Genomic DNA, 234,432 nt, shown 5'->3' on the forward strand with positions numbered 1-234,432 from the left:
ACAAGATGAGTTCAGTTTGAAGCAAGCTACTAAACTGCTTTATCTTACTCTCAAGCAACAATTAGGGCAAGCAATGAATGTCATGCTGTAAATGAAGATACAAAATTTCTGATTAAAAAGAAGCCTTTATCATAATATAAATCTGTTGCTTTCTTATATTTAACCTTTAACACACATACAAAAGTCATGCACTCCAACCATAATGAGGCATATTTTGAGAGCCGAGGTGGCGCAGTGGTTAAATGCAGCACTGCAGGCTACTGCTAGATCAGCAGTTCAGCGGTTCAAATCTCACCGGCTCAGGGTTGACTCAGCCTTCCATCCTTCCGAGGTGGGTAAAATGAGGACCCAGATTGTTGGGGGCAATATGCTGACTCTCTGTAAACCATAATGTGACTATTCAAGTATCAATTATGGCCAGCTGCTTGAAATTGGGTTTTTTAAAGCTGTAATTTAGTATGTCTCTCTCCTTATGTGCACATTGTACAATCATTGCATATAACAATAATTTAGATTTTTAGAACATAACTGAGGAAATCAGTAATTATTGCAATTAATGTTAATCTGGCCCAAAGTACTGCTTTGAAGGACAGCCTCAGTCCTATGCCAGTACAGTCAATAACACTTATAAATTAATTGTTAGCTTGCAGTGTACCATAAACTAAATTCCATAAATTAGGGATGCAAGGCTTAAATAATATATTGTATAAGTACTAAAACTAAAAATATTCCTTTAAAAAACTGTCAAATTTACTATAAAAATAAGAAACTAATACAAAATATATACTCCATTTCAGTTTTTTTTCCCTTGAATATCAGTTTGGTCTCATTCAGACATGATTTAAATTAAAAAAATGATTAAATTTTAGACAAAGCAATTTAATTTTAATTTAACATTATCTAATTCAGAGCAAAGGTTAGAGTCTGGATCCTCCCCTATTTCACTGGAGAAAATAGTTTAGGTTGCAATCTTATATACACTTATTAAAAGTCAGAGCCCTTCAGACTTATTACTAGGCAAACATATGCAGTATATAAGATTTTGCAGCAAGTCCCTAAGCATTTAATAGATAAAGAACAGTGTTTCTCAATCTTGGCAATTTTATACCCTGTGAATTTGCTGTCTGGGGAATTCTGGGATTTGAAGCCCACACGTCTTAAAATTGCCAAGGGTGAGAAACACCAGTATAGAAGATGCCAATGAAAATAAAAATGGCACTAATGTGAAAAGTTTTCCATTCTGAGCAATTTACCCTTAACTCAATTTGACTTGCAAATTCTTACACAGAGTTTAGACCCATAAATCAATTTTCACAGGGTCCAGGAAAATACAATCAATGGTACTCTCAGCAGTGCAATAAGCGTCAGTCATCCAGTTATTAAATCAGACCACAACATAGAAAATGGACAGCACTAGCAGTACTAACAATTCCAAAGAGAGAGAAAGGGGTAAAGAGCCATCGGCTTTACAAAAATCACATTCATCATCTTCACAGAGAGTACAAGATGACAAACTCTGCATCACCCTGGAGTTGTAGCTTTTCACGGTTCTCCTCCCTATTGTGAACAATTGAAAAGCAAAGAAAAGGTGTTAAGGCCCAACATTTCAAACAAAATTATTATTTGATAGAATTGATATGCTGCTGTGAAACAACAACGGAAGCAAAACTATCCCATAACTTCACCACTGTCTCTGTCAGATTATTGGGGGTAGCATGCTGACATTGTAAACCGCCTGGAGTGGGCTTCAAAGCACTCTAAGGGCAACATATAAGTCTATAAGTGCTATTGCTGTTTCTGTTTTGTATGATGCCCTGATTTCAATGAATGAATGAAAGTCCTTTTATATATCCTTGAATCGGAACGATTGCTAAATTTGTTGAAACGAGGAATGCTTTAAGTAACAAAATCATTCTTGATTGAAGAATTATATCCTAAAATTATCAGCCTTTCAGAGAACGTAAATTTAACGGACTTTATGTTCCACCAAACACTGCCCTCTCCTCACCACCTCCCACTTCTTCAAGGTTTAAGAGAATTAACATTATTTAAGTTCCTGTGGTTTCCAGTCATGCTTATTTCTCATGTGCGTCTTCACTGCAACTAATTGAATCTGGCCCCTCCTTAACATACAACATACAGTTCATCTTTCCCTTTTCCCACCTAAACTCCATACTTGAGCACTGATTGCATAAAAAGTGATTGACACATACTGGGCTCATAATAATCCATCACAGTCACTGAAGCATCCTTGGTATTTGCCACTTTGAAGTCTCTCACAGCTGGAATGTCCACACAAATCTGTGTTTCGTTTAACTACAAAAAAAAAAGATAATTTCAGAATGGTTTATATGCTTCCATATAACAAATGCTTATGAAAAACTAGATTTTTTAATATTGTAAAAAAAGAAGCTTCTTTAACTGCATTACCCAGAACAGTAGATATAGCTATATATTTACTATCTACAAATAACCCTCCTTTCTGATAATCTTATATAGTTTGCAAATAAGAGACTTATTGCACAAGTGTAAAATCACAAACAGTTGATTCACACACATAAATGCAACAGTCCATATCTGTTACACAGAAACATCCTTACCAAAATGTATTCGTATTTCCCGACTTGTTTTGAAAGTAAATACAGATAGATCAACTGCCTTGGACAGCAACTATTTGAAGTTATAATGGTAATGAAAAAGTAACTTTGTGACCAATCGCCATACTTATGACCTTCACAGTGTGTGTCTGTGTCTGTGTCTGTCTGTCTGTCTCTCTTTCTCTTTCTCTCTCTCTCTCTCTCTCTCTCTCTCTCTGTCTCTCTCTCTCTGTCTCTCTCTCTGTTACATGTTCACCAATACTGTGAATATTGTACTGTATATATTGTCCTGTGCCTGACCCCTTTTAATCTCCACAGCCCCGGGACTGGAATAATTGCTTAAACAAGCTATCATTTCCTGAATTGCTCTTCCTGCAGCACAGCAATCCTCCCCAAATGTGCTAACTACAGTTTAATAAACTCAGCTCTGTGACCTTCATTAACCAACTTGCAGCTGCTGCCTGTAACTGATAAGACTTTGAGCAGTTTCACACTTTTGGCTTTTGTTTGCCTTCTAAAATCTGGAGCGCCCAACCCAGAACCGCTAAGCAAACAACCAACACTAGCACATTCCTTTCAATGGATTTTCTCTATTGTGTACCCACTTATTGTCTTGTAATCCCTTCCGCTCAAGACAAACATCAACTTTCCTCTTGATAATTGTCACAGCACTAAGATGAGCACTCCAAAGGGTGAGGATTAGGAAAAAAGGGCTATAAGATTTGCCCTTTTACCAGACTTGTTTGCGAGTCAAGTTCTGGAAACCTTCCCCACCTATTGGGCTCATCTTTTTGTTTAGGTTTCATATTCTTATGATACTGTAAAGAAAAGAAAACATGAAGTAAAATCATAAGCACTGTCCTAGTCACATGATTTTCCACTTAGTGACTGAGTTCCGAGTCCCAATGTGGTTGCTGAATGAGGACTAAATCAGTTTTATTATACTTATTGGCTGCAGCTGTGACCAACTACTCTGTTGCTAAGCAGCAATGCCTTTAAGAAGAACATCGTGTGAGCATGACTTGCAAATTTCTGCAGGATTCCCCATTGGCTTTGCTTGTTGGAAATAGGCTATGAAGGTTGCAAATGGAAATCACGTGACCATGAGTCTGCGTAAATGAGCACTGGTTGCCAAGCACCCAAATCATGGTTAAGTGACTGACAGTTTTTATCTATATGATTTTTTTAGTATTTGTTTCCAGAAATGCAAAACATGCAACTTTGTAGATGGGTTGTCTTGCTTTTTAGCACCGTCGCAGCTTCAAATGGTCACTGAACAAGTGGTCAGTATGCGAAGACTACCAGTACCATGTGAATACACTTTATACATCTATTTTATATTTTATTCTTTATCCTGAGTAAACACACAGATGCTTGTACTACCGTGTTTCCCCCGAAAATACAACCTGTCCTGAAACTAAAGCCTTGCCATATTTTTCGCTTGGGCAAAAACATAAGCCCACCCCTGAAAATAAGCCCCCTGGACAATCCCCCCCTCCGGCAAGGCAGAGCACTGCTCGCCGACCTAGCGGTATCCCGAAGGCACCAAGCCACAGGAACGAGGTGGGGGGCAAAGGCACATTGCTTGGTGCTTTCGGGGTACCACTAGGTCGGTCAGCGGCACTGTGCCCAGATGAAGAGGGGGGGTTGCTGGGCAGCTGTTCTCTTGCGAGCGGGCTCCCCAAGAGCTGGGCACAGCCTCAGGGTAGAATGGCTGTATTGCGCTGTTGCAGCAGCAACACAGCAGCCATGAGGGGGCCACGCTCGCAAGCAGCCGCCTGGCAACCCCTCTTTCCAGCCGGGCACAGTGCCACTGATCGATCTAGCGGTACCCGGAAGGCACCAAGCAACGCAAGCGCCTCTTCGCTGCCCTCCGCCTCCTGTGACTCGGCACCATCGGAATGCCCCTAGGTGAGTGAATAGAGCTCTGCGTGGCTGGAGACGGGGGGTTGCACTCGCGTCACTCGCAGGCTCACAATGCCCTTGGCTAACTCTGCAGAGCCAGGGCATCTCCACAGCTGGTGCCGCCTGCTACTTGGGGGTTTTTTTGGCTTTCAAAGCACAGAGGAAGCACGCCGCTCTAGGATTACGCTCTATGGTTGTGGGCTGCAGACCGTACAACCATAGAGCATACTCCCAAAGCAGCATCCGTCCTCCGTTGCAGCTTACAAAGCACGGAGGTAGGATACCGCTCTGGGAGTACACTCTTTGGTTGTACGCTACCATAAAGCCTACTTCCAGAGCGGCATCCATCCTCCGTGCTTTGAAAGTCGCAAGGCTTAGTCAATCTTATGCAAACATACATCATAAAATATGGCCTCCCCTGAATGAACTGGGGGATTCAAATTAAATTACTTCTAAATTTTGTCTATAGGGTTGCCCAAACATAGTGTTTATTTTAAATGATAAATTTTTAAAAAAATCAAAGTTTTAGTTTTTGAATCAAGGCTTCAACATCATTCTGACTAGTATGTCTTTATTTTGACTTACAGAGTCCAGATATAAATGGATTTTGCCATCCTCTTTTTCCATCTTTTTAACTGGGTCAACTAATGACACAAAACTGGGCGACAGAGAGAAGCCACTCAGCAATCCAATCTCCATGAGAGCCATGCCAGTCCTTGAAGATGAGCCAGTACCCAGATATCTATATATATACATAAAAAGAACAATTTACGTAGAAAAACTGTGCATGCATATATGCACATACAAGGATGCAATATTATTAATTCTTAGTTTAAAGTACAGACCTCGAAAAGCCCCTCCATTTGTACTGGAGGAAAATAAAAGTAAAGAAGAGCACAAATGATTACATGTAACCACAATTTTGTTTATAGTGTTGCTGTATTGTAGTCTGTCCAGAGTTATCTTGTTAGTAATATGGGCAATACAATACATTTTAAAAATAAATATCTCTCCCCCATCCATTTCAAAGGAGCCAGATATCTAAATCAGAGATGGGTTGCTCCCTTTTCGACCCGGATGAGCAAACCAGTAGTAGCAGCGACGGGAAGCTCCGCCCACCCACTGGACGCTTCTGCGCATGCGCAGAAGTATCGCGCGTGGGCGGGAGCACACACGAACCGGTATTTAAAAAAAAATGGCAACCCACCACTGATCTAAAATCAAGAGCAAACTTTGATTTCCAAGTATAACATTATGACAGGAACTACTGATAGGACAAGCAAAGTGAAAGCATCAAACAGCAATGACAAAAGTTCTTTAATGACACACCCATTTAGCAACAAAAAAATTTTGTTATGATTTTTCAATAGAGCACCTCTCAAGTTTGTGCTCTAAGTGCTGGGGAACTGAGTAAAACATTATTTCTTGACTTAGAAACACATTGAGACCAGTTTTTCAGTGACTAAGCAATTTGGTTTTTTAAAAAAAAAAAAACTGATTTTACCAACTTTTTGCCAGTTTTAAAGTGAATCACGGCCATTGGTGTGAGAATCATGTGGTCTTTGAATGATTCCGGCTTCCCCCATTGCTTATCAGAAGCCAACCTGGGAATATCGCAAATGGCAATCACGTGATCTTGGGATGCTGCAACCGCCATAAATACAGTGCTGTTGTAACTTCGAACAGTTGCTAAATGAATGGTTAAAACGAGGACTTACCCATACGGGGGAAATTTACAAAACAACTCACTTGTCTAAGCAAGGCTCTTGAGCCTGGAAGAATGATTCACTAATCACAGATCATATTTGGGAATTCAGTATACTCTAAGACAGAACAATCACGTAACATCAAAGCAAAGGTGCCAACCTCAACATGCCTTTGAGAAGGTCCAATGATAAGTTAACAGCAGCATCTTTCTTCTCCCCCCACCTCGCCTCCCACGACAATGAGCAATATACTTCTTTTGATAATATATAGCTAAGGGGATTAATGGTTCCTGATACCTTTATCTTCCCCTAATTTTAGTCATCTTTAAGACAACCCAGATGAGCAGCCAACATTATGTCATGTGACAGTGACTTCCAAAGTTTAACAATACATGACAGGAAGTACTGTTGTTTGAAGTTGGTTCCTGAGACTAAAAAGATAAAGCCACCTGTGGGTGAATCACCAGCCCCATTGAAAGCAAATAACCAAACATAATTTTAATTAAGCCCTTTTATAATTGTAGAAGAAAAACAGTTATCCTTGGGGAATTCTTAAGTAGTTATAATCATTTTATATCAAACCAATATGAAAAAGAAAAGCCAACAATTTAACTGGCCTACACTGTGTTCAGCGGAGTGCCAAGGCTTTACTGGGGAAGAAATATATTTATTCTTTCTTTATACTGCCAGTTTATACGTCTGCCTATCTTAATCACATAAATTCATGCATACATACATTCTTTCACTCATGTAGAAAACCTGGCAAAATATGATAAGAGTGGTATGCCCAAACTTTGATTTCTCTGAAACCTTATAAAGATACATTTGTTAAAGAGATTCATCAAAAAAGTCATTTTTTAAATTTGTAAATAAAAGAGAACAAATAGCTTAATAAATTTACCGACCTGGTACACACGTTTAAAGTTAAGCTATTTATGTCTTCTTTGTCATCCTTTACATAAACATCTAAGTCAAAGGCTTCTTGATTTTCTGCAGATCTACGCCTTTTGTTGGTATGTGAATTTTTCACATTGTATACAACATTGAGCTATAGAGAAGCAAAAATAAAAAAAATGTTCTTCAGTGATAGCAGCGATTTATAGAAAATAATAATAGCTATTTCATAGTTCATCAGATTAAATTCATATATGCAGTACTGTAATTATACAATCCAAAAATAAATGTGGGACATTTTGAATCCTTTTCTGAAATAAAACTTTCAGTTTCAAATTCTTAAAAGAAATCTATCAAAGGCTCCTCAAAATAACAAATCAAACATGCTTTTTTCTTATTGGACCTGCTGTGAACTTGATCAAGTCAACTTGGAAATAAATCAAAATGTTGTCATCACCCAAAATCAGGGGTGGGTTTCAACCGGTTCGCGGCGGTCCCCGCGATCCGGTTGGTCGCCGAACCCGGAAGTAAGTAACTTCCGGGAACGGCGAAGCCCCCCCCGCGCCCGCTCCTTACCCGGTTTTGCCGAATTCTGCGCTTCCACGCATGCGCAGGACGCATACAGCGCCTGCGCGATCCTCCAGGAGCAGCTGGAGCATCGCACAGATGCTAGTACGCATGCGCGCAGCGTGCGCGTGCACGCGCGTGCTGCGTGCATGCGCGAGGACGCCGCCGGCCTCGTTCCAACCGAACCGGTTGGAACGGGGCGAGAAACCCACCCCTGCCCAAAATGCTATTGTTTCAGTGTTTGCCAAGAAAAGCAAAATGGTAAGAATTTACTGGCAATTCAGGAACACCTGGATCAACATATAGGACAGCCTCTTAAACAACTGTTTTACTGGAAGGAATTTTATGTTCAATTTTTCATTCCTGCTTGGCCCCAAACAAAGATAAATTCACGAAGAAAGAAAAGCATACAAAGGAATGATCAAGCATGCTTTCAGTTGGTTGCAACATCAACTCAGTTTTCTTACCCAGCCTGGCCTGCTGCAAACAGGGCAAAGCAAGATTTGCTGTCCTAGGCAGAAAGAATTTTACCATTTTAAAAGGTAGTTTGATGTGACAATTTAGACGAGAGTGGTGGTAGATATATGTTGTGGTCCAGCAGGAGCCGTTGGAGCTGCCACCAGACTTTGACAGTGAGGGGCCCGATGAGTCAGCTCTGTAGGATGTGGAGGACCCTGGACAGGATTCTGACTCCAAGCAGGGCGCAGAGAGGGTGGTTGGCCACCAGGAGGCACCTGAGCCTTGGACCAGTGGGGAGGAGACAAGGGAGAGTGATCCGGATGCCAGTAGTGAGTTGTTCCTGGATGCACGCCATCGAAGAGCTACTAGGCGTCAGTAACAGTTGCGCAGTTACAGGAGGTAATTTCACTCAGCTGGTGGTCATTAGGCTCCTCTCCAGACTATAAAAAGACTCTTGTGCACACGCCCCTCTTTGCAGAAGTCAGCACAGGATTGAATGTCGGAGGACCTTACTGTGAGCTTGGCAGGCTGGATTGCTGCCAAGCTTTATCTGCGTTTATTGCTGCCCAAGCTTGTCTGTGCCAGTTTGCTGCCAAGGACCTGTCTGTCTGTTAATTAAATGCCGTAACTTATCTCTGGCTCGGAGTGTGTGTTGGTGTGGGACGACGGGGGTCAGAACAGATATATATGCAACATATTACCATATATTCATTAGCTGGTACACTTATAATGACTGACATTCTGGCTTATACTCATAGCTGTCAATATGTAATTTGGAATATGGAAACTGCAAAACATCATTCAAGACATCTGGCACCTCTGGCACAATTCATATACATTTGGCTATTCCTGTGTCAAACCACACATTTTTCCTCCAAGATTCACTTCTGTTATGGAATTATTGATTTCTCTAGGCTATGCAACCACTGCTTCTATGATGGATTGTGAATAAGATTGTGTGAGTCTGGAATAAAATGTACAAGTGGCTAGAAATCAAAAGGCAAAATAAAAAATAGAGAATACAAATATATGGAGGTACAAATAATGAATATTATTACAAGTGTTAATATTATGTTTCTTAAATTATAGGACAAGGTTATAGTGATAGGAAGGCAATGCAGAAGGGAGAATTATAAAAGTTAAGAAGGAAAGCCGATACAGAAAGCTGTAAAATTACTGTATGTTGTTATATATGTTGTGTTTTGTTTTTTTTCCTTTGTTGTCTTCTTTACTGTTTTTAAAGATTAAAACATTCAATAAAAATTATTTTTTTTTAAAAAAACTGAAAGTAACATCGTGAGGGGAAGCAAGGCTCTTGGGTTTTAATTTGGGATCATTCAAATAATGATCCTAAATTATTTACAAATGTGGCTATATAATTCATATAATTTCCTTATGCTGTAAAAATGACATTTTGGTATGTAAATGAGAAGATTTCATTTCTGTCAAACTTTGCATAAAGTGTGTATATGTACAACAACAACAACAACAACAACAACAAAGATTGTGTGAGTCTTGCACATCTGGGTCAAGGACTCAACTAAACCGATTATGTCATTTTGTAATACTACATTTTTTCTTTTCTTTTTTTACAAAATGATTTCTGCTCCAAAACTAGAAAGATAAGCCAACTATATTTTTCTGAATGGCATAGTCATTTAGTTAAACATTTAGTTAAGCAATAACAGTATAGTACACATTTTGCATCAGTTTTTGTATTGGTTTTATGTTGTGATTAAGCACTCTTGGGGAGAGGCAAATAGCTGTTATAACAGCTATCTGCAAGGGAAAGGGGGGATCCAAAACCATGAATAGGAAGATTGTTAGCTTATAAGAATTATCTGGAAATTATTATTTCTGCCAAAGTACTATTTTTTTAAACTTTACTTTATTGTCATTGCACCTCATACAATGAAATTAAATGCCATCTTCAGTGTACGTTATACGTAAAAAAATAAAACGAAAACACAATTGAATACAATTCTATACAATCTGCATTCTATTGTACTTGTTATAAAGTTCTGCACCTGCCATATTCACTATTTTCTTATTCTGAATATTTTGACAGCGACATGAGAACAGTTTGATTTACTGATTAAAGGGAAACGAAAACGAAAAAATCTTGTCAAGAAAACTGCACAGGCCTGTCTATGCAGTTGCAAGAAGCAATGACATTAATTTATATTTTAAAAGTTCTGCTTAATAAGTGGTAATTATGCATTCACGTTTGCAGAAAGTTTACTTTTGTGCTACGTACAGTTTGTCTTCTACTGTTCATTTAGTGTGTCACTCAAACATGCAGTTTGACCACAAATGCTAAATTTATGCCTGTGTAGAAATATTTTGCTTATTATAAATGTATACATTTTGATTTCTGTAGTAAAATTCCTTCATGGTCAGGTAAAACATTGCAAACTTGGAAGCTTGAGTAAACTTTAAGTAAATCAGAAAGTGAGTATTCTCCTTAGTATGTCATGTCAAGATTCATTTTCAAAAAAACGCATGCCATTTTAATATTCATCTTTCTCATCTTCCTACAATTCTTGTTTATTGCATATAGAGAATTTTACCTAAGTGAATAGGCTCTTTAGTCTTCATGAAAGATGCTTGCAGTAGAATATTTAACACACAAAAATGTTTAACATAGACATTAAACCACAATATATGTTGATTTTTGGTTTAGTGTATGTAAACCTAGTTATTCTAGTTCATATACTACGGTTATGGCCAAGCCATATATGTAAATAGCAATAGCAATAGCAGTTAGACTTATATACCACTTCATAGGGCTTTCAGCCCTCTCTAAGAGGTTTACAGAGTCAGCATATTGCCCCCAACAATCCGGGTCCTCATTTCACCCATCTCGGAAGGATGGAAGGCTGAGTCAATCTTGAGCCAGTGAGATTAGAACCGCTGAACTGCAGATAAGAGTCAGCTGAAGTGGCCTGCAGTACTGCACCCTAACCACTGCGCCACCTCAGCTCTTCAATGTAGATGTAGATGTAAATGTAGTCACGGTGGCTTAAACAAAGGTTAAAATTAACCTTGGCTTACAGTAATGCGTTAATTTGGCCTTAGTTTTGCCAGTTCTTGATTGGGAATAATCTCCAATGTTTTTCCAAGCTAAATGGCAGGAAGATGGTATCCTTCACATTTATGAAACTGCAAGACTGTACATTTCTGGAACAACTTTGCTTCAACAATTATTGAAAACAAGGAGCTTCCTTGTGAAAGCATTATTGAAATCCTTTTAGCAGCAACCTTCACAATATTCCAGCTAAAAAAATATCAAAACTTTGGAAAACTGCCTGTCAGTCCAGGAATCTTTGCTCCCTCAAAGTTTATCCTTATGGCTGGATCTTAAACAGATGTCTGGATGAGGGTTCATGGTTAAAGGGTAATTTTCAGGAAGAAATTTTTGGCAGCATTTTCTTTGGCTGCTGAATTAAGCTTTGAGAAAGAAAACAGAACGCTAATGAGCTTGCGTTTTAAAACAAATGAACTTCTGCAGGTGTGAGAATGGGCGGGGAGATTCACACAATTCTGACCTATTGAGAGACTTCAGGTATATCTTCTTTAGACTTGATAAAAGAGATTAAAACCTTAATGTCAAAATAAAAAACTAATGTGAATGCATTCACTTGCTTCAGGAATGAAACCTGCCTCCCTACACACACACACACACACACACACCATGTTAGTGTCTCATTGGGCCACATTTTTTTCACTTTATTGGCATATATAGAATTGAAAAATCAGAGCTGCTCACTAGATGAAAGCTGAAAAATATCTGGATGCAGTCAGAAAGACTCAAACCAGACACAGGGCCATCTTTATTTTTTAAAAGTTGAATAAATTGTTGTTTTTCTTACATCTTGGAGAGCAGTCTGTATGTTTATCAACAGTAGACACGTAAAAAGCATAATTCTGTTTCATCCAAGAGAAGGTTTAAGGTTTATTAAACTTGTATGCCGCCCTATTCCCGGAGGCACTCAGGGCGGCTAACAAACCAAAGGGAAGGGAACAATACAAAAACAAACAAGACAGGAACAAAATTACAGAGAACAAATTAAAAACTCACAGCAGCCACAACAATTCGAGTGGGGCTGGGAACTCATCAGCCCCAGGCCTGCCAGAACAGCCAGGTTTTAAGGGCTTTGCGGAAAGCCTGAAGGGTGGCGAGGGTCCGAATCTCCACGGGGAGATCGTTCCAAAGGGCCGGAGCAGCCACAGAGAAGGCTCTCCTCCGAGTAGTCGACAGTCAACATTGGCCGGTGGATGGAATTCGGAGGAGGCCAATGGTGAGGAGTGCTAGATGTTACCTAGTTTGGGAAGTGAAATATCTGCAAGAAAATAACTAAGCTCAGAGAATGACAAGGACTCCCCATTTCAACCCTGAGCTACAACTATTCTCTTACTGATAAAGATTCAGGCCATTTGAGCATCCATTTGAATTTTTGAATGCAAATTGAATTTTGAATAGATCCAATTAACTGAATGCAATTATTTACACATCAAACAGATGCAAAATAATGAAAAATTTACAGGAAAAATATATAAGATTCTTTGAAAAATCAGTTTCGTGGAAAAATGTACCAAGAACTGGCATCATCCTTGGAAGTGGATGGTCATTAGACTTTGCTATGTAATATAATATATTATCCAGAATACATTCAAAAAGTGAAATGGAGTTCTAAGATGATATGATTCATTCTTCCCAGATGTTTAAAAAGCTTCTCTCTCCCCGCCTGGTTTTTTGCCCAATCCTGTATAGGCATAAATCAGGAAGCCCAATGCTCTTATAATGAATAGCTAGACATGGCTGAAGGGTTGCTATTGACTTGAATTACAACTGGTAGCATTGTCATTGCTAACTCTGAATGAAGGGACAGGTTCCTCTTTGCACATGATGTAATGATGGTAAAATGTATCATGTCTTCAGTTCATCTACTCAGAAATTCCAAATGTGATAATCCTTTATAGGCTGCTAACATGTAATTCATAGCAGATGATAAATCATGCAATGTTAATTGCTATTATTACCAGCCATTATTGCATTCTGTATTAGTACATATTTTTTTAAATGGGAATTTCATGTATCATTTGCTTAAAAGTTTTTTTTTTTTTTTGGCAAATGAATCTATTAATATACACTTGGCATATTAACATCAATTCTAATGTTAGAGTACTTTACTAGAAAAGGCTTGACTATAAATCAGTTGTAAGTGGTATCATTAATTTATCTATCTTACTTTTGTTAAGAGTAATTCAATCCTGATAAACAAACTGCAATCATTCTTAAAGGATGGAACATTAATATAAGAACAGGAATGGCACAGTTTAACGCTTTAGGAAGAGTTACCTTCGGCCTTGCAAAGGTATTTTGTACATAACAACTGTGTCATAAATGAAAAAACGCTGGCCAAGTAGTCTCTTAATAAGAGTTACGGTAGAATTTAGATTACTGCATCTAAATGTGAGGACTAACCATTTTCCACTCCAGGTGCCATGGATTATGAGCCCTGATTACGCAGAAATGGCTCTGTGGATCAGGATTATTAGTTCTGTTTCACTTGGCTTATCTACCTATTGAGCTAAAGCAGAAAAATAATAATTACTTGGATAATAGCAATAGCAATAGCAGTTAGACTTATATACCACTTCATAGGGCTTTCAGCCCTCTCTAAGCGGTTTACAGAGTCAGCATATTGCCCCCAACAATCCGGGTCCTCCTTTTACCCACCTTGGAAGGATGGAAGGCTGAGTCAACCCTGAGCCGGTGAGATTTGAACTGCAGAACTGCAGTCAGCTGAAGTAGCCTGCAGTGCTGCACTCTAACCACTGCGCCACCTCGGCTCTGCCCTTAGCTTGAAAAGTTTCTAAAATGGCCCATTGTCCTTACAGCTCCAGAATAAAAGGGAATCTATTGTTTCCCCATTTGCTTATTTAGTTAAACTATGCATATGCTGTCCTTTCTTTTTATGCAGGTTATCAAAAGAAACACAGGAAGTCCTTGACTTACAACCATTCATTTAGTGATTGTTCAACGTGACAATGGCACTGAAAAAAGTTACTTATGACTGGTTTTCACACTTACGACTGTTGCAGCACCCCCAAGGCCACGTGATAAAAATTCAGATGCTTAGCAACTGGTTCATATTTATGATGCCTGCAGGGTCCAGGGTCCGGCGATCAGCTTTTGCAATCTTCTGACAAGCAAAGTGAATGGAAAAGGCAGATTCACTTAACAACCATGTTACTAATTTAGCAACTGCGGTGATTCTCTTAACAACTCTGGTCATAAAAGGTCATAAAAACTTACTTAACAACTGACTCACCTAGCAACAGAAATTTTGGGTTCAGTTGTGGTCGTAAGTCAAGGGCTACCTGTAGCAATTAAAAATATTAAATGTACTTCAAAAACATTTAGAGCCTCAAAAACCAGTTGACTAAGTGCATTCAGAGGTGACGTCTCAAAAGGTGATTTCCTCAGCTGATGAGACTTTAAATTTTATTATGACCACTCTGAACTGAGTATAGCAATAGTAATAGCAGTTAGACTTATATACCGCTTCATAGGGCTTTCAGCCCTCTCTAAGCGGTTTACAGAGTCAGCATATTGCCCCCAACAACAATCCGGGTCCTTATTTTACCCACTTCGGAAGGATGGGAGGCTGAGTCAACCCTGAGCCGGTGAGATTTCAACCGCTGAACTGCAGATAACAGTCAGCTGAAGTGGCCTGCAGTACTGCACCCTAACCACTGCGCCACCTTGGCTCTATGAGTATGGAAAGCAATTGACAATCAGTGAAATTGTTTCAGCCAAGGGTAATATGTGATCTCCAGGGGACACCACTCACTAACTATATCATTTTTCTGCAATTTTCATTCTCAAGAGCTGCTGTAAAAAAAAATGCATGGCAATAAATTAGCCTTGAGGTTATCATTGCATGGATTTTAGGATTCTTAGTTTGTCAACTAAAGCTGCTATGGCTGTCTAATGTTAATGCCGAATCCAGAAGACCCACTAGATTACAAAATTGATCCTTAAGAGAGTTTCTTTCTAAAACAAGTATTACAGGCAGTTCTCAACTTACAACAGTTCATTTAGTAACCATTCAAGATTACAACAGCAATGGAACAAGTGACTTATGACTTACGATCATTACAGCATCCCCATAGTTACATGATCAAAATTCAGACACTTGGCAACTGATTCATATTTATGATGGTTGAAGTGTCCCGGGATCATGAGATTAACTTTTGCAACCTTCCAACAATCAAAGGCAATGGAGTAGCCAGATTCACTTAACAACTAACTTAACAACTGCAGTGATTCATTTAACAACTGTAGCAAGAAAGGTTGTAAAATGCAGTAAATTCACTTAACAACTATCTCACTTAGCAACAGAAATTTGAGGTTCAATTGTGGGCGTAAGTCGAGGACCACCTGTATGTCCCAAATCCTGACATGCAACTCCCAGCGTTATAAATTGCCATGTCTTATTTTATTCCTTCACATCTAAACCTAGGCTCATCTGGAGACATTCAGAGCCCCTAGAAACTTTAGATCTTAAGTCTGTAAGAAAGGAAAGGAAAGTTAAATATTAGCAGCACTTTGGTGGTTTCTGGCTTTCAACTTGAGAATGACACTTCTCTGTGGTTTCATATTGGAATCAAACAGAATTTTCCCTTCTTTAACCACACCTTGGCATTTCTGATATTGTCATCAAATCCTACAAGCTGTCTTTTCAATGCTACTTAAAAAAAGATAAATATACTGCTAATATCATATGCCTATGGACAGTTTAGTGTTCTGTTCCCCCTTCACGGCTCTTAACAAACAGCAAGACGAATAAACTTAAAAGGAACTTTCTTTATCAATTCTCAGTTCAAACTGGCTTCGAGCCCAAAAATAACATAAATACAGTCTCTAACGAGATAACAGAATACAAAACAACTCTTACAAGCAATGCACTTATCCAAGTGCAGCCTTGAATCAGGGTTACAAGAAACACAAAGCACTTATCCAAGTGTATCTTCCATAAATCACGATTGATGATCAAGCAATGTTGTACCAAACAAGGAATGCACAAAGGAACGTTGACTCCTGCGACTAGGGCGTGGCAGCATCCATCCTTTTATCTCCAAACCTGCCTCTAACAAGCCCCAGCTGCATAATGAATCTTGTATCCCGAAAAGACTCATAGCAGACATCTGCTGAGTCACAACAGTTAAGTAAAAGACTCTTTCATTCCATGTGTTAATTACAAACACAGAATAGGTATTAAGTTTTTTCAAATCTATATATGTTTGAGTCTATGCATTTGGCATCTAATATTTATTTATATTTTTCTTAAAAGTGTTTTAAGTTGTTGATAACTTGATTGCACATCAAATTTGATTGTTGTTTTAAAATAAGCTGGTATATTTGTAGCAATTTGACTGCTGTTAAAAACAATTCCAGCTGAGTCCACCACTGTCAGATATGATGGATGAGCAATTTATTGCCTGCTGTGATATTTTCAAATGTTGGCCTTCATTAATGGACCTGAACTTATTTTCAATTGTATGGGGTTTTTTTGATAAAAAATAAATATGCTTTCTGAAAATCCATATACCCAAATAGCGGAATTTTATAACAAGCCCAGCCCTCTCTAAAATTTTATACATAACCTATTCTTCAAATTCTGTTTGTGGTCTTGCGTTGCTAATGTCACATATTCTACTGTTTATTTGTACTGGACTCTAATCGACATGGAATTTGGCTCATGTAATCCAATCGTTTTACAAGGATTAAAGATAAAAAGATTTAAAACAGGCCTGGGGTTTCTATGCTAACTGGATTCTGTGTCCCTAGTATCTCTTTGATCCACAGAGAACACCATTTCCTTTGACAGGAGTCCAAATATGGAGACAGGTCTCCACATGCCAAGATACTTTTGTAAGTTGTTTTCATTCTCCTTCTCATCTTCCCCTGGGGAAGGCAGCATTTGATTTGCTATGTCGGGTAGCGTGTGAGAATTGGACAAAAGAGCAATATGCTACTGGCCGACAATAGAATGACGTGTACACATTTTGCCAGGGTTAAAAAAGAAAGATATATAATGAACACTGAAATATCTAAGCAACATTTTTTGTGGCAGGGAAGAGAGAAGGGAAGCAGGAGACCTTTTCTGGAAAATCAAGTGACTATTTTTAAACCCAGTGGAGTGGCCACAAAGGCTGAAGAAGGGGAGGAAGACACTGCCGCAAATAAGGAATTGCATGAAAATTATAGCTACCACATTCAGAGGTGGGTTCCTACCAGTTCGCACCAGTTCGGTAGAACTGGTTCATCAAATCTACCGAACCGGTTAGAAGAGGTTCCACCAGAAAGCAGGCCACACCTACAGAAAAGGTTCCAAAATTTTTTGAAACCCACCACTGACACACACAGAGAGAGAAAGAGAGAGAGAAAGAGAAAGTGAAAGAAAGGAAAAAAGGAAGAAAGAAAAAAGAAAAAAGAAAAAAGAAAGAAAAAGTGAGAGATGAAAGAAAAAAAAGGAAAAAGGGACAGAGAGACAAAAGGAAAGAAAGAGAGAGAGCGAGAGAGAGAGAGAGAGGGAAAGAAAACACATGGCCAGCAAGCCGCTCCCACCAGGTCACATGGCCGGCACGCCACTCCCACAAAGGAGGCCACACCCACAGAGTAGGTTCAAAAAAATTTTGAAACCCACCACTGACCACATTCCACACCACTTACAAGGAGCCCATTATTATTATACTGAATTGTGGACTGGGTCGCATTTTTATAAAGGAAAACACTTCAATACTGATAGTAGTGATGTTCAGAATTTCCTGAAAGCCACTGTAGATGCAAAATAAAGTCTGTTATGCTGCAAGCTGTACTGCAGTTCAGAATAAAACTGTTCACATCAAGAAGTCTTGGTGCTGATTTAGAGGATCCATTCCTGGACATAGAATAATAATCTTAAAGTGACATTTAACAGCATCCCAATGCTATTACAATTACCTTCAAGAAAACACTAGGAGCTTAGCAAGAAAGGAGAAAGCAAAATCTCTTTCAGTGAGACGTTCATACATAGTAATTAGAATCAAAACCATACTTTCCAATATGATAGGCACATTGGGGATATTACATAATTACTCTAATTAATTAATAACATTCTATTAGTATAGAATTGCTATATTAATCTATTACGGTAATCAAAGCAGTTTTTAAAAGACCAAACAAAAGAATAACATATGGAGAAAACAATCTAAAGTAATAAAGTCATAAGGAAACAGCTGTGACTTGAATCTGAATCTAGTTTGTACTTAATATTCCACCCTTGATCATTCAAATATGATCCAATGAAATGGAATATTTAATTCAATCCAAAATCCTTAGAGAAAGAAAAAAGACAAAAAAATGACTACATATTCCTACCTGTAAAATAGCAAAACCATGGCCGTTTGCAGAAATTGTAACTCTAATAGGCTGTGCAGCTGGAAACTGAAAGAAATGGCAGATTTTATTATGATTAGATTAGATTAGATTAGATTTGTTTTATTTATATGCCGCCCTATTCCGGGAGGGACTCAGGGCGGCGAACAACTCAAAGGGGAAAGGGAACACAGAGTTCAATACAAATAGTTAAAATAGCCAAGAATCGCACAGCCACACAGGTCGAGAGGGGAAGGGAACTCATCAACCCCAGGCCTGACGGCAAAGCCAGGTTTTGACGGCTTTTCAGAAGGCCTGGAGAGAGGTGAGGGTCCGAATCTCTACGGGGAGTTCGTTCCAAAGGGCCGGAGCTGCCACAGAGAAGGGTGGTAGCCAGATGGCATTGGCTGGTAGACGGAACCCGGAGGAGGCCGACCCTGTGTGATCTAATGGGTCTTTGGGAGGTAATTGGCAGCAGGCGGTCTCTCAAGTATGGTCAGAAAAGCATTCCAAATTAGATGAATTTCCTGAAATTAAATTCTTAAAAAAAAAAAAAAAAAACTTCAGTACCTCCTTGGTCTTGAGAACAAAACGGTTTTCATGATCAATTCGGAAAAACGTTGAATTTTCTTCCATGGATCCACTCACTGTCACATCTATTTCTGTCACAGAATCAGTTGTAAGTGCCGCAGCAAAGCTACTCAAGGCCTGCAGAGCCACTATGGTGTCCTACTCAGAGAAGAAAGAACAGTCTTTGTTGATATGAATGTGGATGGAGTAAGTAGGTCAACCAGGTTAGCAAGCAGCACCTAAGCCTGGCTGATTTCAGAAGCTAAGCAGGTACAGATCCGGCTAGTACTTAGATGGGAAGTCATTTGGTAATCCTGGAACAATAGGTTACATTGAGATTTTTTTAAAAAAAAAAAAAATCTTCACATATTCACTCCAAACACTCACTTAAGTATTGTGCTTTATTATGAAAAAGGGCAAAGTCAGCAGATATTCATTCATGACAGCAACTATAGTTTCATCTTGCAAGGCACACATTTGCTCACTCAATAACTCTTACAGAAGTAGGACAGATTTAATTTATCATAATTTGATTTGGTTTGGCTCAATCAGTGGGTCTTTATCATCATATCAGAATCAGGCCTCTCTTGCTTGTCTAATAAAGCACATTTAAAAAAGCTTATCTTAGCAATGTGTGTAACCATTGCATAATAACCCATAACATTGCCTTGGTGTAAAGATATGAACATAGGTCTTCCCAAGCCTGAATTCGATTTCTGACATTTTAAAATAGGATTGATGAATCAAATGCAACCATGCCTTTGGCCCATGTAGAAAATTAACTGAGTCTTTGGAATGCACACAGAGTAGAATATTCTGGCCGGCTTTCCTTAGAGAATTGAAATGTTTTCTAATTGTTTTTTTTTTGAATCATGGATATATATAAATTTCTGGCAATGCAGAAGGCCCTAAGGGAAAAGCTCATCAATCAAATTTCACAGAGTGTTTGACAGATTCCTGGTTCAAAATTTCAAATGAAAATAATATATCCCTGGGGGGGCGTATAAAAATTTAATGATTAATTCCATAAATGCCTGATAATTAGGTTTTGTTTTTTTTTAAAGATAATTTCTAACCTGTGTAGAAGAATAACCTCCCAGGTGATTTCTTTGCTTGCTTAGCCATTTCATAATTGGAAACCCTTCTAACAGTCTTCGTTGAATAAAATGAGACAAGAGAGCATAACCTGCAACTTCAATATCTGCAGAACATGGCTGCCAGGAACTGGAGAGTCCAGAAGATGGTGATGTCCAGAACCTTAGTTCCCCTGGGAAGAAGAAAAACAGAAAGAAGCCTTCACCTCAGAAGAAAAGGATACAACTTTGTACGGTTGGAGAGTTTATTCTTTTAAAGTTGTTTTTTTTTGACCAGAGTGAAATCAATTACTTCTTAATCCTATAGTTTCTCATATTTAAAGACTAAAAGAATATCCATGCTCCGCTACAAAACCATATGATCAGGCTTGATAAATAATTCCCTCACGACTGTCAAAGCATTCACTAAGGCTGCATTACTGTTACTATCAGTCTTCTCATCATTCCTATCACCCATCTCTTCCCACTTATGACTGCAGGACTAACTTTGTTGCTTGTATCCTTACGATTTATATTGCTATTGATAGTTTCCTGATTGCTTATTTGTACTCTATGACTACCATTAAGTGTTGTACATTCTTGAATGTATCTTGTCTTTTTATGTACACTGAGAACATATGCACCAAAGACAAATTCCTTGTGTGTCCAATCACACTTGGCCAATAAAGAATTCTATTCTATTCTATCTGCGCCCCAAAATCAATTTCACATTTACCAACTTAACAAACTAGAATTTGTTCTACTACAGGTAAAGTTTTTCTGTACTGTAACTTTCAGCTGTTTGGCTAGAAGTGAAACTGGCTGAAGAAATCCATTTCTGAATTACAACCCTCTTCTCTATTTTGGCCACAATGATGACTAGATGTTCAATTCAATGTATAACATGGTTCCCAACTGGTGAATTTTGTTGCTTTACTATTCTCAAACATGGCAGGAAAGCAAGCGCCAGTTATTTTTTCTTCCATCTTGGCAGAAGAATGGAGTCTGAGGACATGGATGTAATCCATCCTGTCATATACACTTCAGCCATTTGGAAGAGAGGTATTTGTATAAGACGGAATGAAGCCCCAACAGGCAGGCCTGCTTGTACAAGAAAAAGAGTGGAAAAGAAAACCAGTAATTTTGAGGCAATTTTGAAATCTCAGGTGGGCTTTGCCTTTTCAGAAGACAAGGGATCAGCTGAGGACAATATCATCTGTTCCAGAGATGGGTTCCTACCAGTTCGCACCTATTCGGTAGAACTGGTTCGTCAAATCTACCGAACCGGTTAGAAGAGGTCCCACCAGTGGACCCGGAAAGCAGGCCACACCTACAGAAGAGGTTCCAAAATTTTTTGAAACCCACCACTGGTCCTTGGATATGATTATTCTACACTATCATGCTCATATTTATAAAACTCAGTGCCTCTGTGAAAGGTAAGGATGACTACTGAGTTTTTGGCGCAATCAGAACATTGCGTGTGTTGAAGTTGTTTTAAGGCAAATCAAAGATGCCTTTTAAAAAACAAGTTTACATCATATTCTTATGCATGCCAGTGCTGTGTGTGAGGTAATTTAAGGTGGTTCTGACAAGTGTCGTCGGCATCTTCATATCCGGTCACATGGACGACAAGCCACTCCCACAAAGGAGGCCACACCCACAGAGTAGGTTCGAACAATTTTTGAAACTCACCACTGGTACAGATTATAGGCGCAATGAACATGATTTACATTTTCTTTCCAGCAGCAGAAAAAGTACAAATCAGGTAATAGTTCACATGCAACTATTAATTGCTACCTGCACATTTTTAATTTAAATAGAGTCATTAACACTGTGGAACTGAATTGAATTCAATACCAGAAGGTATCCTGAGACTGTATTGTAACACTAAGCATTTTAAACATGACCATAAATAACTTTTAACTAGATTACATCAACTCATTTTATGTTTCCTTTCTTTTATTCCATTGGCATATATTGCCTTAAAGGTAACTGGAATGTCAGATGACTCACCCGGACATAAAGACTATTTTATACTACCTTGTCGTTCTGATTTCTCATTCAGTTTGTCAAGAGCTCCCTTTGCTGCTGTACTTTTGGCAAGTGATAATGCATAGGTCACAAGAGCCAGCGTATGATTATCCGATATGATGTTATTCAGTTGAAATTCAAGAAAGCCCAGTGCTTGTTTTATAGGTATTTCATTCTGGAAAAAGAAAAGTAGCACCTTAAGAAATACTTACAGTCAACCAGAATGACTAGTAGTAGTCTTTATGGCAGACTGTTACATTGCAATTTTATATTCAAGATAAAAATATATATATAATGCTAAAATGTGGGAGGAGCTGCAAAACATCGGAGCAAACTGGAATTGAGCAAGACAGTACTAACTGTAACCCTCTAAATATGCTTGGGAGGAGTGGACTATAGAAAGTTTAAAGTTGTGACCAAGCTCAAAAAAGGAACTTACAATCCAATGTCCATCTGTACCCTCCCCCCCCATTGTCAAGTGGGTGCTAGGCAGGTGGCCCATATTTTCGGCCATTGCAGCATCCCACAAACACGTTACTTCCAGTTTCCCCCCAAAAAAATGTGTTTGCTTTAACGGCTACAGTATTCAATTAATGACTACTGCAAAAAAATCATAAAATCAGGCACTATGTGATGACTCGTTTTATAACCATCACAATTTATAACCGAAATTGCGGGCTCAATTACAGACACAAGGCAAGGACTACTGGCACTGAAACCTTAAAAGGCAGAAGACAGCTAGCAAGGAAATGTAGTATGGTTATGAACAGACCACATATTGTGGTTTTCAAAATTCCAATTTTCGCTGCCTGCCTTAATTTTGGGTCTAACAAAAACATCACTATTACTTATGGTGGTGGTGATAATTGCAAGCCATATGCACTTTATATGTTTCTTTGCATTATAATCCCATCGAAATTGATTTGCACTAAAGAACAAAAACTGCCTTAATAATAGTTCCTATAAATATTATGAATTTATTTATTTTTAGATTTTATTTGTGATTTATAGGCCGCCCTTTTCCCTGAGGGGACTCAGGGCGGCTTACAATTCATGGGAGGGGGAGTGCAAGACAAACATAAGACAATACGTGAATGAGAAAAAAATAAAGCAATAAAACACAACTTTCATTCAACATTCGGGTGGGGCCGAATTAGAATCTTATCCCCAGGCCTGACGGGATAGCCAGATCTTAAGGGCTGTGCGGAAGGTCTGGACGGTGGTGAGGGTGCGAATCTCCACGGGGAGATCGTTCCAAAGGGTCGGAGCTGCTACTGAGAAGGCTCTCCTCCGCGTAGTCGCCAGTCGGCACTGACTGGCGGATGGAACTCGGAGGAGACCTAATCTGTGCGATCTAATAGGTCGAAGGGAGGTAATCGGCAGGAGGCGGTCTCTCAAGTACTCAGATCCACTACCATGGAGGGCTTTATGGATGGTAAGTAGCACCCTGAAGCGCACCCGGAGATCAACAGGTAGCCAGTGCAGCTCGCGGAGGATAGGTGTTATGTGGGCGAACCGCGGTGCGCCCACGATCACTCGCGCGGCCGCATTCTGGACTAGCTGAAGTCGCCGGATGCTCTTCAAGGGCAGTCCCATGTAGAGCACATTGCAGTATTCCAGCCTAGAGATCACAAGGGCTCGAGTGACTGTTGTGAGGGCCTCCCAGTTCAGGTAGGGTCGCAACTGGCGCACCAGGCGAACCTGGGCAAATGCCCCCCTGGTCACAGCCGATAAATGATGGTCAAGAGTCAGCTGTGGGTCCAGGAGGACTCCCAAGTTGCGAACCCTATCTGAGGGGTGTAAAATTTGACCCCCCCAGCCTGAGCGATGGAACACTAGCCAAATTATTGAGAGGGAAACACAACAGCCACTCGGTCTTGTCCGGGTTGAGCACCAGTTTGTTAGCTCTCATCCAGTTCTTAACGGCCTCAAGACCCTGGCTCATCACGTCCACCGCTTCATTGAGTTGGCACGGTGCGGACAAGTACAACTGAGTGTCGTCCGCGTATTGGTGGTATTTTATCCCGTGCCTCCGAATGATCTCGCCCAGCGGTTTCATGTAGATGTTAAATAGTAGGGGGGATAAGACCGAACCCTGCGGCACCCCATATGTTAGGGGCCTCGGGGACAATCTCTGCCCCCCAACCAACACCGACTGCGACCTGTCCCAGAGGTAGGAGGAGAACCACTGCAAAACAGTGCCTCCCACCCCCACCTCCCGCAGTCATCGCAGAAGACTGAAGCACATAACTATTGACTTAGAATGAGATGATGCTGGAGGATTTTGAACTAACCTTGTTCTTATTAGAATGCGTATAGCAATACTGTGGCTTCTAGCTATTTCTGGCATCTACCTATATTTATCTTGGACCAAGCCAAGTTGTTTAATTCCACACAAAAGAAAAGAGAAATTATTTCGGAAATGTAAATATGAATCTATAGCTATTATGTCATGCAGGCACAACAATCAATGCCCAGGTTCTCCTTCATTACTAAATCTTTTGAAAAGATATTTACCTACTAGGAGTGTGACTCTTTAGGAAACAAAAGTCAATTCATGTTGCAAAAAACTTTCCTGCCCTATTCCACTTTGTAAAAGATAAAGTCCCCCAACCAAATAAAAAGCTCCCCATTTCTGCACAACTGTTAATTAATCTCACCATTAATCAAGCAGAATACTGTTCTGCAAAGATAAAGCCTCATTTGAGAAGAGCAAGACATAATATGCTAGCGTAAGAGGTCCCAGATTCAATTCCTGGCCTTTTTGAAGTAGAACTGGAAATAACTCCTGACTAAATCCATGAGCTTTTGCCAATCAATATAGATTACCCTTCCTCTACTCAGCAGATGTTCTTATACACCCGTATTCCCATAAAACTAATCAGATGTGTAATCCAACACATCTGGAAGAAATCAGATTGTGAAAAAAAGGATTGGTTGCCTGACTGAGAATACTGCAACTTCAAATGCATTCTTTGGCATTATCTTGATTTAAAGCACTAGCCTATAATGTAAACAGCTTGACGGTAATTTATTTCAAATACATTAAGATCACTATCATTACTACCTCATTGAACTGATATTCTAATAGAGCAGTCAAGATATAAGCTGTCCGTGAAACAGAATCGCTAGTGCCTCCTTGAAGCTCGGTATGTAGAACTCGTCCAGGCTCCTCAAATTCTCCACTCAATTTCTGATGTCTGAGGATCCAAGCAGCTGTTCTCTTCGGGATATATGGATCAATATCAATGTATGATTGTGCTTGAATGAAACTTCTTAATACAAAAGCTGATAACCTAGAATGAAAGTATAATGAAAGTATACAGTTAAACATGTTTGCCCAAACTAATTCTTTTTATTAAACAATTGATTTAGATCAGTGTTTCTCAACCTGGGCCCAGAATTCCCCAGCCAGCAGGGCTTTTCATTTGGAGAAAATAGATCTCAAAGGCCTATACAGCCCATTTTATTATGTGAATTTGTAATAAGTTATAATTTTAAAAAAGGGACGCGGTGCCTCAGTGGCTAAGATGCCAAGCTTGTCAATCAGAAAGGTTGGCGGTTCGAATCCCTAGCGCCGCGTAATGAAGTGAGCTCCCGTTACTTGTCCCAGCTTCTGCCAACCTAGCAGTTTGAAAGCAAGTAAAAATGCAAATGGAAAAATAGGGACCACTTTGGTGGGAAGGTAACAGTGCTCTGTGCGCCTTCGGCATTTAGTCATGTCGGCCACATGACCACGGAGTACGTCTTTGGACAGTGCTGGCTCTTCAGCTTTGAAACGGAGATGAGCACCGCCCCCTAGAGTCAGGAATGACTAGCACATATGTGCAAGGGGAACCTTTACCTATAATAAAATAAATTATGAAAACTACATATTGGGTACTGTGCAACAATATAAATACTCACCATGTACTCCCAGAGGGATCACTGTTTCCAAAGGCACTGAAAGAACCATCAAATCTTTTATAGAGAAGCTCTCTTTGATAACCTGAACCAATGAAATATGAGAAGCGTATTGAAAAAAACTAAGCAGTCTGCATTGTCAGGAGATGCTGTTCTGAAAGATTTATCCCGCACTGAAGCTAATAGCCTAATCTGCTAAAATCCACACGGATTCAATTTACTCAAACACTGTTTATATGTTCCAATTATGAAGTATAAACAACATAATACAGAGACAGGCAACTTCTGAGAGCTGGAGACTAAAATTCAGTTCCCAACCTTCTGAATGTAATATCCTCAGAAAGGGCATTTAAGGGATTAAGGGTGAGAATGGGAACAGAGAGGCTTTGGGAGGTAAAGACCTACTATTTCCTCTATTAACTTCATAAAACCTGAAAGTAATGTGAAGCAATACTATCCCAAAGTGGTCATTTTGCCAGAGAATATCAACGGCACCATTTCAGACAATGAAAAGTCTACAGGTAAGATATTGAAAGATGGCCAACAGGCCGTAAGTAATAGGAGAATGAATAGGCCTGTGAAGAAACATAAAGCCAAATTTGTAAAAAAGCTGGTGAACATATGGAAGGAAGAGTTAGATCGTGACCCGACAAATGCGCGCCCGACAACAGCGCGCCCGACAACAGCGCACCGACAAAACCGCGACATCGGCAGCACGTCCACAAAGGCATGCAAACAAAAGAGCGCCGACAGAAGTGCGATTACGGTTAAGGTAAGGGTTAGGGTAAGGGTTAGGTTTAGAGTGCGCTTCTGTCGGCGCGCTGTTGTAGGCACGCTTCTGCGCTCATTCGTCAGCGCAATTTTGAATTTGCAGTTTTCTCCCCCACGGTTTCATCAGCACGCTTTTGTCAAGCACACATTTGTCGGTGAACCAAGTTAGATAATAACGCTTAAATTATTATTTAGCAAAACCTTTTCAGGAATGTGGGTATGTGATATAAAATTTAAGCTATATTGGTTGTCCACTATTGTATTTTATATACATAATTCACAATTAAGTATCAGCCTTAAAACGAGAAATAGAAAGAAATTAAATACTACTACTCTACCAGAGGTGGTATTCAGCAGGTTCTGACCAGTTCTGGAGAACCAGTAGCGGAAATTTGGAATAGTTCAGAGAACTGGTAAATACCACTTCTGACTGGCCCTGCCTCCATCTATTCGCTGCCTCCCGAGTCCCAGCTGATCGAGAGGAAATGAGGATTTTGTGGTAACCTTCCACTGGAGTGGGAAGGGAATGGGTATTTTACATATCCTTCCCCTGCCACTCCCACCAAGCCACGCCCACAGAACCTATAGTAAAAAAATTTGAATCCCACCACTGTACTGTACCAATAATAACAAAATAACCATTACTGTTACTATTATCAGCCAACAATGCAAAGTTGAATACTTGTTTTTAAAATTAAAGACCGTTTCTGTTTTGTCTAGAAAAGAATTCAAAGAACATGAATTATTATTTGAATGTTCTCAAAGAATATTAAACCCCAAACCAGGCAATGTTTAAGTGAAACAATAATTACTGAATTTCAATTTAGCATACTATGACTCATTTTAAATAACTTTAATAAAACTAATGTTTGGAGAATTTTAACAAAACCATGGCAAAATAAATCAATCTACAGGGAGTGACAGACTGCTTGCAGACTTCAAAGAGGTTTTTAAAAAACAGATGTTCATCATTTTTTAAAGTAACTGTGCAACTTTGGAGTAGCCAAAGTTCAAATGTCAGGCGAAATGTAACCCATGGAGTTCAACAAAGCAAACAAAACTGTTTCTATGGTTGGCAGCCTTTGTTCTATCTTTGTGGGAGGCTGATCTGGGGCATCAGTCTAAATATAGTTACTCCTGGTATGATATTACCAAATTTAAACTAATTTAAACTTCAATTTAAAATGTTTTAGGTTTAGGTTTTATTCAACTTGTATGCCGCCCTATTCCCGAGGGACTCAGGGCGGCTAACAAAACCAAGGAAAGTGGGGGGGGGGGGACAATACAAAAGGGAAGGCAACAGAAACAAACAACAATACAAAACAATTTAAAAGGTCTCATCAAGCACACTAATTTGAGTAGGGGATGGAACTCAACAGCCCCAGGCCTGCTGGAACAGCCAGGTCTTAACGGCTTTACGGAAAGCCTGAAGGGTGGTGAGGGTCCGAATCTCCACGGGGAGATCGTTCTGGGCCAGTTGTATTCAAAAGGCAATTATGTAGTCCAGGGACATCTGCAAATCATATGGACTGTTAACTTCATAACAATACAAAAATGAAACAACTATATGGAACCAGATTCCTAAGGTAGGTTTTTTAAAGTCTCTAATATGCATGCTACAGTAGTGTTACAGCTTCTCTCAAACAAAACCTCCTTTAAAAATGAACAGCTGGTCAACAAATGCTTTCAAAGGAATTCACATTGAATTGCAATATTTGTTATCCAAACATATCCCTACCTTCTCTCATATAAGACACAATTTTTGATTTGAATTGGGTTTGGAGGTTGCCTGTTTTACTCAAATAATCCAGAATATAAATATTAGGTGCAAAGTTAATCATGTTCTGTTCCCCACAACCATAAGGCATCTTGACCAGTGACTCCAAACCACTAATAGAGGAACTAAGTGTATGACCTGAAAGATAAAATTTGCAAGTCAGTGATGGAAGGGGCAACACTAAGAGCAAGTAAACATGTAAACGAAGACCAAAGTGGGGAGAAATGAAAATAATCTATGACAAACTTTTAAACCAATTCTCTCAACCAGCTAGCTTGTTTTTAGGGTCAAGATCAATGTAAGTATTATCATGAAAACATGTTCTAATTATAGGCATGCCCAAATGAACTAGACTCTTAATGTTTAGACTTCAATTTTCATGTGGTTGTTACTGAGAATTGTGTGAATTGCGAAATTTACATGTCAATTCAGTAAGGCTAGGATAATATAGAAATCCTCCATTATGGTACTGACATTCAACCATGGAAGATTAGACCAAGATTAGATGACATCAGCATCATAATTCTTTTTTTTTTTCAAATCTGCAAACAAAATCATTATCAATAAAAAAGATATTCAGCATATGCAGCAGATAAAGAATGGCATGTTAATTTAAGCAAGACAATTACCGTGTTTCCCCGAAAATAAGACAGGTTCTTATTTTATTTTGACTCCCGAAATAAGCACTTGGCCTTATTTTCGGAAAGGTCTTATTATTTTTGAGGTGAAGGAAGCAGTGAGCATGGTCACCTCATGGCTGCTGCTGTGTTGCAATATTTTCAGGGAGGACTTACTTTCAGGGAAACAGAGCACGTTAGTGTTAGTAAAAAAAAAGATAATGCAATAAACCAGTTACATAAATTGATATGTATAAAAGTACCTCAAGAATTATCACTTTTCCATCCATAATACACACACACACACACACACACACACACACAAGCAATAGCAATAGCAGTTAGACTTATATGCCGCTTCATGGGGCTTTCAGCCCTCTCTAAGCGGTTTACAGAGTCAGCATATTGCCCCCAACAACAATCCGGCTCCTCATTTTACCCACCTCGGAAGGATGGAAGGCTGAGTCAACCCTGAGCCGGTGAGATTTGAACAGCCGAACTGCAGTCAGCTGAAGTAGCCTGCAGTGCTGCATTTAATCACTGCGCCACCTCGGCTCATAACACTAATAACTAAATATATAATTAAATAACTAACATGATGATTCAGCCAGCAATTAGATATGTCTAAAACTGTATTCTGAAGAAATACAGTTATGCTTACCAGTAACTGTAACTTGCACTCTTTCACTGCCAGGAACTACATCAGAGGGGAAATTGAAATTCAAAATTTCCGTAAGGTTAGTTCTTTTGGATAAGTCCAAAAGAACTGTCTCTGAGTAAGTTTGTTCTAATCCTTCAGCCTATTAAAAATAAACAAGTATTACACATGTAAACAATAATTGTTTGTGTAAATACACACCAGTTCCAAGCATCTGAATTTTGATCATGTCTCCATTGGGATGCTACAAGAGTTGTAGACCCTAGGACAGCTTGTAAGTCACGTTTTTGGGTGCCACTGTAACTTCAAATGGTCACTAAACAAATGATTGTTTGTCAAGGACCATATCAGCCATTGATTCCCATTCTTCTATGAATTGCTCCAGGCCGTTTCTGAAGCCTGGTAATCAGCACAAAATTTCATACAGTTCACAGCATTTTTGAGTGACTGTGGGGAAGGGGGAATATATTCCGAACACAGCGAGCCAACACACAAATTAAAGTCCCTGTAATTTAATAGTCTCAATTCTTTCATCCCTTTTAATTATGTCTATTAAAAGGTACAATTCAACAATTTCTGAAGGAGTGCTAAGAATCACATTCAAGATTTTTCATCTTACAGAGCAAATGAAAAATATTGCAAAAGTAAACATCTTCTTCATATGCTCCTCTTTCAGAAACCTGAAAGATTTCATCACAACTGAATCTTATATATAAGTGTGGCTTTGTCCAGTCACTCACGGTCTGTATCAGGAACTGGAAAATAGATTTCAATATGTCTGCCATAACCTCATTTGGCAAACCAGAAATCCTGCCTTACTTAATAAAGTCTATAGGAAATTTATCTAAAAACTGTGAAGCTGGTTTATTAGACCTCACTTCAAACCACCCCCTCAGCTTCAAGACAACTCCAACCTCATTTTCTTCAGTATTTTATTATGAGATTGTTTTACTTCTTTGTGAATGATCCATAGATGCTTTTAAAAATGATCAAAATGGGACTTGCGTAAAAGCTTCTCAGCTATCTCAGAAAAAGATTCTTGAAATATGGCTCCTTTAAATTACCTTCACTAATAGTCTCTGGAGAATAGCATCTGAAGCAATGGGTGATCTTGCGGTCACTCTGATGGGGATTTCTCCAATCTGCTTTGGCATAATCGGAAAGAAGACAGTCTTCCCATCTTCACTTGGTATCCAAACAGTATGTTGGTTTCCAATGGCATTTATATCATTAGAGAGATTAAAAATCTCAAAGCTATCACTCGTATCAAGGGTAACTCTCACCTACAAAACAGAAGTGGTTAGTTAACGTTTTATTCTACTAGCACTAATAGTTAACACTATAACTACAGCTTTGGAGCTGGGGGAATGAATAGAAGAGTGAAACCATATTTTGAAAAGAGAGAAAGAAAACAAGGTATCAGAGGAAAACTCCCTCCGGAAACCAAAAAATATAAACAGAATTACAACTGGAAGTTCCTAAACTTGGCAGAACATAAAAATGCTCCTACCAAAACATTGATAGCAGAGATGGGTTCCTACCAGTTCGCACCTATTCGGTAGAACCGGTTCGTCAAATCTACCAAACCGGTTAGAAGAGGTTCCACCAGTGGACCCGGAAAGCAGGCCACACCTACAGAAGAGGTTCCAAAAATTTTTGAAACCCACCACTGGTCCTTGGATAGGATTATTCTACACTATCATGCTCATATTTATAAAACTCAGTGTCTCTGTGAAAGTTAAGGATGACTACTGCGTTTGTGGTGCAATCAGAACATTGTGTGTATTGAAGTTGTTTTAACGCAAACCAAAGATGCCTTTTAAAAAACAAGTTTACATCATATTCTTATGCAGGCCAGTGCTGTGTGTGAGGTAATTTAAGGTGGTTCTGACAAGTGTCGTCAGCATCTTCATATCCGGTCACATGGGCGGCAAGCCACTCCCAACCAGTCACATGGGCGGCAAGCCACTCCCACAAAGGAGGCCACACCCACAGAGTAGGTTCGAACAATTTTTGAAACCCACCACTGACTGATAGATATAAAGCATATGCGCAGAATCACGAGACCTTGGCCACAACATTGCAGCATGAAGTGGCCAAAACAATTTGAGCCTCACTAAAGCTTCAGTTGTAATTCAATATTTTTGAGGTAAGATAGAACTTACGGTAAAATGACAAAATGAATAGTAGAGTGGGGATCGGAATGACTAATAATTACAAAGGAGCGGTTTATCTGGTTTAACTCTCAAGCGGCAATATATTGGGGAAGGGAAACTTCCTTTGTTCACATCCCTGTGCTCATCTTCAGTTCTGCTTATCTTAGAAGGATTTTGAAGTGTGTTACTGAGCTCTTTCAGAAGAGCAGAAGCAAAACTGATCTTTTTTTTAATCAACCCACCCAATTGGATCTCTATTCCCAACTTCTCAAGTCAAGGATCTGATGAGAAGGAGTACTTGAACTGCGTGGTCTATGAGTAAAAACCAAGCTGTTTTCCATATCTGCCTCCAAACTAAATCTTCGGATTGATGCAAAATGCCTAATATATGCATAAGCAGAGGTGGGTTCCTAGCAGTTTGCAGCTATTCGGTAGAACCGGTTCGTCAAATCTACCGAACCGGTTAGAAGAGGTTCCACCAGTGGACCCGGAAAGCAGGCCACACCTACAGAAGAGGTTCCAAAATTTTTTGAAACCCACCACTGGTCCTTGGATATGATTATTCTACACTATAATGCTCATATTTATAAAACTCAGTGCCTCTGTGAAAGGTAAGGATGACTACTGCGTTTGTGGTGCCATCAGAACATTGCATGTGTTGAAGTTGTTTTAACTCAAGCCAAAGATGCCTTTTAAAAAACAAGTTTACATCATATTCTTATGCATGCCAGTGCTGTGTGTGAGGTAATTTAAGGTGGTTCTGACAAGTGTCGTTGGCATCTTCATATCCGGTCACATGGGCAGCAAGCCACTCCCATCCGGTCACATGGGTGGCAAGCCACTCCCACAAAGGAAGCCACGTCCACAGAGTAGGTTCGAACAATTTTTGAAACCCACCACTCTGCATAAGTATAACTATGTTCGTATTTTCTTTTAAACTAGGGGGATAACAATACTTAATAATACTTACTTTATACTTAGTAAGTATAAAAAAAATAAATCAGACTGAAATTAACCTGGAGTGGTAATAGCAAAGAAAATGCAATAAAAAGCAATATATGTATGTACGCATGTACATAAACAAAGTTTCAATATGTTTACCTCAGTGCTTTCTTTCAAGTAATTGAAGATATTTACTTCCAATATAAATTGTTCTCCTCTTATGACACTAGGAGGAAGGTTTAAAGAAACAAAAAATGGCTGGAAGACTTCTAACTGAAAAACAAAAGTTATACATTATTAAACTATTGTGGGGTACTATTTATTAATTAAGAATTAAGAGAACACTACCCTATTTTTGAAGAGTTTTCCCTGAGAAAATGGAAAATTCTGAGAAAAGGATTATAAAATATTTCCTAGCTTTACATTGTACCTAAAAAGACAAAGAGATTAAATATATTTGGCATGCTTTGACATATGCATGCCCAATAAATTAGTTAAGAGATAGAAAAACTTGCTTCAAATTCTCAATTTTCAGACATCAAAAATAGGAAGAATCAAGTAGCAATAGCAGTTAGACTTAGTTCAGCAGCTCTTCAGCACTACTTGTACTCTAAGTGAGGTCATGGTGCTTACAACCCACCTCTTCAAGATGAATATATCACACATTTTTTTCCTCATGCCAAAATATGAAACAATAATGTGATCTATGAGATCTCAGTCATGAACTGAAATTAAAGAATGATTCCCCACATATTTCCAAAGTTCCAATTAACATTTGGACTCGCTATGTATTCACAAAGCAGATAGTCAAGGGGTTAGCAGAGAGTGATGGAGTCTGGCGGCTCCCCGGGGTTGGGCCTTCTCTGTAACTGCCCCGGCCCTATGGAACGATCTACCCCAGAGATCCGGACCCTCCCCACTCTCTCAGCCTTCCGTAAGTCTATTAAGACCTGGCTATTCCGGCAGGCCTGGGGCTGTTGACCTCTTGAATGAGGTCCAGCCCCATTAAGGTTGAGTGCATGTTGTGTCTTTTAACTTCCCTGTCTTTCTATTTTTAAATTTTTAGTATTTTTTAAATTGTTTTTATTTAAGCCGCCTGGAGTCCTTTGCGATTGGGCGGCATATAAATTTATTAAACATTAAACATTAGAGGGAGATGACTTTCAAAGAGAGAAGCCCATCTGTATATGTAACTCTTGAGTAAAATCTATGACTCACACTATATTCACAGTGTAGTCTCCATCTGCATAACACTTTCCTTCTTCTGCCCTATCTTTACATATTTTAATCCTCTATCAGGTATGGCAGTCTGTGTATCTGATTAAAAGTTGCTACCAAACTCTCTCAGATTTTGAGAGAGAAAGATCTGCAAGGAAATTAGCAGGAAAATAAATGGGATGGACTAGATTATAGCAAAGCAAAATTAAACCACACAAAAGTAATTTCTGTTAATAATTTACCTAAGTTAAAACTGAATGCTCTACACATTAAAGCCTGTGAAACCCTCAGTTTCTATACAAATATTTTTCAGGCACATTAATATGTAACATGATGTAACCATATGGAAATCTCTGAATAGGAACTAAGCAAGCCAAGAATGTACAGTGATGAAATCAGTCACCGAGAAAACCGGAGTGTTTTGAATGTATAAAAGGTGTTCAACTGTAAGCATGTGCAGCCAAGCTTATCCTTTGAAAATAAAGCCTGAAAGTGCCTCATTGAAACAAATCTACCAATGTAAGTTAAATAAATATTAACAGTATTTTTCATCTAATCCTAAAATAAACTTTAAGATCTGAATCTAAAACACTGAATGAGAGGATGCATCTAAATATATATTTTTTATTACGTGTGTGAGTGTAGGTGAAAATTCAAAATCTGGACCTCAACAAACCTTTTGGTTTAGTAAAATCTAAGACTTCACACTGAGTGTTGTTTATTATATTAATTCCATATTTTTAAACTAAAGTTCTTATCCTAAAAGAATCCAGGTATGAGCCTCACAGCACCAAGCCCATACTATTTCCATGTCATCTGAGAAACCCTGAAGGAGGAGCAAAGAATATAGACTATTGCAGATCTTATAGAGAACAGGAAGTCTTCTCTATTTTTAAGGCAACAAAATGTTAACTTTACTGTGAAAATGCTTTGGTTGTTTACTCACCAACCCTTTTTTCTTATATTGGACTGCCCTCTACAGTCTGTTCATCTCTTGCAATGTTCTAGTTGTTTTACTAGTTTTGCTTTTCTAGACTTCTAGACTTTTCTAGACTTCTAGTTTAGCTTTTCTAGACTTCTAGACACAACATATCAAAAGCTCTTCTCAACAATTTGCTGTGCTCCCCTCTGCTGGTTTGACCATCTCTTCAATTTCAGTAGAGATTGACAAGAGTTTGCTGAGCTATAGTATGCTGGGACAGATTTCCTATGGAAATGGGTTTTAAAAATCCACCAAAATAGAACCACCAATGCACTGAAAACAATGTTACATTAAATTAGCTAGCATCTTTTCACTCTTTGCTCAAAGTTTATAATCTAGAAAAAGCAGAAAAGTTGTTGTGCCCAACTACCTGATACATTAATATATGACTGGAGCTCTCACTATTTCAATATGATTGGGGTTTACTTATGTGAATTTTCTCTATCATGATTCTGTCCTCCATGTGTCATTGGCACATGCAAATTAATCTTTGAATTATTGGAAAGATGCTAAAACGGTCCCAGCTTCTACATATCTTATGCTAAAATGTAACATCTGAAAATCATCTTATTTTAAGGCTGCTATGTTCATAGACAACAAATATTGTATTTTCAGTTTCATTTGGGTTTGATTTTTATGGTATTAAAATAAACTATCCTGATATAAAATGTTGATGATAAGTTGTTTAGAAATATTTATATAAAAAAACAAATGAATGACCAAGAGACTTCAAAGAACTACTGAACAGAAGCTATGCTACTAAATATGAACTTCAATACGTGTTTGTTAATTCTTATTTTCACAACAAATGAGCTGAATCAGCTCAATGATTTATTACCTCAATGGGTATTTTCATCACACCCAATCCAAGATTTTCAGATATTATAAATGCGCTGGCTACCCAGGATGTAATGGTATCAGGAACAGTAACATTTATTGTTGCTTCAGTAGATCTAAAGATGAGGAAAAAACAGAATAAAAGGAACAGCAAATCTAGATTGACTTTCCTGGTATAGGAATCTTGTTTTGTTTAATTAAGTTACTTTTTTACAGGAATAGTAAGGAATTTGCACTACGCTCACGGTAGATCCAAAAATCCATTCATGTCTCCCAGTATGAAGGTAACTGTCACATATATATATTTTGGAGAGTTGAAAACATTACAAGACATAGAAACACTTGATTCTAAACATATTGTAATCTAAGAATCTCCTTTTGGGTATAAGTTCGAGTAGGCATCTGTTACATATTCAGACATTTTTTCTTACACACTTTATAGTTTGCCACAATACACTCTGTATGATGGCTTTCAAGATAGTTTTGATTCCTTGCAACTATCTGGAAAACTCCCTGGAGTTTTCTCAGCAAGGTTTTTCAGAAGAGGTTCTTCATTACCTTCTACATAGGGCTGAGGGAGACTGACTGGTTTGACTTGCCCAAAATCATTTAGCTGGTTTCTTGCCTTAGGTGGGACTAGAATTCTTGGTCTCCTGGTTTCTAGCCTGGTGCCTTAACCATTACACCAAACTGCCTCCTACAATACACTGGTCCAAAGAAATATATATACATTTGGAGGGTTTGCCGACAAAAGCGCGCTCGACAAAAGCGCACCGACAAAACCGTGGCGACAAAAACTGCGAGTTTGAAATCGCGCTGACAATGAGTGCAGAAGCGCGCTGACAACAGCGCGCCAACAAAAGTGCGCCTTCAACGAACAAGTAATAACAACCGAATAATCCTAACCCTAACCCTGAACCTAACCCTTACCTTAACTGAAATCGTGCTTTTGTGGGCGCGCTTTTGTCGGCGTGTTGTTGTGGGCGCGTGTATGACATCGCAGTTTTTGTCGCAGCAGTTTCGTTGGCATGCTTTTCACATGCGCGCATTTGTTGGGTCACGCATTTGGAGAAATATGAAACAAAATAGCCATTGGTTTCAGCTTAGTTTAACTCCAGTTCAGGGAGCTAGGTGATTGGGGGAAAACAGCCATTTGATTAGCTGTTTTTCAATAGAACAGTCCATTTTTCGGGGGGGGGGGGGGAATAACCTCCGATATCAACTATAAATAAATAAAACTTGGATAAGTAAGATTTCATTTTCCTTAGGGATTTCAACTTGCTTGGATATGTAAGGTTTCATTTTCCTTGGGATGAGGTAATGGCAAGCTAAAACTCCAGAGGAATGGAGACATGGCTAAGACCAACAAACTGGCAACAAGCTGATCCCACAGAACCTATTCAGATATTAAAGAAGGGGATTGTCCATCTGGGTTCCAAATGATTGCTTCTCATAAGGAGACTGCAGGATGGTGGTCCTGGGAGAGGTTGCATTTGTGAAAAAGAGACTTACCTCAATAGCTTGTGACCTTCCCTTCTAGCTTTCGTATTGACTTTCTGGAAAAGCCCCCAGGAAGAGTCACAAATGGCAGTCACATGATTGTGGGTCACTGCAACCAATCTTAAGTGCAACCTGGTTGTCAAGTGCTCACATCGTGATCATGTGACCATGGGGTGTGCCGGGACAGCTAGAACTGAGGACCAGTTGAAATCACCCTTCAATCAGTGCCATCATAATTTCAAACAGTTGCTGAATGATAAAATCAAGATTCAACTATCTGTATTTTTAAACTCTTTAATAAATAAAATGTATTTAATTCTGTTCACTTAATGCATATATTGAAACAAAGTCAGAACTCAAATGAAAAGCCATTCCTTCATCTGCAAAATAACCAATAAGCTGATGAGGTTAGCTTGCAACCAGTGGTGGGTTTCAAAAAATTTCAAACCTACTCTGTGGGTGTGGCCTCCTATGTGGGAGTGGCTTGCCTGCCATATGACCTGGTGGGAGTAGCTTGCCAGCCATATGTCCTCTCTCTCTCTCTCTCTTTCCTTCCTTTTGTCTCTCTGTTCCTTTTTTTCTTTTTTTCTTTCATCTCTCTCTCACTTTTTCTTTCTTTTTTCTTTCTTTCTTCCTTTCTTTCTCTCTCTGTGTGAGTCTGTCTGTCTGTCTGTCTGTGTGTGTGTCTTTGCCTCTCTCTCCTTCCCTCCCTCCCTCCCTCCCTCTGTGTCTCTCTATGTGATTCTCTCTCTGTGTCTGTCTGTCTGTCTGTCTCTCTGTATCTCTCTCGTCCAGTGGTGGGTTTCAAAATTTTTTGGAACCTCTTTTGTAGGTGTGGCCTGCTTTCCAGGTCCACTGGTGGAGCCTCTTCTAACCGGTTTGGAAGATTTGATGAACCGGTTCTACCGAATAGGTGCGAACTGGTAGGAACCCACCTCTGCTTGCAACCAACTAAAGCACTCAAGCCAAAACAAACAGGACCACTTAAGGTGGCAAAGGATAGAAGTGGGTGTCAGATAAAAACCAGACAAATGGGCCCTAAGGTCACTTTATAAGTGAGGAGGGAACAGAAGGCAACATAATCACTTTTTGCTCTTCAGAAAGTGATAGATACCTTCACTATAAAGTTACCAAATTAAGAATTTTTCTATTTGCCAGGCCTTCAATCCACTTTTAGCAGAACTGTCCTTAATTGACAATTTCTTCCCTGGAAGTCCCAAAAAACATTTATGATTATCTGTAAGGAAAAATGAAGAAATCCATCTTCACACAAGTTTATACCTTGTCATTATTTCTTGCCAAAGCCAAGTCTCTGGAAAATTCTTCCTCACGTGGAGATCACCGTCATGCAATGCTGGGTTATGTTCATGGGCTACAGGTAGCTCATCCATGTCATAAAAAACATCATACTCCACGAACGGTGCTAACAAGAAAAGAATAGAGTGAGGGTTTTGGATGCAAAAGAGCAGCATAAATTGGGTCAGATAGTTTAATTTCTGTCACAAGAATGGCTTGTTCCATCCCAACTTCCCCAGATGTATAATGAGATACCACTGATTAAAGGGGCTTGGATTTTCTCAATTTTCCCCGTTTTCTGTTCCCACACCTACCCAGCAACATGTCTCATGTTGTTCTGAAAAGTACTTTAATAATTAAAACAATACAAAGAGTTGGAGAGCAAACTTTTAAAAATTAATTTAACCAAAATTTCCTTTGTCACGTTTTATGCAAAGAGCTTTCACTATACTGTGTCTACTTCATTAGCTCAGGGGTACCACACTCAAGGCCTGGGAACTGGATCCAGCCCGCGGGGCTACCCTAGAGCCAGCAAAGGACTGGCCTCTGGTGCCTCTTCCACTGAAAATGGAGCTTGGGAGCTCCAGCTTCATTTTTGGCTGTGACAGCCTCTTGCCGCCCTCTGCCAGGGCGACGTCACATGCAGCCCTCCAAACTCCATTTTCACTAGCAGAGGGTGGTAGGAGGCCGTCGCAGCTGAAAATGGAGTTTGGGGGCCTTTTTCACTGGCAGAATGCTCAGGCCACTCCAGGCCACCAACATGACTGACATCAAGATGTTCAAGCCTACTCCGGCTCCTGAGGTCAAACACAACCATGATGTGGCCCTCAAAGAAATTGAGTTTGACACCCCTACATTAACGCATCAGAATATGTACTAGAAAATATAAACTGATGACTACTAGTCTCTTAAGAAAATAAGCAGGGTAAGAACCAGTAAATAGCTAAATGAAAAGCTATTTGACAAATCAAATGTAGGATAGCAATAGCACTTAGACTTATATACCACTTCACGGTTCTTTACAACCCTCTCTAAGCAGTTTACAGAGTCAGCATATTGCCCCCAACAATCTGGGTCCTCATTTTACCGACCTGGGAAGAATGGAAGGCTGAGTCAACCTTGAGCTTGGTGAGATTTGAACTGCCAAATTGCAGGCAGCCAGCAGGCACCAGAAGTAACCTGCAGTACTGCACTCTAACCGCTGCGCCACCTCGGCTCAATTTTAATCTCAACAGATGAGATTAAAAGTTTTTTGTCTGCCTGCCTGCTTTGTCTATTTACAGCATTTGGAAAAGATGTGCATCTTCCTGTGTGATTCACAGTTCAATTCAACAGATTCATTGTTCATCTAGAACAATGACGGACTAGCATTATGGTAGGAAGCTAACTGCTTCCAACATCTGTCAATCGGCTCGTCACAAGAGTCCATCACGACAGAAACCCAATATTTTTACTGTTGCCTTTGTTATATTTGTGTTGTTTTTTTTTAATTTGTGCTGATAAATAAATAAAGGGAGACTAGTATAGATCTATTTCAAGCTGTTTAGCTTTCATCAGCTAGCCATACCCTTACTGGGATTTGAACCTGGGCTATATTACATATTAGGCAGACATCTTAGCCATTATGCCACAGGCTCTTATCCGTTATCAGCGAAGCCAGGGTGAAAGGTATCTATTAGATTTTTACAACCCCTGGTAAGCCCCAATTATGGGAGGAAGCTAACTGCTTCCAACATCTGTCAATCGGCTCGTCACAAGAGTCCATCACGACAGAAACCCAATATTTTTACTGTTGCCTTTGTTATATTTCTGTTTTTTTAATATTTTTTTATTATTATTATTTATTATTATTATTTTTTCAAATCCCAGTAAGGGTATGGCTAGCTCATGAGAGCTAAATAGCTTGAAATAGATCTATACTAGCCTCCCTTTATTTATTTATCAGCACAAATTAAATAAAAAAACACAAAAAAACACAAATATAACAAAGGCAACAGTAAAAATATTGGGTTTCTGTCGTGATGGACTCTTGTGACGAGCCGATTGACAGATGTTGGAAGCAGTTAGCTTCCTCCCATAATTGGGGCTTACCAGGGGTTGTAAAAATCTAATAGATACCTTTCACCCTGGCTTCGCTGATAACGGATAAGAGCCTGTGGCCTGATGGCTAAGATGTCTGCCTAATATGTAATATAGCCCAGGTTCAAATCCCAGTAAGGGTATGGCTAGCTGATGATAGCTAAATAGCTTGAAATAGATCTATACTAGTCTCCCTTTATTTATTTTTCAGCACAAATAAAACACACACACACACACACACACACACACACACACACACAACATTACCAGGCCAGTCTCCATTCTTAAAAGGGCCTGTCAAACTGTAGAATGCCTAGTTTTTTTAAAAAAACTTGGCGATCTCATGTATTTTGGAAAGCTCAATCTCATCTTCTTCCCATCCCAAACATTGTTTGATTCTTTCCTATACTTTTTACATTAAAAATCTACAAAGAACCAAAGAACTAATGTACTTATCCACGGTTAAGATTTGCTTTGGAAGGCAACAGAACATAAGAAGCAGCAAACACAAGGAGGGGGTAGTAGACCATCAGAAGAAAACCAGAAGAAATTGAGAGACGGAGGGCACTTTGAGGGAACTGAAATCATAGCCCTAAGATCAGATTTGCAGAGATCAGGAAAAAAAAAAAATCTGCAGTGAGCTGAAGGAAGATCTTGAAGAAATAATAGAGGGAAACCTTGAGTAACATAAAAGGACTACTATGACTGCACAGTTTTTTTTTCTGTGAGGAAATAAAGCTCCTTTAGAAGGAACTTGCATGAATCCAATATTCATCGGGTTTGTATGGCTACAAACAGGAAAGTTTAGGAAAAAACGGTTGGAGACCTTAATGTGCTAAAAACCCTCCACTGATGGTTAGAAGGGACAAGAGATTTGCACAGTAGATAAGGAATCCATCCTACTCTTTCTTTTCCTCTCTTTCAACATAATGTGTAAATAAGAACATATGGATTTAATCTAGTTTTGTGACTATATTTTTTTTATTTGTTAGAATTGTTTTATCCCACCTTTGTTATTTTATAAGGAACTGAAAGTGTGAACATACAGAATACTCCTTCCTCTTCCTATGTTTCCCACAACAGCCCCATGAGGTGAGTTGGGTAGAGAGAGAGAGTGACTAGCCCAAATCCACCCAGTGGACTTTCATGTCTGAGGCAGAACTACCTCAGGTTTCTAGTCTGATGCTTCAACCACTAAATCAAACTGGCTTACCTACTACACCAAATTTTATTTCAAATAAAGTTATCCTTAGCTGAATATTCAATCTGTCTTTGATTCTGTCATCTTCACTACTGTATGGACTAAAGAGTAATTCGTATTAGGGAAAGATAATTTTTGATCTCCTTTGAGATCAAAAAGTATACGACAGGGGAGTAATCAAACAGAATAAAAGAAAGCCTTTTTTTTCTGAGGCAGGTAAAGAAGAAGTGGAAATGCTGGATTCATTTCTTGACATATCTTTACTTACAATCTTCATAGTCCTTATGGGGTGGAAATGCTGGATTGGCATCAGTCCATATCCAGAGATTGTTATTCTGAATGCAGTACATAAAAGGTTTTTTCAGTTTAATGGCATGCAACACATCTCTATATGCTGCCCAAAGTCGCTTCAGACCATGAGATGGGCAGCACATAAATTCAATAAATAAATATATACATTTTAATTATTTTTCAAAATGTTATTTTAGAGCACACAGGGGGGGAAAAAACCTGTACATGTATACACAGAATTGGAAGTGACGTGATAACTGTCTTCCAGTACTTGAGGGGCAATCATGGAGAGAAGGGGTTTGACTTATTCTCAAAAGCACCTGAGGGCAGGACAAGAAGCAATGGGTGAGACCTTACCTAGAACTAAGGAGAAAGTTCTGGATAGTGGAAGCAATTAATCAATGGAATAGCTTCCCTCCCAGAATTGGGGATGCTCCATCACTGGAGGTTTTCAAGAAAAGATTGGACGGCCATCTGTCTCGGATAGAATCAGGTCTCCTGGCTTGGGTGGACTAAAAGACCCTCCAAGGTCTCTTTTTTATGTTTTCTATGATACTACCTTATGGGGGAAACTCTCTATGTGTTCATGTATGTGTGTGAAATAGAGAAAGATGGAGACTTTCATATTCCTTCAAGAACCAAACACACCGGGGAACATAAAAATTAACAGCTATATAATATGCAACTGTACCTGAAAGATGCTGAAAGCACTTCCACCTTCCACATAATATTGTTCTTTTTCATACAAATGTAGCTCATGGTGTATCTATTTTTAAAAAGTAGAAATAAACCAAATGTAAAACAGTTAACCAACTTTTTTGAAAAAAATATTTACATCTTTCAAGGACAATTTCACCAGTGATAACACAATGTATTAGTATCTATGTTAGTGGGCCACACACGTTTTTCAATCCTAGGAACTGAATAAAATAAAATAGGGCATGGTGAATAATTACTGTATGATATTTTAATATGTCAATGTGGAAAGCATATGAAAGGAATCTTCAGGACACAATTAATTCATTATGACCTTTCTCTGAAAAGAATTGTTTGATGGAAGCCTAGTAATGGAGTTGTTAGTTGCTTGTGTAGCTTCCTTGCTGCATAAGGAAGTAATTTACTAATTAAAATTTTGAACCAGGGCAGTGAAGAATGCCACCAAAGATTGAGCTATAATTGGCCATCAGTTTTACCATCAGCATTCAACTTCTTGAAAATATCTAAAGACATTTTATTTCTTTTTCATCATTCATTAAGAGTTCACTGATAATTTGTAAATGCATATGAACTCATTACATTTGTTTTTAGTTTCTATTATTTCTTTTGCTATGAATGTTCTACTTTAACAAAAATGAGAATTACATATCCTAATAAATTCCTTCTTAACTGCATGCTTATCAGAGAATGAAGTAAATAAATGCAAACATGTTTTGATGTAGAATATAATGTTACTCAGATTATCAGAGAATGAAGTTTACTACTAAACTGATTAACATTAATGCATATTAACTGTTTTATAGTTTCAATTTGTTTCAACATTTTAAGGAAACAAGTCACAATAAAGCACTTCTAAACCAAGGGTGTCAAAATAGATTTTATTGAGGGCCATTCCAGGGTTGTGTTTGACCTTGGGAGGAGGGGGCATGGCCGGGGGGGGGGCATGGCCAGCTCGACATCACTCATGTCAGGGGCACCTGTGATGGTCCGAGTACTCTGCCAGCAATAACGGTCTCTCAAACTCTGTTTTGGCTGTAATGGCCTCCTGCAACTTTCTGCCAGCGAAAAAGAGCTTGGGAATACCGCCCGTGGACCGCACGAGTTCCATTTTCACCTGCGATGGATCCTACAACCCTCTGCCAGCAAAAACAGAGCTTGGGAGGGCTACACGCAGCTCTCCCAAGCTCTGTTTTCGCTGGCAGAGGCACTACAGACCAGACCTTTGCTGTTTCCAGGACAGCCCCCACGAGCCACATCTAAGCACCCTGGAATTTAACACTTCTGTTCTAAACCAATGCACTCTTGCAAAAGAAAAAAGGAAAAGTAACTTACAGCATCCTCTGTGATATCATGTCTTTTTCTCAACAAATGTACACTTTTGTCAATAACTAAAAGTCCAACAGAGGTTTGGGGTTCTGTCACTTTGATTTTGAGGGTGATGTCTTCAGCAGGTCCAGCTTTACTTTTACTCCAATGCATGTTAATCTGGGGAAGATCAAATATTATATATTTGAAATAGATTTACCTATGATGCAACTGAACAAGTCCCAAAATTGGGCCTCCTCCGGGTGCCGTCGACTGGACAATGCCGGTTGGCGGCTCCCCGAGGGAGGGCCTTCTCTGTAGCTGCGTCGGCCTTATGGAACAAGCTACCCGCAGAGATCCGGACCCTCACCACTCTCCTGGCCTTCTGTAAAGCGACCAAGACCTGGCTGTTCAGGCAGGCCTGGGGCTGTTGATTAAAATCCAGCCCCACTTGATTGAATGGATGATGTCTTATTTTAAATAACTGCATTTTTAATATTTTTATGTTTTACTTTTGTTGTGAGCCGCCCAGAGTCCCTAGGGAGTGGGCGGCATACAAATCTTATTAAAGTTGCAAAAGTTGCAAAATTGTAAAAGAGCCACACCAGATGCAGAAATGGGATAACAACACTATACACACTTTCTGAGAAAGATCTCTGGAACTCAGTGGTTCTACTTCTGAGTGGAAGATAATACTTTTTTTTCTGATAAATAGAAGTATAAATTAAAAAGATTTGAGGCCCGTGTGTTAGAGAAAGCATTATATTATGTCTATGTGTATTATTCTCCCTAAAATCTTTTCACTCACACACACACAGCTTCTGAATATTTTCTCATGGGGGACAAATGGTAGCTCAGAATGATAATCTGGATTGTTGAAGGGTAGAGAGGATTTTTAAAAATCGACTACTTTGAACATAAAATAGGACACCTGAAGAAAGAGAACAATAACAAGAGAGCAGACAAGGAATGTAAGGGACTGGAGGTCACATGTTAAAACTAGGAAAAGAAAAGGGGGAGAACAGATGGAGGACAAGACAAAGAAATTTGTTCCAGCAGTCAACCAGCCGGCCACTTGATACTATAGGGCAACAAGCATCTTGTACTGCACTTTGGCTGTGCTTAAACAACATCTTAGATTACAAGAATAAGATCAATGTAGCCTCAGGGTCTTGTGTATTTCTTTTTCTCTCCTGACAGAACCAGTTCAGAAGTCTCAGTTTCTATTTTAATTTATAGCAAGTAAAAGTAAGTCACTATCTTAAAATACATATTGAAGTTGATTTGCTAGCATTACATGTATTTAAGATTAATTGCATCTTGTATTGTTTCACTGAGCAAGCATTGTGATTAATCAGCAGTAGGCTCTTGATTTTTTTGGTTTACAATCCTCTGTATGAAAGTTTTTTGGACACACTGAAATGTTACATCGTTTTGGGGTTTTTTCCCTTGCCCTTTATTATATTGTTCCAAAAACCATGGGCTAGAAAACCAGTAACAATTTCAAGAGAAATATTTAAAATGCAAAGTAATTTACTGCTGAAGGATTTATTTTTGAGGTAATTTTAAACATCCCAGGAAAAAGAAATAGTTAATAAAAGGAATAACAGACCACCTCCCATCCAGTGTACGGGGGAACTGATCAGGAAGTCTCCATTAGATTGAAAGGAATTGAAAATAAAGATGATTACCTGAACTAAAACAAAACTGAAGTGAATGGTTTAAATATACATATAGGAATAAGAGTGGAACATCTACGAGTGGAATTGAAACAAATGGTGTAAAAGTTGATGCCTTAGAAAAGGGAAATCATAAATGCTCTGAGAATGTTGAAAAACAGAAAGCTTGCAGAAATAGTACAATAGGAGAAATGTTTAAAAAATGGGTGTGGCTTGCTTACTGAATGGTTGTGTGAGTGTGCCTGACACCTGGAAGAATAGTATGAAAAAGGCAGCAACAATGAATATAAAAACTGCAGGGAAATCCAATTTATTAAATGTGCCTAGATTGGCAGAATTCTGAATGAAAAGCAATACAAGCAACATTTGAGAAATACAGCATGGCTTTATGTTGGACAAGGGCTGTACAGTCAAGATTTTTAACTTCCTGCTGTTTATTTATGGATAAGTATACAAAGAATGTACATTGTTGGTATATTGATTGTAGGTAGTTGTAAATATCCACGTGTTTTTGGATGCTGTGCTGCTCCTGATAGACTACAAATATTAGACTGTATCACACCATAAAGAAAAGCTATCTACAAACTAATGTTTTAAAGACTCGTAAGTCACTTTTTTCAGTATCGTTATAACTTTGAGTGGTTTTAAGTCAAGGACTACCTGTATATGCCAGGATGTATTCAGAAAACATGTTTTAACTAAAGGGAAGTAAAAAAATTCTCTTCGCTGACTGTCCAAAATGGATTTTTAATGGGGCAAAAAAATAGCTACTTGGATAATAACTGAAACTGTGGTTGAAGTCTTTAAGTACACCTATGTAAATAAGCTTTGCTGCATATGGGGAAACTAAATCAATTCTTATGAAGCTGGAATAAAGTTCATCGTATTATGCACAGATTTGCAATACGTAAAGCAATTATGGTGTAACTTTCAATCACTTTTTTCAGTAAGTAAATGAACATGTACTGTATACTTTTGAATCATCTGCCTAATTGAGTTCTCTTTATCTAGTTTTAGGAATTAAACAGAGAACAGATTAGGTTTTAGGCCATATTTATGCATAAATATTGGAAATACAAACAGATTCACAAACTTGTAAGCACACTTTGTGTGGTTACAAGTTCTGGGCTACAAAAAGTTGGAGGACAGTTGAACAGCCACAAAGACACAGGAAATGCCATGTGTTTGCTCCCATCTAGTGGCTGTTTGAATATTACGGTCCTAACTCTGAGATCTCAGTCCATTCAAACTACCAGCTAACAAGACTGTAATATTGCTATTATTTTATTATTTTGTTTGGTTTTTAAAGATACTTTATTTTATAGCTATATTGTTTACATGCTCTAACCTTCATTGTAATAAAATGTAATTTTAATATGCGTTATTTCTTTCTTAGAAAGCGCTGAATATAGTAAGATGCAATTATGAAATGCAACATGCACCATTTATATGATAATACCTTCCTTTTCTTTCCTTTTTTTCCCCTTTGGTTTTTCAAAATAAACATATAGGCTATAATTCCCAAAGGAAATGTATCTAAACTGATGGGAAACACTATCAAGGAGACCACGTCTAGTTGTTCAGGCACTTAGTTAATTATCTATTATGTCAGGGGAACTCGGTTTCAAGGTTTATGCTAGATACAGATTTAGAAGAAAATACTTTTTTTAACAAGAGAAATAGCTTTCAGTATTGTCTTCATCTAACTACCCTCCTTCTACCGGTATGCATCTTGTAAGATACCAAAGTCCATCTCTGGAGCACTGATATAACTCTATGGTCTATTAACACAGTTGGTTTGTAAAATTCCACCTCTCCATTTATAATGAAAGGAAGGCTGGTACATTTACCTGATTTTTTAAAGTCAGTTGAACAGGAATATGTAGAGCATCATTTATTATTTCCCCGTTATCATGCACATAGAAGACAATTATGCAAGCCGTAGGAGCCCAAGAATTTTCTGGAATTAAACTTAATTTTGTGGTGTTCTTTTTCCCTGCATCCACAATTTGACCTCTGGACATCACCTATGAGTTAAAAAAAATAATTACCACACCTAAAACATATGAAACCCTTATAAAAATAATGTGAATGGTTTCTAATCCAAACATCACTTTTTAAAAAGAAATATATACAAGATTATTCTGTCTGGGAAAGGACAGGATCAGATATAATATTTAATTTGAAATTAAAGCTTTCATCGGTTGATAATATCAACTCCGAGACAAATTTGAGTTTATGGAACTTTTTCTCAAACAATACAAAATTATAGTCCAAAATGTTTCTTTAATCAGTGATACAAGTTTAGTTTAAGGAAGTATCTTTAATCAGAGATACAAGGGAGTATTAAATATTTTATTTTTAAAAAATGTTTTAATGTGTAGTTTTTATATATTAGAACTATATTTTCCACCTAATCAGATCAACTCTGATTGTAAAGAACTGTATGTTTAACAGTGGATATTCTATTCCTAGCTGTAAGTACTACATTAATCTATTTACCAATTCTTTAAATTATATTAAAAGGTTATAAAATGTAACTACTAGTCGATTACATTCAGATATTAACAATGAAGGCCTAAGCAGAATTGTTGAGAAGTAAAACTTACTAAATTCACAAGCATAAATATGCAATCTAAGTTTCAGGATTTGAAACTGATTTAGCAATAGCAGTTAGCAATAGCAGTTAGACTTATATACCGCTTCATAGGGCTTTCAGCCCTCTCTAAGCGGTTTACAGAGTCAGCATATCGCCCCCACAGTCTGGGTCCTCATTTTACCCACCTCGGAAGGATGGAAGGCTGAGTCAACCTTGAGCCGGTGAGATTCGAACAGCCGAACTGCTGAACTGCAGTCAGCTGAAGTAGCCTGCAGTGCTGCACTCTAACCACTGCACCATCTCGGCTCATCCAACAATCATATTTTTTCCAAAGAAAATAACTATACTTTCACAAAATGTATTTTGTATGTATTTGTTAACTATGTCAGATGAATTAATCTAAGTCTTTAACTGCAGCATAATTACTATTATTTGACTTCTCTTTGGCAAGATGGGCTTGAAATGAATGAATGAATGAATGAATGAACAAACAAACAAATGAATAAATAAATAAATAAATAAATAAAAATCATCCCTAGTTGAATGATGATATGTAAAGAAATTGAACAATCAATATTTTATTTTAAAGTTCTCTTTTTTAACATTAGTTACAAAAATTCTTTATTTTTAATTCTTTATTTGTTGCTATTTTTTACATTGTTTTGGGACACACAGACAGATTGGATATTGACAGGTAATCAATTTTGTAAAGATTTCTAGACAATTTTACTCTTTCAAACAAATCCTCTCTATGCCAATTTCTCAATTCCCAATCTCCCTAAAAGTATTTGTGTGAGTGAACCGATGATCGTTAAACTATCAACAATCCAAATAACAACACAGGTTGCAACTATAATTCTCTACGTAATTTTTCTACTCTTTAGAGCCGAGGTGGCGCAGTGGTTAAATGCAGCACTGCAGGCTACTTCAGCTGACTGCAGTTCTGCAGTTCGGCTGTTCAAATCTCACCGGCTCAGGGTTAACTCAGCCTTCCATCCTTCCGAGGTGGGTAAAATGAGGAGCCGGATTGTTGTTGGGGGCAATATGCTGACTCTGTAAACCGCTTAGAGAGGGCTGAAAGCCCTATGAAGCGGTATATAAGTCTAACTGCTATTGCTATTTGTATTTTGAGAAAAAGTAGACATTCAGCTCTTCTATTTTAGCCTTTCCTTGTTGTTCCAAGGCAGTGATGCTGAAGTGATGTTCCAAGGCAGTGTTTTAAGGCAGTGTTCTAAGATATTGACACATGCGCACCGGAAAATGAACTTCCGGTTTCTAGCGCGCACATGTGCGCCAGCTAGCTAGTCTTCTGGTTACTCCTGTGCATGTGCTTGTGACAATCAGCATGCCAGCGTACATGTTCACACTGGAAAATGGAAGACCAGCTCTTCCAGTTTTCAGCACTGCCTCATGCATGAAGGCCAGCGGATCGTCATGTGTGCATGGCCGCCAGAAACCCAGAAGAGAACGGGCGATGCCGCACATGCCAGGCGACATGGCTCCACTTCAGGCACACGTGCCATAGGTTTGCCATCATGGTTCTAAAGTAACTGAAGTCTAATGATATGCTTCAATTATTAGAGGGCAGCTGAAAATCAGTCCCCCTCGAAGAAACAGCCTATCGCTTTTTTTGCCTTTCTTTACCATTTTATTCCTTTGCCCTTCATTTTTCTCCTTGACTATACCTTATCTACACACCAAGCAAAAAAGGAACAAGGTCCTCAGCTAAGGAAGGATACGCTCTGAATTATTTTGCAAAAATTAAAAAAATAATTGTTATCTACCATATAGTTGATCTCTTTCAATGGTATGGTGCTCTGAACGCTGAGTTCCAAAGGTATCCCAGCCTAGGAAAAATAAAAGAGGCCTTGAGTGAAAACACCAATCGTAATGTAATAAGAGTTCTTTACTTTAAAAACTATTGATAGAAGCAATTACTTTTGAATCCTTGCTTGTTTTTCTGATCTGAAGGTAAGACAAACTGGGTGAGTGGAACACATTGTGTATCTTTATGGAACTCTCACACTCCAGAAATTCAGCCTATTAAAAAAAGGAAGAAAGGCAAAAAAAGAGATGGATTTTGTTAACAGCACAGCTAGAGTACAAGCATTTGCCCTGTTCAAATTACATCTAGTCCTCGACTTACGACCACAATTGAGCTCAAAATTTCTGTTGTTCAGTGAGACATTTGTTAAGTGGGTTTTGCTCTATTTTATGACCTTTCTTGCCACAGTTGTTAAGTGAATCACCACAATTAAGTTAGTAACAACGTTAAGTGAAATCTGGCTTCCCCACTAACTTGTCAGAAGGTCGCAAAAGGTGATTGCAACAGCCGTTAGGTGCAAAAAATGGGTATACGTCACTTTTTTCGGTACCGTTGTAACTTTGAATGGGTCACTAAATGGACTGTTGTAAATTGAGGTACTCTTTAATGCAGTTTAGATTACAAATGAGCCATAACAAACCACGGCATTCCCCTCCCCACATATTTGCCCCATCAACTTTGGGAAAGTCCAAACCCAAACCACAATTCTTAAAAAGAGTTTTTATCTAATGGGAAACTGGTTTCATAACAACAGCAATAGAAAAAACTTACTTTCTTTCTTTCTTTCTTTCTTTCTTTCTTTCTTTCTTTCTTTCTTTCTTTCTTATATTCTATTGCAATTATTACGAAACATACATATCTGATAAGTAGCAAGATGCATTTGAGGAAGAAGACAGGCATTAAACAAGTTTACATATTGAAATTATTTTCACTGACCAGTTAAAAGTTTTCCTATAGACAAAATGACAGGAAAGAAATATACCTTAATGCGCAAAACTCTTGTATTGGCTGAAACTGGAAGCTCAATCTGAATAATCCCATCTTCTGGAACAGGATAATAATGTAGCTCATAATCTGTGTTGTTTCTATGTAATTCGTTTTTATAGTCATGTATCTGATAAGAATTTTTTAACTGTGTGACCATGATTGTGACGTTATTCTTTTGTTCAACAGACGTTAGTGGATGATTATCAGTTCTTCTTATTTTCAGCTGAAAACAAATTAAACTTTAGACACACAAAATTATTTAAAACAATAATAACTGTTACATACAGCATTTATTCGAAATGGTAATACTACCGTGTTTCCCCGAAAATAAGAAAGGGTCTTATTTTCTTTTGCCCCCACTAAATATGGCCTTGGGCTTATTATAGGGGGAGGACTTATAGTTTTGGGGCTGCTGGGCAGCTGCTCCCTTGCGAACTGGCTCCCGAAGAGCCGGGCAAAACCTCAGGGACAAAGCAGCCATGAGGTGACCATGCTCAAGAGCAACCGCCCAGCAAACCCCCTCTCCAGCCGGGCAGAGCACCATTCACTGACCTAGGGGGTATCCCTAAGGTGCAAGGCACGTGGAGCTCTGCCCGCTCCCCAGCTCCGGAAGCTTGGCACATTAGGGATACCTAAGTCAGTGCATGGAGCTCTGCCCGGCTGGAGCGGGGGGGTTGCGCGAGCGCCTGGTGTGCCCCCACCGCACTCCAAGCATAACTTCTCCGGCTTCCAAACTCCAAAACTCGGCTGCCGAGTCTTCCAGCAGCGGCCCCTCTAGAAGTGCGCTCTATGGTTGTGGGCTGGCTGCCGGACAGTCTTCCGGACAGCAAGTCTTCCAGCAGCCAGTGCACAACCATAGATCCACTGCCGAGCCAGCCCACAACAATAGAGTGTAGTCCCAGAACGGGCGCTGCCGGAAGACTTGGCAGCAGCCCTCCAAAGTGTGGAAGCCAGTTATACTCGGAGCATGGTGATGGCGGCAGCAGCGGGGCCGGGATGGCGGTGGCGGCAGTAGGATTGCGGCGGTGGTCGCTGTGCGGCTGCAGTGGCAGTGGGGCCGTGGCAGCGCCCTGGCCCAGCCCTGCAGGGAGAGTTGGGCATGGTGAGGCAGGGAGGCACGTGAGCTGGAGGCAGAACAAGTGCTCGCGCAACCTCTCTTTCCAGCCGGGCAGAGCGCCACGCGGCTTAGCGCCTTTGGGATATTACTGGGTCGGTGAGTGGCGCTCTGCCCGGCTGGAAAGTGGTGTTGCCGGGTGGCTGCTCATAAGCGTGGTCACCTCAGGGCAGCTTTGTTGCACTGCTGCGACAGCGCAACACTGCCGTTTGCCCCTAAGGCTGTGCCCAGCTCTTCAGGTGCTCACTCGTAAGGCAGCAGCCACCTGGCAACCCCAAACCAATAAGCCCCTCCCCCCGGGATAAAAAGGCCCAAGCAAAATTTGGGGAGGTCAAAAGAAAATAAGGCCCTGTCTTATTTTCGGGAAAACATGGTATTATAGCCCACAGTATACATATAGTCTCCAGGTGAACGTGTCAGATCGAGATGAAGATTTTTGGCCTCTTTAGTTTTGATTTGGAATTGAACATTTTGAGAAACAAAATGGATGCCTTGAGACTTGTAGCTTTTTAAGAATGTCATTCCATCTTTCTGATCCATCATTCATTCAGTCCATTTCTGAAATGATACTGAAAGAAGCAAACAGTTACATAACACTACTCACCATAGCAATGAAGTTCAGAGGCGGCTTCAAATATCTTGGATACTCAAAGAAGTCTAATGAATAATCATGTAGCTGTGAAAATACTGTAGCACTTGCATTTTGGGAGATTCCTATTATAACAATCAGAGATGTTTTTAAAAAATGATAGACACAGATTTGTTTGTTTTTAACTGAAGTAAAATAATTCGCACTTATTCTAAGTGACAACACTGTATGATTAGATTCATACAACATGCTAAAACAAAAAAACAAGTCACTTAATGTTTTCGTGTAATATCCTAAGCTTTGTGTTTTGTAGATGGTTTATAGTTTTCTATAGTAGTAGATGGTATGTCTATCTGTTTCCAGAACCTTTTAAATTATGAAATTTCGCTTCAAATGACCAGTGTTAGGTGATGGATTTTCAATTTTATTTGTTGAATAAAATAGGTAGAGTAGGCTTTTGCAAAGCCCATGAAATGTCCTTCTCCAGCAAATAACAAAAAAGACCCTGTCCGTAGCAATAAGCTATGGTAGCTACATTTGAACCACCATACCTCCAAATTTTAATTGCTAAGAAATATGAATGTGATTTAGTGACTGTGCTCATTGTGTGCTTGTGGGATTATGACTGTCCACTGTAAAAAGATACAGCTGGATTAAATAGACCTTTGATTTGATCTCTTCCAATGTTCTATAAAAGCCACATTAAACCACATACCTGTAAGAGATTCTGTAACAACAGCTATAATTTCTATAGGTCCTGGATGCAATATATCCTCATCTCTGACAGCTAGATATTTTATCTCTGGACTCTCCAGTGTGAAGTTCAAAGAACCATTAATCTGAGATCAGGAAAAATATATTGATTAATCCTATGTTATATTTGAAGCAATATTAACCAGAAATAATATTAAGATATAATATTTTTGTTACTGCATTTCACTGTGAAATCAAAACAATAAAATACCATGCTGTTGTGGCCCAGCAGGAGCCGTTGGAGCTGCCACCAGACTCCGACAGCAAGGGGCCCTATGAGTCGGCTCTGGAGGAACCTGGACAGGGTTCCGACTCTGAGCAGGGCGCAGAGAGGCTGATTGGCTACCAGGAGGCGCCTGAGCCTTGGAGCAGTGGAGGAGACAAGGGAGTGTGATCCTGACATCATGCATTGGAGCAGTGGGGAGGAGACAAGGGAGTGTGATCCTGATGTCATGCATTGGAGCAGTGGGGAGGAGACAAGAGAGTTGGTCCTGGATGCCCGGCAACGGAGGGCTAACAAGCATAAAGAACAGTTACGCAGTTACAGGAGATAATTGAACTCAGCTGGTGGTAATTAGGCTCAAGACTAAAAAAGGAATGACTTTCTACATGCTCGTCACAGGAATCAACATATTTACTAGAGCTGGAGAAGCTATCGTGGCTAGCTTGGCAGGCTGGATTGCTGCCAAGATTAGTCTGTGCTGGATTGCTGCCAAGGTCTAATCTGTGCTGGATTGCTGCCAATGTCTAGTCTGTGTGTTAATAAATCCTTGAAGTATCTTTGTCTTGGCGTGCTTTGGTGTAGGAAGAGGGAGGTCAGAACACCATGCCAACATCTGAATCCGAGACTCAATGGAAGAGAATATATGTAGCTCAGGGCTGAACTGTGCACTCCTTGGTACTGGTAGCAAAATGTCTGCAATCAAACAATCAAGCTCAGAGACCACCAAGTACTTCACAGAATCTTAATCTGGGTACATTTTAGGTTGAAATGCATTCTAAGCACTATTAAAAAGGTAAAGGTTCCCCCGCACATGCGTGCTAGCTGTTTCCGGCTCTCTTTTTTATGTATTATAAAGATGAGGTATCCCAAATCTATGGATGGATAAATGGATGGATGGATGGATGGAGATAGATAGACAGACAGACAGCCCTGATTCTCACACTAGCCCAAACATTTACAAGATCTGTTCTTGACCATAGAATCTAAAAATGTTTTAAAATGGTCTAAAATGTCATGATATATTACATTTCATTTTTAATATTTTTCCATACACAAATTTATATGAACTGAGATATATCTGCACCACAATATATCTAACTGTTAGTCTTCCTTGCTAAAGCTAAGTGGAAAAAGGCAAAAAAGACCCAGAGATCTATTAACACTACATTCCTCTTTTGGTTTAGCTACAGTTTTACAAGATATTTGTGGAAAGAATAGCCGTGATAGCTGAAATGTTATAAACCTGATACAAAATTAAAATTAGGGGATTATTTTCAGGGATGAATTTAACTTGGAAGAAAATACTTCAATTTTTCCCAGTCATAATATTTTGTTGTAGTTAATCTCCACATTTACTAATACATTACTATTTTTTTGGGGGGGGGGCATCTCCTTTTAACACTTGTTTTAAGTGGGTAAGAAATCTTCGAGATTTTGAACTGGTTTGCTTAACCCATGGCAGTAATGGCTAGGCACTTGGTTTAGCAAGTACAATTAAAATCTTGTTTTAAAAGTACTCAATTTTAGAAGGCAAATAAATATAAAATATCGTATTTCTAAAATTGATAAAGAAAAGAGAATCCTAATCTTTCACATATGCTTTTTCCTAAAACTCCTGCCAATAAGCTATCGCACAGGGCCTATGACCCAACTTCATTCCAAAACTCTGACATGCCACTGCATCTAGATATATGTCAATTTTGAGACCAAAAAGCAAGAAATAGTAAACAATGCAAAAAGCTTTTTAAAAGTTGTTCTGATAAGGGTTTAAAGTGGTAGTATGAGGAAGAGAAAGAAGCTATTCTGGATCAGAAAACAGCAAGGAAAATAGAAAGACCACAGGAGAAATCACTAGAATATGTTGAGTGAGGGTGGGCCATGACGCACAATTTTCCTGAAACATAAGTATATTGTCAAGAACGGAGTATGGCTCACCTCCATTATTTTAGTTATCTTTGTGTTCTTTGTTCGAAACAATGAGAAGAAATCAATAGTGACCTTTCCTTTCATTGGTTTTCCATATAAGTACCTGAAATGAATACCCAAAGCACCACAAAAAAGTATCAGTTGGAAATTGTTAGTTTCAATAGACAGACTGAAAACATATGATAACGCATCATGTACTTATTAACCTGGACAGTTTATTTTTCAAACAGTGGTTTAATTTTTCTCTCTCATCTGTTTCCATTTGAACATCTCTTCAATAGCATCCAATCACAACTTTTTATCACCCTCTTTTCAATCAATGCAGTCTTTGCCTATATATTTGTTCTGCAATTTGATTATCATGGTTTCCTTTCCATATGACCAAACAGCTTCATTTTTAAACTATGCCCTTTCATTTCTTTAACTATGCCCCCTCACAACAGTTTTTATTTTTTTCCTGTTATACCCAAATATGTACAGGAGGACGTACATCTGTTTTCACTTATTTTGACAAACATTAATTCCTCCCAATAGACCACATATTACCGAACAACATAGTACCTTTGCTGCTAGGGTTTAAACTTAAAAGATGCACAGCTTGATATACCTGCTCTAATTTTTCACCATTGATGGTTAACTTACAATCATTGACTCTATTTTCCTAACACACATCACATGCGGCTAGGATACCTGAGGGACCCCCCCCCCTCTGCCCGATTACATCTGCCTTTCCCATTAGGTCCAGCAAAAGATGTATGTTGCAGGTGCTATCTGCAAAAGAGATTCATCTGGAGGAATCCAGAAGACCTTTTCTGTGAAGCCACCTGCCATGTGGAACATTGTTCCCCTGAGGTAAGACTTGACATCCATGACATCCTTCCAAAATTCCTTTAAAACACAGCTCTGACAGCAGATCTGGGGGTTTCAAGGCAGAGGTTTGATGAGATTGCTGCATTATTTTTAACATAAATTTCCTCCACTGTCTTGTTATTAATATTGTTGATGATTTTTAATTTAGTTGTTTTAATATTTTGAGGTTATAATTGTTTTTATTGTAAGCAACCTAGAGCGACTTTACTATGAGATGAATAGCTATATAAATGTGATAGTTAAATGAAACATTTTTTTCACTGCACATTCCTACATACCTATTAAGCAGATAATAATCACCAAGCAGGCACCATTCTCATCATTCTTGCTTCTCAATCACATCTTCTATAACTCGCTCATCTTGTCTTAGCCATCCATTCATATCGCCTATCAGAATAATATTCTCCCCTTGGAGACATTCATTCAGAGAATTATATCATTTTTCACAAAAAAAACCCTAATTTCTGGCTTTTCTATCATTCAGTTCACTGAATAATAATATGAAATCATCATCAACATATGGATTCCTATTTTTATATGCAGTAAAAAACTGAAACATAGTAATTTCTGATATACACATACTTTTCATTCATTGTTAAACCCATACTTTCCCTTCCTGAATTCATCAATTCCACTCCATGCCATCAGTTCATTTCCATTCAGATTACCTGTATTACATTATTCCCTTTCTCCTTCCTCTTAGTTTCACAAATATAGAACGATTTTTAATTAATTGGTTCATTAATTCTCTTTTACATTTATTCCTATTACATTACAACCACAATCTTCTCTATAGGTTGCAGTTGTAAAATACAGAAGGCATAAACTAGGTTATCAGTCCTAAGTGTACCTGTGTCATAGGTGATTCTCTCTTTTCATAATCTGAATAATACTCATCAGGTGATGACATTGTGCGCAAGTCAGAATCTTAATCTATAAAATACTGTGTCAACCAGTATACTATTGCCCACATTTGGTTCACCCACAAAACCGCGCTCGACTAAACCGCGCCGCTGACGTCATCAACAGGGCGACAACAGTGCGGAGACAGAAGCACGCTGTAAACCCTAAACCTAAAATTAACCCCTAAACCTAAACCTAACCCCCCTAAACCTAATCCTAACCCTTAACCTAACCCTTAACCTAACCCTTAACCTAACCCTAAACCTAATCCTAACCCTTAACCTAACCCTAACCCTAAAGCTAACCCTAACCCTGACCCTTACCTTAAGTTGAATCGGCTTGCTTTCAAAGCGCTATTTAAAGCGCCCTTCTTTCTCCGTGCTGGCTGTTGTCGCCCTGTTGATGACGTCAGCGACGCGGTTTAATCGGGCACGGTTTAGTCGAGTGCGGTTTTGACGGGTCACGCCCACATTCCATTAAATAACTGTTTGTTTACTTCACAGAGGTCATCATGCAACCTCACTGATATTCCAATTTAAATAAACCATCAGCGTGTGTGTGTGTGTGTGTACTGAAACCTAGATATTGTTCTCAATTCTATAATATTTACTTTTTACTTACTTTGCTGTGATAGTGCCATTCAACCTACTTTGCATAGAATAATACGTAGGTGTTGTTAAAGAAACTTCAAACTTCGGTGCCACTGAAAAAACCCGAAAGCATCTATTACACTTGATCTTAGCCAAAAGGCTGAGAAGCAATAACAATTAAAATTATCTAATGAAGAAACTGAAGCACCTAAAAGATTAAGCTTGAGTGCTCTTCTGCTATATATTTTTAATTCAAGGAAGACCTCACTGAATGAATGAATGAATGAATGAATGGATAGATCTCAGAATGATTTTTGGTTTGGCAAGCTGTAAAAGATAAATTTAACATTACAAACAAGTGGATACTAAAAGCTACATCTGACCTTGCTCATGCTAGAAGTTCATCATGATTACTTAAGTCCCACCCAGTGATTTCACTTTGTTTACTCTAAGAATTACTGTCAGGATTCAAGTTATTAAACTTTATGCTAAACAGTCTTGCAATCTGAGTATTATAATTTCCATGTTTTTTTTAAATGGTAAGTAATATTTTTGATTTCAGTTTTGTGGAAGAATCATTGCCTTCCTAAATTTAAAAATTTATTCACCTTCTGCCTTAAAAATTTTTATAAGAACCTATTTTTAAAGAGCAAAGGGTTATCACTTACCATATTCCATTACTGTAAATAATTGATAATAGGATTGATCCTACGGAAACACAAGCAAAAATAGAAGTTATATAATAGAAAAGCATGGCAAGGCCACACAGAGCAGAGTCCAAACGGAGCTTCAGAAGGTAAACTGACCAGCATGAATCAAATTGCTTCCTGCAAAGGCTCATGTGCCTTTGCTCCTCCTTTATGTCCTATGGGAGGGGCCAATCACCCCCAAGTCTTACTTCCAAGTCATCCCTTCTGTCTTAACTGTTCTTGTCTTCTGGCAGCTCTGCGCATGCACGCAATGGGAACAAGGGGAGCGCCTTGCTGCTGTCTGACTCTGGAGGCTCTGGAGGCCTAGATGGCCCTGGCCCCCTCTCTGCATCCAACACAGAGCCGTCGTCCAAGCCTTCTCCAGACTCAAGGACTGGCCCATGTTCCTCCCCAACCTCCTCTATGGTTGTGGGCCAGCTTCCGGCAGAACGTACAACCATAGAGCGTATGCCCAGAGCGGTCACTGCCAGAAGACTCGGTTTGGAAATTGCAGAAAAAGCCATGCGGCGGCAGCAGAGGTCCCCTGGCTCTGCAGAGAGAGCTGGGCATCGTGAGGCTGGGAGTCGCATGAGCGAGAGTGGAACAGCCGCTCGCACAATCCCCCTCTCTAGCTGTGCAGAGCGCCATCCACTGCCGTTTCTAAGGCGCCAAGCTGCGGGAGCCGGGCAGCAGCGAACAGGCGCTCATGCACCTTGGAGATACCCATAGGTCAGTGAATGGCGCTGTGTCCGGCTGGAAAGGGGGTTTGTCGGGTGCCTGTTCATGAGTGTGGTTGCTTCATGGCTGCTCTGTTGCGCTGCTGTGACAGCGCAACACAGTCATTCGCCCATGAGGCTGTGCCCGGCTCTTTGGCAGCCCACTCACAAGAGAGCAGCCACCTGGCAACTCCCCTCTTCAGCTGGGCACAGAGACGCTCACCAACCTAGCAGAATCCCGAAGGCGCTAAGCAACGCAATCACCTTTGCCTCCCCCCCGGTTCCCACGGCTTGGCACCTTCAGGATACCAATAGGTTGGTGAACGGTACTCTGCGTGGCCGGAGGTCGGGGGTTGTCCAGGGGGCTTATTTGCGGGGGAGGGCTTATATTTTTGCCCACCAGAAAAATGTGGCATGGCCTTATTATCAGGACATGTCGTAATTTCGGGGAAACATGGTATCTAATGAATCATTCAGACTATAAAAAAGTGAAAAGTATACCATCAATGATTAAATCAGAAACAGGTAGTCTGTGACCACGAATCAACTTTTGGAGTCCTTGGAGCTTAATCTAAGTGTAATCTAGCCCCACCCACTATACAGCCTTTACTCCACCTTAAATTAAAGCTGTCATCAAAAGGTTGCCCACTTCTACCTTAAATACAAAGATGTCTTAATTATACTCACATGTACTTGAGCCTCTATAGACCAATCACCAAAGAGAGGATATTTGGATAATTTGAACTGCTTAGCGATCTTGCCCATTTTTCCATTCTGTGTCAACCATTGCTGAATCAAATTTTCCTGAGGATCCTAACAAAAATATATGTTAATTCAGAATAAAGAATTTAGTGCAATATATGACTGCTAAAATAGCTTTATGGAAACAAAATATGCTTCAGCAGAAAATATTCACCTAGAAAACTTCACCATCAATTGCACTATATAATCAAAAAGGTTGCAGATGTTAAGATTAGAAATCCCTGTGGCAACAGGAGTTAATTTTCTGAAATGATTTCACTTTATCATTATATCACAATGAATTTCATCATTTGTTACAGAGCCTCAATACAATTGTTTGTTTGTTTGTTTTTGGCAGACTTCATTTCCGTAGAAAATTCTCAACTGTTACCAAGTTCTCATGTCTTACTTAGCTATGGTTTGTTTAACCACAACTCGCTGAAACCAATAGCTACATTATGGCTTGCTCTACACTGCCTATTAAGCCATTGAGGCACATTTGAGCCGAGGTGGCGCAGTGGTTAGGGTGCAGTACTGCAGGCCACTTTAGCTGACTGTTATCTGCAGTTCAGCGGTTCAAATCTCACCGGCTCAAGGTTGACTCAGCCTTCCATCCTTCCGAGGGGGGTGAAATGAGGACCCAGACTGTGGGGGCAATATGCTGACTCTGTAAACCGCTTAGAGAGGGCTGAAAGCCCTATGAAGCGGTATATAAGTCTAACTGCTATTGCTATTGCTATTTTCTGGTGATAAAGTATTTTCTACACATGAATATATCTAATGAGGTGTCAATAATTTTAGAATTATTCTTTTATGTTACCCAGAGTCATGCTGTTTGAATTGCGTGGCCATGTAAATGCTTTAAATCAATATGTAAATAATGAAAGTTAGCACTTTCCAAGAATCTCTTGCCCATCATTCCCCTACTACAGCTCTTTTCTAAAGAGCAATAAATTTTACCCTGAATTTACATCAATTGTTATCTAAAACATAAGTTTAGTTTGGAAAAACACGTAATTTGGACCAGCGTGGGAACATCTATACCCGTGATGGCAAAACTGTGGCCATCACCACACAGAGCCATCTCTCCAGGCACGCAAGCCGTCGCCCGTTGCAACAATTCACAATTGTGGAACCTGGAAGAGCAGCCACCAGGTGCATATGTGTGCGCTGGACAGCTGCTCTTCCGGGTTCCGGCATGCAAATATCCACTATACACCTGGTCTTCCGATTTCTGATGCACATTCACGCACGAAGACCAGCTAGCATGCACATGCACACCGGGTGACTGCTCTTCCAGTTTTTGGCATGCACGTGCTCCCATTTCGGCACTTGGTGATGAAAAGGTTTGCCAGTACTGATCTATACTCTGTACAAATACATATTTATTTAGGGTGTCTTTTACAAGAAATCACCTTCCTGCTGCTCTACCGAAAGCACAAGAGTAATTTTCACATATTCCACATGAAATCCCTTCTTTGCCAAATAATTTTAAATCTATGCTTACCTTAATGTAAATATTTACAGGAGTATTATATGGCTTGAGGTCAGAAAGCACAGTAACAACCCGTATTTTCACTTCTTGTCCTGGTTTATACATTAGCTTGTCAGTCTGGATGAAGACTGAAAAACTTTTGCTTTCAAACGGCAGTGATGTGCGATTAGAAAACATCAGTTTTTCTTTGGAATATCCATTCACTAATAACTCATAATCGCCATCAGAACTGCCCAACGGGAGCTGAGGAAGAAAACTCATTTCATTACCATTACCATTGCTGCTGTTGTATTTATCTGATTTCTTTTTAATCCCAGATTTATTCTTATTTTGAAATAATGGCAATCATACCTAATGCTCCTTCCTCTCCTATTTTTCCCACAATAACAACCTTGGAAGATAGGTTGGGTTGAGAGCGTGACTGGCCAAAATCATCCAGCTGGCTTTCCAGCCTAAGGAAGTACTAGAACTCACCGTCTCCTGGTTCCTAAGCCAGGCATCTTAACCATTAGGCAGAACTGGTTCTAGTCATTCTTACATGTCCTTAGAGACACGGGGAAACAGATGACTGGAAGTCAAAACACATAAAGATCATATACATTAACATTGTGGGTCTAAGAGTTAACCTGCACTGCCTAGTTGTCCTGGCATCAGAACCAACAGGCATTTTCTTCTGAAGGGTAGAAAGAAATGAAATCACTCTCTATTAATTTCTTATTTACCTTCCAATCAACCTCAAATCCCGCTTGTCTGCTCCGCTTTTGAAGTACATTTTCCCTCTTGTGTTTTCTCTCATTTTGCAAAACCAAAGAGTTAGAATTGATTCGAAGTTTGAACATCATTTCTTGGGAATTAAACATATCCAAATTTTCTTAACTAGCTGCTCAGTGCTTTACTGCCACTATCGCTAATTTTCACAACCTTCCCCATTCCCCAAATAATTGAGTCTAGTTAATATATAGCATTCCTCTTACAAGAAGTGCCTGAGGAAAGGCACTATAATTCACAAAAGCTTACGGAATAATAAAGTTATTAGTCTTTAAGGCAGGGATGCCAATTCTAATGGTTATGAGAGTTGTAGGAGGGCTTGTTCATTACCCCAAGAACCACAATATTGGAGTCATTCCACACACTGATAGAATTTTCTAGAGTAGGCCTGTCAAATTGGTGGCCCACAGGCCAGATACGGCCCACGTGGGTCGCACCCACCCCAGCTCCGCAAAGAGAAAAAACATCCCAATATGGCCTGATATATCACGATACAGCCCATTTTCTGGCAAAAAAACACTAACTGAATTTAGACTTACCACCATATGATTCACTTAACAATCATGTGATTTGCTTAACTACTGTGATGAATTGCTTAAAAGACTGTTGTAAAAGTTTTCATAAAATTAAGCCTACTCATATACTGACTCAAATTATGACCTCAATGACTTACAACCAAAACTTCTCTCAGTCCCTTTTAATTGTCCTTGTCCTCCCAGTTATTTTATCAAGTTTCCAAGCATCTCCTTTCATTGGTAACTTCTGAAATATTTTAACAAAGACCAAGAAAAAAAGGCCTTGAAGGGAGCTCTTGCTATTTGCCATTCCAAGCCAACAGGAATTATGAATTATTAGTAGATTCAAGGTATTACTGAAACCAAAAATCTTTTGACCTTCTAAAAGATGACTATTTTGGGTTCTCAACCAATATAAATTTTAATATAAGTTATATAAGTTATGTTAATATAACATATTAACATAAGTTGTACCCTGTTTTTAACATGTAAATAGTTTATATTTTGGTAATGTCAGATTGTGATTCATGGATCGAATAAGATACTTTACAATACACCAAAGTTCTGGCTGTATTTCACTAGATAGATTTCAGGTTGTGTGAATTTCTCTATGTTTGTAGATCAGACAAGGAACTGTCTTCAGTTTGAGATTAAATAAGAGCAAAGCCCGAAGACAGACTTTAATCATCCAGGCTAAGAAGAAATAAAATATCTTGGATATTAGTACAATTTAAATTTTTTACATATATTTCTCATATTTTATTAATGTACCAGAGGTGATATTCAGCAGGTTTTGACCAGTTCTGGAGATCCGGTAGTGGAAATTTTGAGTAGTTTGGAGAACTCATAAATACCACCTCTGACTGGCCCCGCCCGCATCTATTCTCTGCCTCCCAATTCCCAGCTGATTGGGAGGAAATTGAGATTTTACAGTATCCTTCCCCTGCCACACCCACCAAGCCATGCCCACCAAGCCACACCATCCCCAAGCCACACCCCCAGAACCGGTAGTAAAAAATGTGAATCCCTCCACTGATGCACACATGTGTTACATTTACATATTGCTGTTTGCCCATAAAAATGAGTTTGCATTTAAGACATTCAGATTGAAATCCCAGGTTCTTCTGAGTGGGGACTCAAATTTATTAATCTAAAGAAACAAAATAACACCTACATACTGATTACTAAATTGGAGCTGTAAAATATAATCAAATTAGCCAAATGAAAAAGTAAATAAAATCCAAGTTGGAAACATACGATTTATATTTCTAATATTTTAAGAATACTTACAGATGGAAGGACTAGTGTCCTAAAGGAATCTATATTTGGGGGGAAAAAGAATAGGAAAAAAATTAAAAGATTTCACTCATCCATATGCCAGGTATTCTCCCTATTCAAGTATGACTTCTTTATATTGCTTATTCAGCAACATCCTTTTTCAAAAATATTGAACAATGAGATATCCAGACAATAGAACTATTTAAGGTGGGAGGAATTAACCTAGGTTTTACAAAGCAGGAACATAGAGATATCTCTCAACTTTCAACTAATTGCCACCAACCATTTTGAACTTACAAAGGACCCCCAAGAGACTTACAATCCACTGTCAAAGTTCTGATATCACTCCCCCCACAGTCATAGGTGCTTGGCAACCAGCCTGCTTATATGGCCATTTGCAGTGTCCCATGATCACATAAGTACAATTTATGGGTTCACCGACAAATGCGCACTCGACAAAAGCGCGCCACCAAAACCGGGGCAAGAAAACTGCAAGTTCGAAATTGCGCCGATGAATGAGCGCAGAAGTGCGCCAACAACAGCGTGCCGACAAAAGCGCGCCCTAAACCTAACCCTAAACCTAACCTTAACCCTTACCTTAACTTAAATCACGCTTTTGTGGGCGCGGTTTTGTTGGCGCGTTGTTGTGGGCGCGTTTATGACATCACGGTTTTCTCACCGCAGTTTTGTTGGCGCGCTTTTGTCGTACGCGCATTTGTCGGGTCACGCAATTTATGATGGCATTGCTGAAAATCAGAGTTTACTTCCAGTCTATGGAAAAAATCTAACCCAGTTAATAGTGGGCTCGCTTAAAAACTGTTGTGTTTGCTTAACAACCACAGCATTCAATTTACAACTGCTGGATTCGCTTAACAACACTTCAAAAAAGATAGTAAAAATAGGTCTGGTCACGTGGTGACTCACTTTACAACCATCATGACTTATGACCATAATTGCCAGGCTCAATCGTAAGTCAAGGACCACTTATAAAAAAATAAGGGAACAGACTTTAACAGCAGGCTCTCTCTTATTTGATCTACCGTAAAAAAAATAATCTAAGGAAGCCATCTTCTATTCAGCCTGCAGGAAGGGATTACTCAAACATTACTCATATAACTAGAGTCCATTCTATTACAAGAAAGTTGTGCTAAATTTCTGGTTCTTTCTTAATATCACGCAATCATGCTAGTCCCAGCTTACTACCACCATACGCTGAAAGAATAATTCATGTTCACCTGTTTGTTCTACTCACAAAATATTATTCAAGTCTAAAGGAAAAATAAAAAATACCATGTTCCATTTGTGGTCGTATAACGTAAATAAAGATCTGAAAGCAAAATGTATGTTGATGAATAAGCAACCACATTTGGGTGAGGTTTATCGCGCACACACAGAAGTGCATGAATAATTTCTGATAAGTAATAGTTTTCAGCATGTCACATCGCTTTTTTTAATTAAAGGAATAAAAAAATTAAGGCAATCAGATAACTATACATGAAAATATACATGAATTGTATTAACTAACGTTAATAGGGAATAGTAGGGAAATAATTTAAGCCAAATTAATGAAACTGAATTGTTTTTTAAAAAATAGATCTCAGAAATGTAATTATATTCAAATACAGACATGCGTACATTTAAACATCCATACTGTATTTTTAATGTGTTTATTTTGAAATTCAGCTGATTGGGGGAAATGCCAATTGTGTGAAAGCTCTGTTTCTGGTAGTAAAAATAAATTCCTGCCCCGTGTATTTCCTCAGCAGCATCCTATTCCATATTTTGTAGAAGCTAAAGTGGTGCAGCTAAGATGTTGGACTGGCAAGATAGAGAGAGACCTAATTCAGTTGCAGAAGCTCATTGGATAACTAGATTCTATCACTGCAAACCTATCATCTTCTAAAGTTTGGATAATATCTGAACCCAACAATTGGCCTATGGAGTCCTTAACTGAGGAGACTAAGATCCAATTTAAACCTCAAAACTGGTCAGATGCTACTGGATTCACCATCCAGATTTGGCATTGCACTTATGTCATTTGTCTCTAAAGGAGAAATTGGGTTCAATATATCAGAAAACTTTCATTATCTGGATGATACCATTTGAATCTGAGAAATGTGAACAAGAGCTCATGTATTGGATGCCATTATTTGTTTCTGACTGTATTACAAAACTTGATTATTACACCAATTTGAGAAGATGCATTATTTGTTAGCTTTTGTTTTAATCGACAACACAGACGCATTGGAACTGTTTCGTTTATACTAATTAGCTAATGCAAAATTTTACTCAAGAATCATTCTTCCAGGATGTTTTTCAATTTTTGTAGGACCAGCCCTGGAAATTAATGTGTCATCTGGCAGGGTATAATAAGTGAGTTTTAAAGCAATGCTTATATTATAATTGGAGGCTCAGATGACTAAATATAATCTTTGCTGCACTGCGTTTATAACTTAGCATTCATCAGCAAATTCTAACCTAATGTACAGTTTCAGCCACTTTATATTCTTACATAAACAGGCTTCCAGATATTTTTTCCAATATTTTATTATCACCGCTTGTCTCAATTTTTTAGAGGTTTGCTTGAATTTTTTCCTAACTCCTTTGTTCAGCATGATTATTTCTTCCTTCACTGAGGCAAGAAGCAATTATATCCCTTCTTTGTTGGATGATGCAAATCATTCTTACCACTTGACATTTACTTTCATTTTTTGAATGTGTTACAGAATATAGAAAATGTTTTTCTTCCTAAACAAGTTGATGCATCCAGTGACCTGGTTCTTATACCTGGCTGGCCCATATTGTGCTTAACTTTGGTTTACCGATTGTGACACTTCTTACTGTATTATGATTTAGTCACTAATAAGCTAACATTGTTATTAAGAGCCAAGGTGGCGCAGTGGTTAAATGCAGCACTGCAGGCTACTGCTAGATCAGCAGGTCAGCGGTTCAAATCTCACCGGCTCAGGGTTGACTCAGCCTTCCATCCTTCCGAGGTGGGTAAAATGAGGACCCAGATTGTTGGGGGCAATATGCTGACTCTCTGTAAACCGCTTAGAGAGGCCTGAAAGGCCTATGAAGCGGTATATAAGTCTACTGCTATTGCTATTGCTATTGCTATTAAGGAGATTATGATTTAGTGTGGTGTATGAACCTAACCATTATCTCTGTAGCAGCCAATTTTCATTGTTGCAGAACAAACCATATAAAAAATTGAAGTTGTATCCTAGTCATTAAAAAATGAAGAGAAATGAAATTTAACCTATGTTAAGAGAAATGACAAAATAATTTAGCAATTCACTAATAAACACCTGCATACCAGTTTTAGGATTCAAATAAATAACATATTTAATATATCTGGGATGTATAACGCACGCATAAATCACTGAGTGCATTGCCAACAGGGAATGGAATAGAATTATATCATTGGGTTTTTTTTTCCTCTTGAATTATTTGCTGTGCAAAAATATTTAGCGTTTTATTAAAAATGCTTTTTAAATATTAATCCTCTTTTATCATCTGAAAATTCTGAGTCGTATCTAATTTGCCATTTGACAGCTCAAAAAGAATCCATCGCTTTCTTGTATATACAATACGATAACTGTTAATTAAATTTACATCTTGTCTTTCCTCTATGAGCACAAGGTGCTATGCAAGGCATTATCTTCTCTCTCTTTTTTTTTTTCCTGTAACACATTTGTAGCAAGAATCAAGTTTGGAGGAGAACAGCAAAGGGCCAATCAAGATTCACTGGTAATTTGGTGTAAGCTAGAGAGGTCTTTTCCCAATTTTGACTGATGCACTAGTGTCTATTACAGCCATACTTACTTTCAGAGTACCCTGGAAATTGTAATAGCCTTAATCACTGCTTGGCTGGACTACTGCTGATACAAAACCCAGTGCCTAGATGTTAGCCCACTGTTGTGGTTCGGCAGGAGACTCTGACAGCGAGGGGCCCTATGAGTCAGACCTGGAGGAGGCGGAGGGCCCTGGACAGGGTTCTGACTCCGAGCAGGGCTCAGAGAAACTAGTTGGTCCCCAGGTAATGACTGAGCTTTGGATCAGTGAGAGAGGCTGACACAGAAACCTCCTCTGAGTTGTTTCGGGATGCACGCAGGAGAAGGGCTGACCGACGTAAGGAACAATTGAGTACTCGCAGGAGATGATAACGAGCAGCTGTGGCTCGTTAGGATCTCCTCCTGCGGATAAAAGACTGATGGTGCCACGCCCTAGTGGCAGAAGTCAACGTTCCGTTTCTGTTCGAGTCAACGTTCTCCATTCGTGTGCAGCCATCAAGAAAAGCACTTGGATAAGTGACTTGATTTATATAATCGTGTTTTGTAGCAATTTATGAGCTAGGACTTTTGCCAGAGCATTTATCTGTGTTTGCAGCCAGCAAGAGCCGGGACTGATAAAAACATTCCTTTGAACGTTCTGTTTGAGCTTTCGTTTTTGAACGGACAAGGTGGGGGTCAGAACAGCCCACTAAGCAGACCAGCCCAGAAATATCAACTTCAAAGGAGGGCTAGAACTCTACTTTACTGAGATAGGCTGTAATAACAGAATCTGGCAAGGATGATTGTACTTTATTCCTCCTTATATGTCAGTGATTCAGAGAGGATCCTGCCTGAGTACCTTCCAAATACTATCTTACTTCTCAGTACTTATATTTAAAGTGTTAGTTTGGGGGCCTGTAGCTTCCAAGCTTCCATGCTTCCATGCAATGATTCAAAATTTGCAAGATGGGAACTGAAGCCCCCATTCCTTTTTAAATGCATGTGATGTTAACACGCTGCAAAGGTGCAGGGCTTCTGTAACAACACACCCCGCTTGCATAATTTGTACATGGATACTGCTAACTGATTCTTCAGCTACATTACTGGTCTACATTAGGTCTCCTCCGGATTCCATCTGCCAGCCAATGTCGGCTGGCGACTCCCCGGGGGAGAGCCTTCTCTGTTGCAGCTCCGGCCCTCTGGAACAAGCTCCCTGTTGAGATCCGGACCCTTACTACCCTCCCGGCCTTCCGCAAAGCCACCAAGTCCTGGCTGTTCCAGCAGGCTGGGGGGAGCTGAGAAACATCTACCTCCACGGAAATTGTGAATGTTGGTTTTGTTTTTAATATGTTGTTTTTGTCTCATTTCCCCCATTTCCATTGTCTTTTGTGAGCCGACCAAAGTCCTTCGGGAGTGGGTGGCATACAAGACAAATAAATAATAATAATAATAATAATAATAATAATAATAATAATAATAATAACAACAACAACAACTGCATATGGACCAAAAGTGAGAGTAGAGTGCAGATAAAAAATTAACGGCTTACTGTATCCCCTCTTTATCTATCACTCTGTGATCAAGTTATCACCCAGCCCTCTCCCAGGAAAATGAAATATCCTAGGAAATATTGTAAAGGCAGAATATTTCTCTGGATATGAAAAGAAACAAACATGTTTTGAAAGACAGAATAATTGCCTGTAGCTTCCTGCCCATCCCCATTGTTAATGGGCCAATAAGGCCAAGCTAATCCACTTACATAACAAAGGCTTCTCCACTGCAGCTGCAGGGGGGATGGGATTAAAAGCATGATATTGTTTTAAAAGACAGAATAATTGCCTGTAGCTTCCTGCCCATCCCCACTGTTAATGGGCCATTAAGAAGGCCAAGCTAGTCCCTTTTACATAATAAAGACTTCCCCACTGCAGCCCCAGTGGGGGGATGGGAGTAAAGGGATGATAATATTGGCCCTTTACTCATCTGACCACATGGCATCTGAGAACTCATCCATACCTGGATTCAAAACACAGCCTAGAGAGTAGTCCCTGCATGGCCCTATGGGAGTCTGACAACCAATCAGAATACATTTCTTACACAGGAACAGGAAACAGAGAGGTGGGACTGAACAGGTTATAAAAAGCCTGGCAAGCCCCTCCCTCAGCCCTTCTCTTCTTCCCCACCAACATTGAAGCATGTGATCACCTTTTCTGTTCAGGAGCTCAAGCCATGTGCTCCTGTCCACCAATAAAGCATCTTTCCAAGCAGCCTCCATGTCTCCAGTGTCTTTTTCCCCACTTGGAGCCGAACCCAGAAGGACATTTCTTTCATCAACTCTACCTGGTGTTTGTTTAGGAAATTGCTAATCTCAGTTCATTTCCTTCTGTCTTTTCTCCCAGGTGAGGCTGCACTCAGTACATGCTCTCTCTCTTCTTTGCAGGGTGTAGGTAGCTACATGCAAAGAGTGCCTACTTCTATACAGATTAATGGTTACTTGTTCAGCCACCATGCAAGGTTACTTACGACCAGTTCTCAAAATTGCAGCTCAAGCAAAGTCAGTGAAGAACACAGTAAGAAAAGTTGTAAGTCACTGATAAGTCTTCCACACCCTTCAACAGTCACATACATACTCTGCCACATTTACACCAGCCCCTTATGTACCCTCCTAAATCCTACACCAGCCACCCCAATGCCAGTACAATGGCATCACACCAACAACTCATGCGCCTTCACATGCCCTCCCGCACCAGGCAGCAATCACTTACTGTTGACTAGCCTACTTGCGAGCTACCTGGGACATGCAACTTCCTGCTGGCTTCCCCACTGACTTTACTTACTGGAAATCAGAAATTGTACAGAAGTCATCACTTAAAGACCTATGAACCTCAACGACAGCAAGAGGGACTTCTGAATTGCCATCACTAAGTGATGCTATCATATGATGCTGCACTTTATAACCATATTGCATACTGATAGAAATTAGTTTAGTTTAGTTAGTTTAGTTTTATTGAGCTTGTATGCCGCCCACTACCGAAGGACTCTGGGCGGCTTACAATAAAACAAGGGAGGGGGATAATACACAAGACAACATATTAAAATATACAACAGTCACAATTTCTGAGGGGCTGGATATTTCGAAAGCCTCCTGGCCTGCTGGAGCAGCCAGGACTTAACGGCTTTGCGGAAGGCCGGGAGAGTAGTGAGGGTCCGGATCTCCACGGGGAGATCGTTCCAGAGGGCTGGAGCTGCAACAGAGAAGGCTCTCCCCTGGGGAGTCGCCAGCCGACAATGGCTGGCAGATGGGATCCGAAGAAGGCCTAACCTGTGTGATCTAATCGGTCTATGTGAGGTAATCGGCAGGAGGCGGTCTCTCAGGTACCCAGGTCCGATGCCATGAAGGGCTTTATAGGTAACGACCAGCGCCTTGAAGCGGATCCGGAAACTAATGGGTAACCAGTGCAGCTCGCGGAGGATAGGTGTGACGTGGGTGTACTTGGGTGCACCCACGATCGTTCGCGCGGCTGCGTTCTGGACCAGCTGGAGTCTTCGAACACTCTTCAAGGGCAGCCCCATGTAGCTCCATTGTTAATTGGGGACGACTTGTAAGGTTGTCAACAACCTGTGATTTTTTTAAACCAAACTCCTTTTCATTATAAAACGTCCTTCACTAATCATTGGTTAGGTCAGATTACAATTTCTCAAAAGGCGCACAGCACAACTTCATCTTTAACAAGGGAGACCCAGCACAAAAAGGAAGTTGCCAAGGTGTGTTAGAAACAAATAGAAAAGACCCTAAGACCATTTTTATACCCCAATTGGACATACAGATTTTTTTAAAAAAATTGATCTGTTCCCAGGAATTTCCTTTGTATATGGAAAGCCCCATGTGTGTAAAGCTGTCATTCTTTGCTATGGTTTTGGGAAACAAGCTGCTATTAATACTATTTTCAAAATGTGTTTGAATGACTGACTTATTTGAAAATAGCTCACAGAGCTGCTATTCATTTGTTGCCAAGAGGTCATAAAACTTCCCTCTAAAGTTGTGTTCTTGTTGTAAAAACATTACATTTCTTCTTCTATTGAGGAAATGCAATACAACCCCCCCCCCAATATACTTAATTTGTGAAAAACAAAATGTTGATACAAAGAGGCACAGATTATTAGCAAAAGATTTTGCTGCCAATGTTTTTGAAAGTTAGCACTCTTCCTTTGTGTAAATCAATCAGTAGAAGAACAACAGCTTTATTTTTAGTAACACTCCTCCATTTAATTCTTTGAAAGTATCAACTGCATACTAATCAAGCCATATTTCTTTTAAAAGAGGTATTATCAGAAAATATAATATCTGATCTGCTCTCACTGAAATGCATGGGGGAGAGGAGGGAGGGAGGGAAGGACAGAGAGGAAGGAAGTTGCTTTATAAAACCACTTCTACCATTAGCCATTTATTATGTCGATAGCAGCAACAACAGAGAAGAAACTGTGTTCATTCATCTCTACTTAACTACATATCCACATTTATTCTTGACTTGTTTTAAGAATAATCAGTTGGGCAAGAGGAATTTTCTTTAGGATAAAAACTAAATTGTAGGAACACTGCCCTGACCTCACGGGAGAGATGATGACCCTATATAAATTAGTTTGAATGGGGACTTATTGAACGATCAAAAACATATTTTGACTTTATTTCAGATACTTTGGGGTATTAGGCTCAAAGAATCACAGGTAGATGTTATATTAATAGCAATGATTCCTTATTCAACTAAGTCAAGGAAACAGGCAAAGATCATGTATAGTTTTCTCTTCCTTCAGAATTCAAGATCTAATATTTATAAACTGCTAGTACCTCAGCAAATAATTATATTTGTAACCCCATACAGATTACACCGCATACCTTAGGGCAATTGGGACCATTTCGAACTCAAATTTCTATCCACAGTTATTTCAACAAGACCCCATCCAAGTGCCATCTTTGTCTGCCATCCTAAGCATGAGTAAAACACTTGGAATACAGTGAGAATTGGATGAATATGTTTAGGACTGTACTGTAATCATAGAAGCTAATTACTGACACAAAGAAACTTTGAGTCACCTTGTAGAGTGAGATAGGTGACATGTAAATTTAATAAATAAATAAAACAAATAGATCTCATTGCATTCATTACAGGCCAAGGCAACCATCTTACCTCTTTGAAAGACTGCTTCTCCTTGTATTATGGATGTATTTGTCAAGAGTACTTGCGCTTGTATTCTAATGCTCGAGGGGCTTTCCTTCAACAGCCCAACTCCAATAGTTAGATTTGCTCCAGGTCGGATTATTTTAGGAACCAACAATAGGTATGTGGGTCTATAAATCACAAAAATAAATAGTCTTGATACTTACTGATAATTGTTATTAAAATGCATAATATTATGTTACTATTGCCGCCTGTATGAACTACAACAACTTTGAGGGAACTAAGGCAACTCATCACAAATTGTGTCTTGCTCTCATCTCTTATGCCATTTTAAATTCTTAAAGTGTTTTTTTTTTGGGGGGGGGATATGAAAGCAGAGGAAGATATATAGGAAATATATAGGATATATAGGAAAAAACTTGTTTGTATCCTTATATAGTTCTAGATTAGGAAACGATTAAAACTTAAGCAACAGAGACCTGAATCTCTGAGAGATACTGAGATGAAGATACAGAAGCAGAAGGAAGGAAGTTTTCCTCCAATAATGAGAAGAATCTTCGTTAAAGATCTTTCCCCAGGCTTCAATTCATGCCTGCAATCATCTATATCCAGAAAGTAGTTGTTTGGGCAACTTAAACTCAGCGGCTAATACCCTGCATTTTTGCACCAGATTAGCAAAATGCAAATTTAGGCCTCCCGTGGAGAACATAATTCCCCCAAAACATGCTCTTCCCCAATTTTCTACCCAACCCCTTTTATTTTTCCTACCCAGCGTTAACAAGCGACGAAGCCACCACCAAGCCCCAAATGAAAGGGAGGATGGGGAACAGCCAAGAGCTCCTCCGGGTAGCGGGAACAACGTCCATGAAGAGCCGCATCTTCCTTCTGGGGGAACCGGGCAGCCGAACTGGAGACAACGGTGGTCCCCTTCCCACTCGCGGCGCCTCCCCTGCCTTTTCGGGCTAAACCGAGCTAACTCGGGAAGTGAAAGCAGCTCCTTGTGTCGAAAATTGGGGTAGCGCCTTCTGCAAAGGCAGGGCTCTCCTCCTCCTCCTCCTCCGCCCCCCTCCTAGGCCACTCGGAGGCTCCTGCCGAAATGGGGACGGGCCTTCGTGCCCACGAGCCCCCACCCTCCAACTGGAAAGGCCGGGGAGAGGGAGCTGGAGAGAAAGCGGAGCTGGCGGGGGTTTTACGCGCTTCCTTTCTGGTCCACGGTGCACGTTCTCTCGCTGCCTTAGGTCCGTCAGCCGAAAGAAATTGAAGTTTTTTTAAGCGCAAGCCCAGCAAATTAGGGGAAAAGAAATTGGATTGCTAGGAGGAGACATCTAATGGGTTGAGTCAGAAATGGAAATAACGGTGTTCCCGCTTGGCTGGTTTGCAACAGGCTGCGACCTTCCTCGCTGAAGTTGGTAACTAATCTTCAGTTGATTTGGAAGATGGATCTAAGGGAATAGGATCCGAGATGTAAAGCTGACAGTCGAAGGCTTAGCTCCTTGCCAGAAAGCTGGAGGGAGATACTTCACCAATTAGAAGATTTTAAAACATAGCTCCAGTTCTTTGGGCTTTGCTGCCTTTATTATTATGGTTCATTGCACAATCAACCAGATGTTTGTACTGAGTTTGACATTTTTATCCACCCCGTTGAGTACTTCTCAAGCACTTGGGGATAGATAGGAGATATTGTTTAATGAAGTGCTAAGGTATTGTTGCAGGATGTAAGACATCAACATTGATATGCTAACTTCCATTCTGTTATTTCCAATTCTGGAATTGTATTCTTTTCAGATACCCTCTTTTTATAGGACTTGATTTATAATAACGGGGGTAGGTTGCTACTGGCATTACTGTTGGTTCGGCGCACAAAATATCTTCATTTCTGCCAACACTGCATTATATACTTCAAGTAGAATTTGTCCCACACTATCTTGCAATTCCTTATATAATTCTGTCGGTAAACTGTCAGGGCCTGGTGCCTTTTTTTAATTGAACATTTTTTTAAAAAAACTTTTACAGATATTTACCTCCCCTCCCCACCCGAACCACACCCCCCCCCCCGACTTCCCAGAACAAATACAGGGTATAAATCTTTAACAAGCATATACTAGAATAAACTTAAAGTTAGTATCATCTTTCATTTGAGCTTTAACTCCTCTTTTGTTTGGCTAACTCTAAACAGATTATATCGTTCCTCGCTTTTTCAGTCATAAACTATCTGGAATTTCTTAGTCCCGTATTTATTTTGAGTATAGTCAATCCATCTTCTCCACTCCAGTTTATATTTCTCATTTGAGTGGTCCTTGAGATATGCTGATATTTTAGTCATCTCTGCTAAGTTTGTTACTTTTAATGTCCATTCTTGAATAGTAGGCAAATCTTCCTTCTTCTAGTACTGCGCCACCAGCAGTCTTGCTGCCGTTATTAAGTACCTGGTGTCTTGTTGTTGTTGTTGTTGCTGTTGTTGTTGTTGGATCGCATCTATTAATTCCAACATCCTTATTTCTTCATTTAACATATTTTTGATTTCTTCTGGGATTTTTGGCAATTCCTCAAGACATTGTAATGTTTTCTCTTCTACATGGTAGTCAGTCTCTTTATATAATTTCTCATAAAATTCCTAGGCTATATTTTTCTTCTCCTAATTTTGATAGTGTATATTCCCCTCTTCATCTTGTAATTTGTTAATCCGTCTCTTCTCTTTCTCTTTTTTCAGTTTATATGCTAGCCATCTCCCCAGTTTATTAGCATTCTCAAAAGCGTTTTGGTTTATCCTTTTTATCTGTTGTGCTGTGGGAAGTTATCATCCAACCCTCTCCCAGAAAAATGAAATATCCTAGGAAATATTGAAAAGGCAGAATATTTCTCTGGATGTGAGGAGAAAGAAACATGTTTTAAAAGACAGAATAATTGCCTGTAGCTTCCTGCCCATCCCCACTGTTAATGGGCCAAGCTAGTCCACTTTTACATAATAAAGACTTCTCCACTGCAGCTCTAAGGGGAAGGGATTAAGGAACTTTACTCAACTCTCCACATGGCATCTGAGAACTCATCCATACCTGGATTCAAAACACAGCCCAGAGAGTAGCCCCTGCATGGCCCCATGGGAGTCTGACAACCAATCAGAATACATTTCTTACACAGGAACAGGAAACAGAGAGGTGGGACTAAACAGGGTATAAAAAGCCTAGCAAGCCCCTCCCTCAGCCCTTCTCTTCTTCTCCAGCAACATTGAAGCATGCGATCACCTTTTCTGTTCAGGGCTCAAGCCATGTAGTCCTGTCCACCAATAAACCATCTTTCCAAGCAGCCTCCATGTCTCCAGTGTCTTTTTCCCCACTTGGAGCCGAACCCAGAAGGACATTTCTTTCAACAGTGCCAAGTCCTTTTTTTCGAGTAGACTCAATTTATGTTTAAGTCCATTTGTTGTTTTATATTTCTCTCTTGTGGCTTATCTTATAGTTTCTCCTCCAGTCTTTTGTATTCCTTTTCCAGAAAGTTCCATCTTTGCTTTTTTAATTTATTTTCTTTCGCCGTATAAGATATGGCAACTCCCCTCATATATGCCTTCGTCATAATTTTTTTAGAGATGTATCCTCTTTGTTGTCTTCTTTAAAGATGAGATGTAGTTGCTTAGCCATCATTAATTTAAATCAGGGGTAATCATCCTTTTTATACCTACTGCCCACTTTTGTATCTCTGTTAGTAGTAATTTTTTCTAACCGCCCACCGGTTCCACAATAATGGTAATTTTATGAAAACCTAATGAAAATTTTTAAATAATGCTATGAATTTTTTTTAAAAAGTCAATTAAATTTTTTAAAAAAGGAAAGTGCTTCAGTATTGGACAAAACCCCTACCGCCCACCATGAAAGCTGGAACGCCCACTAGTGGGCGGTAGGGACCAGGTTGACTACCACTGATTTAAATTATTCATCTTTTAAAATTGATCTTTTCAATGTCCATCTTGTCGTCCTCTTTTTTCCTATCAAACTAATTATCATTGGGTTATGGCCCACCGAGAGGTTCGTGTCAATTTCAACTTCCTGATTGCAATTCTATTGATGTCCAGACCAGGTCAATTCTGGAGAATGATTGGTGTTTATTTGAGTACTATGTGTATTAGTTTATGCCCTGATTTCTTTCTCTCCAAACGTCTTTTATTTTCAGTTCCTCTACCATTTAAAAAAAAGTTTTTGGTAAAGTTCTTTTCTTTCCCTTTTTTGTCTCATTGCTTTTATAGTCTAATTTTTTTATCAGTTATTGCATTGTAGTCTCCCAAAATGCAAATGTTGTCATGTTATATCACAAATAATGTTATGTAATTTCCTATAAAATTGCTCTTGTCCTCCATTCAGAGCATAGATTTCTACTAATAGAATTTTTTTTTTCTGATTAACTTAAGGATTTTTTTTTCCTTTAAAGAGCAAGTATCAGGAAAGGGGGGAAGTGGGACTTGGCTTTTCTGCTCTCTTTAACAATTTTTTTTTCTCTTTACCCTTCTGTCTGAGAAAGGAGGGGCTACTGGGTGGACTGCTCATGTAGCTTTGCTTTTCATTGTTTTGGTTTTCTTATATTTTCTTTTCTGCTCTGAATATAATTTTAATTAATTCTGGGAAAGTTTTGAGGTTTAAGATGTAAAACTAAACCTATATAAAAAGAAATGATTTTGAAAGATTTTGTTTGCATTTGTACGTGTTTTAACCTACTTAATGAGAATATGCTTCCATCTGAATGGAATCTGAACTAACTCACATTTTACTAAAAGCAGAGAACTGACACAAAAGTTTGATCCAAATATATTTCAGAGCATGGACCCAAAGTACTCTATTTAGATTGCCTCGGGTTCTGTTCTCAGGGTAATTACCTGAGTAATTAGCAAATACCAAAGGGAGTCGAGATGTTGATCCAAGTACTCCCTTCACCTAAATGTGCTTTGCAATGAGACAGGGAAAAATAGGCAGGTTGTATTTAAATGAAGCCAGTACTATACCATAAAGAAAATGGAGTTTTGTTTGCAGTTTATTATGCAACCAACTATTTGTGTCCAAAAAGTTTTGGTGCTTTTTTTTCTTCATTGTATTGATTTCTGGCTTCCAGGTACAATTGAAATGCTTACAAGAAATAAAGCCTTATTTATGTTGGCCAAAGAGCAGAATGAGAAATGGAAGTTTTCAGACTCTTACAGCATAACTGTATTTCCATATTTCTATTTCTTTGGCCACATCAGCTGCAATTCAGGTATTTTTATAATGTGAGCTAAGCAGTCGTAATAAGGGTGCTACATATGATCATCAGTAGTGTCTTTACGTCCTTAGATTCTATCCTTACCCAAACTAGAATTATTTGAATTAATAGGTAGTAAAGAATTTTGAGTCTCTCCTTGCCAGTATTTAAGATTGAGGAGTGACTAATTTGATATACTTTTCTCCAGTGGTGTGCGATCCAAGTATTTAGAGATGACTGAGAATGGAGGTGATAAATGGATGGAGAACCTGAAGATAGACAGACCTTCCCTAATGAAAAAGAGATCATCCTAAATAGTTTTCATTTAAAGAAAAATGGCCTTAAAATGGCTCTCTTTGAGCTGATCATGCTGTGAGAAAATATTCTTTAATTTGGAGGAGAAGCTATCCTCCGTAGTAATTATTTTATGCCATAATGTGTTTTGTGTGTCTCCTTATAAAAATGAGGAATTTTGAGGGAAGGAAGTAAAGCTTTCTGAAAACATTTTATACACTGGGGAAATGCTACTTCCTTCCTAAGCATATTTTATTATTACTGTATTTGCATGTCTGAGGGGGGAAATGGATTGGGTAACAGAATTGAGTGTCTGAGGTATCTTTTTACATGATGTCATTTCTCACAATTTCACTTTATGTGGGGATGAAGGACTGCAAAATACATCAGAAAAGGAATGATACTGATTTCAAATTGCAATACTGCTCATACAATTCTCCATACTTTTAACTACCTCAATACTATGTTGAATGTACAATTTTGTGGAGATCCATGACTTGAAATAACAAGCACATTGTTCCTAAAATTCTTATGTGTCCAATGCAATCCTCCATAAATGAGACAGCAGAGCAGACATCTGAAAATTATATTTCAGGCCCTTTACACTCAAAATATTAGTTAATAATTAACACTGGAATTGCGGTGGGAGAGTTAATTTGTCTAATCCAACCAGCAAAACTGACCTAAAACAAATGATCTTATTTAAGATATTTATTCAAGACACAAGTTGTTGCCCCTTTTAGAAAAAAAAATCTAAAAGATGGGAAATGTGGAATGGAAATTGTGACAGAAGCTCAGAAAGTATATGTGAACAGAGATGGAAGAAAGGATAAGAAAGTGTTGTCAGTTGTAGGAGTAATGATGGATAAGAGGTTAGGAGACCAGAAAAGAAAGAGAAGGGACTTTGGAAATTGAGGATAATGGAAAGGAAGGTGGCAAGGCAGGGGAAGAGGAATGTGGGCAGGACAAAGTGGAAGGACTCAGTGTTTTAGATGTGAAAAGGATGGACATTTTTCTAGAAACTGTCCACAAAAGAAAATAGAAAGAGAGAGGGAACAGCAAGTATATTGACAGATGGATGAGGATGAAGAATAGGATGGGAAGGATGAAATGTTTGTTGGTTATTGTGGATCATTTGACTCAATGGGGGGAAATGCAAATGCAAATACTATTGTTAGAATTTTGTTGGAACATATTGTACCCAGAGGAAAGAAGTGGGAATATCACCATGTAAGATGTTATTTGGAATACCAAATATGGGGAGGGAAGGTCTACCAAACATTGAATTAAAAGACAAAATGTTTAGAAAAGATGTACAGGAACTGTCCAGATGTTTTTTTTCTCTTAAGACAGAAAGGCATTCATGTGCAAAATGCCACCCTTGAACTTTGCAGTGCACCAGTTAAAAGCAGGACAGTGGGTGCTGATGAAGACCTGGAGAGATGGAAAACAAACTCCAAGTTGGGAAGGACCTTTAATTGTCCTGTAAACTACTGAGACTGCATTTCAAACTACTGACAAAGGGACTCATTACCTCTGAATGAGAGAGCCTGTGCCAGCCCTAAAGGAATGGAAGGTGGAGTCTCACCAAGGAGACCCACTGAAGCTGAAGTTTCAATGGACTTAATGGACTGGTGGACAATCATGCTACTGATAGGAAGGGAAATATTTGCACTCGGACTAATTTTTGTGTTATGAAGAGCAGAGTGGTTGCCTATGCTCTTCCCTCAATTGCAGAAAACTATGATTGAACAAATTCCATTGCGTGCCCTCCCGGATGTCTTGGTTTTGTAATTGTACTTGTGGATATTGTTGTTGTTCTTCTCATTGTATTGATTGTGTTTTGTGTGTTGGGTATAAGGTGTTTATACACCAATTCATCACTGGAAAATGGACCACAATATAAAGAATTTGGAATTGGAATAGATAGAAAAGGAAAAGATCCATAGGGTTGGCTAGAATTGAAAAAAAAAACCTAAAACAAATACATAGAAGTATAGTTATAATATCGGGAATTTGAAACATTAGAATTGCCTGAATTCCCCATGAGAGTTGAAAATCTGTTTGTACAATTGGCTGAAAAAGAGAAAACTCTTACGAAAGAAAAAAAAACTGTTTTATGTGCAGTGGTACGAAAATGGGAGAACAGTGGCCATGGGAAGTCTTGGAAGCTATCCCACAGATATTCAATAATATGTTTAGATTATCTGGACTCTGTCAACCAACTTAGTGGGAAGGAACTGTTTTACAAGAAACAAGAATGTAACGGTGGGAGACCTCATATGTTTAGGGCTCTGGGACTAGGAATATAAATTCTGGACGTCATCCAATAATGGAACAGAGCCTGAAAACTTTGATACCACCATACTTCATTATCTGGGTAGTAAATCAGAAGTGTGGATTGCCCCAGATAATATGTATTGGATAGGTGGCAACCTTGCATATGAGAGATTATCAAGGAATTGGTCAGGATCCTGTGTTCTTGGATGGATCAAGCCCTCCTTCTTCCTGTTACCCATCCAGTCCAGGCAGGTACTGGGAGTCCCTGTTTATGACCCGGTAGGCCTGCAAAGGCGTAGAAGGGACATGGAAATGGCATTTTCCAATTTCCCCTGTAAAGAGTTGGTCGAGTATGAAAAGACTGATGTTTGGGACTCGGAAAGAATAGTCTGTACCTATGGGCGAATTACTTGGGCAGAGAATGGGTCATATGGATACCTGACACCTATCTATATGTTAAACAGAATTATCTGATTACAAACGGTGTTGGATCTGGCTGGTAAAAGGTTAGATAAGGCCCTAAACGTATTATCTGGAGCCACGGACAAACTCAGGATAGCAGTATACCAAAATAGATTGGCCCTGGATTATATCCTGGCTAAGGAGGGAGGTGTGTGTGGGGAAAAAAATTAACCTTTCTAATTGTTGTTTTCAAATGGATGACACAGGAAAAGTCATTAAACAATTGACCACTGAAATGAGACAACTCACTCATAATGCTGACCAGAAATGGAGTGGATATAACTTTAAAGAGATCTTTTAGTGGATGGTTCCCTAAACTGCCTGGTCTGCAAGCTATAGTGGCTCTAATAGGTTTAATCGCCACAGGTGGTATCATCATCCTATACATTCTCCCCATCTTCATAAAAACGATAACTAACAGCCTATCATTATTAGCAAAAAGGGAAGCAGTGACACAGGTGATGGCAATGTGGGAATATGAGAGAATAACGGGTACATAACATTGTGAAACTCCTCCTAAAAGGCAGAAGAGTTTCAATGGGGGGAATAAAAGAGAATTTGACAACTAGACAGATTCTTTGGGTATTAAAAGTTTCTTTACTATGTGGAATGGGATAAAGGAATGATTACCCTTAAGATTAGTTGTTCTGTTTGCTTCCCCTAACTAAAACAAATGAAACAGGATATTTGTACCAATTCCCCCCTGTGGGGAGGTAAAAAAGTAATGAATGTCATGTCTCTGTTTTGGGAGATTGTGTAGAGGTCTACATGACACAGGAAAGGGGTCTACGTGACACAGGAAGGCCAGGTATTTGGGGATGATCGATAAGTTGTCAAAGAGTATAAAAGACTGTACAGAATTGCCATTCGGGGTTCAGGTTTTGCTCCTGAACCTTTGCGCAAATAAACCTTTCCCTTTGACAAAGAGCTGGTCTTGTCTCATTTTCTGCAACATTTCTGGCACCCCAGATGGGACAACCAGGCGATCTTTCACTCCGGACGACCAGGACCCCACGCTGGCGGAAGGATCCAAGCCCCGGGTACCTCAGGCGCCACGAGGCTTCTTGCTTCGGAGGAACGGGGGAGGACACCTTCCACTATCGAGGGAAATCCAAGTCAGCCCAAGGACCCTTTGTGTAAGGGAAAGGAGAAAATCTGAACAAATCCTGGCCAGGACGAGAGGGAATACAAGACCTGCTGGCAGGCAAGTATAATATAGTGTTGTGTACCTACTCCTCTAGAGAGTAGAAGAGGGTGCCTGATCACCACCCTGGACTCGGGACGTCGATCCTAATGAAGTCCGTGTTAGGTTGTATGGGAGGTTAAACCACTGCAGTTTCCGTTGGTGACTGTCGAGTATCCAGCACCGCGGGTCAGTGATAGTGTTTTAGAACATGGGAGGAGGAGGTAGTGTCCTGAGAACACCCCTCCAGTGTATGTTGAAGAATTTTAAGAAGGCATATAATGGGGATTATGGGGACCCTCCAGCAACCCAGGCTAATTTAAAAATATTTTGTGAGTCAGAATGGCCCACTTTTGGTGTAGGATGGCCCCCAGAGGGAACTCTGAATCCTAGGGTTATAAGCTTAGTCCATCAAGTTGTAACAAAGTCAGGAACTGGCCACCATCAGATGAACTGAAGAGAAGTTCTATCTGAGTTTTGTTTAGTTGTTGTTGTTGTTGTTGTTGTTGTTTTTTACCCAAAATGACTGAGGAGTCCACAGGGATAGTTAGAAAGCTGCCACAGCAGCAATAGTTGTCTTTAAAAAGGAAAGTGGAGCTCAAGCCCCACCCAGATGCAAGTGATGTGTTAATGAAAGTTGTCTCTATAAATCTTGGATCTTTAAAAATATGCCAGCGCTCTGCTGGGAAGTCCAATCTAGAACCTGGCCAAACAGTGTGTGGACAAACATCTCTATACGTTGTCTCTATAAATCTTGACCTTTAAAAATATGCCAGCGCTCTGCTGGGAGGTCCAATCTAGAACCTGACCAAACAGTGTGTGGACAAACATCTCTATACGTTGTCTCTATAAATCTTGACCTTTAAAAATATGCCAGCGCTCTGCTGGGAGATCAAGATAGAAACGGAACATCACAGGGCAGAGACAGGTGTTAACAAAATAGTGCTTAAAGAGATAGAACAACGGGCGTAACTTCGAGCAAAAGTAAGAAATTTAGCAGGTAATAAGGTAAAGCCTGACTGAATGGGAAGACCTAGGTAATTGGACTTGATTAATTTGATGTAATGTCTGTTAAAAATTCTTAGGTGTGAATCTATACTAATAACATGTAGAATTGAATGGCGTTGAATCGATTGTGATATGTTTAACCAAGCTAGCAGAATAAATAAGCTTCTCAGCTTGGGCTTGAAGCTGTGGGAAATGGGAGCATAGTTAGGATTTAAGCTGCTCTCAAAACCCTTTCCAGGAGACCTACGTCTACCGTGAAGGGAGTAAATTTCTTCGCCGGTCAGAGAAGACGAGGAGGCCGCTTGTGATGTGGATCCCAGCGAGGCCGCCCCCCCCCGAACTTTCGCTTCACGAGGCCGGTCCTCCCGACCTCTCGCTTCATGAAGATTTGTTTCAACTGCAGATATCAAGCCAGCCTGAAACGGGGAGGGAGGGTTTGGTATTTGGGAGGGGTTATTCGATGTGCTGGAGGAATGTTCTAGTATTGACTGGATGGTTGAAATACGCATGCGTGGGTGCTTCCCGCCTGGACCAACGGCCTCGGCATTCCATCTTCGTGATGCTTTTTGAAGTTATCTCACACCTGACACTTGAAGGACTTATGATTGGCCTGAGGCTATGATCCCAAGGGGTGGGGAATGGACTATTCTATATATCAATTGCTTTCGCGCCCAATTAAACAGACTTCGCTTCGCAACTGCTCGCTAACCATTTGTAATTAGTAAAAGTACTTTTGATTTCCAACACATGGAATCTCTTGGTCTTTCTTTCCTAATTATATAATGGAGGGATGCTGACAAAGACACTGGAGACATGGAGGCTGCTTGGAAAGATGGTTTATTGGTGGACAGGACTACATGGCTTGAGTCCTGAACAGAAAAGGTGATCACATGCTTCAATGTTGCTGGAGAAGAAGAGAAGGGCTGAGGGAGGGGCTTGCTAGGCTTTTTATAACCTGTTCAGTCCCACCTCTCTGTTTCCTGTTCCTGTGTAAGAAATGTATTCTGATTGGTTGTCAGACTCCCATGGGGCCATGCAGGGGCTACTCTCTGGGCTGTGTTTTGAATCCAGGTATGGATGAGTTCTCAGATGCCATGTGGAGAGTTGAGTAAAGTTCCTTAATCCCTTCCCCTTAGAGCTGCAGTGGAGAAGTCTTTATTATGTAAAAGTGGACTAGCTTGGCCCATTAACAGTGGGGATGGGCAGGAAGCTACAGGCAACTATTCTGTCTCTTAAAACATGTTTCTTTCTCCTCACATCCAGAGAAATATTCTGCCTTTTCAATATTTCCTAGGATATTTCATTTTTCTGGGAGAGGGTTGGATGATAACTTCCCACCGCACAACAGATAAAAAGGATAAACCAAAACGCTTTTGAGAATGCTAATAAACTGGGGAGATGGCTAGCATATAAACTGAAAAAAGAGAAAGAGAAGAGATGGATTAATAAATTACAAGATGAAGAGGGGAATATACACTATCAAAATTAGGAGAAGAAAAATATAGCCCAGGAATTTTATGAGAAATTATATAAAGAGACTGACTACCATGTAGAAGAGAAAACATTACAATGTCTTGAGGAATTGCCAAAAATCCCAGAAGAAATCAAAAATATGTTAAATGAAGAAATAAGGATGTTGGAATTAATAGATGCGATCCAACAACAACAACAACAACAACAACAACAACAACAAGACACCAGGTACTTAATAACGGCAGCAAGACTGCTGGTGGCGCAGTACTAGAAGAAGGAAGATTTGCCTACTATTCAAGAATGGACATTAAAAGTAACAACCTTAGCAGAGATGGCTAAAATATCAGCATATTTTAAGGACCACTCAGATGAGATATATAAACTGGAGTGGAGAAGATGGATTGACTATATTCAAAATAAATACGGGACTAAGAAATTCCAGATAGTTTATGACTGAAAAAGCGAGGAACGATATAATCTGTTTAGAGTTAGCCAAACAAAAGAGGAGTGAAAGCTCAAATGAAAGATGATACTAACTTTAAGTTTATTCTAGTATGTGCTTGTTAAAGATTTATACCCTGTATTTGTTCTGGGAAGTCGGGGGGGGGGGGAGAGGTTGGGGGGGTTCGGGTGGGGAGGGTGCGGGAGGGGAGGTAAATATTTGTAAAAGTTTTTTTATAAAATGTTCAACTAAAAAAAGGCACCAGGCCCTGAAAGTTTACCAATAAAATTATATAAAGAATTGCAAGATAGTGTAGGACAAATTCTACTTGAAGTATATAACGCAGTGTTGGCAGAAATGAAGATATTTTGTGCGCCGAACCAACAGTAATGCCGGTAGCAACCTACCCCTGTTATTATAAATCAAGTCCTATAAAAAGAGGGTATCTGAAAAGAATACAATTCCAGAATTGGAAATAACAGAATGGAAGTTAGCAGGTCAATGTTGATGTCTTACATCCTGCAACAATACCTTAGCACTTCATTAAACATCTATCCCCAAGTCCTTGAGAAGTACTCAACGGGGTGGATAAAAATGTCAAACTCAGTACAAACATCTGGTTGATTGTGCAATGAACCATAATAATAAAGGCAGCAAAGCCCAAAGAACTGGAGCTATGTTTTAAAATCTTCTAATTGGTGAAGTATCTCCCACCAGCTTTCTGGCAAGGAGCTAAGCCTTCGACTGTCAGCTTTACATCTGGGATCCTATTCACTTGGATCCATCTTCCAAATCAACTGAAGATTAGTTACCAACTTCAGCAAAGCAGGTCGCAGCCTGTTGCAAACCAGCCAAGCGGGAACACCGTTATTTCTATTTCTGACTCAACCCATTAGATGTCTCCTCCTAGCAATCCAATTTCTTTTCCCCTAATTTGCTGGGCTTGCGCTTAAAAAAACTTCAATTTCTTTCGGCTGACGGACCTAAGGCAGCGAGAGAACGTGCACCGTGGACCAGAAAGGAAGCGCATAAAACCCCCGCCGGCTTTGCTTTCTCTCTAGCTCCCTCTCCCCGGCCTTTCCAGTTGGAGGGTGGGGGCTCGTGGGCACGAAGGCCCGTCCCCATTTCGGCAGGAGCCTCCGAGTGGCCTAGGAGGGGGGCGGAGGAGGAGGAGGAGGAGGAGAGCCCTGCCTTTGCAGAAGGCGCTACCCCAATTTTCGACACATGCTTTCACTTCCCGAGTTAGCGCGGTTTAGCCCAAAAAGGCAGGGGAGGCGCCGCGAGTGGGAAGGGGACCACCGTTGTCTCCAGTTCGGCTGCCCGGTTCCCCCAGAAGGAAGATGCGGCTCTTCATGGACGTTGTTCCCGCTACCCGGAGGAGCTCTTGGCTGTTCCCCATCCTCCCTTTCATTTGGGGCTTGGTGATGGCTTCGTCGCTTGTTAACGCTGGGTAGGAAAAATAAAAGGGTGGTGGGTAGAAAATTGGGGAAGAGCATGTTTTGGGGGAATTATGTTCTCCACGGGAGGCCTAAATTTGCATTTTGCTAATCTGGTGCAAAAATGCAGGGTATTAGCCGCTGAGTTTAAGTTGCCCAAACAACTACTTTCTGGATACAGATGATTGCAGGCATGAATTGAAGCCTGGGGAAAGATCTTTAACGAAGATTCTTCTCATTATTGGAGGAAAACTTCCTTCCTTCTGCTTCTGTATCTTCATCTCAGTATCTCTCAGAGATTCAGGTCTCTGTTGCTTAAGTTTTAATCGTTTCCTAATCTAGAACTATATAAGGATGCAAACAAGTTTTTTCCTATATATCCTATATATTTCCTATATATCTTCCTCTGCTTTCATATCCCCCCCCAAAAAAACACTTTAAGAATTTAAAATGGCATAAGAGATGAGAGCAAGACACAATTTGTGATGAGTTGCCTTAGTTCCCTCAAAGTTGTTGTAGTTCATACAGGCGGCAATAGTAACATAATATTATGCATTTTAATAACAATTATCAGTGAGTATCAAGACTATTTATTTTTGTGATTTATAGACCCACATACCTATTGTTGGTTCCTAAAATAATCCGACCTGGAGCAAATCTAACTATTGGAGTTGGGCTGTTGAAGGAAAGCCCCTCGAGCATTAGAATACAAGCGCAAGTACTCTTGACAAATACATCCATAATACAAGGAGAAGCAGTCTTTCAAAGAGGTAAGATGGTTGCCTTGGCCTGTAATGAATGCAATGAGATCTATTTGTTTTATTTATTTATTAAATTTACATGTCACCTATCTCACTATACAAGGTGACTCAAAGTTTCTTTGTGTCAGTAATTAGCTTCTATGATTACAGTACAGTCCTAAACATATTCATCCAATTCTCACTGTATTCCAAGTGTTTTACTCATGCTTAGGATGGCAGACAAAGATGGCACTTGGATGGGGTCTTGTTGAAATAACTGTGGATAGAAATTTGAGTTCGAAATGGTCCCAATTGCCCTAAGGTATGCGGTGTAATCTGTATGGGGTTACAAATATAATTATTTGCTGAGGTACTAGCAGTTTATAAATATTAGATCTTGAATTCTGAAGGAAGAGAAAACTATACATGATCTTTGCCTGTTTCCTTGACTTAGTTGAATTATCTGCTGAGGTACTAGCACAGTGATGGCGAACCTATGACACGCGTGTCAGTGCTGACACGCGTAGCCATTTGGCGTGACACGCACAGGATTTCATGCGATTCATCCTCGGCTCCTGCACGGCTGCCGAGGATGAAAGAATCTGTGCTGGAGGAACGGGGGGGGCGGGACGTGTGATCTCCCCCACCCACACTCACTTACTGTATCGCCGCCGCCCCTTTCTGAGCGCAGGGGCTGCTGGTAAGGCGTGCGTGCCGTGCGCGCACACGTCATCAGCGCGGCGAGGGAGGACCCGCAGGAGAGGAGCGTGGGAACAGTGCGCGCCTCTCTCCAGTCAGGCGGGCACAGAGAGTCTACTCCTGGGACTGTCAGTTACGACCGCACCACACTTATCTCAGTTCACGGCAGGGCTGTGGAGTCTGCTGCTTCCAGCTCCACGTCCTCATCAACATGCCGCTCCGGCCCGCCCCCGCTATGAATATTCATATTCTTCGCCCTCGCGTCCCTAGGAATATTCATAGCAGGGGCGGGCTGGAGTGGCATGTTGATGAGGACGTAGAGCTGGAAGCAGCCGACTCCACAGCCCTGGTTCACGGCACCCCAAACAAGTTCAATAATATCAAAAGCAACATACGAAATCGACTGATGAACAAAGAAGTTACTAAGCAGGTATGTTAAATAATTTGTTTTTGGTTTATTAAATACAATTATATATTGCAATTATACATTTTTGTAGTTTAAACTATAAATTGCGCAAAATTATGTTTTTGTCGAAGTGACACACAACGCGAGTTATGCTCGATTTTTTGCCAATTTTTGACACACCACGCCAAAAAGGTTGCCCATCACTGTACTAGCAGTTTATAAATATTAGATCTTGAATTCTGAAGGAAGAGAAAACTATACATGATCTTTGCCTGTTTCCTTGGCTTAGTTGAATAAGGAATCATTGCTATTAATATAACATCTACCTGCGATTCTTTGAGCCTAATACCACAAAGTATCTGAAATAAAGTCAAAATATGTTTTTGATGGTTCAATAAGTCCCCATTCAAACTAATTTATATAGGGTCATCATCTCTCCCGTGAGGTCAGGGCAGTGTTCCTACAATTTAGTTTTTATCCTAAAGAAAATTCCTCTTGCCCAACTGATTATTCTTAAAACAAGTCAAGAATAAATGTGGATATGTAGTTAAGTAGAGATGAATGAACACAGTTTCTTCTCTGTTGTTGCTGCTATCGACATAATAAATGGCTAATGGTAGAAGTGGTTTTATAAAGCAACTTCCTTCCTCTCTGTCCTTCCCTCCCTCCCTCCCTCCTCTCCCCCATGCATTTCAGTGAGAGCAGATCAGATATTATATTTTCTGATAATACCTCTTTTAAAAGAAATATGGCTTGATTAGTATGCAGTTGATACTTTCAAAGAATTAAATGGAGGAGTGTTACTAAAAATAAAACTGTTGTTCTTCTACTGATTGATTTACACAAAGGAAGAGTGCTAACTTTCAAAAAAATTGGCAGCAAAATCTTTTGCTAATAATCTGTGCCTCTTTGTATCACCATATTGTTTTTCACAAATTAATTATATTGGGGGGGGGCTGTATTGCATTTCCTCAATAGAAGAAGAAATGTAATGTTTTTACAACAAGAACACAACTTTAGAGGCAAGTTTTATGACCTCTTGGCAACAAATGAATAGCAGCTCTGAGAGCTATTTTCAAATAAGTCAGTCATTCAAACACATTTTGAAAATAGTATTAATAGCAGCTTCTTTCCCAAAACCATAGCAAAGAATGACAGCTTTACACACATGGGGCTTTCCATATACAAAGGAAATTCCTGGCAACAGATCATTTTTTTAAAAAAAATCTGTATGTCCAATTGGGGTATAAAAATGGTCTTAGGGTCTTTCCTATTTGTTTCTAACACCTTGGCAACTTCCTTTTTGTGCTGGGTCTCCCTTGTTAAAGATGAAGTTGTGCTGTGCGCCTTTTGAGAAATTGTAATCTGAACTAACCAATGATTAGTGAAGGACGTTTTATAATGAAAAGGAGTTTGGTTTAAAAAAATCACAGGTTGTTAACAACCTTACAAGTCGTCCCCAATTAACAATGGAGCTACATGGGGCTGCCCTTGAAGAGTGTTCGAAGACTCCAGCTGGTCCAGAACGCAGCCGCGCGAACGATCGTGGGTACACCCACGTCACACCTATCCTCCGCGAGCTGCACTGGTTACCCATTAGTCTCCGGATCCGCTTCAAGGCGCTGGTCGTTACCTATAAAGCCCTTCATGGCATCGGACCTGGGTACCTGAGAGACCGCCTCCTGCCGATTACCTCGCATAGACCGATTAGATCACACAGGTTAGGCCTTCTTTGGATCCCATCTGCCAGCCAGTGTCGGCTGGCGACTCCCCAGGGGAGAGCCTTCTCTGTTGCAGCTCCAGCCCTCTGGAACGATCTCCCTGTGGAGATCCAGACCCTCACTACCCTCCCGGCCTTCCGCAAAGCCGTTAAGTCCTGGCTGCTCCAGCAGGCCGGGAGGCTTTCGAAATATCCAGCTCCTCGGAAATTGTGACTGTTGTATATTTTAATATGTTGTCTTGTGTATTATCCCCCTCCCTTGTTTTATTGCAAGCCGCCCGGAGTCCTTCGGGAGTGGGCGGCATACAAGCTCAATAAAACTAAACTAACTAAACTAAACTAAACTAATTTCCATCAGTATGCAATATGGTTATAAAGTGCAGCATCATATGATAGCATCACTTAGTGATGGCAATTCAGAAGTCCCTCTTGCTGTCGTTGAGGTTCACAGGTCTTTAAGTGATGACTTCTGTACAATTTCTGATTTCCAGTAAGTAAAGTCAGTGTGGAAGCCAGCAGGAAGTTGCATGTCCCAGGTAGCTCGCAAGTAGGCTAGTCAAGAGTAAGTGACTGCTGCCTGGTGCGGGAGGGCATGTGAAGGCGCATGAGTTGTTGGTGTGATGCCATTGTACTGGCATTGGGGTGGCTGGTGTAGGGTTTAGGAGGGTGCATAAGGGACTGGTGTAAATGTATGTGTGGCTGTAGAAGACTTATCAGTGACTTACAACTTTTCTTACTGTGTTCTTCACTGACTTTGCTTGAGCTGCAGTTTTGAGAACTGGTCGTAACTAACCTTGCATGGTGGTTGAACAAGTAGCCATTATTCTGTATAGAAGTAGGCACTCTTTGCATGTAGCTACCTACACTCTGCAAAGAAGAGAGAGAGCATGTACTGTGTGCAGCCTCACCTGGGAGAAAAGACAGAAGGAAATGAACTGAGATTAGCAATTTCCTAAACAAACACCAGGTAGAGTTGATGAAAGAAATGTCCTTCTGGGTTCGGCTCCAAGTGGGGAAAAAGACACTGGAGACATGGAGGCTGCTTGGAAAGATGGTTTATTGGTGGACAGGACCACATGGCTTGAGCTCCTGAACAGAAAAGGTGATCACATGCTTCAATGTTGGTGGAGAAGAAGAGAAGGGCTGAAGAAGAGAGGGGCTTGCTAGGCTTTTTATAACCTGTTCAGTCCCACCTCTCTGTTTCCTGTTCCTGTGTAAGAAATGTATTCTGATTGGTTGTCAGACTCCCATGGGGCCATGCAGGGGCTACTCTCTAGGCTGTGTTTTGAATCCAGGTATGGATGAGTTCTCAGATGCCATGTGGTCAGTTGAGTAAAGGGCCAATATTATCATCCTTTTACTCCCATCCCCCCACTGGGGCTGCAGTGGGGAAGTCTTTATTATGTAAAAGGGACTAGCTTGGCCTTCTTAATGGCCCATTAACAGTGGGGATGGGCAGGAAGCTACAGGCAATTATTCTGTCTTTTAAAACAATATTATCATGCTTTTAATCCCATCCCCCCTGCAGCTGCAGTGGAGAAGCCTTTGTTATGTAAGTGGATTAGCTTGGCCATCTTAATGGCCCATTAATAGTGGGGATGGGCAGGAAGCTACAGGCAATTATTCTGTCTTTCAAAACATGTTTGTTTCTTTTCATATTCAGAGAAATATTCTGACATTTCAATATTTCCTAGGATATTTCATTTTCCTGGGAGAGGGCTGGGTGATAACTTGATCACAGAGTGATAGATAAAGAGGGGATAGAGTAAGCCGTTAATTTTTTATCTGCACTCTACTCTCACTTTTGGTCCATATGCAGTTATTATTATTATTATTATTATTATTATTATTATTATTATTATTATTATTATACAATTGTATCACAGCGGCCAGTTGTTTCGCCAGATTTGGCATTGGTATTATTATTATTGTTGTTGTTGTTATTATTATTGTTGTTGTTGTACAATTGTATCACAGCGGCCAGTTGTTTCGCCGGATTTGGCATTGGTTACTAGTCGGGCCCCACCCAGGGGCCTAGGACGTCGTAACGTATTTTCGTAATATGCGTGCAGATCCAAGCAGTGCGGCTTTTTGCATTTGACTGATGGTGATTTTGTCAATTTTTAACTGTTTTAAATGTAATTCCAGTGCTTTTGGAATAGCACCCAGTGTGCCAATTACCACTGGAATTACCACTGCTGGTTTGTGCCATAGTCGTTGAATTTCGATTTTTAAGTCCTGGTATCTTGCGATTTTTTCATGTTCCTTCTCGGCGACCCTGCTATCACCTGGTATTGCGATGTCTATGATTGTGACCTTATTTTTCTCAACCAGTGTGATGTCTGGTGTATTATGCGCCAGTATTTTGTCGGTTTGTATACGGAAATCCCACAAGATCTTGACCATCTGATTTTCGGTGACTTTTTCAGGCTGATGTCCCCACCAGTTTGTTGCTGTTTTAATATTATAATTTTTGCACAAATTCCAATGGATCATTTGTGCTACTGAATTGTGCCGCAATTTATAATCAGTCTGCGCGATTTTTTTACAGCAGCTGAGTATGTGATCAACAGTTTCATCAGCTTCTTTGCAAAGTCTGCATTTGGCATCATCAGAGGATTTTTCGATTTTGGCCTTAATGGCATTTGTGCGGATAGCTTGTTCTTGCGCAGCCAAGATTAGTGACTCTGTTTCTTTCTTTAATGTACCTGTTTTTAACCATAACCAAGTTTGTTCACTGTCCACTTTATCTTTTATTTTTTCCAGAAATTGACCATGCAGTGCTTTGTTCTGCCAACTCTCCATTCTTGATTTTATCACATCTTTTCTGTATTCTTGTTTTGTCTGTTGGGCCTTCAGTAGATTTTTGTTCTTTACTTCGATTAATAGATGTTCTTGACTTTCTTTTAAATAATCAGCCAGTGCATGTTTTTCTTCTTCAACTAATTCAATAATTATTATTATTATTATTTATTTGTCTTGTATGCCGCCCACGCCCGAAGGACTTTGGGCGGCTCACAAAAGACAATGGAAATGGGGGAAATGAGACAAAAACAACATATTAAAAACAAAACCAACAATCACAATTTCCGTGGAGGTAGATGCTTCTCAGCTACCTCCAGCCTGCTGGAACAGCCAGGACTTGGTGGCTTTGCGGAAGGCCGGGAGGGTAGTAAGGGTCCAGATCTCAACAGGGAGCTTGTTTCAGAGGGCCGGAGCTGCAACAGAGAAGGCTCTCCCCCGGGGAGTCGCCAGCCGACATTGGCTGGCAGATGCAATTCGGAGGAGACCTAATGTAGACCAGTAATGTAGCTGAAGAATCAGTTAGCAGTATCCAGATACAAATTATGCAAGCGGGGTGTGTTGTTACAGAAGCCCTGCACCTTTGCAGCGTGTTAACATCACATGCATTTAAAAAGGAATGGGGGCTTCAGTTCCCATCTTGCAAATTTTGAATCATTGCATGGAAGCATGGAAGCTTGGAAGCTACAGGCCCCCAAATTAACACTTTAAATATAAGTACTGAGAAGTAAGATAGTATTTGGAAGCTACTCAGGCAGGATCCTCTCTGATTCACTGACATATAAGGAGGAATAAAGTACAATCATCCTTGCCAGATTCTGTTATTACAGCCTATCTCAGTAAAGTAGAGTTCTAGCCCTCCTTTGAAGTTGATATTTCTGGGCTGGTCTGCTTAGTGGGCTGTTCTGACCCCCACCTCAAAAACGAAAGCTCAAACAGAACGTTCAAAGGAATGTTTTTATCAGTCCCGGCTCTTGCTGGCTGCGAACACAGATAAATGCTCTGGCAAAAGTCCTAGCTCATAAATTGCTACAAAACACGATTATATAAATCAAGTCACTTATCCAAGTGCTTTTCTTGATGGCTGCACACGAATGGAGAACGTTGACTCGAACAGAAACGGAACGTTGACTTCTGCCACCAGGGCGTGGCACCATCAGTCTTTTATCCGCAGGAGGAGATCCTAACGAGCCACAGCTGCTCGTTATCATCTCCTGCGAGTACTCAATTGTTCCTTACGTCGGTCAGCCCTTCTCCTGCGTGCATCCCGAAACAACTCACAACCCTGTCCAGGGCCCTCCGCCTCCTCCAGGTCTGACTCATAGGGCCCCTCGCTGTCAGAGTCTCCTGCCGAACCACAACAGTGAGCTAACATCTAGGCACTGGGTTTTGTATCAGCAGTAGTCCAGCCAAGCAGTGATTAAGGCTATTACTATTTCCAGGGTACTCTGAAAGTAAGTATGGCTGTAATAGACACTAGTGCATCAGTCAAAATTGGGAAAAGACCTTTCTAGCTTACACCAAATTACCAGTGAATCTTGATTGGCCCTTTGCTGTTCTCCTCCAAACTTGATTCTTGCTACAAATGTGTTACAGGAAAAAAAAAAGAGAATGCCTTGCATAGCACCTTGTGCTCATAGAGGAAAGACAAGATGTAAATTTAATTAACAGTTATCGTATTGTATATACAAGAAAGCGATGGATTCTTTTTGAGCTGTCACATTAGATACGACTCAGAATTTTCAGATGATAAAAGAGGATTAATATTTAAAAAGCATTTTTAATAAAACGCTAAATATTTTTGCACAGCAAATAATTCAAGAGGAAAAAAAACCCCTATGATATCATTCTATTCCATTCCCTGTTGGCAATGCACTCAGTGATTTATGCGTGCGTTATACATCCCAGATATATTAAATATGTTATTTAGTTGAATCCTAAAACTGGTATGCAGGTGTTTATTAGTGAATTGCTAAATTATTTTGTCATTTCTCTTAACATAGGTTAAATTTCATTTCTCTTCATTTTTTAATGACTGATACAGCTTCAATTTTTTATATGGTTTGTTCTGCAACAATGAAAATTGGCTGCTACAGAGATAATGGTTAGGTTCATACACCACACTAAATCATAATCTCCTTAATAACAATGTTAGCTTATTAGTGACTAAATCATAATACAGTAAGAAGTGTCACAATCGGTAAACCAAAGTTAAGCACAATATGGGCCAGCCAGGTATAAGAACCAGGTCACTGGATGCATCAACTTGTTTAGGAAGAAAAACATTTTCTATATTCTGTAACACATTCAAAAAATGAAAGTAAATGTCAAGTGGTAAGAATGATTTGCATCATCCAACAAAGAAGGGATATAATTGCTTCTTGCCTCAGTGAAGGAAGAAATAATCATGCTGAACAAAGGAGTTAGGAAAAAATTCAAGCAAACCCCTAAAAAATTGAGACAAGCAGTGATAATAAAATATTGGAAAAAATATCTGGAAGCCTGTTTATGTAAGACTATAAAGTGGCTGAAACTGTACATTAGGTTATAATTTGCTGATGAATGCTAAGTTATAAACGCAGTGCAGCAACGATTATATTTAGTCATCTGAGCCTCCAATTATAATATAAGCATTGCTTTAAAACTCACTTATTGTACCCTGCCAGATGACACATTAATTTCCAGGGCTGGTCCTACAAAAATTGAAAAACATCCTGGAAGAATGATTCTTGAGTAAAATTTTGCATTAGCTAATTAGTATAAATGAAACAGTTTCAATGCGTCTGTTGTCGATTAAAACAAAAGCTAACAAATAATGCATCTTCTCAAATTGGTGTAATAATCAAGTTTTGTAATACAGTCAGAAACAAATAATGGCATCCAATACATGAGCTCTTATTCACATTTCTCAGATTCAAATGGTATCATCCAGATAATAAAAGTTTTCTGATATATTGAACCCAATTTCTCCTTTAGAGACAAATGACATAAGTGCAATGCCAAATCTGGATGGTGAATCCAGTAGCATCTGACCAGTTTTGAGGTTTAAATTGGATCTTAGTCTCCTCAGTTAAGGACTCCATGGGCCAATTGTTGGGTTCAGATATTATCCAAACTTTAGAAGATGATGGGGTTGCAGTGATAGAATCTAGTTATCCAATGAGCTTCTGCGACTGAATTAGGTCTCTCTCTATCTTGCCAGTCCAACATCTTAGCTGCACCACTTTAGCTTCTACAAAATATGGAATGGGATGCTGCTGAGGAAATACACGGGGCAGGAATTTATTTTTACTACCAGAAACAGAGCTTTCACACAATTGGCATTTCCCCCAATCAGCTGAATTTCAAAAGCCCGTTGCTTTCAGGGGAAAATATATTCGTTGCTGTATTGTTGGCGTTTAGTCATTTGGATCAGGGGTGTTAATTCTTTTTCACACCACTAGTTAAAAAGAAAATCCAGAAGCACCTGATCAAGAGGCAAATCTCTAGTGACAGAAAATTGGCCATGTTTCAGGTTTCTTCCAGTCTCCTTTTCCATTTTGAAAACTCTGCAGTACTTTATATAATGATTTTATACAATAAACACATTAAAAATACAATATGGATGTTTAAATGTACGCATGTCTGTATTTGAATATAATTACATTTCTGAGATCTATTTTTTAAAAAACAATTCAGTTTCATTAATTTGGCTTAAATTATTTCCCTACTATTCCCTATTAACGTTAGTTAATACAATTCATGTATATTTTCATGTATAGTTATCTGATTGCCTTAATTTTTTTATTCCTTTAATTAAAAAAAGCGATGTGACATGCTGAAAACTATTACTTATCAGAAATTATTCATGCACTTCTGTGTGTGCGCGATAAACCTCACCCAAATGTGGTTGCTTATTCATCAACATACATTTTGCTTTCAGATCTTTATTTACGTTATACGACCACAAATGGAACATGGTATTTTTTATTTTTCCTTTAGACTTGAATAATATTTTGTGAGTAGAACAAACAGGTGAACATGAATTTTTTTTTCAGCGTATGGTGGTAGTAAGCTGGGACTAGCATGATTGCGTGATATTAAGAAAGAACCAGAAATTTAGCACAACTTTCTTGTAATAGAATGGACTCTAGTTATATGAGTAATGTTTGAGTAATCCCTTCCTGCAGGCTGAATAGAAGATGGCTTCCTTAGATTATTTTTTTTACGGTAGATCAAATAAGAGAGAGCCTGCTGTTAAAGTCTGTTCCCTTATTTTTTTATAAGTGGTCCTTGACTTACGATTGAGCCTGGCAATTATGGTCATAAGTCATGATGGTTGTAAAGTGAGTCACCACGTGACCAGACCTATTTTTACTATCTTTTTTGAAGTGTTGTTAAGCGAATCCAGCAGTTGTAAATTGAATGCTGTGGTTGTTAAGCAAACACAACAGTTTTTAAGCGAGCCCACTATTAACTGGGTTAGATTTTTTCCATAGACTGGAAGTAAACTCTGATTTTCAGCAATGCCATCATAAATTGCGTGACCCGACAAATGCGCGTACGACAAAAGCGCGCCAACAAAACTGCGGTGAGAAAACCGTGATGTCATAAACGCGCCCACAACAACGCGCCAACAAAACCGCGCCCACAAAAGCGTGATTTAAGTTAAGGTAAGGGTTAAGGTTAGGTTTAGGGTTAGGTTTAGGGCGCGCTTTTGTCGGCACGCTGTTGTTGGCGCACTTCTGCGCTCATTCATCGGCGCAATTTCGAACTTGCAGTTTTCTTGCCCCGGTTTTGTTGGCGCGCTTTTGTCGAGTGCGCATTTGTCGGTGAACCCATAAATTGTACTTATGTGATCATGGGACACTGCAAATGGCCATATAAGCAGGCTGGTTGCCAAGCACCTATGACTGTGGGGGGAGTGATATCAGAACTTTGACAGTGGATTGTAAGTCTCTTGGGGGTCCTTTGTAAGTTCAAAATGGTTGGTGGCAATTAGTTGAAAGTTGAGAGATATCTCTATGTTCCTGCTTTGTAAAACCTAGGTTAATTCCTCCCACCTTAAATAGTTCTATTGTCTGGATATCTCATTGTTCAATATTTTTGAAAAAGGATGTTGCTGAATAAGCAATATAAAGAAGTCATACTTGAATAGGGAGAATGCCTGGCATATGGATGAGTGAAATCTTTTAATTTTTTTCCTATTCTTTTTTCCCCCAAATATAGATTCCTTTAGGATACTAGTCCTTCCATCTGTAAGTATTCTTAAAATATTAGAAATATAAACCGTATGTTTCCAGCTTGGATTTTATTTACTTTTTCATTTGGCTAATTTGATTATATTTTACAACTCCAATTTAGGAATCAGTATGTGGGTGTTATTTTGTTTCTTTAGATTAATAAATTTGAGTGCCCACTCAGAAGAACCTGGGATTTCAATCTGAATGTCTTAAATGCAAACTCATTTTTATGGGCAAATGGCAATATGTAAATGTAACACATGTGTGCATCAGTGGAGGGATTCACATTTTTTACTACCGGTTCTGGGGGTGTGGCTTGGGGATGGTGTGGCTTGGTGGGCATGGCTTGGTGGGTGTGGCAGGGGAAGGATACTGTAAAATCTCAATTTCCTCCCAATCAGCTGGTAATTGGGAGGCAGAGAATAGATGGGGGCGGGGCCAGTCAGAGGTGGTATTTATGAGTTCTCCAAACTACTCAAAATTTCCGCTACCGGATCTCCAGAACTGGTCAAAACCTGCTGAATATCACCTCTGGTACATTAATAAAATATGAGAAATATATGTAAAAATTTTAAATTGTACTTATATCCAAGATATTTTATTTCTTCTTAGCCTGGATGATTAAAGTCTGTCTTCGGGCTTTGCTCTTATTTAATCTCAAACTGAAGACAGTTCCTTGTCTGATCTACAAACATGGAGAAATTCACACAACCTGAAATCTATCTAGTGAAATACAGCCAGAACTTTGGTGTATTGTAAAGTATCTTATTCGATCCATGAATCACAATCTGACATTACCAAAATATAAACTATTTACATGTTAAAAACAGGGTACAACTTATGTTAATATGTTATATTAACATAACTTATATAACTTATATTAAAATTTATATTGGTTGAGAACCCAAAATAGTCATCTTTTAGAAGGTCAAAAGATTTTTGGTTTCAGTAATACCTTGAATCTACTAATAATTCATAATTCCTGTTGGCTTGGAATTGCAAATAGCAAGAGCTCCCTTCAAGGCCCTTTTTTCTTGGTCTTTGTTAAAATATTTCAGAAGTTACCAATGAAAGGAGATGCTTGGAAACTTGATAAAATAACTGGGAGGACAAGGACAATTAAAAGGGACTGAGAGAAGTTTTGGTTGTAAGTCATTGAGGTCATAATTTGAGTCAGTATATGAGTCGGCTTAATTTTATGAAAACTTTTACAACAGTCTTTTAAGCAAGTCATCACAGTAGTTAAGCAAATCACATGATTGTTAAGTGAATCATATGGTGGTAAGGTTAAATTCAGTGTTTTTTGCCAGAAAATGGGCTGTATCGTGATATATCAGGCCATATTGGGATGTTTTTTCTCTTTGCGGAGCTGGGGTGGGTGCGACCCACGTGGGCCGTATCTGGCCTGTGGGCCACCAATTTGACAGGCCTACTCTAGAAAATTCTATCAGTGTGTGGAATGACTCCAATATTGTGGTCCTTGGGGTAATGAACAAGCCCTCCTACAACTCCCATAACCATTAGAATTGGCATCCCTGCCTTAAAGGCTAATAACTTTATTATTGCGTAAGCTTTTGTGAATTATAGTGCCTTTCCTCAGGCACTTCTTGTAAGAGGAATGCTATATATTAACTAGACTCAATTATTTGGGGAATGGGAAAGGTTGTGAAAATTAGCGATAGTGGCAGTAAAGCACTGAGCAGCTAGTTAAGAAAATTTGGATATGTTTAATTCCCAAGAAATGATGTTCAAACTTCGAATCAATTCTAACTCTTTGGTTTTGCAAAATGAGAGAAAACACAAGAGGGAAAATGTACTTCAAAAGCGGAGCAGACAAGCGGGATTTGAGGTTGATTGGAAGGTAAATAAGAAATTAATAGAGAGTGATTTCATTTCTTTCTACCCTTCAGAAGAAAATGCCTGTTGGTTCTGATGCCAGGACAACTAGGCAGTGCAGGTTAACTCTTAGACCCACAATGTTAATGTATATGATCTTTATGTGTTTTGACTTTCAGTCATCTGTTTCCCCGTGTCTCTAAGGACATGTAAGAATGACTAGAACCAGTTCTGCCTAATGGTTAAGATGCCTGGCTTAGGAACCAGGAGACTGTGAGTTCTAGCACTTCCTTAGTCTGGAAAGCCAGCTGGATGATTTTGGCCAGTCACGCTCTCAACCCAACCTATCTTCCAAGGTTGTTATTGTGGGAAAAATAGGAGAGGAAGGAGCATTAGGTATGATTGCCATTATTTCAAAATAAGAATAAATCTGGGATTAAAAAGAAATCAAATAAATACAACAGCAGCAATGGTAATGGTAATGAAATGAGTTTTCTTCCTCAGCTCCCGTTGGGCAGTTCTGATGGCGATTATGAGTTATTAGTGAATGGATATTCCAAAGAAAAACTGATGTTTTCTAATCGCGCATCACTGCCGTTTGAAAGCAAAAGTTTTCCAGTCTTCATCCAAACTGACAAGATAATGTATAAACCAGGACAAGAAGTGAAAATATGGGTTGTTACTGTGCTTTCTGACCTCAAGCCATATAATACTCCTGTAAATATATACATTACGGTAAGCATAGATTTAAAATTATTTGGCAAAGAAGGGATTTCATGTGGAATATGTGAAAATTACTCTTGTGCTTTCGGTATAGCAGCAGGAAGGTGATTTCTTGTAAAAGACACCCTAAATAAATATGTATTTGTACAGAGTATAGATCAGTACTGGCAAACCTTTTCATCACCAAGTGCCGAAATGGGAGCACGTGCATGCCAGAAACTGGAAGAGCAGTCACCCGGTGTGCATGTGCATGCTAGCTGGTCTTCGTGCGTGAATGTGCATCAGAAATCGGAAGACCAGGTGTATAGTGGATATTTGCACGCCTGTCCAGTGCACACATACGCACCTGGTGGCTGCTCTTCCAGGTTCCACAATTGTGAATTGTTGCAACGGGCGACAGCTTGCGTGCCTGGAGAGATGGCTCTGTGTGGTGATGGCCACAGGTTTCCCATCACGGGTATAGTTGTTCCCACAGTGGTCCAAATTACGTGTTTTTCCAAACTAAACTTATGTTTTAGATCACAATTGATGTAAATTCAGGGTAAAATTTATTGCTCTTTAGAAAAGAGCTATAGTAGGGGAATGATGGGCAAGAGATTCTTGGAAAGTGTTAACTTTCATTATTTACATATTTGTTTAAAGCATTTACATGGCCACGCAATTCAAACAGCAGGGTAGCATAAAAGAATAATTCTAAAATTATTGACACCTCATTAGATATATTCATGTGTAGAAAATACTTCATCACCAGAAAATAGCAATAGCAATAGCAGTTAGACTTATATACCGCTTCATAGGGCTTTCAGCCCTCTCTAAGCGGTTTACAGAGTCAGCATATCGCCCCCAACAATCCGGGTCCTCATTTCACCCACCTCGGAAGCATGGAAGGCTGAGTCAACCGTGAGCCAGTGAGATTTGAACCGTTGAACTGCAGATAACAGTCAGCTAAAGTGGCCTGCAGTACTGCACCCTAACCACTGCGCCACCTCGGCTCAAATGTGCCTCAATGGCTTAATAGGCAGTGTAGAGCAAGCCATAATGTAGCTATTGGTTTCAGCGAGTTGTGGTTAAACAAACCATAGCTAAGTAAGACATGAGAACTTGGTAACAGTTGAGAATTTTCTACGGAAATGAAGTCTGCCAAAAACAAACAAACAAACAATTGTATTGAGGCTCTGTAACAAATGATTGAATTCATTGTGTTATAATGATAAAATGAAATCATTTCAGAAAATTAACTCCTGTTGCCACAGGGATTTCTAATCTTTACATCTGCAACCTTTTTGATTATATAGTGCAATTGATGGTGAAGTTTTCTAGGTGAATATTTTCTGCTGAAGCATATTTTGTTTCCATAAAGCTATTTTAGCAGTCATATATTGCACTAAATTCTTTATTCTGAATTAACATATATTTTTGTTAGGATCCTCAGAGTAATTTGATTCAGCAATGGTTGACACAGTGGAAAAATGGGCAAGATCGCTAAGCAGTTCAAATTATCCAAATATCCTCTCTTTGGTCAATGGTTTATATGGGCTCAAGTACATGTGAGTATAATTAAGACATCTTTGTATTTAAGGTAGAAGTTGGCAACCTTTTGATGACAGCTTTAATTTAAGGCGGAGTAAAGGCTGTATAGTGGGTGGGGCTAGATTACACTTAGATTAAGCTCCAAGGACTCCAAAAGTTGATTCGTGGTCACAGACTACCTGTTTCTGATTTAATAAGTGATGGTATACTTTTCACTTTTTTATAGTCTGAATGATTCATTAGATACCATGTTTCCCCGAAATTACGACATGATAATAAGGCCATGCCACATTTTTCTGGTGGGCAAAAATATAAGCCCTCCCCCCCTGCAAATAAGCCCCCTGGACAACCCCCCACTTCCGGCCAGGCAGAGTACCGCTCACCAACCTAGCGGTATCCTGAAGGTGCCAAGCCGTGGGAACTGGGGGGGGGGGAGGCAAAGGTGATTGCGTTGCTTAGTGCCTTCGGGATTCTGCTAGGTTGGTGAGCGTCTCTGTGCCCAGCTGAAGAGGGGAGTTGCCAGGCGGCTGCTCTCTTGTGAGCTGGCTACCAAAGAGCCGGGCACAGCCTCATGGGCGAATGGCTGTGTTGCGCTGTCACAGCAGCGCAACAGAGAAGCCATGAAGCAACCACACTCATGAACAGGCACCCAACAAACCCCCTTTCCAGCTGGACACAGTGCCATTCACTGACCTATGGGTATCGCCAAGGTGCATGAGTGTCTGTTCGCTGCTGCCCGGCTCTCGCAGCTTGGCGCCTTAGAAAAGGCAGTGAATGGCGCTCTGCACAGCTGGAGAAGGGGATTGTGCGAGCGGCTGTTCCACTCTCGCTCGTGCGACTCCCAGCCTTCGGTGTATTTCTACTATTCATCGATGTATTCAGCTTCTTATTTTATACTAAAATTAAAAGAAAAAAAAAAGAAAAAAAGGGCAACAGTATACAAGTGCATTCTTGTTGTTTTAAAAATTGGCATAAACTATATTTCCCCCCTCCCCCCTATGATCCCACCTCCCTTCCCCCCTTCCGACTTCCCAGATCCCGTACCCAGTATAGTTTTTTTATCAAACACAGAATGGAGTATGTTAAAACCAAGTAAGTTAAAAGTTAAAAGAAAAAAGAAAAGGGTAAAAGAAAAAAAGAATAAGAGAAAAAAAAGAAGTCAATAAACTCTCTGCTTTGAGCTCAGCTTCTTATCATTACAAAAAGTTAAACAGTTTACATCATTCCTAATCTCAATTATTTAATTACTTGCAGGATTTCAGACTATATTAAAACCAAGTAAATTAACCAAGTAGAATTCTTCTCTAGCTAGGGGCCTTATCTCTTTATCTAAATATCTGTCTGTTTCCAAACCCTTAATTTATCCCTTTTATGCCTCCTTCCTCTGTGACACGATTTAAACACATCTCAAATTCTTCTCTCGGTTTCCTCTTCAAACTCTTCTCGTCCCTGCGTCTGTCTGTATCCATATACATATATATACACATACACACACACACACATATATATATATACACACACACATATACATACACATACATATATTTTATATTCATCTGTACTCCTCTCATATATGCTCCGCCTAGATCTCCTGCAAACTCCCTGGATGTATCCTTCCAAGCAATATGTTCAAATAACAATTTTTACAAACATCAATAAAGTTTCCATCTCAAAATAAGCTCTCATTCGACCTCCACTACCCTGCCGTCTACCCCACACCTCCCAACTCCATCCAAACTGGGCCGCGATCCAGGAAAATCACCAGGATCTCCGCCCTCCTCACCCTGGAAAATGAGTCATCAGTAATTTATATAAAAATTCAAAATTATCCATCAAGTCTTTTTAGATCCCATACAATATATTTTCCAAAAAGATCAGCATCAGTTCTTTCAGCCTTAATGTCTCTTCATCAGTATACAACTATACCATTTTATGCAAAACAAAAGTCACAGAATATTGACCAAGTTCAAAATTAAGCAAATATTTTGGATCAGTTAATTTAATATAATTTTCTTACAGAGAAATTATATCGTTTTTGAGCTGTTTGATATAGCAAGATGTTTACTTTCTCTTTTATAATGGTTTCATAGATATCTCCTTAATCAATGGCTGATGATCATAGATGTTGCTGCGATCTGCCTTATTTTCCATTTGTCTGGGAGCACGGCTAGGTCCTTGTTCTCTGGTCTTCTGCTCTTCCAGAAGGGGAAAGCGATACTTCCTGTCTTGTAATTGTGTGTTTTGTTGTTTCTCTTGTCCTTCTCTCTGTCTTTCTCCGGGTCCAGGTGATTCAGGATGTCCCGCCTTTAAGATCTTATAATAAAAATCTCGGGCTTCCCATACAGAGTTGAGATGATATTTTTGCTCACCGAATGTAATTATAATACCAAATGGCACATCCCATCTATACTGTATCTGACGATTTCTGAGTTCTTTGACTAGAAAAGCATAGTCTCTCCTGGCTCTTAACATTTGGGGTGGTATTTCCTTGAAGACAATCAAGTCCTGTCCGTCAATTCGCAGCCTGGTATTATAAAACTCTTGTAGTATCGCATTTCTGGATTCTCTTGTAGCAAAATATATAACTACATCTCTCGGAAGCTGTCTCTGTTTTGCCACCCATGAATTATGACGGTAAATTTTTTGGATCTGCCAATCAAATCCCGGACTTCCCACCAAACGACTGAAAGCCTCTGAAAAAATCTGTTTCAAGTTCTCCTGTTCGTTTTCACGCAATCCCCTAACTCTTAATGCAAGCTCCATCTTTTTGTAATTTGTCATAACAAGTTGTTTTTCTGCGTTTTCAACTTTCTGTTGCAGCACTTCAATTTTAGATGTCAGGTTGGTGTTGGCTTCCTCCAGGAGCTCCAGCTTATCTTCCATTCCAGCAACATAGTCTGTCAATACAGTTACAAGTCCTACCATATCCTCCTTTGTTTGAGCAATCAAGCTTATCACATAAGTCTGTAATAAGTTGCTTCATCTCCTCTCTAAATTCTTTAAGAGTCTCAAAAAGAAATTCTTTCGTTAACAAATCTCCAGTAGAGGGCGTAGAAGGTAAAGGCTGCGACTCTGTAGCAAATGCCTGAGATGTATTGCGACGTCTGCCCAACTTTGATTTTGGTGCCATTATAGAAAGGAAGCAAACAAAGTCTCTGCTCGCGTTGTTTTCAGATAAAATAATTTCAGTAAATTTTTAGAGGTTGATAAGAAAAGATCTTCAAGGGAGCTAATTAATTTGTAAGAAGTTATTCCTTTGATTCTGTGCCAGGAAGTTGGAGATATATTGTTATAGCAAATGCGGAAGCTATAAAATCGCCATTTTAAAAACAATTAAACAAAGGAGTTTTTTATAACATTGAAGCTGGTATTTTGATAGAAAAAAATAAAGAAAAGTTCTCAGGTTTAGTCTCTGCTCGTGTTAATTTTCAATAGCTTAGTTTCAAAAGATTGTCCTGAGGGGGGGGGGGGTTCCTCGCCTTGTGCTGGAAAAAAAACAGCTGAGAAGATCTGGCCGGAGTGAATGACTCAGCTTAGGCTGATCCTCCTTCTCCGTTTGCAGCCAAAAAAAAACAAAAACCTGCAAACTACAAAGAAGATTCTAACCAACTGGGTCCCTCCCTGCTTTTTTCTTGCCTGAAAAAAGAGATATCTATAGATGTTAAATAGATATACGAACCAGAACACTGGGGGCAGCTCAGTTAAGCTGCCGACGACGGCGAGCCCCTCCCCCGGAAGTCCATTCTAAAACATTTTTATATTCTATGGTCAAGAACAGATCTTGTAAATATTTTGGCTAGTGTGAGAATCAGGGCTGTCTATCTGTCTGTCTGTCTATCTCTATCCATCCATCCATCCATCTATCCATCCATCCATCCATCCATCCATTTATCCATCCATAGATTTGGGATACCTCATCTTTATAATACATAAAAAAGAGAGCCGGAAACAGCTAGCACGCATGTGCGGGGGAACCTTTACCTTTTTAATAGTGCTTAGAATGCATTTCAACCTAAAATGTACCCAGATTAAGATTCTGTGAAGTACTTGGTGGTCTCTGAGCTTGATTGTTTGATTGCAGACATTTTGCTACCAGTACCAAGGAGTCCAGAGTTCAGCCCTGAGCTACATATATTCTCTTCCACTGAGTCTCGGATTCAGATGTTGGCATGGTGTTCTGACCTCCCTCTTCCTACACCAAAGTACGCCAAGACAAAGATACTTCAAGGATTTATTAACACACAGACTAGACATTGGCAGCAATCCAGCACAGACCAGGCCTTGGCAGCAATCCAGCACAGACTAATCTTGGCAGCAATCCAGCCTGCCAAGCTAGCCACGATAGCTTCTCCAGCTCTAGTAAATATGTTGATTCCTGTGACGAGCATGTAGAAAGTCATTCCTTTTTTAGTCTTCAGCCTAATTACCACCAGCTGAGTTCAATTATCTCCTGTAACTGCGTAACTGTTCTTTACGCCTGTTAGCCCTCCGTTGCCGGGCATCCAGGACCAACTCCCTTGTCTCCTCCCCACTGCTCCAATGCATGACGTCAGGATCACACTCCCTTGTCTCCTCCCACTGCTCCAAGGCTCAGGCACCTGCTGGTGGCCAACCGGCCTCTCTGAGCCCTGCTCGGAGTCGGAACCATGTCCAGGGTCCTCCAGAGCTAACGCATAGGGCCCCTTGCTGTCGGAGTCTGGTGGCAGCTCCAACAGCTCCTGCTGGGCCACAACAGCATGGTATTTTATTGTTTTGATTTCACAGTGAAATGCAGTAACAAAAATATTATATCTTAATATTATTTCTGGTTTATATTGCTTCAAATATAACATAGGATTAATCAATATATTTTTCCTGATCTCAGATTAATGGTTCTTTGAACTTCACACTGGAGAGTCCAGAGATAAAATATATAGCTGTCAGAGATGAGTATATATTGTATCCAGGACGTATAGCAATTTTAGCTGTTGTTACAGAATCTTTTACAGGTATGTGGTTTAATGTGGCTTTTGTAGAACATTGGGAGAGATCAAATCAAAGGTCTATTTAATCCAGCTGTATCTTTTTACAGTGGACAGTCATAATCCCACAAGCACACAATGAGCACAGTCACTAAATCACATTCATATTTCTTAGCAATTAAAATTGGAGGTATGGTGGTTCAAATGTAGCTACCATAGCTTATTGCTATGGACAGGGTCTTTTTTGTTATTTGCTGGAGAAGGATATTTCATGGGCTTTGCAAAAACTTACTCTACCTATTTTATTCAACAAATAAAAGTGAAAATCCATCACCTAACACTGGTCATTTGAAGCGAAATTTCATAATTTAAAAGGTTCTGGAAACTGAGATAAAGACATACCATCTACTACTATGCAAAACTATAAACCATCTACAAAACACAAAGGTTAGGATATTACACGAAGACATTAAGTGACTTGTTTTTTTTGTTTTAGCATGTTGTATGAATCTAATCATACAGTGTTGTCACTTAGAATAAGTGCGAGTTATTTGACTTCAGTTAAAACCAAAGAAATCTGTGTCTATCATTTTTAAAAAACATCTCTGATTGTTATAATAGGAATCTCCCAAAATGCAAGTGCTATAGTATTTCCACGGCTACTTGATTATTCATTAGACTTCTTTGATTATCCAAGATATTTGAAGCCGCCTCTGAACTTCATTGCTATGGTGAGTAGTGTTGTGTAACTGTTTGCTTCTTTCAGTATCATTTCAGAAATGGACTGAATGAATGATGAATCAGAAAGATGGAATGACGTTCTTAAAAAGCTACAAGTCTTAAGGCATCCATTTTGTTTCTCAAAATGTTCAATTGCAAATCAAAAGTAAAGAGGCCAAAAATCTTCATCCCGATCTGACACGTTCACCTGGAGACTATATGTATACTGTGGGCTATAGTACCGTGTTTTCCCGAAAATAAGACAGGGTCTTATTTTCTTTTGACCTCCCCAAATTTTGCTTGGGCCTTTTAATTGGGGGGGGGGGCTTATTGGTTTGGGATTGCCAGGTGGCTGCTGTCTTGCGAGCGAGCACCCGAAGAGCCGGGCAGAGCCTCAGGGGCAAACGGCAGTGTTGCGCTGTCGCAGCAGTGCAACAAAGCTGCCATGAGGTGACCACGCTTATGAGCAGCCGCCCGGCAACACCACTTTCCAGCTGGGAAGAGCGCCACTCACCGACCCAGTAATATCCCAAAGGTGCTAAGCCGCGTGGCGCTCTGCCCGGTTGGAAAAGGAGGTTGCGTGAGCACTTGTTCTGCCTCCAGCTCACGTGCCTCCCTGCCTCACCATGCCCAACTCTCCCTGCAGGGCTGGGCCAGGGCGCTGCCACGGCCCCACTGCCACTGCAGCCCCACAGCCACCACCACTGCAACCCTGCTGCCGCCACCGCCATCACGGCCCCGCTGCTGTCGCCATCACCATGCTCCGAGTAAACTGGCTTCCAAACTTTGGAGGGCCGCTGCCAAGTCTTCCGGCAGCGGCCGTTCTGGGACTACGCTCTATTGTTGTGGGCTGGCTCGGCAGTGGATCTATGGTTGTGCGCTGGCTGCTGGAAGACTCTCTGTCTGGAAGACTGTCCGGCAGCCAGCCCACAACCATAGAGCGCACTTCTAGAGGGGCTGCTGCTGGAAGACTCGGCAGCCGAGTTTTGGGGTTTGGAAGCCGGAGAAGTTATGCTCGGTGTGCGGTGGGGGCGCACCAGGCGCTCGCGCAATCCCCCTCTCCAGCCGGGCAGAGCTCCATGCACTGACTTAGGAGGTATCCCTAATATGCCAAGCTTCTGGAGCTGGGGAGCGGGCAGAGCTCCACGTGCCTTGCACCTTAGGGATACCCCCTAGGTCAGTGAATGGCGCTCTGCCCAGCTGGAGAGGGGGTTTGCCGGGCGGTTGCTCGTGAGCGTGGTCACATCATGGCTGCTTTGCCCCTGAGGCTTTACCCGGTTCTTCGGGAGCCAGTTCGCAAGGGAACAGCTGCCCAGCAGCCCCAAAACAATAAGCCCTCCCCCTATAATAAGCCCAAGGCCATATTTCGTGGGGGCAAAAGAAAATAAGACCCTTTCTTATTTTTGGGGAAACACAGTAGTATTACCATTTCAAATAAATGCTGTATGTAACAGTTATTATTGTTTTAAATAATTTTGTGTCTAAAGTTTAATTTGTTTTCAGCTGGAAGTAAGAAGAACTGATAATCAGCCACTAACGTCTGTTGAACAAAAGAATAACGTCACAATCATGGTCACACAGTTAAAAAATTCTTATCAGATACATGACTATATAAACGAATTACATAGAAACAACACAGATGATGAGCTACATTATTATCCTGTTCCAGAAGATGGGATTATTCAGATTGAGCTTCCAGTTTCAGCCAATACAAGAGCTTTGCGTATTAAGGTATATTCCTTTCCTGTCATTTTGTCTAAAGGAAAACTTTTAACTGGCCAGTGAAAATAATTTCAATATGGAAACTTGTTTAATGCCTGTCTTCTTCCTCAAATGTATCTTGCTACTTATCAGATATGTATATTTCGTAATAATTGCAATAGAATACAAGAAAGAAAGAAGGAAGGAAAGTTTTTTCTATTGCTGTTGTTATGAAACCAGTTTCCCATTAGATAAAAACTCTTTTTAAGAATTGTGGTTTGGGTTTGGACTTTCCCAAAGTTGATGGGGCAAATAGGTGGGGAGGAGAGTGCCGTGGTTTGCTATGGCTCATTTGTAATCTAAACTGCATTAAAGAGTACCTCAATTTACAACAGTCCATTTAGTGACCCATTCAAAGTTACAACGGCACTGAAAAAAGTGACGTATACCCATTTTTTGCACCTAACGGCTGTTGGAATCACCTTTTGCGACCTTCTGACAAGTCAGTGGGGAAGCCAGATTTCACTTAACGTTGTTACTAACTTAATTGTGGTGATTCACTTAACAACTGTGGCAAGAAAGGTCATAAAATAGAGCAAAACCCACTTAACAAATGTCTCACTGAACAACAGAAATTTTGAGCTCAATTGTGGTCGTAAGTCGAGAACTAGATGTAATTTGAACAGGGCAAATGCTTGTACTCTAGCTGTGCTGTTAGCAAAATCCATCTCTTTTTTTTGCCTTTCTTCCTTTTTTTAATAGGCTGAATTTCTGGAGTGTGAGAGTTCCATAAAGATACACAATGTGTTCCACTCACCCAGTTTGTCTTACCTTCAGATCAGAAAAACAAGCAAGGATTCAAAAGTAATTGCTTCTATCAATAGTTTTTAAAGTAAAGAACTCTTATTACATTACGATTGGTGTTTTCACTCAAGGCCTCTTTTATTTTTCCTAGGCTGGGATACCTTTGGAACTCAGCGTTCAGAGCACCATACCATTGAAAGAGATCAACTATATGGTAGATAACAATTATTTTTTTAATTTTTGCAAAATAATTCAGAGCGTATCCTTCCTTAGCTGAGGACCTTGTTCTTTTTTTGCTTGGTGTGTAGATAAGGTATAGTCAAGGAGAAAAATGAAGGGCAAAGGAATAAAATGGTAAAGAAAGGCAAAAAAAGCGATAGGCTGTTTCTTCAAGGGGGACTGATTTTCAGCTGCCCTCTAAGAATTGAAGCATATCATTAGACTTCAGTTACTTTAGAACCATGATGGCAAACCTATGGCACGTGTGCCTGAAGTGGAGCCATGTCGCCTGGCATGTGCGGCATCGCCCGTTCTCTTCTGGGTTTCTGGCGGCCATGCACACATGACGATCCGCTGGCCTTCATGCATGAGGCAGTGCTGAAAACTGGAAGAGCTGGTCTTCCATTTTCCAATGTGAACATGTACGCTGGCATGCTGATTGTCACAATCACATGCACAGGAGTAACCAGAAGACTAGCTAGCTGGCGCACATGTGCGCGCTAGAAACCGGAAGTTCATTTTCCGGTGCGCATGTGTCAATATCTTAGAACACTGCCTTAAAACACTGCCTTGGAACATCACTTCAGCATCACTGCCTTGGAACAAGAAAAGGCTAAAATAGAAGAGCTGAATGTCTACTTTTTCTCAAAATACAAATAGCAATAGCAGTTAGACTTATATACCGCTTCATAGGGCTTTCAGCCCTCTCTAAGCAGTTTACAGAGTCAGCATATTGCCCCCAACAACAATCCGGGTCCTCATTTTACCCACCTCGGAAGGATAGAATGCTGAGTCAACCCTGAGCCGGTGAGATTTGAACAGCCGAACTGCAGAACTGCGGTCAGCTGAAGTAGCCTGCAGTGCTGCATTTAATCACTGCGCCATCTCGGCTCTAAAGAGTAGAAAAATTACGTAGAGAATTATAGTTGCAACCTGTGTTGTTATTTGGATTGTTGATAGTTTAACGATCATCGGTTCACTCACACAAATACTTTTAGGGAGATTGGGAATTGAGAAATTGGCATAGAGAGGATTTGTTTGAAAGAGTAAAATTGTCTAGAAATCTTTACAAAATTGATTACCTGTCAATATCCAATCTGTCTATGTGTCCCAAAACAATGTAAAAAATAGCAATAATTAAATAAAGAATTAAAAATAAAGAATTTTTGTAACTAATGTTAAAAAAGGGAACTTTAAAATAAAATATTGATTGTTCAATTTTTTTACATATCATTCAACTAGGGATGATTTTTATTTATTTATTCATTCGTTCATTCGTTCATTCGTTCATTCGTTCATTCGTTCATTCGTTCATTCGTTCATTCGTTTGAAGTCCATCTTACCAAAGAGAAGTCAAATAATAGTAATTATGCTGCAGTTAAGGACTTAGATTAATTCATCTGCCATAGTTAACAAATACATACAAAATACATTTTGTGAAAGTATAGTTATTTTCTTTGGAAAAAATATGATTGTTTCAAATCAGTTTTAGATCCTGAAACTTAGATTGCATATTTATGCTTGTGAATTTAGTAAGTTTTATTTCTCAACAATTCTGCTTAGGCCTTCATTGTTAACATCTGAATGTAATCGACTAGTAGATACATTTTATAACCTTTTAATATAATTTAAAGAATTGGTAAATAGATTAATGTAGTACTTACAGCTAGGAAGAGAATGATCCACAGTTAAACATACAGTTCTTTACAGTCAGAAGTTGATCTGATTAGGTGGAAAATATAGTTCTAATATATAAAAACTACACATTAAAACATTTAAAAAATAAAATAAAATAAAATATTTAATACTTCCTTGTATCTCTGATTAAAGATACTTCCTTAAACTAAACTTGTATCACTGATTAAAGAAACATTTTGGATTATAATTTTGAGAAAAAGTTTCATAAACTCAAGTTTGTCTCGGAGTTTTTATTATCAACCGATGAAAGCTTTAATTTCACATGAAATATTATATCTGATCCTGTCCTTTCCCAGACAGAGTAATCTTGTATATATTTCTTTTTAAAAAGTGATGTTTGGATTAGAAACCATTCATATTATTTTTATAAGGGTTTCATATGTTTTAGGTGTGGTAATTATTTTTTTTAACTCATAGGTGATGTCCAGAGGTCGAATTGTGGATGCAGGGAAAAAGAACACCACAAAATTAAGTTTAATTCCAGAAAATTCTTGGGCTCCTATGGCTTGCATAATTGTCTTCTATGTGCATGATAACGGGGAAATAATAAATGATGCTCTACATTTTCGTGTTCATCTGACTTTAAAAAATCAGGTAAATGTACCAGCCTTCCTTTCATAATAAATGGAGAGGTGGAATTTTACAAACCAGCTGTGTTAATAGACCATAGAGTTACATCAGTGCTCCAGAGATGGACTTTGGTATCTTACAAGATGCATACCGGTAGAAGGAGGGTAGTTAGATGAAGACAATACTGAAAGCTATTTCTCTTGTTAAAAAAAGTATTTTCTTCTAAATCTGTATCTAGCATAAACCTTGAAACCGAGTTCCCCTGACATAATAGATAATTAACTAAGTGCCTGAACAACTAGACGTGGTCTCCTTGATAGTGTTTCCCATCAGTTTAGATACATTTCCTTTGGGAATTATAGCTTACATGTTTATTTTGAAAAACCAAAGGGGAAAAAAAGGAAAGAAAAGGAAGGTATTATCATATAAATGGTGCATGTTGCATTTCGTAATTGCATCTTACTATATTCAGCGCTTTCTAAGAAAGAAATAACACATATTAAAATTACATTTTATTACAATGAAGGTTAGAACATGTAAAGAATATAGCTATAAAATAAAGTATCTTTAAAAACCAAACGAAATAATAAAATAATAGCAATATTACTGTCTTGTTAGCTGGTAGTTTTGAATGGACTGAGATCTCAGAGTTAGGGCCGTAATATTCAAACAGCCACTAGATGGCAGCAAACACATGGCATTTCCTGTGTCTTTGTGGCTGTTCAACTGTCCTCCAACTTTTTGTAGCCCAGAACTTGTAACCACACACAGTGTGCTTACAAGTTTGTGAATCTGTTTGTATTTCCAATATTTATGCATAAATATGGCCTAAAACCTAATCTGTTCTCTGTTTAATTCCTAAAACTAGATAAAGAGAACTCAATTAAGCAGATGATTCAAAAGTATACAGTACATGTTCATTTACTTACTGAAAAAAATGATTGAAAGTTACACCATAATTGCTTTACGTGTTGCAAATCTGTGCATAATACGATGAACTTTATTCCAGCTTCATAAGAATTGATTTAGCTTCCCCATATGCAGCAAAGCTTATTTACATAGGTGTACTTAAAGACTTCAACCACAGTTTCAGTTATTATCCAAGTAGCTATTTTTTTGCCCCATTAAAAATCCATTTTGGACAGTCAGCGAAGAGAATTTGTTTACTTCTCTTTAGTTAAAATATGTTTTCTGAATACATCCTGGCATATACAGGTAGTCCTTGACTTAAAACCACTCAAAGTTATAACGATACTGAAAAAAGTGACTTACGAGTCTTTAAAACATTAGTTTGTAGATAGCTTTTCTTTATGGTGTGATACAGTCTAATATTTGTAGTCTATCAGGAGCAGCACAGCATCCAAAACATGTGGATATTTACAACTACCTACAATCAATATACCAACAATGTACATTCTTTGTATACTTATCCAAAAATAAACAGCAGGAAGTTAAAAATCTTGACTGTACAGCCCTTGTCCAACATAAAGCCATGCTGTATTTCTCAAATGTTGCTTGTATTGTTTTTCATTCAGAATTCTGCCAATCTAGGCACATTTAATAAATTGGATTTCCCTGCAGTTTTTATATCCATTGTTGCTGCCTTTTTCATACTATTCTTCCAGGTGTCAGGCACACTCACGCAACCATTCAGTAAGCAAGTCACACCCATTTTTTTTAACATTTCTCCTATTGTACTATTTCTGCAAGCTTTCTGTTTTTCAACATTCTCAGAGCATTTATGATTTCCCTTTTCTAAGGCATCAACTTTTACACCATTTGTTTCAATTCCACTCGTAGATGTTCCACTCTTATTCCTATATGTATATTTAAACCATTCACTTCAGTTTTGTTTTAGTTCAGGTAATCATCTTTATTTTCAATTCCTTTCAATCTAATGGAGACTTCCTGATCAGTTCCCCCGTACACTGGATGGGAGGTGGTCTGTTATTCCTTTTATTAACTATTTCTTTTTCCTGGGATGTTTAAAATTACCTCAAAAATAAATCCTTCAGCAGTAAGTTACTTTGCATTTAAAATATTTCTCTTGAAATTGTTACTGGTTTTCTAGCCCATGGTTTTTGGAACAATATAATAAAGGGCAAGGGAAAAAACCCCAAAACAATGTAACATTTCAGTGTGTCCAAAAAACTTTCATACAGAGGATTGTAAACCAAAAAAATCAAGAGCCTACTGCTGATTAATCACAATGCTTGCTCAGTGAAACAATACAAGATGCAATTAATCTTAAATACATGTAATGCTAACAAACCAACTTCAATATGTATTTTAAGATAGTGACTTACTTTTACTTGCTATAAATTAAAATAGAAACCGAGACTTCTGAACTGGTTCTGTCAGGAGAGAAAAAGACCCTGAGGCTACATTGATCTTATTCTTGTAATCTAAGATGTTGTTTAAGCACAGCCAAAGTGCAGTACAAGATGCTTGTTGCCCTATAGTATCAAGTGGCCGGCTGGTTGACTGCTGGAACAAATTTCTTTGTCTTGTCCTCCATCTGTTCTCCCCCTTTTCTTTTCCTAGTTTTAACATGTGACCTCCAGTCCCTTACATTCCTTGTCTGCTCTCTTGTTATTGTTCTCTTTCTTCAGGTGTCCTATTTTATGTTCAAAGTAGTCGATTTTTAAAAATCCTCTCTACCCTTCAACAATCCAGATTATCATTCTGAGCTACCATTTGTCCCCCATGAGAAAATATTCAGAAGCTGTGTGTGTGTGAGTGAAAAGAATTTAGGGAGAATAATACACATAGACATAATATAATGCTTTCTCTAACACACGGGCCTCAAATCTTTTTAATTTATACTTCTATTTATCAGAAAAAAAAAGTATTATCTTCCACTCAGAAGTAGAACCACTGAGTTCCAGAGATCTTTCTCAGAAAGTGTGTATAGTGTTGTTATCCCATTTCTGCATCTGGTGTGGCTGTTTTACAATTTTGCAACTTTTGCAACTTTAATAAGATTTGTATGCCGCCCACTCCCTAGGGACTCTGGGTGGCTCACAACAAAAGTAAAACAAAAAATATTAAAAATACAGTTATTTAAAATAAGACATCATCCATTCAATCAAATGGGGCTGGATTTTAATCAACAGCCCCAGGCCTGCCGGAACAGCCAGGTCTTGGTCGCTTTACAGAAAGCCAGAGAGTGGTGAGGGTCCGGATCTCTGTGGGTAGCTCGATCCATAAGGCCGACGCAGCTACAGAGAAGGCCCTCCCTCGGGGAGCCGCCAACCGGCATTGTCCGGTCGACGGCACCCGGAGGAGGCCCAATTTTGGGACTTGTTCAATTGCATCATAGGTAAATCTATTTCAAATATATAATATTTGATCTTCTCCAGATTAACATGCATTGGAGTAAAAGTAAAGCTGGACCTGCTGAAGACATCACCCTCAAAATCAAAGTGACAGAACCCCAAACCTCTGTTGGACTTTTAGTTATTGACAAAACTGTACATTTGTTGAGAAAAAGACATGATATCACAGAGGATGCTGTAAGTTACTTTTTCTTTTTTCTTTTGCAAGAGTGCATTGGTTTAGAACAGAAGTGTTAAATTCCAGGGTGCTTAGATGTGACTTACATTGCCACTCTGATTGCTTCCGCTGAGTCGCGCCCAGCCGCCCTGTTTAGGATAACCCGTTCCCTCCTAAATAGGAGGGATACGGGTGATCCGTTGCAGGGCAGGGCTGAGGACTACGTCCAGTTCCTCACGGATAAAGGTGCTCGGTTTCGGGCGGACCTGGACTCCAATTCTGCAGAACCAGCCAAGGCACCAAGGGATATTCTGGTAGGTCATCGCTGGATTGATTTTCAAGCTGTTACCCCCGAGGACGTGGACAAGGCCACGAGAGCTGTAGGTGCCTCCACATGTGTACTGGACCCGTGCCCCTCCTGGCTGGTTGTTAACAGCAGGGAGGTGACACGGGGCTGGATCCAGGCGGTTGTTGCTGCCTCCCTCCGGGAGGGGTCTTTCCCCCCGTCTTAAAGGCGGCGGTGGTGAGACCCCTCCTGAAGAAACCATCTTTGGATCCAGCCGTTCTTAACAACTATCGTCCAGTCTCCAACCTCCCTTTTGTGCCAGTTATCTTGATCCATTCCAGTCTGGCTTCAGGCCTGGCTACAGCACAGAAACCGCTTTGGTCGCATTGACTGACGATCTCTGGAGAGCCAGGGATGGAGGCCATGCCTCCATCCTGGTGCTCCTTGACCTCTCTGCGGCTTTCGATACCATCGACCATGGTATCCTCCTGCGACGACTGCGGGAGGTGGGGGTGGGAGGCACTGTTTTACGGTGGTTCTCCTCTTACCTCTCGGACAGGTCTCAGTCGGTGTTAGTCGGAGGGCAGAGATCGACCCCTAGGCCCCTAACATATGGGGTGCCACAGGGTTCGGTCCTGTCCCCCCTACTTTTTAATATCTACATGAAACCGCTGGGCGAGATCATTCGACGGCACGGGATAAAATACCATCAGTATGCGGACGATACACAGTTGTATCTGTCCGCCCCGTGCCAACTCAATGAAGTGATGGACGTGATGAGCCAGGGCCTTGAGGCTGTTAGAGACTGGATGGGGGTTAACAAGCTTGTACTCAATCCAGATAAGACCGAGTCGCTGCTGTGCTTCCCTCCCAATAATTGGCCAAGTGTTCCATCTCTCAGGCTGGGGGGTCAAATACTACGCCCCTCAGATAGGGTCTGCAACTTGGGAGTCCTCCTGGACCCACAGCTGACTTTCGAACACCATTTGTCAGCTGTGACCAGGGGGGCATTTGCCCAGGTTCGCCTGGTGCACCAGTTGCGTCCCTACCTGAACCGGGAGGCTCTCACAACAGTCACTCGTGCCCTTGTGACCTCTAGGCTGGAGTACTGCAATGTGCTCTACATGGGGCTGCCCTTGAAGAGTATTCGGCGACTTCAGCTGGTCCAGAATGCAGCCGCGCGAGCGATCGTGGGTGCACCTCGTTTCACCCACGTAACACCTATCCTCCGCGAGCTGCACTGGCTGCCTGTTGATCTCCGGGTGCGCTTCAAGGTGCTTGTTGTCACCTACAAAGCCCTTCATGGTATTGGATCTGGATACTTGAGAGACCGCCTACTGCCAATTACCTCCACTAGGCCAATAAGATCCCATAGATTAGGCCTCCTCCGAATTCCATCAGCCGGTCAATGTCGACTGGCAACTACCCGGAGGAGAGCCTTCTCGGTGGCTGCTCCGACCCTATGGAATGAACTCCCCGTGGAGATTCGTACCCTCACCACCCTCCAGACCTTCCGCATAGCCCTTAAAACCTGGCTGTCCCGACAAGCCTGGGGCTAAGATTTCAACCCCACCCGAATAGTATGACTGTTGTGTTTTTTAACGATGTACTGTTTTATGTGTGTATTTTTGTCTTGTACTCCCCTCCCCCTTGGATTGTGAGCCACCCTGAGTCCCCCCAGGGAAAAGGGCGGCATATAAATAAAGTAATCCTAATCCTAATCCTCGTGGGGGCTGTCCTGGAAAGAAGCAAAGGTCTGGTCTGTAGTGCATCTGCCAGCGAAAACAGACCTTGGGAGAGCTGCGTGTAGCCCTCCCAAGCTGTTTTTGCTGGCAGAGGGTTGTAGGATCCATCGCGGGTGAAAATGGAACTCGTGCGGTCCACGGGCGGTATTCCCAAGCTCTTTTTCACTGGCAGAAAGTTGCAGGAGGCCATTACAGCCAAAACAGAGTTTGAGGGACCGTTATTGCTGGCAGAGTACTCGGACCATCACAGGTGCCCCCGACATGAGTGATGTCGAGCTGGCCATGCCCCCCCGGCCATGCTCCCTCCTCCCAAGGTCAAACATAACCCTGGAATGGCCCTCAATAAAATCTATTTTGACACCCTTGGTTTAGAAGTGCTTTATTGTGACTTGTTTCCTTAAAATGTTGAAACAAATTGAAACTATAAAACAGTTAATATGCATTAATGTTAATCTGTTTAGTAGTAAACTTCATTCTCTGGTAATCTGAGTAACATTATATTCTACATCAAAACATGTTTGCATTTATTTACTTCATTCTCTGATAAGCATGCAGTTAAGAAGGAATTTATTAGGATATGTAATTCTCATTTTTGTTAAAGTAGCAAAAGAAATAATAGAAACTAAAAACAAATGTAATGAGTTTGTATGCATTTACAAATTATCAGTGAACTCTTAATGAATGATGAAAAAGAAATAAAATGTCTTTAGATATTTTCAAGACGTTGCATGCTGATGGTAAAACTGATGGCCAATTATAGCTCAATCTTTGGTGGCATTCTTCACTGCCCTGGTTCAAAATTTTAATTAGTAAATTACTTCCTTATGCAGCAAGGAAGCTACACAAGCAACTAACAACTCCATTACTAGGCTTCCATCAAACAACTCTTTTCAGAGAAAGGTCATAATGAATTAATTGTGTCCTGAAGATTTCTTTCATATGCTTTCCACATTGACATATTAAAATATCATACAGTAATTATTCACCATGCCCTATTTTATTTTATTCAGTTCCTGGGATTGAAAAACGTGTGTGGCCCATTAACATAGATACTAATACATTGTGTTATCACTGGTGAAATTGACCTTGAAAGATGTAAATATTTTTTTCAAAAAAGTTGGTTAACTGTTTTACATTTGGTTTATTTCTACTTTTTAAAAATAGATACACCATGAGCTACATTTGTATGAAAAAGAACAATATTATGTGGAAGGTGGAAGTGCTTTCAGCATCTTTCAGGTACAGTTGCATATTATATAGCTGTTAATTTTCATGTTCCCCGGTGTGTTTGGTTCCTGAAGGAATATGAAAGTCTCCATCTTTCTCTATTTCACACACATACATGCACACATAAAGAGCTTCCCCATAAAGTAGTATCATAGAAACATAGAAAAGAGACCTTGGAGCAGTGGTAGTCAACCTGGTCCCTACCGCCCACTAGTGGGCGTTCCAGCTTTCATGGTGGGCAGTAGGGGTTTGCTGTAACTCTGCTTTATAAATTTTATAAAGTAAAGTTACTTCCCTACTTTATAAATCACCATTACTGTGGAACCGGTGGGCAGTTAGAAAATTTTAATACTACCAAAAATGCAAAAGTGGGCGGTAGGTATAAAAAGGTTGACTACCCCTGCCTTGGAGGGTCTTTTAGTCTACCCTATCCCCCCCCCCAAGCCAGGAGACCTTATTCTATCCGAGACAGATGGCCGTCCAATCTTTTCTTGAAAACCACCAGTGATGGAGCATCCCCAATTCCGGGAGGGAAGCTATTCCATTGATTAATTGCTTCCACTATCCAGAACTTTCTCCTTAGTTCTAGGTAAGGTCTCGCTTTAATGACCTTTCATCCATTGCTTCTTGTCCTGCCCTCAGGTGCTTTTGAGAATAAGTCAATCCCCTTCTCTCCGTGATTGCCCCTCAAGTACTGGAAGACAGCTATCATGTCACTTCCAATTCTGTGTATACATGTACAGGTTTTTCTCCCCCCTGTGTGCTCTAAAATAACATTTTGAAAAATAATTAAAATGTATATATTTATTTATTGAATTTATGTGCTGCCCATCTCATGATCTGAAGCGATTCTGGGCAGCATATACAGATGTGTTGCATGCCATTAAACTGAAAAAACCTTTTATGTACTGCATTCAGAATAACAATCTCTGGATATGGACTGATGCCAACCTTTCACACCATAAGAACTATGAAGATTGTAAGTAAAGACATGTCAAGAAATGAATCCAGCATTTCTTGGGTAGATACCTACTTGACTTTCCAACCTCCACTTCTTCTTTACCTGCCTCAGAAAAAAAAGGCCTTTCTTTTATTCTGTTTAATTACTCCCCTGTCATATACTTTTTGATCTCAAAGGAGATCAAAAATTATCTTTCCCTAATACGAATTACTCTTTAGTCCATTCAGTAGTGAAGATGACAGAATCAAAGGCAGATTGAATATTCAGCTAAGGATAACTTTGTTTGAAATAAAATTTGGTATAGTAGGTAAACCAGTTTGATTTAGTGGTTGAAGCATCAGACTAGAAACCTGAGGTAGTTCTGCCTTAGACATGAAAGTCCACTGGGTGGATTTGGGCTAGTCACTCTCTCTCTCTACCCAACTCACCTCATGGGGCTGTTGTGGGAAACATAGGAAGAGGAAGGAGTATTCTGTATGTTCACACTTTCAGTTCCTTATAAAATAACAAAGGTGGGATAAAACAATTCTAACAAATAAAAAATATAGTCACAAAACTAGATTAAATCCATATATTCTTATTTACACATTATGTTGAAAGAGAGGAAAAGAAAGAGTAGGATGGATTCCTTATCTACTGTGCAAATCTCTTGTCCCTTCTAACCATCAGTGGAGGGTTTTTAGCACATTAAGGTCTTCAACCGTTTTTTTCTAAACTTTCCTGTTTGTAGCCATACAAACCCGATGAATATTGGATTCATGCAAGTTCCTTCTAAAGCAGCTTTATTTCCTCACAGAAAAAAAAAACTGTGCAATCATAGTACTGCTTTTATGTTACTCAAGGTTTCCCTCTATTATTTCTTCAAGATCTTCCTTCAGCTCACTGCAGATCTTTTTTTTTTTGCTGATCTCTGCAAATCTGATCTTAGGGCTATGATTTCAGTTCCCTCAAAGTGCCCTCCGTCTCTCAATTTCTTCTGGTTTTCTTCTGATGGTCTACTACCCCCTCCTTGTGTTTGCTGCTTCTTATGTTCTGTTGCCTTCCAAAGCAAATCTCAACAGTGGATCAGTAGATTAGTTCTTTGGTTCTTTGTAGATTTTTAATGTAAAAAGTATAGGAAAGAATCAAACAATGTTTGGGATGGGAAGAAGATGAGATTGAGCTTTCCAAAATACATGAGATCACCATTTTTTTTAAAAAAAACTAGGCATTCTACAGTTTGACAGGCCCTTTTAAGAATGGAGACTTTGGCCTGGTTATGTTTTATTTATTTATATTTATATTTATATATTTTTATATTTATATATAAATGTATATATTTATGTATATATATAATACATAAATAAATAAATAAATATAAATTTGGCAAAAGTTATAAAAATATGAGAAACTCCTCAGCTTGGGTGCAAGTTTCAGAAAATAAGAGTTTGTACAGAAGATTTTTCCTGGGAAAAGATTAATGCTAGTCCGTCATTGTTCTAGATGAACAATGAATCTGTTGAATTGAACTGTGAATCACACAGGAAGATGCACATCTTTTCCAAATGCTGTAAATAGACAAAGCAGGCAGGCAGACAAAAAACTTTTAATCTCATCTGTTGAGATTAAAATTGAGCCGAGGTGGCGCAGCGGTTAGAGTGCAGTACTACAGGTTACTTCTGCTGCCTGCTGGCTGCCTGAAATTTGGCAGTTCAAATCTCACCAAGCTCAAGGTTGTCTCAGCCTTCCATTCTTCCCAGGTCGGTAAAATGAGGACCCAGATTGTTGGGGGCAATATGCTGACTCTGTAAACTGCTTAGAGAGGGTTGTAAAGAACCGTGAAGCGGTATATAAGTCTAAGTGCTATTGCTATCCTACATTTGATTTGTCAAATAGCTTTTTATTTAGCTATTTACTGGTTCTTACCCTGCTTATTTTCTTAAGAGACTAGTAGGCATCAGTTTATATTTTCTAGTACATATTCTGACGCGTTAATGTAGGGGTGTCAAACTCAATTTCTTTGAGGGTCACATCATGGTTGTGTTTGACCTCAGGAGCCGGGTTAGACGTGAACAGCTTGACGTCAGTCATGTTGGTGACCTGGAGTGGACTCTGCTAGCGAAAATGGCCCCCAAGCTCCGTTTTCAGCTGTGATGGCCTCCTGCCACCCTCTGCCAGCGAAAATGGAGCTGCATGCGATGTCGTTGAGCTCTGTTTTCCCTGGCAGAGGGCGGCAAGACGCCATCACAGCCAAAAATGAACCTGGGAGGGCCATGTGCGGCCCTCCCGAGCTCCATTTTCAGTGGAAGAGGCACCAGAGGCCAGTCCTTTGCTGGCTCTAGGGTAGCCCCGCGGGCTGGATCCAGTTCCCAGGCCTTGAGTTTCGTACTCCTGAGCTAATGAAGTAGACACAGTATAGTGAAAGCTCTTTGCATAAAACGTGACAAAGGAAATTTTGGTTCAATTAATTTTTAAAAGTTTGCTCTCCAACTCTTTGTATTGTTTTAATTATTAAAGTACTTTTCAGAACAACATGAGACATGTTGCTGGGTAGGTGTGGGAACAGAAAACGGGGAAAATTGAGAAAACCCAAGCCCCCTTTAATCAGTGGTATCTCATTATACATCTGGGGAAGTTGGGATGGAACAAGCCATTCTTGTGACAGAAATTAAACTATCTGACCCAATTTAAGCGGTTCTTTTGCATCCAAAACCTTCACTCTATTCTTTTCTTGTTAGCATGGTTGGGGAAGTATGATGCTTCTTCTGACATGGATAAGCTACCTGTAGCCTATGAAGGTAACCCAGCATTGTATGACAGTGATCTCCATGTGAGGAAGAATTTTCCAGAGACTTGGCTTTGGCAAGAAATAATGACAAGGTATAAACTTGTGTGAAGATGGATTTCTTCATTTTCCCTTACAGATAATCATAAATGTTTTTGGGACTTCCAGGGAAGAAATTGTGAATTCAGGACAGTTCTGCTAAAAGTGGATTGAAGGCCTGGCAAATAGAAAAATTCTTAATTTGGTAACTTTATAGTGAAGGTATCTATCAGTTTCTGAAGAGCAAAAAGTGATTATGTTGCCTTCTGTTCCCTCCTCACTTACAGAGTGACCTTAGGGCCCATTTGTCTGGTTTTTATCTGACACCCACTTGTATCCTTTGCCACCTTAAGTGGACCTGTTTGTTTTGGCTTGAGTGCTTTAGTTGGTTGCAAGCAGAGGTGGGTTCCTACCAGTTCGCACCTATTCGGTAGAACCGGTTCGTCAAATCTACCGAACTGGTTAGAAGAGGTTCCACCAGTGGACCCGGAAAGCAGGCCACACCTACAGAAGAGGTTCCAAATTTTTTTGAAACCCACCACTGGAGGAGAGAGATACAGAGAGAGAGAGAGAGAGAGAGAGAGAGAGAGAGAGAGAGACAGACAGACAGACAGACAGACAGACAGACAGACAGACACAGAGAGAGAAGCACATAGAAGAGACACAGAGGGAGGGAGGGACGGAGGGAGAGAGAGGCAAAGAAACACAAACACACTCACACACACACACAGACAGACTCACACAGAGAGAGAAAGAGAAAGGAAGAAAAAAAGAAAGAAAGAAAGAAAGAAAGAAAAAAAGAAAGAAAAAGTGAGAGAGAGATGAAAGAAAAAAAGAAAAAAGGGACAGAGAGACAAAAGGAAGGAAAGAGAGAGAGAGAGATAGAGAGAACACATGGCCGGCAATCCACTCCCACACAGGAGGCCACACCCACAGAGTAGGTTCAAAAAATTTTTGAAACCCACCACTGGTTGCAAGCTAACCTCATCAGCTTATTGGTTATTTTGCAGATGAAGGAATGGCTTTTCATTTGAGTTCTGACTTTGTTTCAATATTTGCATTAAGTGAACAGAATTAAATACATTTTATTAAAGAGTTTAAAAATACAGGTAGTTGAATCTTGATTTTATCATTCAGCAACTGTTTGAAATTATGATGGCACTGATTGAAGGGTGATTACAACTGGTCCTCAGTTCTAGCGGTCCCGGCACACCCCATGGTCACATGATCACGATGTGAGCACTTGACAACCAGGTTGCACTTAGGATTGGTCGCAGTGACCCACAATCATGTGACTGCCATTTGTGACTCTTCCTGGGGGCTTTTCCAGAAAGTCAATACGAAAGCTAGAAGGGAAGGTCACAAGCTATTGAGGTAAGTCTCTTTTCCACAAATGCAACCTCTCCCAGGACCACCATCCTGCAGTCTCCTTATGAGAAGCAATCATTTGGAACCCAGATGGACAATCTCCTTCTTTAATTATCTGAATAGGTTCTGTGGGATCAGCTTGTTGCCAGTTTGTTGGTCTTAGCCATGTCTCCATTCCTCTGGAGTTTTAGCTTGCCATTACCTCATCCCAAGGAAAATGAAACCTTACATATCCAAGCAAGTTGAAATCTCTAAGGAAAATGAAATCTTACTTATCCAAGTTTTATTTATTTATAGTTGATATCGGAGATTATCCCCCCCCCCTGAAAAATGGACTGTTCTATTGAAAAACAGCTAATCAAATGGCTGTTTTCCCCCAATCACCTAGCTCCCTGAATTGGATTTAAACTAAGCTGAAACCAATGGCTATTTTGTTTCATATTTCTCCAAATGCGTGACCCAACAAATGCGCGCATGTGAAAAGCATGCCGACGAAACTGCTGTGACAAAAACTGCGATGTCATGCACGCGCCCACAACAACGCGCCGACAAAACCGCGCCCACAAAAGCGCGATTTCAGTTAAGGTAAGGGTTCAGGGTTAGGGTTAGGATTATTCGGTTGTTATTACTTGTTCGTTGAAGGCGCACTTTTGTTGGCGCGCTGTTGTCAGCGCGCTTCTGCGCTCATTGTCAGCGCAATTTCGAACTTGCAGTTTTTGTCGCCATGGTTTTGTCGGTGCGATTTTGTCGAGCGCGCTTTTGTCGGCGAACCTTCCAAATGTATATATATTTCTTTGGACCAGTGTATTGTAGGAGGCAGTTTGGTGTAATGGTTAAAGCACCAGGCTAGAAACCAGGAGACCAAGAATTCTAGTCCCACCTAAGGCAAGAAACCAGCTAGATGATTTTGGGCAAGTCAAACCAGTCAGTCTCCCTCAGCCCTATGTAGAAGGTAATGAAGAACCTCTTCTGAAAAACCTTGCTGAGAAAACTCCAGGGAGTTTTCCAGATAGTTGCAAGGAATCAAAACTATCTTGAAAGCCATCATACAGATTGTGGCAAACTATAAAGTGTGTAAGAAAAAATGTCTGAATATGTAACAGATGCCTACTGGAACTTATACCCAAAAGGAGATTCTTAGATTACAATATGTTTAGAATCAAGTGTTTCTATGTCTTGTAATGTTTTCAACTCTCCAAAATATATATATATGTGACAGTTACCTTCATACTGGGAGACATGAATGGATTTTTGGATCTACCGTGAGCGTAGTGCAAATTCCTTACTATTCCTGTAAAAAAGTAACTTAATTAAACAAAACAAGATTCCTATACCAGGAAAGTTAATCTAGATTTGCTGTTCCTTTTATTCTGTTTTTTCCTCATCTTTAGATCTACTGAAGCAACAATAAATGTTACTGTTCCTGATACCATTACATCCTGGGTAGCCAGCGCATTTATAATATCTGAAAATCTTGGATTGGGTGTGATGAAAATACCCATTGAGGTAATAAATCATTGAGCTGATTCGGCTCATTTGTTGTGAAAATAAGAATTAACAAACACGTATTGAAGTTCATATTTAGTAGCATAGCTTCTGTTCAGCAGTTCTTTGAAGTCTCTTGGTCATTCATTTGTTTTTTTATATAAATATTTCTAAACAACTTATCATCAACATTTTATATCAGGATAGTTTATTTTAATACCATAAAAATCAAACCCAAATGAAACTGAAAATACAATATTTGTTGTCTATGAACATAGCAGCCTTAAAATAAGATGATTTTCAGATGTTACATTTTAGCATAAGATATGTAGAAGCTGGGACCTTTTTAGCATCTTTCCAATAATTGAAAGATTAATTTGCATGTGCCAATGACACATGGAGGACAGAATCATGATAGAGAAAATTCACATAAGTGAAACTCAATCATATTGAAATAGTGAGAGCTCCAGTCATATCGGAGGAGAGCCTTCTCTGTTGCGGCTCCGACACTATGGAACAATCTCCCCGTGGAGATTCGTACCCTCACCACCGTCCAGGCCTTCCGCACAGCCCTCAAGAACTGGCTAGCCCGTCAGGCCTGGGGATAATCTTATTTTTGCCCCTCCCGAATGCTGAGTGAATGTTGAGTTTTACTGTCTAATTTATTTTTGTGCACATTTCCTTTGTATTGTCCTACACTCCCCTTCCTTTTTGATTGTAAGCCGCCCTGAGTCCCCTCAGGGAAAAGGGCGGCCTATAAATGTCTAATAAATCCAAATCCAAATCCATATATTAATGGTATCAGGTAGTTGGGCACAACAACTTTTCTGCTTTTTATAGATTATAAACTTTGAGCAAAGAGTGAAAAGATGCTAGCTAATTTAATGTAACATTGTTTTCAGTGCATTGGCGGTTCTGTTTTGGTGGATTTTTCAAACCTATTTCCATAGGAAATCTGTCCCAGCATACTATAGCTCAGCAAACTCTTGTCAATCTCTACTGAAATTGTAGAGATGGTCAAACCAGCGGAGGGGAGCACAGCAAATTGTTGAGAAGAGCTTTTGATATGTTGTGTCTAGAAGTCTAGAAAAGCAAAACTAGAAGTCTAGAAAAGTCTAGAAGTCTAGAAAAGCAAAACTAGTAAAACAACTAGAACATTGCAAGAGATGAACAGACTGTAGAGGGCAGTCCAATATAAGAAAAAAGGGTTGGTGAGTAAACAACCAAAGCATTTTCACAGTAAAGTTAACATTTTGTTGCCTTAAAAATAGAGAAGACTTCCTGTTCTCTGTAAGATCTGCAATATTCTATACTCTTGGCTCCTCCTCCAGGGTTTCTCAGATGACATGGAAATAGTATGGGCTTGGTGCTATGAGGCTCACACCTGGATTCTTTTAGGATAAGAATTTTAGTTTAAAATATGGAATTAATATAATAAACAACACTCAGTGTGAAGTCTTAGATTTTACTAAAGCAAAAAGTTTGTCGAGGTCCACATTTTGAATTTGCACCTACACTCACACACGTAATGAAAAAAAATATTTAGAGGCATCCTGTCATTCAATGTTTTTGGATTCAGATCTTAAAGTTTATTTTAGGATTAGATGCAAAATACTGTTAATATTTATTTAACTTATATTGGTAGATTTGTTTCAATGAGGCACTTTCAGGCTTTATTTTCAAAGGATACGCTTGGCTGCACATGCTTACAGTTGAACACCTTTTGTACATTCAAAACCAAAGTTTCACTCCGGTTTTCTCGGTGACTGATTTCATCACTGTACATTCTTGGCTTGCTTAGTTCCTATTCAGAGATTTCCATATGGTTACATCATGTTACATATTAATGTGCCTGAAAAATATTTGTATAGAAACTGAGGGTTTCACAGGCTTTAATGTATAGAGCGTTCAGTTTTAACTTGGGTAAATTATTAACAGAAATTACTTTTGTGTGGTTTAATTTTGCTTTGCTATAATCTAGTCCATCCCATTTATTTTCCTGCTAATTTCCTTGCAGATCTTTCTCTCTCAAAATCTGAGAGAGTTTGGTAGCAACTTTTAATCAGATGCACAGACTGCCATACCTGATAGAGGATTAAAATATGTAAAGATAGGGCAGGAGAAGGAAAGTGTTATGCAGATGGAGACTACACTGTGAATATAGTGTGAGTCATAGATTTTACTCAAGAGTTACATATACAGATGGGCTTCCCTCTTTGAAAGTCATCTCCCTTTAATGTTTAATAAATTTATATGCCGCCCAATCCCAAAGGACTCCGGGCGGCTTACATAAAAACAATTTAAAAAATACTAAAAATTTAAAAATAGAAAGACAGGGAAGTTAAAAGACAACATGCACTCAACCTTAATGGGGCTGGACCTCATTCAAGAGGTCAACAGCCCCAGGCCTGCCGGAATAGCCAGGCCTTAATAGACTTACGGAAGGCCGAGAGAGTGGGGAGGGTCCGGATCTCTGGGGTAGATCGTTCCATAGGGCCGGGGCAGCTACAGAGAAGGCCCTCCCCCACCAGACTCCATCACTCTCTGCTAACCCCTTGACTATCTGCTTTATGAATACATAGCGAGTCCAAATGTTAATTGGAACCTTGGAAATATGTGGGGAATCATTCTTTAATTTCAGTTCATGACTGAGATCTCATAGATCACATTATTGTTTCATATTTTGGCATGAGGAAAAAAATGTGCGATATATTCATCTTGAAGAGGTGCGTTGTAAGCACCATGACCTCACTTAGAGTACAAGTAGTGCTGAAGAGCTGCTGAACTTTAAGGAATGTAGCACTTATCTTTGCTTTTTGAGAGGGAAAGTCAGTGCCATCAGAATTGAGATGAGGTAAGGGAGCTTGTGTATGTTGTACTTATAGCAATAGCAGTAGACTTATATACCGCTTCATAGGCCTTTAAGGCCTCTCTAAGCGGTTTACAGAGAGTCAGCATATTGCCCCCAACAATCTGGGTCCTCATTTTACCCACCTCGGAAGGATGGAAGGCTGAGTCAACCCTGAGCCGGTGAGATTTGAACCGCTGACCTGCTGATCTAGCAGTAGCCTGCAGTGCTGCTTTTAACCACTGCGCCACCTTGGCTCGAACTTCTTATGCCTCAAACAGATATAGAAAGCACCACTTTTCAGAAAAGAAGTTGAGAAACATGGGAAATATTTTTGTAACATGGAGCACCAACTAATTCTAATCATTACCAGCTGTTTCTGCTTTAAGAGCCGAGGTGGCGCAGTGGTTAGGGTGCAGTACTGCAGGCCACTTCAGCTGACTGTTATCTGCAGTTCAGCGATTCTAATCTCACCGGCTCAAGGTTGACTCAGCCTTCCATCCTTCCGAGGTGGGTGAAATGAGGACCCAGACTGTGGGGGCGATATGCTGACTCTGTAAACCGCTTAGAGAGGGCTAAAAGCCCTATGAAGCGGTATATAAGTCTAACTGCTATTGCTACTTGATTCTTCCTATTTTTGATGTCTGAAAATTGAGAATTTGAAGCAAGTTTATCTATCTCTTAACTAATTTATTGGGCATGCATATGTCAAAGCATGCCAAATATATTTAATCTCTTCGTCTTTTTAAGTACAATGTAAAGCTAGGACATATTTTATAATCCTTTTCTCAGAATTTTCCATTTTCTCAGGAAAAACTCTTCAAAAATAGGGTAGTGTTATCTTCTCTTAATTCTTAATTAATAAATAGTACCCCACAATAGTTTAATAATGCATAACTTTTGTTTTTCAGTTACAAGTCTTCCAGCCCTTTTTTGTTTCTTTAAACCTTCCTCCTAGTGTCATAAGAGGAGAACAATTTATATTGGAAGTAAATATCTTCAATTACTTGAAAGAAAGCACTGAGGTAAACATATTGAAACTTTGTTTATGTACATGCATACATACATATACTGCTTTTTATTGCATTTTCTTTGCTATTACCACTCCAGGTTAATTTCAGTCTGATTGATTTTTTTATACTTACTAACTATAAAGTAAGTATTATTAAGTATAGTTACCCGCCTAGTTTAAAAGAAAATACGAACATAGTTATGCTTATGCATATATTAGGAGTTTTGCATCAATCCGATGATTTAGTTTGGAGGCAGATATGGAAAACAGCTTGGTTTTTACTCATAGGCCACGCAGTTCAAGTACTCCTTCTCATCAGATCCTTGACTTGAGAAGTTGGGAATAGAGATCCAATTGGGTGGGTTGATTAAAAAAAAGATCAGTTTTGCTTCTGCTCTTCTGAAAGAGCTCAGTAACGCACTTCAAAATCCTTCTAAGATAAGCAGAACTGAAGATGAGCACAGGGATGTGAACAAAGGAAGTTTCCCTTCCCCAATATATTGCCGCTTGAGAGTTAAACCAGATAAACCGCTCCTTTGTAATTATTAGTCGTTCCGATCCCCACTCTACTATTCATTTTGTCATTTTACTGTAAGTTCTATCTTACCTCAAAAATATTGAATTACAACTGAAGCTTTAGTGAGGCTCAAATTGTTTTGGCCACTTCATGCTGCAATGTTGTGGCCAAGGTCTCGTGATTCTGCACATATCCTTTATATCTATCAGTCAGTGGTGGGTTTCAAAAACTGTTCGAACCTACTCTGTGGGTGTGGCCTCCTTTGTGGGAGTGGCTTGCCACCCATGTGACTGGATGGGAGTGGCTTGCCCCCCATGTGACCGGATATGAAGATGCCGACGACACTTGTCAGAACCACCTTAAATTACCTCACACACAGCACTGGCATGCATAAGAATATGATGTAAACTTGTTTTTTAAAAGGCATCTTTGGTTTGCGTTAAAACAACTTCAACACACACAATGTTCTGATTGCACCACAAACGCAGTAGTCATCCTTACCTTTCACAGAGGCACTGAGTTTTATAAATATGAGCATGATAGTGTAGAATAATCATATCCAAGGACCAGTGGTGGGTTTCAAAAAATTTTGGAACCTCTTCTGTAGGTGTGGCCTGCTTTCCGGGTCCACTGGTGGGACCTCTTCTAACCGGTTCGGTAGATTTGACGAACCGGTTCTACCGAATAGGTGCGAACTGGTAGGAACCCACCTCTGCTATCAGTGTTTTGGTAGGAGCATTTTTATGTTCTGCCAAGTTTAGGAACTTCCAGTTGTAATTCTGTATATATTTTTTTGTTTCCGGAGGGAGTTTTCCTCTGATACCTTGTTTTCTTTCTCTCTTTTCAAAATATGGTTTCACTCTTCTATTCATTCCCCCAGCTCCAATGCTGTAGTTATAGTGTTAACTATTAGTGCTAGTAGAATAAAACGTTAACTAACCACTTCTGTTTTGTAGGTGAGAGTTACCCTTGATACGAGTGATAGCTTTGAGATTTTTAATCTCTCTAATGATATAAATGCCATTGGAAACCAACATATTGTTTGGATACCAAGTGAAGCTGGGAAGACTGTCTTCTTTCCGATTATGCCAAAGCAGATTGGAGAAATCCCCATCAGAGTGACTGCAATATCACCCATTGCTTCAGATGCTATTCTCCAGAGACTATTAGTGAAGGTAATTTAAAGGAGCCATATTTCAAGAATCTTTTTCTGGGATAGCTGAGAAGCTTTTACCCAAGTCCCATTTTGATCATTTTTAAAAGCATCTATGGATCATTCACAAAGAAGTAAGACAATCTCATAATAAAATACTGAAGAAAATGAGGCTGGAGTTGTCTTGAAGCTGAGGGGGTGGTTTGAAGTGAGGTCTAATAAACCAGCTTCACAGTTTTTAGATAAATTTCCTATAGACTTTATTAAGTAAGGCAGGATTTCTGGTTTGCCAAATGAGGTTATGGCAGACATATTGAAATCTATTTTCCAGTTCCTGATACAGACCGTGAGTGACTGGACAAAGCCACACTTATATATAAGATTCAGTTGTGATGAAATCTTTCAGGCTTCTGAAACAGGAGCACATGAAGAAGATGCTTACTTTTGCAATATTTTTCATTTGCTCTGTAAGATGAAAAATCTTGAATGTGATTCTTAGCACTCCTTCAGAAATTGTTGAATTGTACCTTTTAATAGACATAATTAAAAGGGATGAAAGAATTGATACTATTAAATTACAGGAACTTTAATTTGTGTGTTGGCTCGCTGTGTTCAGAATATATTCCCCCTTCCCCACAGTCACTCAAAAACTCTGTGAACTGTATGAAATTTTGTGCTGATTACCAGGCTTCAGAAACGGCCTGGAGCAATTCGTAGAAGAATGAGAATCAATGGCTAATATGGTCCTTGACAAACAATCATTTGTTTAGTGACCATTTGAAGTTACAGTGGAACCGAAAAAAGTGACTTACAAGCTGTCCTAGGGTCTACAACTCTTGTAGAATCCCAATGGAGACACGATCAAAATTCAGATGCTTGGAACTGGTGTGTATTTACACAAGCAATTATTGTTTACATGTGTAATACTTGTTTATTTTTAATAGGCTGAAGGATTAGAACAAAGAGACAGTTCTTTTGGACTTATCCAAAAGAACTAACCTTACGGAAATTTTGAATTTCAATTTCCCCTCTGATGTAGTTCCTGGCAGTGAAAGAGTGCAAGTTACAGTTACTGGTAAGCATAACTGTATTTCTTCAGAATACAGTTTTAGACCTATCTAATTGCTGGCTGAATCATCATGTTAGTTATTTAATTATATATTTAGTTATTAGTGTTATGAGCCGAGGTGGCGCAGTGGTTAAATGCAGCACTGCAGGCTACTTCAGCTGACTGCAGTTCTGCAGTTCGGCTGTTCAAATCTCACCGGCTCAGGGTTGACTCAGCCTTCCATCTTTCCGAGGTGGGTAAAATGAGGATCCGGATTGTTGTTGGGGGCAATATGCTGACTCTGTAAACCGCTTAGAGGGGGCTGAAAGCCCTAGGAAGCGGTATATAAGTCTAACTGCTATTGCTATTGCTTGTGTGTGTGTGTGTGTGTGTGTGTATTATGGATGGAAAAGTGATAATTCTTGAGGTACTTTTATACATATCAATTTATGTAACTGGTTTATTGCATTATCTTTTTTTTACTAACACTAACGTGCTCTGTTTCTCTGAAAGTAAGTCCTCCCTGAAAATATTGCAACACAGAAGCAGCCATGAGGTGACCATGCTCGCTGCTTCCTTCACCTCAAAAATAATAAGACCTTCCCGAAAATAAGGCCAAGTGCTTATTTCGGGAGTCAAAATAAAATAAGAACCTGTCTTATTTTCGGGGAAACATGGTAATTGTCTTGCTTAAATTAACATGCCATTCTTTATCTGCTGCATATGATGAATATCTTTTTTATTGATATTAATTTTGTTTGCAGATTTGAAAAAAAAAAGAATTATGATGCTGATGTCATCTAATCTTGGTCTAATCTTCCATGGTTGAATGTCAGTACCATAATGGAGGATTTCTATATTATCCTAGCCTTACCGAATTGACATGTAAATTTCGCAATTCACACAATTCTCAGTAACAACCACATGTTACTGAAAATTGAAGTCTAAACATTAAGAGACTAGTTCATTTGGGCATGCCTATAATTAAAATATGTTTTCATAGTAATACTTACATTGATCTTGATCCTAAAAACAAGCTAGCTGGTTGAGATAATTGGTTAAAAAGTTTGTTATAGATTATTTTAATTTCTCCCCACTTTGGTCTTCCTTTACATGTTTACTTACTGTTAGTGTTGCCCCTTCCATCACTGACTTGCAAATTTTATCTTTCAGGTCATACACTTAGTTCCTCTATTAGTGGTTTGGAGTCACTGGTCAAGATGCCTTATGGTTGTGGGGAACAAAACATGATTAACTTTGCACCTAATATTTATATTCTGGATTATTTGAGTAAAACAGGCAACCTCCAAACCCAATTCAAATCAAAAATTGTGTCTTATATGAGAGAAGGTAGGGATATGTTTGGATAACAAATATTGCAATTCAATGTGAATTCTTTTGAAAGCATTTGTTGACCAGCTGTTCATTCTTAAAGGAGGTTTTGTTTGAGAGAAGCTGTAACACTACTGTAGCATGCATATTAGAGACCTACCTTAGGAATCTGGTTCCATATAGTTGTTTCATTTTTGTATTGTTATGAAGTTAACAGTCCATATGATTTGCAGATGTCCCTGGACTACATAATTGCCTTTTGAATACAACTGGCCCAGAACGATCTCCCCATGGAGATTTGGACCCTCACCACCCTTCAGGCTTTCCGTAAAACCGTTAAGACCTGGCTGTTCCAGCAGGCCTGGGGCTGTTGAGTTCCATCCCCTACTCGAATTGGTGCGCTTGTTGAGACCTTTTAAATTGTTTTGTATTGTTGTTTGTTTCTGTTGCCTTCCCTTTTGTATTGTCCCCCCCCCCCTTCCCTTGGTTTTTTTAGCCGCCCTGAGTCCCTCGGGAATAGGGCGGCATACAAGTTGAATAAAACCTAAACCTAAACCTAAAACATTTTAAATTGAAGTTTAAATTAGTTTAAATTTGGTAATATCATACCAGGAGTAACTATATTTAGACTGACGCCCCAGATCAGCCTCCCACAAAGATAGAACAAAGGCTGCCAACCATAGAAACAGTTTTGTTTGCTTTGTTGAACTCCATGGGTTACATTTCGCCTGACATTTGAACTTTGGCTACTCCAAAGTTGCACAGTTACTTTAAAAAACGATGAACATCTGTTTTTTAAAAACCTCTTTGAAGTCTGCAAGCAGTCTGTCACCCCCTGTAGATTGATTTATTTTGCCATGGTTTTGTTAAAATTCTCCAAACATTAGTTTTATTAAAGTTATTTAAAATGAGTCATAGTATGCTAAATTGAAATTCAGTAATTATTGTTTCACTTAAACATTACCTGGTTTGGGGTTTAATATTCTTTGAGAACATTCAAATAATAATTCATGTTCTTTGAATTCTTTTCTAGACAAAACAGAAACGGTCTTTAATTTTAAAAACAAGTATTCAACTTTGCATTGTTGGCTGATAATAGTAACAGTAATGGTTATTTTGTTATTATTGGTACAGTACAGTGGTGGGATTCAATTTTTTTTACTATAGGTTCTGTGGCGTGGCTTGGTGGGAGTGGCAGGGGAAGGATATGTAAAATACCCATTCCCTCCCCACTCCAGTGGAAGGTTACCACAAAATCCTAATTTCCTCTCGATCAGCTGGGACTCGGGAGGCAGCGAATAGATGGAGGCAGGGCCAGTCAGAAGTGGTATTTACCAGTTTTCTGAACTATTCCAAATTTCCGCTACTGGTTCTCCAGAACTGGTCAGAACCTGCTGAATACCACCTCTGGTAGAGTAGTAGTATTTAATTTCTTTCTATTTCTCGTTTTAAGGCTGATACTTAATTGTGAATTATGTATATAAAATACAATAGTGGACAACCAATATAGCTTAAATTTTATATTACATACCCACATTCCTGAAAAGGTTTTGCTAAATAATAATTTAAGCGTTATTATCTAACTTGGTTCACCGACAAATGTGCACTTGACAAAAGCACGCTGATGAAACCGTGGGGGAGAAAACCGCAAATTCAAAATTGCGCTGACGAATGAGCGCAGAAGCGTGCCTACAACAGCGCGCCGACAGAAGCGCACTCTAAACCTAACCCTAAACCTATCCCTAAACCTAACCCTAAACCTAACCCTTACCCTTACCCTTACCCTAACCCTTACCTTAACCGTAATCGCGCTTCTGTCGGTGCTCTTTTGTTTGCATGCCTTTGTGGGCGTGCTGTCGATGTCGCGGTTTTGTCGGTGCGCTGTTGTCAGGCGCGCTGTTGTCGGGCGCGCTGTTGTCGGGCGCGCATTTGTCGGGTCACGATCTAACTCTTCCTTCCATACGTTCACCAGCTTTTTTACAAATTTGGCTTTATGTTTCTTCACAGGCCTATTCATTCTCCTATTACTTACGGCCTGTTGGCCATCTTTCAATATCTTACCTGTAGACTTTTCATTGTCTGAAATGGTGCCGTTGATATTCTCTGGCAAAATGACCACTTTGGGATAGTATTGCTTCACATTACTTTCAGGTTTTATGAAGTTAATAGAGGAAATAGTAGGTCTTTACCTCCCAAAGCCTCTCTGTTCCCATTCTCACCCTTAATCCCTTAAATGCCCTTTCTGAGGATATTACATTCAGAAGGTTGGGAACTGAATTTTAGTCTCCAGCTCTCAGAAGTTGCCTGTCTCTGTATTATGTTGTTTATACTTCATAATGGGAACATATAAACAGTGTTGGAGTAAATTGAATCCGTGTGGATTTTAGCAGATTAGGCTATTAGCTTCAGTGCGGGATAAATCTTTCAGAACAGCATCTCCTGACAATGCAGGCTGCTTAGTTTTTTTCAATACGCTTCTCATATTTCATTGGTTCAGGTTATCAAAGAGAGCTTCTCTATAAAAGATTTGATGGTTCTTTCAGTGCCTTTGGAAACAGTGATCCCTCTGGGAGTACATGGTGAGTATTTATATTGTTGCACAGTACCCAATATGTAGTTTTCATAATTTATTTTATTATAGGTAAAGGTTCCCCTTGCACATATGTGCTAGTCATTCCTGACTCTAGGGGGCGGTGCTCATCTCCGTTTCAAAGCTGAATAGCCAGCACTGTCCAAAGACGTACTCCGTGGTCATGTGGCCGGCATGACTAAATGCCGAAGGCGCACAGAGCACTGTTACCTTCCCACCAAAGTGGTCCCTATTTTTCTATTTGCATTTTTACTTGCTTTCAAACTGCTAGGTTGGCAGAAGCTGGGACAAGTAACGGGAGCTCACTTCATTACGTGGCGCTAGGGATTCGAACCGCCAACCTTTCTGATCGACAAGCTTGGCATCTTAGCCACTGAAGCACCGCGTCCCTTTTTTAAAAATTATAACTTATTACAAATTCACATAATAAAATGGGCTGTATAGGCCTTTGAGATCTATTTTCTCCAAATGAAAAACCTTGCTGGCTGGGGAATTCTGGGCCCAGGTTGAGAAACACTGATCTAAATCAATCGTTTAATAAAAAGAATTAGTTTGGGCAAACATGTTTAACTGTATACTTTCATTATACTTTCATTCTAGGTTATCAGCTTTTGTATTAAGAAGTTTCATTCAAGCACAATCATACATTGATATTGATCCATATATCCCAAAGAGAACAGCTGCTTGGATCCTCAGTCATCAGAAATTCAATGGAGAATTTGAGGAGCCTGGACGAGTTCTACATACCGAGCTTCAAGGAGGAACTAGCGATTCTGTTTCACGGACAGCTTATATCTTGACTGCTCTATTAGAATATCAGTTCAATGAGGTAGTAATGATAGTGATCTTAATGTATTTGAAATAAATTACCGTCAAGCTGTTTACATTATAGGCTAGTGCTTTAAATCAGGATAATGCCAAAGAATGCATTTGAAGTTGCAGTATTCTCAGTCAGGCAACCAATCCTTTTTTTCCACAATCTGATTTCTTGCAGATGTGTTGGATTACACATCTGATTAGTTTTATGGGAATACGGGTGTATAAGAACATCTGCTGAGTAGAGGAAGGGTAATCTATATTGATTGCCAAAAGCTCATGGATTTAGTCAGGAGTTATTTCCAGTTCTACTTCAAAAAGGCCAGGAATTGAATCTGGGACCTCTTATACTAGCATATTATGTCTTGCTCTTCTCAAATGAGGCTTTATCTTTGCAGAACAGTATTCTGCTTGATTAATGGTGAGATTAATTAACACTTGTGCAGAAATGGGGAGCTTTTTGTTTGGGTGGGGGACTTTATCTTTTACAAAGTGGAATAGGGCAGGAAAGTTTTTTGCAACATGAATTGACTTTTGTTTCCTAAAGAGTCACACTCCTAGTAGGTAAATATCTTTTCAAAAGATTTAGTAATGAAGGAGAACCTGGGCATTGATTGTTGTGCCTGCATGACATAATAGCTATAGATTCATATTTACATTTCCGAAATAATTTCTCTTTTCTTTTGTGTGGAATTAAACAACTTGGCTTGGTCCAAGATAAATATAGGTAGATGCCAGAAATAGCTAGAAGCCACAGTATTGCTATAGGCATTCTAATAAGAACAAGGTTAGTTCAAAATCCTCCAGCATCATCTCATTCTAAGTCAATAGTTACGTGCTTCATAATATTTATAGGAACTATTATTAAGGCAGTTTTTGTTCTTTAGTGCAAATCAATTTCGATGGGATTAAATGCAAAGAAACATATAAAGTGCATATGGCTTGCAGTTATCACCACCACCATAAGTAATAGTGATGTTTTTGTTAGACCCAAAATTAAAGCAGGCAGCGAAAATTGGAATTTTGAAAACCACAATATATGATCTGTTCATGACCATACTACGTTTCCTTGCTAGCTGTCTTCTGCCTTTTAAGGTTTCAGTGCAGGTAGTCCTTGCCTTGTGTCTGTAATTGAGCCCGCAATTTCGGTTGTAAATTGCGATGGTTATAAAACGAGTCATCACATAGTGCCTGATTTTATGATTTTTTTGCAGTAGTCATTAATTGAATACTGTAGCCGTTAAAGCAAACACATTTTTTGGGGGGGAAATTGGAAGTAACGTGTTTGTGGGATGCTGCAATGGCCGAAAATATGGGCCACCTGCCTAGCACCCACTTGACTATGGGGGGGGGGAGGGTACAGATGGACATTGGATTGTAAGTTCCTTTTTTGAGCTTGGTCACAACTTCAAACTTTCTATAGTCCACTCCTCCCAAGCATATTTAGAGGGTTACAGTTAGTACTGTTTTGCTCAATTCCAGTTTGCTCTGATGTTTTGCAGCTCCTCCCACATTTTAGCATGCATATATATATATATATATATATATATATATATATATATATATATATATATATATATATATATATATATATATATATATATGTTTTCTGAGGTTTTCGCGGGTGTTAGTATGTAGGTCTCTAGTTGTTCGGGTTTTCTCCCGCGTAGAATTGGAGATGTCTTGGCGACGTTTCGACAAAGTCACATTCGTCATCTTCAGGCTGCTGCTGACTACTTCAGGTTTGGTGTTTCCAGGAGTAGGAAACGATTCCAGTGTAAATTCTTTAAGTTCATTCATAGATTCTTTAGGCACATTTGTAGAGAGACGCTTCGATTTTGACCTGGGTGCCATTATAAATAAACAAATAAACAGTGCTTTCGCTCCCCTCTGTTTCCAAAAAAAACAAAAAAAATTATTTTGTTAAGGAGCGGTCTGCAGGAAGGTAAAACCGGCTACGTACATCCCCTATCAGTCACCAACGGAGAGAAATCGCCATTTTGAAGTCCGTTTAAACAAAGAAGCCTCTAAGACAAATGGTGCTGGTATTTAAGATAGTAATAAAAGCATAAATCTCACAGGAGTGGGACACGCCCGTATTAATCCTAGCTTCAACCAACTTTGCTTTGTCCTGGGGGGGGGGATCGCCTGTCTAGGGCTGCAAAAAAAAAAAGCAGCTGAGAAGAACTGGCTGGAGATAAAAGCTCCGCTCACGCTGGATCTAATCTCTGTCCACAGCCAAAAAAAAAGAGAAAGGCTGTGAATTACGAATAGACCCTAGCACACAGAGCTACTCCCTGCCCCTTTATAGCCAAAAAGGGGTGATATCTATGATCTTATTTAGATATACAGACCAGATCTCTGAGAGGAGCTCGGTTGAGCCCTCCTCGGCGACAGGCTCCGCCCCCCCGGAAGCCCGGGCTCCTTTGTTCTTAGTGGTTGAACTTGCTCCCCCCCCTGGGGCTCTGCATTGATTTTTAAAATGACCTGGCTTCCCGCAATTAAAGCAATTTCCCACCTTTGGTCCTCTGGGTTTTTGATTGTTCTGATTTACTATGAATGCATCAGCCATTAATTGTGCCTGATACGCAGCGGACCCTACCACTGAAGCCTTGCGTAGGTAATCTACCAAGGTTTTCGTGGGATCTCCCCTCAGAGGTTCCAAGACTTTTTTACAATCCTCATTAGCATTTTCAAAGGCTAGCTTTATCATCAGCTCTGTTTGAGCTACTTCATTATTAATTTCTCTATTTATTACAGTCTGCAATCTTTCCACAAAACTGCTATATGATTCCCCATTTTCTTGTCTAATAGTAGTGAAGCTAGAAGTGGCAGCAGATTTCATACCATCCAAATGTGCAAAGGCAAATACTGCAGCTTTCCCGGTTACCTTCAAACAGTTCTCGGGGATGGTCATTTGTCGTGCAAATGTGGCAAAATCTCCCCTTCCTTGTAACTGGTGAACAGTGAAATTAGCATGATCTCTTTGCAACACTTCACATCGTTCCTTAAATATGGCTTTCCATATCATTGCTTGCGTCATACTAAGGACTGTCTTTGCTAGTGTACACCATTCGCCCGGTAACAAAGCATAATTGTCAGATAAACTTGCAATTAAGCCTTGAACATATGGAGACAATAAGCCATAAGTTACTATGGCTGATTTTAAATCTTTTAAAACACTAGATGGCAAGGGAGTGAACACAGGGTTTTGTCCTGTAAAATCAACAGGAAAAGCAGCCATTAATTTTAGGTCCTCCAGTTTCACGTCCTCCCCACTTCTTTTTTTTTGCATTCCTGCAGTGAGGGGACCGAGTGAGCACTCAGTACTTTTTAAAACTGGATAAATATTAGATTTTTCTGCCTGAGGAACTTGTTGTTTGATCTCTGTTTCCTTAATTTCCTCTGCAATTTCTGTTGTTACTTTTTCATATTTAGGAGGAATATCAGGTTTTTCTGGGGTGTTGGATTTTTCTTCTTGAGGAGTTTGCTTTAAAATCTCCTCTTTGCTTTCCCTTTTCTCTCCCCCTACAGCCTTTGTTTCCTCATACTTGGGAGGGGCGGTGGGGTTTAAAGATGCTAATTCATCTGCCTGCTTTTTGGAAAGCGTGAATGTGTCTCCGTGATGAAGACAGAGAGCGGTTAAAACAGCCTTCCAGCTGATTAATATGATTGTAGGTGGTCTGGGCTCCTCGTGTAAATAGGAGCCTATTTTCGTCCATGTGTCTATATTAAGGGATCCAAATGTTGGATAACACGGACAGTTCTGCCAAATGTATCTCATTAATTCTTTAGTGTCTTTCTTTGTGGGAATTTCAGTTTTATCCTTTAATATAATTTTATGAGCTCCAATAATCTGTCCAATTTCCTTAAGGTGAGCCTTCTGCTCTCTGGACAGGGGTCCTGTTCCCTTAAGGTGGGCCTTCTGCCCCTTAGACAAACCTGTCCCCATACTTACGAAATGCGCTGAGTAAGAGATGAGGATATTGGGCACGCTGTAGGTCCGTCCGACCTGTCAGGGCCTCCCTGCGTCGCACCTCGACTGACTCCTGGCGTTGTAAAATGGATCACGTCGGGGTCACCACTTGAAAGAATGAGCTTGCATTGAGGATGCAAGCATTCTCCCAATCCGATGGACCACTCCACGAATTTCTGATTCCTAGGCTGCTTTGGCAATGAGACACACACGCACACTGCAGGCTGGGTGAAAATGGTGGTTTCTGGCTTAACCAGAACACTTTTTATTAGGAAAGTTCAAAGAAACTGGTCAGCAGTTAGTACAAACAAAGGATTTCACAGTATGTTACAAATCACTTCTTGATTACACATCCTGGCATTCCACATCCTGATAAGGAGAGCAGGGAGGAGGAACAAACGGTTTTACTGTTGCTTTGATTAGGAGAAATTAGGAGGTATAGAATTGTAAATCACACAGAGAGCTACATTAGGCATCTGGGAGTAACTGATTTGTTACACGAGGCGGCAAAAGGATGCAAGGCTAATTCTGTGTGTTTATATCTCAGATAATAGAGGCCTCTCATCCCTGTGTGTATCTGTGTATTGCTATTCACATAAACACTTGAAATGAATTCGGCTTCCTTATCTAAAAGCTTTCCCAGGACTGTTTTTTCCATATGGCTCTTGGCAAATGTTCACTGGGATCAATTCAAATAGTTTATTATTCTCTTGATCACAGCTAATCTACCTGGCCAATTATGGGGCAGATTCCCACACTTCTGTAGGTGTGGCCTGCTTTCCGGGTCCACTGGTGGGACCTCTTCTAACCGGTTCGGTAGATTTGACGAACCGGTTCTACCGAATAGGTGCGAACTGGTAGGAACCCACCTCTGGAACAGATGATATTGTCCTCAGCCGATCCCTTGCCTTCTGAAAAGGCAAAGCCCACCTGAGATTTCAAAATTGCCTCAAAATTACTGGTTTTCTTTTCCACTCTTTTTCTTGTACAAGCAGGCCTGCCTCTTGGGGCTTCATTCCATCTTATACAAATACCTCTCTTCCAAATGGCTGAAGTGTATATGACAGGATGGGTTACATCCATGTCCTCAGACTCCATTTTTTCCTTTGTTCGCCATTTTGTATTCTGTCTGCTTGTTTGTTTGAACTGACAGTTATTCTGCCAATTTTCTCCTAGCTCAAGTGAAGAGAAACTATAGTTGTGTTGTTGTTTATTATAATCTTATTGAAAGTTTTTAAAAACAACTGTAAAATTTTTAATGCAAAGTAAAAATAGAGTAAAAAAGATAGGTAGTATTTTCTCTAATCACACAGGCCAATTTGACCATCTCAGTAAGTTTGACTACTTCCAGCAACTATTACTCTGTCCTGGTTGTTGTATTTTTAAAAAAATTCAGCAGATGTTTGTGAACTGCTGGCCATTTCTTTCCTTTATTTTTTAACTGGGTGAAAATGACAAAAGTTTTACCGACATTTCTTGTTCTAGCCCAAATGAAACTATTAAGCGCAACTTAAAGATGGAAGAAAAAATAACTGGTGCTTGCTTTCCTGCCATGTTTGAGAATAGTAAAGCAACAAAATTCACCAGTTGGGAACCATGTTATACACTGAATTGAACATCTAGTCATCATTGTGGCCAAAATAGAGGAGAGGGTTGTAATTCAGAAATGGATTTCTTCCGCCAGTTTCACTTCTAGCCAAACAGCCGAAAGTTACAGTACAGAAAAACTTTACCTGTAATAGAACAAATTCTAGTTTGTTAAGTTGGTAAATGTGAAATTGATTTTGGGGCACAGATAGAATAGAATAGAATAGAATAGAATTCTTTATTGGCCAAGTGTGATTGGACACACAAGGAATTTGTCTTTGGTGCATATGTTCTCAGTGTATATAAAAAGGCAAGATACATTCAAGAATGTACAACATTTAAGGGTAGTCATAGAGTACAAATAAGCAATCAGGAAAGTATCAATAGCAATATAAATCGTAAGGATACAAGCAACAAAGTTAGTCCTGCAGTCATAAGTGGGAGGAGATGGGTGATAGGAACGATGAGAAGACTAATAGTAACAGTAATGCAGCCTTAGTGAATGCTTTGACAGTCGTGAGGGAATTATTCATCAAGCCTGATCATATGGTTTCGTAGCGGAGCATGGATATTCTTTTAGTCTTTAAATATGAGAAACTATAGGATTAAGAAGTAATTGATTTCACTCTGGTCAAAAAAAAAAAACTTTAAAAGAATAAACTCTCCAACTGTACAAAGTTGTATCCTTTTCTTCTGAGGTGAAGGCTTCTTTCTGTTTTTCTTCTTCCCAGGAGAACTAAGGTTCTGGACATCACCATCTTCTGGACTCTCCAGTTCCTGGCAGCCACGTTCTGCAGATATTGAAGTTGCAGGTTATGCTCTCTTGTCTCATTTTATTCAACAAAGACTGTTAGAAGGGTTTCCAATTATGAAATGGCTAAGCAAGCAAAGAAATCACCTGGGAGGTTATTCTTCTACACAGGTTAGAAATTATCTTAAAAAAAACAAACCTAATTATCAGGCATTTATGGAATTAATCATTAAATTTTTATACGGCCCCAGGGATATATTATTTTCATTTGAAATTTTGAACCAGGAATCTGTCAAACACTCTGTGAAATTTGATTGATGAGCTTTTCACTTAGGGCCTTCTGCATTGCCAGAAATTTATATATATCCATGATTTAAAAAAAAACAATTAGAAAACATTTCAATTCTCTAAGGAAAGCCGGCCAGAATATTCTACTCTGTGTGCATTCCAAAGACTCAGTTAATTTTCTACATGGGCCAAAGGCATGGTTGCATTTGATTCATCAATCCTATTTTAAAATGTCAGAAATCGAATTCAGGCTTGGCAAGATCTAAGTTCATATCTTTACACCAAGGCAATGTTATGGGTTATTATGCAATGGTTATACACATTGCTAAGATAAGCTTTTTTAAATGTGCTTTATTAGACAAGCAAGAGAGGCCTGATTCTGATATGATGATAAAGACCCACTGATTGAGCCAAACCAAATCAAATTATGATAAATTAAATCTGTCCTACTTCTGTAAGAGTTATTGAGTGAGCAAATGTGTGCCTTGCAAGATGAAACTATAGTTGCTGTCATGAATGAATATCTGCTGACTTTGCCCTTTTTAATAATAAAACACAATACTTAAGTGAGCGTTTGGAGTGAATATGTGAAGATTTTTTTAAAAAAAAATCTCAATGTAACCTATTGTTCCAGGATTACCAAATGACTTCCCATCTAAGTACTAGCCAGATCTGTACCTGCTTAGCTTCTGAAATCAGCCAGGCCTAGGTGCTGCTTGCTAACCTGGTTGATTTACTTACTCCATCCACATTCATATTAACAAAGACTGTTCTTTCTTCTCTGAGTAGGACACCATAGTGGCTCTGCAGGCCTTGAGTAGCTTTACTGCAGCACTTACAGCTGATTCTGTGACAGAAATAGATGTGACAGTGAGTGGATCCATGGAAGAAAATCCAACGTTTTTCCGAATTGATCATGAAAACCGTTTTGTTCTCAAGACCAAGGAGGTACTGAAGTTTTTTTTTTTTTTTTAAAAAAAGAATTCAATTTCAGGAAATTCATCTAATTTGGAATGCTTTTCTGACCATAATAAAATCTGCCATTTCTTTCAGTTTCCAGCTGCACAGCCTGTTAGAGTTACAATTTCTGCCAACGGCCATGGTCTTGCTATTTTACAGGTAGGCATATGTAGTCATTTTTTTGTCTTTTTTCTTTCTCTAAGGATTTTGGATTGAATTAAATATTCCATTTGATTGGATCATATTTGAATGATCAAGGGTGGAATATTAAGTACAAACTAGATTCAGATTCAAGTCACAGCTGTTTCCTTATGACTTTATTACTTTAGATTGTTTTCTCCATATGTTATTCTTTTGTTTGGTCTTTTAAAAACTGCTTTGATTCCCGTAATATATTAATATAGCAATTCTATACTAATAGAATGTTATTAATTAATTACAGTAATTATGTAATATCCCCAATGTGCCTATCATATTGGAAAGTATGGTTTTGATTCTTATATATATATATCTTTTATTTCATTTTCATTTTCATTTTATACAATCACTTATATACTGTGAATAAAAAAAAAAAAAGAAAAAAGGGAAAAAAAAACAAAAACCCCACATAACACTTCATTCCCCCATACACCCTCTCTTCTCCCCCTCCAACTTTCCTTTCACCCCTCCAGCATTCCCCTCTTCTACTTCCCTACCCCCTCAGACATCTCCCCCTCCCTCCATTTCACCCTCCATACATTCCCTCTCATTCCCTCTTTACTTCTCCCTTCTCTTTCCCTCTTCTCCTCACTTTGGTGTATCCATACAATTCAATTTGTTTTTAACAATAAAAGTAGAAAAAGAAAATAAGAAAAAAAAAGAAAAACGAGCCGCAGTACACAAGTGAATTCTTATTGTTCTAAGGATTGAAACTGTAATTCCACCCTCCCCCCTCCCCTTATAATCCCCCCTCCCTAACCCCCTTACGGCTTCGCAGGTCCCATGCCCGGCATAATTCTTTAACAAGCATTTGAGTATAATAAGGCCAGCTAACTTTAAAATTAAAAAAATAAAATAAAAATAAAGCCAAAAAGAAAAAGGAAAAATAGTAGAAAATAAGAAATAAAAAACACCCACACTCACACACAAAAAGAAGAAAGAAACAAAAAGGGTCAATAAACCCACTACGTTAACACAGCTTCCCATTATCTGTAAATCTTAAACAATGTGACTCATTCCAAATTTCGATTATTTTGCTACTTGCAGGGTTTCAAACTGTATTAGAGCCAGGTAAGTTGATCAATTAGAATTCCCCAACTAAAAGTCTCCTTGCTTTGCCTATCTATTCAGACCTTTAATTTATCTCTTTTTTATCCAAATATCCAAACCTTTCTATAACACCATTAAACTCAAATACTTCTTTCATTTTTCATTTCCAACACCTCCCTTTCTATCCTTACCCACCTCCACATATAAATTTTTTACCTTCCACCCTGCCTTTATCCATATCCACATATATATTTTATCCACATTCATTGCTCCTCCCATGTTTACTCCACTTTCCTGAAGATTCTCCGACCAATCTTTCTTAACTTTATATTGATATAGCAACTCAAACAAACATCAGCTTGCGTTCTAGCCCCAGGTAATCTAATTAAACTTTCGCTGCCCTTCACTCTCCCACGCACCTCCCAACTCCGTTCGTCCCAAACCGCAACTCAAAAAGATCACAATTTCCGCTCTCCTCGCCTAAGAAAATAGTTCATGCACAATTTGAGTTAGAGTTCAGACAAAACTTCTGTACAATATATGTCCACAATCAGCAACGCTTCTTTCAGTCTCCATGTCTCATCATTGATATGCCACTTTTCCATTTTATCCCAGACAGAAATCATAAAACTTTAAAAACATCGCTTAGTCTTTATTCTTTAGTCTTCTGCCCTTCCGGAGGAGAAAAACAACACCCTCCGCCTTGTAGCCACGTGTCTCGCTGTTTGTCTTCTCCTTCTCCTTGCCTCTCCCCAGATCCGGATGAATCAGGAAGTCCCGCCTTCAGGGTCTCGTAGTAAAATTTTCGGGCTTCACCGACGGAGTTAATGCGGTGTTTTTGGTTGCCAAATGTAACTGTAATACCAGCTGGGACTTCCCATTTGTATGGAATCTGAGAATTTCTGAGTTCTTCGGTTAAGAAAGCGTACTGTCTTCTTGTTCTTAATATTTGAAATGGTATCTCTTTAAAAACAATCAAGTCCTCCCCATCAATTATCAACCTCTTTCCGTAAAGCCTCTGTATTATCTCATTTCTAGATTCCCTTGTAGTAAAGTATATTATTATGTCCCTCGGAAGCTGTCGCTGTTTTGCTACCCAGGAATTCTGGCGGTAAATTCTTTGAATCTGCCAATCAAAGTTAAGTCCCGGACTTCCCACCAAGCGACTGAAAGCCTCAAAGAATGTCTGTTTCAAATTCTCCTGTTGGTTTTCACGCAGTCCTCTAACTCGTATAGCAAAGGCAGCCTTGTTATAATTTATCATGACAAGTTCTTTTTGGGCAGATTCAATTTCCTGTTCTAACATTTGGATTTTTGATATCAGATTAAGATTAGTTTCTTCCAAAAGTTCCAATTTGTCTTCCGTTTCAGCAATATAATCTGTCATGACTGTCATTACTCCGATCATATCCTGCTTTGCCTGAGCAATTTTAGCATCAAATTGATCACATAAATCCGATATCAGTTGATTAATCTCCTGTCTGAAATCATTAAGCGTTTTGAGAAGGAATTCTTGTGTTAGCAAATCTCCCGTGGAGGGTGTAGGAGACAAGGGTAGCGACTTCATAGCAGTTTTGGGAGATATGTTATTAAGGAAGCGCTTCTGTTTAGGTTTGGGAGCCATTCCAGAATAAGAATAAAAGACAAGCAATCAAGCGAGCCAAAAATCAAAGTCTGTGCTCCCCTCAGTTAATCTTTTAGCAATTAGTACGGAGAAGCCTTCAGGAGGGTAGGGCTTACTAGGTACGTCACATCAAACACAAAAGCTACGAGATCGCCATCTTGTGACGCAGCTAAAAAAGAAAGGGAGCCTTTTGCGAAATTGAAGCTGGTATTTTAAATAGTAATAGAAGAAATTCCTCGGGAATGGTCCCCGCCCGGATTGGCTTTTAAATAGCTTAGCTTTGTCCTGGGGGGGGAGGCAATCTGCCTAGGCTGCAAAAAAGGCAGCGCGGAAAACTGGCCGGAGTAAAGGCTCAGCTAATGTTGAATCTCTTCTCCATTCACAGCAAAAAAAAGCTATGAATTACAAAGAGATCCTAACGACTGACCTCCTCTCTGCCCCTTTCTGCCAGAAAGGGGAGATATCTATAGATCTTATAAGATATACGAACCAGAGTCCTGGCAGGAGCTTTTTTGAGCTCCCGACGGCGGCAGCTCCTCCCCTCGAAGCCCTGTATGGTTTTGATTCTAATTACTGTGTATGAAGGTCTCACTGAAAGAGATTTTGCTTTCTCCTTTCTTGCTAAGCTCCTAGTGTTTTCTTGAAGGTAATTGTAATAGCATTGGGATGCTGTTAAATGTCACTTTAAGATTATTATTCTATGTCCAGGAATGGATCCTCTAAATCAGCACCAAGACTTCTTGATGTGAACAGTTTTATTCTGAACTGCAGTACAGCTTGCAGCATAACAGACTTTATTTTGGATCTACAGTGGCTTTCAGGAAATTCTGAACATCACTACTATCAGTATTGAAGTGTTTTCCTTTATAAAAATGCGACCCAGTCCACAATTCAGTATAATAATAATGGGCTCCTTGTAAGTGGTGTGGAATGTGGTCAGTGGTGGGTTTCAAAAATTTTTCGAACCTACTCTGTGGGTGTGGCCTCCTTTGTGGGAGTGGCGTGCCGGCCATGTGACCTGGTGGGAGTGGCTTGCTGACCATGTGTTTTCTCTCTCTCTCTCTCTCTCTCTCTCTCTCTCTCTTTCCTTCCTTTTCTCTCTCTGTCCCTTTTCCCTTTTTTTCTTTCATCTCTCTCTCTCACTTTTTCTTTCTTTTTTCTTTTTTCTTTTTTCTTTTTTCTTTCTTCCTTTTTTCCTTTCTTTCACTTTCTCTTTCTCTCTCTCTTTCTCTCTCTGTGTGTGTCAGTGGTGGGTTTCAAAAAATTTTGGAACCTTTTCTGTAGGTGTGGCCTGCTTTCTGGTGGAACCTCTTCTAACCGGTTCGGTAGATTTGATGAACCAGTTCTACCGAACTGGTGCGAACTGGTAGGAACCCACCTCTGAATGTGGTAGCTATAATTTTCATGCAATTCCTTATTTGCGGCAGTGTCTTCCTCCCCTTCTTCAGCCTTTGTGGCCACTCCACTGGGTTTAAAAATAGTCACTTGGTTTTCCAGAAAAGGTCTCCTGCTTCCCTTCTCTCTTCCCTGCCACAAAAAATGTTGCTTAGATATTTCAGTGTTCATTATATATCTTTCTTTTTTAACCCTGGCAAAATGTGTACACGTCATTCTATTGTCGGCCAGTAGCATATTGCTCTTTTGTCCAATTCTCACACGCTACCCGACATAGCAAATCAAATGCTGCCTTCCCCAGGGGAAGATGAGAAGGAGAATGAAAACAACTTACAAAAGTATCTTGGCATGTGGAGACCTGTCTCCATATTTGGACTCCTGTCAAAGGAAATGGTGTTCTCTGTGGATCAAAGAGATACTAGGGACACAGAATCCAGTTAGCATAGAAACCCCAGGCCTGTTTTAAATCTTTTTATCTTTAATCCTTGTAAAACGATTGGATTACATGAGCCAAATTCCATGTCGATTAGAGTCCAGTACAAATAAACAGTAGAATATGTGACATTAGCAACGCAAGACCACAAACAGAATTTGAAGAATAGGTTATGTATAAAATTTTAGAGAGGGCTGGGCTTGTTATAAAATTCCGCTATTTGGGTATATGGATTTTCAGAAAGCATATTTATTTTTTTATCAAAAAAACCCCATACAATTGAAAATACGTTCAAGTCCATTAATGAAGGCCAACATTTGAAAATATCACAGCAGGCAATAAATTGCTCATCCATCATATCTGACAGTGGTGGACTCAGCTGGAATTGTTTTTAACAGCAGTCAAATTGCTACAAATATACCAGCTTATTTTAAAACAACAATCAAATTTGATGTGCCATCAAGTTATCAACAACTTAAAACACTTTTAAGAAAAATATAAATAAATATTAGATGCCAAATGCATAGACTCAAACATATATAGATTTGAAAAACTTAATACCTATCCTGTGTTTGTAATTAACACATGGAATGAGAGAGTCTTTTACTTAACTGTTGTGACTCAGCAGATGTCTGCTGTGAGTCTTTTCGGGATACAAGATTCATTATGCAGCTGGGGCTTGTCAGAGGCAGGTTTGGAGATAAAAGGATGGATGCTGCCACGCCCCAGTCACAGGAGTCAACGTTCCTTCGTGCGTTCCTTGTTTGGTACAACATTGCTTGATCATCAATCGTGATTTATGGAAGATACACTTGGATAAGTGCTTCGTGTTTCTTGTAACCCTGATTCAAGGCTGCACTTGGAGAAGTGCATTGCTTGTAAGAGTTGTTTTGTATTCTGTTATCTCGTTAGAGACTGTATTTATGTTATTTTTGGGCTTGAAGCCAGTTTGAACTGAGAATTGATAAAGAAAGTTCCTTTTAAGTTTATTCGTCTTGCTGTTTGTTAAGAGCCGTGAAGGGGGGACAGAACACTTAACTGTCCATAGGCATATGATATTATCAGTATATTTATCTTTTTTTAGGTAGCATTGAAAAGACAGCTTGTAGGATTTGATGACAATATCAGAAATGCCAAGGTGTGGTTAAAGAAGGGAAAATTCTGTTTGATTCCAATATGAAACCACAGAGAAGTGTCATTCTCAAGTTGAGAGCCAGAAACCACCAAAGTGCTGCTAATATTTAACTTTCCTTTCTTACAGACTTAAGATCTAAAGTTTCTAGGGGCTCTGAATGTCTCCAGATGACCCTAGGTTTAGATGTGAAGGAATAAAATAAGACATGGCAATTTATAACGCTGGGAGTTGGATGTCAGGATTTGGGACATACAGGTGGTCCTCGACTTACGCCCACAATTGAACCTCAAATTTCTGTTGCTACGTGAGACAGTTGTTAAGTGAATTTACTGCATTTTACAACCTTTCTTGCTACAGTTGTTAAATGAATCACTGCAGTTGTTAAGTTAGTAACACGGTTGTTAAGTGAATCTGGCTACTCCATTGTCGGAAGGTTGCAAAAGTTGATCTCATGATCCCGGGACACTTCAACCATCATAAATATGAATCAGTTGCCAAGTGTCTGAATTTTGATCATGTAACCATGGGGATGCTGTAGTGATCGTAAGTCATAAGTCACTTGTTCCATTGCTGTTGTAATCTTGAATGGTTACTAAATGAACTGTTGTAAGTCGAGACCTGCCTGTAATACTTGGTTAGAAGGAAACTCTCTTAAGGATCAATTTTGTAATCTAGTGGGTCTTCTGGACTTGGCATTAACATTAGACAGCCATTGTGGCACGACAAAACCGCGCTCGACTAAAGTGCGCCCGATTAAACCGCGTCGCTGACGTCATCAACAGGGCGACAACAGCGAGCGCGGAGAAAGAAGGGCGCTTTAAATAGCGCTTTGAAAGCAAGCCGATTCAACTTAAGGTAAGGGTTAGGTTTAGGGTTAGGTTTAGGGTTAGGTTAAGGGTTAGGTTTAGGTTTAGGTTAAGGGTTAGGTTTAGGGTTAGGTTTAGGGTTAGGATTAGGTTTAGGGTTAGGTTAAGGGTTAGGTTTAGGGTTCGGTTAAGGGTTAGGTTTAGGGTTAGGTTTAGGATTAGGTTTAGGGGTTAATTTTAGGTTTAGCGTTTACAGCGTGCTTCTGTCTCCGCGCTGTTGTCGCCCTGTGATGACGTCAGTTACGCGGTTTCGTCGAGCGCCCATTAGTCGAACGCGGTTTTGTGGTGGAACCGACAGACATAGCAGTTTTAGCTGACAAACTAAAAATCCTAAAATCCATGCACTTTCAAACTTTCAAACTTTAATGGTATTTGTATGCCACCCACTCCCTAGGGACTTTGGGCGGCTCACAGCAAATAAAACAACAATAAAAACATTTAAAACATTTAAAATTACAAAATTAAAATCAACACAGCATCCATGACATCAAATGAGGCTGGAATACTCAACAGCCCCAGGCCTGCCGGAACAGCCAGGTCTTAGTCGCTTTATGGAAGGCCGGGAGGGTGGTGAGGGTCCGGATCTCAGCAGGAAGCTCGTTCCACAAGGCCGGTGCAGCTACAGTGAAGGCCCTCCCTCGGGGAGCCGCCAACCGGCATTGTCCGGTCGACGGCACCCGGAGGAGGCCCAACTGTGTGATCTTATTGGTCGTTGGGAGGTAAATGGCAGGAGGTGGTCTCTCAGGTAGCCAGGTCCGATACCATGTAGGGCTTTAAAAGTAACGAGTAGCACCTTGAAGCGAGTCCGGAGACCGATAGGAAGCATTGGTTATGCAATGGATAACCTCAAGGTTAATTTATTGCCAAGCATTTTTTTTACAGCACCTCTTGAGAATGAAAATTGCAGAAAAATGATATAGTTAGTGAGTGGTGTCCCCTGGAGATCACATATTACCCTTGGCTGAAACAATTTCACCGATTGTCAGTTGCTTTTCATACTCAGTTCAGAGTGGTCATAATGAAATTTAAAGTCTCATCAGCTGAGGAAATCACCTTTTGAGAGGTCACCTCTGAGTGCATTTAGTCAACTGGTTTTTGAGGCTCTAAATCAGTGTTTCTCAACCTTGGTGACTTTAAGTCCTGTGGACTTCAACTCCCAGAATTCCTGGCTGGGGAATTCTGGGAGTTGAAGTCCACAGGACTTAAAGTCACCAAGGTTGAGAAACACTGCTCTAAATGTTTTTGAGGTACATTTAATATTTTTAATTGCTACAGGTAGCCCTTGACTTATGACCACAACTGAACCCAAAATTTCTGTTGCTAGGTGAGTCAGTTGTTAAGTAAGTTTTTATGACCTTTTATGACCAGAGTTGTTAAGAGAATCACCGCAGTTGCTAAATTAGTAACATGGTTGTTAAGTGAATCTGCCTTTTCCATTCACTTTGCTTGTCAGAAGATTGCAAAAGCTGATTGCCTGACCCTGGACCCTGCAAGCATCATAAATATGAACCAGTTGCTAAGCATCTGAATTTTTATCACGGGGCCTTGGGGGTGCTGCAACAGTCGTAAGTCTGAAAACCAGTCATAAGTAACTTTTTTCAGTGCCATTGTCACGTTGAACAATCACTAAATGAATGGTTGTAAGTCAAGAACTTCCTGTGTTTCTTTTGATAACCTGCATAAAAAGAAAGGACAGCATATGCATAGTTTAACTAAATAAGCAAATGGGGAAACAATAGATTCCCTTTTATTCTGGAGCTGTAAGGACAATGGGCCATTTTAGAAACTTTTCAAGCTAAGGGCAGAGCCGAGGTGGTGCAGTGGTTAGAGTGCAGCACTGCAGGCTACTTCAGCTGACTGCAGTTCTGCAGTTCAAATCTCACCGGCACAGGGTTGACTCAGCCTTCCATCCTTCCAAGGTGGGTAAAATGAGGACCCGGATTGTTGGGGGCAATATGCTGACTCTGTAAACCGCTTAGAGAGGGCTGAAAGCCCTATGAAGCGGTATATAAGTCTAACTGCTATTGCTATTGCTTTTATCCAAGTAATTATTATTTTTCTGCTTTAGCTCAATAGGTAGATAAGCCAAGTGAAACAGAACTAATAATCCTGATCCACAGAGCCATTTCTGCGTAATCAGGGCTCATAATCCATGGCACCTGGAGTGGAAAATGGTTAGTCCTCACATTTAGATGCAGTAATCTAAATTCTACCGTAACTCTTATTAAGAGACTACTTGGCCAGCGTTTTTTCATTTACGACACAGTTGTTATGTACAAAATACCTTTGCAAGGCCGAAGGCAACTCTTCCTAAAGTATCCTAAATCATAACTTCTAGGCTGGAGAGCGTTAAACTGTGCCATTCCTGTTCTTATGTTAATGTTCCATCCTTTAAGAATGATTGCAGTTTGTTAATCAGGATTGAATTACTCTTAACAAAAGTAAGATAGATAAATTAATAATACCACTTACAACTGATTTATAGTCAAACCTTTTATAGTAAAGTACTCTAACATTAGAATTGATATTAATATGCCAAGTGTATATTAATAGATTCATTTGCCAAAAAAAATACAATAAAAAACTTTTAAGCAAATGATACATGAAATTCCCATTTAAAAAAATATGTACTAATACAGAATGCAATAATGGCTGGTAATAATAGCAATTAACATTGCATGATTTATCATCTGCTATGAATTACATGTTAGCAGCCTATAAAGGATGATCACATTTGGAATTTCTGAGTAGATGAACTGAAGACATGATATATTTTACCATCATTACATCATGTGCAAAGAGGAACCTGTCCCTTCATTCAGAGTTAGCAATGACAATGCTACCAGTTGTAATTCAAGTCAATAGCAACCCTTCAGCCATGTCTAACTATTCATTATAAGAGCATTGGACTTCCTGATTTATGCCTATACAGGATTGGGCAAAAAACCAGGCGGGGAGAGAGAAGCTTTTTAAACATCTGGGAAGAATGAATCATATCATCTTAGAACTCCATTTCACTTTTTGAATCTATTCTGGATAATATATTATATTACATAGCAAAGTCTAATGACCATCCACTTCCAAGGATGATGCCAGTTCTTGGTACATTTTTCCATGAAACTGATTTTTCAAAGAATCTTATATATTTTTCCTGTAAATTTTTCATTGTTTTGCATCTGTTTGATGCGTAAATAATTGCATTCAGTTAATTGGATCTATTCAAAATTCAATTTGCATTCAAAAATTCAAATGGATGCCCAAATGGCCTGAATCTTTATCAGTAAGAGAATAGTTATAGCTCAGGGTTGAAATGGGGAGTCCTTGTTATTCTCTGAGCTTAGTTATTTTCTTGCAGATATTTCACTTCCCAAACTAGGTAACATCTAGCACTCCTCACCATTGGCCTCCTCCGAATTCCATCCGCCGGCCAATGTCGACTGTCGACTACTCGGAGGAGAGCCTTCTTTGGGGCTGCTCCGGCCCTTTGGAACGATCTCCCCGTGGAGATTCGGACCCTCACCACCCTTCAGGCTTTCCGCAAAGCCGTTAAGACCTGGCTGTTCTGGCAGGCCTGGGGCTGATGAGTTCCCAGCCCCACTCGAATTGTTGTGGCTGCTGTGAGTTTTTAATTTGTTCTCTGTAATTTTGTTCCTGTCTTGTTTGTTTTTGTATTGTTCCCTTCCCTTTGGTTTGTTAGCCGCCCTGAGTGCCTCCGGGAATAGGGCGGCATACAAGTTTAATAAACCTTAAACCTTCTCTTGGATGAAACAGAATTATGCTTTTTACGTGTCTACTGTTGATAAACATACAGACTGCTCTCCAAGATGTAAGAAAAAAAACAATTTATTCAACTTTTAAAAAATAGAGATGGCCCTGTGTCTGGTTTGAGTCTTTCTGACTGCATCCAGATATTTTTCAGCTTTCATCTAGTGAGCAGCCCTGATTTTTCAATTCTATATATGCCAATAAAGTGAAAAAAATGTGGCCCAATGAGACACTAACATGGTGTGTGTGTGTGTGTCTGTGTGTGTGTGTGTGTGTAGGGAGGCAGGTTTCATTCCTGAAGCAAGTGAATGCATTCACATTAGTTTTTTATTTTGACATTAAGGTTTTAATCTCTTTCATCAAGTCTAAAGAAGATATACCTGAAGTCTCTCAATAGGTCAGAATTGTGTGAATCTCCCCACCCATTCTCACACCTGCAGAAGTTCATTTGTTTTAAAACGCAAGCTCATTAGCGTTCTGTTTTCTTTCTCAAAGCTTAATTCAGCAGCCAAAGAAAATGCTGCCAAAAATTTCTTCCTGAAAATTACCCTTTAACCATAAACCCTCATCCAGACATCTGTTTAAGATCCAGCCATAAGGATAAACTTTGAGAGAGCAAAGATTCCTGGACTGACAGGCAGTTTTCCAAAGTTTTGATATTTTTTTAGCTGGAATATTGTGAAGGTTGCTGCTAAAAGGATTTCAATAATGCTTTCACAAGGAAGCTCCTTGTTTTCAATAATCGTTGAAGCAAAGTAGTTCCAGAAATGTACAGTCTTGCACATTCATAAATGTGAAGGATACCATTTTCCTGCCATTTAGCTTGGAAAAACATTGGAGATTCTTTCCAATCAAGAACTGGCAAAACGAAGGCCAAATTAACGTATTATGGTAAGCCAAGGTTAATTTTAACCTTTGTTTAAGCCACAGTGACTACATTTACATATATGGCTTGGCCATAACCATAGTATATGAACTAGAATAACTAGGTTTACATACACTAAACCAAAAACAACATATATTGTGGTTTAATGTGTATGTTAAACATTGTGTGTGTTAAATATTCTACTTCAAGCATCTTTCATGAAGACTAAAGAGCCTATTTACTTAGGTAAAATTCTCTATATGCAATAAACAAGAATTGTAGGAAGATGAGAAAGATGAATATTAAAATGGCATGCGTTTTTTTGAAAATGAATCTGGACATGACATGCTAAGGAGAATACTCACTTTCTGATTTATTTAAAGTTTGCTCAAGCTTCCAAGTTTGCAATGTTTTACCTGACCATAAAGGAATTTTACTACAGAAATCAAAATGTATACATTTATAATAAGCAAAATATTTCTACACAGGCATAAATTTAGCATTTGTGGTCAAATTGCATGTTTGAGTGACACATTAAATGAACAGTAGAAGACAAACTGTACGTAGCACAAAAGTAAACTTTCTGCAAACGTGAATGCATAATTACTACTTATTAAGCAGAACTTTTAAAATATAAATTAATGTCATTGCTTCTTGCAACTGCATAGACAGGCCTGTGCAGTTTTCTTGACAAGATTTTTTCGAGTGGTTTCCCTTTAATCAGTAAATCAAACTGTTCTCATGTAGCTGTCAAAATATTCAGAATAAGAAAATAGTGAATATGGCAGGTGCAGAACTTTATAACAAGTACAATAGAATGCAGATTGTATAAAATTGTATTCAATTGTGTAGAATGTGTGTTTTCGTTTTATTTTTTTACGTATAATGTACACTGAAGATGGCATTTAATTTCGTTGTATGAGGTGCAATGACAATAAAGTAAAGTTTAAAAAAATAGTACTTTGGCAGAAATAATAATTTCCAGATAATTCTTATAAGCTAACAATCTTCCTATCACTATAACCTTTTCCTATAATGTAACAAACATAATATTAACACTTATAATAATATTCATTATTTGTACCTCCATATATTTGTATTCTCTATTTTTTATTTTGGCTTTTGATTTCTAGCCACTTGTACATTTTATTCCAGACTCACACAATCTTATTCACAATCCATCATGGAAGCAGTGGTTGCATAGCCTAGAGATATCAATAATTCCATAACAGAAGTGAATCTTTGAGGAAAAATGTGTGGTTTGACACAGGAATAGGCAAATGTAAATGAATTGGGCCAGAGGTGCCAGATGTCTTGAATGATGTTTTGCAGTTTCCAGAAATTACATATTGACAGCTATGAGTATAAGCCAGGATGTCAGTCATTATAAGTGTACCAGCTAATGAATATATGGTAATATATTGCATATATTTCTGTTCTGACCCCCCTGGTCCCACACCAACACACACTCCGAGCCAGAGATAAGTTATGGCATTTAATGAACAGACAGACAGGCCCTTGGCAGCAAACTGGCACAGACAAGCTTGGGCAGCAATAAACACAGATAAGGCTTGGCAGCAATCCAGCCTGCCAAACTAACAGTAATGTCCTCTGACATTCAATCCTGTGTTGACTTCTGCAAAGAGGAGCGGGTGCACAAGGAGTCTTTTTATAGTCTGGAGAGGAGCCTAATGACCACCAGCTGAGTACAATTACCTCCTGTAACTGCGCAACTGTTCCTGACGCCTAGTAGCTCTTCGATGGCGTGCATCCAGGGACAACTCACTACTGGCATCCGGCTCACTCTCCCTTGTCTCCTCCCCACTGGTCCAAGGCTCAGGTGCCTCCTGGTGGCCAACCAGCCTCTCTGCGCCCTGTCCAGGGTCCTCTACATCCTACAGAGCCGACTCATTGCGCCCTTCGCTGTCGGAGTCTGGTGGCAGCTCCAACGGCTCCTGCTGGGCCACAACATATATCTACCACCACTCTCATCTAATTTGTCACATCAAACTACCTTTTAAAATGGTAAAATTCTTTCTGCCTAGGACAGCAAATCTTGCTTTGCCATGTTTGCAACAGGCCAGGCTGGGTAAGAAAACTGAGTTGATGTTGCAACCAACTGAAAGCATGCTTGATCATTCCTTTGTATGCTTTTCTTTCTTCATGAATTTATCTTTCTTTGGGGCCAAGAAGGAATGAAAAATTGAACATAAAATTCCTTCCAGTAAAACAGTTGTTTAAGAGGCTATCCTATATGTTGATCCAGGTGTTCCTGAATTGCCAGTAAATTCTTACCATTTTGCTTTTCTTGGCAAACACTGAAACAATAGCATTTTGGGTGATGACAACATTTTGATTTATTTCCAAGTTGACTTGATCAAGTTCACAGCAGGTCCAATAAGAAGAAAGCATGTTTGATTTGTTATTTTGAGGAGCCTTTGATAGATTTCTTTTAAGAATTTGAAACTGAAAGTTTTATTTCAGAAAAGGATTCAAAATGTCCCACATTTATTTTTGGATTGTATAATTACAGTACTGCATATATGAATTTAATCTGATGAACTATGAAATAGCTATTATTATTTTCTATAAATCGCTGCTATCACTGAATAACATTTTTTTATTTTTGCTTCTCTATAGCTCAATGTTGTATACAATGTGAAAAATTCACATACCAACAAAAGGCGTAGATCTGCAGAAAATCAAGAAGCCTTTGACTTAGATGTTTATGTAAAGGATGACAAAGAAGACATAAATAGCTTAACTTTAAACGTGTGTACCAGGTCAGTAAATTTATTAAGCTATTTGTTCTCTTTTATTTACAAATTTAAAAAATGACTTTTTTGATGAATCTCTTTAACAAATGTATCTTTATAAGGTTTCAGAGAAATCAAGCATACCACTCCATCATATTTTGCCAGGTTTTCTACATGAGTGAAAGAATGTATGTATGCATGAATTTATGTGATTAAGATAGGCAGACGTATAAACTTGCAGTATAAAGAAAGAATAAATATATTTCTTCCCCAGTAAAGCCTTGGCACTCCGCTGAACACAGTGTAGGCCAGTTAAATCGTTGGCTTTTCTTTTTCATATTGGTTTGATATAAAATGATTATAACTACTTAAGAATTCCCCAAGGATAACTGTTTTTCTTCTACAATTATAAAAGGGCTTAATTAAAATTATGTTTGGTTATTTTCTTTCAATGGGGCTGGTGATTCACCCACATAATTTTAATTAAGCCCTTTATCTTTTTAGTCTCAGGAACCAACTTCAAACAACAGTACTTCCTGTCATGTATTGTTAAACTTTGGAAGTCATTGTCACATGACATAATGTTGGCTGCTCATCTGGGTTGTCTTAAAGATGACTAAAATTAGGGGAAGATAAAGGTATCAGGAACCATTAATCCCCTTAGCTATATATTATCAAAAGAAGTATATTGCTCATTGTCGTGGGAGGCGAGGTGGGGGGAGAAGAAAGATGCTGCTGTTAACTTATCATTGGACCTTCTCAAAGGCATGTTGAGGTTGGCACCTTTGCTTTGATGTTACGTGATTGTTCTGTCTTAGAGTATACTGAATTCCCAAATATGATCTGTGTTTAGTGAATCATTCTTCCAGGCTCAAGAGCCTTGCTTAGACAAGTGAGTTGTTTTGTAAATTTCCCCCGTATGGGTAAGTCCTCGTTTTAACCATTCATTTAGCAACTGTTTGAAGTTACAACAGGACTGTATTTATAATGGTTGCAGCATCCCAAGATCACGTGATTGCCATTTGTGATGTTCCCAGGTTGGCTTCTGATAAGCAATGGGGGAAGCCGGAATCATTCAAAGACCACATGATTCTCATACCAATGCCCGTGATTCACTTTAATACTGGCAAAAAGTTGGTAAAAATCAGTTATTTAAAAAAACAAAAACAAATTGCTTAGTCACTGAAAAACTGGTCTCAATGTGTTTCTAAGTCAAGAAATATTGTTTTACTCAGTTCCCCAGCACTTAGAGCACAAACTTGAGAGGTGCTCTATTGAAAAATCATAGCAAATTTTTTTTGTTGCTAAATGGGTGTGTCATTAAAGAACTTTTGTCATTGCTGTTTGATGCTTTCACTTTGCTTCTCCTATCAATAGTTCCTGTCATAATGTTATACTTGGAAATCAAAGTTTGCTCTTGATTTAGATCAGTGGTGGGTTGCCAATTTTTTTTTTAATACCGGTTCGTGTGTGCTCCCGCCCACGCGCGATACTTCTGCGCATGCGCAGAAGCGTCCAGTGGGTGGGCGGAGCCTCCCGTCGCTGCTACTACTGGTTTGCTCATCCGGGTCGAAAAGGGAGCAACCCATCTCTGATTTAGATATCTGGCTCCTTTGAAATGGATGGGGGAGAGAGATTTATTTTTAAAATTTATTGTATTGCCCATATTACTACAAGATAACTCTGGACGGATTACAATATTATATACAGAAACACTATAAACAAAATTGTGGTTACATGCAATCATTTGTGCTCTTCTTTACTTTTATTTTCCTCCAGTACAAATGGAGGGGCTTTTCAAGGTCTGTACTTTAAACTAAGAATTAATAATATTGCATCCTTATATGTGCATATATGCATGCACAGTTTTTCTATGTAAATTGTTCTTTTTATATATATATAGATATCTGGGTACCGGCTCATCTTCAAGGACTGGCATGGCTCTCATGGAGATTGGATTGCTGAGTGGCTTCTCTCTGTCGCCCAGTTTTGTGTCATTAGTTGACCCAGTTGAAAAGATGGAAAAAGAGGAAGGCAAAATCTATTTATATCTGGACTCTGTAAGTCAAAATAAAGACATACTAGTCAGAATGATGTTGAAGCCTTGATTCAAAAACTAAAACTTTGATTTTTTTTAAAAAAATATCATTTAAAATAAACACTATGTTTGGGCAACCCTATAGACAAAATTCAGAAGTAATTTAATTTGAATCCCCCAGTTCATTCAGGAGAGGCCATATTTTATGATGTATATTTGCATAAGATTGACTAAGTCTTGCGGCTTTCAAAGCACGGAGGATGGATGCCGCTCTGGAAGTAGGTTCTATGGTAGCGTACAACCAAAGAGTGTACTCCCAGAGCGGTATCCTACCTCCGTGCTTTGTAAGCTGCAATGGAGGACGGATGTCGCTTTGGGAGTACGCTGTATGGTTGTACGGTCTGCAGCCCACAACCATAGAGTGTACTCCCAGAGCGGCATCCGTCCTCTGTGCTTTGAAATCCACCCCCCCCCCAAGCGGCAGGCGGCGCCAGCAGCGGAGATGCCCTGGCTCTGCAGAGTTAGCCAAGGGCATCGTGAGCCTGCGAGTCACGTGAGCAACCCCCCTCTCAACCCCCCCCTCCAGCCATGCAGAGCTCCATTCACTCACCTAGGGGCATTCCGAAGGCACCGAGCCACGGGAGGTGGAGGGCGGCGAAGAGGCACTCGCATTGCTTGGTGCCTTCCAGGTACCACTAGATCGGCCAGCGGCACTGTGCTCGGCTGGAAAGGGGGGTTGCCAGGCGGCTGCTCATGAGCGTGGCCACCTCATGGCTGCTGTCTTGCTGCTGCGACAGCACAACACAGCCATTCTACCCTGAGGCTGTGCTCGGCTCTTTCAGAGCCCGTTCGCAAGAGGGCAGCTGCCCAGCAAACCCCTCTCTTCAGCTGGGCACAGCGCTGCTGACCGGCCTAGTGGTACCTCGAAAGCACCAAACAATGCGAGTGCCTTTGCCCCCACCTCGTTCCCGTGGCTTGGCGCCTTCAGGATATCGCTAGGTCGGCGAGTTGTGCTCTGCCTGGCCGGAGGGGGGGATTGTCCAGGGGGCTTATTTTCGGAGGTTGGCTTATATTTTTGCCCACGCGAAAAATGTGGCAAGGCTTTAGTTTCAGGACAGGTTGTATTTTCGGGGGAAACATGGTAGTACAAGCATCTGTGTGTTTACTCAGGATAAAGAATAAAATATAAAATAGATGTATAAAGTGGATTCACATGGTACAGGTAGTCTTTGCATACTGACCACTTGTTCAGTGACCGTTTGAAGCTGTGACGGTGCTAAAAAGCAAGACAACCCGTCTACAAAGTTGCATGTTTTGCATTTCTGGAAACAAATAGTAAAAAAATCATATAGATAAAAACTGTCAGTCACTCAACCATGATTTGGGTGCTTGGCAACCAGTGCTCATTTACGCCGACTCATGGTCACGTGATTTCCATTTGCAACCTTCATAGCCTATTTCCAACAAGCAAAGCCAATGGGGAATCCTGCAGAAATTTCACGCTCACACAATGTTCTTCTCACACATGCTCACACGATGTTCTTCTTAAAGAGATTGCTGCTTAGCAACAGAGTTGTTGGTCACAGCTGCAGCCAATAAGTATAATGTAACTAGTTTAGTCCTCATTCAGCAACCACATTGGGACTCGGAATTCAGTCACTAAGTGGACAATCATGTGACTATGACAGTGCTTATGATTTTACTTCAGGTTTTCTTTTCTTTACAGTATCATAAGAATATGAAACCTAAACAGAAAGATGAGCCCAATAGGTGGGGAAGGTTTCCAGAACTTGACTCGCAAGCAAGTCTGGTAAAAGGGCAAATCTTATAGCCCTTTTTTCCTAATCCCCACCCATTGGAGTGCTCATCCCAGTGCTGTGATAATTACCAAGAGGAAAATTGATGTTTGTCTTGAGCAGAAGAGATTACAAGACAATAAATGGATACAAAATAGAGAATGTACATTGAAAGGAATGTGTTAGTGTTGGTTGTTTGCTTAGCGGTTCTGGGTTGGGCGCTCCAGAACTTAGAAGGCAAACAAAAGCCTAAAGTGTGAAACTGCTCAAAGTCTTGTCAGTTACAGGCAGCAGCTGCAAGTTGGTTAATGAAGGTCACAGAGCTGAGTTTGTTAAACTGTAGTTAGCACATTTGGGGGGGATTGCTGTGCTGCAGGAAAAGCAATTCAGGAAATGATAGCTTGTTTAAGCAATTATTCCAGTCCCGGGGTTGTAGAGAATAAAAGGGGTCAGGCACAGGACAATGTATACAGTACAATATTCACAGTATTGGTGAACATGTAACAAAGAGAGAGAGAGAGAGAGAGAGAGAGAGAGAGAGAGAGACAGACAGACAGACAGACAGACAGACACACACAGACACAGACACACACTGTGAAGATCATAAGTATGGAGATTGATCACAAAATTACTTTTTCATTACCATTATAACTTCAAATAGTTGCTGTCCAAGGCAGTTGATCTATCTATATTTACTTTCAAAACAAGTCGGGAAATACGAATAAATTTTGGTAAGTATATTTCTGTGTAACAGATATGGACTGTTGCATTTATGTGTGTGAATCAACTGTTTGTGATTTTACACTTGTTCAATAAGTCTACTCTTATTGGCAAACTATAATATAAGATTATCAGAAAGGAGGGCTATTTGTAGATAGTAAATATATAGCTATATCTACTGTTCTGGGTAATGCAGTTAAAGAGGTTTCTTTTTTTACAATATTAAAAAAATCTAGTTTTTCATAAGCATTCATTATATGGAAGCATATAAACCATTCTGAAATTATCTTTTTTTTTTTGGGTAGTTAAACGAAACACAGATTTGTGTGGACATTCCAGCTGTGAGAGACTTCAAAGTGGCAAATACCAAGGATGCTTCAGTGACTGTGATGGATTATTATGAGCCCAGTATGTGTCAATCACTTTTTATGCAATCAGTGCTCAAGTATGGAGTTTAGGTGGGAAAAGGGAAGGATGAACTGTATGTTGTATGTTAAGGAAGGGCCAGATTCAATTAGTTGCAGTGAAGACGCACATGAGAAATAAGCATGACTGGAAACCACAGGAACTTAAATAATGTTAATTCTCTTAAACCTTGAAGAAGGGGGAGGTGGTGAGGAGAGGGTGTTCGGTGGAACATAAAGTCCATTAAATTTACGTTCTCTGAAAGGCTGATAATTTTAGGATATAATTCTTCAATCAAGAATGATTTTGTTACTTAAAGCATTCCTCGTTTCAACAAATTTAGCAATAGTTCCGATTCAAGGATATATAGTAAAAAAGGACTTTCATTCATTCATTGAAATCAGGGCATCATACAAAACAGCAATAGCACTTAGACTTATATGTTGCCCTTATAGTGCTTTGAAGCCCACTCCAGGCGGTTTACAATGCCAGCATGCTACCCCCAATAATCTGACAGAGACAGTGGTGAAGTTATGGGATAGTATTGCTTCTGTTATTGTTTCACAGCAGCATATCAATTCTATCAAATAATAATTTTGTTTGAAATGTTGGGCCTTAACACCTTTTCTTTGCTTTTCAATTGTTCACAATAGGGAGAAGAACAGTGAAAAGCTACAACTCCAGGGTGATGCAGAGTTTGTCATCTTGTACTTTCTGTGAAGATGATGAATGTGATTTTTGTAAAACAGATGGCTCTTTATCCCTTTCTCTCTCTCTGGAATTGTTAGTACTGCTAGTGCTGTCCATTTTCTATGTTGTGGTCTGATTTAATAACTGGATGACTGACGCTTATTGCACTGCTGAGAGTACCATTGATTGTATTTTCCTGGATAAGGAGTGTCTGGACCAGGGGTGGGTTTCTCGCCCCGTTCCAACCGGTTCGGTTGGAACGAGGCCGGCGGCGTCCTCGCGCACGCGTGCGGCGTCCTCGCGCACGCACGCGGTGCGCGCATGCGTACTAGCGTCTGTGCGATGCTCCAGCTGCTCCTGGAGGATCGCGCAGGCGCTGTATGCGTTCTGCCCATGCGTGGAAGCGCAGAATTGTAAAAACCGGGTAAGGAGCGGGCGCGGGTGTGCGGGCGCGCGCGGGCGCGGGGGGGGGGCTTCGCCGTTCCCGGAAGTTACTTACTTCCGGGTTCGGCGACCAACCGGATCGCAGGGACCGGTGCGATCCGGTTGAAACCCACCCCTGGTCTGGACCCTGTGAAAATTGATTTATGGGTCTAAACTCTGTGTAAGAATTTGCAAGTCAAATTGAGTTAAGGGTAAATTGCTCGAAATGGAAAACTTTTCACCATTTTTATTTTCATTGGCATCTTCTATACTGGTGTTTCTCACCCTTGGCAATTTTAAGACGTGTGTGCTTCAAATCCCAGAATTCCCCAGACAGCAAATCCACACGGTATAAAATTGCCAAGATTGAGAATCACTGTTCTTTATCTATTAAATGCTTAGGGACTTGCTGCAAAATCTTACATACTGCATATGTTTGCCTAGTAATAAGTCTGAAGGGCTCTGACTTTTAATAAGTGTGTATAAGATTGCAACCTAAACTATTTTCTCCAGTGAAATAGGGGAGGATCCAGACTCTAACCTTTGCTCTGAATTAGATAATGTTAAATTAAAATTAAATTGCTTTGTCTAAAATTTAATCATTTTTTAATTTAAATCATGTCTGAATGAGACCAAACTGATATTCAGGAGAAAAAAACTGAAATGGAGTATATATTTTGTATTAGTTTCTTATTTTTATAGTAAATTTGACAGTTTTTTAAAGGAATATTTTTAGTTTTAGTACTTATACAATATATTATTTAAGCCTTGCATCCCTAATTTATGGGATTTAGTTTATGGTACATTGCAGGCTAACACTTAATTTATAAGTGTTATTGACTGTACTGGCATAGGACTAAGGCTGTCCTTCAAAGCAGTACTTTGGGCCAGATTAACATTAATTGCAATAATTACTGATTTCCTCAGTTATGTTCTAAAAATCTAAATTATTATTATATGCAATGATTGTACAATGTGCACATAAGGAGAGAGACATACTAAATTACAGCTTAAAAAAACCCAATTTCAAGCAGCTGGCCATAATTGATACTTGAATAGTCACATTATGAAAAATGCTTAAACTGTGCTGAAAACAAAATATGCCTCATTATGGTTGGAGTGCATGACTTTTGTATGTGTGTTAAAGGTTAAATATAAGAAAGCAACAGATTTATATTATGATAAAGGCTTCTTTTTAATCAGAAATTTTGTATCTTCATTTACAGCATGACATTCATTGCTTGTCCTAATTGTTGCTTGAGAGTAAGATAAAGCAGTTTAGTAGCTTGCTTCAAACTGAACTCATCTTGTCCTGCCAATACTATGGACAAAAAAAACAGAAGTTGTTATTAAACTAGAAGACTAGCCCAATAGGAACTCTACCTCTGAGGAATTTTAATGTGGTACAAACTTAATAAGTTATTCAGATATAGAACAAAAACTTTGCAGAACAAGAAAGACTAGCAGTATACAGTAGGTAGTGCTCAACTTAAAATCATTTGTTTAGTGACTATTGCAACCGCTTTGAAAAAAAGTGAATGACTTATGACCATTATAACATCCCTGTAGTCAAATGATCAAATTTGGAGGCTTGGCAACTGGCATGTACTTATGATGGTTGCAAGTGACCTGGGGTCATATGATCACCTTTTATGCCCTTCGGACAAGCAAAGTCAACGTGGAAGCCTGATTCGCTTAACATGTTACTTAAGCAAGAAAGGTTGTAAAATGGGGCAAAAGTCACTTAACCATTATCTTGCTTAGCAATAGAAATGTTGGGCTCAATTATGGTTGTAAGTCGAAGTCTATCTCTATAGGAACAAACAAAATACTAACATTGAGATGGCTGGAATTAATAGAATACTAAGAAGAGATCAATCTGAAGTAAAGACAGCAGTGTTTTTGTCATTGAAATCAGATCGATATCTGCTTCCATCTTCCTTAAAAGTAAGGTTCGATAAATGAATGAAAAGAAAACTTGAACCAGTCGAGAGTAAAGCTGCATCCATGTTCACAAATGCCAGAATTTTTAGGCTGCCAATGATGCAGAACTATCAAATAACTGTATATATTGCAACAGTCAAATTCACTTAGATAGGAAGTGAAGCACTGGATTAAAATAATGATGTGGTCAGGCACAGGTTTAAATATTTAGAAAGGAAACTATGAACAAATGTAGACAAATATGTGGTGAACATTAAGATTCATATAAAACTTTAAGCAACTGTAGCTGCATTACGTCTTAAGTGCATAAAATCAATTCTCAAGGGATTTGGCATAACTGCCTATTTTATTTGGCACTAAATGCTTTAATTTGAATATTACATTGAATAGACCTGAGGAAAAAGTGTGCAGAATAAAGATCACACACACACACACACACACACACACACACACACACACACGGAAATATAAGTTTCTCTATTCATCTATGTATACATCTGCCTAACATTGAATGAAGAAATGTGTGTTGTGCTGCAAGAAAATACATGTTTAAGATTTCAGGATTTTGCACATGTGGAGAGAAGAGGAATATATCCATTGGAAAGTTGCAGGTAATAGGCCTAGGAGTGAGCTTGCAAACCTCACTGAACCAAAGTTTTAAACTAACATACAGTATTTGCAAAATGTACCAGGCATATTTCTAACATGCTGACCTATGTGCTGCATTTTTTGCAAAGAATGTACTTGTATGGAAAAATTTAAGAGCAGGAAGAATGAGACGGTGGGAAATGCGGAACTGAAAGTAACAAGTGTCTGGGAACTTCAAATGTACACAGATGTTTGCAGAGAGTGACAGACACTAAGAAAGTAAAAGAACAGGGAGGTGAAACTATGGAATGCGTACGTCAGTAAAAAAAGAAGGTATAAGAAATACCTGAAATGAGAATGGTGTCCTTTAGGACCTGCTATTGGTCATTGGACCCCATTGCAATGGTTTGACAATGTGAGTTTTCTGTTGTTGTTGTTATATCTTTTGCTTCTTTCTTTTGTTCCAAATTATTAGAAACAATAAACCTCTGATCTTAAAGTAAGATGTATTGCTTGTGGTTTGTCTGTGTTCCTCTTTATTGGGATATTTTTATGACAATGTATATGAGAATGAGGTCTTTAATTATATTGTAAACATACATACACACACACACACACACACACACACATATATATTTGTGCTAAAAATTTAAAATATTTTTACCAAATCAAGGAAAAAAAACCAACTTCATATAGTTTAATAAATGTATCTATAGAACTGGTCCCGTATTGAAATAAGCACAATGTTTTTTTGAGTCAGCCCTGTATATGTTCTTCAAAATAAAGCATTTTATGACTGTTCCATTGTTAAGTGAGCCCTACTTGTAGGTAGGATTACAAATTACTGATATTAAGTGGGGAATCTACAGAAGGCAGGATCTTGGATCCTTGGCATTGAGGAGAATTTTTTAAAAATGACTTCATTATATGCTGGGAGAACAGAAAGATGGAGTCATGGTTGTAGGGGAATCAGAAACCGAAGAGAAGGAATAAAGGACAGAATACACGAGTAAGTTGCTACTGTAGCTATGCACACAGTTATCTTAGTTTCTGATAACAGTCATTTTAAAATGCATTACCACCTTATGTTCACTAGCCTTTTTCTATCACTAGATGATGACCAATTTTTTAGCTTGAAAGGCTTTCTCTTTGAATTATTTAGCTTCCCAGATGAAAAAGAAGAACGTGAGATTACTTTGCATTACCACATAATTACAACAGAATAGCCATACTATACTATTCACCCACATCACCATATGGTTTTGGTCCCCCTGTAGAATATTTGATGGTTAATTAGCCACATAAAAGCAAAATGAAAACCCCTGGCAAGGAAAATGCCACAGTCTGTTTTCTAAAAGTATTCTCCCCACAGCCATTGCAGGATATTTAGCAATCCAGTAATATTTTTATGCAAATTGCAAACACCCGTCAAACTGATAATAGTTAACTCACTTGGTGGGATTCAAATTTTTTACTACCAGTTCTGTGGGCGAGGCTTTGTGGGCGTGGCAGGGGAAGGATACTGCAAAATCCTCATTCCCTCCCCACTCCTGGGGGAAGGTTCATGCAAAATTCCCATTTCCTCCCCACCCCACCAACCTGTTTTCCAGCTCCGTTCTTTTGTTCAGGGCAACAAAAGATCAGCTGGGAGGCAGCGGAGGCCAACCTATTTCCTGGTTCTCTGAAGTACTCAAAATTTCCGCTACCGGTTCTCCAGAACTGGCTGAATACTACCTCTGAACCCACTGAAAGATTATGTTGTCCCCTAATGAAACAAAGAGCCCAGTTCTTCCCACTTACATAGTGGCGGGAAAAACCAAAAGGTCATGTAATCCATCTTCCCCAAATAATTCAGTCAAGTAATTCAGGTCTATGCTTCTCTTTTGGATCATCCCCAAAATAAATAAATAAAAAACAATTGCTCTGCCTCATGACAGAAACCCCATTATTTGGCACAACTTGCCACTTTAAAAATTAACGATAAGATCCACACGTTGCTCAAATGCTAGCATTTTATATTGAAACAGTTCCGAAGAAAGAACATTTGAAAAGAGGATGTTGAAGGTCTATTTTAGCTTCTGTCTTGTTGCAGAGTACAGAAGGGAAGCACACCAGTAGTGGGATTCAATTTTTTTTTACCACTGGTTCTGTGCGCGTGGCTTTGTGGGAGTGGCTTTGTGGGAGTAGCAGGGAAGAATACTGCAAAATCCCCATACCATCCCACTAACCTGCTTTTCAGCTCAGTTCTCCTGTTCAGGGCAACAAAAGATCATCTGGGAGGCTGAGAGGCAGCGGGGGTGGGGCCAGCCTATTTGCCGGATCTCCAAACTACTCAAAATTTTCACTACCAGTTCTCCAGAACCTGTCAGAATTGGCTGAATATCACCACTGAAGCACGTCCAGGAAATGGCTATGGGGTTTCAGAAATGACATTTGTACATTTGCAAAGGCAGATGGGTTAGCTGAGGAATTCTCTCTTATTTGGACTCCGAATTAGACAATATATAGGAAATTCGGGGCTCAGAGCATCCTCTTTTGAGGCCATTTGTTGGCATTTTATGAGCCTGGGCTAATGATCCAGGAGATGTTTGGTGGCATCCCTATTTATTTCTGCAGCAGCATCCTCTCTGAAATGTTCTAGAAAATAGAAAAAGATGGAAAAGAAGATTATCTACTCCATTGGCATGTAATTTAAGGGTCAAAGAAGACAAATATATAAGGCCGGTCAATGTCGGTTGGCGGGTCCCCGGGGAAGGGCCTTCTCTGTTGCTGCTCCGGCCCTATGGAACGATCTCCCCGTAGAGATCCGGACCCTCACCACTCTTCCAGCCTTCCGTAAAGCCACGAAGACCTGGCTGTTCCGGCAAGCCTGGGGCTGTTGATTAGTATCCAGCCCCACTCCAACTGTATGCATGTTGTTGATTTTTAATATTTGTATTATCTTAATTTTTTAATATATGTTGTTTTTGCCCGTAAGCTGCCCAGAGTCCCACTGGGAGTGGGCGACATACAAATGCCAATAAATTGGAAAATTGGAATTGGAAATGAAAATACAAAAAGGTTAAAAAGGTCTAGTGAAATTTAAAAAAATGCCGGGTTGTACTTAGTGTATTTGAAACATCTCACTAACAAGAGAAAGTATGTACTTGCTTTTAAAAATTCTAAAAAAGCTAACCAGAACAATCTCAATTCTAATTCAGCGAAGAAAGTTATGAATAAGGTCATCTTGTCTAGTTCTTTAGGCTATATTAGAATTAAATGAAGAGATTTCCCTTGGTAAAGTGATGCATTTCAAAAGTACATGGGGAACAGGAAAACACAACTAGGTTCTGAGGCAAATCCTTCAGAAAATGACTTAATCCATAATTAGCATTTTAAAAAGGCAGCAATAGTTTATCATTAAAGCTCAGGGAGGATGAGAGGAAGTTGGGAAATATCCAGATCTCAGGTCTCAACATCTCAGTTTTTGCTTAGCTACTTGTCCCTGACATTTTGTGCTGATTGTCAAGGAGAATATTATTCCCCATTCCTGACCATCAGAGTCAAGTTGCGATAGCAATAGCAATAGCAGTTAGACTTATATACCGCTTCATAGGGCTTTCAGCCCTCTCTAAGCGGTTTACAGAGTCAGCATATCGCCCCCACAGTCTGGGTCCTCATTTCACCCACCTCGGAAGGATGGAAGGCTGAGTCAACCTTGAGCCGGTGAGATTAGAACCGCTGAACTGCAGATAACAGTCAGCTGAAGTGGCCTGCAGTACTGCACCCTAACCACTGCGCCATCTCGGCTCTTGTAGCCCCAAGGATGTTTAGATGATTGATGCATAAAGCTGACACTTCATTCCTCTTTAAGGCCCCTTAAGGAGGATTTAAATTACGGCCTTATAGCCTTGGGATGGCCTTCTGAGTTGTTCCAAAAGTTGCTACCAAGTTGTAATAAAATGAGACACAATGAGAAAACTATTACATAGAAGAAAAGTGATCGCATGAGTTATATTTAATTAACTAAATTTAAAATAGTTTGAAATTAAAAATATAACAGAGCCAATTTTTGTTCTAGCCTCACCACTCAAAAACCAAGTGTGGTTCAAAAAAGGTCATATGCCCCCCTGCCAATCATAATATGCAAAGTATCATGTGTGATGTAAATGATAACCCTAAAGAAATACTTCCATTTATAATGTATTTGTAGTCAAATATGTCACTAGTGGAATTCAGAAAACTATTACCGAGTCATCCCAGGCATGCTTCACTTCACATTTGGATTATAAATTACCAAGCCAAGTGAATAATTTGTATTGCTTTGAAGATAGATAGCAATTAACAAACTGTGCTTAGCACAACTACATAAAATTAAATGATGTAGGGCATAGCTTTGTGGAAGTGTATTGCCTATCTATCTCTCTGGGATTATATGTAAGATATTTGAAAAGGGTAGCACAAATTCAAGAATAAAACTTCCTTCATGTGTATTATCTGTTGTTTTAAAGATGTAAATTTAGCACCATAACATACATGGATGGATGGATGGATGGATGATACATACATACATGCATACATACATACATGCATATGCATATGCATATGCATATGCATATGCATATGCATATGCATATACATATACATATACATATACATATACATATACATATACATATACATATACATATACATATACATACATATATATTAAAAATAATGGCTTTCTGTCTGGATGGTCTCCTGGGCTGAGCCGATAGAGAAAGGAAGCAGTATGCTTCCTCCCATATTTGGGCATACCAGGGGTTGTGACACAATACATACACACACACATACACACACATCTATATCTATATGTATATCTCTATCTCTATCTCTATCATCTCTATCTCTATCTCTATCTATCTATCTATCTATCTATCTATCTATCTATCTATCTATCCATCCATCCATCCATCCATCCATCCATCCATCCATCCATCCATCCATCCATCCATCCATCTATCTATCTATCTATCTATCTATCTATCTATCTATCTATCTATCTATCTATCTATCATCTATCTATCTATATTTGCATCCTAAGAGATTAGAAGTAGTTCTATTGGAAAATAAGAAACAGGTTTGCTTGGCGTAAGCCAGAGCAAGTTCTTTGCAGATTGGAGGTAATTAAACAGTGAGGTTTGGGAAGTCTTTGGATCATAGTCATGTTTGTTCTCATTCTATTGAATATATTACGTTCTTGACATTTGTAGATTGTGCTATGACAATCTGCTGTTTTAAGGGTGTTGACGTGACAAGTTGCAGAATAGGCTACATGTGTGGATCAGACCTGGCTGCAAAACATGTGTCACGCATATTGGAATCCTGTTTTCCTGTTCAAAGGTGTCAAGCTGGGCTTAATATTGAGGGCACTATTCCTGGAGATAAGGAATGCCGTGTTCCTTGCTCGAGGCCAAGTTCGTGGCTTGTGGAAATAGTGATAGCTAAATTTTCTTATGGCTGATGGAATTCAGAGTTAAACACTAAATACAAGAATGTTGTTTGATTTGTACCAGTTGCCACTAAAGAGCATTGTGAAAATGTAAACACGTCTTTTAGGAACAAATACGTGCCTGCCCTGGGTTTTATGCACAGCAGCTAGCCCAGAGGCAATATCACACATCACCATGAGAATACAAACTGATAGTCTTGGCTCATAACACAGCAGATTTAAATATGGTTGAAAAGAGTAAGTGTAGATAATTTATGTGGCAATACCAGGGGTTAGCAAAATAGAAGACAAAGAACTGGAGAGGGTTATAAAGTGTCAATATTTTAAAATTGAAGTTGAAAGATTATGGCATAACCAACCATGATGGTTGCTGTGGTTATGGACACATTGGGTGCCATACCCAAAAATCTTGGACGGCACCTACATAATGTGCACATTGACAAAATTGCCACCTATGAGTTATAAAAGGCCACATTACTCAAATCTGCACATATACTCTGCTGATACATTACAGCAGGTGTCTCAAACTCGATTTCATTGACGGCTGCATCAGGGTTGTGTTTGATCTCAGAGGGTTAGGGGGGGGGCATGACCTGGGGAGCATGGTGGAGAGCATGGCCAACTTGTTGTCACCCATGCAGGCTCCATTTTCGGCCATGATAGCCTCCTGCAGTCCTCCACCAGTGAAAATGAATCGGGGGGGGGGGGGTACATACGCAGCTCCCAGATCTCCTTTTTCACTGGCGGAGGGCTGCAGGAGGCCATCGCGGCTGAAAATTGAGCTCTATTTTTGCTGGCAGAGGCACCCTGGGCCGATCCTTCGCTGCATCCAGGGCAGCCCTACGGGCCAGATTTAACTATCCCATGGGCTGGATCTGGCCCACGGGCCTTGAGTTTGACACCCCTGCATTAGAGCATTCTACCATAGGTTCTTGGGAAGAACTTAATGCCTATGAAGACCAACAGCAGGTAAAGAACTGGCAGCTGTAATTTCACACTGTTGTTCTTCATATGGATAAGGCTGGATGAGGCTGAAATTGCCAATCACCATCAGTGGTGGGATTCAGCCAGTTCGCATCTATTCAGGAGAGCTGATTGGTAACTTTCTAAGTAGTTCAGAGAACCGGTTGTTGGAAGAAATCTCCTTTTGTTTTTTTCCACTTTACAGGACTAATCCTGTAAGGAAGGCAGGAAGGAAACATTCTAGTGTTGTTTCTAGCCTCATCTTTATTGACCTGCTTACAGAAACTGCCTCTCCGGTTAACCCTTATTACATTGTAACAGCTAAGACGAAGCGCCCATCGACCTGAATGACCTTGAGTTGGCCACGCCCACCCAATCACATGATCACCGAGCCCCACCTACCCAGCTGGTCATTAGGGCAGAAAACCGGTTGCTTAAATTATTTGAATCTCACCACGGATCACCATTCTTAGGATGCCACATGCTTACTTTGCTTGGATAGCAGTACCAAGACATGTTCTGGATGCACAATAAGAATGAGCTAGGGAAGCTTCACTTTTTGTTTTGAGTTGATCAAATATTTTTGATCAGTTGACTTGATATGAGTTTCTTGCAAACAAATTACATCATTCTTAAACTGTTTGAGATAATGAAATATTTTCTTCCTCTTCTGTGGAGAATTCAGTCCGTTGACATTCCATGTTAAAATCTTAGTTGTCATCTTTGGTTGGCTGAAGCATTTTTAGAGCTTCCTGCATGGCCTTTTTAACCTTAGGTCTAGCTCCTCCCACTGCTTCCAGATTTGTTATTGTAGTTCCTTGATCGATGGCCGATGATTGTTGATGCTGTTGCTTTTTAGCTTGTTTCTCCATTCGTCTAGTAGTCATGCGGCTAGGTCTTTGTTCCATAACACTTTGCACTTCTAGAAAAGAGAGATGCTCCATCTTGTCTGGTGGTTGTGTAGTTTGCTGTCTATCCTGTCCTTCTTGTGGTCTTTCTCTAGGTCCAGATGGTGCAGGGTATCCGGCCTTCAATATATTATAATAAAAATCTCGGGCTTTCCATACAGAGTTGAGGCGATACCTTTGCTTATCAAATGTAAATATAATGCCAAATGGTGCATCCCATCTATACTGTATCTTCCTGGGAGGAGCCTGCTGGTGGTGGCAGCAAAAAATCAGCTGCCTCCGAATTCCTGGCTACGTACCTGTTTAGAGGATCTTCCATCTGACGTCTTATCAGGTTTTCTTATCCTTCAGGCAAGAAGGAAAGAAGAAATTGTTTTGCTGGCAAATGCTCTTCGATTTTTGCAGCTTTTGTGCTTGCAGGGAGAGGGGGGCTAGCCCAAGGCAGAACGGCTGTCCGTGCTGGGAACTTCAAACTGCCTTGTGCGGGACAAAGTAGGTCTCCCCCACTCAGTTCAAAGTTTTGTTTGATTTAATCTTATCACGAGCTGGATTCGTATTACGAGTGCAATAATTGTTTATCAAGATTTTAGCTTCTTTTCTTTTTCTCCTCCGAAAAACTATCTACTTAGAGGCTTTTAAAATGGCGCTGAGCAGGCTGGTTTCTCGGGTAATAACGAACACTTTTTGTTAATTGTCACAAGAATTCAAAACAAAGGAGACAAAGAATTCAAAACAAAGGAGATTGCTTATCATTTGTTTTGTTTCACAATCGGCCAGCAGAAGCTTTTTAATTAGTTTCATTTCTACAAGAATTTCACTTCCTCATTAATCTTGCTTATCTGGAAGTTAAATGGTGATGAATCTGCTGAACGGTCTTGTTACAATGTTTACTCACTGAAAGTTTTGCCAAGCCTTAAACTTCAAAATAAAAGGGGAACTCAGCTTCTTTACTTAAAGCTGCATATTCAGGCAATAGAGTTTTATTAACTGCAGGCAGATAAATTTTGAAATGGCTTCAAAACTAAATATTAACTTGAAGTCGTCACCCTCTACTTCCAGGGGCACATCCTCAGTGCCTGGCACAAAGCTGCAGCCTCCGCTTCCTACGCCTCCTACTGGGGATGTGTTAACGAAAGAATTTTTCCTGAGCAATCTAAGCGAGGCTCTTAATGCACTGACAATTAAAATGGAAGATAAGTTTAGAGATAATAGAGAGGTGGTAAAGCAGGAGAGAAAAGAGGAAATAAAAGAAATGAAAGAAGAAATCAAAAGTGAAATAAAAGGACTTAAACAGGAGCTGTATGGGAAGCTTCACTTTTTATTTCCCTGATGGCTTTGGGAGTATAGAGAGCAGCAGTTTCAATTTGTTGCCAAAAGAAATACGTACATATTGGTTGTCTACTCTGCTGCCCATTGTGAATGCAAACCACAAACCAAGTGCTTATTCCCACCAATATCTCTCCTGAATAAGAGGTTTCACGTGTCTAAAAGGGCTCTTTCTCCCTAATATTTGGTCCTTTTGGCAGCTGCAGTTTTGAATCCTTCTGTGCAGCCATAAGGTCTGAAATATTTGATGGAAGCTAAGGGAGAAATATGCCTTTGTAGCATAACCCAGGCTGACTTCAGTGGTTAGGCAAGAGGCACCCAAAGTTGATACAGACTTCCAAAGGTATGAGAACTGCAGGCTTCCAGTATAAAAGCCACATGGAAATTGCTCTTCTTGCTGATGCCGTTACTGTCGTTCCCAAACCGCAAGCTTTTAAATTGGTAAAAAGTACAGGTCAATTTTCCCTTGTCCTTGAAATCTAATGGGGTGTTACGTAAATGTACCAGAAATATTATCCCAGATTACTGAATTCCACAAAACAATAATTTAATGTTTTTCATTTCCTCGTAAGGTCTTGCAGAATGAAAGACGTCAAACTGAGTTATTGAGCCTCCTGTAAAACTGCTGAGAAATTAGAATTAATGCTAATGAAATGTATTAAATAAATTGATCCCAAATGTTTCAGCAGCGCAAAAGATTCTGCACACATTCCACGCTGAAGAAGCTGGGCTAGTTACAAGGTTTCAGAGCTATGGAATTTCTTAGGTGAGTGACCCATTCGTTTGAAGCAAGGTTTCCTAAGAACTGATCCCTTGATAGAAAGGGATAGAGAATGCACTGTAAACTGACCCAGTTGTTTATGTGAAAATTTACACCCTGATCTTCAGTGCCAGATCAATCTTCTGAGAAGAGCAGGGTATGTTCTTTGCAATGTTTACCGTTATGCAGGATGGTAAATGGAGGAAAAGTTACCAGGTCAATGTAGTGGGTTTCCCAAACTGTGAAGTACATCTTGGGAAGGTGCAGGTAGAGTATAGAGTAATGGTTCCCAACGTGGGGGTGGGGGATTTGATTTTTAATGGGGGCAATTTGAACCTTGTTTAAACCAGGTTAATGGCCTTTTAGGCTTCCTCCGCGTGAGTAGAGTTAACTTTTTGAGGAAAGTAAGAATTGTATGTCACAGGGGAGGGGGGGCATCAGGATTTTAGAGATACTTAGGTAGGGCATGGCCAAAAAAAAGTTGGGAACCACTGGTCTAGAGGAATTGTACATTGTTACAATAAATGCGCCTTTCCCAAAGTTTCATTGTGTTGTTTTCATTATTCATTTGTGTGCGTTTCAGTATTTTTTATAAATATTTTTTTATTTTTGTTACATAGACAACATATACACACAACAATAGAAAAAGAAAAGCAAAAAAGAAAAAAGAAAAGAAAAAAAAACACACAAAAGAAAATATAAACAAAGCCCATCATCACATACAGTATGTCGTTTGGTTACAGGTGTTTTAACATATATCATTCTTATACATTCATTGTTTCATTTAATAGATTATAATTTAGTATCGTTTCTTATTCCCCTACCTGTGGCAATCCATCCCAACTACGTTTCTCCCCCCACACACCCCGCATCTCTCTGTTATATATTTAATAGACACAACAATAAAATAATAAAAAAAACCCATCATCACATGCAGCATGTTGTTTGGTTACAAGTGTTTTAACACCCACATCCTCGAATAATATTTACCATCTCAAACTTTTCATCTAGTATAACTAAAAACCTCATTTTCATTCTACAATATATATTCAGTTAACATTGGTATTATTTTTTCAGTATTTTTTAGGGGGACATTACATTAAGATTAGACTAGAGCAGGGGTATCAAACTCGCAGCCTGCAGGCCAGATGCGTTATGCGCTGGCCATGCTCGTTTTAGGGAAAGGGGAAAAGTCATGATACATCATGTGATGCCCTCATTGACAACCCTGGACTAGAGGGAAGTATTCTGACCTAGGCTTACTGATACAGTAAAAAGCACACCGTTCCAAAAAGAGCCAAGGTGGCGCAGTGGTTAAATGCAGCACTGCAGGCTACTGCTAGATCAGCAGTTCAGCGGTTCAAATCTCACCGGCTCAGGGTTGACTCAGCCTTCCATCCTTCTGAGGTGGGTAAAATGAGGACCCAGATTGTTGGGGGCAATATGCTGACTCTCTGTAAACCGCTTAGAGAGGGCTGAAAGCCCTATGAAGCGGTATATAAGTCTACTGCTATTGCTATTGCTATTGCTAAAAAAAACCTCTTTTTATTTCAAAGGCTGTGAATTATGTTCATTCACAGCCCGTAATGAATCCCAAATAGTTGTATAGAGTCCTACAGTAGACTGCCAAAGTCTTTTGGGATAAGGCTGATAAGTACCCACCTTTATCTTCCTTGAAATGCTGCCAAAGACTTAATTGGCAATTAGCTTGGCAAGGTCACATGGAGCAAAGAATCAAAACAGAGCTTCAGAAGGTGAATTGACCAGCATGAACCAAGTTGCTTCCTGCAAAGGCTTACATGCCTTTGTTCCTCCTTTATGTCCCATGGGAGGGGCCAATCACCTCCAAGACTTACTCCCAAGTTGTCCCTATTATTTTAACTGTTTTTGCCTTCTGGCAGCTCTGTGCATGCACGCACTGGGAATAGGGGGAGCCTGTTCCTCTGGCTTGCTGGTGTCTGACTCTGGAGGCTCCAGAGGCAGCATATAACTTCCAGATGGCCCTGGCCCCCTCTCTGCCTCTGATGCAGACCCCTCGTCTGAGCTTTCCCCAGACTCAAGGACTGGCCCATGTTCCTCCCTAACCTCCTTGCTGTCTGCAGGCTGCTGGTGGACCACAACAGGGAGTAGGATGGAAAAAGGCTTAAGAACCCCTGCAATAAATTCAATAGCTGGGATTGTGGGGCTTGTAGTCCAATATATCTGGTAGGTATGAAGTTGAAATGTTTAACTACATCCAAGATGTCCCACCATCTTCTAAGCTTTAGTCTGGAAACTTTTCTTGCCTCTATTGAGAAAAACAAAGATACAGAAACTAAATATGATGCTTTATCATTGCAAATATCTATCTTCTGCAAATGAGAGATGGAGATTCCTCTGTAGCAGTAATAAAACGTGTAGGGATGTCTGTTTAAATATCAAATAAATAATTGCTTATTCTCACCATTGTTGCTCTTTAATAGCAATAGCAATAGCAGTTAGACTTATATACCACTTCATAGGGCTTTCAGCCCTCTCTAAGCAGTTTACAGAGTCAGCATATTGCCCCCAACAACAATCCGGGTCCTCATTTTACCCACCTCGGAAGGATGGAAGGCTGAGTCAACCCTGAGCCGGTGAGATTTGAACAGCCGAACTGCAGAACTGCAGTCAGCTGAAGTAGCCTGCACTGCTGCATTTAACCACTGCGCCACCTCGGCACCTTAAAATGTGGTAATACACACAAACTTGATGTTTGTGAGATAGATGGAGCTTCGAAGTACTCACATTTAGTTGGATCATATCTCATTATATTAAAAGTATATTAACTGATAAATGTTTTCTAATGGCAGGGAAAATGTAAAAATAAGTCCTCTGAACTTTTACTCATTTTATATTATTATTATATTTAAAGGCTTATTTTGCCCATTCCCTGATTTTGAAATATATTGATTTCCTGGCCACTGAATAAGCACAAGGGAAGGTAGATAGAGCCAAATTGGCCTTCAGTGAGATGGGCTGTTAAGACATTATAAACTTTAGTTCATCTTGCTTAAGGCATTTACAGCAGTGGAAAAACAGATATTGTGCAAGTGAATTTCTAGACGGAAGAAGGAAGCACTGGGAAATTTTTCTTCCAGATAATAAACTCTTGCTTTTCAAAAATGGAGGTGCCCTCTCCTGCCTAGAGAAATCCATCAGAAGAAAATTATTGGACTTGCAGATCTAGGATTACCATTACAGAAAATTCATTACTTGGCATATTGCATGTATATCAGATTGGACAAATTAAAATGTGTTCAAAAGATAACTTCAGCTGGGCTCCCATCTTTACAATGAGGCTTGGAAGAATTTAACTTTGAAGTTATTTGGATCAGTTAACTGAATTCTGCTAAAAAAAAAAGGATTATAATCATTCATGTAAAATTGGAAGCACATGATTATAGTTCAGTTGAACAGAACCAGAGAGTGGAATGGTCTGAAGACATTCTTTGAGCAATGTTTGAAACCATACATAAAAGCCATGAAATACAAATGTACAATATCACAAGAAAATAAAATAAAAGAAAAAGAAAATACAGAATGGAACTGTCTAGCAGACCAAATACTGTATTAGAATAAATTACAGATGGAGCAGAGGTGGGTTCCTGCCAGTTCGCACCTCTTCGGTAGAACTGATTTGTCAAATCTACCGAACCGGTTAGAAGAGGTTCCACCAGTGGACCCGGAAAGCAGGCCACACCTACAGAAGAGGTTCCAAATTTTTTTGAAACCCAGCACTGGTCCTTGGATATGATTATTCTACACTATCATGCTCATATTTATAAAACTCAGTGCCTCTGTGAAAGGTAAGGATGACTACTGCGTTTGTGGTGCAATCAGAACATTGCGTGTGTTGAAGTTGTTTTAACGCAAACCAAAGATGCCTTTTAAAAAAACAAGTTTACATCATATTCTTATGCATGCCAGTGCTGTGAGGTAATTTAAGGTGGTTCTGACAAGTGTTGTCGGCATCTTCATATCCGGTCACATGGGCGGCAAGCCACTCCCACAAAGCAGGCCACACCCACAGAGTAGGTTCGAACAATTTTTGAAACCCAACACTGAGATGGAATATGAATCAAGTCAAACAAGTAGATTGCTCTGAGTCTTCCCAAATATGAGTAGCCTATAACTCTATAAATAAATAAATCTAAAGGTATTAGCATTTTACTTTGGATTGCAATTATTTACTAGTGAAAAAAAAACTATACTATACTCTTTAAAAAAATCACCTGAACTATGAGGCATAATCCTTAATTGACACGAGTTGTGTACACATACACACACCTACCAATACATACATACTCATTTATGGGTATTATATGAATAAAAATATAATTTGTGAATGATAATGTCATGATCAGGTCCAGAGATGACCTTTTGAGGAAATGGTGCAGAACCACCTCCTTATCAGATGGTAGGTCCACTCCTTCACTTAGAGAGGAATTAACCACCACTGAGCCAAATATCTCTCCTCTTTGGTAGCCTTCACCAGTCAGTAGGGACATGGGTCGAATGCAGAAGTAGCTGAGCTAATACCCATGAGAATTCTGTCCATTTTCTCAGGCCCAACAGGATTAAACTCCCACAAATAACCAAGTCAGCCCCAGACCCCATAGCCTCCAAAGGACCTGCTACAAGGCCAAATACCAATTTGGAATGAGTCCATTTACCTTTATTTATCAAATTCATTGCATATTCTTCATCATAACCTTACAGAATGGTACTTATATTAGGGCCTATTCTCATTTGTAACGTAAATTATTTGGCAAAGCAGGAGATTTGGGGAGGAATGAATGAATGAGAATAAAGAAATTATTATCATTTGTTTTTATAACCTCTGCAAGAGCAAAAAAAATATTGTTGATGCACTTCCGATGTGGCTTTACACAAACTGGTGTGTAAATTAGCTGAATGGAACAAGCCTGAGCTGCGTGCAGAACAGATTCTCAGAATGCAGATTCTCAAAGTTCTTTTCACATGAACTTTTCATCTAATGAAGGACCGAAAACGTCATGGACTTGGTTCTGGGCTTTGACAAGAAAGTCTGCAGAAAGTCTCCTGGATAAGATTGTCCAGCTTTCTACACTGCTTCCAGAAACAATGTCACGAATCCTTGGTCTCTGTACTGGGTGGGAAAGAATAAGTAATTGTTATGGAAGATGTACAGTGTAATCGTCCACAGTCTTTTTTGGTTCTAATGTGTCTGTAACATGTAACCTGTGAAATGATTACGGTCGCCATACCATTGAATCCACAATGTGAGAAAATGCTTAATATAATGACATTGTGGCACCCCTGTTCTTCTGCAATTGGAAAACAAGAGTTAGGCGTAGTAGACTGTCACTTATAATATTTACCTTCTTTAAAAGAGGACCCTGTTAGCTTAAAATATACTTCCCATACAAGTACCAATCTATTCCAGAGTGATATCATATCAGGCTGTTGTTCCACATCTCTGTTTTTAAGGTAACCTAAATAGCACTTCCTTCTTCCTAATGTGAGACAGACATTTAAATTTCCTATCAGAAACATCCTGACTACAGACAAGTTGGCATAGGGAGAAAGAAAATATATTTTCTAGAGGAGAGTTGCATAACCTTTCAATCTGAAAGTTCTGAACAAAATGCCATGAGGAATTTAGACATAGCCTTTTTTCCCCTTACATCTCTTATTATTTTGGTTTCTGATGCTTCTTGACATTCCACTTCAATCTTAGTCCTATGTAGAAAAAAGAACTTTTGTCAAAGTCAGTGAACTTGAACCTCCTAAACTTCCAAACTTTTGATCAACATTTTTGAATTCATGAAAATATGTAATTACAGTCATAACTCTAAGCAATAAAGTTATATCTTCCTAACAGGGAGAATGGGATTCAGTTCTAAGGTAACTAGAACATAGATAATCTTAAGTATTGGCAACACAAGTGACTCATTGTTCTTTTTTTGTCTTACAGATGAGAAAAAGAAGTTGAAAACCTAGGATTTCTGCCTTTACCTTTGACCTTGCTTTGTAGCCTCTTCCACATAAACTTATGTCCATACCTATCAGATGATATTTAAGGACTATTTTAAGCTAGAGCCTATTTAATGTCACAATATCTATGGAGATCTCAATCATCCAGGTCATGGTTGTTCCAAAAGTACTTTTCGAAAGGCAACTGAATTTCTTGGTTTTTTCCCCCTTGAAAATGTTTCACTTTTCATCCAAGAAGCTTCTTCAGAATACCAGAACAATAGAGTTGGAAGGGACCTTGGAGGTCTTTTAGTCCAACCCCCTGCTCAGAACTGAAGAAGCTTCTTGGTTGAGAAGTGGAACTTTTTCAAGCAAAAAAGAAAACAAGAAAGTTTACTTGCTCTTTGGGATATTCAATGTCACCTTAAGACAGGGGTCTCCAAACTTGGCAACTTTAAAACTTGTGGACTTCAACTCCTGTGCTGGCTGAGGAATTCTGGGAGTTGAAGTCCACAAGTCTTAAAGTTGCCACATTTGGGGACCCCTGCCTTAAGCCAAATTAGGGCACAATAAGGGAAACCCATTATTACATTCCTTTTTTTATTGCTTAAATCAGAGGTATGTATCCAACCATCTATATAAACAGCAGTGGACTGATGCCTAGATGTTAGGTAAAGCTGGATATGATGCTATTCCGCCCCCACTTTACTGTTACCAGTTCAAGAATGTATGAAAAGATAAAGCAGGGTATCTGCTTTCTGTCGCAAGGGGCTAATAATAACTTATTCATTCAACTTTTGTTAACAAGAAGCCAGATTTATAATTTGATCTCATTAAAAAACAAACAAACAGGAATTCAATTCCACTTTGACATCCTTATTGGATGATGTGGTCATCTGGTTCTAAGCACAACCTTCATTCTAAGCCTAAAAGGACATCTCATGTTAAACCTCCTCAAGGACTGGAGAATGTGTTTAAATGTTTTGTTTTAATCATCTTTTAATCTGTTCTGGGTTAAGAATTTTTAAAATGTTTATAGATACTGAATGTGTGCTGTAGTAGTTTTTAAATCTGAATATTTTAAAATGGTTTTCCTTTGTTCATTACTTGTCAGTGTAATGGTATTGAGATTACGGAAATACATTTTTGAAGGAATGTAACAGATAACATCCCATTCAATCCTTATTAAGAAGAATAATGGATATTAATTAAATTAACTGGGGAAGAGCTACAACTTCTCCGCCACCTTTAAAGACTCTAATTAAATAAAAACAGCTATTTCCTTCTGTTCTCCTCTTTGTCTGATAGCCATGGTAACTTTGGTTGGTAAAGTAGGAAGTGTTAGAGAAATAGAACTGTCTCAACCTGACACTTTTTTCTTACTATTCTTACTTTTCTTTTTTTGCTTTTCATTTTTTAGAACAAACACTTTGTATGTTATTCAAGAACAGAACAGCCCAGGCATTACTTGGATTTAACATAGGCTTTCCATTCAAAAACAAACAGAAACGATGAGACAACTATCAAAGAAGACACAGAATTCCTGGTTTAATAACATAGGAACATCTTGATCTACTCTGAGTCAAATTATTCCATATTTCCACCCTTAGTCTTGGGAATATAGTACTGGTATTACGGAAGTCCCACAGTGGGTGGATAGTTTACTTTTCAGCTAGCAAATGGAAGATGTCAGAATATTGCATTTTTGATGATAGCATCTCTGTGACATTAGAAATGTGCTTGTGCCAGTTGTGTCACACCTTCAAAAAGAACCAGCTCTTATATAAAGTTTTACATGTCATCACTGCATTTAGGTTGCTGCTATAATCTTTGTCTTCTGCTCTCCTGCTCTTTTTTTTTATGGAAGGAAGAATTGCAACTGACAACATCAGCTGGAGCACATCACAGGCCACCCTAATTGTTGCTTTCACCTGCCTACCTTGAAGGAGCCAGGAATCTAGGAGGACTCCCAAGCACAAATCTGTTCCTTTAGGAAAAAGAATACCCCACCTGGAGTCATTGATGAAGCAGTCAGAGAGACAGGTGGTTTCTGGACTAACAGTTACTTACGGTAGTCTGGATAGGATTCTAATTCAACTTGTTTCTTCCCATTTAGATCCCAGTTTCCAGAATGTACCAGGTCAGGACTTTGCTCAGAGTGGAGATCTAGAACTCTCTCCCAAACCTTCCCCCAATGCTTTCATGATCAAGAGTATGGGAGAAAGAAGTCAATCATGTAGCATCCTATGCAGTAGCTAAGCTGATCTCCTTTCTTCCCACTGACTGGAAACCCCATACAGGAAGAAGCAAAAAGACTGCCCAACCTTTATAGAGAGCCCAGGAGGTTCTAGGGTCAGTACAGTGGTGGGTTTCAAAAATTGTTCGAACCTACTCTGTGGGTGTGGCCTCCTTTGTGGGAGTGGCTTGCTGCCCATGTGACTAGATGGGAGTGGCTTGCCGCCCATGTGACCGGATATGAAGATGCCGACGACACTTGTCAGAACCACCTTAAATTACCTCACACACAGCACTGGCATGCATAAGAATATGATGTAAACTTGTTTTTTAAAAGGCATCTTTGGTTTGTGTTAAAACAACTTCAACACACGCAATGTTCTGATTTCACCACAAACGCAGTAGTCATCCTTACCTTTCACAGAGGCACTGAGTTTTATAAATATGAGCATGATAGTGTAGAATAATCATATCTAAGGACCAGTGGTGGGTTTCAAAAAATTTTGGAACCTCTTCTGTAGGTGTGACCTGCTTTCCGGGTCCACTGGTGGAACCTCTTCTAACCGGTTTGGTAGATTTGACGAACCGGTTCTACTGAATAGGTGCGAACTGGTAGGAACCCATCTCTGGGTCAGTAGCATACCTAAAAGAGTCCTAAAAGGACCAGGAATGGCATACTCCAAGCCTTAATGTACTAGATCACAGGTGTCAAACTTGTAGTATAACATTGCGGTCACATGATGTTTCATTACATTTTCCCGATTCGCACACCTGGGGTGGGTGTGGTCTGCATGTGATGCATCTGGGCCACAGGCCACCAGTTTGACACCCCTGTATTAGATCATCTCCCAGCACTGTCAATATAGTTTCTGTCCCATTCTTTGGTATGAAAGCATAGGATGCTCTGCACTTAATATTAGTAAAGAAATGCCACAAATTTAGACCACCATCATGAAGGCCTTATATTTCTGTCCTTAAACTATTGAATTTGAACTAACAACTCAGCAGGGCTTAATTCTAAGACGACCAAATTAAATGGTTAGAGTCTCCTTTATGTGACATACATGTGCACCATACTCACCTGTAAGAGCAGATGAAAAGCACTGTTCTTTCTCCAGTTAATGATGTGTGAATGGCCAGAGATATACAACATGCTTAACTAAATTTAATCAAATCTATGGTTTATCTAATTGTACCGTATGAAATAAGCCATAGTTTGGATATCTGGGTTAGGACTCCTATTACTTTAATTGCCACAAAACAAATATATTTTTGATAATAGATGTTTTAGATCTGTCATGAGACAGACACAGGGATAGAAAATCATTCACAGAATGTCCTTAGTTAAAGAACTTTAAAGGTAGCTCAAATCAGTGTTAACAATGGGAAATATTTGTTAAACCCAAAATCATTTCTCAGTTGGGTAAGAGAAAATTTCTAACTGCAACCAGTTCTACAAACTTTAGTCAGGTCAACATAAAACATCGGCAGGTAGCACTGAGGTTCTGATGTATTCTGTACTCTTTTAATGACTAAAACTTTGCCACGGGATAACTATATTTTTGTTAAATTTATATCCTAAGAATAGTTTTCTTTCAATTTCATCCCTTCTTTCAAGCATTGTTCATGTGTTATAGTTACTTCTAGTTTTCTTTTGCTTGTGTTTAAGCTATGTTTCTCAGAGGTTTGGGGTGGCAAATGTCAGATGCTGATGGAACTCAGTAGCAATACCAGTTACTAAAATATTGTCCTCTATCCAGTGGTGGGTTTCAAAATTTTTTAGAACCTCTTCTGTAGGTGTGGCCTGCTTTGTGAGAGTGGCTTGCCAGTCATGTGACTGGGTGGGAGTGGCTTGCCAGCCATGTGGCTGAGTGGGAGTGGCTTGGCAGTCATGTGACTGGGTGGGCATAGCCAACATGTAAAATGTGGTGAAACTCACTTAACAACGCTCTTGCTTAGCAACCAAAATGTTGGCTCAGAAACTCTGGCATTTGAAGTACGCAAGTCTTAAAGCTGTCAAGTTACAAGACCCTTGCACCCCAACCCTTTAGAAAAAAAAGCCCTGGGGGTGTTCAAACTTGACAGCTTTAAGACTTGTGGACTTCAACTCCCAGAATTTCTCCTCTTGCTCTTCATCTTGATGATATCCGGACAGGCAGGGGAGGGAGTTGGAACAGGTTCTAAATGGCACTGTAGATTTGTGGAACCTCTTCTATAGAAGAGGTTAGAACTGGCAGGAACTCACCCCTGCCTCTATCTAATATTGCTAGCAAGACTATTCTTGGAAAGTTGCTTAACTTAAGATTTGATTAACAGAGACTTTGCAGTCCTCACAGATAGTTCCAGTGGGACAGTGGATTTTGCCTTCTTAGAAAACTTATAGATGAGGTAAGGCTGCCCTCTTTCAGTCTTTCCAATTCTATTTTAGATTTGTCTTGGAGAGCTTAGAGAACTTTCTGGCTTAAAAATGGTTTGGCTAGTAGCCCTGTGGAATAGAAATGTATGCCTTTCCTATTATTGTAACTAGTTTCTCCTAATCTACTTTGTATGCAGTATGTTTTGAAGGTTTCTTATACAAGTGACACTTATGATCTTAGGCCCATATAATCTTAAATTCTTTCAGCCACTGTTGATTATACACATTAGATCTTCCCCCTTGTGCTGTTAACCCACTCAAGCTTGACAGCTATTTTTTGTGTCTTTACAGTTTGTGCTTTATATATGGCTGAACCTAATAAGGAAACAGTTTCTTCAGAGTAAGTGTTTAATCTTGCTTTTTCAATGGCTACTGAATTCAGTTTCCTTTCTTTTTATTGATAATTTCTTCAAAAGGTGTCACATCTATCTTCTTGTGTACAGGTTGCCTGTTAAAACATCACAATAATTTCCTAAGTTTCCATTTCCTCTTTCTTTACGCAGAAGATTTTTCATCTATTCCTTCTTCTTTCTCCTCCTGGATGTAAGTATTTATTCTGGATCTCTTGGGCCTTTGGTGGCTGGACCAAAATATTTCATTGGAATTCCTTTAGCCAATTTCCCAGGATTGGTGATAATGGGAGACAACATTCCACATTCCTAAACTTCTTTTGGGGTTTGAAGTCTGGACTTTTTTGGACCTTTTTTTTAAAAACAAAAATGTAGGACTTGGCCATTTTTCAGTGCAGCATCCACAGTGGTAGCCAGCTTTACAGCTTAGCCTCAGGCAAGATCTGCATCTGCCAGTAACTCAATTTCCATATTGTCTCCGTCACAAAGAAAACATTTTGTACCTTTTCTGGAATATTTTAGAATGTTTCACAATGGTGTTTGTCTAGACTCTAGAGTATATAATAGTCTGACAAAATAGTGTCCACCCTTATTTCCCGATTGTAGAATGTAGAAAGCTTTGTAACACTGCCACATATTGAGAAAGTTTACTGTTTGGCATATTCACATCTGAGATGCCAGCAGCTGCTGGACCATGGCCTGGTCTCTAAACATAACACTGCCAGTCCCATTTCATAAATTCTTCAATGTGTGGGAGGGAAGGGAAGGGAAGAAGCATGGTTTCTACGTCCATCAAACGCATGGAATGAGACTTACCATTGAAGCTCCTACAGTAAATGTGTTTTTTTTATTACATTTGTAAGTATTTAAGTAGAGAAAGGCCTTTCTATTCTGCAAAGTTTTGTATACTGGGGAATGGGGGGGAATGGGGGTTAGATAAATAAAAATGCCTCCTTTTTTTAAGAATGGAAAAATGGTTGCATAATAAACTAAAAATAAAAGACTTGTAGCTGTGAATCCCGGTAATTTATGGTGTTCTGCTCTGAACCAACTGAAGAGCAAAATAGTTTTGTAATTTTTTTTAACCTCAGAATTCATCCAGAAATATGGGCTACACAGCTGCCTTAATGTGTGCAAGACAGAAAGTATTCCTCCATTTTTGATTGTTAATACTTTATTCATTCTCTCCTTTTTTATCACTTGCCTCTAAACTATACCAGTTGCTATTTTGGTATCTGCTGGGACATGGCTACCTCTGTCCTTTCATTTATCATTTCTAGCAATGGAATTAATGTTTTTTCAAGCTTGCATTTAATCACTTTATTTACCTACTGAAAAGATTCCTACATATGGATTAGCAATAAATCTTTCTTAAATTAATAAAATTCTGTGACAGGATTCACTGCTCCAACCAGATTAGAGAATGAGAATAGAAGCTCAAAAATATCCATATACACTTTTCTTGTTGCCCACTAAGCTTCCACTCCATCAGATTATATTTTAAAAATATTCTTTTAATGAAAAATAAAGGAAAATCTGGAATTCTGCAAAGCAAAATGCCAGCTAATAACATCACATTTATTAGCAGCAATGATTTAGGCCTCACATCAGCCATTAGGAGTAACAGAGGTTTCTCCACTACTGAATTAGAATGTTATCCACTTATCCCAAAGCAGTCAAAATCCCGTATCAGCTAATATTTGCTGATTGCTGTTTACTTTTCTTGTCCTTGAGCCCAGTTGTTGCTAGTCCTTGGTTTGTCCCAAAGATATGCTTGATAAAACCTGCCAAATTTCAAACACTATCCATGGAAGGTGTCAGAATAAGGAGAAGATATTATTTTGACACCAATGTATCTAAGGACTATTAAAATCTGGCTCATTCACAGGCAGACCATGAGATGAAAGTCACATCACGAGGTAGAGATGTTACCAGAGTTATGTTGTGGCTAGATGTAATTGAAAAAAAGAACTACTGGGAAAAGTTGTCAAAAGCTTTTTAAGAAAATTAAAATTGCCAGTCAGCCATTGCTTTATTTGGAAGGATGCATACCTACCCAGAAAAAGCAAGCTAAAATGGTAGTGTATCAGCCAGTATTCCAGTAAATAAATAAAAATGTGATCAATGATTTTAAAAGCTTGCTTATCACCTCTTTAGAGATAATGAGCAATATGTGTTTCAGCTGCATGCTTTCACTCAGAAAACAATTTTTCATTAAGAGACTGCAAGTTCTACTACATGGAGAATAAGAGGAACTGTGTCACTATTACTGATCTTTGCAGATGTTTTCCTATCATATTACCAGTATCTTTGGTAAAGTTATGATATATATATTTATATATATATGATTTATATGATATATAAAGCTCTCTCTCTCTCTCTCCCTCTCTCTCTCTTTCCACATACACACATATATTCCTACAGGTCCCTAGTGTACACACAGGGTAAAAAGTTCAAGATCATGGCTCTAACCACATAATTGAAGCCCCTCCCCATTAAAACAAAGGCTAGGTTTCAACTGAGAAATTGCATCCTATCACATTGAATTTTGATCCCTGGCTCCAAAAGCTCCCTTGCCTCCTACCATTTAAATAAGGAATTTAGTCAGCTTCGTAGAGGAATGGGATAAAAATCAGGTTTGCTAAGCTTTGTTTAATATCTCGGTTACTTTTTCTTTATTCCTTTCTATTATTAGCAGGCAAGATTTACATGGCAATTCTTCTTAAGCAATGGTGCCAGCTTGTAGCCATTTGGCTCTTCTTGGGCAAGTTTCATCACAAACTTTGGAAAAACCCAAAGGAGGAGGAGCGGAGGAGAAGGGGGACATGGAGAGAGAGATGGAAGGAAAGGATGAAGAAGAAAATGGCGAGAGAGAAAACGATGAAATGCGACAGAAACAGAAAAAAAAATAGGTGCCATAAGCTGCCCAATCGTCTGTGAAACCTGAGTGGGAAAGATAAGAGAAAGGAATGGCAGAAAGCAAAAGGATGCACTGAAGAATGACTGAGGCACTTGTGCATCTGTGATAAAGCAGGACGTAAAGTGAGATGTGGACATTAAGTGTGAAACCTACTGGGTCAGGCTGGACAGCCTCTTAGAGACCCTTTACTTCTACATTAAAGCCACATAGGCAGAGTTGCAAAAGAACAGGAAGCAAGTGCTTAACCACAAGATGTCCCTATGTCAAAAGCCTATGTCAAAACCTATGTCAAAAATCCAAGGTTCAATTAAAGTTTGTTAATGATACGTACTCCATAAACAAAAGGAGAAGTAAGACCCCATCTCCTTATAAGGCTTTCTCCTCAAGGTAACCACTAAGAAATGAGTTAAGTATTTCCGTGTTGCAATGCTTTTGACAATGTATAAGAACGGGTGCTTCGATAATGAACGTTGTTCAGGATTTGCAATGCTAGCCATGGGCTGGCTTTCTGAACCTGGCTGCCAAATAAACCTTTCCTGTATCCTGAGAAGTCTAATGCCTGTCATTTTCTGCAACAGTAACGCAGGGTAACATGCAGTAAGGGAGAAAGAACTTAACATGATGACAGAATTAAGGACAATAAGCAGTGTTTGCCTTGGCCTCATTGCGTGTCACCTAAAATGAATATGGTACACAATTGAACATATGTAACTCTCGATTCAAATTGGTTCCTTATTCTTCTTCACTATGAAAGGTTTCTGTTAGTGTTCTTAAGTCTGAAGCTTTCCAACAAGGCTACTATAGATCACAGCTTGCAGTACTTTTCAAAAACTTTTAACTACTTTCTTTATGGGTGGTGAAGGGGATAATTAAAAACTGTTTCGACATTAGCTACTTGGAGTTACATAATGTGATGTGGCAACTATTTTAGGCACCCGACTTGTTAAACGTTTAACAAAATAATAGATTCTGCTCCTGGATGGAAGGCCTAAAGCAAGCCAACAGTAAAGAAAAAAAGGCCAAGTTTATTCTTTCTCAGCAGAGAAAATGGAGCCAAAAGGGTATCTTAACCCAACCTGCTTCTTCTCAGCTGGTTTTTAATTGGGCATTTGACAATGGTCAAAAATAATTTGTAGAAATAGTTAGGAAGTTCTGTTTTGTAGGTGCCTCAGCCAAGCATTCCAAACTATTACTCTTAAGGCTCTCACAGAAACATTCCACAACTAATAGGCATGAGTGGAAGGCCGGTTGCAGTGAGGTGGGCCAAAGTACTGAAATCTTTCCTAAGAATCTCTATTTTCAGAAAAAGTCAGACCGGGAGTAATTGAAGAAGCTTTTGGCCCTGGTCTTTTCCTTACAACAGTGTTTCTCAACACTGGCCACTTTAAAATATCTGGACTTCAACTCCCAGGATTCCCCCGCCAGTTGGCTGGGGAATTCTGGGAGTTGAAGTCCACACTTCTTAAAATGGCCGAGGTTGAGAAACACTGCTCTACAACCAGAGGTGGGTTCCTACCAATTCGCACCTATTCGGTAGAACCGGTTCATCAAATCTACCGAATCGGTTAGAAGAGGTTCCACCAGTGGACCCGGAAAGCCGGCCACACCTACAGAAGAGGTTCCAAAAATTTTTGAAACCCACCACTGGTCCTTGGATATGATTATTCTACACTAGCATGCTCCTATTTATAAAACTCAGTTCCTCTGTGAAAGGTAAGGATGACTACTGCGTTTGTGGTGCAATCAGAACATTGCGTGTGTTGAAGTTGTTTTAACGCAAACCAAAGATGCCTTTTAAAAAACAAGTTTACATCATATTCTTATGCATGCCAGTGCTGTGTGTGAGGTAATTTAAGGTGGTTCTGACAAGTGTCGTCGGCATCTTCATATCCAGTCACATGGGCGGCAAGCCACTCCCATCTGGTCACATGGGCGGCAAGCCACTCCCATTAAGGAGGCCACACCCACAGAGTAGGTTCCAACAATTTTTGAAACCCACCACTGTCTACAACATGCCTTGATCTGCAGGAGACAAGATAGCCAAAGCATTTGATATTTTCTAAAGAGACTAGTATAGTAATTTTTTAAAAAAAGCCAATTTAATAAATCTCTCCGGTCTCTTTGTATGTGTTCTTATTTTTCTTAGATGCAGGATTGATTAATCACTAAAAATAAGATCCGTATTTATTGGTTTTCATTTTACCAGTCTCATCATATATCTTTACAAGCTTAAAATGTCAGGGTAGATAAACTTTTTACAGCTGAAGATTTTAATGATTGCTATTTTAGGGTCCCCAAAGGCACAGTGGTGATCCGAAGAGGCATTGCTGAGAGACTTTGTTGTAATTTTAGGGAGCCTGAAATCTCAAAGGGCTTGTAGATAGCAACAGTGGGGATTGGGAGGTGGGTTCCTACCAGTTCTCACCAGTTCGGTAGAACCGGTTCGTCAAATCTACTGAACCGGTTAGAAGAGGTTTCACCAGAAAACAGGCCACACGTACAGAAGAGGTTCCAAATTTTTTTGAAACCCACCACTGACAGAGAGAGAGAGAGAGAGGGGGGGGGAGAGAGAGGGAGAAAGAAATAAAGAAAAAAGAAAAAAGAAAGAAAAAGTGAGAGAGAGATGAAAGAAAAAAAGGAAAAAGGGACAGAGAGACAAAAGGAAGGAAAGAGAGAGAGGGAGAGAGGGAGAGAGAGAAAGAAAGAAAGAAAGAAAGAAAACATGGCCGGCAAGCCACTCCCACAAAGGAGGCCACACCCAGAGTAGGTTCGAAAAATTTTTGAAACCCACCACTGGAATACACATAGGTTAAAGCCTGCCCTTAGGAAAGTTATTATAGAAGGAGAAATGATGGGGAGAAAGCACTGGCTAAGTGTGAATATTTACTATTTTGTCAAATTCACTTTCATCTCTTATTTAGTGTGCTTTATTGTCTTGAATTATTTTAATAACAGATTGATCCCTTTAATGGTTATCTAACAAAAACCAAGCCTTACAGGAGATGATAAGTATATTGTGGACGCTTCTTTACATGGTAAGTATCTTGGTAAGCCAGAGACAGGGACTTTGTGGTGCTTCAGATATAATTTAACTAAAAGCCCATCTCCCTTTTGTGGTTTAGAATAAGTAGGTATTGAATGTAGGGAGACTACAGGTTCTCCATCTTCATTATAAACCTTTTACTGTTCTGGGGGCTGAAATTTGTTTCTACTAATGTAATTTTTCTCAACTTGTTATCTTAGTCTGAATCAAAATATTTAAAGCTTGACTTCTTGACTGTGGTCATAAACAAATTGTCCTCGACTTATAACCACTTGAAGTTAACAATAACACTGAAAAAATGACTTATGACTGGTACTCACACTAATGACCATTACCGCATCCCCATGGTCACATGATTATAATTTGGTTGCTTAGCAATTGGCATGGAATTACAAGGTGATCTATCACCATTTATGACTTTCTCAGGCAGCTTTTGACAAGCAGTCAAAAGCCAGATTTGCTTAATTCACTTAACAACTACAGCGATTCACTTAACAACTATGACAAAAAGGTCATAAAATTGGGTGCAACTCACAGAACAACTGCCTTGCTTAGCAATGGAAATTCTTGGCCCCCTTGTGGTGGTTAAGTCCAGGACTCTCTATAGGGGTATCCAATCTGTACAAAGTTTTATACTGGAGTTTTCTATCCTCTTATTATTTTTCTCAAGAAAGAATTTTCTCAAACTTTAAAGCAGGAAAAAAAACCTTCATGAATTATCCACTAATTAATTCAGCATGGAACTGAAGTTACCAAAGTCCTTTCAGCTTTATTCTTGAATACCAGATTGAGGCCTAGCATTAAAAATAAACCAGAGTGAATGTTTCCCAATATCTAGATAGGGAGGTTGCAGCTGAACCTAACACTGTTGAACAGATGTAGTGAATCAGACTCAGTGATGAAAATCTGTAGATCATAGGGGGAAGAAAAAAAAATGACTTTAACTGTGAATAGATATAAATCACGACTCAAAGGAGAAATAAAATGCCTAAGAATTAGCTGTAGAAACAAAAAAAAAGGGATAAAAATGGGGGAGGGTGAAAGAGTGGCATAAGTGAGCCAATACAGCTAGCCAATAAAAGATAGATCAATCTATCAGAATAGGAAGCTTGTTTACATAGGGCGTGGCATTGCTTGGAGAAAAACTGACATTTTTCTCTGCCAAAACAGTGTAGCCAGCAGGGCCGGATTTTCCTATAGGCTAACTAGGCTTCAGCCTAGGGCCTCAAGATCAAGAGGGGCCTACATTCAAATTGTTAGCAAAATTAAAATTACACTATTCTAAAAACAGTGAACACTAAAACACTGAACCGAAAATAAGGAGAAATTCTACACATATGACTAATAAACAAACATAAAAATGTATTGGTTAAGATCGTTCCAGCACCGCGGCAGTTGGGGAGCCTGCCCACGTTCCTGGCACCGGTGGTCGGGCGAGAGGCACGGCCGATCCCAGTAGCCGCCTCGTCGACGCGGAGCCCACCAGCGGCCAGGCAAGTGAGGGCGAGGAGGCTGAGCCGGGCAGCTGAGCGCAGCAGGGGAGGCGGCTGGCCTCGCTGCCTTTGCCGCAGAGCAGAGCCGTCCTCCGTCAGGAGGCCAGCCATATATATTGATATATATTGATATATCACAGTAATGATGTATTTTATTGTCTCTCATGTAATGTACAAACTTAAAAATGGGAGGTGAAAGGGCCTCATAAGTGGAATAGCCTAGGGCTTCTTTTCATCTAAATCCGGCACTGGTAGCCAGTAGTAATAACAGCCCTCTTGGTGATGAAGAGGCAGGCAGGGCATCTGCAGGCCGTCTTCATCCACTGCTGGGGTGAGGAATCAAAAGAAGGAGAGAAACATCTCTTTGGAACTCTGTTTTAGGGACGCAGGTTGCTTTGCTCTCCAGCAAAAAGTACGTCATTGGCCTGTTGCGGCTGTCAAGTGTATTTTTCTCTTTTGTTAAAAAGGGCATACAATCGTTGCTGCTTCTATTTTGAAGTAAAGGCAACTTTGGAGTTCAATCTGTTCAGCAGATCTTTTCAATTTTTGTTCCTCAATGACTGTTTATTACACACAGCATATAGTGGGACCTCGGGTCACAAACAATTTGGCTGCCGACCAAAAAATCCACTAAATGTTTCACTCAGGTCGCAAACACATCCTCGGGTGCTGATCAAACACAGCCACAGTGATTTTCCTTGCTGCGGCGATTTCCCCTTCCGTGCCATTTTTTTTGAGATTTTTTAAAATTGTTTTAGTTAAACAAAAAAACAATAAGAAAAAGTAAAAAGAGTTTTAATTTAAGCCAAAAAAGTTAAAGTAATAAAGGGAAATACGCCATTTTGTTCTTGCTTAATGGACTAATTAAACTTAAGAAAAGTGTTTCTTAGGGAAATCTTCTAAAAGAAAAGAAAAAAAACCTCACCAGGTAGAAACACTTTCATTTCTCTCTTCCTGGAGCCGTCTCCAACTATGTCAGCCGGGGTGGGGGCTGCCTGTTTGCCGCCGGTTGGAAGTGCTTCCCTTGGGTCGATCAGGGACTTTGCGATGTCCCTGCGACCAGCAAGGTCTTGTCTTCCTGATTGCCATCTCTTCAGGATGGTTTAGGTCGTGCCGGACCGTCCAGGGGCAAAAGTGTCATCGTCGGATTTGGACAGTCGAATCCGCACAATGTAACGTTGCGATGTTGGCTCCTCCTCCTCCCTTCCGCACCATTTTTTGTGTGCGCGCGCATGTGCAGTCAGTCCTGCTTCTAATTACAACCAAACTGGATGCTGACCAAAGTCCTGGAATGGATTAAGGTCGGCACTTGAGGTCCCTGGGAGCAAACGAACAGAAAATGGTTCTGCTTTGGTACAGTAAGTACTACACACCTTGATCCCTATTATGTGTGACTGATTCAGTTCAAGGAGTGTGTGTGCAAAGATTTCCTGCTCGGTCAGGAGCACACAACAGGGATTGGAATATAATGCTTGGATATTGGAGATGACAGCATTCTATATACCAGTGTTTCTCAACCTTGGCAACTTGAAGATGTCTGGACTTCAACTCCCAGAATTCCCCAGCCAGCATTCGCTGGCTGGGGAATTCTGGGAGTTGAAGTCCGGACATCTTCAAGTTGCCAAGGTTGAGAAACACTGCTATATACTGTAACTACATTAGGCACTAAACATTTTATTTCAGCAAATACCATATGGCAGCTGCCTGATGTCCATAGCAACTTTCCAAATAGTACCCCTGGCACCAGGTAGGTTTACCTCAGAAAGCCAAGCATGTGACTGGAGACAAAGGGGTTTCTACTAGCATTGCTGTTAATGAGGATGGTGACGAGGAGTTGATGGTCGATGGTGATAAGGAATGAGACCAGATATAAGTCTGAAGTTAGGATGCCCCCACAACTGCTGGGTCTGATGATAAAGACTGTTTTGTTGCAGAAAATAACAGGATCAAGGAGAAGTACTTTTATTTGGCAGCCAAAGGTTCAGAGTAATGCAGCCGAGATAGCCATTTGAAAATCTGAACAGTGTTCTGAAGGAAACATGCATTCTTTATACTTTGTCAAAAGCAGCACAACACGGAAATACTTAACCCATTTCTGATTGGTTACCTTGAGGAAAGAAGCCTTATAAGCAGATACTTGTCTGGGCCGCAGGTCATAATGGCTACGTGGCTTTGTAAGAATTTTAGCTGAACTCTGTGGTTTTGGCATTCACACTTCCTGTTCTTCCGCAAGCTTCAAACTCCCTGTTTTACTTTATAATAACAAGATGATTAGATCCCACAGACTAGGCCTCCTCCGAATTCCATCCGCCGGCCAGTGTCGACTGGCGACTACCCGGAGGAGAGCCTTCTCTGTGGCTGCTCCGACCCTCTGGAACAAACTCCCCGTGGAGATTCGCACCCTCACCACCCTCCAGGCCTTCCGCAAAGCCCTTAAAACCTGGCTGTTCCAACAGGCCTAGGGCTAAAGAACCGTTGCCCCTATCTCGAATGGTATGATTGTTGCGTGTTTTAAATTATGTATTGTTTTATGTTGTCGTTAATTTGTCTGTATCCCCCTTCCCTGGTTTGAGTTGTGAGCCGCCCTGAGTCCCCCTTCGGGGGAAAAGGGCGGCATACAAATGAAATAAACATTCAAACATTCAAACATGAAAGGGTCCCCGAGAGGCTATCCAGCCTGACCCCGTATGTTCACTCTTAATGTCCAAATCTCACTTTATGCCCTACTTTAGTTTGAAAACTGATAATTTGAAGTTTCAGTAGTAGTTAAGGGAGGGAGAGAAGGAGGGATGGAGGGAGGGAGGGAGGGAGGGAGGAAGGAAGGATTATCCCTTCCACTGTTTTTAGAACATAGAATAATAAAGTTGGAAGGGACCTTTTAGGTCTTCTCCTCAAGAAGCCCTGCTCAAGCAGGAGACCCTATACCATTTCCGACAAATGGTTGTCTAGTCTCTTTTTGAAAGCCTGTTGTGATGAAGCACCTACAATTTCTGAAGACAAGCTATTCCATTGGTTGGTTGTTCTCTCTGTTAGGAGTTTGCTTCTTTAAATCAGCCTCTTTCAGCATGGTGCAAGAATTTCCAGCCTGCATAATTTTAGTGTCTCAGCCAAATTCGTTGGGAATTTGGGATGTGGTGATGTCAATGTATCTGGAGAATTTCATATTGGAGAGTCTGTTTCTAAGTCTGAAGAAAAAAAAATGCCAGGAGATTCAAGTGGAACATCCTACATCCCATTTAGCTTAGGTCTAGGTGAGGAACACTTCAAAGAACACGAGACAAGTTCTTAAGACCTTCGTGACCTGACAAAAGCGTGAACGTCATAAGCGCGCCGACAACACCGTGGCGCTAAAACCGTGATGTCAAAAGCGCGCTGACAACAGCGCGCCGACAACAGCGCGCCGACAGAAGCGCAATTTAATTTAAGGTAAGGTTTACGGTTAGGTTTAGGGTTAGGTTTAGGGTTAAGTTTAGGGTTAGGTTTAGGGTTAGGTGTAGGGTTACGTTACAGCGCGCTTCTGTCGGCGCGCTTTTGTCGGCGCGCTTTAGGGCTAATTCGTCGCTCATTCGTCGCGCAGTTTTGTCACCGCGCTTTAGTCACCGCGGTTTAGTCAGGCGCGCTTTTGTTGTGCGCGCATTTGTGGTGGAACCAAGCCCTTATCTTTAAATCCAACAAATCCCTGTAAATATATTTCCATATATGCATGTGGATGCAAAGAGTGTTTACTAGCGAAATGTTATGGCACAGATATAAGACATGTTTGAAGGATATCGACATGGAGCATTAAAGTATTTTAAACCATATGAAGACTAGCAAAAAGAAATAATCACTGCAGTTTGAACATTGCTTGATTACGTTATGTTAATCTGGCAGAGCTTTATAAAAAAGCTGTCATTGCTTCGGATGTTTTCTGTTATGCTATTTGTGTCATCGTTTTTCTTTCCCGTGTCTCTCCAAATCTCATGTACAATAATCTTAATCCAACTTTTTCAGCCTGGCATTCACCAGAAATGTTAGGACGGCAACTCCCAAATTCCACTCTACAAAGTTCTGGACTAGACTGCTAGTTGCTCCATGATTCCTAATCGTACTTCGTATTCATACTTCCCACTTCAATCTCTTGAATTGAATTTTACACATAGTGTAGCAGAATGATTTAACACTTATGCATGTGCATTAGAATGAGAGATGAGACATCTATTTTCCATGGATTTCTTTTAGAGATATAAATGGAGGGAATTTCCAGGAAAGAAATGGCCAATTGAAGACAGCTCTGCCAAAAGTGGAGTCAATGACTGTGGTAGAACGAAGAGCCAGCAAGTAGACCTGCTCTTCAATCTTTCTTCTTCAGACAAGGACTTGGCATTCACTCCATTACAAATACATCAGTAGTGGGTTTCAAAATTTTTTAGAACCTCTTCTGTAGGTATGGCCTGCTTTGTGGGAGTGGCTTGCCAACCATGTGACTGGGTGGGAGTGGCTTGGCAGTCATGTGACTGGGTGGGCATGGCCAACTTGTAAAATGTGGTGAAGCTCACTTAACAACGCTCTTGCCACAGGATAACTATATTTTTGCTAAATTTATATCCTAAGAATAGTTTTCTTTCAATTTCATCCCTACATTTCTTATTCTTTCAAGCATTGTTCATGTGTTATAGTTACTTCTAGTTTTCTTTTGCTTGTGTTTAAGCTATGTTTCTCAGAGGTTTGGGGTGGCTTTTTCCAAATGTCAGATGCTGATGGAACTCAGTAGCAATACCAGTTACCAAAATATTGTCCTCTATATAGTGGTGGGTTTCAAAATTTTTTAGAACCTCTTCTGTAGGTGTTGCCTGCTTTGTGGGAATGGCCATGTGACCGGGTGGGAGTGGCTCACCAGCCATGTGAGTGGGTGGGAGTGGCTTGGCAGTCATGTGACTGGGTGGGCGTGGCCAACATGTAAAATATGGTAAAACTCACTTAACAACGCTCTTGCTTAGCAACCAAAATGTTGGCTCAGAAACTCGGGCATTTGAAGCACGCAAGTCTTAAAGCTGTCAAGTTACAAGACCCTTGCACCCCTAACCCTTTAGAAAAAAACCCAGGGGTGTTCAAACTTGACAGCTTTAAGACTTGTGGACTTCAACTCCCAGAATTCCTCCTCTCACTCTTCATATTGATGATGGGCAGACGGGCGGGGGGACGGAGCTGGAACCGGTTCTAAACAGCACTGTAGATTTGTGGAACCTCTTCTATAGAAGAAATTAGAACTGGCAGGAACCCACCCCTCACACACACACACACACACACACACACACACACACACACACACACACCATTCCAGTTTACACTTGTTGAAATTAAGGACTTATTTATACACAAAACTGTTTTGAGGGTCTCAATGTGTAATTTGAATCTTACTCTGTACAGTATTTTTGATTCTCCATATGTATTTCCCCCATAGAAAAGTACATTGTGTATATGTACTCTCTCTCACACACACAGAGTATATAGCAGATGTTATTATAGAGATACTATTATAGAGAGTCAAGCATCACAGTTCTAAGACGCTCACAAAAGGAAACCAAACTCACAAACTGTTTGTTGCTCCAGAGGAGTTCAAAACCCTGAACGCAATGCGTGATTTGCTTGCTTTACATTTCTTTGTCTTGACCACTAGATGCCAGTATATTGTCACAGAATCTGTTCAAATAACCAGATTTTTACATTATTTTTTTTTTCCAGAATGGAGTACTTTCCACTGAATTGTCTTCAGTTCAAGATGTTGCCAATAGCTCCTTCTTTTCTATAAAAACCATACTTTTGTGCTTCTAGCGATTTTCAAAAATATTGCCAATACCTTCCATTCAACGTGCCAGCCAGATATTTTCCATTACCATAAATAACCTTAGACTGACCCCCTACAGTCTCATTACAAAATGTTAAATTAAGCAATGCCGTAATGGTCTTGAAAAGCGTTTATGTTCACAGTTTCATGATCATATTTATCCATTTAGTTCCATGTGAATTGGCAAAGGCAAAAGTATTACTTGCATGGAACAAGCTCTTGGGAAAGGAGATTCAGTGGTGCATCTTAGCAATAGCAATAGCAGTTAGACTTATATACCGCTTCATAGGGTTTTCAGCCCTCTCTAAGCAGTTTACAGAGTCAGCATATTGCCCCCAACAACAATCCGGGTCCTCATTTTACCCACCTCGGGAGGATGGAAGGCTGAGTCAACCCTGAGCCGGTGAGATTTGAACCACCAAACTGCCGAACTAGCAGTCAGCTAAAGTAGCCTGCAGTACTGCACTCTAACCACTGCGCCACCTCGGCTCTTCTGATATACTTGATGTGTTTGCTAGAAACCAATAAGCAGGGAGAAAAATTATACCAGGGAGCCCAAGTGAAAAAGCTTTGTTTGCTTAGAGAAAGAGCGTAGAACTTCTTTGGGTGAAGAACTGAACCAGCCATCAAACAAAAATGCCAAAGGTCACAAGGCAGCAGTCAGCAGGAAATCTCGCTTATGGGTATGTAGGTTTCGGTGTCCTTGCTCATGCAGTCCTGAGTCCCCCATTACATTAAGCCAGGTAAGACTCCAGGCAGCTAACAAACAAAATTACATCAAATGTCTGCAATAATATAAATCAGGCATCCATAAATAACAACAACATTCCAACCAAAATCACAACTGAAGTCAGCAAAGAAGAATACAGATGGAAGCCTTCACAATTTAGCATCATGCATGACCAGATACTAGAGAGCCAGCTTGACGTAGTAGAATAGAATAGAATAGAATTTTATTATTTGTATGCCGCCCTTCTCCGGGAGGACTCAGGGAGGCGAACAATTCAAGGGGGAAAAAAGGGGAACATAAAAAACAAAATGCAAATAATAAAAGTAAACAACAGTCGCACAACCATACATGTCGAGAGGGGAGGGAACTCATCACCCCCAGGCCTGTCGGCAAAGCCAGGTTTTGACGGCTTTTCGGAAGGCCTGGAGAGAGGTGAGGGTCCGAATCCCTGCGGGGAGTTCATTCCAGAGGGCCGGAGCTGCCACAGAGAAGGCCCTCCCCCGGGTAATAGCCAGGTGGCATTGGCTGGTAGATGGCACCCGGAGGAGGCCAACCCTGTGAGATCTAATGGGTCTGTGGGAGGTAATTGGCAGCAGGCGGTCTCTCAAGTACAAGTAGTTCAGGTACCTGGCTGTTCTAGCCTCATCTTAGGTACAAAGCCAATTGGGTGAGCTTGAGCCAGTCATTCTTTCTCAGCCCAAGGAAGCAAGCAATGGCAAACCACTTCCAAAATACTGCCAAGAAAATTGTAAAGACTAGTCCATGAAGTACCAGGGAGTCAACATTGACTTGGACGCATACATACACACAGAGAGAATGAAAAAATGCTATATTTTCTCTCTCTCTCTCTCTCTCTCCCTCCCTCCCTCCCTCCCTCCCTCTCCCCTCTCCCTCCCTCCCCCCCTCTCTTCTCTACATATATGACACAGAAAAGAAGAGAGGAAGTTTCAGATTAAAAGTATTCCTTTTTGACAACCAAGGAAGATTATTTAAAGCTTGATGACAGAGCAGGGAGGTGGGGAGGACCAATGTGAGATGATGAAAAACTATTTCTTCCCCAGAGTCTAAGAGCATTACCTCGTAGCTGTTGAGAAATACATCTGGAGAATCAAAAATACTGTACAGAGTAAGATTCAAATTGAAACCCTCAAAACAGTTTTGTGTATAAATAAGTCCTTAATTTCAACAAGTGTAAACTGGAATGATGTGTGTGTGTGTGTGTGTGTGTGTGTGTGTGTGTATCGGGGTGGGTTCCTGCCAGTTCTAACCTCTTCTGTAGAAGAGGTTCCACAAATCTACAGTGCCGTTTAGAAACCGGTTCCAGCTCCCTCCCCCCGCCCGTCCGCACATCATCAAGATGAAGAGCGAGAGGAGGAATTCTGGGAGTTGAAGTCCACAAGTCTTAAAGCTGTCAAGTTTGAACACCCCTGGGGTTTTTTTTCCTAAAGGGTTAGGGGTGCAAGGGTCTTGTAACTTGACAGCTTTAAGACTTGTGTGCTTCAAATGCCAGAGTTTCTGAGCCAACATTTTGGTTGCTAAGCAAGAGCGTTGTTAAGTGAGTTTCACCACATTTGACAAGTTGGCCATGCCCACCCAGTCACATGACTGCCAAGCCACTCCCACCCAGTCACATGGCTGGCAAGCCACTCCCACAAAGCAGGCCATAACTACAGAAGAGGTTCTAAAAACTTTTGAAACCCACTACTGATGTATATGTATGGTAATGTGTAATGGAGCGAATGCCAAGTCCTTGTCTGAAGAAGAAAGATTGAAGAGCAGGTCTACTTGCTGGCTCTTCGTTCTACCACAGTCATTGACTCCACTTTTTGCAGAGCTATCTTCAATTGGCCATTTCTTTCCTGGTTTTTTTTTCTAAAGGTTTTTCCCCCCCTAAAGGTTAGGGGTGCAAGGGTCTTGCAACTTGACAGCTTTAAGACTTGCACACTTCGATGGCAGAGTTCCTGAGCCAACATGACTGGAGGAAAAAAAATTAAGTCTTATAACTGTTATATTGGCAGAAAAATGCTTAGATGATTCTGGAAGATGCTATAGGTCACTAGGAAGCCCTTGCCTCCTGTCAGAAATGTTTTTCTTGTCCTCTCATTTGTTTATCTGCTCTTTCAATCATTAGAAATATTCATCTATTCCATCAAGCAAAGAGCTGGAAATGTTAGCATGCAGGCTTTGGGGAACGACTTACATCCAACCACCCAGAGTTTAGGTGGGATGCCATTGCTACTACTAAAAGTACTATTAAGAATCGTAATATTAACCATTTATCTATGTCAGCTACAAATTACTGCCAAGGTATCATTAGCAATCGAAACTCAGGGTATTATGAAGGAAGGGGCATTAAAAAATAGCTACCTGGAATGTTGCCTCTTCTTTTCTTAATCACCTTTTGCTTTGCATATCAGGATGTGCAAAGGGATGCCAAGCTGGAGTCGAAGAGAAATTAGATCCCTCTTCTCACTGAGACTGAACACTTATGGGCTTAGTGGAAGGTATGATGTGGCAGACAATTTTTCGATCTCTTCTGATTTATTATTGGAAAACATGTTGGTAGGTAGCGATGGTATTTTAATTTATTCTAACTTCAAGATTAATTGTAAAAAAAACCTGTCTGATTTGCCCATAAGTTTTTTTTTCTCCCCCTGGCTGGTTTTGCAGTAAGCCCAGAAAGATTTCAAGAAAGTTCTGGGAAGGGATTCCATACCTTCAAAACTGCCAGGAATTTTCTTTTGCAGGAATCTTGTTTGCCTATTCTGCCCACAAAGAATATATATTCTATACACACAAACAGAAATATGTACACACACACACACACACAGCAATGAGAGAGTGATAAATCCTGGCACGACCTGTTGCCCTGAGCAGAATCATATAGTGTACATACACACACAGACACAGACACACACACACACCAGTACATACATAACTTGCACCAAGAGGCTAAGTCTTCAATAAAACGAATTTTTCCCCCCAATGGAAACTTGGCGTAAGAAAGTACTATGACATCTGGAAGGCAAGTTTCCTTTTAGGCAGCCAGGTTAGGTCTTGAAAGCAAAGTAATCTGGGATCAGACTTTGCTGACATAAGTGTAGAGGCTGCTCTTCCAGCCAAAATTACATTGCTACCATCTAAATCATTTTTAAAAGACTTGGCTCTTTAATTGAGGGTTTTTGGAGGTGGGGGCAGGAGGAAGCTAAAGATGATTCTGAAAAAGGTGTCAGAATTTTTTTCCCCTCTGAACAGTCTCCTGTAGGCATAAAATTAAATTATAGTCCAGATTTAAAGGTAATTGGTATTAAGCACTTTTTCATTCTTACCCACTTTCCATATTTGCCTACTAAAAAGACTAATCAGCGTAGATTTCAAGTGATCAACCATATTAGAAGTAGTCTGGAGCTGTTATTCCCTATGTGGAGGTGCTTGAAATGTCTTTATTTCTTCTAAATGTGTTTTTGTATCCAGATATGGATTCAGAAAAGGAACTAGAGAGGACACAGATATATCTAAATTTGGCACATACCAGTTTAATGTTACAGCTGTACTCAGATATATAGTGTTATTAAATTAGATATATAGCTCTCTTGAATTTGCCAGGACATTGTGCACAGGTTATTGTTGCATCAATCTAGTTACATTCCAGTTCAGGAGTATCCAACCTTGGCAACTTTAATACTTGTGGACTTCAACTCCCAGAATTCCCCAGATAGCAAGGGGAATTCCCATTCTGGGAATTGCAGTCCACTAATCTTAAAGTAGTAGGGACGCGGTGGCTCAGTGGCTAACATGCTGAGCTTGGCGATTAGAAAGGTTGGCAGTTGGGCGGTTCGAATCCCCAGCGCCGCGTAATGGAGTGAGCTCCCGTTACTTGTCCCAGCTTCTGCCAACCTAGCAGTTGGAAAGCATGTAAAAATGCAAGTGGAAAAATAGGGGGACCCCCCCCCTTGGTGGGAAGGTAACAGCGTTCTGTGCGCTTTCGGTGTTTAGTCATGCCGGCCACATGACCACGGAGACATCTTCGGACAGCGTTGCCACTTCGGCTTTGAAATGGAGATGAGCACCGCCCTCTAGAATCGGGAATGACTAGCACATATGTGCGAGGGGAACCTTTACCTTTAATCTTAAAATTGCCAAGGTTGTACATTCCTGCTCTAGCCCTTATTTATTGAGGGATCTCCCCTTCTCTGATTCTTAATGGTGAAGTCAGATTTAAGATTTAAGATTTAAGATTTAGTTTATTTGTATGCCGCCCTTCTCCGGGAGGGACTCAGGGTGGCGAACAACTCAAAAGGGGAAAAGAGGATACAAACACAATACACATAATTAAAATACACAAGAGTCATACAGCCATACAAGTTGAGAGGGGAGGGGAACTCATCAACCCCAGGCCTGCCGGCACAGCCAGGTTTTGACGGCTTTCCGGAAGGCCTGGAGAGAGGTGAGGGTCTGAATCTCCGCGGGGAGTTCATTCCAAAGGGCCGGAGCTGCTACAGAGAAGGCCCTCCCCCGGGTGGTAGCCAGATGGCATTGGCTGGTAGACGGAACCCGGAGGAGGCCGACCCTGTGCGATCTAACGGGTCTATGGGAGGTAATTGGCAGCAGGCGGTCTCTCAAGTCAGAACTGAGAAGTCCTTCAAAGAGAGAATTAGGAGATGGAATCCTACAATATATCAAATTTGAAATCTGAATCAAAATAAAAATAACAGAGAGCTTCATGCAATCAGGTATACCTTGCATTAACAGGAATTCAGCCCCTTGAGAGTGTGCATTAGAATGGTAGAAGACCATTTGCAGAGGGGGGGAAAGTGGCCTCCCACAGCACTGGCAACAGGAGGAAGCCAAGAGGGCTCTCACAATGTGAGAGAAGACAAATGAATGACTGCTTTGCTATAGGTTAGTTTGATAGAGCTACAAATTCCAAAATTCTGTATGAAATAGCCAGTAGGTGCCACTCTTGACCCACTTTTCAGTGGTTCAGGACAGATGGTAGCTGGCACAATATACATATATATTGCTTCTTCAAGGTTCATTTTGTCTGATTTAGACATATGCACATGCGATCAGTCTTTCCATATAAAGTTGGGCAGGAAGCTGGGCTAGAATTGTTTTTCTGATTTTAGTTGAATGAAAAGACCAGCAATGTCCCAAGAGCCCAAAAGGTAAAAACTCCAGGATGGAGCTTGGCGGGGGGGATATATGATTGTAGCCCTGCAGCATTCTTGGCATCAGTATGGAAGGCTCTTGCGGTTGCCTTCTTCCAAGCTATTCTGGTGATGCATTTTACTTCCCAGTCTAGCCTACAGCTCTGGCTCTCCCTGGCAGTCTCCGATCCAAGTGCTATGGAGGCCTGGTCCTGCTTACTTTCCAAGCCCAGGCCAGGCCAGTCAGCACAGCTACCTAGTGTGATGTTCCAAGAACCTTTGCTTAAGCAATAGCAAAATGAAGATAGTGCCAAGACATACAAAGAAGTCTTGCCTTAGTCAGTGGTGAGATCCTATTGCTGGAGAGATAATCTCAAGCCTCATTTGCATCTTACAGTAATGAATATGTCAGAATAGTCTTTTGTTACTCCCTCTGAGCAACGTTTTTAACACACTTGTAGACAATATTCCAAGTAACTAGGATGGAACCACAGCTGATAGCAACCCAAGAGACAGCAAACATAGACTATAGATGGCTACTTTCCATCCTGCTGTCTTCAGCAATATTATTTTCACGGCCCTCTACAACAATTATGTTTAGGATTAAAACATTTACCATAGGAGCCATAGAAAAAGGTTCACCGACAAATGCACGCTCGACAAAAGTGCGCTGACGAAACCGCGGAGAGAAAACCACGAGGTCAAAATCGCGCCAACGAATGAGCGTGCCGACAACAGTGCACCGACAAAAGCGCCCCTTCAACAAGCAACTAATAACAACCTAATAACCCTAACCCTAACTTTTTGCTAGTCAGCTAACTAAGGTATGTAGGAAGCATACCACAATAGTGGTGGGGGATTTTAACTACCCTGACATCAACTGGGAAACAAACTCTGCACCAAGTGGAAGATCCAACAGGTTCCTAATAAACCTAGCAGACAACTTTGTTTCCCAAAAAGTAGAGAAGGGAACAAGGGGATCAGCCATATTGGACTTAATTCTCACTAACAGAGAGGAAATGATAGAAGATGTTGAAGTCACAGGAACTCTGGGGGCAAGTGACCATGCAATATTGGAATTCAACATTATGCAAACACAAGTAGTAGAACAAAGTGAAATTAGAGTCTTGGACTTTAAGAGAGCTAATTTCAATAAACTTAGAGCTTGGGAAAAATTCCATGGATGAGGATCCTCAAGGGGAAAACAACTCCAGAAGCTTGGGAAATTTTGAAAAATGAGATTACAAAAGCCAAGTCTAGCACAATACCAATGAAGAAGAAAAGTAACAGCTCCCAAAAGCAACCAGCATGGCTGCATAAAGAACTCTCTGACAAATTGAAAGACAAAAAAATATAAGTATAAAAAGTGGAAAGGTGGGGACATAACTAAGGCAGAATATCAGCAAATAGCCCGAGCATGTAAAGATGAAGTGAGGAAACCTAAGGCTCACAATGAAGAAAGGCTTGCCACAAAAATAAAAAATAACACAAAAAAGCTTCTTCCAACAGGTTAAAAACAAGAAAAAAGTTAAGGAAACAATTGGTCCATTGCTGGGAGAAAGTGGCAAGAAGGTGAGAAGTAACAGGGAGAAAACAGAACTATTTAACTCATGTTTTGCATCTGTCTTTACACAAAGGGATAAAACAGTCCAACCTATCAAAAGCAGCACCACAAAAATCAGATTAGGAACATAAGTTGAAATAGGGAAGAAAATTGTAAGTGAGCACCTATCTACCCCAGATGAGTTCAAATCACCAGGACCGGATGGGATTACATCCCAGGGTTCTGAAGGAACTGGCAGACGAGATCTTAGAACCACTGAACTATATCTTTCAGAGATCCTGGAGCACCGGGGAACTGCCAGAGGACTGGAAAAGAGTTGACGTGGTTCTCTTAAAACAGATCCAGGAAACCACAGGCCTATCAGCCTGACCTCAATACCAGGAAAGATTCTGGAAAAGATAATCAAGCAACGAATTAGCGAACACCTAGAAGCAAACAAAGTAATAGCCAAAAGCCAACATGGGTTTGTCAAAAACAGATCATGCCAGACTAATCTTATTGCATTCTTTGATAATGTGACAAAATTAGTGGACCAGAGGAATGCCGTCGATATAGTTTACTTGAACTTCAGTAAGGCATTTGGTAAGGTAGATCATAACCTACTACTAGATAAAGTAGAAGAATGTGGGTTAGACAGCATCACCACCAGATGGATTCGTAACTGGCTGACCAACCGCACTCAACGTGTAGTCCTCAATGGAACTGCATCTTCTTGGAGGGAAGTATGCAGTGGAGTACCCCAAGGCTCTGTTTTGGTCCCAGTACTCTTCAACATCTTCATCAATGATTTGGATGAGGGAATAAATGGGGAACTCATCAAATTTGCAGATGACACCAAGCTGGCAGGAATAGCCAACACTCCAGAAGACAGGCTTAAGATACAGAAGGATCTTGACAAACTTGAACATTGGGCACTATCTAATAAAATGAAATTCAATGGTGAAAAGAGTAAGGTTCTATATTTAGGCAACAAAAATGAAATGCACAGGTACAGTATAGGTGGTACCTTGCTCAACAGTAATAACTGTGAAAGGGATCTTGGAGTCCTAGTGGACAGCAGTGTGCAGCAGCTGCAAAAAAAGCCAACACAGTTCTAAGCTGCATAAACAGAGGGATAGAATCGAGATCACATGAAGTGTTAATACCACTTTATAATGCCTTGGTAAGGCCACACTTGGAATACTGCATTCAGTTTTGGTCACCACGATGTAGAAAATATGTGGAGACTCTAGAAAGAGTGCAGAGGAGAGCAACAAAGATGATTAGGGAACTGGAGACTAAAACATATGAAGAACGGTTGCAGGAACTGGGTATGTCTAGTTCAATGAAAAGAAGGACTAGGGATGAAATGATAGTAGTGTTCCAATATCTCAGGGACTGCCCCAAAGAAGAGGGAGTCAAACTATTTTCCAAGGCACCTGAGGGTAGAACAAGAAGCAATGGATGGAAACTAATCAAGGAGAGAAGCAACTTAGAACTGAGGAGAAATTTCCTGACAGTTAGAACAATTAATCAGTGGAACAGCTTGCCTCCAGAAGTTGTGAATGCCCCAACACTGGAAGTCTTTAAGAAGATGTTGGATAGTCATTTGTCTGAAATGGTATAGGGTTTCCTGCCTAGGCAGGGGTTTGGACTAGAAGACCTCCAAGGTCCCTTCTAAATCTGCTATTGCATTGTATTGTAAATTCTCCATTCTCTACCAGGTGATGACGTATATTTTGTAATACACCCTATATTCTTTTACCAACGTCTCATTCTGTCTTCAGTACATATGAGAATTGGTTTTCTCAGGGTTTTCCCCACTATGTGGTAATTGCTTTTTTCTTCAGGCAGAAGACTAGACAAAATCAAACTGCAAAGATCAAACCACACACGATCATTCTTACTTGACTCCTAACTGGGCCATAATTTAGTGTGGTATATGCACACTATTGGGAAAAAAGTCTGTGTGAAGGAGATCTCTTGAAACTATCTAGATGTAGAAACATAGAGAGCCAGAGAGCTATTTCTATGGCTGCCCATCTGTGACATGATGAGAGATATAGAAGCTAGTTTTGGATTAGGGGGAAAGAAATCCAGTGTAAATAATCCATGATGAATTGGGTGAACTTGGTCAAGCATTATTTCACAGCAAGAACTACCTTAACAGTTTTTTTTAACTCCTGGAGGATAAAATGAAGAGATGAAGAATCAGGCTACCATGTGCTGCTTTAAACACACACACACACACACACACACATTCTGCAATTGGATAAATCCATGGGAAATATTTTCCATGCGGAAGATATTTCACAAGGTCCTACATGGGGGCTATTATGATGCATGGCCAAACCTACATTGGAACCAGGGATATTTTTTTTCCATAGTTAATGGAACATTTAAATTCATATTTCTTGATCTGTCAGCAGTTAGTTTTTTTTTTTCCATTTAGTTGTAATTAATTGCATATTCGTTTCAGGTCATACTTTCTCATATTATGTAAGAACTGTGACAAATTATGTACCACAATGAGGAAAAGGGAGATGTGGTGAAATATAAAAGTTGTTATTTAAAGAACTCAGATTGGTAAAATGCATTCTCCTCTCTCTAATTCCAGTTATGAAAAATGATGCAAAACTGCTGAATCAATGAGATCCCCCTCCCCCCCCCAAATAGCTGGACAATATATGTCAAAAAGTGTTTGATGTATAGTACAGGACCGATGATAAAGCATCTAAAAAGTGCTGTATTGGCGTCTGAAAGAAGAAATAATGAACTGCAGGTAGCTGTGCCAAAAGCTGATGACTGTCATGAAGAATGAAGAATTGGTGAATAAACCAGCTCTTCAGGATCTTGACCTTTGGATGAGAGAAGGGGCACTTGCTTCTTATGAGAATACCACAAGACAGAAATCTTTGGCAGATTATGAGCACTGGGAGGTGATGGAAATAACCATCTTGTTTGCAGCCTTTTAAATGTGCGAAGTGTCTTTTCTAATCACATTTGGAAATTGCTTGTTAAATACTTCTAAGCTATTGGAAATCTTCAGATTAACAAGTCTGAAAGTGTCAGTTGGGTTTGCCTTCTACCTTTAACAAAACAAATTTAATTATAAACTTAAGAATTTAACCAATTTAAAAGAAACAGTAAAAAGCTAAATAAGATTTTGATCTTAAAAAATTATAAATAGATAGAGTGGAGAGCCCTAAGATGATATCTAATTATGCTTGGATGGGCAACAATATTACAATTGTAGGCCCATCTAAAAAAATATATCAACCAATATACCAATGTCCCCTATTCACAAGTACAATTAAAATGGAGTTGTGGTAGAGAAAATAATTGAAACATCAACAAAGTGTGAAACAGTTTTGAAAACAAAATTCCGGGCTTGGAATCATTTGGAAAGGAACTGACACTCAAACATCCAGGTTTATAATTCTGCAAAGTATATAAATCGATGCTGTGTTGGAATGTTATGTAGAGATTTGAGCTTTTTCATAGCATAATGGATATCACAATGTTAGAAGCCGGGAGGCAGTAGAACAGAATGAAAAAAACATTTGTCTGATGAAAAAAACTTCAATTGTTAAAGACGTTTTATTAAAAGATGGGCAAAAGATGGGTGAATGAGACGAATGAGTTATACAGTTATACAATTATGATAAGAAAAATTATTCTCTGCCCTAATAAATTATTTTGCAGGGGCAAGCAAAATAAGTTTTCGTGCAATCCATAATTAATTTATGGAGTTCATAACTTGCCACAAAATGTAATGACCACTAGCTTAGGTTACTTCAAAAGCAGTGAAACAAATTCGTTTTCTTAATAGATGTTAGAACTAATGGAATATGACCTTTTTGTTCAGGGACAGAGTTTCTTTCTCTGAAAACAGAATGAAGAGAAGAAAATAGGACTGTCCCCAGGAGAGGCCATTATCTAGGTGTCTTTTATGCCAATGTCAAATAATGTCTTGACATTGCTCTGATTTTTAAGCATTTTTATTTATGCTTTTAATGTTTCAATGATAATTTTGTTGATTTTTTAAATTGCTCCATTAGGATGCTCCTTGGTTTTTGCATAGCCTGCAAAATATCCGGTCATACTATATCTTTTGATCAGATTTAATCAAAACCATATATTGTAAAATTATCCATAAAACAGAAAGAGCACTTCGAATCATATGGATTCCAAGGCAAGATAGTCCAAATTAATTTGCTGTGTTATAATAGTATTAGATAGAAGTGTCTTAAGAATAAACCTATTGCTTTGATATGATTAGTTAAGGCAATAGACAAGAAATCTGTAATTTCCAGAGAAGTAGTAGCCAAAAAGATATTTACATAAACAAGGGCAAGCATCATCACAGAATAAATATTTGGAGATACATGTTTGCATTGGAATATTGACTGATTTAACTAGAGAAAAACAGTGAAGGGCCTCATTTGGAAAAAAGGAATTTATTGTGTGGAAATGCCCACGGAGGTTTACTGTAGGAATTGTACAGATTGTTGTTGTTTTTTGTTTAGGACGATTACAAAAAGAACATTTCACTGAATGTCTGTGCTGTGATTACAATAGAACTCATTCTATGAACTTGCATCCAAAGAACCATTTTCTGGCAATATGTTGTTCTTTCCCCAGCTGGAAGACATCTTGGACAGTGTTTGGTTATACAATGCTTTTAAATGACTAGTGGAAGACTTTAAGAATCATCGGCTGGTCTGCTGCTGATTTGCTTAGTCACCGAGCTCTTAACAGGTCAGAAGGAAAGTTCTGTACACACAGCAGAAATCTGCTAAACTTTGAGAAAACGACATTCCATGGCCTAAAGTCTTTTGTGTTCTGAAGCACACAGGATCAACAGCGGATTATCAGTGATATTAAGCATCTGGGCTCGTTATTTATAATGTATGCAGTCCACTCAATCACAAAGAGTAACTCAAAAACATCTCTTCCACAGAAAGCATTATCCCCATTTTTTGAACATCACTTTGGTCTTTTAGATGTCTCTCTGTTTGTCTCATTGATTTCCAGATGCTCCTGATTTTAATCCTAGGTGAGGAAAACCTCAGTTAAGTATGCTGGGCTTTCATGCTTCGAGATAATTCCAAAGTTTCTCATAAAAATATAGAAATATCAAAGTGTTGCAGAAAATGACAGGCTTTAGACTTCTCAGGATACAGGAAAAGTTTATTTGGCAGCCAGGTTCAGAAAGCTAGCCCATGGCTAGCATTGCAAGTTCTGAACAACCTTCATTATCGAAGCACGCGTTCTTATACATTCTCAAAAGCATTGCAACACGGAAATACTTAACACATTTCTTAGTGGTTACCTTGAGGAAAAAGCCTTATAAGGAGATGGAGTCTTACTTCTCCTTTTGTTTATGGAGTACATGTCATTAACGAACTTTAATTGAACCTTGGACTTTTGACATAGATTTTAACATAGGGACATCTTGTGGTTAGGCACTTGCTTCAATATAGAAGAAAAGGGGCTCTAAAAGGCTATCCAGCCTGACCCAGTAGGTTTCACACTTAATGTCCAAATCTCACTTTACGTCTGCTTTAAAAGGACAGTTTTCTTGGACTTTTGATAAAGTATTTTTATATTCTTAGGGTTAACATTAATATTCAAAAATATGTTATTGGAAGATGTCTTGATTTCCTTTTGGAATAAAAGCCATCACAGACTGATATCTGTAAATGGATTCAGAGAACAATAACAACAAATGTAAATGAGCCTCAAAGTTTCTATAAATGCTTAAGATATAAGTCAGAAAGTCTCACTTGCATTAATTTTAGAACAATGTGAAAGTATTATGATGCAATTTTGTCTGCCAAAATAATCTTTGTGACCTGACAGCCATTTTCTTTTTGTCATTTTCTCCTTTTTCTTTGCATATCACGTAAATAGAAAGCAACTTGTTATAAAGCAATTAAAACGTACATGTGGCCAAAATTGTAGAAACCTTTTGGGGAAAGTGTACAGTATTTTTGAGGTTTGATGGCTAATGACACCACTTTTTTGGGGGGAGTAGTACCATAAAACTTTATATCAATGGAAAGATAATTTAATCAATAATGTAATGCAATAACTTTTGTGAAGGATTTGCTATTAGAATAGCAGTTATAAAGAAGAAACGTGAAGCACGTAGAAAAAACAAGATAGACAAAAATTATCACGATGTCAGTTAATACTTAGTTGGGTAACCTTTAGCATGAATTACGGCCTTACAACAACTTCCCATGGAGTGAACCAAGTCTTTTAGTTATGCAGCTGTTATAATGTGAAACCAAGATTGAATGATTGCTTCTATTAACTGGGTTTTGTTACTGGTTATATTTGGCGATAGCTTTTCATAGAATACAGATAATTAAATAAACTTTGCTGCATCATATTCCTGATTAAATTATCTTTCCATTGATATATAATTTTATGATACTACTCCAAAAACAAAGTGGTGTTATTAGCCGTGAAACCTCAAAAACACATTTTTCCCAAAAGGTTTCCACGATTTTGGCCACTACTGTAGTGGATAAAGGACCACACAATGTGTCTTTTCCCCATCATTTGCAGTCCTATTATGCTGAGACAGAATGTAAATTAGGAAACACTAATTTTTGATGGGTCGCCAGAATCTGGTCATTTCAAATCCTATGAGAACATGACACAAACTCTTGATAATGCCAAACATTTCAATAGCCTGTTCCCTAGCAACTACATGCCTTTGGAGCGCTCACAAAAGGCACGGAGCAATAACGCCATCCCTCTTACGTTCTCCAATAACTAATATTAACTAAGAGTCACAAAAAACTTAATTGTCATAGATTTGATTTACCTAATTCTTCGGTAAAGCTAAATTGGAGGCCATATATTCAATGTAGGGAGATGGGTGGTTAAGGAATATGAAATATAAATAAATAAACACTCTTTTTTGTATTCTCTAAATCAGGGGAAGTCAACCTTTTTATACCTACTGCCCACTTTTGTATTTCTGTTAGTAGTACAATTTTCTAACGCCCACCAGTTCCACATGGTGATGGTGATTTACAAAGTAGGGAAGTAACTTTACTTTATAAAATTTATAAAGCAGAGTTGCAGCAAACCCCTACCGCCCGCCATGAAACCTGGAACGCCCACTAGTGGGCGGTAGGGGCCAAGTTGACTACCACTGCTCTAAATATTTTCTCAGCTTCTTTATGCAAGGGTTTCATCTCACTTGCTCTCTTTCTAAAAGTGAGTTGTATATTTAATTATTTGTACATCACCTTTATTATTTTTACAAATGAGACAGTGAACATATCCATCTTCCTCTTCCTCCTATTTTTTCCCCACAACAGCAATGCTATGAGGTTGGGTGACTTGAGAGAGAGTGACTGGCTTAAAGTCACTCAACTGGCTTTTAAGGCTAAGGCAGAAACTGAATCGACAATCTCCTGCTTTCTAGCCTGACATCTTAACGACCAGACCAGGCATGTCGAAAGTCCGGCCCGGGGGCCAAATGTGGCCCGTTTTCAAATTCCGTGCAGCCCATAGCCTCTTCTCCTCACTGGCTCAGCCTGTCACTCATCCCCATCAGCCAGCATTTTTTCCTTCACTGCACAGCGGTTCCCACAGCTGTCCCCTGCTGCCCATCCACAGCTGGTTGAGCACCACCTTCAAGGCTGGTAAACCTGAGTCAGCACTCTTGTTGCATGACCCTTGTGACAGAAGGCTTGGGTACCCATTTCTAAATGGTGACTGTAACTAAAAAAAGGAAAGTTGACAGCGAGGGTCCCCGCTTCCAGGACAAGTGGAAATTGGAGTGTTTTCACAATTGGCACCAACTTTTACCGTCAGTTGGATAAAGACAGGTTCCAAGAGATTCGAACATTTGCTAAGAAAATGCTGAGCTTGTTTGTTTCGACATATTTGTGTGAGAAGACATTCCGGGTTATGAATATTAACAAGAACTGAGTGAGGACGAGGCTAAGTGACTTTCACCTGCATGACATCTTGTGCATCAAAACCACTGTTTTTGAGCCAGACCTGGCCTATGTAATGCAGTTGAGATCTCAGTATCACCCTTCATATTAGTTAATATGCAATTAAGTTATTGTATTTGTATTGTATTTGTATTTATTTGTCTTGTATGCCGCCCACTCCCGAAGGACTCCGGGCGGCTCACAATAGACAAGGGGAAGGGGAAAACTAGACAAAGACAACACTTTAAAAACAAAACCGCAACATTCACAATTTCCGTGGAGCTGGATGTTTCGCAGGTCCCCCGGCCTGCTGGAGCAGCCAGGACTTGATGGCTTTGTGGAAGGCCGGGAGGGTAGTGAGGGTCCGGATCTCGACATGGAGATCATTCCAGAGGGCTGGAGCTGCAACAGAGAAGGCTCTCCCCCGGGGGGTCACCAGCCGACATTGGCTGGCAGATGGAATCCGGAGACCTAACCTGTGAGATCTAATCGGTCTAAGGGAGGTGGTTGGCAAGAGGCGGTCTCTCAGGTACCCGGGTCCGATGCCATGTAGGGCTTTATAGGTAGTGACCAGCACCTTGAAGCGGATTCTAATGGGTAGCCAGTGCAGCTCGCGGAGGATAGGTGTGACGTGGGTGTATCTGGGTGCACCCACAATCGCTCACGCGGCTGCGTTCTGGACTAACTGGAGTCTTCGAACACTCTTCAAGGGCAGCCCCATGTAGAGCGAAGTTATTTGTTTAGTCTTTTATAAAATAGTTCATTTGCATTTAATGTTAATGGTTCAAAGAATGTCAGGCTGAATGGTCGGCCCCGCACATTTTCACCTCACCAGATCTGGCCCTCCTTGCAAAAAGTTTGGACACCCTGCACTAAACCAATAGACAAACTGTCTATTATTTTTCTCTTCATGCATCATTTTAGATAACTCTAAATTTTCTGTCCCCTCTTATTAGTCTGTATCTTTAGTTGAAAAGTTTCACATGTTTATAAACCTCCGCCTCATGTAATTATTCTACCCTTTGATAACTTTCCTTGTATGTCTTCAAAAACTACAATGCCTTTTCAGAAATATTACTTTTCTGCCGTATTGTACTGGGGGACGAAATGTACTGGTCCTACAGTGTTGTTCAGAATTCCTATCATAGTATGAATCACTTATTCAGTTACATTAATAAAAGCATGCTTTTATTTTCAGTTCAGTAAGTTTCATAAAGATCATCACTAAGAAATTTACATGTTTACACATTTCTCTTTCCTGGGAATCACTGATTATTTAGATTCATTAGTAGTTACATCAATATTTATCCAAATATTTGGCAACTTATTTTCTTCTCATTCATTTAACCCACATGGTATCTTCTAACTTTCATTTATGTTCTTCTCCGTTAAAATGCAATTAACTCTGTGGAGCAGGTGTCTTTTTCTTCCTTTTTTTCTTTCATTCATTCACTCCATAGGTATTGTGGGTAGTAATCTTGTACCCTTAAAGGTATTAATTTAAATAAATAATATGCATAGCTATATGAATTTAAATCCACATTTCCATGATTGTAAATTCAGCCTATTAGATCTCTGAAGCTTTTGCCACACAAAATTTCCAGATATAATTATATAAAGTTTTTTTTAAAAAAAACAATATATAATTATTTATATCAGTTTTGATAAACATTCTTTTGAAATAAATGATGAATGATAAATACTGTATTTATCTTGTTTCTCTCTTTTAAAACAAACATTAGCAAGAACGATTGTGCCACAATTTTGAGTGCATGAAGAAACTTAAGGATTCTTGAAATAACAATTTATTAAAAATAAAAGCAGATATCCTATTCTTACTTTATAGAAAATAAGCACTGCTTATAATAACCTTACTCTAGTTTCTGACTTTTGGATTTCTTTGCCTTTTGTTCAATCCTGTTGGTTTTGATTCTGAGCACCAAAGCTATCCCAAGTTTTCCCTTTGTCTTTTATAAATGATCATACTTTATTGGGAGTATATGACTCTTTATCTTTCCCACTGGTGAAGATAAAACTTATATTTGATTTCAGATGCCCAGATTTTAGAGAAGTGAAATATGTCAGAATTTATGTTGTAGAATTACTCTTACAGCTGTGAAGAACTTATTGGGTCTGTACATCCTATGATTCAATACATTGGAACAGTGTATTATTATGAGACAGGAGATGATTAAACTACTCTTCTTACTTACAGTTACAGGAAATGGAACTGTGCAAATCTTGAAAGGAAGACTGGGTTTTGATGAAACTTTAAGCAAAGAAAGCTCTTGGGGTTGTTCAATATACAAACCCGTTCTGCTATAGGTGTTCTCTTATACCTGCCCTGGAGGAGTGCTGAAGGAAGAATGTTAAATCTGGCTCTGAAGAAAGCTATTCTTTGTTTTGGGGAGATCAGGTCATTTAGATATCTTGCCGATTCCTACACACCCTGTTTGATTCTGTCCCTACTGTGGAGAGGCAACCTATTTAGTTCTTCTTGGAACTCCCTGTCCCTCATTCCCTCATTCTATTAATTACTACTTGTTTTGCTTGCTCAAAGCCTAGGGACATTAAGAATAATGGTGAAAGCCCATAAGAGCCTAGCTTGTGATCAATTGCTTGTTTCCAGGGGGAAGGGAAATTGTCAGTCAACACTAGTGGGGACAGTCCCTCTGGAAAGAAATGCAATGGCTGCTTTAAGGCTTGAAGAAGAGTTGGTCTCAAGTGTCAGTGAATCTTGGGAAGAATCCTTTGGCTACTTTCCCTAGGCCCAGTAAATATAAGTTTGGAAAAATAAGAAACAGGCTTGATAGAGAGCTCTGCTGAGTTACATGTCTTGAGATTGCATCTGACTGATTCCTGTTCTTCATAATAGAGAATGGGTAAGCCAGTTTTGTGGGAGCTTAATTCCTATGGAACGCTCAGAGGCTTTAAAAACGGAACTGTTTGTTCCAGGACACTTGTTCTGTGCCTGAGCTCATGGTTATAAATCAACATTTCTGTTAAGCCTGTTTACTGACAGCCCGATATGTACGTATGTGTGTGTGTGTGTGTGTGTGTGTGTGTGTGTGTGTGTGTGTGTGTGTTTGTAGTTCCAACACTAATCTAAGCTAAAAATGCCTGGTTTTTTTTTGTTAAAGTACACTTTTCAAATGTCCTTTTGGCAACGAAGTGATCAAAGCCATTTTGTGGAATGAGCATGTACTGGAGTAGACTGGCGTGTAAAATTCTCTCAGCAAAATAAAATTAAAAAAAATGTGTAAAATGAATTCGATTGTAAGTTCTTCTAGTTATTTTCATACGTTTCACAATCTGCGACACCCCTCCCCTCACTCTGTCTCATGGGCCATGCTTCCTTACTTATTAATTACTTCAACAGGGGTGCCATTCCAATTCTGAACTCTACATATGTGTTATCAGTGGTGGGATTCAAATAATTTAACAACCGGTTCTCTGCCCTAATGACCAGCTGGGTAGGTGGGGCTCGGTGGTCATGTGGGCATGTGGGCATGGCCAACTCAATGTCACTCAGGTCGATGGGCGCTTCGCCTTAGCTGTTACAATGTAATAAGGGTTAATTGGAGAGGCAGTTTCTGTAAGCAGGTCAATAAAGATTAGGCTAGAAACAACACTAGAATCTTTCCTTCCTGCCTTCCTTACAGGATTAGTCCTGTAAAGTGGGAAAAAACAAAAGGAGATTTCTTCCAACAATCGGTTCTCCAAACTGCTTAGAAAGTTACCAACCGGTCCTCCCGAATAGGTGTGAACTGGCTGAATCCCACCACTGTATGTTATGTACAATAAACCTTAAGTACTAGTTGGCTATTATAACATAATGTAACATAAGTGAGTAACAAGGCTTGATGTTACACTATTTAGGCAGCTGGTTCCTCAAGTGTCCCTACATGCTTCTTCGAGGAATCATGTCTTCAAAAATGCATTAGGTGATCTGAATATCCAGGTGTAGACAAACTTTACATAAGCAATAGCAATAGCAATAGCAGTTAGACTTATATACCACTTCATAGGACTTTCAGCCCTCTCTAAGCGGTTTACAGAGTCAGCATATCGCCCCCACAGTCTGGGTCCTCATTTCACCCACCTTGGAAGGATGGAAGGCTGAGTCAACCTTGAGCCGGTGAGATTAGAACCGCTGAACTGCAGATAACAGTCAGTTGAAGTGGCCTGCAGTACTGCACCCTAACCACTGCGCCACCTCAGCTCTTGCACCAAACTCTTGCCATTCCCACCCTTTCCATTTCTGAATTTTTAAGTGATTAAAATTTTTATTTCTCTTCCCCCATACTCCTGGCTCCTTAGGTGCCAGTTCTTGGCTGCAGAAGACCCACTGACCAAAGGAGCGATGGGTTCCAGATCCTATTGCAACCAGTATGGTTGCAACGGGCCCCCGCATCCTCCACATGAATGCGTGCGGTACGTGTGCACATGCATGCAGCATGTGCATGCATCTTCCAGCGATGCCTCCGCAAGCCTCCACGATGCTCCAGCTGCTTGGCGGAGCATTGCGCAGGTGCTGTACATTCCATATGCGTGCGTGGGAGCGCCAAAGGCTTTAAAGACAGGTAAGGAGCATGGGTGGGCAGGTGGGCCCTCCGGAGCACCGTACCGGAATGGTACCCGGTGCTTCTGGCAGGCTCCGGTACGCCTGTAGTGGGGCGTACCGCCTGCAACCCACCACTGGACCAAAGGAAACATTTCTATAGCTTTTCTCCTCTCCCTCCCACCCTCTCTCTCTCTCATGTCTCTTCCAAGTGGAAGAGTGGAAATAACGAGGAGAAAGGGTTATTTTTTCCCCACTCCTAGGCAGCAGAACCTCTTCTCTGTAGTAAGCCCTTTAAATTGATCCTGGATGTTGGTTAGTTGCCAGTGCTGTGACTTCAGGAATGGTATTACTCTGCTATGGCAGCCTTGCTGCTGCATTCAGGACAAGTTGCATGAATCTGAGTTTACATTGCCTGATCCAGAGCCTGAACAGACCAACAGCCTCTAGGTACCAGTTTATGCTTTCTATGGTATGTCCAACTAAGCCTAGAGTTACAGTATATAATTAGCTGAGTATCCTCAATATACTGATAACAACTCATTCAAGCCAATAGATGTCTTCATCCAGTAACTTCATTTAGAAGAGCCGAGGTGGCGCAGTGGTTAAATGCAGCACTGCAGGCTACTTCAGCTGACTGCAGTTCTGCAGTTCGGCTGTTCAAATCTCACTGGCTCAGGGTTGACTCAGCCTTCCATCCTTCCGAGGTGGGTAAAATGAGGACCCGGATTGTTGTTGGGGGCAATATGCTGACTCTGTAAACCGCTTAGAGAGGGCTGAAAGCCCTATGAAGCGGTATATAAGTCTAACTGCTATTGCTATTGCTGAAAGCTAAGTAGCAAAAGAGGAAGCCCTGAACCATTTGTCATCCTGCACTGGAACAAGATCTTGAATGCTGTTCCCCAGCATTCAGTAAACTGAAACTGCCCACTCAGCAGGAGCTGAATAACAGCAAAACGGGGCCTCTCAGTTGCATACCATGGTACTTTGCAGGTATCCAACATATCCAGATCCCAGTAAAAGACATCGACCAATGTTCTTTCCATTCCATGACTGGGAGAGATCGAGAAAACTGGATTCCCATAGGATTCTTTAAAGCTATGCTGCCACCAACTTACCAACCATCACTATGTCCAAAAGTGTAAGGTTGATGAAATTGGATCCAAGGAAGGCATCTTCAGGAAAAGATGCATGCACAACTACATCTTCTTAAATTGACCATATTACTCCCTCCCAGAAAAATGAGTTGACCATTCCCCTCATTCAGTGACTCACACTGGGTCAGGCTATCTGCTAAGAACCAGCAAGATCATTGCTAAACTGAAAGAAGCAGACCCCTAAGGCATAAGAATTTTATAGAATCCAGAAGTCCAATAAGCTCACAAGAACCTCAAATAAAATCAGAAGATCAAGACTTACCACATTGAATTCTGTCCAATTTGCATCTCAACTCAGCTGTGGGAAGGCTGATCTCAAGGCTTCAGAACCCGACTCTGAAGTCCTAGTGATGCAACACTAATCACCTCTTGGCTGTGCTGGTAGTAGAAGTAGGAACCTGTTGTATCTTCAAACAGCATTTATAAAAGCAGGGGAAATGGATCTCCATTGTAGTTGGAATCTGTCTGTGTGTCTGTCTGTCTGTCTGTCTGTCTCTCTCTCTCTCTCTCTATGTGTGTGTGTGTGTCTCTCTCTGTGTGTGTGTATGTGTATGTTCCAGCATAACTCTGGAACACCTCAAGCAATTTCAACCAAACCTGGTATGCAGATGACTTACTCTCTGGAAAAAATATTGTGGGGGGTAAGATATCCCTAAAACCCCTCGGGATGTGTGTTCTGTTAAGGTGCAGCCTATTGTGCCTTAAAATGGCTTCTATCGTACTGCCGTAAATGGCTTCTACTGTACAGCGTAGTGGAGTTGCCATGGTAACGGCTTCACAGTACTCCACAAGGGGGCTCCTTCTGGTAAGGGGAAAAAAAATCCAACATTAGAAATTACGTTTGGTCGGTACATTTTCAACAAAATCAGGGCTTTTCCTGTCTAATACAGGATTAGGGTAAATAAATACATGGACAATGCTGGGTTATCAGCTAGTAGTCATATAAAAACGTCAATATGTCTTTAAAATATGAAAGTTAAGCTAACACACTGTTTTTATAGAGGAAAGTTTTTCCCCCACCATAGCAATAGGGAGCATTTATGAACAGATCAGTAATCTTGCAGATAGAGAAAATGCTTTATTTCAATATTACTAAGCTCCAGAGTTGTGCTCAGCAACAGGCCATGTGCTTTGCAGAAGGAAGCTCCCAGGATCAAACCCTGGCTTCTTCAAAAAGAAGAAGAGGAAAAGATTTCTGTTTCAACTGGATTGATTCAGTTTGGATGTGATTGATTTATTAACCACATTCAGTCTTTAACCTTTACTCAATCATATTAGTATGCGACACTGATGCAATATTGTTCATGTCCTGGTGTAAAGAGAATGAAATCATAAAAGACACACAGTAAAAAGGCACACTGCGGCTCATTTGGCATCCTGTGAAGGTCATGCTTCCAATAGAAAGCAACCCAAAATGAATGAAATCAGAGGAGAGCCATAGCTCCATGGTGGAAAACATATGTTCCTTATGCAGACAGTGCTGGATTTGGTCTCTGGTATTTCCTGCTAAAAGGATCTAAAGGGTAGGGCTATGAAAAAGCTCTGGCTGAGATTCTGGGGGATTTGGGGAAATAGATATATTTTCTAATTTTGTGTACAGCCATTTTAAGCAATAAGAATGTTTTTCAGGGACTATGAATGGGAGAGATCATTAACAATATTTCTGCTTATATGATAAAAAAGTCGAGGTTTAGCTATGCTGATTATTTGTACATATGTGGATATGTGGCCATCCTGGGGCCAACATTTGGGAAGCCAGGCTCTGCCTGTCACAAGCCAGGACAAAGGGTGAGTGATGGAAGAGTAACACCTCCTTAAAAAAACCTTGGCCCAGTCGGCCCGGCTGGTAGCACCTCGTAAGGGCCCCTTTCCAGGGTTACAGGAAAAGACGGTCAACGGTTTTGAAAGCGGAAGAGGGCTCTACGCCCCAACGGCAGATAAAGCGGCAGAACCATCTTCTAGGAGAAGGGAAACTCTGATTACAAACCTCCACTGCCTTGTGACTATATCCACTACTGGAAAAAGCTGCAGGAGTCAATCTCGAGGCAAAATTCAGAGCCGGAGTCCCGGAAGCAGTTTGTGACTGTGTACAACCACATTCTGGTAATTCCTGCGACGCAGCGGGAACCAATTGTATTGGCTCTGCCGTTCCATTGGACTATTTCAGCGATGTGGAGAGGGGGGGATCTGCTGCTTGGGTAACAGTCTGTCCTCTATATCTACCCGAGCCTCATGCTGGAGAGGACACTCCAGTTTTGACCTCTTTCCAGAGCACGATTCCATAGTCTTTTGAGACTGAAGAATGCCAATGAATGTAGATAAGCATTCATGGAATTCAAGTTTGTTTTTTTACTTTAAAGTAAGATAATAAGGCAAATATTCTAAGACAGGGGTGTCAAATTCAAGACCCTTGGCTGCAATGACTTCCTGCAACTCACTGCCAGCAAAAGCGGAGTTGGGAGGGTCGCATATGGCCCTCCCGAGTTCCGTTTTCACTGACAGAGTGCTTGGGCCATCACAGGTGCCCTCAACAAGAGTGATATAAATATGGCCATGCCAGTGATGGGATTCAAATAATTTAACAACCAGTTCTCTGACCTAATGACCAGCTGGGTAAATGTAGCTCGTGGTCATGTGACTGGGTGGGTGTGGCCAACTCAATGTCACTCACATCGATGGGCGCTTTGTCTTAGCTGTTACAATGTAATAAAAGTTAACGGGAGAGGCGGTTTCTGTAAGCAGGGCAATAAAAATTAAGCTAGAAACAATACCAGAATGTTTCCTTCCTGCCTTCCTTACAGGATTAGCCGTGTAAAGTGGAAAAAAACAAAATGGGATTTCTTCCATCAACTGGTTCTCTAAACTGCTTAGAAAGTTAACAACCGGTTCTCCCGAATAGCGAGCTGGCTGAATCCCACCACTGGGCCATGCCCACCCTGGCAACACCCACCCAGCCCCCTGCTGTCAAACCCAACCCTGATGCAGCCCTCCATGAAATTGAGTTTGACACCCCTGTTCTAAGATACAGAAGGTTTAATAATAAAGGAGAATATTTGTAGCTCAGAGTTGATGTGAGGAATCCTTGTTGCTTTCTGAGCTGGCAGATGTTTCATTACCCAAAATAGGTAACATAATCACTAGCACTGATGATGTTACCTAGTTAGGGTAATGAAAAGTCTGCAAGAAAACAAGCAAGCTCAGAGTGTACCAAGTACCCCTCAGAATGTTGAATTCATCAGAAAGACATACTGTGGATGTGCTGGGTTTCAAGGAAATTCATGTCGTGCTTTGGGATACAGATTGGGTAATTTCAAGCAAATTAGTTTTTTTCTCCCAAAAAGCTCAGAGATTCACTACTGGGACCCCATGTTTAAAAATAAGATAAAGTGCCTTTTTTCTTATAGTTAATGGTTTGCGAGGTTTTCTGTATTGTATACTTCTCTCAACCTGGTTACTTTAAGATGTGTGGCCTTCAACTCTTAGAATTTACAATCTTCATGTATCATCTCTTAATTGTGGACAATATTCCTATCCCTAGTTTTAACTTTGTTTTTTAAACTGTAAATCTTTGAAGAACTTTGGTAGACCGTGCAGCAATATACATGTATAATACTCCAATTTTATAGTAAACTACGGATATCTTTCAAACAGATTTGTTAAAGAGTCAAAGCTATGAAGAGTTAATGTACAGTAAGGGAGTTATCCTATACCTTTAATATAAGGATGCCATTGCAAATATATGTTAACCCTTAATCTATCATTGCTTCTCTTTTAGCTTCTCTTGAATTGCAGGCAAGAATTTGAATCAGTGTCCTCAAATTAGGTACTCTAGAATAGGAACGTGCTGATAGGCTCAGTGGCTAAGACGCTGAGCTTGTCAATCAGAAAAATCAGCAGTTCAGCGATTCAAATCCCTAGCGCTGCGTAATGGAGTGAGTACCTGTTCCTTATCCCAGCTTCTGCCAATCTAGCAGTTTGAAAAGCATGTCAAAATGCAAGTAGAAAAATAGGAATCACCTTTGGTGGAAGGTAACAGTGTTCCGTATGACTTCGGTGTTTAGTCATGCCAGCCACATGACTACGGAAACATCTTTGGACAGCCCTAGTTTTTCGACTGTGAAATGAAGATGAGTACCACCCCCTAGAGTCAGGAACGACTAGACATATGTACGAGGGGAACCATTACCTTTACTCTAGAATAATCTCAGTGTTGTATTTATTGATTATAATGCTTATTTGGCAGCAGGTACTGGATTCAGTAGGACTTAATTTTTTGGAAGTTGTATAGTAGCTCTTTAAGCTTCCCACATTTTAAGTATTCAGAGAATTTCAAATGAGGAAGGAATCCTATTAAATGGTCTGGATTGTGGAGAATTACATCATTGAAATATGCATGAATCAGTTAGCAGTGGATTTTGCAATCAGGTTGGCAAAGCATTATATTTACTTTCATCACCTATAAAAGATGCCTTCTAATCCCCAAAAAGTTTACTTGAGGGACTTGGTATTTTTGATTCTTGTATTTTGGGACCAATATGGCTACAACAACAGAAAATTAAAAATTGTTCAGCTGGTACATTATGTAACGTATTAGGCTGTGCACTGTAATCAAGTTAATATTCCTAATGCATTTTTAATGCCCGGAGAATTTGGATAATGTTTGTGTCTCGGATAAATAAAGCAATAAATCACAAGGCAGTTCAATTCTGACACTACTGTGGTGTTTATTATGCATGATATTTACATGGGTTAATCATAAGGACAAATTCCATCCCAATAAGTTAATAAATGGAAAATTTATTACTTTATTTTTTTTATTTCTGTATTTTATAGCCCAGCCTAAAAATACGACTCTTGGATAAATTTGTTTTCAGATTCTTGGTTTATGGGTTTAGTTTTCCAATTTAAATAATTTTGCACATGATTTGGTTCTAGAGAAAAATAAAGTGAAGAAATCCAATGTTGGCATTCTACGTTAGTTATATTTTTCCTTTTAAAATCATATGATTGATAAAACCTGGGCTAGAAGTGATAATAGCCACATGCAGTCTGGTATCTTATAGGTGTGTTTGAGCAGCCAAGATTGCCAGCACCAGAACCTTTAGACAGATTGACCATGAATTATGGGACTTGTAACCTCAATCACTCATTGGGGGAGGGATGGCTGTACCCGAGTTCAAAATTGACCTTGGGGAAGATGTAAAAAGAGCCCTAAAAAGATCTTGGACAAGAGATTATACAGTCCAAACACTGAAGGAAGCACAAAAAAGACACTCAAACTAATATTGACTTGATTTTGTTTAGTATGTGATCAAACAGAGATAAACTTGAACAGGCTTTCAAGATTCTGTTGTTACATCCTACAATGATAAAGTAGCATTATTTTAATCACTGCAATATCTATTTCTTAATAGGGTCTACTTGAAACATCTGATGCATTTCCCATATAAATAAATCAGGCAATGAAAAAACAATGAATATGTGTTTTTAGGGAGAATGTGGCTCTTCTATGAAACATGTGGACAGATGAGTAGCCCTGATTCCATTTTCTTCATGTCAGTTTAGTGCCTTTATCCAGTCATTCTTTAAGAACTCAATTATAATCAGGTGATTGTGATGATTAAAAATCCCCTCAAGGTTAAGAACCGTTTTGAGTGAACAGATCTGAAGAGATTATAAGAATTTCTACTATACTGTATCTGCTTTCATTTTTCTAGTTTTTGAAACTGGGGTTTTAACTGGAGTTTTTTCACTGTCAAGTCACCAATTAAGAGAACAAACAGATTCCCTCCTAACAACTCCTCACTCCAATTCTTTGTGGCCACTGATCCCACTCTTGTTTGAAACACCTTAATCACTGCATGATAAACACATTACTCTACACTTCATGTTAGCCAAAAGGCCAAGAAGTCCTAGAATAAGTACAATAACAGCTGCACACCAAGACTACAGATCTCTTCAAGATATTAGCGAGATATCAGATAGTTTGTTTCTTAAGAATCAAAGTGAATGCGTCTCCAGGAAAAACTGGCAAATAAATATTCATAGGTATTTAGATAACTTCCTTCAAGGAACCTTGGACCACTTCAAAGAAATTAAACCTTGTGCATTTATATGTACAGTATATGCAGTGGTGGGATTCAAATAATTTAACAACTGGTTCTCTGCCCTAATGAGGGTAGACTACCCTAATGACGATAGAATACCCTAATGAGAGTAGGCGTGGCCATGGTGGGCGTGGCCAATGGGTGTGACAGGCAGCACTTAGCCTCCTACACGCCCTGGGAGCCAAAACAGGCCATGGGGGGGGCACCGTACCCCCACACCACGTTTGGGAGCCAGGTAAGTACAAGGAATGTGTGGGAACTCCTGGAAGGGGTGAGGCAGGAAGTTGTGGGGCCAACCAGCAATTTAACAACTGATTCGCCCGAATTGGCCTGAACTGGCTGAATCCCACTACTGAGTATATGCATGTGTACCAAATTCTGGCTTTTAATCTGCACTGATTTTAATGTGAGAGGTTCAAACTTCTGCCTCACTTGTCCACTGAAACCATTGGTAATTAGAAAGATTTATCTTTATACTTGGTAACTTTGCCTTTTATCTTCATATTCTTCCTCTGCGTTTAAAACTCAATTCATACCTGGTGTAGAGATGGAATTCTATTGGGACAAATTGGAGCAAACAAAGAAAAGTTGAAGGGCATTAGTTGAGTGAACTAGTGTAGGCTGGAGGAATAAACACGACAGACTTGACAGTAATAGCACTGGCAGGATGACAGCTGGGTAGTGATCCAAACATTTAATCCCAGATTGGAAGGAAATTTAAGTAATCTTAGATGAAAGCCCAAGCAGATGGTTATTTAGAATCCAAATAATTTTAAAACAGATAACTTCAAACAGTTTTGAAATAAAAAAAAATAGGACAGTGCTTAATATTCATTTCTGGTTTTTTTTGAATTAATATAAAATAAGAATATTTCTCATAAAGCGGTTTAAATCAGCAAATGTAGGCAGTCTGTTCCTACTTTTCAACCTAAGAAGAAAACAGTCTTTCTTCAAGTCTAAATTCTGAGAAGGGTGATCCTTACATAAAACTATTTCTTTGTGGTAATCAGGTTTAATATAGACGGTTGGTTATAAAAGAGCTTCCAAGCAAAACTTTAAAGTGTTTTTCTTGGGGAGCAGCATACTGAGCTATTAGAATCAGAGCAGTGGTGGGTTTCAAAAATTGTTCGAACCTACTCTGTGGGTGTGACCTCCTTTGTGGGAGTGGCTTGCCTCCCATGTGACTGGATGGGAGTGGCTTGCCACTCATGTGACCGGATATGAAGATGCCGACGACACTTGTAGAACCACCTTAAATTACCTCACACACAGCACTGGCATGCATAAGAATATGATGTAAACTTGTTTTTTAAAAGGCATCTTTGGTTTGCGTTAAAACAACTTCAACACACGCAATATTCTGATTGCACCACAAACGCAGTAGTCATCCTTACCTTTCACAGAGGCACTGAGTTTTATAAATATGAGCATGATAGTGTAGAATAATCATATCCAAGGACCAGTGGTGGGTTTCGAAAAATTTTGGAACCTCTTCTGTAGGCGTGGCCTGCTTTCCGGGTCTAACTGGTTCGGTAGATTTGACAAACCGGTTCTACCAAATAGGTGCGAACTGGTAGGAACCCACCTCTGAGTCAGAGCCAATCCCAGAACAAAACATTGCCCCATCCTTGTTTGATCAATTGTTGAATTCGGTCCCAAAAGTACTTTTTCAAAAGGCAATTGGACTTTGTTTTTCCTTGAAGACGTTTCCCTTCTCATCAGTTCTGAACTAAAGAAATGTCTTGGATGAGAAGTGAAACATTTTCAGGGCAAAGTTCCCTTTTGAAAAAGCACCTTTTGGGACAACCATGACCTGGATGACTGAGAGTCTCCATAGACATGTTGAATTCAATAAGATTTAAATAAAATAAGGAGGCAAAGTATTTTGAACAATGCTAGCCTGGATCATGCAAATAACCAATAGGGATAGAATGGCATGAACTTAGCAACACCTTTAATTAAAAAAAAACCTATTTCCAGTCATATAGTTATAGTTAATGATATAGTAAGCAATTAATTTAGGACTGTGGATACAGAGGGCCTCGTCAGGCATTCAGTTTTAAAGAAACTTAATCTGGTCATGTTCGTGTGAAGGTCAGTTTTGCATTTGACCAGTGGGAGTGTAAAGAGAAGCAAACTAAGATGATTAGTAGAAGGCAATACTGAACAATACTGAAACTCTAACTCTTGGCTGCCTCCAGATTTTTGCATGCAGATTTTTGCAATCAAGGTGTAATGACCTTCTTAGTGCTGCAGCCCGATGGCCCAATTCTGTCCAGGGGAGCATCTTGAACCACCATTGTTGCTGTTCCACCCCACAACAGCAGGTTGTATGTGGAAGACTCAGTGATCAGATGATACCTGCTCCCCTGAATGGAGGTTCCCCTGCCCCATCTTATTAACTGATTTTGGGATTGCAGGAGACGAATCCCATTAGAGAGGTTTAACCTGTGGCCCATAGAGACCTACCATTGATCTTGTTTCTTTCCAAGCATTAACTAACTTTTGTACTAACTTATCTTCCTTATCCTGCTTCTCTCATTTTGGCGAAGACTACCTAACATATATAAATACGAACGGCTGAATTACTGGTAGCATCTAAGTCGCAGATCCCAAAGAGCAGAGTTCAGTACCAGGCTTTGATTCGAAAACAAAATTTATTAAGCAGATGTGTACTACTTCCCTGGGTCCTTAATAAACTGTCAAATGGATGATCAATGTCCAGATGTGGATTTAATCACCAGTAGAGCATTTGTTGAATGGAACTGACATCACAATGTTTCCTGCAAATAATGAGAACAGGATACAGTGCCATTGTGATGGAATCAGAGCTGCAAGTTTTGGAATACATATTTTTATTGCCAAGTTAGTTGTTGAATAGACAGCTTGCTACGGATACTTCCCCCTATCAGCATCACATATTTAATTCAAGGTTTTGCTTTGTATTTTTATAGCTACTAATGTAAGTATATCATCATTGTCTGTCTGTCTGTCTGTCTGTCTGTCTGTCTGTCTGTCTGTCTGTCTGTCTGTCTATCTATCTATCTATCTATCTATCTATCTATCTATCTATCTATCTATCTTTCTATCTATCTATCATGGCTCTCTCTCTCTGTCTGTGTGTGTGTGTGTGTGTGTGTGTTCCAGCATAACTATGGAACGCCTTGAGCAATTTCAACCAAACTTGGTACACAGAGGACTTATTCTTTGAAGAAAAATACTGTGGGGGTAAGACACTCCTTACACCCGTTGGAGGGGTGTTCTGTAAGATGTAGACTGTTGTATCTTTAAATGACTTCTACTGTACTGCCGTATAATTGCTTCTACTGTGCAGCGCAGTGGAGTTGCCATGGTAACAGATTCACAGTACTCTACAAGGGGGCTCCCCCTGGTAAGGGGGAAAATCCAACATTAGAAATTATGTTTGGTCTGGACATTTCCCCCCTATAAATAAATACCTAGGAAGTGCCAGGTAATCGGCTAGTCATAAATAATAATATAAATACAACAACATAATAAATTATAAGATATATGTCTGTAAAACTGGGAGGAATGGTTCTCTTAATTACCATTTAAAACTATTCAGTGACAATAATCAAATTATTCTGCTTTACCAATAAATCCGTATAAACTACCCGTGGAGATGCCTTTTATTTCACTGAAATTTTGAAAGCGACAGAGCCAACCTTTGCTACCTTAACTATGGGGGCTAGGGAAGAGGGAGAGAAAAAAAAAACTTAGCAGGATTTGGTGGGAATAAACAACAAATTTACATTGCAACAAAAAAAATTTTTTTTTTTGAAAGCTGTGGCTGCTACATTTTGCCAGAAATAAACTTGACTGGTTTATTCTGCCAGGAATAAGATGAAGCCTTTGTTTTTATTTTTCAAAATCTTTCTTGTGGTTTGTCTGCAAATTTCTGACACTTGACTGATTCCTTTCTTGTCTCCCCGGAGTTTGATTGTGCAATATAGTCACTGGTGCATATTTATGCTGCCAGGGTGGATTGAACTCTTTAAATAAACCAAATCAATTCTTCAGAGTTGTTCACTTGTTCTCAACAGGAAAGATTGCCCTCACTGCTCCATGTTGGATAAAAATAAATAAATAAATAAATAAAATTGACAAACTACATTGCGCTTGAAGATTTAGGGGCGATGACTGTAGACATGTGGCTTTATAAAAACTGAAATGGGAAAAGACACTATTCATTAAGCAAAGGCCAGAATAAATGAAGTCTCACAATAACAATATGGCATGTCAACATGGATTAGAGGGCGACATTATTTGTGAAGAGCCTGTGGATACATAGAAGGTATTACACAAGCATGTATAAATTCTATGACTGCAGTACAAGTGTGACAATTATAAAGCCAGTTTGTGTTGGAAAATTATTGTAGATAATTTCTGGCTACATTGTATCAAGCACGCTTCTGTCAATCTCTATATTTAATTAAGAGCAAGCCCCCTCTTCAGCCCAGCTAGCAAAAAAAAAAAAAGCTTAATGCTTGTTTAAGAAGCATTGGCAAATAGTTAATTGAAAACAAACCCACAAGATAAAACCCAGGCAAAAAGTAGGGTAAAAGCGTGACCCAACAAATGTGCGCACGACAAGAGCGCGCCGACAAAACCGCGGCGCTAAAACCGTGGCGTCATCAACGCGGCGTCATCAACGCGGCGACAACAGTGCAAAGACAGAAGCGTGATTTAAGTTAAGGTAAGGGTTAGGTTTAGAGTTAGGTTTAGGT

At 39.7% G+C, this 234,432-nt stretch overlaps 2 protein-coding genes across 2 annotated transcripts; one reads left to right on the top strand and one right to left on the bottom strand.

Moving 5' to 3' along the window:
- Nucleotides 1-315: 315 nt before the first annotated feature.
- On the bottom strand, nucleotides 316-75,063 carry CD109 (CD109 molecule). Its single transcript, XM_032216177.1, has 33 exons — nucleotides 74,460-75,063; nucleotides 73,701-73,861; nucleotides 64,754-64,782; nucleotides 62,193-62,423; nucleotides 60,632-60,757; nucleotides 59,208-59,247; nucleotides 58,571-58,652; nucleotides 56,186-56,279; nucleotides 53,990-54,113; nucleotides 53,290-53,399; nucleotides 51,567-51,794; nucleotides 50,698-50,799; nucleotides 50,544-50,606; nucleotides 48,011-48,187; nucleotides 44,509-44,661; nucleotides 43,151-43,225; nucleotides 42,437-42,503; nucleotides 38,874-39,015; nucleotides 36,094-36,208; nucleotides 33,215-33,328; nucleotides 31,022-31,240; nucleotides 29,961-30,099; nucleotides 28,644-28,820; nucleotides 26,138-26,219; nucleotides 25,299-25,527; nucleotides 22,241-22,406; nucleotides 20,204-20,394; nucleotides 19,128-19,286; nucleotides 18,561-18,626; nucleotides 7,114-7,256; nucleotides 5,088-5,244; nucleotides 2,214-2,316; nucleotides 316-1,557 (listed from the first exon to the last, which is right to left on the bottom strand). Exons 1-33 carry the CDS (start codon nucleotides 74,567-74,569, stop codon nucleotides 1,385-1,387), a joined length of 4,347 nt encoding a protein of 1,448 aa, XP_032072068.1. The 5' UTR covers nucleotides 74,570-75,063; the 3' UTR covers nucleotides 316-1,384.
- An 11,904-nt stretch (nucleotides 75,064-86,967) lies between these two features.
- LOC116507204 (CD109 antigen-like) lies at nucleotides 86,968-166,103 on the top strand. Its single transcript, XM_032215179.1, is given in 32 exon segments — nucleotides 86,968-87,503; nucleotides 88,099-88,259; nucleotides 99,065-99,093; nucleotides 101,419-101,649; nucleotides 103,061-103,098; nucleotides 103,100-103,184; nucleotides 108,032-108,155; nucleotides 108,750-108,859; nucleotides 110,352-110,579; nucleotides 111,312-111,413; nucleotides 111,505-111,567; nucleotides 113,688-113,864; nucleotides 117,203-117,355; nucleotides 120,531-120,605; nucleotides 121,512-121,572; nucleotides 124,272-124,413; nucleotides 127,117-127,231; nucleotides 130,970-131,083; nucleotides 132,544-132,762; nucleotides 133,685-133,701; nucleotides 133,703-133,815; nucleotides 134,962-135,138; nucleotides 137,618-137,699; nucleotides 138,311-138,562; nucleotides 143,988-144,067; nucleotides 144,788-145,011; nucleotides 145,918-146,076; nucleotides 146,182-146,247; nucleotides 160,060-160,202; nucleotides 162,079-162,235; nucleotides 165,035-165,137; nucleotides 165,788-166,103. Coding segments are annotated over 32 exon segments (4,083 nt in total). The 5' UTR covers nucleotides 86,968-87,393; the 3' UTR covers nucleotides 165,961-166,103.
- The last annotated feature ends 68,329 nt before the right edge of the window (nucleotides 166,104-234,432 follow it).

This window comes from Thamnophis elegans, chromosome 4, assembly GCF_009769535.1.
Source record: "Thamnophis elegans isolate rThaEle1 chromosome 4, rThaEle1.pri, whole genome shotgun sequence".
NCBI lineage: Eukaryota > Metazoa > Chordata > Lepidosauria > Squamata > Colubridae > Thamnophis > Thamnophis elegans.

What these genes read in the sequence shown, in the direction of transcription:
- CD109 (XM_032216177.1), bottom strand. Translation starts at nt 74,569, where the DNA reads ATGCGGCTCTTCATGGACGTTGTTCCCGCTACCCGGAGGAGCTCTTGG. An exon ending in AACTGACTTTAAAAAATCAG is followed by an intron (nt 44,662 to 48,010) that starts GTAAATGTACCA and finishes GATCTTCCCCAG; the next exon opens with ATTAACATGCATTGGAGTAA. An exon ending in TGTGTCTTATATGAGAGAAG is followed by an intron (nt 26,220 to 28,643) that starts GTAGGGATATGT and finishes TCATTGGTTCAG; the next exon opens with GTTATCAAAGAGAGCTTCTC.